Source organism: Dermacentor variabilis, chromosome 7 (genome assembly GCF_050947875.1).
Source record: "Dermacentor variabilis isolate Ectoservices chromosome 7, ASM5094787v1, whole genome shotgun sequence".
Lineage (NCBI taxonomy): Eukaryota > Metazoa > Arthropoda > Arachnida > Ixodida > Ixodidae > Dermacentor > Dermacentor variabilis.
In genome coordinates this window covers 105,005,383-105,264,468 of record NC_134574.1, presented here as the reverse complement: position 1 = coordinate 105,264,468, position 259,086 = coordinate 105,005,383, and the positions used below count along the sequence as shown (strand labels likewise).

Sequence of the window (259,086 nt, the reverse complement as noted above, 5' to 3'; positions counted from 1 at the left end):
GAACAAGCACAAAATAGTACTCTTCCTTGATAGTGTTTTGCCGGCTCCACCCCGACGAGTGCTCGGGCGAACCGCTGTTAAACCTGAAATATCCAAGCGTATAATTTATGCGACTCTGTTTTGGATAACGTAAAGTTGCGATTAAGTGTGCTTTAGGCTATTAAACCTAAAGCGAACTCCATTGTACTGTTTCTCGTGTGCAGAAGCTAAGTTGCAGTTTTGCATAACGAAGCAAACCGCTTACCAATAAATCAAGTACTACAATAATGAGTTTATCATTCAGGTAACATTTGATTGGGCTTTGTTCGTTCAAGTATGCAAAAAAAACAGAGTTCTGAACAATGAGTAGTTCTAATTTTCTTTTATAGGAGGAGGAGGAGGAATAAACTTTATTTGTGCACAGCAGATTTGAGACCTAGGCCTCTACCTAAATGACGGGGAGCACTTTCCTGAACATTACAGAGTTCAGGTAAAATTAAAATAAATTTTAAGGTTAACTTCGTAATTAAAAAAAATTCTGGGGCATTACATGCCAGAACCATGATGTGACTGGGAGGCACGCCGTAGCAGTCGATTCAAGAATAATTTTTACCACCTCAGGTTCTTCAACGCGCACTTAGATCTAAGTACACGAGCGTTTACAGGGTCATTCGTATTGCATCATTCGGAAAACGTACAAGGGTTGCACATGCAAGCAGCTGCGGTCATACCTTATTCGTTTGAATATAGGGACAGGTGTATAATGCCGGCACCTCTGTTTTGCTCAAGAAGTGTGTGGCGTGACTGAAGCGATATTGATTGAATTCCATTCAACTACTTTTTATGGGAGCAAAATATACATTTTCTGAACTGGCTGGATACAAAGCCTAAGGCTAGTTGCGAGTTCAGTGGAAGACTAACAATCGGACAAAAACTGGTACTAATGTGATGATACATGGAAAGAGCGTAATTACATTACAGAAGTAGATTGCACACACACACACACACACACACACACACACACACACACACGCACGCACACACACACACACACACACACACACACGCACACACACACACACGCACGCACGCACGCACGCACGCACACCCACCCACCCACACACACACACACACACACACGCGCGCACACACACACACACACACACACACACACGCACACACGCACGCACACGCACGCACGCACGCACACGCACACACACACACCATACACACGTATTACTTTCGCTTTATACGTTAAAACTGGTCGAACCTATGAAGGAGTGCAAAAAGAGTTAACATATCTCATTTATCATGATTCGTAGGTACGTGTTTAAGAAACAAGTATAGGCACAAGCACTTAAAATATCAAAGGAATGACCATCCGCACACATATTTCCAAGATCTAGTCAGAAACCTTTAATAATAACTAATCGTCACAAGAATAATTCACCATTACCGATATGGATAAGTCGTGCTTGGCAGTTTGTTAGCTTACGCTGCATGGCAACTTAGGTCCTTGGCCTAATGCAAACAGCGCAGCCCTGGTAACAAATGCTGCAATAGCTTTTCTCCAAGCCACTGTGCTGGAGGCACGGCTTTAGAGATGCAACAACTCTGTGAATTTGTATATACGCATGTGTACCTTATACCATCATCATCATTCATCAGCGCTTTCCCTCCCAGTCCCTTTTCCCCAGTGTACAGTAGGAGGCCAGAGCAAGTTATAGCTCATGCCGACCTCTCTGCCTTTCCGTAAATATATTTCTCTACCCAATACCCAATAGATTGCCCATAGTATACCCAATAAATATTGGTATTTTTTTCAATAACGCTGAGCTATAAAAGAGAGCATAGAAGGTCTAATGTTTGTATTTATAGATTTTTTGCTGGCTTTTTTTTTTCAACTTAGAAAAATGTATCAACTTGCTCGAAATTGTACTTTGCTGCCAGTACAATGTCACGCATAATCCGGGCTCCTAAACACCGGCATCAGAAACCCATCGAACAGAAATGCAGTCACCATTATTGCGGACACAAATAAAAATCCGGACAGTAACACACACACATAAACAAAAATTGAATATAGAGAGCGAGTTATACATATACATATATATATATATATATATATATATATATATATATATATATATATATATATTCCCAATCCCTGTTTTCGTAGTGGTTTTCACGGCAAGCATCTCTTCACGCGCGTTCTCGCGGATCCCCTCGCAAGCACACGCGCACCGTATACCGCCGCCGCCACCAACAGCAAGCTGGCTCCTTCTCACGCACGTTCGACCGACGCCGACGACGCTCATGAATATTCACGGCGCAGCGCAACCGATGCTGAGGCGCGTGCGATCCATATCCAACCCCTGCACGCGGCATTCCATCCCCTTGCTCCCACTTTCGTCTCCCTCCCTCGTCATCCTTTTTTTTTTCGCTATGTTTTCCCCTTTGCCGTCTCGTCGAATCTCTCTCTCTCTTTCACCCACGAACTCTCCCTATCGGGTCTACGGGAAGGGCACGAGACGGGCTTCTCTTTTGCTTGATCCCTGAATCACGTGTAGGTATGTCCTTCTCGTATTTTTTCCCCTCGCTTTTCCCTCCTCCTCCTTTTCGCCGATTCGGCGCGTCCGTCGCTCGTCGTTGTAGATTTTTCAAGACTGCGCGTCGCGTGCTCCAAACCGTGAAAAGCGAGCATCACGGCGGACGCAGCGTTCGCGTTTGTCGGTATTTTTATTTTTCTGCGCGCGTCTGAAAACGCACCTAGAGCCGCTGCTCCGATGGTTCCGTGACAGACATCGCTTTTACGAAATTTTAAATGCGACAGCACTTTTTATTCCTCCTGGCTACCGTACCCTCTCTATAGGGTTAGGTCTCCAGAGGAGCGGAGAGCGTTTGGCTTCAAAAGCGATGAAACCAAACGGACCCGTATTCATGAGCTGCGTAGTCAGCCGCATTGGTTTGCGAAGCTCGCGCGTGGTAGGTTTGAACAACAGGTGCGCTGTGCGTTAGAATGCAAAAGCGACGCAGTCGAACGAGCGCACCGTCATGATCGACTCAGTCGGCTTTATTGGATGAGGAGGAGGAAAGAAAGAGAGACGGCAAGGATGTTAACGAGAGAAAGCGTGAGGTTCGCCATTTGTCGTAGATAAGGTTCGTCCGGAATTATTCTGCTCGCGGGAAAGTACTTCATTAGTACTTTTGCGCTCGCACCGACTTCAGTTTCTAAAGTGCTTAATTAGAACTAGCCGTGTTACCTGCTCTTTCAAGTAGTCTTCTTTTCCTCCCATAATGTAGAACCATGTTAGAGTAATTCTATGATATAAGTACCACTACGGGAGGGGAGGGGGGGGCGTTACCCCGCAAATTAAGTAACGATTATGCATACGCATCACCTGCCGCGTTCGACCAGTGCCGCCTTCATGCTACGTACAGCTGATATAAAATACAGAAGTTGTCGTTGTTGCCTGAAAATGAGGCTTTTACCCGTGGGAGGAATCGTTCACACTCTGTATGTTGAAAATTACACGCGGCAAAAAGAATTAAATACGAGAAAAAAAAAAAACAGACCATTGCGTGCCTTAAAAACAGCGAAATATTATTGTTCAAGGGAGAAATTGTAATGCACCCGCCGTAGCACGAAGCAGCAAAGTAAATTAACGCGGGTTTCCCAGAAGTCATCTCTTTAGTTGAAAGATTCATCTTAGTTCGGGAATAGAACTCGGGACTATGCCTTCCCGCTGCGGTCGCTCTACCTGCTCAAATAACTGATCGCACAGCGAGCATGTACTAACCGCCAACTCGAAGCACAGCGACACGGAGACAGAGATAGAAAGCAAAGAGAAAAATAGCCAGTAGGACAACCAGACGAGCGTGCGATTTGCTATGCTACGCCGGGGGCAAGAAAAAGGGGCAATGGAAATGGGGAAAGAGGGAGAGAAGGACTGAATGAGCGGCGTGCGCTCGGAACAGCACGCGCAGAAGTGCTACAATCGGGCTTTGATGCCGAAGTCTCTGAAAAGTCTCTGAAATATTTCAGTAGCACGGGAATAGCTTTCTGTGCCGTCCGCGGACATGTGCCAGCATTCAACAAATTTTTGTTTCGGAAGATGGTCGGCTAGAGTCCAGTCGGCATAGCGTGATGTGCGAAGATCTGCGCTTGACGTCGTAGGGAGAGCAAGTGCCCACTAGATGTTCGATGGTTTCTTCGAAACCGCAGGTGACGAACATTGATGTTTCAGCCTTTCGATAGAATAAGCGCCAAAATTGACGGCACACAAGAAGAAATACAGACACAACAGGAAGCGCCTTGTCTGTCTGTATTTCTTCTTGTGTGCCGTCAATTTTGGCGCTTATTCTATCGAAAGCTATGAACCAACTAGCCCCACAACGTGTTTTACTAATGTTTCAGCCATTCCAAGATGAAAAAAAAAAAAACGTGTTCGTACATGCCACACAAGGCCACGGGTGCTATAGAGCAGCGTTGTATTCTCGCAGGAGAGGCTACAGTTGGCACTTGCAGCCGTAAGGAAGGGTCCCGGGTGCGTAGACGGTAATTAGATATGCTTGGAGAGCTGCAGAAATCTCGTGAAAAGGGGGGTTGTGAAAACGGTGTTTTTTCCGGAAGCTCGCATGGCCGAAGAAGGCTCATGAAAGGGAGAAATCATGCACCCGACTATAGCACAAAGCTACAAAGAAAACCCATAGGGTTTCCTCATAAGCAAGGTTTTGCAGTTGGAGAAAGATTTCCGGAACAGCACCAGGGTGGATGACCGTTTCTCCTTTCATGAACATTTCTCCACCTTTCAGGGTTCAATAGAACTGGGCCACATTCTGAAAATGGTTAGAGAAACGGACCGTTATAAGACGGCGCCCCTGATGTGCCATTAGAATTGTTCTTATCGCAATCACTGTCGCCAGAGTTGCTGGCCTTATCATTCATGTTGGTCCGAGTCTCCTCCTCTTTCACCGTCTGTGGTGCTTTCGAAATGATGACCGCAACGTATGCATTCGTTAAACCCAACCAGCCCATGTTGTACAGAGGTCTCTCTGCCATAGAGTGCGGTGTTATTCTACCGCATACGTCATCATCTTGGGAGTCTTCAGGGCTTCGCATCGCGAAGCTAAACCAACTGGCTAGCTTACGCAACTCACCCGGCCGTAACAACACGGCTCCCCACCACAAGCAGGGCCACCAGAAGCCGGCTTACCAGATAGGAAATGTGGTTGCGTGAGCCGGCTTAATGGCCATTCAGCGAGCGGGGAAGCGGCGTGGACTGTACTTTTCCTCCTTCTTCTCCAGTGTGTAGGGTGATAACCCGGGTGCAGTCTTGGTTAACTTCTCTTCCCATCCATTCGGTGTTTCCCGCTGCGTCTCTCGGAAAATCCCCCTGCACGCTCGCACTGCCCCAACGATAAGAACATGCAGGATCACCTGCGAACATTGCCGCTCTTTAATCCGGTATACTTCTTCCTTAGCTACGTTAGGCTTCAGTGCGAGATAGCCATCTTTGACTCAATTTTTATTCGGTAATGCACTGCTTCGTCGTCCTGTCTTCATGTCGAACCCCAGCGTTGCCTTGGTTATATAGAGATCGGCCCAGAAGGCCCTAAAGGCACGTCTGGCAGGCGCGAGCTGTACGAGTACCTTTGACTCTGTGGTGCTGTGCGTGGACGCCTCTCCACCCCATCTCTCTTATTCTCTCCCTTCTTTCTATTCCCCTACATCCTGCCCCCTACGCAGGGTAGCCAACCGGACTCTCGACTGGTTAACATCGCTGCATTCCTTATACACACACACACACACACACACACACACATATATATATATATATATATATATATATATATATATATATATATATATATATATATATATATATATATATATATATATCACCAGTTCGCGAATTTAGTCCTAATTGATTTCCGGCACAGAGAGACAGAGATATTTAATGGATCCTGGAGACGTTTACCTGATGACATGCCTAGCGTGCTACTCCAAAATGAATAGGATGTTCACAGTTCCCAACACAGATACACAGCACACAGAAAACACAATGCTCAAGACTCAACTAAAGTGTCTCATTGGGACCATTCAAAACAAGTTTTTTGTACATTATTGGGCGCAAGTTTGATTACCTCGTTGCCTTACCTGCTGAGTAGTTTGTTCTGTAAGCCCAACCCTAAGTTGTCTACTTACTTGTACTGTTGCGTACGCACTGCATGTGTACTAAAGCGTAAGGTATCAGACCTATCTCAGCCACCCTTAGCTCAGTATCCAAGCCATCTCTTAAGATTGCTCGCAGTTTAAATTGAATAAATTCCCACTCACATTTGTGAGTGTCATTTGCCCCGGCCCATATACGCTACCCGACACAACCCTTCCCCCTGATGTATGATCACGGCTGGTTTATTAAACAATAGCCACGAATCCAATCGACTCTGAACGAACGCGATGGCACCTTTTGGTGCAACGTGTTCAAATGACGCTGGGCATCGGCAGCTTAGACCAAGCTAGGTCTATCGACTTGGAGCGTTGAGAGTTTCTGTACTCCTTGAGAGTACACACCAATAGGCATGTTGGTGACCCATACTGAATTAGAGAGCTGGAACTTAGAACAGACAACGCAAGACAAAGTCCCGACATACACCTTTGGAAGTCAGCGCATCGTCCTGTATTTCAGGACTTTTTCCTCCGCCATTCTTCCTTTGGTGAGAAGGTTCATATCTTGCTTTGTTGCTTTCTGGAGGAATAACGGAATGTGCTGTCAGGCCGCCTTTCAAGCCATCAGATGGTATGATTAGCCTCTGCACTGGTTCGCAATGTCTTTTGTCTAAAGCGTTTGTGCGGGTCATGGGGGCAAGTGAGATGTATAACTATGTAAAATTTTACTTGTCGGAGGAAGTTGTACGTAGTGTTTCTACTGCTTCGCGTAAGCTTGTCCGAAGCATCCTGAGCGTCATATGTCAAAAAGCTCAGAAACAATAAGAAAGATTCAAGACGACGCAAAGGTGTGCACCGAAATTCCGAAGGCAGTAGCCGTGATTCATAGAGTGCATGCCGGGAGACGTCAAACAAAACACCGTTCCACCAGGAAATTTAGATGTTTGATCAAGGCGTGTAGTATCGGCGCGTCGCTAAACAAGTTTGTCAACATGCGCGTGTGTAGTGACGGTTTGTAATGAAGAGTACGTGCCTCCGTGGCACTGTATGCAAGATACGCGAGCTTTGTTATGGCCAATGTTGCGCCGAATCTTTTTTGTAATAGTTCTATGCCAACAGCCTCTACAATTTTTTCTTTCAGTTGATGGTTAATTTATGACATATGCATCGCCAACAGGTGACCTTTTCGTTAGCAGGTGCTTGACACATCGGTGGAAGCATGCCTCGTGCAAACGGGAAAAATAGCCGCACTTCTTCTTCATTATCAAAAAAAGGTGAAAAGAGAAAAAAGAAATGGAGCTGGGCAAGTCATGTAATGCGACGGTTAGATAACCGTTGGACCATTATGGTTACAGAATGGGTACCATGAGAACGGAAACACAGTCGAGGACGGCTGAAGACGAGGTGGAGCTATGAAATTAGGAAATTCACTCGGACTAATTGGAATCGGTTGGCACAGCGCAGGAGTAATTGCAGATCGCAGGGAGAGGCCTTCGTCCTGCAGTGGACATAAAACAGGCTGATGATGACGACGACGACGATGATGATGATGATTATTATTATTATTATTATTATTATTATTATTATTATTATTATTATTATTATTATTATTATTATTATTATTATTATTATTATTATTATTATTATTATTATTATTATTATTATTATTATTATTATTATTATTATTATGGCAGCAGCAATCAGTGAACTGAAAGACGATGCTGCTATAAGGATGCTGTTATCTCCATAGTGTTCTCGACACACTGCTATAAAGGCTTTCTCTCTTTCCTCTTTCTTTTTTGAGGAGGCGTGCAAAGTCTACGGAAGCCTAATCTTATGTTCTTCAGGGATTCCCAAAAGCTTTCCGTGAATATCCAGTCGGTTCAATGTTCGCGCATAGATTACGCAGAATTTTTATTCTTCGTTTCTTATTCAGTCTTTGTTGATTTTACTCCGCCCCATATACGCCACACGCCGTCAAAGAACTTTCCTAAGATGCCGTTATCTACAGCATTAAAGCCGGCCAACACAAGTAGCCAACAGGACGAGCATCCCACCGACCTCGGCAAAGATGAGCGCGGTCGCGTGTAACTGCACCCAGTGGTGCCGATGGGGAGCGGCGTGTTAGGATGCATCATTGAAAAAGCCCCTACACCGGCGTTCTGTGTGCGTAGAATTCGACCGGCTTCGCGTGCCGTCTGGAGCTTCTGCGAGCGCGGCCGAACATAACAGAAGTACGCACATAGCCTGCAGACAAGTTTATGGGAGTCCTGATACCCGCTAGGGACACCGAAACTGCTTTCGGGAGTAATGGCATTGCTGAATCTGCGGTTATATGTGACAGAAGAAAAAAAATTACCTGCGGCTAACGGCGCCGAGCGCAGTGCGGCCAGTTGTTTATGCGCGAGAATTCACTGGACTGGAACGTGGGGTAGACGTTAGGGTTAACTATTGTACGTTAGGTTATGACGCAAGCGAACTGGACCGTAAAACTAGGCACACAGGTAAATAAAGCGAGAATCAATACTTGAAGATGTGGCTGCCGAGGGATGCCGCAGGGCTGGCAGAGAAAACTACGAGCGCAAATATAACAGAAGCAGCAGAAGCAATAACGAAGCAATAAGCTGACCACCAGTTGCCCCACGGGGAACATCGTCCCTGTACGCTCGGTGAGTTGTTCTTCGATACGGCTTTCATGCTGAGAGCCCCCCTTGGGGCGGCGGATGCCTGTGTGTGCAAAGATGGAGATGCAAGCGAATAAATAAAATAAAAAATACGCAAGGAACTCTAAGAGGTGTCTTCAGAGCGGAATGAGCACCGCGACCAGACCGCGAGTTTGCCTGCGCCCGCATAAATTTGTAAGGCCCGTGTGAGTGCGGTGGCATCATCCATATTTTGGCGAGGCAGACACCCCGTACGAATTCAGCAGCAGGTTCGACGAGCAAACAAAAAAGAAATAAATAAATAAATGGACCAAAGCATTAACCAACAACTACAAAGTTTGCACGGTGGAAATGCGGCGTTCCCACGGAACAGGAGAAAAAGGCGCCGAGTGGGAAGAGGAGGCAGTAAGTGCATGATCATTAGGTCCTGAACGAGAATATGTGGCCGACCTCGCGCAATAATTTATTATGCGGAGTGTGAACAGAATGCGAAGAGGAAGCATGTTTAGCCTGGTATATTTTCGTTTTGAAATACTCGTCCATGGTCTTTGTATATCCTCTTCTTTCTTTTCTTGTAGGTACCCGGGGGCAAGGGGTGAAGATCTGAAAAAAAATATGTCCGTTTCTTCACTAACTAGCATAACTAACCATAAAACGCTTCTCGCTATAGAGGCGGACGGCAGAAAATTTGGAAGGGTGAGGAAATCAGAAAATTTGCCGGTGCAAAGTTGGAATCGGCTAGCGCAAGACAGGGATAATTTCAGATCGCCGGAAGAGACTTTCATCCTGCACTGAAGATAAAACTGGACTGATTATTATTATTATTATTATTATTATTATTATTATTATTATTATTATTATTATTATTATTATTATTATTATTATTATTATTATTATTATTATTATTATTATTATTATTATTATTATTATTATTATTATAGAAAATCAGAAGCGGTGAGCCTGCGTGACACCTATAGCTATTATTAGGCGCAAGATCTCAGTACGAAAGTCTCAGTAATGTTGACGACAGGCCGCTTTCAGAACAGTCAGTTTTGGAATGCCGACGTGAACTGTCGTCGCAGCATAAGTCGGTCAAGGCTTTGTTGACCTTTCTACGTGACAGTGGCCTATTAGAAAGACTATAATGGCCCCATTTCATCCCGTTTCATATTTTTTTTCTCATTTTTGTCACGCTCTTCTTCCCGTCTTTACTTCCCCTTTCCCTTCCCCTAGTGCAGGGTAGCAAACCGGAGGTTTTAAGTCTGGTTAACCTCCCTGCCTTTCTCTCATTTGCATCTCTCTCTCTCTCTCTCTCTCTCTCTCAGTAATGCACGCGGAGAGCTGACGATTACCGTGGCTGTCAAACCGCTCGCATTCTTTGTCACGTAAAAAAGAACGAAAGAAATAGCGTCATAAATCTACACTATGTCTCCTGAAAGACGCGAGCCCTTCCATCAGCAATTACCCTGGTATTGCATCAGCCGACACCAGCCAGCGCCTGCAAATTTCCTCATCACGCCAGCATATTCTGCGCCCACTACGGCTCCACCTCCCTTCCCTCGATACAAGGGGCGTGTGAATAGCGAAATTTTCGAAATGAATCGAGTACGAAGTATCCCACGTCTTCGCATTACGCGTGCGAGAGCATCACACGCATAATGCGAATTGGGATCGTTCCCCACCTGTGGCAAGTTATTTTTTCATCAACCTTCCATTCCATTAATTTATAATTTCTTGATTTGAATTAGCAAGTACAAGTAATTCCCACTGTGTTGTCCTTCGTGTCTTTGTTGGTTTCTTATGATATGATCAATAAAAATCGAGCCATTAACCTCCTTTCTTCCCGTTCATTCCCATGAGTAAGTACTAGGAGTTGGTAGATGACAAGCCGACATACACACGGTACAACGTGTTGTGTTTGCGCCAGGCTAATCCAGGTGGGAAGCGTAGTATACTGAACATTAGGATGTTAGGATCCAACACCGTCAATGTACTTTCACGAAACATCGACCACAGCCCAGTTGCATCTTCAGTTCGCGAAAGAGATATCAAAACGAATCGACCGTGATCGTATGTAGATGGGGCGGCTTCCTCACCGTGGTCATTCTCAATGATGCTGCAATGTCGTGGAAGTCATCGAAAAGGTGTGACATGTCCTTTGTCATGGCTATATGAAGACCGGTCTGTCAAATTTCCGAGGGCGTTTGTTCATTTGTTCCGTAGAGAAGGGCCTTTTCTTGGCTTTGGAGGGCTGCATTGGAGTGGCTGAAAGCTGTACGTTGATGTTATGGCCCCTCACAGACGGGCTCGACGGCAGAACAGAGTGCAGTGCGCCCTGGAACCATCGATGTGGCGAGGCAAGATTTCTTCTCGTTAACTTGATTTCTGTTGATTTTGTCGGGTTTACAAAATAAGACATTGCAGACGATGCGCTCTTGAGTTACACCGAACTATCTCTGTAGACGAGGATTGCGCAGTAGAGCCCTGCATACCATTCCCACTTTATTCCGGAAAGCGATGATTATGAAGATGAATATTATAATGATAATGTTTTCCATTCAACGGCACGTACCCGAGGCACAGGTGGTACAATGGCAGATGCCCGCAACGGTAGATTGGCCAAGAAGTGGGTGGTACGCATATTGTGACAACGCCAATTATCCCTTTGAAATCATCACAGTGCATCGACAGTTATCGTTTTCATGCTATGACACACAACAACAATGAAGGATCGGCCAAGGAACGCGCCCGCGTGCTCCTTACGACGACGATTTCCATACTGTGCCTCGTACCCACAATGAGGCATCGTGCTAGAAGTGGGCGGTACATATCGTGCCACCGCCCAGCCATTTGAGATGATCGCCGGGCGCTGATAATGATTGTAATTTCCATACCCGGGCACATACTGCCAGCGGAGGATCGGGCCCGAATCGGCCGGTACATGTAAAATAAGTAAAAACTAATGAGTAAATATAAGTCAATATTAGATTTCTCACACTGCGCGTGGCACGGTTCCTGGGGCCGAATTCACAAAGCTGTTCGTTCGTAAGTCTGTCATGGACGGCTGTCTTCGTTAAGACTGTGTCCAGCATCATAATTGACATATTTTCTCTTACGAACAATTCTAGCTAAAGATTTCTTTGTGTGTGTGTTCATGAATACGGGCCTTGGTGTATATAACGACAGAAGGATGGGCACCAAAAGCGCCTGTGTTGTCTTTCTTGTTAGGGTCTTGTAGATGGCGCGGTTTTTCCCGCATTAATTGCTCAACCAACCAGCCCAACCTCGCATTCTTGCACAGACGATAAAATGTACACCTCTTTCCTTCACAGCAAGCCATACATAAAAGAGGAAGACAAGAAGGACTCCCAATAAATGTTTTCTTTTTCTTTTGCCAGGCTACTACGATTCCTCTTCCTCGGTTAAGTCTGGCTAACTGAATGCGTGTCTTACATTGCTTATCTACTGTACTTCCTTTCTCTAAACTATATGAGCGGTAGCCAATTGTAATTTCCCTAGCCACTTAGAAAAATTGCGCGGAGCTGCATCGCACCCGACTCTGGTATTGAAATGATCTCGTCGCTACCCGGCGCCAGATGTTGAAGACCACCGTCAAACACTAGCTCAAGAGAAGTGTATCATCATCATCATCATCATCATCATCATCATCAGCCTAGTTACGCCCACTGCAGGGCAAAGGCCTCTCCCATACTTCTCCAACTACCCCGGTCATGTACTAATTGTGGCCATGTTGTCCCTGCAAACGTCTTAATTTAATCCGCCCACCTAACTTTTTGTCGCCCCCTGCTACGCTTCCCTTCCCTTGGAATCCAGTCCGTAACCCTTAATGACCATCGGTTATCTTCCCTCCTCATTACATGTCCTGCCCATGCCCCCCCCCCCCCATTTCTTTTTCTTCATTTCAACTAAGATGTCATACCCTCCCGTTTGTTCCCTCACGCAATCTGCTCTTTTCTTATCCCTTAACGTTACACCCATCATTCTTCTTTCCATAGCTCGTTGCGTCGTCCTCAATTTCAGCAGAACCCTTTTCGTGAGCCTCCAGGTTTCTGCCCCATATGTGAGTACTGGTAACACACAGCTGTTATACACTTTCCTTTTGAGGGATAGTGGCAACCTGCTGTTCATGATTTGAGAATGCCTGCCAAACGCACCCCAGCCCATCCTTATTCTTCTGGTTATTTCAGTCTCATGATCCGGATCCGTGGTCACTACCTGCCCTAAGTAGATGTATTCCCTTACCACTTCCAGTGCTTCGCTACCTATCGTAAACTGCTGTTCTCTTCCGAGACTGTTAAACAATACTTTAGTTTTCTGCAGATTAATTTTCAGACCCACCCTTCTGCTTTGCCTCTCCAGGTCAGTGAGCATGCATTGCAATTGGCCTCCTGAGTTACTAAGCAAGGCAATATCATCAGCGAATCGCAAGTTGCTAAGGTATTCTCCATCAACTTTTATCCCCAATTCTTCCCACTCCAGGTCTCGGAATACCTCCTGTAAACATGCTGTGAATAGCATTGGAGAGATCGTATCTCCCTGTCTGACGCCTTTCTTTATTGGGATTTTGTTGCTTTCTTTGTGGAGGACTACGGTGGCTGTGGAGCCGCTATAGATATCTTCCAGTACTTTTACATATGGCTCATCTACACCCTGATTCCGTAATGCCTCCATGACTGCTGAGGTTTCGACTGAATCAAACGCTTTCTCGTAATCAATGAAAGCTATATATAAGGGTTGGTTATATTCTGCACATTTCTCTATCACTTGATTGACAGTGTGAATATGGTCTATTGTTGAGTAGCCTTTACGGAATCCTGCCTGGTCCTTTGGTTGACAGAAGTCTAAGGTGTTCCTGATTCTATTTGCGATTACCTTAGTAAATACTTTGTAGGCAACGGACAGTAAGCTCATCGGTCTATAATTTTTCAAGTCTTTGGCGTCCGCTTTCTTATGGATTAGGATTATGTTAGCGTTCTTCCAAGATTCCGGTACACTCGAGGTTATGACGCATTGCGTATACAGGGTGGCCAGTTTCTCTAGAACAATCTGACCACCATCCTTCAACAAATCTGCTGTTACCTGATCCTCCCCAGCTGCCTTCCCCCTTTGCATAGCTCCTAAGGCTTTCTTTACTTCTTCTGGCGTTACCTGTGGGATTTCGAATTCCTCTAGGCTATTCTCTCTTCCACTATCGTCGTGCGTGCCACTGGTACTGTATAAATCTCTATAGAACTCCTCAGCCACTTGAACTATCTCATCCATATTAGTAACGATATTGCCGGCTTTGTCTCTTAACGCACACATCTGATTCTTGCCTATTCCTAGTTTCTTCTTCACTGTTTTTAGGCTTCCTCCGTTCCTGAGAGCCTGTTCAATTCTATCCATATTATAGTTTCTGATGTCCGCTGTCTTACGCTTGTTTATTAACTTAGAAAGTTCTGCCAGTTCTATTCTAGCTGTAGGGTTAGAGGCTTTCATACATTGGCGTTTCTTGATCAGATCTTTCGTCTCCTACGATAGCTTACTGGTTTCCTGTATAACGGCGTTACCACCGACTTCTATTGTGCACTCCTTAATGATGCCCATGAGATTGTCGTTCATTGCTGCAACACTAAGGTCCTCTTCCTGAGTTAAAGCTGAGTACCTGTTCTGTAGCTTGATCCGGAATTCCTCTAGTTTCCCTCTTACCGCTAACTCATTGATTGGCTTCTTGTGTACCAGTTTCTTCCGTTCCCTCCTCAAGTCTAGGCTAATTCGAGTTCTTACCATCCTATGGTCACTGCAGCGTACCTTGCCGAGCACGTCTACATCTTGTATGATGCCTAGTGTTCGCGCAGAGTATGAAGTCGATTTCATTTCTAGTCTCACCATTCGGGCTCCTCCACGTCCACTTTCGACTAACCCGCTTGCGGAAAATGGTGTTCATTATCCGCATATTATTCTGTTCTGGAAACTCTACTAATAATTCTCCTCTGCTATTCCTAGAGCCTATGCCATATTCCCCCACTGACTTGTCTCCAGCCTGCTTCTTGCCTACCTTGGCATTGAAGTCGCCCATCAGTATAGTGTATTTTGTTTTGACTTTACCCATCGCCGATTCCACGTCTTCATAAAAGCTTTCGACTTCCTGGTCACCATGACTGCATGTAGGGGCATAGACTTGTACCACCTTCAATTTGTACCTCTTATTAAGTTTCACAACAAGACCTGCCACCGTCTCGTTAATGCTATAGAATTCCTGTATGTTACCAGCTATTTCCTTATTAATCAGGAATCCGACTCCTAGTTCTCGTCTCTCTGCTAAGCCCCGGTAACACAGTACATGCCCGCTTTTTAGCACTGTATATGCTTCTTTTGTCCTCCTAACCTCACTGAGCCCTATTATATCCCATTTACTACCCTCTAATTCCTCCAATAACACTGCTAGACTCGCCTCACTAGATAGCGTTCTAACGTTAAACGTTGCCAGGTTCAGATTCCAATGGCGGCCTGTCCGGAGAAGTGTATAGCTGCTGCAAAATAACTGCGCCGCCGATTCCACTCTTTTCAAGCACTTTCTGCCAGCTAACAGACGAAAAGCTGGGCATAGTCTTCCCAGCGGTAGATGTCCCCATGCCTTCAAAGGAAATGATGAAGTCAAGCAAAATCAAGACACCCAAATCTGCGATGCCACATTGCGAATGATCGAAACGAACGCACAGGTCCCCCGCTCTCTTCAGCGTACCGCACCTGCCCTGCGTCTCAATCAGCCTCACCCCACCCCCTCCGCCATCTCAAAGCCCCTTGCCATCTTCGTCAAACCTAGCCTCTCGCGGCACGCCGTTTTTCCTTCAAAGCATTCGCGCAATGGCCGCATCCGACGCAGCTGTTACCGCCTTACGAAAACAGCTGCTCTTCTGCGAGAAGCACCTCGGGCTGCAGCCTACAGCGATCTGCCCAACACATATAGTTACTCAGGCGCGCGCTCAGTCTCAGCTGTTGCGGGAGGCAGTTGCTGACCGTAAAGGGGGCCTTCGTTCTTCGACGCGAGGGGATACGGCGTGATGACTACGGAGTGCGCGGGCGCATAAACTTGGCTGCTCTAGCGCCATGAGGGCGACACCGAAGAGCAATACTCGGCAGTGATTTCTACGAAGCATTCGAGTGGGAGAGTCACCTGCAGCCCTTTCAAACTACCGAACACAGCGTGGCTTTTAGGAAGAGCGGCGCGCCTTCGGATCTGGTGATCAGTGGAGACCCCCGAGTGCACTGGGGGGCGGTATATGGAAGGCGCTGGAGAATGGCATATGAGTGCACGTCCTTCGTGATTTGTGGCGTGTTTCTTTGTGGCGCGGGTGACATCAAAGCGGGACTGATTGCGGACCAAGCTGAGGACGAGATTAGTTCTCTGCCAATGATGTGGAGACGCTGGTAACCATTAACCATCCGGATACCAGCATTTCGAGCTGCCGTGAAGACATGGTGCGTGTGTTCAGTTCGCTGGGGTGCTCGAAGCTCGAGAGGTTTTCGGCGGCACTGCCACTATTCGAAGACTCGTCTCTGAACTCTCTGGATGAAGTAAGTTATTCAGGCTCTGTGCTTTAAAAAGAACACTGCAAGCTTTACCCGATTCTCTTTTACGGGCGCAGTGCGTTGAGAGCCGCTTTCATTTCCGATTTCAATTTCATTCCTTAGCCGAATGCTATTTATTTTATCCTGATTGATGTCATTTACATATTTCTCCACGCGTACTGGTCAGGCTGCGAATCGTGAGGACGCTAACAGTTTGCGTAAGTAATAACAGAAATAAAAAAAAAGTCGCACGTAAAGAAAGAACGATACCGAATCAAACGAATTTCACCGCGATGACTTTAGTACTTTCTTTATTTGCTATGTCAGTCATGTTTGTCCACACCAAGTGATTCCTCTGAGGCTGAATTCAAGAAGATAAAGAGGATTTCAAATACTGCACAAGAATAGTAATCTAGGTGAGCTGGAATACGTTCGTTGTATAGCAGCTTAGTGAACTAATGTAGCACTTGTTCCTCAGCAACGTTTCGTTGAGCCGCACTGATCGGAGCCTTGAATTAGACCTCATAAGTTTGTTTTTGTATGTTTTCTTGTATGTTGACGATCACTTGATGCTTTCGGAGAGGACGAAGTACGCCACTACCATGGTTAATGTCATCAAGGTGTTTTAAAAAGAAAGGGGGGGGGGGGAGGCTGTAGCTTGCGCTCCACATGCGAGGCTTCTAATTGTGACAGGTTGCTGTTTCTAGACAGCACTTGCGTCATTATTCTCACCCGTCTCCCTTCGTTGTGTTGCCGCACAATAATTTCATCTATGCGCTACCACCGTTAACGCTTGCCAGAAGCACGCACTAGCCCACAGGTCTTGAACCGTGCTCTTCGCATGCAACGCTGTGTGCAAACGTTGACGTTGTTACTCGATACCAAACGTGAAATTTTTCGCTTGGCTAGCTTCGTTCCTAAGCTGTTTATTGCCCAAAAATTAAAGCGGTTGTTTCTGCTGCCTAACGACTATCGTTCTGGTTTCACATACAAATCGCTCGAGTTTTACTCACTATATATACATATACGGCACGCGAAAGCATTTCAGTCTTCCCAAGGGTAATAAACACGAAAGTATCGCTCAAGTTGCAGCGATGCGGTTGTAACCTGAGATCAGAAATGTACGACAATATTCGCGACTGCCCAGCTTTAGAACTTAAACGAAAGAATGACTTTCCGAAGTGCTCAACCACTCTATGAAATGAACATCGCAATTACGTGAGCTCTAGTGGACACAATGTAACGATTGAGAGTTCAAGCATGAGAAAATGTTTCAGAGCAACGAGCTCAGGCTCCAACGTAATCTTTATTGACACGTCAATTATATGAATGATCGAGGCGCCTTCGTGCCGTCGCCGCTGCCGCGCATGCGCACTTTTTTCGCGGAGGGTCTGAATGTCCTGTACAGAAACGCGAGGAAGTTTGGCTGCAAAAGCGACAAAGCCAAATATACGCACCGTCACGCTCCTGTCAAAAACTACAATGGCAGTTGAGTAAAAGGTGTGTGCTGAGCGAATGGGGCTTTGCATAACTTAGATCAATATTATGCTGCGAAATGGTGGCACGTTGCATGGTCAAACTATAAAACAATATTAATTTATCACCGATGCCGTGACCTCTAAACTTTTGCTCGTTGGTGTACACAAAATTTCACAGGGATGAACATCAAAACCCTCCTGTAGGATATTTCGGTATGCCCGAGGCTGTCAGAATCGTTAAAAAGCTTTCAACTACCTCTTTTGTCATCGCGCATATAGTTACAGCTCCCCTGTCGGCCTCTACAAATTTCTGTAAGGCCCTAACGGTTAGGGTGTTACCAGTGCGACAACACCCTTAAGGTTGTGAACACTCTTACAATGCATACACCTTGAAGTACAAATATCGAATTGGAAACAAATTCATTATCCACTGATAAAAAAAAAAGTGGCAGAATGCAATGATGATCTCCAACGTATGCAAATAGTCGAACGCTTCCATAAAGCTATTTCTTTTATTACAGGAATGATGTGCTTTAATGTGTATAATTTTTGGATCGGGAACATTAACGAATACGTAAATGTTCAAGTGCAACAACGAACTTGTTGCACTTCGTAATTCAATATAGAAAAGAGCCGTTAATCAGCACAACTGTATAGCGGTAGAATACACGGCTATGCACATAAGTCGATTCATCATATGTGCGTGTTGTCTCGAGCGACGTGAGCGATGTATACAGTTGAAACCTCGGCGCTCCTAGAGTTGAAAGGAATCATAAATGTACCGTGACTGCAAGCATGTTTCTCTGTATGTTGTTTTAGGCGCGTCACTTGCTGTCACCGTCGTGGTCACGTGCGTAACCCGTCATGTGTGCCGAAGTGGTGATTTAGGTCAAGCGACTCTACCGGCCAAACAAAACGCATCGCTTCTTGCTTTCTTTCTTTTCTTTTTTTTTGTCCTAGGACTGCATTGTCTTTTTGTTCTCTGACCCGTGACATTAAACATACCAGGTACAGGTCACGTTTCACGATTACTTGGTCGGCCTTTCAGCGCGTGTTGTTGGCGGAGAACCTTGTGTTTGGCTTTTCTCAGCTTTCTCCCGCGTGCTAACGTCGTCGCATATAGAAAAAGAATATTAAGCAAATAAAAGAACGAATGTGCAGCGCTTGGGTGGGCGCACGTACACAGTTCCACCGCATCGCTGAATCCTTCGTTCTGTGGGCCCAAAAGAGTACTCGCGAAGGCACTAACCTGCCATATGGAGTTAGAACCCGCTGCGGTATAAACCTTAATAGCTATGCCGTTGCGCTACTGAGCTCCAGGTGACGGGTTTCAACCTGGCCGCAGCAGGCGCACTTCAAAGACGAAATTCAAGAACGCCGCTGTATTTAGATTTCAATGCGCATTAAAAAAATAAATGAAATGGGGCGCGGAGGTAAACTTGATTTGGTGTTCCTCACTACGGCGCGCCTCACAATCATGTCGTGCTTTCGGCACCTAACACAACAAGAATATTTCTTTTTAATCGCCATGGAAATAGGCTCCTCTACACGCACGACTGCCTACTTAAAGGGATTGTGCGGTCATATTACAAGCGAAAACAAACGGCCTTGGACGAAAGTACGTGCATGCTTTTTAGTCTTTGGGTTGCAGAAACCAACGATGCAAGCGCCTGATTGTTTCTGAATTATTTATCGAACCCGGGACTTCTTGAACGTAAACGCGTAGAGGACTGAATTAGCAGGACAGATGTAAGCGTGACGTCGCATGTGTCTGTATCCTGTGTGGTGGGGTCATGCTTCCCTGTGATAATTCTATCGCGTGGGCCTTGCAAGTGCAGCATTGCTTTTCCCCCCCTAAATCTGTCGCTGCAAGCTGATTTATTCAGTAGTGACCACGTAAAACCACAGGCTGACGTTAACGTATTCGAAATGCCAACATGACTCCGTTGCCAACGACGATTGGCGGACTGTAGTTGACCAGACCGTGTCGCCAAGATACATTGTCGCCGAGGGTGACAATGACCCCGGCGTGGTCGACGACAGCGAGCCGCCATAGTGTGACAGGCTTTCGTGCCGACGACGCAAACGAAACCAGTCTGCCAACCATCGTTCGCTCACTCTTCGCGAAATTGTTGTGCCTGTATAAACATAACGTGTTATTGTAACTGTGAGAAATAAGCACTTGTTGATTGCTTTTCGCCAATGTAGGGTAGCAGGCCAGACCAAGTTATAGCTCAGGCCTCTCTCTCTCTCTCTCTCTCTGTCTGTTCATTGTTTGGTTGATTGATTGTCGGTTGAGCGACAACGATCGCACCGACAACACAATTGCCGCAGGCATTTCGCTTTCGCATACATTTATTTGCGCTCAAAGCAACTCGAAACAAGCTTCCAGATTTGAAACTCACGAGACTGTCAGCCCTTGCCAGCCGTCCGTATGCAGTTTGAGCCATTGTCGATCTCGTTGAGCGGTGGTTAGGCCTTGCATTGCCGAACAGTTCATGTGCGTCTACTACCAGCGCACCTGAACTAAACGACAAGGGAAATCTTACAGTCAGTTTAAAGTGCTGTCGCGTCATAAACGTTTCATTGTAGCTAAGTTCTGGCCATATGAATCACTATTCGCTCCGTGCATACGGTGCGCACGCAAGAAGCCGGAAGCGGGCAACCCTGCGCGGCGTCGTCTTTATCGTCCATGATGCAAGCTATGCCAGTCGCGCAGGACAAAGCTTCCATCATGGGCTAAATTCGACTACGTAGAGTGGTTTACATCTCTATGTGTTGTTATTTCCTATTGACCGAGATGCACTGTCTTTGTTTTTTTTTTGCCTCTTGTACCAAATGGGCTACGTACATGTTACGGTCCCTTCGATACTACATCCACAGCGTAAACAACTGCCTCGCTCGGTTAGAGCAGAGCAGGCATCGGGGTTCTCGCGAGAAAACTGCGCGTTCACTACATGAGCGATTATGTGCACTTCGTCGAAAACGCACGCAGAAAAAAAAAATATATATTTACTGCATTGAACAAATAAAACGTATACTTACATATACATGTCTGACCACGAAAAACAAGGGCGGTGCATATAAAAACGACATCAGCTTCCAGTCCGCCCTATGGAAAGGTCGCGGCCGCTCATAACGACTCGCCTCAGTGTAATGCGACGCTATACTCATATGCGTAAAATTTTTAGGATTTGCAACATTTTCCTGTTATTTATAGACAGCGCTTCGCGGTGTACACTGTACCTGCGGCAGGCGATCACTTGTGGCCGTATAGATGCGGACGCAGACAAATGCAGCGCTCTATACGAAATCGTTGTTCAAACGCGGAAGATTGCGAATTAAGTATGTTGCATGCTGCGAATATTTGAAATATTTTTTTTACAATAGGTATATGATATGTATAAAAAAGGAAGCAGCGCGTGCGGAAATGAGCGGTAGAAATTGCTGGCACGGGCCTTCGTGTCGTTGCTGTGTGATCGACAACAATGCCGTCTGGCTGCTGACGTCTCCGCTCAGGCAGACGTGCGGCCATCGCGGTGGATCGTTAACAGAATGTTTGCGTCGGCGCAGCATATTAAACAGGGAACGACACACTCGTCTAATATTGCGCCATTTCAAAAACCAGAAAAACAAATGCATTGCTTGCGTCGCGTTTAGGCGCCAACTTAGAGCGAAATATGCAGCAAAGCGCACAGCACGCAGTTCCGCTGTTGCCACGTGACACCATGACGTAATATCCAACCCCGATCCGGCTATCGAGTGAAGTTTCGTGCGTGCAAAACAAAAAGAAAGAAGAAAAGCCAATAAAAAGCTTTAAAAGGTTGAAATTGGCTTTAAAAAACATCGCTTTGTTTTTCACATGCGCGTGCAAATGGTACGTGGCGCTGTTGACAGTATTTATAACATCACCGGGCTGTCCCTTTAAAACTGGACGATCCGCTTCCTCGCTTTGCACTTTATTATGTGTGATCGGTGGCATGGACAGAGTGAGAGAGAGAGACACACACGTATATTAACTTAAAACAAAGAATGTCCATATAATAAAAGGCTACACTGCATTGGGTTTTTTTCCGGCGGGTTTCCTTGATTATGTTAGTTCTTTCGCTCCTTAATAGCTATAGAGCAGCAAGCTGTCGTATATCGCTTTGCATTGGGCAGCGGTGCCTCATGGAAGGATCCAGCCGTTTGGCGTAAACGACTGACCTCTGTGTCCCAGCAAGGCAGATTCTTCGTAGGGAGGACAGGTGCCAGGACATATGCATCGCGGACGGTGTGCTGTGGCTGGATCACCCCTGCCGCAGGTTCCGCAGGTCGTGTTAGGCGACTTGTTAAGGTAACGTGCTCTGAATGCAGGCCTGACTGCCGTGCCATTGTGCAGATGGCGGAGTGCCGCGCGTTCCCAGCGTGGAAGCCCAGTAGCGGGGGGCGGGGTCATGGCCTTCGGGCAGCAACGCTTGCAGAGGAAGCTTTCTTTGCTGTCGGAGCTGCAGAGGTCAGCATCGACAGCGACTACGTCTTCTGTCGATCGGGCTGCGACGGAAGCCGGGCAAGGAGGATGATGAGGGGGAAGGGTTGGTTCAAACATCCTTCCTCGCGGGAGAGCGTACGTTCGTCCATTCCCTCCTGCGCCATATCACTCGGTGCCCAATGAATGTGCAGCTTCAGTTCCTTTGTGCAGCCGAAGTGTCGCTTCTTCGCGTACGGCGGTTGCCAACGGGTGTGCGCGTGAAGCTTGCTTAGTTTGTGTACGGCGCCTTGCGAATCCGTGTGTATAGGAGTTGAGGGATGCGATGCTCGGGGAGACTATTTGTGGCTGCTTGAACAACCTCCAGGTGGCGTGGAACACTTCATCTGGTTAGGCGCGCAATTCGAGGTGGAAATAAATGCCTTCCTTAACAAACCATAAGAAGGAAATCCTTCCGCATTGAAGATTTCATGACATAACGTTCCCTGAAGAGCCCGAAGTAATCTCGAAGAAAATTTCTGCGACTTTTGATTGTATTTATTTTGATATACGGAGTTAGTCGACTTCTGGTGGCACACTCTTGCAGCCAATGTATGAAAAGTTCGGGCGGTACGTTTGCCGCCAATCACGCCTGGCTAACCCCACCTGTGGCAGCACCATCACCACCATTCATTCATTCATTCATTCATTCATTCATTCATTCATTTCATTCATTCATTCATTGACTAAATCATATAACGCAGCGTCTTTTTCTTCAAATGCGACGATGTTTAAGAAGCCTCCGGGTTCCTTGGTTCCTTAGTGGTATGGCCCAGGTGGACAGCAAATGTACTTTTTTGTTTAACTTAGTCCACTTCGCCAATGTGAGCGAAATGCATGTTCAGTTATAGACCAATTGTACAGTCCCTTCTTGAGATAAGGCACATAAAATTGAAAACTCGGGCAAGGTATTCGATCAAAAATGTCAATAGATATGTAAGCTTTAATTGAGCTCTTGTTTTGCGTACGTACGTACGTACGTACATATGTATGTATGTATGTATGTATGTATGTATGTATGTATGTATGTATGTATGTATGTATGTATGTATGTATGTATGTATGTATGTATGTATGTATGTATGTATGTATGTATGTATGTATGTATGTATGTATGTATGTATGTATGTATGTATGTATGTATGTATGTATGTATGTATGTATGTATGTATGTATGTATGTAGTTACTATATTTACCACCATTTACTACCACTTTGCTAGCTGTTCACTATACGTACACGATATTTCAGGCTTATAGTAAGTGTTGCCTTTACTTAGCTGCAAGTTTGACAGAATAGTTATGAAAAGCGTAATACCCCGTCACCTGTGGTCTGTTCTGCTGTGTAGTGGCAGCGCTAAAGCGATGTTTATATAAACCGTAATGCTTACCGTTACGTTAGATCAATAGATATTCTCTACGTGAAGGCGTACATATGTTCACACTTTAGGTTATACAAATGTGTATTTATAATGTCATTTATTTACCCTGATACAGAGGCGCGCACCAGTGGAACATGTGTTCCAAGAGGTAATGTATACTCATAAGGTCGTTCCTAAAACAAGGCGCCTATAGATTCTGGTTTCGTGCACCCAGTAGTACGTCATTCTACCCCATTGTCGTATGTTTCTTTATATAGCGCTGTTTATAGCACGCGCCCTTATGTTCCTGTCATTGCTCTCACGTGTAATTATTTCATGGTGCTCTAAATTACACGACTAAACTCTGTACCAAAGCAGTCCTCTTTCTTTTTTTTTTGTCTACGTCTTTCATGACTCTTTCAGAACAAAAGTGGCTTAGATATTTCTTACCAATGGAAGCGCCACTTGTGAACATAACAAACACCACCAACCTAATTGGATAGCAAATGCCACTGTATACCGGTACCATTTCCATCTATGGTTTGCACACTGACTACCTGTGGTAGCAATATGCACCAGCTCATTTGGTTCGTAACCGCAACTACCGGCAACGTTACTAACTATCCTTAAGGGCAGTTAAATCTGTGACAAACAGTTACTAACTTTTGTTTAGTGTAGCTGAGGCGACTTTTCTTTTCAAAGAGTGTAATGCTATGCAAAGTTAATATTTTTCAGGAACGGCTAAATAGATTCAGATCTAAATTTTGCACAGGCAGAAAGTGCAGTCGCCGCCCCTCACGCGAAGTGTTAACACGAAAATGTTGTACGAGTCGAAGCTTGTGCTAATCGCATTATTAACCCTGTGTTCAGCAAAACCAAGCCATGGAGCATTCAAACTACAGAACATGGAGCAAAAAAGAAAAAAAAAAGAGAAAGCTCGTTGTGGTATCACTGACGTCCATTTTCTTTCACCGCCTGCGAGCAGCACCAAGCGCGTTCACAGTCATGCGCGAACTCGTTTTAATTCTTTGGCTGAAAGGTCCGATGGCGCCATAAATTTGTTGGCGCTAGAGAAATGCCGCGAAACGACGCTTTCGGGGATATACGAAGCGCACTTACTTCTTTTTCGACAATATACGTTGAGTTTCAACAAACTCGGTGGCAAACGTGCAGTATTTATTTGTTGCCGCACGCCATTACAAGTGGTCCTTGTAGTACGTCTCACGCTCGCGACGACGCTCGCCCTTTTAATGCGCGCTCTTTCGTGTAGCGCATAAACGAACGAAAAATTTATTTACTGCCATTGTCATGATGAAGCACACAAATATGCGCGCGCCTGGGACTGCTCGCTCTAAGGCTTCAGCGCATATGCAGTCGTTAAAGTGATCCAACGACGCCACTATCGCAGAAACTTTCGCCGGGGGCCATTCGTTCTGCCCCTCCCAGCCCCCGCCTCTCGCTTTCCATACTTCCAGCCGGACTCCTCCAATCTGACCCTGCAGTTTGCGTCTTCTGACGTGGCGCGACAATGCCCCGGGGAATCGCGATGCTCGCGCGGTGCCCTGATCTTCGAGAGGCCGTCGCTTGGCCTGCGTACGGCAACTCGGGGCATTAAGGGGCATCATTTGAATAACGCTCCAGCTCCCACGGAGATCCGGCAGTGTGCCTGGAAGATGGACCCGACTTGAGTCCCCCCCCCCCCTTCCTCACTGCTTCGCTATGGTTGAGTTCGCTTTACGAGTGAGTGTGCTCGCACGTGTGCATCTTAGCGTCCGTGCGTCTCCTTGTGTGTGCATGTCGTGTGTGTGTGTGTGTGTGTGTGTGTGTGTGTGTGTGTGTGTGTGTGTGTGTGTGTGTGTGTGTGTGTGTGTGTGTGTGTGTGTGTGTGTGTGTGTGTGTGTGTTTGTGTGTGTGTGTGTGTGTGTGTGTGTGTGTGTGTGTGTGTGTGTGTGTGTGTGTGTGTGTGTGTGTGTGTGTGTGTGCGTGTGCGTGTATTTACAGACGTCATGTTTAATTGGCTTTGAAAGATGGAAAAATTCGCTGGAGGGAAGTTTGGAAACAGCTTGCGGAAAATTTGGTGCAACGACGCGAATTACTTCGTGTGAGTCTCAAAAAGTACTCGTGGACTGTTGAAGAGACAAAAAAAAATATGCACGTCTTCCCTGAATGCAGACCTGAACAGCGCAGGCAGAAATGATGACAATTATTAAAGTATTCTTCCGTTTATTACTTTCCATAAAATACCAAGAGATAAACACACAGTAGGGAGAAGGAGGAAATAATAAGAGAAGGCAAGGATGTAAACCAGCAATGCATCTCGTTGGCTACCCTACTCTGGGGAACGGGAAAGAGGCAATAGAAAGGTAAAATAGAGAAGAGGCAGGGAAGAGGAGGAAAGTCACGGTGATCCCGCCCACGCACACGAAAGGCCTGAACCAGTCAAAGTCGTTCACCTAGGCCAGTCGCCCTCAACAAAGACATAAGTGTCTTCATAAACACACAGGAAAGCTCAAGAAGGACCAATAATGATGGTCGCAACAAGGCGACATCATTACCTCGCACTCACATATTTAGCCGCAAGCTATTCAATCATTTCAACTTGAGCAGTAAGGAAAAAAATAAAGACTGAACCTATTCAAACTATAACGGCAACAATATTCCACACTCATTCAAGAAAGTCTCCATCTGTGCATATCTTCCAGACAGAGATGTCACTAGCGTGGCCTGTCAGCTCTCGACTCACGTGATGCGCGTTTAAAAATAACATTCAATTTCAGTGCCTTTTTAATGAGCGTTTTTGGAAGGCTGTATGAATGAGCAGGAATTCATTGAACTTTTAACAAAGATCTTTCGTAAGGGTGTAGGTCCAGAACATTCGGGCAGCATGGTGTAGTACGTCATCGCGAGGAGCCGCTCACTGAGATACTCACAAATAACGCGCCAAGCGTTGGGCATTGCAGTACATCGATGCCACTTCTGACTCAAATTCACGCACGAAGCGCTCAACGCTGAGACACGGCAATCAGTGCCTCGCAGCACTTGACGGGCTGCGAATAACTGCAGAAGGGCAGCGGATTGGGCGAGTTGGTGTCCCATGGTATCAATAAAATTCTAACGGCGCTAGACGACAGGACCAGAAAGAGGAGGAGACAAACACGGCGCTTCAGCGCCGTGTTCGTCGCCTCCTATTTTTGGTCCTGTCGTCTAGCGCTGTTTGCATTTTATTGCGAATAACTGCGGTACTCGTCCCACAGCTTCCCACTGATCCCTCGATGCTATCCGAACACCATGGTGGAAACGCTTCAGTTTTTGCTTGAGAGTACTTCTCTAGTTGCTTGAAAATGATAGAGCGTATACCACCCGTGATTTCTAGTTCCTTTGTCAACAACTACCTTATTTAGCTAGTTGACAACATATGGGCCACAGACTAACGTTAAAAAAAAACATGATGTTCAAAAGCTGGTATAGAGTTATTTCCGCAGTAGCGCAAAAGCACATGGATGGCGAAAGAAGCAGACTAGCGCTATGCCCCGTCTGATTTTGTCGACGCACGTGTGCTTTTTTGCGCTGTTGTATAAATAAAAAGATGAAAAAAAAAGAACTAGACTGAAATGCGCCGTAAAGTTTTCGAATATTTAACTACATTCCAACTTAGTCCTAAGTAGGGCTAAAACTACAAAGTCTGATCTGAACTATTCGGTTTTGAAGAGCAGAGACATCCCGCCTATCGATCATCCTTCGGTGACAACAAGCTGTTGAAGGGACGGAGGAGGACGAAGAGATCACGAATGAGATGCACGGTCAAAAATTCTTATTATAAGCATGAAAATTCACTGCTGTTCAACATAGTGAATGTAACGGTTCATCTCATATTAGGGTAAATAGCTCACTTGCACTCAATAAAAAAATTCACTGACGAATACGATACTCCCTAATGCAAAATTAGAGCGCCGCTCTATACTTGTTTTCATTTCATGATATATTGGCTGGCGCGTGCAGTCTGTCTGGTGGAACACGTTCCAAACGGAGCGAAGTGTGTCACGACTGCTTCACTAACCGGGAGATCGCGAGAGGCAGCGCGTGGATGACGCGTGGGCGCGTTTCACAGCAGCCGCCGCAGACAGACCTTCACTCATGCAGCGCTTTGGTGAGCAGACGACACATAGAGAACCTCGATGCGCGCGCCCCCAGCGAACGGAGCAGAGGCGAGCGAGTGGAGCCAGGCATCCTAACGACGGGCACCATGTCGTAGCCATCGTCGCCATAGTCCACCTTGCGCGGCACTACGCTATTCTTCTCAATACTTTCGCCACACCCTCCTCTTCCGCTTTCCTGTTCACGCTATCTCCGCTCTTGCTGTCTTTCATCGCCTGGTGCGCTCTGCGTCCACCTCCACCAGATGTGTTACGTAGGAAAACGCAGACGAAAAGCTGTATACAAGTATATTTACAAAGAAATAAACCGCACTTGGCCAAGAGGCAACGTTTGGTTTGGTTTGGCTTGGTGCCTGTAGATATAGCACAACCGACTACGGTGATTGGATATGAATCGGGTGGCAGTGGGTCGAAAAAGTATAATTGCCTAAATAGGAACTTTTTTATTAAAATGAGATATTAAATGAATTCTAATCGTTAATAATAATTCTCATGCTATAGTTTCTTAAAATTAGCCGTTAATAATTTTGGTTTATTGTTGTGGAAAATAAAACAGTAAAATTAGCATGAAAGTCTGCTTGTTTCCATTACAAAATTATATATGGCATCACATACGTTCCTATTACAGTGTCCTAGTGCCGACGCCCCAGAGACAGAATGATAGGTAGCGTAATGGCTAATACAAGTTGGCGGAAGGGGCCTTCTAGAAGTCGTTTTCTATGCACGTTGAATCTACGACACTCTATAAAGAAATGATCAATAGTTACGGGTTCATCGCAGTAGAAACATTTAGAAGGTGCCAAACCAGACCTACCCGAATAGAAATTAAGCCTTGGTATTCGGCAACGCATACGCGTAAATGTAACTTCAAATTTTCTTGTTGCACACCATCCGCTGTGCCAAGGAAATCTAAGGTACAATGATAGTACAGACCTGCCTGAATATACAGGGGAAGACTGTGAGCCTATGGATCAAGAGTTCACAGAAAGCGAAGTTCGCGCAGCCCTGTACGACCTCAACAGTAGATTTGCTGCCGGTCCAGATGGCATTTCCAATAGGCTGTTGAAAAATTTGGACGATGATTCTATAAAATATTTAACAGAGTATTTCAACGAAGTCTGGAAGAACGGTGATTATCCGAAGGAATGGAGAATCGCTAACACAATTCTTATTCTCAAACCAGGCAAGCAACTCAGTCTAAATAACCTAAGACCCATATCATTAACATCATGTCTGGGCAAAACCATGGAGCATGTCATACTCAATAGACTGACTATGTATGTAGAAAACAGAAATGTTCTTCCGCATAACCTGATCGGTTTCCGTCCTGGACTTTCGACTCAAGAGGCAATGCTTTTAATCAAACATCAGCTTATTCTTGCTAGCCCGCTACATACGGGAGCTCTTCTAGGCCTAGATGTAGAAAAGGCCTTTGATCGCATCAAGCACAGGGCCATATTGGGTATCCTCTCGGAGATGGGATTGGGTAAGCGATTGCACAATATAGTCAAAGCCTTTCTCGGTGGCCGTTCTGCTTGTCTCAGGTTAGGCGAACTCCAATCGGCAACCCTGGAACTTGGGAATCGTGGGACACCACAAGGGTCTGTCCTATCTCCCATGTTATTTAATTTGGCAATGTCAAAAGTGGCTCGAGGTCTCGCGCAGATTGAGGGTATCCACATTGCTATATATGCAGATGATGTAACAATCTGGAGTGCTGAAGGTAATATGGGACAAACAGAGACCAAACTACAGGAAAGCATTTATGTGGTAGAAACAACACTTGAGGGTATGGGACTGAACTGCTCTGCTAAAAAAATCAGAACTATTGGTATTACGGAGCAGTAAGCGTAGGCGCAAGCCGAACGGATATATTCCAGAGGAAGGACCCCGCATTAACATATACGGCAAGAATGGAGACCCAATCAGGCAGGTGGAGACTATTAGAGTGCTAGGACTTCTCCTGCAAGGGAATGGATCTAATGGCAGGATGATAGAACACATTTCTAACAAGTCAGAAGAAGTCATTAGGCTTCTGCGTAGAGTTACCAACAAGCATAAGGGGCTAGGAGAAGACAGTGCCATAAGATTGGTACATGCATTCGCCTTTTGCCACTTCTCGTACGTGGCTGGCATGCTACAATGGACACAGGCTGATAAGAACAAGCTAAACGCTTTAATCAGACGGCTTATAAAGACTGCACTAGGACTTCCCATCAGCAAGGCCAATAATAGCTTATTGCGCCTAGGGCTGCATAACTCACTAGAGGAGATAGCTGAGGCTCAACAGGTGGCCCACCAGGAGAGACTAATGGGGACACGACCTGGGAGGGCGCTACTTGAAGAAATTGGAGTAGAAATTAACAACCACACCAACGAAGGAGGATTATTAACACAATTACAACAGGGACTACGAGAAACAATAAAGACGACCCCGTTCCCTAGGAACATGCACCCGACACATAACCTCGAGAGACGGAAGGCAAGGGCGAAGGCACTCCTTCAAGACATAGCTCAACATAAGCAGCAGGCGGTGTTCGTTGACGCTGCCTGGGTTAAAAATGAGGATGCGTATACCTCCGTTGTTGCAGACACTCAAGGTAACATACGGGATGCCATCACCGTCTATACCAAGGACCCAACAGTAGCAGAACAAGTAGCAATCGCCTTAGCCATCCGGGCTAATCGGTGGACACATATTTACAGCGACTCTAGAACAGCCATACGCAACTTTACCAACGCATATGTAACACGGATAGCAACAAAATTACTAGAGAAGGTCAACAGTGAGAGGATTGAAATCCGCTGGTTTCCTGCACATCTGGGGGTGTTGGACGGAGCTCGGAGAAACCTCAATGAGGTGGCAAATGAAGCAGCACGAGGACTTTCTAGCCATGCTCTTCAAGACCGAGCAACTTACATTTCACCCTGAGAACACAGGGATCGATTATTAACATATAATGAAATCACGAAGCATTATTATTTAAGCAGAAAGTAATACCCATTGCCACACGGTAAGCTTTGCAGAGCCCAAGCGGTCACATTACGTTTGCTACAGACAAGAGCATACCCCAGTCCAGATTTTATTAACAGGATCTATCCGGAGAGGAAAACTCAAATCAACTGTAATAAGTGCAATGGCATCATTACTCTTGACCACATGCTTTGGCAGTGCCCCGCGGCCTTCACAGACTGTGACAAGGAACAAGAATGGTGGCGGCAAATGCTACACAGCGAATCACTCTCTGACCAATTACGGGCAGTCCAGAAGGCCCGCGATGTGGCTGAAGGGCTCGGCCTGACAGTCCCAACGTAGGAGCGGCCCGCGTCAACCTAGGGTTGACCTTCAGGACCCAATAAAGTTCTTACCTTACCGGGCCTTTAAGAGATGCCGCTGCTAGTGCGTCTGCTGACTCGTTTAAAGTGAGCCCCACGTGCCCTGGCACCCATACCAGGTGGATGAGGCGTAAATGTTGGGGAACCAATGAATGAAATTCTCGGAGACTGATACTTGAATTGGGCACGGATAAAGCGGAGCAAACAGACAAGGAGTCGGTTAAGATTACGGCTGAAGAAATAGATGTGGGAAGTTTCCGTAGAGCTAGGATGATCGCCAACAACTCTGCTTGAAATGTTGGCGTAAAGTCGGGTAGTCGAAGAGAGAAAGATCAATTTAATGAATTCGAAAAAATGCCCACTCCGGCCTTCTCTTCACTGACAGAAGCATCTGTGGCTACTATTGCATTTATTTGGAGGTTTTCAAGGTGGTCATCTAATAAACCTTTTAGGTATCGAATAGGTAGGCGTTTAGCGTTATTGAGAAATATATCGCCAAATTCAACACTTGCTGTCGAAGTAGGCAAATATTGAAAAACCACATCACGGATTGATATTTGTAATGGCTCTAATAGTTTCTGCACAAAAACTACCTGGGGACAACGCAGTCTGGACCATTGATTATCAAAGAATACAGCTGGTTCTCGAATAAGAATATAGTAGGAGCGTCCCTGGGGATAAGCACAGATGTTTAGAAATGTTTGGACTGCCAGTATGCGAAATCGAGTTTGAAGAGAAGGCAGGTGAGTTTCATGATATAAAATATTGGCTACAAATTTTGGAAGGCCGAGACACAGACATAGCGATTCGCGTTCTAAAAGAACCAGACGACGTAACTTATACGTAGGACCTCCCGAAAATAACACGCATTGCTCGCTTCTTCGTCATCGCAAATAGCGTTCCGTAGCAATGTTGACCATCTAGGGTTCTGCGTTGGTACTGGTTGATTTATAAACAAGTGGCTAACCCTGGCTGGCTGAAACCATAACGGTATATGGTTTGCTGCCATGTGGTTCTCCCCAAAATAATTTTTGTATACCGCTTAATTAGTAATTTAGCTGAGATCAATTTTTCGAAGTATTTAATATTCCTTTTACGGTCTGGTGCATTTCTTTTCGTTGGGTCAGAAACGATCGATCCAATTTTCTGTGTGGCGATGTACATGCTGCGTGTTTGTCTTTTTGGTCGTCAACCAGTTCAACCATTGCCAACTCGCCCAAATGTCGATTCTTCTTCTGTGCACCAAATGTTCGGTGTGCGTTTTTTTTTTTCATTTCTCCCCGATCGAAATGCAGCGGCCGTGGCCGAGATTTGACCCAGCGCCCTCGGCCTTAGCAAAGCAATGCCAAAGCCACTACGCCACCATGGCGAGTGTCGCAACATTTCGTTTAAATTTGTTTATTAGCGTATCAACGGACAACGCTGAGTTCCAGTACTTAGTATGTAAGTGGCGTGATACGATAGCAGTGTCCGTACTCCCTTCGCCCAAGTAGCAGTAGAGTGAGTGACTACTACGCCTTTCTACTAAAGAAGGGTTAAGAGACGGGAGTAACAAAAGTAGCTGTAAAGCAGACGCTATTTTCACGTGCATTACGAAACAAGCGTGGTCGCCGCGCCGAACTTAATGGCGCGCAAGAAATTTCGCAACTGCGTACGCTTCGATGCATCAGCACGACTTGGCATTGTATACGCAGGGAATTACGGGTCTTGCTTCACTTAAAGCACTTGTCGCGTCTCGCGGGGATTCAAATCCGATATCGCGAAGGATTCTTTTGGAGCGAACATTTCATTCATTCATTCTTCTTCTTTCTTTTGTTCGGCCAACCATTTTGTACGGACTGCTGATTTCTTTCCTTGCTTGATTTGTGCTTCTCGCCCTTGTCGCGCAGCTTCTCAGAGCAAACAGCAAGGAACGTTCCATGACGTCAAATGCCTCCCCCCTCGTGTTACGTCATGGCATGTGCTCCCCGTCTGGCGTATCCAGCAAAATATATAGGCGCACTCATTTTCTCTTCATTCAACGCGGTCCCGGCGCATGATATCCCTGCGGAAGGAACGCGTTACTCCGACAGCCAATGGAAACTTGTTACAACACATCATTTGCAGACGTGGGTTGCCTGCAGCCACTTGGAATTGATCTGCGGTGTTTGAAGAAGCGCCGTCGCCGACGCCAGTGTTTCGGCAAGTGGATTTGTCTAGGTCATGACATCGCCGATGTGACGGAGCTTTGCTAACCAAGAATAAGACGTTTGTGCGGTTTAGCATCCCGTAGATCTCTACATTAGATTACGAGAGACAGTTTGGTCGAGAGACAGTTTGAACCTTTTCACCACCTAGTGGTGACAAGGTTCACGTTAAATATAGGTTAACGTTAAATATAACGGGAACCTATACAGGGTGTTCCACGTAACTTGAACCAGAGATTTAAAAAAAAAACGTGGTTAAGCGCAGGTGAATGAAACGAACAAGGTGTGGTTTGCCATCATGTGGCGCTTCTTAGAGTTTTTCTTAAATTCCGCTTAATTAGTTCATTAGCTAAGATAAATTAAGAAAAATTTGTGACATTCCCTTTAGGGCCAAGTGCGCTTCGTTATGCTTTCTAAAGCTTTCTAAAGAAAGCTCGCGAAATATGAAATATAAAACTACGTGACTGCGCTCCCGTGCTATCGTGTTGCAGCACTCTTAACTGTGCTGATGGTTCGCCGGACGTCAAAACTGCATGAGGGCGTGCCGTAGTCCATGTCGCCACAGAGGTAATGCCGCATCCTTCAACTCCTCGTGGGAGTTTGTGCGCGAGGCCGGCAGGCTATGAGCATGAAGTGTCTTTTTTTTCCTTTTGTTTTTCTTTTGCTTTTTGTGTTTCTTTGTTTTATGATCCCCATTGACCCGTACCTGTGCATACGCCACTGAGCATCCTTATCATTAAAGTTCATTCTCTTACAACTATGCTTCGAGCGAAAGAGACGTGCGCAAGGACTGTGGCAAAATGAGCGGTCGTGGCCCTATAGGCATCGACTTCGCAGTGCGTCAGCATCTTTGACGGTGGCACAGCTCTGACATTTCCTTTCAATAAAGCTGTTTCCTCCTACTTCTTGCTTGACGGTGTCGTGCCTGATAAGCGATACTTCTAACCACGGTTGAGAGCGCTGAAACAGGATAGCGCATGAGAGCACTCACGCGGTTTCATTTATTATTTCGCGGGCTTTCCTTAAATGACCAAGAAAATAAACATGCAGCGTGTACGTTGCCCCAAAGTATTGGATCGGTCGTTTCTGCACCACCCCTACAACGGAACTAAACGTACCAGGCCCTAAAAGGAACATTAAAAATTCGGAATAATTGATCTCAGGTAAATTACTAATTAAGCGGCGTATAAAAAATATTTGGGGGAGCACAACATGACGGCAAACCATATTTCGTTGGTCTCAACCAGCTGGGGTTAACCACTTGTTAATAAATCCTTGGTTCAAGTTACGTGAAACACTCTCCCTGCATAAAGCACGATACATTAGTGTTTTCGCATTTCTATCCCCTCATAACGCGGTCGTCGTGGCCGGGAATGCTGGGTGCAGCGAGAACTCTAACCACGCAGCAATCCCGACATTACGGTAAGCAAGAATTGCTGACGTTTCACTTCACATAAGAGATCCTTCTCCAGCAGAATACTGATCACTGAGTTCAACATACCTGAAACGTAGTGATGACGGAAACATAAAGAACACAACACCACATACACAAACGCAAAATCTGCGTTAGGTAATTCGTCCTGTCTTGATTCGCTGTCTGTTTGCGCCCTTTTCATTATATAGTTTCTTTGATTTCTTTTTTTTAGCTGCACCAAAATTTTAAAGCTTGCCTGTGACAGATAGCCGCTGTGACTGGCCGCTTTAGGCTATGGGACCAAATATCTTTGTAGACACTTTTCATATTATTGTGTAGTAAAATTCCCTCTTGATTTGATTTGATTAGCCCAATTATAAGCCTTGGTCTAAGTTACTCGATGAGGTGGTCATTAATTGTATGAGAAACGAAAATGGCGTCACGAAACGCAGCCTGAGTGCGCCGAATTCAGACGTACATTCAGTGTCTCGCATTCGAGTTACACGTGGAGGCACGAGATCAAAGCTGACGCGGATGGAAGTACCATCCTAAAACGAGCTCGCGAGCGCAGGAGTACAACACGAGGCGCTGAGCGTGGCGACGTACGCCTTCAATGAAAACGCGCTGTGTGCGAACTCCGGAGGGCTGAACAAGGACGGCATTGTCACAACAAAGGGGTGAGCCAATGTGAGTCGAATTGTCGCAAAGGAGAACACAAATTGGCACTAATGACTGACAGCGAAGCACCCGTGTCGACCGAGGCTTCAATTAGCACACCTTCAAGACGCGCCATGTGTATATTAGACGGACCATGCGGAGGGGTTGGGTGTATTCCGGAGGGGCTGGGTGAATTTGCCCCTGAAGCTGCCCTATCTATAGATTTACGAGCGATGCTCAGGAGTCGAAATGACTGGACGAAAGCTAGCCTACAGGACCGCAAGCCGCGCTACGACCGCCCTCCACGCGACGTTTCCTTTTAGAGCCGAAGATGAGCTGCTGCTACCGGACACCCGTTCGTGCCACTGGCTTCTGTGATAAGTTCCTCTCGGGTTTTCTAGGCCCTTACGTCACTACAAAACAAACGGCTCCCCGGTAAACTACCGTGTCACTCTCGCGGAAGTTCTTTCTGACCGTCGTTGCCGCGATTCTGAGATTCTTCAGGTCTCGCGTCTCAAAACGTTTGTTCGGCGTTTCTTGCCAGTCGACCGGGCTACCCGCTTCAGCGCGCGGGAGACTTTGGTGTTGGAGTTACCGTATATCGCTCGCTGTAGGATCCATGTATAGTAACTTTAGTTAGTGTGAGCGCGGTGTGTGTATTTGGTCTTTCTCATCTGTACAAAGAGTTGAGTTTAGTGGTTGAAGGCTACCGGTGAGGTTAGCCTTGCAGTTGCTGCCGGCAATCGCTCCGCCGTAGCGACACTTAAAATAAATAAATCACATAAATCAGACACAGACCTCACACTTGCAAATAGTCGCTCCTAAGGTGACCATGTAGAGGCCCAATCCGTTTCCTGCAGGTAATTTAAACGCACTCGTCGTCACCACTCGGGGCCGTGATAGTGGGTGATTCGCCCGCTGAAATAAAAGGAAGCCCTGTGGCCTAGCCGTTCTGTCGTTATATATATATATATATATATATATATATATATATATATATATATATATATATATATATAGGTGGGAAGGCTGCCACGTTGAAGAAGAGCCTGTTTTTGCGTGGTACGTGATCCAAGACGAAGCGCTGACGCTGGGTGACGTTAGCGATCCCACGCAATCAGTTTGCTTCAAAAACAAAAACAAAAAGTGAGGAACGTGCGTTCGTGTTTCGCCAGCCGGAATCCAGAGTGTGTGATGACGGAGTCCGCGAGCCGAGGTTCCAGCTGGAACTCGGGATCGCCTCCTTGACGGTGCCCTCGTCACAGAGGGCATCGTCCCACAGCTGTTTACCAATGGAGGGGGTGAAGGTTAACTACCAGTTAAAAAAAAAAAAAACGCTTAGCAGTGCACTCTACCGTTACATGCGAGATGGGAGTTCAATAGAGAGAGAAAAGAAAACAAGATTTGCTTGTGTTCATATTCGAAAAGATTTGTCTTGCTTTAAAAAAAAAAAAAAAGATTGGTTCGTTCGCTTTATGACTCCGTTGCCTCGTTTCTCACACCGAAAATTATTCACTCCCCAGCTTTCTGCTTTTGCAATTCCGCGCATATCTTTGCTCGAGCGTATTAGGAAATCCGGGTCTTTCGGTGTCAACGAACTCTCTAACGATATCTGCGCACTTGCTATAGCACGCAGCTACTCAATCGTAATATATGACGAGCGAACCCGATAACGCTTAAAGGCACTCTTAAATGTCGACGACCGAGCGGAAATCTTTATATCGTGAAAAATTGTGCGTTCTTTATCTTTTTTTTTCCTGCAAACGGAGGTGGACGCTCGTATTTATATATATACATATATATACGGCGGTGGTAGAAACTGCGCATTCACAGAGCCTAGCGAACCGTACATGAAGCCCGTAAAAGTATGACTTACGGTGTTCTTTCAGAGTTGCGCTGGAATAGCGTGAGATTGCGTAGTGGTGCTGAACGTCAAAAGCGCGCCCGCACGCAGCTCGAGGCCGTACACACTTGTACATCAGACATTTCAGCCCCGTCAGTGGACCGAGACATCACGTTACGACATTTGCACGGGGCCGAAATGCCTTCCACAACGATGAGTTGTGGCCGCGCGCACACTGGCGTATGTTGCAAAAGTGCAGTAACCTCGGCTTTTGCATTGATGTCATTTTCGTAGAACATAGCCGCGTTGCGCTGCTATAAGCACGAGGGTGTTGGAATCAAACGCGAGCCGCGGCAATAACGCCAGCTTGTGACGTGCATCGGGTGTACGTTCGAGATCCCCGTGGTGGTCCAAATTATTTTTTATTTATTTTTTATTTATTTAGAACGACCTCAAAGGCCTAGGAAGAGGCATAGGGTGAGGAGGACATACGGCACAGTTTATAATAAGATACTATCGGTAAAAATATGTCGGTGCATAAAGGATTCAAATATTGGCACAAAACGATAAAATTTGCATATGTACATAAAGACGTCGAAAACAAAGGAAAAAGAAAGGAGGAATGAACAGATAAGCATTGCATAAGAACAGCAAGAACAGCAGGAAGTATTACATAAAAGCAGCAAGCTGCTTTGCGTTGAGACGTTATACACTGTGTAGCGTTAAAAAAAAAAAAAAGCAGCGAACACACACATGGCGTAACGCGTGCCAATGTATTGAAAACATAAACGTAGATGGGATTGATGAGTGCCCGTGTACTAACTCAACCCTACGCCCAGTGTGGACAAAAATGTTTGACCAAATTACTGCAAAATGCGCCTTGATTTCTTAGCGAAGCAATGCTATCCTAAAGGCTGTTCCACAGACGGATAGCGCGAGGCAGTGGTGAATAGTTAAATGCTTGTGTCGCTCCTTACACGCGGACATTGTTGAAATTATTGCGCAATCTGCGCGATGTGTAGACGGTTTGAAGACGTAAATTATTACAGAATGCCCCACTATGGCGTACCTCATAATATTGACGTGCTTTTGACTCGGTAAACACCAGCGTATTCATAAAACGTTCTTGCGCTAAAAGCGCTCGCGCCAAAATATAGTGATGTAAGGCATCTTATTAGCGAAGGCGACCGGCCAATGAAAAGCAGCACTTATGAACAAAAAGCTTAGTGAATTCGGCCCCACAGTGCACTTTGAAATGAAACGTATCTATTGCTTTGGGACAAAATAAATGATTGCTCTCGATTTAGACTTAAAGCTAAAAGTCAAGTAGAGAACAGCTAGCTCTCTGTTTATATTCTATGACCACATATTACGGGAGACAGAAAAAAACGAAAAAGAAATCAAATTAGATGTCACGAGAAGTTTCGAACCGCGGTGGACTTTACATTCAGTTGTATACAATAGCGTATGCTAAGCACTTTCTGTCAACTAATGCAGTGTTCTCATTCGCAAGGAAGCTTATAAAGTTAACAAGTGTAGAGCGTTGCGTTTAAAGCGTACATTTAGAAATAAGAAGCATAGCTTATAGCGAAGGATGACAGTTTATATTTGCCTCTTACTATCAACAGAAAGACAAGAAATGCACGTATATGGCACATTTTAGTACGGTTCACATATTTTTCTACGACGGTGTATGATCAACCCCAACCAGGTTTACAGAGCTCGGAGCTCTTCGCTTTCGTTGGGGCAATTAAGTGTGATGACGTCCGTGTGACGTCACACACACTGCGCTGCCTCCGAAGCAGCTCCCTTCGTTTCTTAGGCAGCAGAATCTGCGTTCAGTGTCTTGATAGTGCTGTTGTTTTGAACATTCAATGACGAGCTTTTATTTTGCTTGGTGACACCGCGAACCAAGACACTGTGGTTGCGCGCGTCATTTGAGATAAAATTGGGGCGCTGTAACTTAAAGCTGTTCCAAACTTTTTCTATTACAATTCTGCAGTAAGCCCTTCACGATTGGTCAACAAATTTTTGGGTCACTCCCGACTTCGCCTGTCTGTCACGCGAAGTCACGAAAACCATGATAGCTTTCCATCTGATATGAAGCGTACACACTGATTGCGCACGATTAGGCCGAGCAAAAGAAATACTGTTATTTCTGATTCGACGATTTTTTGCTAATATAGCCTTCTGTTATGGGTTAAAAGTTTTCATACTGCGCCCACTTCGCCTGTCTGTGAAGCGGGCGGCGTCAGAAACACGCGAAAACTCACCGCGTCAGTGTGACGTGTGCGCGTTAAGTATCAATTAATATGCCGAACAAAACTTTTTTTTTCTGATGAGCCGGAGTGGGACTCCGTTCCGAAAAAGAAGGTTACTGCCCGCTGATCGTCCGAGCACTGGCTAGTCTCACCTGCCGGAGAGCATGGATTTATTTGCGCACAATAAACCCTTTCGCGGGGCAATATAATATTTTTGAGCCCTTTCGACACATATACGACATCGCTCTGCCAACTCTTTGCTGAGGATGCGCTTTAGCGGCTTTGCTAAGCTTCCGTTGCACGCTGCCGCTATTTTTGACCAGCCACTGCAAGCTAGTTAACGGCAAAGAGCACCAATCGCAGACGCCGGCACAACCCTCTTCATCTGCTTATCGATTTTCAGGGTAGTGGCTCGGCCCCGTCGAGGCCCTCGCCACTTGAGCGTGCACCTCGACTCCTTTCAACTAATTAGAAAAGAAAAACTGCTCAGCCTAGGTAATGGTATTCGTTCTTAAAGCAAACAAAGGTGACCTACTACAAACAAGGAGAGCGTTTCATTCGGCTGTTCAGACAACGCCGCGGGTCAGCACCCGAGGCTTGCGTCGGCGGTTACGCAAGTTTGACGTGAGGAAATTGGAATAAAAACATATTGGAATAGTTTTACGTTGTAGCGCCTTCCAAGTGCGTTTTAGGAAGAAGCTTTAGCTCAGTGTTGATCGAACTCGATGGTGAGTTCGACCGAGATCTAACTTATGTCTTTACTGCACTTTCCAGCTTCCTTACGGCACCATTCGAGGTACTTGAGTGCGTCGGCCACAAGTCGAAACGGATAGGACGGTCTTCCAAGCAATACAACTGTGTCTCCGTAACGGGTGAGTGTATTTCAAGAACTATCAAGTACTCTTCACGACGTTTTGCATGCGGAACAGGCCTCGTTCACGCGTTGGCACAAATAGCGCTAATACAGGCAGTACATCGGTAATTTTTTCTTTATTTTTGAATTTTTTTCAAAGTATCATTCGCGGAGTCAGACAGAAAGTGACCGTGAGTCATTGAGTGTCCCTTACATGTGCGGAAACATTTAAGCTTCTGGCTACGGCATGTTGTAAAGAAAAAGTGGGGGCAATGCGCTGAAGATACGAATGGACGTTACCGCGTTATTTCTTTTCTTTTATGCCATTGAACTCATTGAACGCGCGCGGCATTCGCCATTTTTTACTGTTAAGTAAGTGCTGTAGAAGCATAACTGATGGGAAGTGTAGGTAGCACCGATTAGTCTTGCGTTATATATTCTTGCCATGATGATCAGATATTGAACACGGCAACGGCCTATATTACGTGAAAACTTTCATCGCACAAATATTCAAAAGGAATATCCCTTAGCTGCTTCCTGCCTCCTCTTCTAGGAAGTTCTTTTACTAACTCAGTACGAACGTCAAAGAACTGGTCGAGCCCCAGAACGAGAGACATTCAGAAAAAAAAAATAGGAAAACGAGGAATAGAAGTGAGGTTATCTACGAAAACAACCAGTTCGCGATCCTGCACGATGCAAAGGGAGCTGGTGACAGAATGAAGAAAAGACCCCCGTGGGTAGTAAAGGTACTCCTGCTTTATGAACAACATACGTATACTTGTTTGTTGAGTGGACATACACGACAGATGTTTTTTTTTTTTGTAAACAATTAAATCGCACTTCCAACAACGACTCCGCTTGCCCCCCATACTCGGTACCAAGAAGACTCGCTTCTGAAGTGTGCTGAGGCTGTGTGTGGTGATGTCGACATCATCACATGGAACAAGTCCTCACATGCAGCATTCACGCATCACTCATTTATCAAGCGATCGCTTGTTGCATTTTCATGACGTATATTTCATTGGTTACCGTTCGTTGTTCCAAATTTACTCTTACCTTTCGCTTTCGTGTTATCTTCTTTGGCAACGTGACTCAACATGCTGAAATAAACCAAAAATCCGCGTTTCGAATTTCGAAAAGAACTACGTACTTTCGGAAGACGCAGACTCACGTCTGCTCACGCTCAGCTCTAACCGCCCGCGCAGAAGCTAAACTTTGACTTGAAAGAGCGTAGGTTAGGGCGTGTTGGTATTCCATAACTGAGGTTTTTAGCGCACAAAAAGGGACGAAAGACAGTGGCGAAACGAGGACACAGCGCTAACTTCCAACAATGGTTTTATTCCATGTGTCTATAGATGTTTTATATATATGTGTCTACCGCCTTGTGGAATAAAACCATTGTTGGAAGTTAGCGCTGTGTCCTCGTTTCGCCACTGTCTTTCGTCCCTTTTCGTGCGCTAAAAACCTCAGTTAAACTTTGACCACACTGCTTATCGGCCTCGTAGCCGTCGGGTCTCGCTAATTTCGGTTACTTGCGAACTCTGAACTCGGCTGGAACAGCGCGAAACCTAAGGTCAGACGACAACGCACGCTTGCACGCAGCGCGCGCTCACTCGTGGCCGCTCCTGGTTAGACGGCTTGAGGGACATCGCCACTAATTGACCCGTTGAAAGCGCTTCTAAATGCACAATTACGGCGTGGCTACTATGCGTCGATCAAGCTGGTGCAGGACGAAGCCTGTCCTCACCAAGTAGCACGTCCAGACTGGAGCACATGAGCGCGAGCGCGCAATCGCGCGTAGCAAACGCACTACAAATGCATGCAGGCGCGGCTGCTGCGTAACGTAGATGCCGCGACCGCCACGGGGTGGCGCGACGAGCCCGCTCGTTGAGGTATATATATATATATATATATATATATATATATATATATATATATATATATATATATATATATATATATATATATATATATATATATGTAATATGCTCCTAGAGGGGTGAGACAGGAAGCTACTTACATCTGAAATTGTGAAACTCCTGCTCACGGTGACATCTTGTGAAGGAAAACCAATGCTACTGATACGACTGTCTATGCTGCTCCTGGCCTGGGAAGTGCTCCTTCAAAAAGGGCGCGTGAGTCCATGTTGGAACTTCCGCCTGTTTTTTCTATGCCAACTGGTGTAATACTTTGCAAAAGCGATCATTCTGCGCGTTATCTACGCACCGAGCTCAATTGTCTGCTTGTCACGGTCCGACCTTGCGAAGGGCCGCTTAACAGAGACACGCCACTAGAGTGATAATGCTTCCAAGGCTTCGTCCGGCCGGAGTATGAAAAATTCCATGATTAAGACGTACTGGTGGGCTGGCTAGTAAGTCATGATCGAATATGTCAGCGCACTTCGAAGCAGCAACGTAACACAGAAGGAAGAGCGCTCGTGTTTGTTAATTCTGCGTTACGTCATTCTTTCGAAGTGCGCTGCCGTGTTCCATAACAAACTCCAGTTCATCGACGATGCCTCCGACGAAGGCCAAATCGGGCGCTGAGGCTTTCGCTTTTGATACACACATCCATAAAAAAAAAATGAACAGATTACATGTACGTTTCTGTTTGCTTGACGGCCTGAGAAACTATAACGTGCCTTTGCATATGCTTTCCAGTTCTGCAAAACCATGCGAATCGTTCTCGAGTTTTACTTCACAGCCTACATTAGTATGCAATGATCGTTTTCATAGCTGGTGTTGATTATGCAGATGTAATTTTCAAGGAATACATTGACGCACAGGTAGGATGATTGCTTTCTCTATCCTCGCAGCTTCTGCAAATGCGCGTGGAATGAGCAGGCAGTGACTGTCCATGAGTATGTTTCGCGGGACGGAAATTAGTTTCTTCTCGCGGCGTCGTTTCCCGCCCATTCCAACTTCCGCGCCAGTTGAAAGGAATATTTAGACTTAGTTTAGGTAACTATCTTGACGCGCCTACCCAAGGACACCGCGCGCTCGGGGTTCCGGCACGGCGTCCCGGGTTTTCCGCAGCGCTGCGCACAGCTACGCCGACGTATCACCGGAAAAAAAAAAGAAGAAAAGGAAAACAGCGGCGCAGTGGAACACGCGCCAGCCGCAGCTTCGCCGCGAACGCATAAATAACTCGGCGTTTCGCCGCCAGCTTGCGCTCGCCGCCGTCGCGCCGCGGGGCCGACGCATATTTCATAACCACGCTCTGTCCCTGGAAGCGCTCGACGACTTTCCTTACCCGCTCATTCGCGCGTTCTATCGCGATTGCCTTTTGTTGATTCGTCTACGTTGCGTCGTTTGCTCGGTACGGACACCGTCTTTGTTCTCTCCTAACGCGCCTCTCGGTTGGGTGAGAGGGAGACGTGGGGCGGGGGAGGAGGAAGAAGAGAAGGGGGAGGTTGCCGGACGAGGGCAAGAGCACTGCGAGAAGCCGAGGACGCCTGGCAGGCAGCTTTCTTTTTGTGTTCCACTGAGCCTAGACGTATATACCCTTCGTGAATGCGTGGGCTTGGCAAACTAAGATTGCACGCCGGGTGATGAAGATGCAGGCAAGTTGGCTGAACGTCGTTATGCAATAGAACTGAGCGGCGACAAAGAGAGCGGAGGGGGAACATGAGCGATGGGCGTTTGTATTTTCTCACGTGCGTGTTTGTTTCTGGCGCTGGGCGATCTTGCGTAAAGGGAATAATTTCAGGGTGCTAAAGAGTGCGCGCGCTCGTGCAAAGACACACGCACGTGCACACTTACAAAATACCAGCACGGACACTAACCAACAAACGCAGGGAAGCACACGTATGCTAGTAATCTAGAAAGCAGGGTTATGTAGTTTGTCAGTGGCCTTATGAAAACTTAACGCGGCTCTAAGGAAGACCAAGATGTGGGGACGAGCTGCAGTGCCCGTCACCTGCATTCTATGTTTATGCTTTTGCCATCCTTAGCGCTATCGGCATGTTTCATAACACGTTGTATGCGTTACGTGAGCTTATACGGGGTCCAACACGGAAAGCTTTTCTTTCGTAAGTGGCCTTCGCCGTTGGCCGGCCGCTTTCGCTAATTAATATGTCCAGCACCAGGATCGGCTGGCATTTGCTCTTACGAACAATCCTTGCGTAAGGACGTTTTCCTAAATACGGGCCTGTAGAAATTAGGCCTCCTAGACGGAAATTTGCTTCACAATTCGATTTAATCTTGCTTGCTTTTATTTTAAAATACGGCTTTCATGTGTGGGATGTTATTATCGAAGTGTTACTGAAGACTTACGTCTTAATACTGTTGTATGTTTTAGAGAAATTTTGTGCCCCCCTGGAGAACTATCACATTAAGGAAAGTTTATGCTGAAGCAGCTGCTAAAGTGTGAGGGACGCATTAGAGAGATAACTGGGCAGTACTGTCTCCAAAAGCAAATGGCGCCTGCCCTTTTGGCTGATACTTGAGTTGTATAGAGGGAAGATGTTTGCAACTTTTGACTTAATTGTCGTATAAAACAATTTATGTACATATAGCTTCCGAATTCAATGTAGCTTTAATGACAACCATATTTTAATGACAATTACATCGCTTTAATGACAACCTTAGCCACTCTCAACCGGCGGCCTTCTTTCCGTATGGTGTAGTTTGGCATGAATAACTTTAATTAGGTCCTGAGGGATCAGTCTGGGACTGATGCGGGCCGCTCTTACGTCGGTACAAAGAGGCCGACCCCCTCTGCCGTCACACGGGCCCTCTGGACAGCCCTGAGTTGGTCCGCCAGCACTTCGCTGTGCAGCATCCGCTGACACCACTGTGTCGATGTGATTTCTTCTCTCACTGTACGGGTTTTAATTACTGATAGAATTCGAATGCGTACTTTACATTGATGTTAATGACCGGTGTCTAGTTCACCTTTTCAAAACATATTTTGGGCTTCAGAGAGGTATTGCTATGACAGCAATATTCAGGTATCTATCTATCTATCTATCTATCTATCTATCTATCTATCTATCTATCTATCTATCTATCTATCTATCTATCTATCTATCTATCTATCTATCTATCTATCTATCTATCTATCTATCTATCTATCTATCTATCTATCTATCTATCTATCTATCTATCTATCTATCTATCTATCTATCTATCTATCTATCTATCTATCTATCTATCTATCTATCTATCTATCTATCTATCTATCTATCTATCTATCTATCTATCTATCTATCTATCTATCTATCTATCTATCTATCTATCTATCTATCCGTAGTCAGTCTGTAGATGCGCATACGTATACGCTTCCAATGCTCGTGCCTGATCGTCTCACTTATTGTTCCTTTATGTGCCGCTCTGTGCTGCATGCACAGATCCAGGTCGCGGATTCGATCCCAGTGGCGGCGGCCCTATTGCCGTGTAGGTGGAATGCGAGAAACACTCGCCTGCCGTGCATTTAATGCACGTTAAAGAACCCCAGGTGGTCGAAAATATTTCGGAGGCGTCGACGACGGCATGCCGCATAATCAGATTTCGGTTTCCGGCCGTAAAATCCCCAAAATGTCGCGTTTACTATATCTTTTCTCGATATCGATATTTGGTGGCACTTGTCTTATGCTTAGGAGACCACATTTAAATCATTTGCTGAAATGAAAGAAAGATGGAAACTTTAGGCTGTTGCGGGGATATTTAACATATTCATAGGCTTGCCCCGATGCCCCCCCCCCCCCCCTTTTCCACCGGCGCCTTTCCGAGAGTAATCCTATTCGGTAGTTGGCGTTCGTGGCGCGCATTTCACGCGCTGGCTACGACATCAGGCTGCGTTCGTAGCCTGCGGACATATTCAGCTCTTCACAGATTCACCGGTACGAAAACTTTTGATGCAGTCTGTACAGTACATTGCTTCCAAGTATACATAACGTAGGCGCGTAATCAGTGGAACGAAACACGCGAGGTTACGCACCCAAAGACGACCAACATGCACGCAATATTAAGAGCGAGCAAGCAATTTTCGTTCCAAGGCGCACTGCCAATTAGGTGGGCCTTGATATACGTAAAAAGAATCACAATGTTATCGCGAAAGCACCTTCCCTCTCCACCGAACGACCTTCTATAAACTTTAGTAGTATAGTGATCACGGAGGCCCTATCGCGCACAGTTAGTCTAGCCAGTCACATTAAACGAGTCCGCGATCGACGCCGGCTGTGGCATCAGAGACCCCCCCCCCCTCTCTCTCTCTCTCTCTCTACTCTCGTTCCCACCTTGTCTCCCGTCAGGCAACGACGATGACGAAGAGACAGGAGGGCGTGGCCGCACCCGTTCTCGTTCCGCGAAATACACCCCGTTCGCCGGCGCGTGACGGCGATGCGCCGGCGTGACAGGACACGGTCTTCCCCATTCGCTTTTGCGATTCGTGCCCTGCGGTGATCCTCGTGTTCTGTTCCAACCAGCCGTCCCTACACGTTCCCCCTTTTCCGCGACATCGCTGTCCTGGTCGTTGTTTTCCACGCAATCGTGGTATGTCGTGTGGCCTGCGAGTGAAAGACTTCGGGGAGCGGGGTGACACGGCGCGTCCCCCTCGCCTTATTCAGGGAAGGCTAGGGACTGCTCTTGACGCTTTTATCTGCCGTGCTTTGGCTGCCTGTGCCTGCGCAAGAAGCCGCAAATGGCCTTCGCACTTGCACGAAGGGTACGCGAGGGTAAATCGTGCGCTCCGCCTTATACAGCTGAGCCGAGGAGGAGGAAACAGCCGAGCGGAGGGAAGTATAGGCAAGCCTGGACGCCCACATTTATCTCCGTGGCTCATACCGTGCAAAGGCACTTTAGGCGGGCCGAAGACTTACACGCTCTACACAACCTAAGCGAAGAGAATGCTTCAACATCGCAAAGGTACTGCGGGCGTATGTGTGAAAAGAAGAAGAAGCATAAGAGGCTGTGCGAGCGAGAGGTGCGTGAAACAATGTGCACCTGAAGCTATCGAACATTATTTTCTCTAGTGCCGCCGCTTTCTAAGGCAAGGAAAGCTATTAGAATACTTATTCACCAAACTTGGGCTATCGCTAACCTCGCCAACCATTCTTTCCTTTTTTTTTTTTTCCATTCACACAGCTGCTTTTCTTGCGGTTTACAATTTTATTATAGAGACAAAAAGAGTACCTTTCTTAATTTCTAAAGAATTATCACTAATTTCTATTATTTGGTTTCTTCACGTTCACTTATTGTATCAAAATTCCTAGCAATTTTTCATTACACTTCTAAACTACAGTTCTATCGTCCCACGCTCCACTGTTCAAATATAGTTTCGCGTTGCTTCTAAGCATGCGGAAAACCGCCTGCTTCTCGGCCAATCCACCATAGTGGGTACGCGCCACTGTTGAGAATACAAGACAAGACAATGTACGTATGAAGAGGTTACACACAGACAGAGGCGAAGTAAAGGTTGGTTGGCTAACAGGGCTCTAGCAATAAAACGTATTTATTAGTTACCTTCTTTGTGGCAATCTTTCTGCACTACCCTTGCAAACGCGGCAATGATCAGCTCTGTCCTACGAAATTTCCCACAGGAAAAAAAAACAAAGGCCAGCTGAATATTTCACTGCAACAAATATACGCCTTCAAGCGCATAATTACTTTATTAAACTGACATTTCTTTGCCTTCCGTCTCAGGATTTGACACGTTCATTCTGGCCGGTTTCTCACCATATAATTTGGCCGAATAACGCCAGACATTAAAACAGTATAAAGTGTGTTGATTCCGGAAATAATGTATATAAAGCTGGGCCAATCAGGGAGCCAGCATAACCCCTTCAGTCACAAATTACGTTCGACTGTCGATAAATGTATGAAATTTACATAGTTTTAAGCCAAGGTGCGGGAGAATCCGTAGAAAGCAAATCAAGGTGGGATGAGAATGACTCTGTACATTTTATAGAGAGCCACCATAATTACATCGTAATTAAATATTCATTTAATGTACAATCAGTCGGGCTACGTTTCTATATTAAAAATATTGAGTCACCCGCTCGAATTACATGCAGTGGTTAATTATTGGCCACAAGCATTGCAACAAGGAAAAAAACATCTTTCGAAATTACTACTGAAATGCCCCACTTCAAACATCTCGTCAAACACGGTAGTGCCTTCACCAAAGCGGTCCGTCTGAAGCAATAAATTTTGCTCAGAAGTGAAACGGGTTTACTTTGGCAAAGTAGAATGTTCAATTTACTCAAAGCTTAACGTTCGTTGTCTATTCCTTGCAACCGCTGCGCAGTAATGGCCAAAATAAGTCGCGTCCACAAACGTGCGCGCCGTGAGCGAAGCGGATGACCCGTTTTTTTTTTTCTTTATTGAGGTTTTATTATTTATAGACAAGATACAGTAAAGGGGAATGTTATAGAGGAGGAGGTCCTGAGGTCAGAGACTGTAATGGGAGCTCTAACCACACCGTTGTCTGGTAAGTCACGTGACAAATTTTATTGTCATCAGCATTCTTTCGGAGCTTCATCCACTCTGTGGTATGTATGACGCGTGTCAGTATCTAACTTCTTTCGTGACACCTTGGGTCGCTCAATACACGAAACTTGTCATGTGCCACTGAATATGCGTTCGGATAGACGAGTAGAATAAGAGGCAAGCAGTGAAGAAGTCGATGACTGAAAATTTAGGGAGTCTGCTACTGGAAAGCGAAAAAAAAAATCGGCATCAATGGCAGCCGAGTGGGGAGACAGAAGTGCAGCGAAGGGAAAGGAACCACAGCGTGCATTGAGGAGGGACCGCTGGTCTACAGACACGTCAATGCAGTGTTGGTAACAGAAAAATGTAAAGAAGAACGTGGCAATGCGGTGCGTCGCTGCACTGCTTACGATCGCAATAACGCCGCCGTTCATCGGGAGAAGGGTACTGTCGGGCTGTTTTTTTTTTTACGTGTATGTAAGCGCGAAACAGAAAGCGATGAGGCGTGGTCGTCTTGTCCCTTAATCGATTTTGCTGCCATATATAAAATGCTCACCACCGCATACCCTGCTGGGTGTGCGGTGGTGAGCACGTCAGCGAAGACAGCGAGACGGAAATCAAATGAAATAGTTTTGAATGCATAAGCATTATATGCCCCATTACGCGAAAAATCCGGCCTTGTCTTCGGTGGTGTGACCGAAAGATGGTACCAAAATGGCCGACGGCGCGAATAGTAACAACACGTCAGAGCACGCTCGCATCGAGGTCAGACTTGTCAGACGGGTTTCTCTAAACAAAGCAAATTGATGGATGGATGCAAAACTTTAATAAGGTCCTGAGGTACGCGACTCAGCGCGCTGCGGGCCGCTCCCACGTTGGGACAGTCAGGCCTTGCCCGACCGCCGCATCGTGGGCCCTCTGGACAGCCCATAGTTGCGCCCCGGCATCGGGGCTCTTGATAGCGGAGAGCCACTTGTCCACATTGATTTGTAAATTGATGCCCTAATTCGAAAAGAAAAGTACCTAAATTTCTGTCTGGGTGCGAATCGAACCCGGGACTTCTGGATGCGAGAGAAGCACTCTTCCCCGACGTCACAGTGGCCTTTTCTTTTCTCTGTTTCCAGCTTCGCTACAAGCCTCAAAGGAGTTTGTGACGCACAGATCACACTCGTTTTATATGTGTTAAAGTGTCCAACATTGACACCACATCTTCATCACAGCCAACCGTCTTGTACACATATCACGTACTTTCACAACCATTTACAAAATGTTCATAGGTGGATCGGCCTTTAACACGACAGTGTCTATATGCTAACAGACTACGCCAGACTGCGCGCAGCCCGAGTAAAAAAGATAATGTCCATCTGTTCAAAATCGCGTTCAGGCGGTAAAAAAGAAACGAATGCTGTGTGGATTGACGGGTAGATCTATCCTTGATGTTCTATGACGATGAGCAAAACGAGAACAAAGTGAAAGCAGCTCCTGCTTTCACCATGTTCTCGTTTTGCTCATCGTCCTGAATTTCCATCTGCCGCCTTCCCTGTGTTCTTTCTGGATTTAAAGTTCTCTGTAATATATCCCGCAAAATATGGCATTATTACAATCAATGAAAACATGTTCGATCATTTAAGCTTTATTGCACAGAAAGCATCTGTTTCCCCATGACGCATGAATCCCTCTTTCTTCTAACCACGTTTTAACAGGCAAGGTCCTCGTGTGAAGCTTGAAGAAAGATGTTTTAACGTTCGCCGGTATCCCCATATTTTTAACCTCTTTATGTACGTCTGGCCGAGGCCCTTCTTGAAACATTAACTGATAGAACGGTACAAGGAACACACTATTATTAAGATCCTTCTTAAGACGCTTCCTTTTTCCATAGCAGATGCACTCAAATAATAATCTTGCCCGAAGGAAGCGATAGGACCTCAAATATTCGCGCAAATACCGTAACATTGTGTGACGAGGGCCCATGACTGAAGAAAAAAAAATCAGGCATGGAAACGCTTAACATGGTTTGAGAAAAAAAAGCACAGAAAAGGGTGTCTTTCATCTCTTATCAATGTGAAACGGGATACAACTTTCTGTAGAAACAAGAGACACAATGACAGACCACCTTGGTTTACTCGATGAAGCAAATTTGTTCTTGATGTTCGCTCCTACGTCAAAACCCATACAAACGTGGCAGAGATTCGGTGAAATTTCTTAGTGTACTTATGCGTACTAAAATAATTAAACAATGGGGTTTTACGTACCAAAACTTCTTTCTGATTATGAGGCACACCGTAGTGAGGGACTCCGGAAATTTTGACCCCCTGGGTTTCTTTAACGTGCGCCACAATCTAAGTGCAACGGGCGTTTTCGCATTTCGCCCCCATCGAAATGCTACCGCCGCGACCGGGATTCGATACCGCGACCTCATGCTTAGCAGCCCAACACCACAGCCACTAAGTAACCACGGCGAGTTACTTACGCGTACAACGTAGTGCCTGCGGAAGATAGATAATTTTCCAGTGAAAAAAAAAAAAGTGGACAATTCACGGCCCACTCCATGCTTCGGCCATCGCATGCATTTCATCGGTTTTTTTTTTTCGAGCCAACGTGACTCGTTCTCGGGCCAACCATCCAAACGTACCGCCAGGTAATTGCTAGGTGTCGTGAGCCACTGGATATTTTCAAAAAACATCGGGCGTTGCATTCCAATGACCATGCCAGATACCAGTGCCCTTTGCTTATTATTTTAACTGCCGCCTTTCTCGCAAAACATTTCGTAATTCTTAATAACGAGCTACGACTCTCCCTAAGTACAGCAAATAGGGCAACGTCACCGACATAAGCTAAAACACGCACTTCAGACGACTATATATTAAACCCCCTTATTTCTGTACTATTAACTGTTTTTCTGCAGGGCGGCTCCAAAAAGTAAAGCAAAAAGTAAAGGACTTAACGGAAAACCCTGTCGACCGGAAGTAAGTACTTGTACGCGTGGTGAAAGTTCACCTTCAACCCTTAAATTGGTACATCCGCTTTGATATGCCATTTTGATGCCTCCACAAATGACGGAACCAAGTCCTACATAATTGATTAACAAAAAGAGAACACTATGTGGTACCATGTCGAAAGCCTTAGATATATCTATTTGCAGCATCGTTACCTTGAAGAGAGCGCTACCGCAATATTCTAAAATGATTCTATCTACATGAATATTTGTAAATAGTTTCCTTAATCTGCCACCGAATAATAACATCTACAGTGAAAGATTGGTGCAGTTTTTAGGAGCCAATGTTTGGAATGCTTTACCCCCAGAAATAAAACTGTCCCATGAAACCAATAAAATATTAAGAACATACTTTATGAGCCTTATTTGATCTAAGTTGTGCCGCATGTCTGATGCGGCACAGCTAACTTCCGCATGACTCCCTGCAATCTTGCTGCAAGAACTTTCACCAAAACTTTGTAATCAACATTTATCAACGTAATTGACCTGTATCCCGTTACCTTACGTAATATACCTCTAGCTTGTCCTTTTCGGATTAGTATTGCGTGCGCACGATTGAACGATGAAGGCAGAGTCCCCCACTCGAGTTCTGAAAATACCTCATGCAGTGCTGTTGCCATATTTGTTTTGAACGCATTGTAAAATGGCGCGGTAATCCCATCCGGACCAAGCGATTTGCCCGAGCTTAGTTCCTCAATAGCCTTCTCAACCTCTCACATGCTAATATCCCTCTCTAATAAATTTGTTTCCTCTTCGTCTCGTCGGCATCCCTGAACAGATGTCGTCCTCGTATCCCGGCATCCTTGGCTCCCGACAAGCGAACAATTCTCGATAGTAACTTTCGAATGCCGTATTTAATTACTTAGAAAAAATATTTTGTTGCAATCTTCTGAATTTGGTTTTCGCGCTGGCAGTTCGACTAACTTAGCTTTAATATTCCTAACCGACTACATTCGCTACTCGATTGATAGGGGTAACTTCGTTTCATTTCATTTCATTACGTTTCATTTTCATTGCTACTCTTACAATACAAATGATCAAAACACTGACTGAACCCATAGCCAGTGGCTAATGTGGGGTTCAGAAACAAAATACACGATGGCAATGACATAGCACTTGTGCAAAATGAAAATCACAAAATCACGGCGAAAGACCAAAGTAGAGCATACGGTGAGGGGAAAATAAGATAATGTACATTTTACAGCAGTGTCAGTAAAGGTCTGTCGTGAACAACACGGTACAACAAACACAAACCGAAAACGACTGTCACATAGGTCAAACTGGCTATAGGTTCAGTCAGTGTTTTGATCATTTGTATGGTAAGAGTAGCAATGAAAATGAACCGTAATGAAATGAAATGAAACGAAGTGACCCATATCAATCGAGTGGCGAAGTATGTTCTTAATGTTTTATTTGTTTGATGGGACTGTTTTATTTCTGGAGGTAAAGCATTCCAAACTCTGGCTTCTGAAAACTGCACCAATCTTTCACTGTGGATGTTATTATTCGGTGGCAGATTAAAGTTACTATGTGTGAGGTTTCTTGTGAGTCAAGAAGAAGAGCGATACAGGGGGGCATTAAAATGTTGATTATATTTTACTATGTTGTTTACACACAACGCTATTTTTAAAGACCGCAATGGGCCAAAAGAAAGAATATTTAATAACTGGAAATGCGGTTTACTTGGTTCAGTATACTTGCTTTGTATTATAATTCTTATAGCCCGTTTTTGTAATCGCCCGATATGATCAAAGTAAATGTTGTATGTCAAACCCCATGATTCTACACAGTATGTTAAATGACTGTTAAAAAGGGCAAAATAAAGATCACGCAGTGTGCCTGTAAAAAAAATCGTGGGCCTGTAATATGGCATAATATCCAGAAGCCAACTTCGAACAGACTGCGCTAATCTGATTTTTCCTGTGAAGATGTTCATCTAGAATGACACCAAGATACTTAAATGAGTGTGTTCGTTCAAGTTCGGTATTCTTCGACTTCCCTAAAGATTTTGATACACTTAATCATAACATACTTTTTACTAAGCTAGAAGCCCTGGGAATTACCGGTCCAGTACTAAACATTAAAAAAGTTACCTTCATGATAGAGAACAACCAGTTATTTTTAGAGGTGCATATTGTGATACTAAAGTTATTAACCAAGGTGTACCACAAGCCTCCATAGAAGGTCACTTACTATGCTCTACTTATATTACTGATTTACCCACGTGTCTTAAATCGCCACATTGTGTACTATACGCAGACGTAACTACTATCTCGTTGTGTCACAATTCTTTAACAACCTTAATCCTTAAACTAAACTATGAGGTTTACCATATTGTTGCATGGTGTCTGTCCAATCATATAATTATCAATTCTTCAAAAACTCAATCCATGATTTTCCGTTCTAGCCAAAGAATACTACCTGGCGGCTTGCCTGAGTAACTCTAGATGGTCACCACATTCCCGTTTCCTACTGTGTACCATTTTTGGGCATCAAATTAGATTCTAACATTAAGTTTTCTCAACACACTGCCTTCATTAAGCAAAAGTGTACCTTCGGTATTACAGCATTAATCAAATCAAGAACATATTTCTCTAAAGACGCATTATTGCCATTATACTTTGCCTTCATTCACAGCCACGTTAATTATGGCATTGTTTCCTGGGGAAACACATATAACTGTCATATCTCGTCTATTCAACACTTACAAAACCAAGCAAAACGCATTATTACTAAGAGTGGGTTATTAACGAGGGCAACTCTACTACTTCGTGAAAACAACACCCTTGTTGTGACGAACTTGTTCAACCATCATCTAATAATTATGTTTTATAAATTACTTACTAAACAGTTACAGAACACAATCAAACATCTCTCACCAATGAAAATACATACTCAATTCACGAAAGAACAAACATCTTTTCTGCAGCTTTGTAGGTGCCTAGACACGAATAAATCTATATCTCGCCTCCTTGTAGTAACGACCACACAAAACGAAACGTTTTTTTGGGAACCTTCTCTCGAGAGGAATCGTGTGTTAAACGTTGCCAAGGTTCAGTTTCCAGTGCCGGCCTGTCCGGATCCAGAGGTTCTTAGCGCCCTGGGCCGCGTCGCAGGTCTCACCGCCGCCTTGATGAGAAGCTCCGAAGCCTTTGGGGACTAAGGGCCATCAGTTCATTGCGAAAGTCATTAGGGAAATAGTGGCCGAATACTGCACCAGGGAGGCCAATTCCCTTTCCCATGAGAGAGTCTCTGTTGAAGCTTAGTGGGCCTTCCTAATTTGGTTGCACCTGGGCAAACATAGCGCCACAAGCACTCGGCATTGTTTTATTTTTATTTTTTTTTGCCGTGGTCAGGTGGCACTCGAGGCCTGAAAATGGAACGGACTGGAGGAGGATTTGAACCTACGACCTTCACATTCGAAGCCCGGTGTTCTACCTTGATCGTTGATCTTACGGCAGCGCAAAGGCGAACGCACCGGACTAAATGCTTCTGTGAATCGGCAGCAAATGCAGGCGAGCTATTACGAGTGAGCTACAGCCACGGAAGAAATGGTCCTCAGAGATATGCACGGCGCGCGCACACATGTAAACAAGTAGGGCGTATACGCCTCGTGTACCGCCTATAGAGGTAGAGTTACTGTATATGCTACCAAAGGTTGGTAGCATATACAGTAACTCTATATAGAGGCGTCACTGATAGACACCTAGCGGGCGCTTCCAACAGTACGCGCGGGAGCAGTAGCAGACGACAACCCTTTGCAGCAAGGGTGGCTGAAGTTCGCGACTGTGATATCTTCTTTGTTTGGGTGCCAGGCTGCTGCTTCTGCGGTGAAAGCTGTAGGGAAGACGCTGACCTCTGTTGGAGCGGGTATGAACACGATGTTATCGGTGTTTGGGACAATATGGTCCACATACGTGCTAGGTGCGTCCCGCAGCCAAACGCCCTGAACCCTATTTACATGAGGTGGAGCTCATGTTAACTAGCCGATAGATTTTGTTGAGTAATACGATCTCTCGATAGTTTTCTTTTAATTCTACCCTTACCGTACTGCTGCTCCTGTACCTCAAAAATTAGCACCCGTCCTTAGTGCAGACTTATATCAATGAAGTCCGCATGGTGCGATGTCTTCATATGCCGTTGTGATTTTTCTGCCGATGAATACATGTGACGTCGCCGAATAAGTGCAGTCGAAGTCGCCTCAAGAAGAGTAATTGCGAATTTATTGATGGAAACGCGTACACCCGACAACGAAGTCACCAAACGCACGGGTTAATACAAGCGCGTTAGTGCTGCACCGCCGATGCAATTCTGCTGCATACGCCGATGAACTGCCGTTCCCACTGCAGTTTTTGCAATTTTGAATTCCCTAACGGAGCTGCTTGGAAACGTGCAAAGCTATAGTCTGACTAACTTTTCAGTACTTTCTTTTACATTACTAGACAAAGGTGCCAGATGATATATTTAAAGGCAGAGCAGCGTCAGCCAAAATAGATGAGCATTGGCGGACAGGCCGGGTCTAGTCCTCTGCAGCATAAACATAATAATAAAGAATTCAGTTGAGTACAAAATTGATATGCAAGGGACTACGTTGTGAAACAAACAAATCGCTCGGCGTGTTCAGTCTGCTCAGGCAGCATCGAGGTGTGATGGCTTCCCAAACGTGATATGAATTTTTAAGAGAAAAATGGAAGAATATGCTAGATATACTTTGTGCCGCAAAATACATTTCTTGAAAAGGGACAAAAGAATGCATTTTGTGCCACAAAGTATACCTAGGAAATCTAAGCACCAACTTGCCCAAGAAGAAGTCCTTTTGGAACAAGAATACAATATGCAGCAACTATTAGCAATTCTCGCCCTAAACTACCTACTTTCTAAACACATTAAAAGAACAATATATACGATGCCCTTGGGCGAAAAGAATGAATCTGTGAAAGAAGGACTTCCTTGGTATCATTCCGATAAGACACAGCGTGATTTATAGCCTTTACAAACGAGGCAGGGCGAAAACCTCGCAGCTCGAAATAATCAACAAGAGTTATGCATGGAGCAACTAGCAACAGTTAAACAAGTGCAAAGCCACGCATCAAATAGATGTAAAAACATGAAGTGCGCGACAGCTGTTGCGATGATTTACCGGGCCACATAAAACCAACAATTTTAGTTCTTGCAAACTTCAGTAGCTTTAACATACAACGCAATGCGCTCGTGCACTCGTGCTGCCTAGCTAGCGCAACGCGGTAAAGAAGCGGAAAATAATATAAGCGGCAAACGGCATACCAAATTTTAGCGAAAAGCCTTTAAACCGCATGCTGCGCTGCAGACGAACTTCGTCGCTTACGCGTCTATGATCAAGTGGAGAAAAACACCGACGAGACAAAGGAAAGGATTAGAACAAGAAATTTCCCGCCGAAGCGACGGTCCATTTTTGCTACCGTTGCTCCCGTTGATGAGGCTTTGCGGGAAATGATTAGAACCGTATCGCCGACATGTTCTCGCCGGTATTTGAGCCCCTCCCTCCCTCTCCCCCACCCTGCAACAATTCTTCTTCGACATTTCCTTGAAGCTTTGGCCACCCCACACATGCGAAGGGTGTTGCCTATTTTGCTCTGAAAATGTGAATAAGACAGAGAAGCACGATCAAGGACACAACAAACTACGCCGCGCGCCTAGATCCTATCCCGTGTGTTCTGCGCAAGGCCGCCACCAGTGGCGCGTCCATCGGCGCGCACTACGCGCATAGCAGACGAGGCTTGACGCAAAACACACTATCCGTGGTTCAGCCAGTGCCCATGGACCAGGCGGCGATTCTGCTCGATCTGCCAGCCAATAGAAGTACGTGACTGACTTGTAATACTATAATATTATAATACTTATAATATTATAATACAAGGCAATTGTGATCAACGTTTGCCCTTCGGGCTAAACTGCCACTTTACTTGCATAAAAGTTCGGCTCTAAGTTACATCGCAGTCCACCCTCCCCTAGTGTCGGCAAATTCCCCAAAGCAAAAGGAAAGAGGTCTTCTATATTAGCTTCTCTGGAATTCCATTCGTGTAATGCTGTTAGTAGGAGGGGTTCAAATGTTTCATGCTCAAGCAGTCGCAAAAGTCTTCGTTTTCTTGCCGTCTGGGCTCTTCTTACAAAACAGGAAGGGAGTGAGTGTGAGGCGACTGCTGGTAAGGATAGGGGGCCGGGAGGACAGCTTGGATAACGTGAACACTTCGTCGGCTTCTTCCTCAGAATCTGTACGGGGGATAAAGGCAAGGGTGGGCAGGCGAATGGGTAAGCGGATTGTCAGATTCGAGTTTGTTTAGCGACCGGAGCTTTGCCGGGAAGCGCGCGCGCAAAGCGGCTTACAGAGCGGTCCCGGAAAGAGCAGCCCGCAAAGAGACGCTCTTTGGCTTCGGCTCATGTTGGCCTCGCATGGCTGACTCTGCCCGGTCTCGCGTCGATGTTTGGCCTCCTTTTGTATGGTAAGCGGAGTGGTTCCGGAACCGCCGGGCTTTAATCAAGAATTTTCGCGCAGCTTATATGTGCCGTGCGCACTTAGTATATCGAAACACCGGAAAGCATTTGACGTGAACAGCGTCATTCACAGGGTCATCCTTTTAAAGCTGTAAGGAAAGCCTATAGATTCTTGGGTGCAATGAGCGACCGTGTTCCACTTTGCTGTTGTCGTAAGTGCAACAGCGGTGGGATAATTACCGCTGATCAACACAACAAAGCTAGAACACAGAAACGTTCCTGACGCATTGTATGTGAACATGGCGTTAGAGTAACGGTATTCCACCAGCACTTTGCTAGGCTGCAATTCATTTCCTTTCTTCACTCGCAGTATTTAAATATCAGTCCCGAAACATACGTTACCCTCATTTTATCTGGACTGACCAGACGGAGAAGTAAACACGACGTTCGCCACACACAATTTCGCGTACTGACTTTATGAAAATTGAATTTTTCCCCTTCGAATCATCACTGAATGGAATTCATTTCCTCCCGATGTTTTCTTTCGATGTGGCGCGTTCTTGCTTTAAAAAAAATATGTTTCACTGTATGTGGTTTTCCAGTGTACGAAACTCTCTAACTTTAATAATGGGACAGTTTACATTTTATACGTCCAACATAATTTTTCCTGCGTCACTTTTTAAAATGAGAAACCTTAACTTGAGTTGGCCTTATTGTGTGACTGCGCAGTTTATTGTTCTTTGCAAAATGTTTGCCCTTTGTCCGTAGTTTCTCTCTACGAACGTGTGGGCAAGGGCAGTGGGGGCAACACGGGTTGTGTGTGTTGTTTTAGCAAATTTAGCTCATGCTGTAAGATGCTAAAATACCTAAAAGCTTATTATTGAACGCTCGTGAACCACAAAATTCAGCAAAGCTCCTGTAAAAGAGACAGCTGCTTATGCATGCAAATCTTCCTGGTAGGTTAACGCCGGCGTTTGGTCAAGTTAAGAATTGTTAAAAGTAAAGGAAACCGTAGGCCCGAGTAATATGCATAGACTTATTAAGAAGCGCGCATTTGCTAACCTGGAAGATTCAGGCAAATGTTACCCTCTAGTTCTTGCAATGTCATTAAAGCCTCCTTAGCGCACATTTGCATAAATCAGCAACAGAATTCAGAAAGTTTTCTAACGTGAGAACCGCCTTTGTGTAAAACAAAGGAGCGCCGGATAGTCCTTCGTGCGGCCGCAACTGCTTGTAACACTTAACTATGTTTCGGAAGTTGTCGTACGCCTTTACACCGTGCGCACACCCCCACACGCAAACACACTCACACATTTGAAATATATGGCATTACGTGCCGTATAACAGGGATCTGATTAAGAGGCACGCCTCAGTGGGGGGCGTCGGAATAATTTCGACCTCCAGAGGTTCCTTAAAATGCTCCCAACGCACGGCACATGACCCGCCCGGCTGTTGTTACGCGAAGTCATAACACGTTTTTAAAGATGCAAGCATTGCAAGAGTGTGCTGCTCGGTGGCTGTCTAGGGTAGAGCCCTTGACGATGCCAGCCCAGCTGGACTGATGATTCAGATTGTAAAATGATTTCATATTGTTTGTTGTACAATTTCCGTTTTGTGTTTTTGTGAATGTGTGTTCGACTGCGACCGCCAATCAAGAAAAAAAAAGTGTTTAGCCCAGTGGCTAAGGCACTCGGATATTGAGTGCAGGGTCGTAGTTTGAAAACTCACCGCCGCCAACGTTATTTCTTTCCAGTTTATTTCATTTTAGACATTGATATCGTTTATGCAATGATTTTGTCTTATGTGACTGATGGACGGAACTGGTTCCCTGGTTGGGTAGGCACGGAAATGCTTATGCATTTTTAACAGCACTGATGTAGGGGGGCCTCAGTATAATAATTTGTACAATATACAACTTTACTGCGAAGGAATTGTGCTGTTTCGCGCGGTTGAGCGTGTGGCTGCACCGCCACAGCATGGACACATGCAACGGTCCAGAAATGCACAAATCAAAAGTAAAAGAAAACGGAAACAGGGATGAACTCGGGTGAGGTTCAACAAGCGGCAGCAGCCTGTACGTGACAGCGCCCCGAGGAAAACAGCAAGGGTGTCTTCATGCGGAAATCGAAAACATTCCGAATCTGAGACAGATAGAGAGAGAGAGAGAGAGAGAGAGAGAGAGCTGCCAAGGGTTAAGACAGCAGCAGTCCTTGTCGTGAAGATTTTGCTTTCCTGTCGCAAGCGTCAGGCCGTCCTTTCGAACCTTCTCGTGCAGTGCGTTTTTGTGCCAGATAATAATGTTCTTTTTTTATTTGTAAGGAAACGATGTGAGCTTCTTGTCATATCTGAGAAAATGACAACAATATATAGATTTTTTACCTGCCGCAATATTTTGAAGGATATGGCGTTGCATTGCAGAGTTCGATGTCACCGGTTCGAGCCAGACTGGAGCGGTCGCATAATTTTGGAGACACAATGCCAAAATGTTTGTGTATTTGTGTTTAGGTTAATTCGCGCCCCTTGCTAAAATTTCTAGTGACTTCGAACGAAATTTTCTTAGACAATTGTTACTAGAACCTACCAAGGGTTTATTAAATGTTTTCATGCCGTTTTTAAGCTTCCTAAATACTTCGTACCAACGTCATTTCCTCTATTACCCACCGATATTGAATAGAAATATATTTACAAACTTCCTTTAAACGGTGAATGAACATGCTTCAAACATTAAAAGTAGGATTTAGCAACCATTTTAATAGTTCTTAGAAACCTTATAGCAACATTCTACCAACTTCTTATTCCTGCACTTAGAAACATCCTAGTAACATTTTTTTTTCAACTTTCAGTCGCTCACCCTAGAAACATCTTTACAACTTTCTTGTACGTTTCGGGAACTCCCTGGTGACATCTCTCACTTTCACCCGAATTTTTTCAAGTATTCTGGTACTGTTCTGATGTAACCTGGAACATGAGTGGGTTATAAATGTATCTGTTAGGAAAACAGAACAATCTTTTGAAATGTTGATATTTATTTTGAAACATTTACATGTATGTCCTTAGAAGCCACAAGCAAGCAGCGGCGATAATGCATTATTCATGTCCACGTGGTCAAATTAGGACATCTTGCTGTGAGCCTAAGGGAGGAGAAAATGCAGAAATAGAATAGCCTGATGCATTGTGTCAGTGTATGTGGACGAGACAGCAGGTAGCAGTCATGGTAAAGAATTCGACTTCAAATGACTTGCAATGAAAAGAAATATTTCAACTTACTGCCTAGCCACCCATGCTTAGAATGGCATTCAAACATCTGGCCCAGAAAGCATCTTTTTGGGCGAGGTCCTGTGGGCGTCGGAATATGAATCTGTTACATGTAAAAATCATACATTTGTGTAACGTAGCCCTAAATAAGTTGCAGCAAGGACATTCAAAGTTCTTAAAACGGCGTCACCGAGACATGCCTTACGGCCAATAAATGCGATGACATCACTTATGCAGTGTACGACTTTACAGAACAACTTTAAAGGTCCTTCAAAATCTCCTTGCTACAACAATTTTCTTGCCATTTAGCAACAGTAAACTGATCAGCACAAGACGCAGCTGCCTATCCTGCTCACCTATACGATATCCATAATAATAATGTCTTACATAGAGTATTCTACGTTGTATTTGACAGATAATAGAATATATGTTCCCGTCCGATTGTTTGTGTTCTTCGTTATCACTTAATTTTCCCCGAAAAGTGTCCCTTAATTATGAATTTGAAGGTGGTTTCGCTCCACAAATCCGGTAACATCAATTCTTCCATCAACTACAGCCTAATATCTCTTGTAGTTGCTAATAAGCATAACGGCATGATTGCAAGAAAAGTATGCAGCTTCGTACCGTAAGCAGCACGACGAAAAAGCACAATTGGCACGTCAACCTTAGCAGCAGCTTGGGTGCATGGTAAAATGTTTTTTTTTCTCTAGGCAGAAATGAGACTTGATCATTTTATTGATGCATACATGTGCCCATGCATATATGTTATCTCTGTTGTAAATATTCTTTTTTCATGTATATGTCAGGTGCGTTTGTAAGATCTCATTGTGCACAAAATCAAATCCATAAGAACGTGGCAAGAAGCTAAACAAATGCGAGAGCAATCCCAATCACAAACCATGCTAAACCAACGTGGCAACTATCCCACTAACGAACCGCATAAAAAATTATACTTACATGAATTCTGTACTTTCAAACATAACGTGTGTATACGACGCTACCCACATCGGGGAGATGGGAAACTTTAAACAACGACTACGCCAACATCAGAACGATGTGCGCAAGAGTGGCATCAAATGCTTTGGCAGAGCATGCAGCAACGACTAAGTACCATAGTGACTGGATGAACTCTAGTATAATCGGCCAGGAAAGAAACTGGAAGCCATGCTTTTACCTGCGGTCCTTAGGGATACCAATAAGCAGGACACACCCTCAACAGAAACCAAGAAACTCTCCCCCGTCTTATGCGCGGTGTTTGTGTAAAATGCTAAAACCTGCCTGAGTAGGCACTTCTACAGTTTTTCGCCCCATTTTGAACAAGGCCGAAATCCGAAATATATTACTTTTAAAGTTTTACTTCGTTGATCTACACCTTTGTCCTGCTTCAACCCGACTAGACAGGCTTTCGTGAAACTCTCGATGATACAAAGTTTGTGCGAAAGCATTGCTTAAGGCACTTTTTGCCGAAACCATGTCTTTCAGTGGTAGAACACATTTTTCTAGACGCTCTAGAGAGCGCATTATTCACAATAGGAAACGTCAACTCGCGGTTCTTGAAAACGCAATTTGGCTAGTTTAATATAGAGTCTATATGGAGTATATCGGGCGTAATTACTCAAGCCCCTGTTTATATTTAGGTAATTTCATTAAACTGAGGGCACTGCAGATCACCAAAAGATAAAATTCGTGATCTGCCACTAGAAATACTGAAAATGGCACTAACGGTTAAATTATTGCATGTTACCCATACGTATCCTACAACTCGTAGGGTAGCGACAGTTTTGTACACACCTTTGTGAGAGCACGCAGATCAGGTGCTCTGTCGTTGTGCTGTCCAGCTTACCGCAGTACAGCAGGTTGCTGCGGGTTGAAGGGATGCCTCCAGAATCTGCATAGCCTTCAACAGTAGGAAATGTTCAATTTATTGCACTGTGAGCACGGAAACTTGTGATTTACCAGTGTCGTGTGGAACAGCAAAAAAAAAAAAAAAAAACGCCTCGCACAGGCAGCTTCATAAATCTGCTTCTGGTTGTACAAATGTCTCCTCGTTATATCTCAGGAGATTAAACTGCTTTTGGAACAAGTAAAATTTCAGGAAGGAATGAAATCAGCAAACATCGCACGTATGTAGCAAAACATAGAGCATTGAATTAAGAAAAAAAAAAGATTGAGCACATGAAAGCGTTTGAAAGCTTGGCCGCGATTTTGTAGCGATGCTGTTCCTTTTCGCTCTTCGTTAGTGATATGATTGACGCCCTGGACCGTGTTTCGTACAGGAATAGCCGTCCGTTAACGGTGGGCGATAAGAGTGGCATAAAATCGAGTGGTACGTATCGCTACAAAATCATAGTCCTTACATTATTAGGCAGTGCTGCAACACAGTGCCCTAACCTATGATTGCAAGAGCTGACATCCTGTTCTTAAGATCAAATACACCGGGTGTTCAAAATTAAGCTTTATGGTTTTCTTAAAATTACGCACTGGGAGGCGCGCGAAGACCACCTGTGCAAACAAGTTACGTGGTCAGGGGGACACAAAGCGAGATGATAATTATCGCTGTCAGCAGCCCAATTAACTGGAATTGAATAATTGAATAATGAGCTAAAATTATTCATTCTCCTTGCTTTATTTATTTAACGGCAGGAAGGAATTATCATTATGACACTCTGGTATTAGCACTACTTATCGTATTACCAATTGTGCCTGTTATATGCTTCTTTATCGCAGTGTTAAATGAGCAAACGAAGGAAGAAAATACGATGATAATTTTCTTCAAACAAAAGTAAAAACAGAGACTCGTGATTTTTCTAAAACTTTGTTTTAATAAACGTTTTTCAAACGAAAGTAAGAACAGAGCCTAACCACTTCATTTATACTTTCTTTTAACAAATTTTCTTAAAACGGAAGTAAAAACGGAGCTTACCAACTTTCTTGTACAATGCGTTAATGGGAAGTAAAATGACAGAGGGTGATAATAAAGTTGAAAGAAAGTTAGAAAGAGTTCTAAAGAATGCAAGTATGCATTTTTTGTATGAGCCAATGCGTCAAAACTTTATTCCACGTCACCCACTACCCCGTCCTCATTGGTGTGTCTCATAATCAAATCGTGGTTTTGGACCCATAAACCCCAATAGGTTTTTATTGAGCAGAGTTAATCAATGATATGTGTTTTCAAACTGCACCTAAAATACCTGGCATACTCGGGCATTTTTGTGAAGATGGTTAACTGACTAACGCATCGCCATTGAGTGAAAGTCCGATCTAGTCATCAATCACTGCCAGCTAAAATTTGCTGGACCTGGGTAAACGGAATAAAAATATTAAAAAGGCCGAGTGAAGGTACTGTTTACGTGACTTTCCTTAGAATGCTTTGCCGGATACAGCCTGTTGTCATCGAAACGTGCGGCTTTAGAGGCAGTTTTCTCAACCATTAGAACCGCGACAGTAGGGATAACCTCATGGATTTGTCTAATCCTTGTGTCTGGATTATAAGACACGCGGGTCATGGGTACTTTTCTAACAGCTATGGCTGAAGAGGGCTAACGAAAAAGGCGTGGAATATTTAAACTGTGTAGTATGGCTACACTGTCGTACACGGCCTGTTGCGTGATTTCCAAACGCATGAGGCTCTCCGCGGACATTGCACATTTAGGTGATTGAATAAAAAAGTCAATATTGAAGCAACTGCACTCACGTTGTAGTTCTCAAATTTGTTTCCCTGTAGCAATGCCCTCATGTAAAAAAATAATATTTTTACGCAGTAATATGGATAAAGGTAAAATGAGACATCCACCCAGACGTAGCTAATTGCTTCAACGGAAACCCATACCGGCTCCTCAAAACAGAGAGGCCTCGTAGTTGAGAAAAAATTCGTCCTGGTCCGGGACTCGAACCCGGGACCTCCGCCGTAATATTGAGTTCGTTCCATAATTCACAGTGTTGCTACTGTACCTGTCCTTCACCGTCATTACAACGTGACAATATTCTAGACGTTATCGATCACATCTCTGTCCGGAACTTTCTCTAAGATATTGATATTAGTTAGTATTTTTGAATATTGGGAAGGAATTGAGCATAGTACGAATGGCAAGAAACCAAGCAAAAGCCCACGTGCTATGCTATTTAGTCATCTTCACCTGTTAAAATATAAGCCTTTGGCACAATCAAAGAAACAATAATCTTAACGCAATATGTAAAGATAACTAACCGAGCAACACAAAGCGTATTTAGGTTTAAACCAAGCTACATTTATTATGAGACATTTGTTACCCTCAACATCGCTGAATTCTTTTACACCTGTGGCGCCATGACGTTCAGTTATATTCCGTTCAGACTTTATTTTAAATTCCGGAAGTCAAACTTACGTAACCGCCCATGCAAGTGCGGGTGGTGACTTGCAAGGCAGCTTTAACAGCCCACTCAAACGCTCTCTACTTTGTTACCACTTTACCTCCCCCTCCACTCTCTCCCCAGTGTAGGGTAGCCAACCGGATCTTTTTCTCTGGTTAACCTCCCTGCCTTTCCCCTTTCCTCTCTCTCTCTCTCTCTCTCTCTCTCTCTCTCTCTCTTTCTCTCTCCTGTTTTTTATTGAAGCTAACGTTCGTTCAGTGTGAAAGTTAATAGCATCGCCGACAGCGACATCGTTATCTTATACACTCGGCGGACGACAGGTGAGGAGCACGCAGTAGAGGAGAGGGTTTCGGTGGGCCTGAGAGCGCAGTGTAAGTAGATAAATGGTTGAGGAGGGCAAGGCCGGCGTCTCTCATTGGTCCACTTCCCCTTCCTCAGCTTGTGGTGGCTCGTCGACAATTTCGGCGCCGTGCAACGGGGAGATGAAAATTTTGAGTAAAGCGGATGCTCATCGAAAAAAAAAAAGAATTGGACAGTGATGTCGGCGCCGTATAGGTGCCCTAAAGGCTCAGCAATGTTCTATTGCCACGCAAACCTTTCATTATACGAAAATATATATACGCCGGCAACGACGAGTACACAGCGCCTAAACGATTAGTGGACAGTCACCTTCTGATCCTTTAGGAGAGGAGGTTACTCTGAAACGTACTCCGAAACATACTCCGCACGTTACTTCTACGTGTTGAGTTTGCGCAGTATGGTGAAGTAAGTCAACAAGCCGTCGTCCAAAAACATTTTCACCAATCGCGGAAGGCTAATGGGGACAAAGGCGTGCATTCGCAAACGGACAGACAGATAGCGAACTTTATTTGATCCTTAGGAGGTACCGTCAGGACCGCCTAACTGGAGGCAGTTGTAGCCGATGGTCGCACCCACGTAGAGGAACATTTCGATAGGAATGCTTTTCTTACGGACGGCCTAACCATGCATAACCAGTGTGCGCCGGTCATCTTGAAATGAGAAGTTTTTGCAGTTTTCATGACGTTTCGGCACAGACAGGCGTGGCCCAAAAGCGTTTAATCATTCACAGAGGGTTAACGAAGAAAATACAATGTAAACAGATTAGAACAGGGTCGCATTATATTACCTCTGAAATACGAATCAGCATTGCCAAGTAAGAAACAAACAGTGACAGACGAGAGGCAGAGATGCCGGCCAGAGGTAGTTTTGGTTGGCTGCGGGGGAAGGTACAGGCAACCACAGTTAGGGAGACATGACAGGAAAATGTGCGTATGTTTTGTCCGCACAAGCACAATAGAAGCACCTGACAATGCTCACAGTCTTTCATGCAGTCACACTGTTCCTTAAACGTACACGAATTCCTTTAATGTGCCAATGGGAAAGCACTGCGACTAAATTTAAAACATCAAATTTCACTTCGGCGATTGCCGCCGAGCTTGCAGTTCCTGCGAGAGGAACAGGGTGTTTCAGCTAACACGGACCAAACTTTAACAAATCCTCATGCGAGCTACCAGAGCGAAACCACCTTAGTGTTGTTCGCTGTTCTCTTCAGCAACTCATGTTTTATCTTACTCCTTGCTTAGGTCATTGATTAATAGCAATTAAATAACGAACTTTTAAAGCATTGATTTAAACGCAATATCTTTACCGTAGAAGCTGTATAGCCTATTTTGAAATATCCGAATAATGTCTTTCCATGACAACAGACGCCGTGATTTAAATTTTTCCGGGCTGCGAAGAAAGCGTGCGAGATTTAAAAAACAAAGTGCAGCTTGACTGCACGCTCACGCGTAGCAATGTTGGTGCCCTCAAACATGCCACGTAGGAATGACCGATGCGTCACGTGGACCGAAGACAGGAACAAGTCTGGAATGATGAAGATGAATCGAATAGAATTGACTTCGCTTCCACTTTTCCATAGATATCTCATCGGTTGACGCGATGAGATATGCGATAAATAACGCATGGCTTTTTTTGAAAGCTTCGTTAAGGGCGAGAAAGGTTTGTCGGTGGATGGCGATGTATTGGAGATGGCGGGTGTAGCCATCGCTCTTCATTTTTTTTCTTGGGGTCTATTCGTGCCATCAGCCTATAGTCATGCAGCTTGTAGCCTATATAGCAGCGTTTCGTGGAATTACAAATTTTCAGTTTCTTTTTTTCCCGTTACATGTGGTGTAATTACATCAGCCGTATAATGAATGGGCGGGAATAGCTTCCCCCAAAGATACGCGAGCCTTCGTTTGCCTCGATACCAGAACAACGGAGTCACCACACATACTCTGGCTATAGAAACGAGGATGACGCAATGACAGGTTTATCGAGGCACTATTCGAGCTATCTGGACTTAATGGTCGTGTCTCTGTAAGTCCTTTATGACTCCTAATACCGCCCCTTATCTGCAGGGATGAGGAATTCTTAGGCCGGTCCTTCGGGGATGCCTCTATCTCCGTGCGTATATACTCTGGATGTTTCGAGCCATATGAGCCTCGCCGCGCACTCAAGATCCAAGACGTCCTAGGAAGGGCGGGCAGAATAGAAGGTCCGGCCGTTAGTGAAGGAAGAAGATAATGTAGAGGAAATTGGGAAGTACGAAAGAAAGAGAAGAGCATAGGGCAGGAGGTGGATGAGGAAAGACTTGGGTAGGTAATTAATGGCTGCTGCCCGGGTGGCTTCCGCGCGTAAATATATACACAAACGCACGGCGAAGTGCGAGGGCCAGAAGGGAGAGGGGAGGACGAGATGGGCCAGCAGCCAGTCTGCGACGATAAGACGACGAAGACGGAGCAGTGCGCCGGGGTTTGGGGGCCGCCTGTCCAGGGCCCTGCGTCGAAGGGATAAAGTCCCGGCGAAATATGGCGGGTCATTACGCTCCACGCTACTGACGGCTGTCCGCCCCCGTTTCAGCGTGCCTCCCGTCCCCTTTCTCCCCTACCGCGCCCACGCGCACACGCTACACACACTCTCTCTCTCTTTTCCTCTCGCTTCCCTGCCTTCCCTCTTCGCCCACTCGATATAACTCAGTCTGTCCCTCGCTTCCGCCCGTCGCCGTTGGTCCCTCCCAGCCCTGCTCCGCTATTAGTAGTAATGGGAGGTTAGCAACACGAATCCTTGCGAAACGGCGGTTTGCTCTGCACGGTGTCAATGTTTTGCTTACTTGTTTCATCTCTCTCTCTCTCGTCGACGAAGAAGGCTCGCGGGTGTATCTCCTACGATGCTCCCCGCTCGCTGCGCCATGCTCCCGAATATTGATTTCCTTCCGATCCTTAATGAACGTGATGTAGTATGTATTCAATGAACTCTGCCAAGTGCAAAAGAACACGTCAAATACGTGCTACAGCCTTGGTTTTCTTTGGAGAACACAGAGAGAAGACGGCGTTTGAAGCAAACTCGTCGAGAATGAGAGATTAAATTGTATGTTCTAGATAAACAACAGCAATCAGCTAGAAACTAGAAAGGCGACGTCTGATTTTTGTGTAAAAGCTATTCGGAGACCTCAGCTTCGAGTGGGCGTATTAACGCGTACACAAGGGTAAGCAATGCAGGTTATAGCTAATATGAAAAAGAAATATAGCAGAAGTAGTCATGTCCACCTATTTGCCTTGCTCTTTTTTCATTTCTGTAACGGCGTGGATGCAAGGGTCTATTAGTCTTCGTGGCTAGAGGACACACAACACAATGCTATAATTCGAGGAGATTACGACTATAGCAATATAGCCTTTACAGTAGAGGTTCATGCCCTCGGGTTTAAAAGTGTCGCAGCACGCACCACAACAAACACTTCCGTTATTTCCAAACGCACGCATCCAAAGGGTTTCTTGCATCGCCTTCTTCAATCGCCCGTAAGATTCTGCAAGCAAAGTTGCCTATGATAAGTAGCAGTATCTAGTTTCTTCTTTTTTCATACTGATAGTAAATATAGTAACGCTCGAGGCTTGATTGCCCCGTTGGTGCCGGCGCGTCGTGCTGTCCTTGTCGACGGCTCTACCTTTTCCCGCGCGTGCAGACGGCATGATGGCATCAAGAGGCGCGCAGTTCGTTTGGCTGCACAAATGAAGCCAAGTGGACGCACCGTAAGAAATGTCGTGAAGATGTATGCCAATCTGAGCAACTGATGCGTCAGCGACAGGGAAGCTGTATAAGCGGCCTCCTTACACTCTTGAGAAGTACCAGGAAGGTTGCGGATGTACTAGCCTTTATTTTTTTTTCAGGCAGTTCTTACGATAAATCATCACTGATTCTCTAAGGAGGAGGGGTGGCGGGGGAGAGGGTTTAGGGTGGTATTCTGGCCGGAGCTGCGACCGCGAGACTGGCTAGGGGCGCCTGTCTCCTCTTAGCTGTAGCACCCGATGCCAAGCCAGACAGCATCGCGGCGGGCGATGGTCGGCCAGAGCAGCCATAGCGGCTGTGTATGGCTGTGCCCATATGCGTCGCCTACATATACGGTTGGTGCCCTGCGTTCAGCCAACAGCTCTTGGACACATTAGCCAAGCCGGACGACGGCGTAGATTCCGTGAAAACGGAAGTCCGCGGGAGACCTCGAGTAAAACGGCGTTCGGGGTGACAAAAAAAAAATGATGTCCACTACGCCTGACCCATTTACTACGAGGCCTGATCCACTGTTTCTCCCGAGCAGCAGCAGCAGCAGTTCCCTCGCATGCTTCGCCTGCTCATGTCACCGGCCGGGTTGCTACAAGATCGCCTGAGAAGCTTGGGCGCAACGCTAAAGCTTACTGAACACTTTGAATGCTCCAGCCTTCGGGATAAACTGCAAGTTTTCTTTTTTTTATTGTCATGAAAATAAATTATTGGTTTCGCTACCCTATGATGGCAACGGCTTTCTTTTTTCTTCGTTAGATACTGAATAAAAGAGCCGTGCTCTGCCGGTGTGTCTCATTTCACGTGCGGACGAATATCGCTCTATTATAATCTCAACGTAGTTTTGCCGAAAATAACTATTATGGGTTTTTGCGTCTCGAGCGTGCGCAGTACGCAGCAGAGAAGAGCTCCGCAATAATTTTGACCAATAAGTTCTCTTTATTAATGTCTAAATCGTAGCACCCACAAATCGTTTTATGTTTTTTCGTCAGCGTCTGTTTTACCTTTGAGTACGCACACATTTATTTATTTTGTACTCGCGAACTCGTACTTCGTAGCACAATGGCAAACTCATCCGGGCACCCTATTGGACGCACATTTTTTACACATATCTCTGATAGCGCAAGAAAAAGCAGCTACTGCACGAAATAGAAAAACCAGGGCTATTAGGCACATTTGAACATACACGAAGCATATCACGGGTTCATTTGAAATTAAATACGAAAGTTTCTTGAAATCTTCGACTGCCACTAACAGATGGCATGAGCTCTGTTTCACCGTGGGCACGGAAAAAGGCTCCCAAGTGCATGACCTCAGAAATCGGTTGCCTATGATTCTCGCTCTCGAAGTACTAGTCACTCAGTTAGGCGTCCGCCTTTGTTTCGGCGCTGGCTTCAGCGGAACGCAACAGTTTCTAGTTCAATGAGATGACCTGCTGCCTCCGCCGGTTTCAACAAGCTGGAGTGACCTAGAACGAGAAGTTCGCCACACTACTGCTAGCTTTGAAAGAAATGCACACGGACTTTCGCACACGCAAAAATTTTCTCAGCCATCTCAACTCTCCTGAACAAATAGAAGATTAGCGAACAATCTGGTTCTAGTGAACCTCTGCGCGAGCAGAGATCTAACGCGCCGGGAGACAGCAGGCCGGGCAATAACGAGTAGGTCGACCACAGTTCGCCGGCCTGCGGAGGGATCTACCCAATCGGCTCGCACGACGAAGTGCGGGTTTAAGTCCATCGACCAGTGCGAAAGCCACCGCCGCCTCCTCTTTCTAAGACAGCCCTTTTTTTCCCTCTGCTTCCCGGTCAGCCTCAATACCTGTCACTTCCCTGCTTCTTCGACTCCCCCCCACCACCACCACGTTCGACGACTTGCCGCCACGCGGCCCCCAAACTTCTCCAAAGCACAAGCTCACTCATTCACTCCACTCGCTCACGTTCCTCCGTCCGGGGTTAAGAGCGGGCACAAATGAGCCCAGCAACTGGCGCGGCCGTGGATTGACTTCTCCCGGCTCGAATGGACTAGGTGGGCTTTTCAGGAGGAGCCCTACCTCCTTGCCAACTTCCTCGGGCCTGTATGGAAGTTGCGCGTCGGCGATTCCGCGCACGTACAAATCATTCCGAGTCCCCACCTCGTACGTTTGCACACCCCTCGCCGGGGAGGGACCGCCGCGACGCTCCATCCGTGTCGTCTGCCTTTCCGGATGAACCGCGGACTTATAAGCCTGGCCGTGAAGTGGGCTCTCCGTGGTATAAGCTCGGAGTGGACCCACGCGAAGTGCGCCGTGGCTTCGTCGGCCTTCACCTTTCGCGGCGAAGGTGCGAGGCGAGTGTCCGCCGCCAATCCGACGGCTTCGTTTGCCGAGGCAGGCGGGAGAATGGAGAACGCTGACGTGTGCTGCATTCAAGTCAAGTCAAGTCAAGCCGCGGCTAACCTTGCTGGCCGGGCCTTTCGTGTTCTTGTTTGGCTATTTGAGCTTAGCGTCTTTAAATCTCGAGTCGAGTGAGGTTGTCTGCGCTGGTCCGGCCCGTCTTGTCGACGTGGCACTTTAATGAGTGTCTAGGATTGCTTCGCTGAAATTACGATTTCGAATTAGCGATTACTTGCGCCGACTCTCCGGAATAAAGGGAAGAGTTTGTGGTGACGTGGGCCACGTGAGCTGTTTTTTGCTCAGGGTCACGTCTGACCGTCCTTAATTCAATCTCAACTGGCCACCACATTTGAACAACGCGATTTGTGGGGCACGTCACCGCACATTTCTAGCTTTCTGCAGAAAACAGGGCCTCGCAATCATATGAAAGAAATTGCTGATGCGGTACGTAGCACCAACGAATGGTAAACAGAAATTCACCAAATGTTTCGGCGAATTCTATTGCGGTCAGGTTTGTTTATTACAGAAAAAAAATTCATGAAGTTTGTTTTATGGTTCACTTGTGAAAATCAATGCGCCTTCTGGCTTTGGTAAACGTGTTTCTCGTTGCCAGCTTATAAAATAAGTGACCTTCGTAATTCACAGCTGCAGTGCAAAATGTTTGTCAACGTTCAGCTGTGACTATGTTAGCAAGAATGTCACAGGAACAAGTAGTGGCTTCCAACTCGCTGAGAGGAACGCTTCCGCCGTGCGCATAGTAACTATATTTGAGTCGTTGGCAAATTATTTCCTGGACGCGCCACGCTGCAGTCACAATTAATTCTTAGGAAGTTTGTTCGCCATGGGTTCCAGTTGAAATGATTTATTAATATCGACTCCTAGAGGCGCACGCGAAATTCCAGTCACCATTGTTGCAGGTCATTTCCAAAGCCTTATACAAACGCCACCAGCCATCCAATTCACTTGTGGCGTTACCATTACGTGTAGAAATCATGGAAATCAGAAGAGAAATAAAGAGGGAAAGACAGTGATGTTAGATAATGTAAACACCGGTTGGCTACCCTCTTCTGGGGGAAGAAAAAATTGAAAGGAAAGGGGATACATGAAAAGAAGGGTAAAAAAGAACTTCAGGCAGAAAAACTCACACGTTAACGAGATGCAACGCGCTACAACTTTCAGGGTCGGTCCCAGAATTCAGAAGTCCCTAAGTGTCTGAGTAACGAAGTTCAGGGTTTAGGCGCGGAGAACCCGTCCGGACCAATGTCCTAGGACTTTTTGCCTCTGTCAATGGGCTGTCGTTCAGTTGATCAAGCGTGGTCACGAGCAAGCTTCTTGGCACCTTATAACGGAGCAAAACGAGTACAACGTGAAAGCGGGAGCCAAGCACAACCCAACAAGGACTAGCTTAACCTGTTTCTAAGCCTCTCTCTCTCTCTCTCTCTCTCTCTCTCTCTCTCTCTCTATATATATATATATATATATATATATATATATATATATATATATATATATATATATATATATATATATATATATATATATCATCAGCTTGGTTACGCCCACTGCAGGGCAAAGGCCTCTCCCATACTTCTCCAACAACCCCGGTCATGTACGAATTGTGACCATGCCATGCCTGCAAACTCCTTAATCTCATCCGCCCACCTAACTTTCTGCCGCCCCCTGCTACGCTTCCCTTCCCTTGGGATCCAGTCCGTAACCCTTAATGACCATCGGTTATCTTCCCTCCTCATTACATGTCCTGCCCATGCCCATTTCTTTTTCTTGATTTCAACTAAGATGTCATTAACTCGCGTTTGTTCCCTCACCCAATCTGCTCTTTTCTTATCCCTTAACGTTACACCTATCATTCTTCTTTCCATAGCTCGTTGCGTCGTCCTCAATTTGAGTAGAACCCTTTTCGTAAGCCTCCATGTTTCTGCCCCGTAGGTGAGTACTGGTAAGACACAGCTATTATATACTTTTCTCTTGAGGGATAATGGCAACCTGCTGTTCATGATCTGAGAATGCCTGCCAAACGTACCCCAGCCCATTCTTATTCTTCTGATTATTTCCGTCTCATGATCCGAATCCGCCGTCACTACCTGCCCTAAGTAGATGTATGCCCTTACGACTTCCAGTGCCTCGCTGCCTATTGTAAATTGCTGTTCTCTTCCGAGACTGTTAAGTATTACTTTAGTGTTCTGTTAAACCTATATATATATATATATTGGTGATCTCCATAAAGCGACGGCTTCGTTTATGTAATTTCGCTTAGGCTTCTTGCTTTTGCTGGAAGAACCGAGACGATCACAAGGCGAAGGTAGGCGACAGCCTTTCGTATTCATTTACATCTGGGTGGATCGTAAAACGGAGGTGGGCTGCGCGACCTTTCAGGCATTTCCTCGTTTGCGTTCCCATCTCAGAAATAAGAGAGAGAGAGAGAGAGAGAGAGAGAGAGAGAGAGAGAGAGAGAGAGAGAGAGAGAGAGAGAGAGAGAGAGAGAAACGGCATTGAAAGGGCAGGGATTTTAACCGGAACAGATTCTGGTTTACTACTCTGCACAGAAGGAGAGATAAGGAGAAATGAAAGGCAGACATAACAGCGGAGAGATAAAGCAAAGCCAAGAAAAAATTAAATAGAGGAAGTGAACATCGTCCGGGATAACTATAGTCTCTATAATGAGCCAGTAAATGCAAAACGTCGAACTGCACCATGACCGACTTGTGGTGTGCGTCACAACTGTCTGCATTAGACTATAGTGATACTATAATAGCGGGATGGGTAAACTTCGTGGCCTATGTAACGCTGTGGTATCAATACTGTAAGTGGCGCTTCAATTCGTTTTCTCCTAACTACCCTTAACATTGCAGTTGGTCGCTTTAATATTTCTTCTTTAGAAATTTTGATAACGTGTGTTTGCCACAACATTGACTTGGCCGTTTTTGGCGAAGCATACGTGCATTTGGTTTATGCGATGCAATTAAGACATGTTTTTAAGGTGGCGTGGAGATAGCCAGCGTAATTTATGGACCCCGGAGGAAAATTTTATAAAATAACTAAAAAGGAAGAATGATCAAATGCAAGGCAGCAATACGTTTCGCTGGCCGCTTCTGAATTCCAGAACTTTTATTTTGCGTCGGTAGCGTGAACAAAAGTTGGTTGATGGTCGTTAGCCCAGGGCATTAAAACTTCCAATGCGATAAGTGCATAGTACGAAACATTGGCAGAAGCCAAAATATAAAGAGTGTCCAGAAGACCTGCTGCTGCGAGAACACATATTCCCCGTTAGGGTGTTAAGGTTCACACAATTCCTGTATTTCGCGCTAGATTCGTGCGTTCCGAATTGGAGGAGTGTAGTAAGAAAGCAGGGCCCTCATAAATTGCGTGAGAGTGACTGCTAATGCATCTGCCGTGTCGAAATATGTGGTGGTGTCGGTCACATACTTTACTGTTGATGCTGCTTTGCGTCGTCGCTGGTAGAGCGCCATTATTGCAATTCCAGTCTTTATTCTTTTTCTCTTTCTTTATTAAAGTAAAAAAAAAAGTGTAAGGCCATCTTTTATTTTTTTTTTGGGGGGGGGGGGAGGGAGTCTTCGCAAGAAAATAAAAATAGCTAAACGGATTCAGAGCAATATTGGAAGCTAAATGACGCCAAGCTTGTTTGACTTAGCCAGGTAGCAGCAGTGGAGGATGACATGATCACAGTCTCGTCGCCTGCAGCCATGTCACGAAAGCGAAGTCGGGACATCGAAGTGACGAGTCGTGTAGTCACGAAAACTAAGTCGATGTATGATGCTTGTCGAGAGAAATGTGTTTCTGAGAGCTGGATGTGCAAAGAAGTACGACACGTTTCTAAACGCAGTTTGATGCTTCGCACCCCTTTTCTCACAGTGGCATATGCCATCTGGTGGATGGTGGACACAAGTTGTGTACCAGACGCTACAGCAGCCAGCAGGAGGCTGTATTTCCGGGCACATACTCAGTGTTCCAGATACGCAAATATATACGGCGAGCAGTCGACGACGAGGGTCAGAATCAAGCAAATAGGCAAAAAGTACTTCGCGTGACAGTGATGAAAAGATCATAGAATGTACCGAAGCAACAAACGGGCTGCACAGGCGGTTCGATAATTATGCCTAATGTTTCGATTTCCTGGGTTTTCTTTTTCTTGATTTGATAGCTTAACACATGAGTGCCAGAACATTGTTTGTTTTATCTTCTCGTTGGGGGCTTTCCTCTCAATCAGGTCACCTTGGTCGGAGCCAGTCTCGCCGAAATGCAGCATTTTATCCTCCTTTAGGGAATGAAGTGCAAAGTGATAAAATCAGTGTATCTTACCCCCCATCATCATCCACGTAGCGATATCACCTCTCAGCGAAAAAGCCGGGAATAGCGAATTTATATTTTCTCATTTTACCGGCTCTCCGCCCAAAGAAGGACACTTGTGGTTATTGTGATTTCATACCTCATGACGAACGGGAAGATATGCTACGCGAGCGCCGGCTATGCCAAGATGCAAGATATTCAGGCTGCCTCCATTACCATATAATAATAATAATAAAAGCCGAACATACATCCCAAGCGCACACACACAGAAAGAAAAAAAAAACACTCAGTGAATACAGTGCAGTCGACTCCCGTTACATCGACCTTTGCAGGACCGCGGGTAATTCGCCGAGTTATCCGAAAAGTCGGATGGTGGCAAGAGTAAACAAATTCAAATAATTTTTTTGTTGTCACAGAAGACGTCACAGTTGTCTGTGATGTCTTCTTGCCCTTGAAGCTTGACTTAATCAGCATCCTGCGAAGAACGTTTACCTGTTTAGACGCGGCCTGACCATTGGGCTGAAGAAAAAGTCAGGAAAGTAAGAGCAAGGAGCTTTGTGTGATATCAATATTGTGTGCACATTAAGCGTTCTCCCGCTCTTTCTCCTACAAAACTATGCGGCAAAATACGACAACCTTTTTATATTCCTCCACGACATGTCCGACACCCAAGCCGCATTTTTTGCGCCAACGTCTCCTTCTGTCATGTCAATAGGAAAAATAAATTATAAACAATGTAAAAGAACTTCACTCCCAAGCATGCGGTTGCGTCGTCTGTTGAATTTCTTGTTTTCAAGATCTGGTAACCCCTCCGCGTAGGAGGTGGCACCGGACAGAATAGAATTAACCGAAGCATCACGCTTTCGCTTTCAAACTAAACAAATTTTTCTTCATGGAAATGTACGCTTTCTCGCGGAGACATTCCTGCGCCTTCGAATCAAGCTAAATGTTGAATTACCCGATGGTAAACTAACGAGTGTTGAGCGTATCAACAATACACACGCACGAAAAGCGTAAAACAATACAAAAGGAACATCACATACGCACCCACGCTAATGAATAGAATTTTATGTCTAATGGACAACAAATCACGATTATACGTGCGCACACGAACGTCGCAACCTGTTGGGACATCTGACAGTATTTGTCCGACACATTGAGGAAACTAGACGATCGTCCTCTGAGTGAACAGACAATATTAGAGCACCGTCCCGACCGATCATCGGCTCAGAAGGCAGTGAAGGCACTTTTGTGTTTTCTCAGAACTTCTGGTTTGCTCGAGCGACTTTAACTGAAGTGCTGTCCGTACACGTATCTACACCTTCTCTCTCCCTTCTTTCTCTTCCCCTTCTCCCTTCCCCCAGTGTAGGGTAGCCAACCAGACTATTGACTGGTTAACATCCCTGCCTTCCTGTATTCTTCTCTCTCTCTCTCTCTCTCTTTGTGTGTCGCTGGTACTCCTCCGAGCACTGTATAAAAAGCTTGGTTGTTATGTCAGCCTTCTTCATATGTTCTTTTCTTTGGACGAAGAACGTTCAGAACCGTGCTACCAAAGGCGAGGAAAAGCCGTTGCTGTTCAATGGACAGCTCAAATATTGACGGGTTACACAGGCACGCTCGTGCGAGTGCACCTCCAAACACTTCGTTCCTTTTTCTTTCATTCGTGCTACCTTTAGTTTTTCTCACACTGAACGTTTAAGTTACACTATAATCAGTTGAAACCTTCGCAAACGACAACCTCTCACCGATTTGTTGGTTGGTCGGTCGGTCAATCGGTCGGTCGTTCGGTCGTTCGGTCGGTCGGTCGTTCGGTCGGTCGGTCGGTCGGTCGGTCGGTCGGTCGGGCGGTCGGTCGGTCGGTCGGTCGGTCGGTCGGTCGGTCGGTCGGTCGGTCGGTCGGTCGGTAGGTCGGTCGGTCGGTCGGTCGGTCGGTCGGTCGGTCGGCATGTCCGAGGTGACCAGCCTCAAACCATTACAGGAGATAGGGCATGAATCGCCGGTAGATGGAAAAAAGATCTTAAGAGAAATTGGAATAATTACTGTGAAAAATGAAAGGGAATAATAATCGTAGATAACAATCACTGGTCGTAGTAAATCAGCTTAATGTTGTGAACCGTGTCTTTGTCTTAGCATATGGCGTGTTTCGTGTTCTCCTGGCCCACCCTTGTACGTTACAAAGAGATTGAGAAATTCATTTTTAACAAATGACAAGCAGTTCATGCGCTTTATCGGCAAGAGACAACACCGAATCCATGTGAGAGTGTAGACGAAAGGCGTCGGTTTACTGTTCGCACCCTGGGTCTCCTTAGCATGCGCGTAAATTAAAGTGGGGTGCGTTTTTCTATTCCTCCCACATGTAAATATGGATAGAAGCTACCGTCTGCCGATGCTTAAAGGTCCCGAGCAAAAGTGAGCGACAAGAGGAGACGTCGGTTTTCAAAAGGCAAAAGAAACTGGGAAAATCAACAAGCCGCGCACGTCCTGTTTGCTACCCAACGCAGACAGCAGGAAGTTAATGGATGAACAAGGTGAAAAAAAGAAAGCGTAGGCAGACTGAGGGTGCTTTCGAATGGAGGTGCAAATATACACAAACTACAAGTGAGCTCTGTCAACTCGTGGAGCTGTAGCGAGGTGCACCTGTCGCTCGTTTTGGTGGTGGCGCATGTAGCAACCGCAATTCACAAAGCGTCACTTTCCGCCCTCCGCCGAAAGTTCAAACTAACTTCCAGGGACCGAGCTGTCGCATTCGCCGTCCCGTCTTGCACTTTACCAGCTCTTCTGCAACGGCGCCTGTAAACCCACCATCCAACGCAGATCCTTCGCCATAGATCCTCTTTGCTTCCAACGGGCCGTCGCGGAGTAGAAACGCGTGTTTTGAAGGCTAAGCCGCACCCCCCCCCCCCCCCCCTCACGCCAAGACCAACAACGGCCCAAAGCCATTTGCTCTCAGCACAACGTGAGAATGCCGGTGCGGGTCATAGGGGGGAACTGTTTTACGCTACAAGGGCACCGCCGAAAGCGACGACGGGAAAGCCTCTTGTGCATAAAGGAACGGCGGGGGGGGGGGGGGGATGGAGGAAAGACGAGGTGACACGAAAAAAAAAAGGGATTGGGTGCAAAGCTCTTCGGAGAGCTAGGCTCGACGTGTTCTGACACCCGAGTGCCGCTGCTACGCCGCGGACTGCGGCGCGCATGCGCGAGAGCGTTGCTCCCAACTCTTGCTTGGCAGGAGCGCCCACCGTTGCGGAAGGGAGAGGGTTCTTGCTTCAGCCGCTCGCGGGCCAGAATTAATTACAAAGTTCACGCGCATAACACCTTTGACTATCGCAGCGTTTATCTTCGTTATTAAGGGGTTTTCGCATACACAAAGGGGCGCGGAGGGGGAGGAGGGGGCAAATCCTGTCGTGACATACCGGTACGAGTCAGGTCAAGAGCGTTACCGCGCAAGTGCAAAGTAGTTTGCGAACTGTAGTGCGCATGTAGCACATTCTTGGTGAGCCTGTGAACGGCACGCTGATCGATCAAACTCTCGGCTTATTAAATGCTTTTGACTAGCCAGAGCATAGACGCCAGCTGACCACCATAAAAGATGGAGAGAACCAAAAGACCGCGATGGTATAACCATGGTTGCACCCGGTTGACTACTCTACACGTGGGAAAGTGGAAAGAATGTAAGCGGGGCACATTGACAGCCAAGACATATACGTCACCTGTACGCCCAGTTGCGAGTTTAATCCGCGCAGCATCGTCGAATGAAAGGATATGTTTTCGGCAAGTTCATATTACTCGAAACAGCGTGAGACTCTGGACAAGGAAGCACGCTGCGACCCTTCGCGTATTATCCCCGCGTACAAATTGAGGCGTGTCAATACGTCGTTGAACTTCGTTTCGCGAGACTGCTTATACATAAGGAGAGTACCTGCAGTATCTACAAGATTATCACCAGTTCCGAGTGAAATCAGAGAGCTGCGTTCGTGCAGTCTGCAATGCAGTGAAGACGAAGTGAGGCTTATAGCGCGTCAAAAGACAAGGACGAAAGGAAGACGTGATACACACACGCGTGACACACACACACAAGACGAAAAGACTTGTATTTCCGGTCTACCACATTTGCCGGTTCATACTTGCAGCTTTCACTATATGTAACTTTCACAGTGCTGCGCTTTACTTTAGTGACCGGTAAAGCGAATGCGGACAAAATATATTCGAGGTGATAGTGAGGCCAACGAGATCTGTGTCATTCCTTTCCTCGCGCTCGATTGCTCCGGACTAAAGCAATCCACGTTCGTTGAAGCTGATGCCCTCGACAGAGATCAACCGAGACTGCAGCTTGAAGCGGTGGAGCAGCACGGTTTAGTTAGACGCTCACAGCCTCGTCCCAGGACATATTACGACTAATTATTTAATAATTCATTCCTCAATTATTTGCCTAATAAATATTGTTAATTACTCAAGCAATTCGTTAATTCAACATTTGCTCGTGTAGAACGAAGAAACAATCATTACTAGGAAAAAAACTGAGAAACCATTGATTCAGAAGCTTGAGGAAGGCCCTTTCTCGGATTGCATTCGTAAGCAGAAAACCTTTTCAATACGAAAAATACACAGCGTTACCTGATTTTGCAGGCTGAGATAAAGTAAAAGTATTTATTGAGGTATAAACGGAGACATCTTGGGAAAAAGAATAATACTTTGCCTAACACGTAGCGTACGCAACAACATGACAGGCTGGCATGAGAAGGAGAAGCCTGGCACCCAAAGATACAAAACTACCCTCCTCAAAAAAAAATAAACGATAAGAGAGACGTAGTTTTATTACGCAAAACTTGCAAATAATGAGGAACGCACGAATATCTATGGCAAGGCAGTCGCTGCAAAGCGCTTTACTGCCAACATGAGCAGAGCGCAGTTAAAGCCAAAAAAAAAAGGTAGTAGCAACGGCGTTCTTTCCCCACCAAAAACATGTGTGCGCAAGTCGTCAAACTGTCAAGCCGAGAAGGAAGCGCAACAGAGATTGTGCATTAGGGATGAGGGAACGTTCTTGTCTTATCACTCGACGTCAAACTAGCTCATCCCGAGCTGAGACGTGGCGGTGCCTGGATTTCAGTCCTTTCGCTTCACACTCTGAAATGTTTGCCACTGTTTTTCAAGTGGAGCACAGCAAGACAAACAGAAACAGACATGCTTTGAGAGAGCAAATATGTGTCATGAGGAATATATTTTGCGTTTATTTCTCATGGAATGGTTGAGTCGTAAGAATTTGGCTGACATACATAAACAAAATATTTATGTGCATGGACGTGCCAGATGCGGAAAATCTTTTATACTGAGGGTGCTTCACATCTGAGCTTTTCTTGTAAATTTTGGAAGAAAAATAGCAACGTCTTCATAAAACCGACCTGATAACCACATGCTGGCAAATAATGCCAGAATTTTTTTTGTGAAGATTATAGATAAGTTAAAAAAACAAATGGCCTATCGCAGATATGACAGATAATGTTCCTTGAACTGGGTCCCTCAATTTGGCGGACATTTCTTGCGCAAAAAATCAAAACGCATGAATGACCCATGAACAAATTTTCACAAAATAAGCTTAACCAAAATATATTACAGCGCATATCACAATTTACGAGTTGTAGCCGGTGAGGCTGCAAGACATATTCTCTAGGAATGAATTCTAAAGATGGCACCCTTTTCTACGTATGCGCTGTCAAATTTTGGGTACATAAACGCGGTCGTTATACCTAGCTTAAAAAAAAGAAATGCCGCTTTATGCATTCAAGCAGAAAGATAACTGGAACGCCAGCGTAATTCCCTGTATGAGCCACCATGGTTGCTTAGTGGCTATGGTTTTGGGCTGCTAATCACGGGGTCGCGGGATCGAATCCCGGCTACGGCGGCCACATGTCGATGGGAGCGAAATGCAGGAACACCCGTGTACTTAGATTCAGGTGCAAGTTAAAGAACTTCAGGTAGTCCAAATTTCCGGAGTCTCTCACTACGGAGGGCCTCATAATCAGATCGTGGTTTGGGCACGTAAAGCCCCATAGTTTTCTGCATTTCGTTATAAACTTCGACAATTAACATCTCGAAATCAGCGTCACCCTTACAATCCGTTCCAAGTGGACACCGACTACAATTCAAAGATTGCAGCATTATGGCGTAAATTATAAAAAAAAACATTATTTGTGAGAGCGGGTTATTTAATCTATCATGTATTGTGATTTCTCGCGAAGAGTAATCTCTGCTTCTTCGAATAATGCAGATTAAACCATTGAAATGCATGATGTGCCTGAGGTGAACTTCAAATAAGAAGTCTGCGTAGTGTAAGAAAAAAAGAAACATGAGCCATTCCACATTATGAAGGTAGATGACTAGCGAAGCTGTTTAGCACGTGACGCAGAGGTGACACATAATTTTGAATAAAGAGACGAACTCATTTATTGTCATAATCTGTGGTCATCGGGACGAACGGTACGCGCGCACAGTTATTGTTATTCGCGTGAACATTGGGACTGCCGCCTCAAGGAGCTGGAGGAAACCAGATAAGCATGACGTTTCGACGGGGCCGCCACCACGGGAGAGTGGAAGCAAAGCAAACTAGACGCTCAAGCGCATGGAACGCGGACAAAGAGGGTGCTGTGCGAACGTAGGCATGGCCGACGCAGGTCAGCCTTCTGGCCTCTGTTCTTACTCTTGTGCCGCGCGACCTCATTGGGTCCCGGGTGTGTCAAGGACAGTTGAAGGACGCGTTGCAGGTGCCGGCGCCCAACCACCCGGAGTCCACAGGGGTAATGTGCCATCGCGCTTGTACACGTTCTGCACTATATGCGGGAACCGCTCACGGTTTTTGCATGCACAGGCACACCAAAAATGCTCGGAAGCCTAGCCATAAAACGCTTCGCTGTATAAAGAACACCTTGTATGTTCACGGGTGTCACGTGATTACCTACGCATGTGGTGCACGTCCTTCGTGCGTCCTTCGAACGCAGTGTACGGCGCATGTAACCATAAAACAGCTGGATTCCAGTTGCACCTATGGACCGTCCAGGAATACTAAAGAGGCAATCTATGTCGACCCATGTCCAGTTTGCAGCTGCACGAAGGTCATCGTCTGCATATCTTGCAATATCGTGGCTGCAGTGCAGCCGAGGCGCCTCCGTAGGTTTGCGGCAGGTAGTTCAAAACCGAGACCCCAAATATGACAGCAATCCCTTAAATTCAGTTAATACTTGGGGCCGTTCTATCGATCTCGCTGTCCGCAGTTGTCACCCTGCTGACCGCCGAAGTGAGGGTTACTCAGCGCCAAAGTTTCCTACAAAATGTACTAGAGGTATAGAGCGAGGCACACGACGAAGTGTCTTCTTAGCAGAACCCTTGTTTCTGTGCTCTCTGAATTTTTGGTGAAATCTTCGCCTTTCGAGGTGCCCCGCCTCCCCGTCTTGCGGCAATGGACGCGAAGCATGCCAGAGGCCCGCCTGGCCAGAAATCATCACAGCCGGCAACCGCAAGGAAGAGAGCTGGCTCCCCCAGTGACACCGAGGACACCGAGCTGTACTCAATGTCGGAAGACAACTCATCCGACGACGGCTTCATACCATTCCGGAGTAAGAGGGCGAAGAGAAAAATCGCCAACACAGCGCCGTCAACTCCTGCGAGTACAACGACTATGAAGTCAAGGCCTGCGCGCTGGCCACACGTCATCGTCTTTATACCGGAAGAACTGTCAAGCAACCTACGGTTGCTGAACAGGCAAGTCCCATCCATTTTTCTGGAATGTGCGGTGCAGGATCAAATTAAGGACATCAGAATAAATCCGCGCGAGAATATACTCACCATAGACGTGTACAACGCGAGTGCGCTTGCAAAACTTCAAGAAATCACGGAACTAGGCGGAATAAAAATGCGCCCCTTTATCCCGATTGACAACACATCCATAGCAGGTGTAGTTTACGACATTGACATTCCCAATGATGAATTACCTAGCCTCATCAAGCCGGCAAACGAGGGCACGATAATTACGCAAGTGGGAATACGCGCTGCGTAAAAGTAATTTTCAAGGGGGCTTGTATACCATCCCAAGGTAAAGTCGGACATTTCCGTCATCCCGTTCCACCATTCAAACAGAAGCCGCTTCAAAGCTGTCAGTGTTTCAGGCTAGGACACGTCAAGGGCGTCTGTCCCAATTCGCTACTGTGTCCCCGTTGCGCTGAACCTCATGCAGAATAGACCTGCGGTGCCAGGGTTCTGAAGTGCGCCAACTGTAGCGGTCCTCACGCGGCCTCGTCGAAGGACTGTCCCCGCATCAAGAGGGAGCCCGCGTTTCTCAAGCAAATGGCCAGAGACAATTCGACCGACAGGGACGCAGCCGAAGTAGTCCGGCGTCGGCGTCAACGTCGGCACCATCGTGCGTCTTCGAAGAAGGCGCATGCGCGAAGTGACAGAACCCACTCCACTGCGGTACCAGTTAGTCGCGCTGCAAAAAGGCCCACCACTTCCACGAAGGAAGCAGATAAGACTCTTTCTTTAGAGGAATGGCCTACGCTCCCAAGCCGCTTTCTTGCTAAGGAACCTGACCAGGTCGGCGCCCCACCGGAGCCTTCTCCGGCCATGGATGATTCACCTAAAACAGACCATCAAGTCATCTCGGTGCTACGTTCCCTCATGGAGGCCATCCGAGCGATTTTAGTGGACATGGGGACACCGTCTGCTCGAAGCGCTCTTAAAGTGGTGGACGCCTTAAGGCCTGTACTTGAATCCCTCAACATGAAAGACGGCTACTCATACCCCACCCTTCCGAAAAGAAGTCAAGGCAGCGTCCGTCATCCAGTGGAACGCCAGAGGGCTAAAATCACGAATTGCAGATTTTCGTCAGTTTGTGTACACCAATGTGTTTCCACTCATCGTCATTTGTGAGCACAACTTGTCGAAATCAATAATAATAATAATAATATTTGGGGTTTTACGTGCCAAAACCACTTTCTGATTATGAGGCACGCCGTAATGGAGGACTCCGGAAATTTTGACCACCTGGGGTTCTTTAACGTGCACCTAAATCTAAGCACACGGGTGTTTTTGTCGAAATCAATAAGACTGTCAGGGTACGAAGTCATCACGTCATCAACAAATGGTGCATGCAGCAAAATCATCGTTTTTGTTCGTCCTGAATTCACCTATGTTTTGCAACCAATTGCGCGCCACGATGACAATTAATATATATGCATGACAGTTAAAAAGAACAAACTCTTGTTTACTCATATAGGCGTGTATATATCGCCTTCCAGCCATTTCGATGCTATAACATTAGCGGATATCTTGAGTGTTTGTTCCGCCCCATGGGTCATCATAGTAGATTACAATGCAGACAATCCAGCATGGGGAAGTACAAAGACTAATGCAAGAGGACGAAGATTAGCGAGCCACGCCTACAAGTACGGCCTTACTCTGCTGAACGATGGTAGCCCCGCTTTTCTTCGAGACGTGACATACGGCAGCTGCCTCGACCTTGCTTTCGCCTCCAACTCTCTCGCCAGATGTGTGAAGTGGTTTCTACACATTGAGACACATGGAAGTGATCCCATTCACACCTATATGAACATCAAAGGCTTGTCGTCTAGATCAGGCTCACGGAATACCATTCGGACGATTCAGTGGGCCAACTTCAAATCTGGTATGGAAGGTGCCTGCCGCGATGGCCTACCCTCTGGGTTAGAGCAAACGAGAAAACATACGATGCAAAACGCCACTCCCATTATGACGATCTCTTCCACCCGAAATAACTTCGACATAGAATTAGAGCGAATTCGAGCACTTCGTCGTTGTGCGGAACGTCGACATCGGCGTACAAAATCAATCCATGACCTTAGGGCAGCCAGGAAGATGCAAAAGAAGATTCAGCGTCGTATGGATAGATTAGCGTAGGAACGTTGGGCAACGTTTTGCCAGACACTCGACCCCCGCAAGCCACTTCTCACATTTGGAAAACGGTACAAGGTCTGCGTTGCCTTCGGGAACGGCGTTTTTTCATTCAAGCCGCTAGCGCTTTTCCAAGGGCGGCAAGACATCGATGTCACCGAGGATTTTTGTGCGCGAATCGCAGACCAAGCGACTCGTCCAGACCCTCCAGCCCGAGCTGACGTCCCCCATTCCCGTGATTCACGCATGGACCTTTCTTTTACAATGTAGGAGCTCGAAGTGGCACTAACTCTCTGCCAGCGCGCATCATCTCCGGGTCCAGATGGTATACCGTACTGCGCCTTGTGCTATCTCGGAGAATCCGCACGGATAAAATTGTTGAGTCTTTACAACTCCTCATAGCAGGAAGGAAATGTTCCTGACGAATGGAAAGTAAGCCGCCTGGTGCCATTCTTAAAGCCGGGCAAATCCCTATTAGAGCTCACCTCTTACCGCCCATTAGCGCTGGCCAGCTGTGTAGGAAAAGATAATGGAACGGATGATCCTTGGCCGCCTGGAATGGTACCTTGAACACTACAAGATTTATCCGAATTCCGTGGCTGGTTTCCGACGTGACCGCTCTTCCATCCACAATTTAGTTGATCTCGTTTCATATTTCCACCACGAAATATCCCGTAAGCGTTCATCTGGAGCTTTATTCTCAGATGTGAAAGGGTCATACGATAACGTATTACATGAGGCCATTCTCCACGCTCTTGCCACGGTTGGCCTAGGTGGTCGAGTCTTTTTGTGGATTGCAAGTTATTTATCTGCAAGATCATTCTATGTGTTAACTGACGATGGCCCAACTACGTGACGCTATGCCAGCAGGGGCATTCCTCAAGGCGGTGCTCTCTACCCGACACTATTCAACCTCGTTCTTGTTCGACTAGCTGAATGCTTGCCAACTACCATCAAAATTTCAATATACTCTGACGAAATCTGTGTCTGGACTTCGGCAGTCACAAGTCCTCAGATACGTGCGCGGCTTCGAAGAGCGGCAACTTTGACAGGGAACTACTTGTGTAAACAAGGTCTCAGCATATCACCAGAAAAATGCGCACTAGTGGCATTTACTCGCAAACCGATGACGCCTTATGTCATCTCTATCAATGGGTGGACCATTTCCTATATCAGAACCCAGCGATTTCTTGGCGTATTAATTGACTGAGATCTCTGTTGGAGCCCGCACGTGGCCTACATGAAACGTCGCCTGACAGCAACTTCCAATTTGTTTAAATACGGAACAGGAAAGACGTGGGGGATGTCAGTAGATGCAATGCTGAAACTCTACAGAGCTCTTTCTCGGTTTTTTAAGATGTAGTCTACCTGTACTGAACAACACCTGCAAGAGAAATATTTGTGTTCTGCAGGCAGCACAAGGTCAAGCACTCAGAGTTTGCCTTGGTTTGCCCAGATTCACGTCCACAGAGGCAACTATCGCGATTGCTCGGGACCATCCAACGCGAACTCACATTACGGTGGAAGCCCTGAGAACGCACATCACACATTTTGCACGAGCCCCCGATCACCACCTTGCAACACTACCTTCAGACAGGCACCAAGCCTCATTCTCTAAAACTATCGTCAAGTACAACGACAAACTTCCCTCGGGCTTCATCGCTGCATCTAAACTGTCGATAACCCCTTGGTGTCTCATCATCCCAACAGTCCATCTCAGGGTACCAGGAATCAGGAAAAAGTCTGAACTGTCGTCGCCTGTGCTGAAACAACTGTGTCTGCTTCTTCTGCACGAGTGGTACGCGGACAGTGAACACATTTATACTGATGGTTCTACAAACATCCAATGTTCGTCCGGTGCTGTGGTTGTCCCCCAGCAAGCGCTATTACCATCAGCTTTAGGACTTACCACCCAACAACATCGACGTCTGCGGAACTAGCAGCTCTTCGCGCTGCACTGTGTTTCGTCAAATGGGAGCCACTTCGACAATGGTCAATCTTCAGCGACTCAAAGGCAGCCATACAATGTGTGCTATCAGCTCTGCGTCGCGGGCCATTCGAACAGCTCGTATTCGATATTAGATGCCTACTCCATACATCACAGGAGAAAGGACACCACGTGACGTTTCAGTGGCTGCCAAGTCACTGCGGCGTCATAGGAATCGAAGACGCCGATAATGCCACTCGGGCAGCTCTTGAAGACGCACAAGAAGATGCCATACCACTTTCATTGTCCGACGCAGCTAGCAAACTTTGAGTGCTTGCACTGGAGATAACGCTTTCTCTATGGTGCACACCAAACAGCCAGACCAACCGGAGCAACAGTCAATACCACCTGCCCTCTCTGATGCATCTCTGTATGCCAACTGGACTCCGCCGATGAGAGGCGACTCTGCTTTAGCGCTTATGGCTAGGGGTGGCTTTCACGAAATCTTACTCATTTCGCATTGGAATGGCCGACAACGCTATCTGCAATGCCTGTCTTCGCGAGAAGACGCTGGAACACATTTTGTGCGACTATCCTGAATATAATCTTCAGCGACAGTCCCTGGCATCTGTTCTAGCGCACCTCGACACTAGACCATTGTCCCTCGAAACGATTTTCACATGCCGCCGACAGAAGACATCGCAGCTGATGGCGACGAAGGGACTACTTCGGATTTTGAAAGAGGCAGGATTGGACAAGCGTCTGTGACAGTGATATCACGTACCACGCAAGAGTGATGGACTCTAACGGACAATGTGTTCGTTTTGCTATGTGCTCTCTCTCTCTCCCTTCCCCATCTTTCATCCCCCCATCCGGCTCCCATGCGTAGGGTAGCAAACCGACTAAACCAAACTGTTTAACCTCCCTGCCTTTCCTTCTCCACTTTTTCCTTCCTTCCTTCTTTACTAGAGGTGTAGGCTAAAGCTCTAGTTTCTACGGTAGCTGAGAGGGAGCCGGTTTTGCCAGCGTTGAAATGATAGTGTAGAGCGCTAATAAGAAAGAAAAAAAGAATAATCAACGCGTGGATTGCGGCAGTGATCACTGAGCATGCACACTCAGCCCATTTTTACGTTTCATCCTTCTAGCATCGCTGTGAGCCCCACCCACCTGGACTCCGAGCCGAAGCGCGCTGTGCAGCGTGAAGAACTCTAAGCGTGAAGTTGACGCGGTACTCCATGTTCCAGGGGAGTCGTAATGATACCGTACACCCGGGTCATACGTGACGTTTAGACGTAACGCGCGCAGGGAACCAAGCAGAAAGCCAACATGAGAAGCGTGCACTGTTTATTCTGCGAACCGTTTGTGCCTTCAAAGAGATGAGTAGGAGGAGGAGGAGACAAAGGAAAGGAAAGGCAGGGAGGTTAGCCAGTGTAAGTACCGGCTGGCTACCCTGTGCTGGGGAAAAGGGTAAAGGGAATAAAAGGAGAAAGAGGAAGAAGAGGAAAAAAATGAAAAAAGAAAATTCACACAACAACGCGAAACTACGCTCTACAACGTTCAAAGGCGGTCGCACAATTCGCATGTCCTTAAAAGCTTTTTAAAAGTTTTTTAAAGAGATGAGTAGCACTCCGAAAGCAGAATGCGAATGTCAGAGTACAGTCGCCAGTCCCGGAATCAATAACTCTGCCCGCAATCATTCATTAATTTATGGGAGTCATTATAGAAATTTCGTAACGCTTTGGAGGTCATCTCGATAATAACTTGAAGTTCCATGCCAGCGTCAAGAAAGTATACGATAATGAAGGGCCCGGCAACATCATACATAACCATTTCTTGACGATATGACACTTTCATATTCATACCTCACTCGTTACAAAACATTTCCCGATATTTCGAACAAGTCTTGCGGAGGAACTACTCAGTTATCGAATAATAATAATAATAATAATAATAATAATAATAATAATAATAATAATAATAATAATAATAATAATAATAATAATAATAATAATAATAATAATAATAATGATGATGATGATGATGATGACGACGATGATGTTGATGGTGACGCATGATATCAGTAATTAAACAAACCTTTGTAATTTCGATTAAAATGCTTCAGGTGCAATAGCCATAACTTTAATATCGGCATATTTCCTTCTCTGAGCATTTGCTTTCTTTTTTTCTTTTTGTCGGCCTTTATAAGCCTAAATCAGTGCTCGAAAGGTTTTAACCCGATAACGGTAAGGGCCCTCTATCCTAGAAAATCCGGTGTCGGTGTTTCGGAGCGGAGTTCTCCATGAGCGAGAGGTCTCGTATATATTTAGGTATATGTTTATGCCACGCTTTGTTATATGACATGCTGCATATGCGGGTAACATTGCCACACCAGTCTATCACTAAAGCTACTCATACTTTGTCTTACGTTCTTGGCAATGTTATTACTCGGAATTTTGAGAGTGACAGCCCAGAAACAAATGTCGCTAAACAAAACATCGACACCGCACGCCGTTTATGTTAAATCTTCTCAGACCTAAATATTGAAAGTGCTAAACAATAACAGGAACCTGGAAATTGTTACGTATATTTCGCGCGGCTGATCACTAGTTCTGGGGTCGGCCGACGCAAGACACCGCGTTTCTACAAGAAAGCTCGCCTTCGTGCTTAGTGGTCACCGCCAACATTTCCCGGTAAACATTACGGTTACACAAGGTGCAGTTGCCCGGAAGCATGAGAAGCAGTCGGGGATCTGTCTCGTCTATCTAGAGTAAAGCGACTGGATATCGTCCACGTCTGAGTTAAGAATATGGAGTAGACGAAGCGTCTGTTTCTTTTACTTTTTTTAGTGGCTTCGTGAGCGAGAAATGCAGCTTCGTAAAGCAGAGAGAAAACCCTCCTTCGGCCTTGTTTTTCAACTCCAAACCTCCCCCTAGTCTAAGGCCTCAAGCATTCCTTCTCTGCAAGAAGCACCAGATGCGCTCGCTTCTCCGGCTCGACGTTGAATAAAAGGTTGAATGTGAATTTCGCAGACGGGTCGAGCATCCAGGATGCAATACGCCTCTTCCGATATCGGCATCTTCTCCGGCCGAGTCGAAAACTCCACTCGCAAGCGCTTCGGCTTTCTTGCCCGCTTCATTTATTCCGAGTCTATCAATCCGCTATATCCAACGGGATCCGCAGCCGGCTCCCCGAGAGCTGTACACAACGTTCGATTCGTTGTCGCGGTCCTGCGTCGCCTGTGGAAATGAAATCTTCGTCCCCCTTGTCGGCAGGGCCTTTTACTGGCGGCTTCTAATGGAATTGATTTATATTCACCGCTGCGTTTTCTGTGGCAGCCTTCTTTTCTTTCCTGGTTCATACGGGCAACCGTCGCCGTCCCTCTCCGACTGAAACGTGCGTCATCTGCCGTGCGCTATTCAGAACGCGAGGCGAGAAGGCGAGAAGAATCTGTGAACAGACGCGCCGAGATACGCCGGAAATGACGGCGTATATAGGAGTCGACAGGCATCGGGGCAGAAGAATCGACCGTTTTTTTTTTTTTTCGCGCGCGCTGTATTGGTAGTCAAGTTGGCAGCAGCTCCATCGGCGCCAAGTGGGTTAACGAGTCAACTCACTCTCCCCCGTTACGAATATCTAGACACCGATCGCAGAAGCCCATTCCGGCGGACGTGATCCTCCGCAGGATGCTTTTGTGTATAGTGACACGTCACAGGCAGAGGCGGCGCAGGCATGAAGACGGTCGAAACGTCTGTCCCGATTTACTTCGATCTGCGAAATAGGCAACGCGGAATAATGGCTTCGCCATCCCAAGACGCCGTAGGGCGTTTTCGACAGCTCGAGCAATCGAAAGGAAGCTGGCACTCGAGCCTAGTGCGCTCTAGCGTGAACCCATTACGCCAGTGGGAATAAGACACCGAAGACTCGCGATGCCAGCCGAGACTGAAAAATGAAGAACCGAGCATAATTTATGTAATCCGGCAAGACTCACTGATGCGCTATACGTAGGGACAGAAATACAGTAGATGCAGCAGAAGGACAGTATAGATACAAACTACAACATTCAAAAGAAACTTCGACTTTCTTTCAAATTCAGTGCCAAGGGGCGCCCACACCACGACTCATCTTGCACATATGTAGTATGGCGATAGCCGACTGTCACCGAGAACACTGTAATGATGTCACTGCCTTTACCAACCGTTATCTGTGGGATTGTCACGTGCCGCTGGCTCTTTGAGCGCGAACATAGGTGGGGCAAGTTCAAATAGCGCGACCGCCGCGTGGGGGTGTCACCGCAGATGTGAGCGCATCTCGCGAATTATTCATTCGCTGGGCGACGCCCCTATACAGCAGCACGATCAACTGTGCATTGTGTGTAGATTTATGGACGTTTCGGTCTGGGCGCGAGCGAATGAGACGGCGACACATTCTCGACGACCCGGTGCTCACTGCATCTACGGCTTTTTTGTATGCAGCTCTCATAGGCGAGTGTATACGCCATGGTATGCACGGCGCCATCGCTCGCGAGTTCCAGATGAAGTGGTCGATCTCAATATATCGGGGCGCACGCATCGACGTCTCTCCGAACGAGGACGAGGTAATCTCTGATAGCGTTCGGGTCGGCGCAAAGCGCTTTTCCGATGCGACTGGGCGTCAGGAAATGGCTCCCGTCGCCTTACGATCCTCACTGCCTATTTACAGAAAGGGCATTGCAGCCGTGCCTTAATCAAACAACGTATTTATGATCATTATAGTCCGTTTCATACGTCGCAGGCAACGCTTAAGGCGATACTCAAGTAGGGCGGTCAGAGATGTGTCGCTCCGAGCTTCTCTAGTACAATTGTTTATTTATTTATTTGTTTATTTGTTGCTCTGCGACGCTTTCTATGGAATACCTGCTTCGTGCACTTCTGCAACGGCTTGTTGACGCTAGTTTACGCGAAATAAAGTATTACTTCTGCACACATTCGTGCTTCCAGTATGTGGCGCACTATGTTTTGGTAGCGAGTGCAAGTGATGCGCCGCGACCGATTGTCACCGAGAAGTTTAAATTCGTTCGTTTGGTCGTAAACGGGTTGAGATTTCCGAACGGTTTTTGTGTGACAAGCTCGCAGTATTTTGCGACGCGTAAGTATGCGATTTAATTTTACGTTTGTTTTCATGACGACTATGCCTATACTATTAATTCGTACGTGACGCGCGTCTATTTTTTGGTCGCGGATGCGAACAGCGAAACAAGTCACTCTACCTTGCGTATAGCGTTGTCTGCTGTAGAGAGAAATGAGATGTTGACGACAGTGAGAATATATAGAAGAAAATAATGCGTGCTGTCTGCTATAGGGTAGTAAACGATATGTTAGTTCATATTCAACAGGTCTTGAAGCGCATTGGCACTCATAAAAAAGAAAAACTAGGAAAGCGGTAAGGGGTGAGAGAAAGATGCAAAAGAATGCGCAGAAGTGAAACTCACATCCAGACGAAGGAGAGAGCGAGAAGAAAAACGATTGATATCACACACCCAAACATACACTCATGGGGCAGAGTCACACTACTTCAACTGTTTGGGCCATTTCAACGAAGCAACTTCAGCACCGTCTTCGTCGCCTTCTGTTGTGACGACCGCATGAGCTTATTTGTACATTTTCATAATTGGCATCCGTGGCTGATGTAGGATCAGGCTGGGTTAATTCGAGTGACCGAAAAAGAACAGAACTGGCTCCGGAATGTCAAAAGTCGTGTCGCCAATTTGCGACACGCTTAACCCGCAATGAAAGCTACAGGATCATAAACTTCTTTTAATATTTTAAAAAATATTTGGTGCTCTTACATTAGAGGCCCAAAGAAGATCCAGCTACGCGGAAGCAGGTGCATCAGCTGATCTCGTGTGTCCACCTGCTGCTTCAGAAATAAGAATTCCGCCCGCCTGCGAAATCTACGTAGACATTTGTGCCGATTCGACAGACGGACTTCAACGAACCGTACTCACTATAAGATCAACGAATTTCTGTACTAGATTTAGACTGCTTGGACCAAAATTTTGGTGCGTGGGATCTTACCTTTCGGAAACGGTGCTCTTAATTTATTCGCATGCCTTGCAAAAATATCACCCGCAAACTGGTTGACCACATTCAAATGGTCCGAGAACTGCGGGAGGTGTTTCTGTGCTTTATTCTACTACGTCACGTGCACTAAAGCCTCGGCGCAGGGGACCACGGCAAATCTCGTTATCCCGTCAGCCAGGGCGAACTGCATGCGAGCTTAAGGCGCGGAATGCAGACGACGCGAAAGCTGCTCTCATTAACGCACTGTAACCGGCGTTCGTGGCAGTACCGCAGGAAACAGGCCATTTGTCTTAACTTGTTTCTATTTTATGGCGTTCCAGTGCGAACAGAGTGTAGTGCTTCCGTGTCGTAGTTCGCTATATAGCAAGTATTAATGTTTTTGACATATGGGCGAAAATCAGCTCCTAAAACATTGCAGTTAGGCGAATGTGCGGCAATATCGCCATTAATGTACATTTGTTGTCTCTATGAGAGGCAGTGGCGTTTCCCGGAAGGTCCCCTGCCATGGTGGCTTGGCGACTACGGCGTTGCGCAGCTAAGCGCGAGGTCGCGAGATCGAATCCCGTCCGTGGCGGCGGCATTGCGATGGGGGCGAAATGCAAAAATGCTCGTATCTCGTGCAGTGGGGGAAGGATAAAGCTCCCCTGGTGGTCAAGATTAATTCGGAGTCCCTCAACTACAGCCTGCGTCAAAATCATATCGCGGTTTTGGCCCTTAAAACCCAAGAATTCAATTCAATTCCCGCAAGGTACAGATTTGACCCAAGGCTGTGCATCCTGAAACCTAAAAAGGAACGTTTGCTTTTTTGATTTTTAGTACATACCTATTGTATAGTGGAACGACTAGCTGGCACTGCTTAAAGACGCCTACAGCACTCAAAAGCTACGCAATGTATACATATAGACAAGTACGTATGCCGTATTGAAGAAGACGCGAAAGCTTAGTCGCAGACATTTGACGGCAACGCAACAGCGAGAGGTATCACCAGTGAGAGAGGTTGAATCATTCTGCACAATAAATTGAGCGTGGTCTGGGCAGCTTAATACGTGGCTCAACATTCTCAAAAGGCTGCTAGTGTTCATATGGGATGATTAATAGCAGAGAGGGCTTTATGCTAGCTCTGATAGCAACGGGACAATTTAACCGCACCTGATATGCAAAAAACGAAACGCCGTGCTTCCTGTACGATCCGCGATTAAAGCGAGAATCATGAACCTCGTTCCTAATCAGCGAGAGAAAAAAAATAAGCTTACCAAGAAAAGTCGAACTGAAAAATGAAACTAGCAGTCCATTTTTATGCGCTGGCCAGCGTTCCTGCGACAAGTGAGACTTTGCCGACAAATGAATGGGCCGGTTCGCGTTATGAAACGCAGTGCTCGAAAATGTTGCATGCTGAACTCCAAGAAACGGTAGGCTATGCAGATTGCCATTTGTTGCGGGTGTTGGTAAACTGACTTGGCAGGTATATTTAGCACCTGCGAAGAAGGACAGAAGAGAGACGACCACCACAATGCGCTAACTTTAAGAACTTTATTTTCAGGAAACAACACACCTATTTAACCCATGCACAGTGGCACCACATCATCCAGATTTTAACCATCCAAAAAAGTCGTCTCCTTACCTAACAAGTCGAACGAAGGGGCCCTAACACACGTATCACTATTGCGACAGATTGCTTGAGCCTCAATAATCTCTCGCAATACAGTAACCTGTCAACTCACTGTCATGAATGCGGCCATGCGCCGGTGTGTGGGTCTTGACGTGTTCTTATGAAGCACAAAGATAAAGATGGGCGAAATATTATTGAGGCTCAGGCTATCTGTCGGAATAGTGATACGTGTGTCAGTGCCCCTTCGGTCGACTTGTTAGATAAGGAGGTGGCTTTTTTCGATAGTTAAAATTTACATGATGTGGCGCGACTGTGCGTGGTTTAAATAGGTGATTGGTTCCTGAAAATAAAGTTATTAAAGTTAGCGCATTGTAGTGGTCGTCTCCCTTCTGTCCTTGTTCTCTGGAGCTAATTATGTTTTCTAGTGCATATAGATGTTGTTTTTGAGCCTGATGCATTCAGTGGGCGCCAGAGCGCGCGAGAGAGACAGAGGGAGAGAGAACACATGAAGAGAGGAAAATAGGGAAATTAACTGACAAAAAAAAAAAAGAAATGTCAATTTGGCTGCCCTTTCTGGTGGGGAACAAAAATGATGGAGAGAGAAGGGGGAAGTAGAAGGGTCCCATGAACACACGTCAGCCACAAAAATCACCTTGGGATCAAAGGAGATCCTGACTAGAGCTGTGCACAGGCCGCAATTCTGAGCCCACGCCCGGCCCGGGCCCTACACTGCCACAAGCGGCCCGGCCCGGTCCGACGCTGAAGAAGCCTGAATTCGCCCGGCGCGGCCCGGCTCGGCCTTAGGACGGGTTAGGGCCCCGCCCGACCTGCAATAAAGTGATGCCGACACAAAAAGAAACAATATCAGGAAAATCAGTTTATTTAACTGACCTTATAATCTTGAACTCTTGCATTCCATATGACAAAATCGTGAATATATACAAATGCAGAGCACGCACACAATTGTTATTCTAAGTTATTGTGCAAAAGCACCAAGTTGTCTATTGACGAAGGTTTAAGGCAAGTGCTTCCGGGTGCGCGTCTTCGGAGCTTTGTGAAGCCTCGTCCTGAGAATGCCACAAAACACCCGATCGTCCCCTTTTTTGGGTGCCGACAGCGGCACTTAAAAAAAGTTCACACGTTTATAAAGTGCCGTTTATAAAGAAAACAGTGACTTTTATAGCATGGGCAGTGACGACGTGTACTTGCTGTCGACTTCGGTCAACGACCACCCTTCAATCAGTACCACTGCCCATTGGAAAAGCCCCCTATACGCCGCCGCTTGGCTAATTCGTCTGTGTGGCAAAGGCGACTGCGCGTGCGCCGTACACAGACTTATCTTCGCTTCCCAAACGCTTCCTTTCTCAGCCTTTTTACTGGGAGGCGCCTGCAAGCGGCGGCTTTTCGAAAGCGTCGGTACTTGGTAGAAACGAAAACGGATTCCGAGCCTCCGCTAGCTTTCGTTTGCCTTTTGTTAGCGTTTGTACTTTTCTCCCGTCCCTGTAGATTCCATTTTTGATGAATTAATAAATTGCACTTCCTGCTGTACCTACATGCGAGATGACAAGCATACTTTCGCATAAGGTACGCAGTCGAGATCGGGGAGCCCGGCCGGTCCGTCCGAGACATAGCAAGCCTGGCCCAGGCCCGGCCCAAGCCCGAGTGAGAGAATCCCCAAATGGCCCGAGCCCGGCCCGCGGGCCGGAACGGGTCCGGGCTTTCGGGCTGGCCCGAGCCCCTGCGCAGCTCAAATCCTGACACTTCCCCCCCCACCCTCAAAAAAAAAAAACTGAATCACGTTTATAGTCGGCTGACCCATGAACGGAGACTTCCCCCGTTTATGGGTATGATAGCTCTGCGAAAGATGGCGACAGCTTTGCAAACGTAATAGTACGCACTCTATCCTCCTAACCTTTCTAACTCACTTTGCGTGCGACTTCAGAGTACGCATACAAGCTGTAACTCGCGCGAAGAAAATTTGCGGGCCCTCCGGAAAGCTTTGGGCAGCGTCAGTACTTTTCCGGATCGACAAAGCCGATAACGTGAGCACCGCCGGGAAATTTAATGCAAATGACGCGCATCTCCTGACGAGTGAGGCACACCGATCGTCGTTCTCGGCGCTTCCCCCGTTTTCAAGCCGCACGTAAATGTGCATACTTAACGAGTGCGCCTGAGACAACGACGAAAAAAAGAAAATAAAGAGGAGAGAAAGACCATAACACCTATACACCACCACCCACCGAGGGACTCGCATGTGTAATCTGTACGCGCGGGCGCATATCTTATCATTCCCTCGCCCGCTTTCGGGTCACCTCATCCTCCCCAAGTTCGCTTCGCGTGCTGAGCATTCCCGAACTCCCAGCGGAGGGGCCAAACTCCTGCGGGGACACGCTCCATCGGTCATATGATATGCGAAAGCCCCCTTTCACGCCGGCGACGTTGATGCATCGACCACAATTTCCAAGCAGGGCGCCAAGGGGGCGGGGCGAGAGCCCAGTACACTGTGAGCGACGCGTTCGCGCGAATGAAGTCGCCCATCGACTCATGCAGGGTCACAGCGTGCGGAACCCTATGTACCTTGAATAAACCACGAAACAGGGCCCGGACAGCCGGTGCATGCTCTTAAATAAACAGGTGCCCTCCCGCGGGGTTTGGAGCGTTGACTATAGTTTCGTTAGTTAGGCATCGGGGTTTTTCTGTTTTTCGTCCGCCCAGGTTATCGTCGGCAAAGCTCCTTCGTCGTTATTCGTGCGTGTTGCACCATTGTATGAACTCTCGGCGATGTTTTGAGGCGCCGACAACAATACCATGCGAGCTCTTCTCCGCTATACTCCCGAATGGCGTCGTCGGTGCAATTTCATTCTACAGTATAAATTCGTTTCTACATTGCATAACTACTGAGAAGTAATTTAGAAGTAGTAGACATTAGCAACACATAACCTCGCATCGTTTCTACATTATAGTTTGTACTTACGGTCTATCCTGTATTGGGAATATAATCGGCAGAACGGTGTTTAAGTTTAGCGTTTATGATCAGAATGCTGTCCGATTGTTAACAGTTTCCTTCGGTTACATAAAGAAAGATCTTTTGTGCCACCTTTTATTGACATTTATTCTTTCTTCTTGTTTCAGCATAAGTTTCCATTACATTTGTTTGTATGTTTTTTACTTAGTTAAAGGTTCACACATTGCCGCATTATTACCTTTGTGTACTAAATACGAAAGATCACATTGCCTTAATATAAAATTCGAACCAGTTACTGTAAATGGTTTCTAAAACACATTGTTTCCCTGTACATATTGAATAAACTTCACACAAGCTTTTCGCCGGTAAAGAGAAGGCGTTCGACAAGTAGTGCGGTAGGGACGCATTTATGTGAGATAGTTTAATTTGATACGAAAGCTTGTCTCGAAATGTCGCGCATTATCCTGACGTCCAGTCACAGAGCGAAAGTTGATGACGTAGCGTAGCAATTAGACAAGATATCAAGATATGGCGACGTTATCAACCAAAATATAAACAAAAGAGTTTTGCGGCGCTGCGCACGTTCCTTGTGGCTTCGCTCGCCTTTGACGCCCGCAGTGGTCACAGGAACCGATCGAGCTGGTGTATGGTGACGTCATGACGTTTCCACCTTCTGGCGAATCCCAGCCTAAGCAAATATTTAGAAGCGAGGATTTCAATAAATTATTGGTGCTCCTCCGACGCTAGCCAATATAGTTTGCAGAGTGCAAATCCTTTGGACCTCCACTTGAAAAACAAAATAAAACAAGGACAAGTCGGAAATGTCACATCTGTGCTACTTTACCACGCGCTATCCGTTCTTCAGTGCGTATTCGGCGAACAATCGCCGGCAAGTTCCATCACTGGTAGGTCGCGTGCTCTCACAGGACAATTGGCTTAAGCGAACGCACCGTTTATGTGTGTGTGTGTGGTTGTACGGTGCAGTTGCTGGCTAGTGGTATGCTGCCAGCGATCCTTCTTTTTCATAACTAATACTTGCAATAATACCACACCCCGCACCAGACATCTCCAGGCATGGTATTTTCCGCAACATCGTTCTTAGTTCCACAACAAGGTAATTATCATTTCGTCATTGCGATGATATATGATGTTTTATGGTGCAAAGCACAATGATGGCCAAAGACCGCCAAGTTCAGCATTGTTATCCCTATTACGGCAAAATCAGCTATAAGTGTTCGTACAAATCAATATTTGTGCCAACATTTAGAGGCTATGAAGAATGGAGACGACTGAAATCTACTTCAGAAGAATCCTTGGCCAGAATTACTCATACGTATGTCTCGCATAGAGTCCAATCGAGTCTATGCCTGTATTAATTATTCTGGCGTCTGTTGGATTGTGCTGAACACTGTACTGAAATTACGATAAACAAAAATAAGGGCGTGCGAGTATTCAAAATTTAGAATACGAATAGAATACAGCCTCTGATCCTTGATGCATATTGGATTCGAGAATTCACGATTCGAAATTGTCGAGTATGTTTTGTTTCTTTGTAATAAAAAAAAAAATTCGTGTGGCCGCAACATTCAGATGTGGACGGATTACCGGCGAAGCTGCTTAGGCTGTATACATGGGCTGCATACATTACAAAATGCTACTTTTTTCCTCACACGGCACCAAACTACGTCGATACAAGCGCTGCCGCGGTCACCGCAGTTCGCATATATATGCCGCAACCTCTGTTCCAGCCGCGCCAGCACCTCCGACGCGCGTGACGTTAAAGCCACAGAGGTGCAGGTCACGTGCACAGGCGCCTTCCTCACACCCTTTTTCCCTCTTCCCTTAACGTCTCCATTTGCTGCAACGCTGTCACCAAACTCTTTCCCCCTCTCCTCAACCCTTCTCCATTACAGCAGCGCCGGCACATGCGACGCGCGTGATGTTATAACCACAGAAACGCTTTGCCACGTGGACAGGGGCCCTGTCCACACGCATTTCCCTTCTTTCCCGTAACCCCCACTTTTATTGTGGAGAAATAAAGCTTCCTGTGATTAATTGAAAGCACAGGCCACGAGCACAGGCGCCATCGCCACACTTCCCCCCTCTCCCCCAAATTGTCGCCTGCGCGTGCCTTCGCGTGTGCAATACTAGTCGATACGAAGTCAAACAGCCCTCTGGGAACTCATGCGGTGGGGTGCATACCGGGGGAAGAGGTAAAAATTTTCGCCGCAAAAGCGAGAGCTTACTGTATAGTCATGAGGAATGGAGGAGTATGGAGGTTAGGACTCTTCCGAGAGACCGTGCTGCAGAGGCCTTGCACTTGCTGCGCAGAGACACTAGTTGCTGAGCGAACTCGCGTCGCAGGTAATTTCTGCTCAATAATATCCAGTCATTCGAAAAACAGGGCTCGCTCTTAGTGCAGCTCGTCTTGTCTCGATGATTTATCATCAATCAGGTCTCACCGCGTTCACATCAGTTCCACTCAATGTCTGATGCAGCTCTTGTGCCCTCCAACGAAAGGAGCACTTGACGTGCATCTGTCTGCCACAAAAGCGCTGCAGCGATATTTGAAAGCTACCGGATTGAGTCAGCGTTTGTGATCCGGGCTGAGTGACCGAATGATATCCCCAGGGGACTCTCTCTTCCTCCTTTAATCTTTCCATCCCCTTTTCCCTTTCCCCAGTGCAGGGTAGCCAACCGTGCTCAGTTATGGCTAACCTCCCTACCGGGACCTCACTTGGAGCCCTCATGTTTCCCACTTAAAGAAGAAGCTCATATCTATTGTTCACGTCCTCAAGTTCATCGCCGGCAAAACATGGGGATCGTCAGTGGGCTCCATCCTACAGTTATATCGAGCACTGTTCATCGAATTCCTACGCTATAGCTCCCCCGTGCTTGCTAAAACATGCAAGTCAAATCTTCGAGAACTTCAGAGCATGCAGGCGCAGGCACTACGTGTTTTCCTACGCCTTCCGCGCAGCGCCTCAACAGCTGTAACCATTATAATGGCGCAAGGCCATCCGATCACGACTTACATTAGCACGGAAACGCTTAGAGCCCATGTTCGTCATGTTCCACGGATGCAGTCAAGCTCTCTTGCGTGCCTGCCAGAACGACGACCATAGGCATCCTTCTTCAACAAGGTCAGCATCCATCGTGCCTCCTTACCATCGGGTTTCACACCCTCAGCACGTTCAACCTCAGCTTTGTGGTGTTTAAAACAACCTCAAGTGCGTCTTACGCTTCCAGGGATAAGAAAGAAGACCGACCTGCCTACCTTGGCCTTGAAGCAAGCAGCTCTGGATTGTTTGTACACTTTCTACTTTGATCGAGTCCACATATATACGGATGGCTCTTCCACTCAGACCAGCTCCACCAGCGCAGTGGTTAAACCATCAAGATCCCTAAGCATTCAATACAAGATTTCTCACTTGACAACATCGACCGGTTCGGAGCTTGTTGCCCTCCGAGGTGCCGTTGATTATATTAATAACTAACCGGCTAATCGGTGGGCTATATTCTGCGATTCAAAGGCGGGCTTACAATGTCTTCTGGCATCTCTTCGTCGCGGGTCATGTGAACAACTCGTGTCGGATATAACAAAAATGCACCATCACATGATCGCGAAAGGACACGACGTCGTGTTTCAGTGGCTGCTGGTCATTGCGGTATCTCCGGCAACGACCTCGCTGACGAAGCTGCTAGAAAAGCACACGAAGGAGCAACCCTTGTTTCAATACCTTTACCGCGGACCGACGCAGCCCAACACTTAGGCAAGCTAGCGCACTCTTTGACATTGGAGAAGTGGCACACACCTGAATCCACTCAACATAGCTTGCATTCCCTCGATCCCTCTATGCAACAGCGGCTGTTACCAGGTCTTCTGCGAAATGAGGAAACAGTGCTGTGCCGCTTACGTTTGGGCGTCGCATTCACCAATGCTTATGCATTTCTCATTGGAATGGCTGATAGCGCCGAGTGCAATGCCTGCCGTGTCGAGGAAACCATAGAATACCTACTGTGTTACTGCCCATCTTTTAAATATGAAAGGCAAGACCTCTGCACAGCTCTCAATCAGCTAGATGGAAAGCCGTTCACCTTGAACACGATATTGGGACCATGGCCTCGCATATCGCAGCTACAAAAGGCCACAAAAGCGCTGCTGCGGTATTTGAAAGCGACCGGATTGAGTCAGCGTCTGTGATCCGGACTGAGTGACCGACTGATATCTCCAGTGGACCTTCTCTTCTTTTAATCTTTCCGTCAACCTTTCCCTTTCCCCAGTGTAGGGTAGCCAACCGGGCTCAGTCCTGGTTAACCTCCCTACCTTTCATTTATCATTTTCTCTCTCTCTGCCTACCTTCCATTTCGCATTTGCTCTCTCTCTTTCTCAGGTGAATATGCTGAGGTGCTTGCTGTTCGTTTGTTTCAGTGGGGCCGCCATTGTCCCGGCGCCCCATATTTATCGCTCACAAGATCCTTACTGGTGTTAACAGCGCAAAACATAGACGAGACAAGAGACGAGAAGACGACACCACAAGCGCTGCGTCGTGTCTCGTCTACGTTGTGCGCTGTCAACACCAGGATGGAAAACCAACAAGCCCACGCTGCTATTCTAACAAGATCCTTAGTTGTGCGCTCTCGTCCACTTTCGGACGGTATTGCATAAACGTGTCAAACAACCTATACAGACATCATTGTTTTTTTTTTCCGTGCTAACTGCGTGTTATTTTAGCTTTGTTAATTCGACGTACGTATATCGAAATGTCCAGCATTCGATTCGGAGGTCCTTTTCGCAAGTGCGTGTATTCAATTTGACTCAAGATATCTCAGTATTCGAGCACTCATAACAAAAGTTGGCGGGCAAACTTTGCGTTCGCGTTCGACGTAAACCTCATCCGTGCTCAATTGTGAAATGGCGCGGTGTGGAAAAAAATCCGCGCCGGCGACGCAAACGACAGATAAGCGAGAAATAAGCTTCGCGCAGTTCCTGTTCCGGACGCTCGCGTTTCAAGAAGTTCCTGCGGCTGTTTTATCCTCGCGCTGCGCGAAACAAAGACGTCTATCATAACGTGCAGCTGACTTTTTTTCTTTTCTTTATTTTGCCCCCAGAGGAGACGGAACGATTTCCTCATAACGCATGCAGCTTTCTATCTTTCTTATTATTTGCCCCCAGAGAAACACGCATCCCCCAAAGAGAGCGTTTCATTCGGCTCACCCGCATACTTGCGCCGAGGGTTTGCCACAACGCTGGAGCAAAAACAAATTCGGCTATTTGGAGTCGCGCGGGGCGCGCCTGGTTTTGACAAACGTCAAAGGAAACAAGTTTTTTTTTTTCGGGAGCCCCGTCGGAGCTCGAGGTACTCTGTTTTATACACGTACTCTATTATAAATAAAACTATATTTTTCTATATATGCAATGTTCTGTGAGTTTGTGTGTGTGTTGTTGAGTGTGCGATTCAGCTACAGAGAGACACGTTGAAACATAAGAAACGGAAAGTAGATCCCCTAGCTGGTTTCCAGTAAATGATCGAAAATTTCACGGCCTGATCCCGGTACCGGTTTCAGCGTAAGCGAATGTAAACGTGACATTACATGAAAGCACGGAGAAGAGTGTGTAACCTAAAGCTGTGATAGAACATTAACCTAGATGCAATCGGAAATTCGAAACACATGCAGAAGTATATGTATGTATGTATGTATGTATGTATGTATGTATGTATGTATGTATGTATGTATGTATGTATGTATGTATGTATGTATGTATGTATGTATGTATATGTGTGTGTGTGTGTGTGTGTGTGTGTGTGTGTGTGTGTGTGTGTGTGTGTGTGTGTGTGTGTGTGTGTGTGTGTGTGTGTGTCACCATGACGTAACAACCGCAGAGACGGGAGTAATCCTGTGTAGGCGGCGCCTAATTAGTCGACTTGAAGTATATTATTTAATACCGCTAAAACGAGTAAAACACACGGGTTGCTAAATCTGCGCCTGTCAGTGACAGGTGTACACTCTTCTGTTACGTGTGTCCTGATAATCGACATTAGGGCACCCATTTTCTGCGAGATTTTTGGAGAGCGTCTCCTGTCTTTCCGCGAAGTCTTTGTTCTAAAAATGCCAGGAATTGTAGGCGAGTAAGGCAATTGAGACAAAATAGTATCTCTTCGCAATATTTTCTCTTTTCTTTTTCGTGCTTGTGACTTTCAAGGTTAATCCAAACCATTTCGCTGCACTTTCTAACACTAATGAGCGTTGTTACCGTATTTAGTTTATCCACTGAAGAAAGCTGGCGACGAGTAAGCACAAATAACAAGAAAGAATGTCAAATATATCAAGATTACAGGACCGCTGAACATGGAACCGCTAATATAAGTTTCCTTTCATCTCGCTCCCGTGTAATTAAAGCAGTCCTCTGCCATCAATATCTTTTGACAGCAAAACTAAATTTTGCAGTCGCTGCGTCGGCCATCCAGCTTCCTCAGGAACGAACCGTACGCAGCGGCTGCTGAAAAAAAAAAGAAAGAAGCGTTCTGTTTATTGGTTTGATTTGCAATATACCAACTTCGAGGACTGCACCGTCGAGAAGACGCAGAGCTAGAGAATGGAGCGAAATTTCGACGGCGCAGCTGTTCTGGGAGCCGCAAAAGGCACCAGAACTTTTCTCAGATACACCCTGGTTTGTCCGCATCACAATACCTTTCGGCGCGGCATTCGACCAGCTTCATTATGCATGCAGCCACTGTGACGCGCGCGCGTCTTTCGGAGAGTGAAGCTGGCAGGCGACGGCGCAAACACCTTGCCACACGAACTGGAGCCCCAAGATTTCACTATGTTGTTTACATGTGATTGATTTCGTCTGACAGGTTAATCAGGGCAGCGTCTGGCATAAGCGCTCAATTCTGGCCAATAGTCTCAGTAACTTGTGCTGCAAGCGAGCCGGTTAATAAACTTATTCCTTCAACGAGCCCTAACCGAACCAAGAGCGCGCTTGCGCTTTTGTCGGGTTTCGGAGGGAAGAGAGAAAGAGAGAGAAAAAAAGATCTGCATATCCACAGCGTTAATAGACTCGCTTATAGTACGGAGCCTCGCTCATATGCCGAAAGCGTGCCACCGCTGGCACCGAAGAGAACGCCCGCAGTTCCCCCTCTTCCCTTATGAACGGGAGCGTCGATATCAGAAGGATAAGAAGGAGATGGCAGCGGCCTTTCCACCCACGTGTACAGCTATAGAAATGACCCGCGCGTGTACGTCTTGTCAAAGGCCTCCCGATGCCGCGCCGACCGACAAAAGGCGGCCAAAGTCGGCGCTCTCCATCTTCTCTCCCGCTCAGCTCCCGCCGTGTGCCACCGGAACACCGGGGCTATTCTGTGGCCTGGTTGTGCGGAGTTCCATTCTTTCCATCCTTCCTGCCTTCTCTCCGCCCTTCTCACCATCGCGACGCTTCTTTTTCCCTCCAGCGCCTCACTATTTTCCTTGGCTCGAGGAACGCGTGGAGGGGGGCGGGCGGCTTTTGTCCCGGCCACCGAAGAACGGGTTCCACACCGCACGAAGAATTTCGGGCCAGGGCTCGGCCTCCTATAACCCATGAAAGAACAAAAAAATGAAGAAGGACAAGAAGAAGACGAACGACAGGAGTCGTTCTTCTCGCCAGTTCTGTACAGTATTCGCGTGGCTGACGCGGAGAAGTTATTAAGAAATTCGGCTGGTTCGGGCTCGACGTGTACGAGCGGGCGTCTCCGGGGACATTGTGCGATCGCACATAGGCAGCTTATGAAACCTAGGCACGCATGCTCCGCTCAGTGTTCAAATTTAGTGAAAATGAGTCGGGAATAATGCAGAGATTTGTGCGCGTTGGAGAATCCAAGCAAGGACTACTATTTATAGCGAGGGACGCACTGCGTGTTCGGATTCACCTAGTAGTTGCTTTCGAATCAGAAAACACGAATCGCCTCAATCTAAACTAGTGTAAGAGAAATCGACGCTTCTAATGCTTGTATCGAGACAGAGAGATAGAGAGACTCTCTGTAATGAAAACTTGGAACGTTTGCCTGAGCTGTTTGTTCCCACAGTGGATGCGGAGATAAGTCGAATAGTACACACAGGTCATACGGCCGACGCCTAACACACGCAAGAGCAGCAGCATCCAGAATTACGTATTCCGTTGACGCAAGCCAATAAAAAAAGAAGCAAATATTAAAAAACGTCTTCTTAGCGCGGGTGTCTAAGGAAGTATTACTATACACTTCAAGCGCGCTTTTAGATCACGTTTTGCCTCTTGCGTTTTCAGGAACATGCTGCTACAGACTGATCTGAGGCACAACCGCTTTAAACTGAACGCGCTGAAATTTCCCCAGGATAAGCCAAGACCGAAATGAACGACATCGAGTGCACGTTGGGTTATTCTTCGTTGTCCTCTGCGTGTGTTCGTAATGCGTTACTTGCAAGCCGCAAAAAAGGATGAATAGCACTATGGCAACGGCTGCCTGTAGAGGGCAGCACTGAACGATACTGCTGCGCCGCGGAGCGTAGGATGGATGCTAAGGTGAAGGATGGAGGGCTGGCGGGTGGGGGAGGTGTCCTAAACTCAAGAGAGGTCGAGTTGCTCCCGAAAATGCGTGGGGCCCCTATCGCAAACAACAAATGGCACCGAGCGATGTTGTGATCGGGCGCGGTGCGATTCGTCTTCGCGGTCTGCTACCCTCCGGTAAAAAAAAAAAGTGGCATCGAGAGCCTCAGGCACGCACGAGCGCCGCGCTGCGCCGTCATTTAAAACGCGCGACCTGGAAGCGATTTGTCTTCGGCTGCAGCCGCTTACGGCGGCCACCTTCGCGTTCTTTCCGGTATTGGCCGGGTGCTGCGAAGTTTTGTTTTTCCGGGGCTTTCTTCGGTCGCATTCCCTATACTGTGAGCCTTAAGACGTTCCTCATCCTGCCTCGCTTTCTTCTGCAGCTGTGACCTCCTTCCCTCTCCTGGCGCCATGTGAGTTCCCGTTATTCACGTTCACCATCAAGGCGGCTTGCCCGGTGTTCGACGCACAGCTCTTTCGTTTTGTTTCTTTTACAGCGAAAGGAATCTTATCGTTGCGCTCGGTGCCCGCCTTGTACTTTCTTTCAGTCCGTGCCTCTAGGCAACTCCCGCCTCAAGTATACGTAAGCCTCGCAGAGAGGCCTTTTTATTTATGTGGGAACCAGCCTTTAGGCATAATGAATTTGGGATTAGAGAGAAACAAATAGATTTGTTTCGCGCGGGCGGTCCAATAGGAAATTGCAGTGAGAGTCGCGTATCCATCGATTCATGTGGAGAGGGAGTCCTGGCAAAGGCCAGTCGCGCGAAGGTGGCAAAGACGCGTTTGATGAAGTCAGGCGTATAGTTTCACAACTGGGGCGTTACATCGACGTTGTCGATAATGGTGTCGCATAACGGGCGTAAATACCGATACGGGGCCGCGTAACGGTACAGCCCACTGGTGAGGTTTGAGCCCCACGGGGGCGTAAGTGCTCCCGTTGTGCTTCGACAGCTTCTTTTCTTCTGAAGCAGGAGTCCCGGCGTTAATTAATTAGATTGTCTGGTATTACGTGCCAAAACCACGATCTTATCATGAGGCATGAAGGAGCGGGGGACTCCATAATAATTTGGACTACTTGGAGTCCTTTAACGTGCAGTGCGCGGTACATGGCGTTTTGGATTTCGTCCCCACCGAAATGACGCGGCCGCGGCCGGGATTCGATCCAGCGACTTCGTGCTGTGCAGCGTAACGAGAAAGCGACTAAGCAACCCCGACGGGTGTGTCCAGGTGTGTCTTCACGCCTGCAACTCTAAATGGACGCAGGAGAAATGTTAAATTTTCAATCGTGGCTTCAATTTCATTCCATGGCAATAAACGCGCTAGAGCGGTAGGCTTAGAGCTTTATAACCACCTCCATCCCTCCCACTGCCACTCGCGCCTCCTTCGTTATTGGAAGTGCTCTTCAAACCAAGCCGAATGACGCCCCTCCAGAACCAGTGAACTTCCCCGAAAGGCTACAATGTTAGATACATAGCGGTAAATATACTCCAACAGTCGTTGGACACTTTTGCCTTAACCGAAAGGAAGCTGTGAAGCTTAAGTGGGAAGAAGTGGCGTGAGCCAATAATGCCCTGAACTAAGGCTTCAACCCTACGAGGAATATGCTAACACTTACAAAGTGTATGTTTTCAAATTTTCCCGCCATCAGTGTTCTAGAAGTTTCAGATTCCTTTTCATTCACCTTAAACGCTAAAGATCATCTTCGGCACATTTGTTCATGTCCGACTGACTGTAACATGAGTACAAAGACAGCATCGTTATCACCAACACTTGCAAAATCATAATATTTTGAAGGACCTGTACTTGTGCATTGGACGCAGATGACGAAAATATTTTCTACGAATGGTAGACAGTTTTTTGACCACATTGTAAAGGTGGGCCGTGCACCAGACTATAACAGCAGAATACGCTTCACTTGCCCGCAAGAAACGTTTTCCACTCGCAGTCAAGAGTAACGGTGGCTGTAACGACACAGAAAGAGATCACGAATATTATGCACAAAACGTAGAATAATATTTCAATAGTGTTTTTTAAAGACAGAGTTACCATCTATGAAAATGTCGTTGGTCGTCGTGGTGCTAAACATTGCAAACACATTTATTGTTTAACCTGATGCACCCCCCCCCCCCCCCATCCGTATGCCACCCGTGAACTGCGAACCTTTATGGCCACGTCAACAGACATAGGAAGTGGAAATTTCGCTGCTGAGCACAGAGCCAAATGATCCCGCGGCACCGTATATCTTGTGGTAATCACTGCGCTTCAGTTCAAACTCTGTAGTAGCCCGGAATATCCATAGTGTCTTGGCCGCAACTCTGTTGCATCAAGCGGCCGCGGTCTATTCGGAGGCCTCTGTAGCGGATGGGACGCTATAACACCATTATATTTAAGGCCACATAGACATTGCGTCAACTCGCCGCGTCTATTTCTGGGGGATTGGTCAAGAGTGTGCACATACGAATATGACATACGCAAATTGCATACGCACTGCCGAAGTCGTTTGATCGGGCACGTAGCCAGCAACACGAACGTACGGGCCCATGCTGTCAGCTGGTCCAGACAACAACCACCCCATATTTCAGTGGCCAAAACCAGTAGAAAAAAAGATGGAGGACGCTTAAGCCTCGCCTTCAAGAGTGGAACGCGATTGCATTCAAAGGTCCCTGACTGCTTCTCACGCTTCCCGTCTACTGGGGACGCGTATGTAACCGTAATGTTTGCCGGGAAACGCTGGCCGCGAACGCTGTGCACGAAGACGGGCTTTCTGGTAGAAGGCCCGCCTTCGTGCTTATCAGTTAGCTTATCATTTATAGTCATTTGGCCCTCTACACCACGTGTCATCTTCACGAACCTCACCTTCACAATCGTTCTATCGTCTTTTGCCTGGTTACCACGTGATGTTTGACAATGCGCGAGTTGCGCCGCCAGATTTGCGCATATATATTGTGTGTTTCCGTCAATAAAGCATCAGTTGTTAGTAAGCGCTCGTCCGTGTCTCTTATTGTGTCGTCTGATTGGCGCTATAGTACTTCAGTAACAAGCACCAACTAACCAAACAAAAAGTTCTACTGGTAGGAACGCGGCATCTTGCGTGGGCCGCGATGTGGTGGAGGCGAGTGTCATGTGGAGGTATTGCGAGGAACCGGGCGCGCCCCTCCGTGGCCCCCGAGATAGTCACGCGCAAATGGTGGACGCCATTGACAGTCCATGAATGGTAGAAACGCTGGAAAAGGGGGTTTCCGTGAGTTTTTGCGCAACTGAAATATGTTTTCGCGGATATTGAAATTACAGTCCGACGCTATCATGTCTGCAGGTTGTGTGTAAGCCGTACTTTACGATTTTTCTGCGTAGTTTAGCTTGAGAAATTCAATTAGTTCTGTAACTTCCTTGCGCCACATGGAGGGTCTGGGTATGGGTGGTTCAATATATATATATATATATATATATATATATATATATATATATATATATATATATTTTGAACCGACGCTCGATGACGCGACCCTTAACGCTATCACGTTAAAATTTGCGTAACTAGGTATGTCCTGCTGCTTATTGTGAGACATCGTGCAACCATTCAAAGTGGCGGAAATAGCTGAAAGAAGTTATCGCTTTAAAAAAATGCATGATGCAGACCCATCACCCATGTTGGAATCTCTGCGAAGTCCTACTTAAGTAAATACTTTAATAAAGTGCTAGATAGCTAATGGTTATGCGTGACACACGTGTATGTACAGAAAACTACGACATATATAGAACATCACTTAGGAATTCCGCACATCTTGCGTCACAGTAGGCAAAGGCGGGTACACCCGAAGTGTCACGCACACCATGGGCAAATCGAACAATGTAAAGTAAATGAAGGCATTCGTGAAATAACGATTTTCTAATCAAATCGGTGCGGTTGAGAGATATCTGATAGCCGACATTATAGTTTAATGATTTAGCCGCACTTAGTGGCGCGCGCCCAATCTGGAGGATTGACCAAGAGCCCAATGGCGCATATTCAGAAGCTAATAAAGCAAATAAAATACTCTAGTAAATATGACGCACCATTCTATTAACAGATCGGTGCGCTTCAGGGTTGCCTGTCAATCGACTTTGTATGTGCAGCTTTTATATAGGAAGTCATTCTTTGTCACGCAGAACATAGTTCGACATATGTGGACAGCATGCAAGGTTTATATGAGCCATTTTATGTGTACCTTCACATAACCTTCGTATAAATATATCTACAAATACGTTCGGAAAATATCAACCATGGTCAGTAAAGTATTGGAGGTTCTACATTAAAGTCAAGTCAGGTCAAGTTTATTTACAACATGTACAAAGTTGTTCACAATGTTCACATTGTTCACATCTGCATTCGCAACATCCGTCTGTTACAAGCTTGTTATTGTTGTTCACGGACAAAAAGTGTCTGAATTTTTTTGACTATTCGGCTTGCTTCCACAACTTTGATTTATATATGCAGAGTGTTTTTTTGTTACTCCCTACAGTTTTTTATAAAGAAGCTATAAGCGCGGCGAACGTGGCATTTATTGCAGACAAGTCCCTTGGTCAGGCGGACATATTTTGCCGCTATTAAAGTGAGCTTCGAAAGACGAATTAAACAAAGAATGATTGATTAACTTTTTTATAAGTGCCTTAGGGACACGTGCTTAAACGGCGAACTTGAGGGCAGTCGCATATTAATGCACATAAATTTTTTTCACCTTACAAGTGGTATCTAATTACAGATATTTTTTCTTTATAATCGAATTTCAATGGTAAATCCAGGCAATATGCGTGTGCACGAAGATGTCACTGCCTCCAAATTTGCCATTTGGACAACTGCCCCAAGACATTAATAAAACATGTAAATACCGAATTTGCACGATTCTAATGCGCACTTTTCTTTTAGGATAAAAGGCACGTTCAAATTTGCATGCGCGTTACAGTCGTAGCTACTTCTATTGAAAATCAAATATGAAACCGATTCTAACTTTAAAAAAAACAACAATAAAGAAAGCTGAATGCAACGTGGCTGACTACATAGCCATCGAACTGGACGTGTCAAGAAAGCGAAGCTCGGAGACGTAGCCGAAGCTATGTCTCCGCTATGGTTTACGATACGTGGAGTGCTCTCCCACAGACGATGGTTGCGCGAGCCTCCAGAAGTGTGGCATTTCTAACGCATTAAATGAAACTGAATATGGCTTGATGTGGACGGTAGAAAGCGAAAAAGGAGGTGTTGTCGTACGCCGATAGCCACCGCAGCTGCTAAGGTTCAGTGGCGTGCGTGCCTGTGTGGCGTCGTGTGTTCCGTGATATCTTTTCAACAGGGTACACGTCGACTCAGGTTTGGTCACTCGATGTGTGTGGTAGAATGGGCACCGAGATATATATATATATATATATATATATATATATATATATATATATATATATATATATATATATATATATATGCTTATTGGATATTGCGGCGGGAATACGACTGCTCGTTACGGTGCTACAAATACGGTGATCAATTTTGGTGACTTATCTGTTCCGAAGCCCACGTAATTATATATATATATATATATATATATATATATATATATATATATATATACACCAAGATAAGTAGAGCCGCGTCCACTTTCGTACCATGTATTCGCAACCAAGACCAATTTCTCTTCCTCTGCACAAATTCCTGTGCCCGAGCGCCCTCGATAGCTCAAGAAGCCGTCCAAGCAGGACAGTCTTGGCTTTACCGAGTCAAGCATCATTAGGCGGAGCCCGTGTGGCGCCTATTCGATAAGGGTTCCCGTGGAAAAGAGAAAAAGAAAAAGGCAATTAGAGGTCCGTTGGAGGTTGCATATGAGCTTTGCTAAGGGAGCCTTCCGACAAAAAGCTCTGCCTGAGCGAAATCAGCGCATCGCTCTTACGCCTGCAGGGCGTTCGCTCATAAAAAGGCCTTTGGACAGAAGGCCCAATTCGTAAGAGCGCTGATAGATATCCATTAGTTGCGCCGACAAAGGTAAAGCAAGCGCAGAGCGCTGAGGCCTGATGATGTGAGCGAGTGATGAAGCGTCTTTATAGAAGATTAAATAAAGAAAAAAAAGAAATGAGAAATTAAGCATTGCCTCAGGACCCAGTCAATAAATAGATTTTTCAAACTCGTTGCTTCTTACAAAACCTTAGACACTGGGGTAGGTGGCCTTGCTGTTAAATTACACCATTAATTGTAGACCTCGTCACCCGCACCACGGATATAGACTATAAAGCGCAGCGAGGACAAAAAACAAACCAATACAGGACAAGCGCAAGGCGCTTGTCCTTTCTCGACCTGCTTTTTGTCCTTACTGGGCTGCGAATCTATAGTCCTGGAAGGTATGATGCCTCTGGGCGGCCAGGAATTAGCACTCCCACAAAATATACGCTTCAAGCGCGGATCGGTTGTCTTTCTCTTGCGATCAATCACCTGCAGGGCTGCTCTGTACTTGTCGTTGTCGATTGGTCACAGCTGGGTTCCAGTGCTCCGTGGTTTGTGGGTAGAGAACGTAGTCAAAAGTGAAAGCGTGTTCCAAGATTAGCTGGATCGCAGACGTCAATAAATGTGTTTACTGCGACAGCATTTAAGAACTCGAAATTTGGTTTGGCTCGTCCGTCCGTCCCATCCGCCCTCATAATCTGTTACACACCACACAGAACGACACGATCGACCGCACACAACGAAGACTATTTTTGTCTTCGTCATACAACTTCGTCAGCCCCAGCATCCCTCTCTCCACAGCCTGAAGAATGGTAGTCTTTCCCAGGAGTTGTTCATTGGCTTAAGGCTCAGCAACAATCGCTCCCATGGCTCGACCGCAACAATCATTGGTTCTTGTAGCTCACCAAAGGCTCTCGCGTTCTCTGCTTCCCCCCTCCCCCCTATGACTCTAGATCAGTGTGGGAACAGTTGCTTAACAGCAACCGCAACATTCGCTGTTGTTGCTTGTTCTCATAACAAGTGGCCGCCCATAGCATATTCAGTTTCACACCTGTCATAGCGTGTAGCTATAAACAGTCGAACACCAATGTGGCGCACATTTGTGGGAATCCGTTTCTTCTGCATCGTGGTAAACGCCTTAGCTTGGGGGTGATGACTCTTACAGAAATATTGCTTGCAAGCGGTCGGATAGCGAACGCCTTTCCCATGTCCAGGGACGCTCTGCCCCTTGGACGATTATGCGTCAAGCCTAAGAAATGCGCAAGTACAGCACGTGGCAAATGATCTGGCTGTTCCGCAGGCTGAGCCATCGACTCTCGTTGCAGCATCCCCACCGTCGCCCTGTTCCTCTTCAGTCCGCAGAACATTGTTTACGTCAGTGAGATCGTCTACGTCCGTTCGTTTGGCGCCAACTCTCTCGACGTGTTGCATTGGGCTTGATGCACGGATTCACAAGATACAAGCCGCACTTTCACCGCACGCTTGGCGGCACCCACGACGGATTCAAAGCAGGGCACAGAACAGGAAGCTCCACATACTGTGGACCCCGGCCCATTCCTCTACGACGGGCAATGAACACGCTCACATCAAGTACCGAGATCTCGCCCACCAGGCCACGGAGGAGACAGCAGAACCCACATCCCTCGCGACTTACCAAAAAATTGCACAACTCTACAGACTCACTAGAAGAACACTCCTCGCATCGAACCGAAACCTCCCGAAGAGACAGGAAACCACAGTCAGATTAATACAGACTAACACAATCGCGCATTAAATAAGCATGCACCTGCTATTCCCGACGATGCCTAATGTAAATTCTCCAATCAGCCAGACACTCTCAGACACATCAAATTAAAGTGTGTCAATAACCCAGGGACCCTACAAAGTAAAACTGTTCCAATCTGTCTTCATTCCGGTCTCCTCACGTCACATGTACGTGACCGCCAACGTAGGCATCGGACGGTGACCCAGAGCGTTGTTTGAACGACCCATTCAAATGCTCGCGTCGTTTATAGGCGGTGAACTTTGTTTGGTTTCAAAGTAAATATCATCGCCGACATTGACAGGTTTTTCTTATCTAATAGGCTGAATTGAGGCGACGAGCACGCAGAAATGGATATTCTTTCGGTGGAGCCAATGAAATGAGATTCCCGGATGTGGAGTGTGGCGCCGGTATCTGGAGATTGGCCCGCTTCCCATTGCTTAGATTACGGTGGCTTGTCGAAAATCGTGGCTGCGCGGAACGGAAGGCCAGAATGTCGCTAAAACATGCCCTCAGTGAAGCAGACTTGACCGAGCGATGTCGTATACGTGCCAAAAAGGCTCGAGAGCGTTATACTACTACGTAAAACGTTTTATGGTACGCAAATAAATATTTTCTCGCCAGCAGCTCCGAGTAGCCAGACAGACGCCTTCTATTCCTTTCGGAAAGGGGCTATCCCAAGATAGGTTCCCAGCTTTGTTCGATATATAAATACATGTTTAATGCATACATGTAATCTTGATGTGGCGAGTTATGTCGGTTTTGCTATTTCCTATAACAAAAAACCGAAGTGGGCGAAGCTCGGCAACTTTTGATCAACTAGCGGATGGTTAGTGCAAAAAAAAAAAAGAAGATGGGGGGAATCAGAAATATCTTTTTTTTGGTCTAATCATGCATAGTGAGCATGCGGACTTCATATCAGATACTGAGTTTATGCGGTTTTCCTGACGTCGCGTGGCATACTGGTGAAGCGGGGGTAGCCCGAACAAATTTTCGCCAATCGTGGAGGGCTCATTGCATTAGTGAAGCACAGGCAGTTCGGAACCGCTTTACGCACTAGCACCACAGACCTACCACCCACTTCCACTGACTGCTGGAAGATTCTTCTGGGCAGCTCCCCACCTCGATAGCGACTCCTGCTTGTGGAGAAAGCAGGTACGGCGAAGATGGCAAGTGGCTCCCTGGAATAAACATCCACCCCGTTTACCGAACTGCTGAATAAATAATCTTTTGACTCACTCTGCTCCGCCAAAGCAAGGGCCGCATTCGGGCTTCCGGTTTTTGCGCGACCGTTGTGCTCGCACAGATTAGCGCTCTCGCCGAGAAGCCGCATGCACAACCCACAAGGGCGCCTAAAGCCCATTCCCCCAAAAAAAGAAGGCTACGGTAAAGGGGCTAGCGTGATTCCACGTCGCTTCCAGACGAAACGGCGGCTTAAGCCTGCAATTGTGGCACGCTTCACAAGGACTTCAGATGGTGCCGCCGAAGAATGCGAGAAATGCAAACAAACGGGGAGAGCGAGCCGTCGCTGCACTGAGCTTGCATGCGGTGTGACCAAGACGCCTTGGTCACACCGCACGCCTTTAGCGCGCGGCTTTGGAGCCCACCATCTACTTCTTTCTCGTCTTGTCCGCTCCCGTGCGTTTCAACAGCTTCTGGCCGCGAAAAAGTTTTCTTCTCATCATTGAAAGCAGTCTTCAAGTTTGTAGATATGTTGTAGGGATCTCCGAACCAGTCTTCCTTTCGTCTTTAAGAGACAGGATCGCGGCTTCGCGTCAGCTCCAGAATATACTTCAATGACCTTAGCCAGGTTCCAGAAGGTCGTGCACGTTTCTATACCCCCATCTCTCTCTTTCGCTCCCTTCTTTCCATTCCCCTTCGCCCTGCCCCCAGTGCAGGCTAACCAACCGGACTCTTGAGTGCTTAACATCCCTGTCTTCCTTATCTCTCTCTCTCTCTCTCTCTCTCTCACTATCTATCCCTGTAGTTACGGGGCATGGATCCAACGGAAGGGCACGCACGACAGTTGAAGTAATTATTGGATTCACTCCTCTGATTCGTCCATCAGCTGTAAGAATGCTTCTAAAGGCACCTTTCTCACCCCCCAATATGCTCCCCGTTTTCCTGCGCAATCCATCATTTGCATCTTTTTTTTTCCCCTTCACGTGAATGGGGTACGCCGACACGAGGGGAGATGTACTTAAATGAACATGTCTCACCACCACCTACTTACACCGGTCTGAGCAAAACGGACGGTAAATGTCAACATAAATCTATCTCGATTCTTTCTTCAGGCAAGCACGAAACGCCGACGGTTTTTTATTCGGTGTGGTCTCTCGCGCCCTTGATATTCGGCCCCTGAAACGCCACCGGCTTTGTTCCTCATTACGTCGGTGCAGTATGACGGCTTCAGCGAGATGCCACACCTTGGTATGACTTTCAAACTGTCGAAATTGTAAACCTTTTATTTTCTTCATTGCTTACAAATGATAAATATACATAGTAGCGGAGGGTTGTGGAATATATATATATATATATATATATATATATATATATATATATATATATATATATATATATATATATATATATATATATGTGTGTGTGTGTGTGTGTGTGTGTGTGTGTGTGTGTGTGTGTGTGTGTGTGTGTGTGTAATAGATATCCTGGAGAGGGATATCCTTATCTAAGGGGCGCGTCAAACTATCTCGGTATGTACCGTTTGTTATTCGAATTATTGTCATTTTACGCGCACAAACAGTGGTCCCAACGGCACCTGGTGTACCCTGTCACCACGACCAGCTGGTCGTGAGAGGTGGATGATTAGAAAGGAATAGAAAGGGTGAAACTACACCGCACTGGCCCTAACTTGAGCAAACGCCTTTTTTTTTTTTTTGCCTGACGACTCCGTAAAACCCACGACTTTCTTGATGAGAAGCAGATCCGCATCACGACTGAGCCAAAACAACTCACTTATATACTGTGACTACGAGCAACTTGGAAGTATCGTGCACACTTTCACTGACGCTGGTGCGTCGACTGCGAGCACTTGGGGCTTATCTGCGCATGTAGGTAGGCGTAGCCGTGGTGGGCCAACTCGATGCGAACGATAGTCTAAGAAACACGACTGCCTTCGATCAGTTCTGGCCGAACTTGCCCTTAAGGCGTAATCATTTACTTATTACAATGACCTTACATTGGCACTGTTACTTTCTCCACTGTCATGCGCACATTGATGTTTCGGATGAGCGATACTTCTGGACGCGAAAACGCTTGCACGTATATGGCGTGGGACGTATGCGAACTGTTTTGATAAGGCTCATTTACGTGCTCTGGAAGACAGGCGAAGTACTGTGTTGACACAGTTAAACTACAAATTCACTGATTGATACGGAATTTCTGGCCCTTGCATTTTAACCGTGAATATTTTTTCGCCGACGCTCACCTTGAAATTCCCGACGATATTGACGATGCCTCGGCACTGTTGCCAGACTCGCTCCTATATATAAAAAAAAAGGTTATGCGTAATTGGCTCGCGGTATAGGCGACCTTGTGCTAACCAATCAACAGTGCTGTGCCACGACGGCGTCGTCCAGTGATGTACGCAATACCGATGTCATCATCTTTCGTGTTGACGTCTCCGGCTTTTCGATAAGTGGCTCCGCCACCGGACACTCGGCGACATCCACGACACATCCACGACCGCTGTGGAAATGGCGCCCGATGTGCGGCACCAACTTTGGGCCTGGAAAATCCGAGACGGCCGCCCAGCTTCAGTGTCTCGGTTTGAGCCCTTGGTGCGAGCCGGGCGAAACCACAGGCGTTCCCGTCAACATCCGGCTCTTCGTCAGCTCCCGGCACTGCGAGCGTAATTGAATGGCTGGGCCTATCTCCGAAGCGGGCCACGGTTTCTAGCCCGGACGGTGATTGGGTTAGCCTAATGGATCGCGCGTGACGTCGCTTTCTACACCCCCCCCCCCCTCACTGTGTGGCGCGGCGAAAGAACAACGGCGCAGGCTCAGCCGTCTTCATGAGATGGCTGGAGAATGTGATACCGGCGTCATTCGTTGGTGAAATTACTATAATGCATTTTCATCTGTCTCTCACCCAGAGAGGTGTCCATCGCTGGTGGGGCTACTGATAACATCGAGATTCGATTAGCGAGATGAGATTGCGCAGACCGTGCCGGCCAGTACTGTACGGTCGTTTCTGGCACTGGAAGGAAATGCGCGGCTGCGCTTTGGGCACTGCTGGCGGTTGCACGAATAAGACTGCTGGCACACGCGTGCCGAGGATAGGGACATAGGCACGTGAACGCCTAAAAGCACATGGTTCCGAAACCCTGGGGACCGAATGACAATTGCAGTTCCTTTTTCTGCGATTGCAGGTTCGTTTATGCGCCATCCCATCCATTTGCCACATCCCATCGCTTACGACATTGCCTATCTATTACAGAGGTCTTTGACGTCTCGTAAGCGACCGGAGAGTACGAAATGCCTTATGCCCGGATGCATTGCACTTATGTCAGGTCTCTTCCTTGCGAAGCGAATCGCAGGAGCCATAGCCATACGGTAACTCCAGCCATTCGTCACGGTGGTGTCTTCTAGTCACAGTTACGCGCAGTGCGCTTCTTCAAACCACGACAATTTTATCTATACCGCACACTAAGGAAGAAAAATAAGTGTACCACATATAATTTACACATATTGAATGTCTGCGAAGGAAGCTTAACTCATCAAAAGTGTCGCCAAATACGCCCACTGTTCGCAATCGGAGAAGCAGGGTATTATTTTTAGCGTCGACTGTGTGCCATTCCTGCTTCTTTTATAGTTTTTGTGTTACGACAATGTGACCGTCTAGGTATTGCGCGTTGGCCTATATATGGACATATAGTATACGTATAGTATAGATACGTTGGACATATAGTATCAGTAACGCCGAAAATATAATCTCTCCGCAAAGTGTTGAATGTGATTGAAAAGATAAACGTGTCGTCTGAGCACGATACCATCTACCCTTACGTCAATACGTACGACCCATTAAACATACGACCTTTATGACTGCAATAGTATGACCAAGTGCAGGGACTGCTCCCAATGTGCGCGAGTGCCGTTGAATACGTGCCCAACGTGCACTAGTTGAAGAGACGAGAGGAAGAGCTGATATTCTAAGAAAACGAGACAGCATAAGGAACAAACACGGGGTACATTAAAGGAAAGCCTGTAAAGTAACTGTTACTGCAGGGAGGGATAGAACCTGCTTCATCACATTTCCAGGCAAGGAGCTTTACACAAACAAGCTGACCTTTCAGACAGCCCAATAAAGATGTCTTGCATTCTCTTTCAGTTTAAACAAGAGGATACTAGAGTAGTTTTGCTTGTGAGCACCATCACTCGTTTCTTTTTTGTTTGATGATGAACTGAAACAAATTCCGGCAGGACCCATCTCACGATGCCTGTCAACGGTAAAATGATTAGCATTCAAGTAACGTAGCCATATCTGTTGCGGTCATTCTGAGATTACCGGGGTTCGGCTACATGTCATCGACACACACTGTCTATGGCATCGGTCCACTTGCTGTGATACTCACTTGCCAAGGTCGGCCATGATCATGATGGCATGATGACGACTTCTTGACGACGACGTAGTGACAACGATAGGATGACGACGAAAGAACGATATCGATGGAACGACAAAGGCGCTATGACGATGACGGCATGATGACAATGAGATTACGATGCTGAATAGATGGCGGCTGTATAACGAAAGCGTGACAATGACGATGAGATTACAATGTTATGACTACAAGTGCATGGTCACAAGGATGTGGCGACGACTGTACCGCGAAGAATGTATGATGATGAAAGCGTCACAGCCAGATAAAACTGGAATGATGACAATAAAACGACCCCGACTGCATCACGACAGCGGTATCACAACGAATGCACGACGACCAGTGAAGGGCGACGATGCAATGACAACGATACCCACCGTGGTTGCTCAATGGCCATGGTGTTGGGTTGCTGAGCACGACGTCGCGGGATCGAATCCCGGCCAAGGCGGCCTCATTTCGATGGAAGCGAAATGCGAAAACACTCGTGTACTTAGATTTAAGTGCATGTTAAAGATCCGCAATTGGTCGGAATTTCCGGAGTCGTACACCACGGCGTGCCTCATAATGAGAATGTGCATTTCGTACGTAAAGCCCCATAATTTAATGATGACGATGGCCTGAGAGTCTTATGAAGACACTAGAATGACGACGATAGCGGGAAGACGGCTCTGGGACGATGACCCTATGGCGACGATGTAATTCCATGACGCCGAGACGATGACATGACGAGAACGGTATGATGAAGGTGGAGCGATAATGACGAAACAAGTATGACGATGGTAAAACAACGAATGCATAGTGACTGGTGGACGGTGATGATATGACGACGACGGCATGACGAGAGTCGGATTACAAAGCTGGAATGACGACGACGTAATGAACACGTTGCAATCACGATCGCGAGCAAATACCTATAAGCCTAGGACAGCATGGAAAACTGGGTCGGCGTAAACGGTGTGACGACAATGGCACGACGAGATTCGGGTCACAGGACCGGTGTGACGACGATGGAGTGGCCGCGGGGGTATCACACCGCCGGTGTAACAACGAATGCATGACGAGTGTCTAACGTGGATGGCGGAACGACAATGGCTTGACGAGCTGGATGACGAAGCTGGAATACCCGCGATGGAACGACCCCCATGGCACCACAACCACAAGCATATGACAGTGGCCCGAGCTATACTATACCATTTGGGCCCCTGGGTCGGCGAAGAGAATTGATGGATGGATGGGCGGACGGATGGGCGGACGGATGGATGGATGGTTCTGCCTAATCTCTGTCAACGTTTTGAAGGAAATTTAACTAACGCTGTGGCTGCAAACCATGTTCTGAGCAATGTACTATCATTCATCGTCATACTAACCAGCTCGCGACGGAAACAATAGAAGCATTCCGTATTTGGAACGCAATGGATTTGTGCATCGGTCACCCTACAGTGTCGTTATCGCAGAGTGAATTAAATTTTCTTCAAAACAATGACAGAGATAAGGCAAAATCATGCGCGTATAGTGCTGAGGTTTAAGCCGTATGAGCACACTACCGATTGCAATACCACGCTTGTTGTATCACATTCTTGGAGGGGGGGGGGAGTCATATGACCTGTCCTATGTAAAAATATGTGTTGACTTTCATAAACTTATCACTTGCGAGTGAGCGCCTGTCCTGTGCTCTTCGTTCCCGTCGGTGTGCTCTTGCCCTGTACATCAGACGAAGCTTAGCCAACTTCGCCAAATGTCAGTTCTCTTATACTTAAACTGATCATGTTCATACAAGGTACATTGTCAGTGTATAGAGATGCCACGTGGGCTCCGTTATTCACAACTTTTTGTTATTTTCATATGGGTGTCGAAGAGATCGGCATCCTGCGTGATTTCGGCCGCTCGTTCTAGCCTACTCGAACAGCGCACTTATCAATGTTGGGCACACTCAAAGAAGCACGGAAAGAATAACGAAATAAACTGCCACTAAAAGTCGGATTACGTCAAAGCATTGATCTCGCAGAAACGTTCAAGTGAGGACGTTGCACATAAGAAGCACCATATACAGAGAAGTTAATGACACTTTGTAAGAGCAGGAGTGAAATTAGAAACAAAATAGAAGGGCAGTCACTGTCAGCTCACATTCAATTTGAGTAAACCCCATTGCAGCACGAAAGTTGGTACACTCGGTGGATGTCTGATTTTCCCTTTATTATTTACTCCTCTCCACCTTGCGGGTTTCCGCAGAACTATTACCTCAAACTCGATAGCGACATGAAAGGGAATAGCAAATTTCTTTTATAATGCGTGAGTTTGAATCCAGAAACTTGACACATAACAATTACTTATTTTGTAAAACAGTTATTCTCATCGGACATTTTTATCAAGGGCTTGCATGTTTAGCCCTTACAGGTGTTTGGGAAATTTCGGTGTTTGCTACCATATTGCTAACGCCTGTATGCGTAATAACTGTTTATGCAGAGCATGCATCACTCCGGCACTTCTCAGCGATTGTCGTAATTTACGAAAACTTTTTTTTAGACTCAATTTGTACGTGTAATTTTCTTCTCATGCATTCCAGCGACATTTCGCACTGAGAGCGGCAGCATCTTTGAATTAAGAGAAATCTTAAAGCACGCATTTATTACACCTGTCAGCCGAGCTGATGGCGGTCGCCGTGTGGACAGCGGCGCAACTGAATACGTTTGCCCGCCCAATCAGCTCCGAAAATTGCCCCGCTATAGAGGGCCACTTTCGTTGACACGAAATGGGCTGCCACTCTCCCATGGCTTCGAAGTGACCCACGAATTCGCGTAGTTTAGACACAATGCCTTTCTTTCCGGCCCGCTCTATTTGCGTATATAAGGTGTGGAAAGTCTGTCCGCAACAAGCACCTCTGGGCCGCCCAAGCGGGGACGCCTGCAGTTAATGGCTGGGCTGTCTGCATAGGGTGCTCTTTTTAGAAAGTTTAATCACTGGCTGTGGCAAAAAACACAAACACGCAAGGCGGCTAGAAGATTATATAACAGGACATAAGTGGAACAAAGATGCTTTGTTTGAAAAGATTATGCTAGGAGAATGCCAGCAAACTTGAGAGTAGGAAAAAATTGAGAGGCAGACATAGACAAAGTGACAGGAAGGTGAAAAGGTTTGAAAAGATAAAGCAAGGTGTCTCACTTGCTATCTCCTTCTTGTCCGGTGGCTTAATGCTGGTACCGCAGGGACCGTTTCTTTTTTTGTGGACCTTGCCTACGGTTGGCTTGGCCTGAAAGGAAGGCTAATAGGACAAGACCTTCCCGGGTCGTGAGGGCAAAATCTGTCGACAAAGTCGGGAGCTTCTCTTCAAAAGACGGGCCTAGCTTCTTTCATTGGCGCTCTCTTTTGTGTTGCGAAAACAATCAAAAGGCCAAAATTTAGTTTAATATGCAGCGAAACTTCCTGTCAGGGCACGTTATACTGCTCTCGCTCATTGTGTGCTGGTCCGCGCCAAGCTGTCGCCACCTGTGCAATTTCATAACGCTCGAACGTTCTTTTTTTTTTTTTGCTATCGTTTCTAAGGAGAAAACTGTGGTCTTTTTTTGTTTGCTTTTGTTTAAATTCTGTCGCCTAAACTTTTGTGCATGTTCTCTCTCGTGGTTCATCCGGCAATCATTTAGTATACATGAGTCGTTACACGTGACAAAGAATGTGGCAGGAAGTTCATTTATGTGGTACATAGTAAATTTGCTTTTCGTGTGCCTGTGCAAAGAACCTCCTGTTTTGTTCGCTGAACTTCGTTGGCTGAACGTCGCTCCCTGCTGTAAGATTTAGTCGGACTTGCCATGCGCCTTAGTTCAGTTCAGCCGGGACAGCTTTGCTCCTTGGGTGGAAGGCGGGGAAGTGTTTAGTGGAAGGCCCATGATGGTTCTCCGCAGTGATTACATTGTGGAGGCTTCTCAGAGGAAAAAGCTAGATTAGTGTAACAACACAGGAAGGAGTGGTTCTTTATTTTTCGTATTATTTTCCTAGATGTGGTTATTGAAGATATAAGGTACACTGCCTGTTATTGGCTTTATAACAGCGATTTCTTAAGCTTTCTTTCAAGCTTTGGCAGCAGGCTTTGTTAGCGGATCTGTAGTGCGATGCCGCACAGCCATTTCAAAAGTATGCGCCTCGAATGATCAAACTAATTTTGGTAATAAAATTTGATAAAAAAAGAAAGGTGCGGATGATGAGAAGAGAGCAGTACTTTAATGGGAACTGGATATGTTACCGTAGCGAACCGCCTATCATGCTATTCTACATGAGTGTGGGCGAAAAGTTTGGTGACAAAAAAATTTATATGCAAGAAACAAAAACAATAAATAACGACAACTAATAAGTAAGGTAACCAAGACTGTAGTGACACTCATTTATGTAAGAAAGCAAGAAAAAAGCTAGAAAGAAAGGAAGGAAGGGAGGAAGGAAGGAAGGAAGGAAGGAAGGAAGGAAGCCTGCGGAATTAATTATACGGGTCTTATCGGGCCTTTGTTTCTTCGAAAAGTATAAATCATTTTTTTTTCGGTCGTAAAACACGCGGACCTTCATTATTGCCTTGTTATCCTCATGTTTTTCAGCATATTTGTAGCTCCGTTTGGTTAACGTGGATATCAAGTACACAATCACCCAAGAAACTGGGCGGAAGCGCGGTTTAGGTGGTATTTCAAGTGATAATGCAGCGCAAACGTAAGGCGCGGAAGTTGCTGATTTGGTCGGCACCTGGCGAAAAGTTATCCTTTCTATTTTCACTTTCTTATCCTATTGTACTAGTATTTCTACATTTTTATTGAAAGCTATGCAGTAAATTTCACCTATGCTTTACTCTGGCTGCATTGTCTGGTATACTTCGTATTGTTCGGGAATATTGATTAATGCAATGTTCGTCTGTTTGTCCGTTCCAGGTTACCACGGAAGCTCTGCAGGCGCAAGTTCTCAAAAGGACGGAAACCTTCTTCTCGGGTTCCTGGAGGAAGTCGTTAACGATGACGTCTCGGCTTCTGCTGCCCTTGCATCGCATTTATTCTCCAAGATGCGAAGGAAACGACACGTGCAGAAGCAGCCGGCCTGTGCAAACATGAGCGTACTCACCTGCAAAAAAGAAAGAAATCACGAAGTCGCACGGGACAACATGGATGGCTCAGTCAAACACGCCCTGTTGTGCACACTTCGCAGCGGGGAAACAGATATCTCCTAAGCTTCACGCGGCGTCGTGGTGAAGAAATCGTTGGTGTCATCGTGCTACTTCTGCAAAGCTAGGTCGTCTGCAGGCTGACATTACTCACCATTACCATCGTCGAGTTCTCTGCCCGGCTCAGTGATACGCGGCCGGCTTTTGAAGCGAACATTTCGCCTTTTTTCAAGTTTGTTTTGACGATCTGAGGGAACGGAAGCAAGACGATTGTTTTGTGTAGTTTGGATCTCACTAGGCATCTCGCTGACAAAAAAAAAAGAACTCTTCAGCACAACTACAGGTCGTAAGAGAGCGGCGCAAGCATCCAGCCCGTGTTGCCACGCCCTTGCATTGAAGATTTTTTTTTTTTTTTACTTCTCGCCCGGTCGATTTCATCGCTGCAAAGAAAACAAGAAGACATGGTGAGTTACGAGTATTCAAGCTCTTCGTGCCTTTTTAAAAGGAAGCATGACAGGCCGCGATCCAAATTATAGCATCAGCTGACATACTGTCGACTGGTCACTCACGTACGAAAGGTATCAGCAGCCAGATAAAAAAGCTGCTTTGCGTCAAAGCCCACAGCTGGACGTCCCAGCCGGTTAGTCACAATATTGGTATAGAGTGCACTAGACCGTCCTAAAAACGTGCTGATGGATAACATTCGGGAGCACTCGGGCGCGGAAAAACCACAGAGCAGGCATCCGCACTAAAGACAGAAGTTGCCAGCGTCATTTTACCACGTCCCAGTCAAATCTCGGAGCCGCTCCGAACTAAATGTCGGAGCGACTCGGAACACTTTTTTTTTTCTGCCGGAACGAATTGTGCCATTGTAAGCGGAGAAATGAACACAGAGCGGCCGTTTCTAATGTATTGTATAATGTTTCGCCGACATTAAACATGACGGTCGAGGTCCGGGGTAGATGTCGTAAGGGACTGCTTGACAAAGTAATGGAGACTCGCTGGTAAACACGTGGACCCTGTGGCGCAGGCAGCGATCTCACTGTGGCCGTGTAACCCCTGAACAGAAAATTCGCGACCTTTCGTTCGCAGGGTGAAGTTTTAGAATTGTGTGCGGCAACTGGTCGAGGGATCCGTTACGGACAACCACCATCTGCACACTCTGGAATGTCAGCGTTGAGTTTCAGAACACGGCACGTTCACCACGACTCTCTGAATCGATTAACTAAAGTGCATCGGGCTGAACCGCGGCTTCTGTGGGCGTAGATTTTGTGACGCGTAAGATCTTAAATCGTAGTGTCATTCCTCCACAACCGCAGCGCCAATAGATATAATCCACATCATTGAAATAATGCAGTGGATGCGAAGCAAGAGGAGCGAGCGAAGTTGTACTGCGGACGGTGGTCACACGGTCACACTTTTTTTCCGAAATGCCGGAGTTGCGGGGTGTATAGAGGATGGCCCAAACATCACGTGGGAATCAACGGCTCGGTCGCGGGAGCGAACCTTAACCAGAGTGAAGTGCAGTAAACAAAGGCTGCACTGAATGCTGTGCTGGGACTTCCAGCACAAGGAACGGTGACATGGAGGGAACGGGTCCGGGCGAACTGCACGAAGTATGCGCGCATTGCCTCAATGGTAATATGCATCGCGATTATGCAGTCTTGAGCGATGAGAATAGTTCCAACCGCCGACGAGTTTCGCGGTCGTGTAATGCATACCCTAAGCGCTCGTGCATTGATACTCTGAATTATTCGCGGTTAGTTCTGCAGGTGTTGCCGTCACTCCAACAGTTTACTCGAACGTAGCAATTTCAACAGTGCATTCTGACATACATTTAGGCGTGACGGTCGTGTGTATCGAGAGCGGCGGATCGTCGAGGCGGTCCAACAGCGCCAGAAAGGCCTGTGTGCGTTATACCGACGACAACGCCGTGAAAACATTTGTGTATTTCATAATTACATTTTAAAACAATAAACGAGAAGAAAGGGGGTTAACCGAGGGGCCCGATTTTTTATTAGTCATATCATAAGAAGCCAACAAACACTGACCCCAAGGACAACATAGGGGAAATTACTTGTGCTTAATAAACGAAATGAAGAAACGATAAATTAATGGAAATTAAAGTGGATGAAAAAACAACTTGCCGCAGGTGTGAACCGAACCCACGCGAAATGCGAAGGTTGTGGGTTCGGTTCCCACCTGCGGCAAGTTGTTTTTTCATCGACTTTAATTTCCATTCATTTATCGTTTCTTCATTTCGTTTATTAAGCACAAGTAATTTCCCCTATGTTGTCCTTGGTGTCAGTGTTTGTTGGCTTCTTATGATTTTAAAACAATGTAATACAACTTCGCGCACCTACGTCGTGACTATCTTGCGTGTAAAGAAGGAACTGTGCGTTTCCAGCACTGTCCGTCACACACCGTTCGATTGACGCCACCCTCAAACTGCAGCCGTGGACGCGTCAATGAAGGCCCGGGAAGGCGGAGAAAGAAATGGGTGAGGAAGGAAGGCTGGCAAGGAAGCACGTCAGGATTTGTATTGAATTTGCGCCCATCGAATTTCCGCGCGGGCCTCTCGTGCCGGAAAGCAGGTGCTCGACGAGCCGGCATGTATAAGGGGGGCCCTCGCAGATCGAATTGTGTGCGACGCGGCAGCTGGGAAGGAAGACGGCGGCACTTTCAAGCCGTGTTTATGGGGCAGCGAGCTATCAGCGTTGCTGGCGTCTCTTACTCAGTCTCATCGCAATGATTTTCTTGCCTTCTTTCCCCTGCTTTTTGGAGCGCAGGAACGTTTACAATGGAGAAGAAAAAAAAAGATGATAATAAGTAGTCTTGCTATAGCTGCGGGCAGAAACGTAGCCTTGCAACGTGCCACCGGCAATGCAATTTCTCAGCCCCAGCCCTGCTTTAGGAATGTGTCTGAAGCAACCGTACTATTCGAAATTGCGACGCCTGAGACTGGTTCATGCTACCGCAGTAGAAGAAAGAAAAGAAAATCTTTCCCTAGACCTTTTCTCATACTCATATTTTCCATACATAATAAAAAGAAGTGCACCTTTTCCTCAATTTTTTTTTTCTTTACCCGCCGTGGTTGCTCAGTGGCTATGGTGTTGGGCTGCTGAGCACGAGGTCGCGGGATCGAATCCCGGCCAGGGCGGCCGCATTTCGATGGGGGCGAAATGCGAAAACACCCGTGTGTTTAGATTTAGGTGCACGTTAAAGAACCCCAGGTGGTCAAAATTTCCGGAGTCCTCCACTACGGCGTGCCTCATAATCAGAAAGTGGTTTTGGCACGTAAAACACCAAATATTATTATTATTTTTCTTCTTTTTCCTTCTTTAACGTTCCTTCTTCCAGGACCACTGTTTTACCTTCGCCCCCATCACCCGCTAAGCAGTCTTCTATTTCCGAAACAGCGCAATCTCGGAGCACATTAAAGCGAAAATCGCCATGTAGATGAAACGGGAGGATCTACACCTGGCATTGAAGGCGCGATCGCCTAACAATCTTTAAGAAAACAACTCGTGCATTCATTGAAAATACGTGTCTTGATAAGTCTCACATGTTCCACTTAGCGTAACGTGGCTGTTTGGACGCGTTCGGTATGGTATGAGATACAGTGCGTGCTTATCTGTACATGTATAATCAGCTACAATCACCAGCCCAGCATCTGACTCCATACTACATGTATGTTGCAGTCATGAGGGGAGCTTGTAAAGGTTACTGCAGTAATAGAATAAGTGATGTATGAATACTTGTCTCTAAGATTACGAAAAAAAGTACCTTCTTCGTATTTGGGCACTTATGGCTCTAAGTTGGTTCCCGAAATCGTACTCCTTTAAGATGGAATGCGGTCCATCTTTACCGATAAAGAAAAATAATTGGGGCACGAACAGACGCTCTCAAAATGCATGACGTCACGGCAAACTGGTGCGGGGACCTGAAGGTGGCGTCACCACCTGCCTTTCGTATTTGAACTTCTCCGGCTTACGAAGCCTTCTCTCACATTATAGGCGGCTTCTGCAGGTGTTGCACAAGTGTAATTTACAAACGCAGCCTAACCCCTCCTTTCTTTTTCACTTCAGTTTACCTCTAAACGCGTGGACCCGTCCACACGTTTGTGACGACAGCATTGCGATAGGGTGAACACAAAAGGAGGGATGCACGGTATGAGTAAAAAAAAAATAACAGAAGCGAGTATAAAAAGGAAATAAGTATGTTGGTGACAGAAACTTTTTCACATTCCTGCTCCGGTGATGGTGCACTTGCGCCAAAGAATGTCATACCTCGGTGTTGCGAGTAAAAGTATTCGTGCTGACTTTTTTTCCCTTTTTTTTTTACATTGCTTTGGTCGAAGCGCCTACACACACCCCTTGCCACACAGTAGCGTAGCAACGCAGTTAGAGAGCAACAGTCTTATTTGGATTTTTCTTACAAGTATAGGACTCGCAGTGAACGTAATCCCTATAACGATGTCATCTTTCTGATAAGAATGGCAAGTTTCCTTTTTTTTTTCTATTTCTGTCGTATAGCATCCATCTGTAGGCAAAGATTCATGAACACTGGAGAACCCCAACAAGCTTTTCGAGCAGCATTTCTCACTCAGTGTAAGAGTGTACCTGTTGTTATCGGTCAACCTGATGTCAATGGAATGCAGATTTGCAAAGAATCCAATGTTACTAAGACGCACACAGAAGAAACCGATGCTCGGACTACATTCCTTTAAACTTTTTATTTATTGACTACGCATTGCCTTCGAAAGAAAGAAAAGTTGGAGACTTGTACTTGAATGACGGTTTCCAAGAGTGCGTTGCCACATCGCAAGCTAACAATTTCAGTAGTGCTTGGGGCGTTTCAATATTACGCTTTTACTCCCGCTTGCCCGCTTCGGGAGCTTCTGATACGAGATTCTCGTAGCTCTATAGCGTTCTTATCGAAAAAGTAAGCCGGATGCCAGCGCTTTTTGCTATGTTGCTCGAAACGTTTTCGCGGCCATCAGTATGGCGAAAGCATTCGTGTTTGTGGCGTGCCCAGAAATTGTGTGCACAGCGTCTCTTCGTCAAATCACAGGCTTCACGATTCTGCAAAAGTTGCAACAGTTTGCTGTGTACCGGCAGTAGTATCTTGTCTATACACGTTAAATGCCACAACATCTAGATGTAAGAATGCACCCACAGCGTGTTTCTGATACGCAGGGGCCTGGTTTCTTGCTTGTTCCTGCACCAAAGTGATTTCATTGTGCCACAAACCAATGGAACATCGTCTGGTGAAGTCAACATTATGATGTACCATGGTATTAGTTAGGTATTCGTAAACTTTCCACCATTTACAATTTAGCATGTTACCCAATTTGTGGACTCTTTTAGCACAGCTGGTAGCGACCTCTGGTGACAGTTTGTGCAACTACATTGCGCTTTTAAAAAAAACATTTAACTCCTCCGATTCTTCTCGTCGAAGTAAAAATCATGCAAGGACTTCACATTAACGGTAATGGCCCCACCGATGCTTTAGGTCTGCACTTAAGCCGTGTAATGCGGGCCATCACTCTAATATCTTTGCCCGCTCTTTGGTTAAACTCTGCGTCACTAGATGCCGCTACCAGCATTCCTCTTTTTGCCATAGATTTCTCCGGCAGCCTAGAATTTCGCAAACGCATGTAAGCTTGAAAACCAACTAAAATTCTCTATTGCCTGAACGCACAAAGTAACATATCTGCGTGGCGGCACAATAACTTCCATGAGATTGTTGCGTTCACTTTCCTTTAACTGAATTGCAGGGTGCCGACTATTAAATGCAACCAATCTCTGCTGGAGCTACGAATGCGTCATGAAAGAGCGTTTGCGGTATTATACTCCCTAATCAAGATCAACTAACGGCTCCTACTACGGTGTACACTGGTCTGGTAGTGAAATTTTCTGCGGCATATCTGGCGAACTATCTGCCAGTGTATTCGATTCACCACCCTACGCCATTTTATACAGGTTCGGAGGAGTTGACCTGTCTTTCATGACATAAGTTATGCGGTTTATTTTTTGTGCGTCGTCATGGCACAGCCCCTGAAGAAGTGACATATGTTTAGCCCTTTGTTGTGAAACGTGTAATTTTAATCCAGAGTCCAACATTGCCTGAAAATGCATTTCAATTTCTCTTGCACAACGATCACAGACGCAGCGCGGTCCCTATGGTTAGCAGTAGGGTCGAGATTATGTTGCCACAGGCATGTGTGTATATATATATATATATATATATATATATATATATATATATATATATATATATATATATATATATATATATATATATATATATATATATATATATATATTTTATATATATATATATATATATATATATATATATATATATATATATATATATATATATAGACATATATGTGTGTGTGTGTGTGTAGGTTGATAACGCAAGTACGAAAAAATTAGACTAATTTATTTCCTACGTTTTGGCTGGGGTCAGGCCTTCTTCAGGGAATCTTTTTCAACTTCCCTGAAGAAGGCCGAGCCCCCTGCCGAAACGTAGGAAATAAAGTGTCTTTTTTTTCGTCCTCAACCTACTAGTGTCTGTTCAACTACCCGATCCCGGAAGACTCACTTTATATATATACATAGACCGAGTGATTATCTGTAGGTTTTGGGGAAAAAAAATCTCCTGCGGCTGAAAACCGCTGGAATATTCAAAGAGGCGGAGATTACTTGCGCGGGAAATCGATGAACAAAAATTCATTAATTACTTTTTTATTTAGATAACTGATGGCACATATTGCACGTATTGAAATTTGCGAATTGTAGCCGATGATTCTTCAAGGCGTAACCACTTCAAATTAATTTTGAGGATGACACCAGTTTCGAGATATTCATTGCCGAAGTGTGCGACGAAACGCGTGGGCGTTGCAATTAAATTTGTGAGCCAATGCCTAAAAAAGCATTTTGTTAAAAATTAACTTGAAACAATAGTGAATTTTTTACGATAGTTTGACGGCGCATATCTTAAAACCTCTGCCATTCTTAACGGCATGTTCTGGTTAAAGACGTCGGGTGCCCGCTTTAACCTGCACATGTCGTGTCTTCGGCGTTGTCAAAAATAATTAATTCGTGGATCTTTTTTATCTCTTCCTGTTTTTTTTTCTGCCACCTACCACAAACCATCGAGTAGTAGATACCTGGGAGGTAAGACATCGAGGCAAACAGTAGCTAAGCTCTCCCAAGTTACAAACGACCCAATAAAAGAACGATAGAACATGAAAATATCTAACGCAGGCGATCAGATAGAATTCGCGGAATCAAGAAGAATAAAGTAAGCGACATTCCAAATTGTAACGTAGGAAAGACTCGGGAAGCAGTAAGAAATCAATGCAGCTTGATAACAGTGGGAAGGAAACATGGTATAGCACAGGACAAGATGAATGCATTGAAATTAAAGCATGGAAATGCATTCAGCAATTTCGATAATGTAGTTAAAGCAGAAGAATTCTGTACTGTCCTGTAAAGTACCTAGAGCAGCCATGCAATGTTCATTGGAGGTATTTGTGAAAAAGATACAGAGGCTCTTTCTACTATATAAGATAAAGTTCGACATACAAGACACACCCCAGGGAAAAGCGGCAGGAGAAGATTGAATAGCAGTCAGTTTAATGAAAGATGGAAAAGATATCATTGAGAAGCGTGCTATTCTTTATTAGCTATCCTTCATGGCTTCAAGTGTACCAGAGAGCATTTTGTTGCACGAAAAGATGGAATAACAGCCACTTTAATCAAATATGGAAGAGATATGCCTGAGGAGCTTGCGATATTTTTATATGAAATGCCTCACGACTTGAAATGTACCAGATAGCTGGAATAAGGCCAACATTATGCCAATCTATAAGAAGGGATAGGGTGAAGAACAATTATAGGCCTAGTACCTTGCTTTCAGTATTGTGTCAAATATTCACCAAGATAATCTCCAGTAGAATCAGGACAACACATGAATTCCGCCAACCATGAGAACAGGCTGTCTTCAGGAAAGGATATTGTAAAATTAATCATATCCATGCCATCAATCAGGTGATTGAGAAATCTGCGGATTACAATGAAAGCATATCTATATGACTTTCATAGATAATAAAAAGGCACTTGATTCAGTAGAGATATTAGAGGCCATGGATGCATTGCGTAATCAAGGAATATTAAGGGAATATATTGGAAAAAAGCGGCAAAGATTTCACAGCCACCTCGCTTCTCCGCAAGAAATGTTGGAAAAACAACCTATCAAAAAAGAGGTAAAACAATGAGGTACAATTTCTCCATTCAGATTACTCATCATCACAGTAATCATTTACTGCGTGATTGGAATAAGTATTCAAGCTATTAGAATTGGAAGCCTCAGGAGTTAGGGTAAACAGCGAATAGCTTCACAACCTTCCGTTCGCAGATGGAAGTCCTGTTCAGCAAGAGTGAAGGTGAATTACAACAAGTGATTGAGGACCTTAACCAAGAATGTTTAAGTGTAGGGTTGAAGGGTAATATGCCTAAGGTCAGGTAATGCTCAATAGCCTGGCAAGAGAACAATGATTCATGATTGACTGCCAGCTTTAGATTCCGTTGATCTATGTCAATTACTCATAGGAGACTTTGACCATTAGAAGGAAATTTACAGAAGAATAAGATGGGTTGGAGTGCATACGGCAGGCATTAGCACATCCTGATCGAAGCTTACCACTTCATTGGAAAGAAAAATATGCAGTCATTGCATTCTACCGACTCTATATATGGGGCAGAAACTTGACGGTTAACAAGGGAGGTCAAGAATAAGTTAAGGACCGCGCAAACAGTGATTGAACGCAAGTAGCAGTTTCGCCCGAACAGCGAAGCCTCGATTCCGACAGGAAATTAGTGGACAACTATACGAAGTAAGGATAACAGTGCTATCGGCCGTATCAACTTGTAAACACAGGCATACAAACTAAATTAACAAGCATGGGGCCACACGCGCACAAGCAAATATGAACGCGTCTCACTCGATGACCGCGGAAACTCTCTGTGAAAACGCTGGAGTCAGGAAGCGCGGCAGCAGCAGTGAGCGAATTGACCTTCGTGATGCCTCTCGCATCAAGGCCAACTATGCTGTGAAAACACAGCGAATGGCGGACTCTCTCCCGTCGCGAATGTCTTTCAAGATACAGCAGATGTGCGGGCGTTCGCGGCCGCCTGTAGCGGCCGCCCAGAGTAGAACGCTACCCCCCACCCCTCTGCCCTCCCCCCGAAGCCTTGCGTGCGACGGAAGACGGCGTGCTTCCTCCCAACTTTCCACCCTTCCGTGCGCGGGATTGAGCCGCGATCGGTGGCTCACCCTCGCACGCTTTCACTGGCACATGCAGCATCCGGCGCGCTGCGACGATGTTATCGCCCTTTGACTTTCTACGGAAGTGCATGGCTACGGCGTCGTTAGAGTAACGACGGCAATGTGAGGGTGACGTCGACGTGACGGCGTCACCAACGGCAGAAATGCCCTTGTGGTATCCATATAACAACGACGATGTGAGGGTGACGTCGACGTGACGGAGTCACCGACGGCAGAAATGCGCTTGTAGTATCCATATAATTGCTATCGCAATCGAATGTTAGGCGAAAAGTTGAGAAACGGGAAAATATCGGCGTCGATCAGATAGCAAACGGAGAAAGCTGATATTCACGGTGACATTAACAGAAGAAAAACGGACCTGGGCAGTTTATGCAAAGCGTAGTGCACATAACCGCTGCACCATTAGAGTCCTAGAGTGGGGGCCAAGGGAAGGGAAGCGCAGTCGAGGACGGCAGAAAACTAGGTGGGGTGATGAAATTGGGAAATTTGCAGGCGCTAGTTGGGATCAGCTAGCGAAAGACAGGGGTAATTGTAGATCGCTATGCCTTCGTCCTGCAGAAGACATAAAAAAAAATCTGCTACTTATCGGGATGACGGCGTGCCCTAACCACTTTTGGATGATGAAGTGAGCCTCATCTTGATGTGTAATACTGCCGGCACTTGATGCAAGAAGCTCAGAAGTGAATATGACCATGATCTAGCAATTTTCACTTTGGAATGTGTTGCCAAATGAGAACATTAGGACAATGCTCTATTGTGCCTGCGTTTCAGTATTATATATATATATATATATATATATATATATATATATATATATATATATATATATATATATATATATATATATATATATATATATATATATATATATATATGTATATATATATATACATACATACATATATATATATATATATATATATATATATATATATATATATATATATATATATATATATATATATATATATATTTTGGATATGCATACAGCCTACACTCATCTGCAAAACAGTCTAAATGACGGAACATTGCAAAGAAACTCCCAGAACATCGCTACAAATTCAAAATACAAATAGCAATATGGCGTCAGAAATAAAACACTTATCATGAAGCCTTTTTTTGCAAAAGACATCCTATGGAGCATATACATCCGCATAGCTGTTCGGTTGTTGCGGGCCTGTGAGCGCCTTTTTTCTTTTTATATGGTTGAATAGTCAGTCTTGTGTGCGTACTTCATGTCGTAGACATGCACGCTTTCGCCCTCACTGCTTCTTTTTTGTCTGAGGCCGAGTTCGTTGGACACACTCAGAACTAAGCGATCAGCCAGCCTCTACCTCCCAGGGGATTTGTTCGTGCAACGGAAAGAATCTATGCGAGTGTACCAGGAAGCATAATTATTCCTATAGGCGTACGCTTTCCGGATAATTTTATCAGATATTTTAGAGCGCAGCTCTTTGGCGTCCGTTCCTGGGTTTCGCGTCGTCGTCGGCCTCGTAACCAGCTCCGCCCCCCTTTCATCCCCCCAGCGCTAGCAGCGACCGACTGATACCGCTGGATGCCGCTGTCGCCGCTAGAGAGTCAAGATAACGTGACTGCATAGAACACCGTCGCCGCCATGCAGAAAGAGGAGGAAAGGGTCCCCCCCCCCCTGTTCTTGTGTGGCGGATAGGGTGCTCTTCAGTTGCATCAGTCAGTCGCTGCTATCTCTTCCCTCCTCCCTTTATCGTGTTGTCCGCTTGCTGCGCGCGCTTCTGCCCCCATCGTTTGCCGCTGGGTGTACACACCGCCCCCCTCCCCCCTCTTCCTGCGAGTCTCCGGTTGTAAAAGCGCCGGCTCGAACTTAATTCCTTTCTTCGCTCCTCCTCCAATGCAACCCCTGTGCGGTGGCAATCAGAGAGCCAGATCGGTGGCGGCGGATCTGTATATGTGCACCGCCCGAGCCGAAATTGCCGCTGCCGTTCGCCCTGTGCGGTGGCAATCAGAGAGCCAGATCGGTGGCGGCTTGACATAAAGACAAACAGCAATTTCCTAACATTTATGCGGGAGAACATCCCGTTGCTCTCGCTCGTAACGCGTCCCACGGCTGTGACAACCTCGCGAGGCACTTGTATAGATCTCGTCTTTGAGAATCAAGCATTGGTGTACCAAGTCGAACATATATCAGTCTATTTCTCCGACCACAAAGCTTCCTTCATGACTGTCAAGAACTGTTAGTGGAGTCTTTGTTAAAGGAATACGTGTGAAAAATAAAAAAAAAATTCTGTGATAGCGCATACATGTGTTGCTCGATTTCTTTGCCTCAATCTATCGAAAAGGTGAAACAGCTTATTTGCTGCGCTCAAATTTCGCATTAGGAAGTAACGTAATCGTCGGTAATTTTTTTTTTCAGGGACGTAGTAAGTGAGGCATTGCTAAGGGAAGTAGAAAAAAAGATAAACATGAAGTATCTCCTGTAAGGAGCTCCTTTATTTCTATACTAGAGGCAGGAAATGTTCAAAAAAAGAAAAAAAAAAGATGCACGAAAAGGAGAATGGCAACGCTGCACCGTCGAATCGTATTATCCGCGCCATTGCGCTTTCGATTGTTGTTATTCCAGGAGGAACAAAGCTTCGCAAGCTATATCTCCCACAGTCCCCAAAGTATTGAACTTATCCCTGGCCTTCATACGAATCGTCATCTCGCTGTTATTGGGTACATTCGTTTCGCGAAATTCAGCCTCGTCCCTCTTCCACGGGATCCCATATTTTCTTCTCCTTCAAAACCTGAAAGCTCGCAATCGTTTTATGATTTTGCATACCTTCAGCCCTTTTTTTTTTGTGCTTCATTCACGCTTCGCCAAAACGGTCAAATGAAAGGATATAAGCGACTCAGACTGCGTGGCTTTTAGCGGAAATTACCGACTTTTCCGAGAGGTCTTCCGCCGAAGCACCGACTGGGAGATAAGGAAAGAAAGAAACAGCAGGAGAAATTAACTCGCATTAATTAAACGCTGGCTGACATCGCCAGCCGACGCGGCAATGCAACCAGGTATATATATATATATATATATTTTGTAGAATCTCTTCTGTCGTTCCTCCGTCCTGTGTGCAACGACGCTTACGCGAAGGGAACATTAGTAACATAAAAAGAAGGGAGCGCCGGAACTAATTATGACGCATCTGCGGTCTCCTAGGCAAATTTGAGCGCACCGTAGCATTTTTTTTCTTCTTTCCTGCGTTCTCTTGTATTTAGTTACACTAATTCACCGCCCCGGCGCAGAGGAAGGGAGGGGGCATCTAACTCGAACTTCATTTGCAGAAGCCGCACTAATTATTACGCTTATGGATTTTCATTTCCCTGCTGATTACTCGGGCTGGGCCGTGCACCGTTGATTTCACACTGTCGGCCAGCTGCGTAGCAGGGCAGGGCAATGCTGCGCTTGCGATTACTTGAGTCGCGAATGTTGAGACTTCGTTTTCTCCAGCGCCGTCATTCCGCGTGTGGTACCGCGATGTTAACGTATTCGTACTGTAGGAAAAACTAACCTTTCTTTTTTTTTTGCCTTCGTGTACATGTTTGGCGGGTTTTAATGCTTGTCCTCTGCAAAGCAGTTTTCGGAGCAACCCTCGAGTGCATATGTAGAGCCTCTGCAATGTGTAAAAAAAGAAAAATTGCGGGGTGTTACTTGCCAAAACCACTTTCTGATTATTAGGCACGCCGTAGTGGAGGGCTCCGGAAATTTCGGCCACCTGGGGTTCTTTAACGTGCACCTAAATCTAAGCACACGGGCATTTTCGCATTTCTCCCCCATCGAAATGCGGCCGCCATGGCCGGGATTCAATCCCGCGACCTCGTGCTCAGCATCCCAACACCATAGCCACTGAGCAACCGCGGCGGGTTCTGCAATGCGAGCGTAGTGTAATAAACACAGCCGGATTTAACGTCCCAACGCCGCAAACGAGCAACCGTGGTGCTTTCTTGTATGCGGAACAATTTTTCTTTTGAAGGAAACTGTCACATCTAGGCGCTTGTCGTTTTTGTAGACAGGCTACGTGTCTAGGCGGGCACAGCAAGAAACATTTCGACCATTGCTTCGCTAAACGGCTCACATTTACTAGCCACATTCTTTAAAATTCCTAAATAAGGGCACGTGTTCCGACTGGGATATTGACGCCGAGTATAGGGTAAACATGCCTGCATAGCCTGAATCCTCTAAATCTGTTGAGATGTGCGACCTTAAAGTGTGCCACAAAACTAATTGGCGTTCCGCATAACAGGTTTCCAAGAGGCTGCCTCTAAGAGTTAGGCGGAATTCTAAATGGAACGCCGAGGCATTCTTTACGTGCGATGTGTGTGGGCTGTAGTTAATCCAACTTGTGTCATAATGTGTAAAATAACGTGTCAGTGCGGCTTTAAATAAATCAATTGGAAGTGCCTCTCCTTGTGTCGTCAGTGGTCCTATATCTTCCTTTTTTATGCGTGTTTTATAGCGGCAGATATGCTCTTCATGAAACGCGGTGGGATCCGGCAAGTAGCAGCTGAAGAAGATTGAAGGGAAGCTACAGGCAAAATGTGAAGTTGAACTAGAATGAAAGGCTAAGCCTCCCTTATAACAGATTCATCACTGTAAGCGAGAACAGAACTTTCGTAAGTGAGAAAAATGGCTAAAATGTAAAATCTAAGCGGCGCCACCCCTTGTGGAGCATGGTACGTCTTATATGACGTGAGCACTGGCCAATCCGGAGAGGGCAGCATACAGGCGGGTCACTAGTTATCACTTTAACTCGTCCTTCTTTCTGGCGCGGGGAGTTCGAAGTGAAGATGAGGCGGTTGGGAGGCTTTTTCTACGCAGGGTAATTGATATATTGCCACACACACACACACAAAAAAAAGCGATGACATACTTCTTCAAGCAGGGTCTATTGACCTAGCTCAATCAAATATCTTTATTTAGTGTTTTGTTAACTACGTATAGTACCGCGAAAACAACAACAGCGGAGGAATATTTGGCAATGCAATCGCTCACCTTGCCCGGCGCATTTACTTGTTACGTATGCGACATGCAGTCGGGGTCGCTCACCACCGCGTGTGTCGGTTATTTGTTTGTTTGTTGCTGATATTCAGTTTTGTGACGCACAGTCGTCTAAAACAAATGCGTAGCTTGTGAAAAAAACTACGTTACAAGGCTCAAAAATATTTTGTGCGACGCAATCGTCTAGCACCTGCGACTAGAGCAAGGTTCTCTAGTGTGTTCGTGTGTTCTGGTGCCGTATATTAAAGTAGGCCATAGTGGCCGGAAGTCGAAACCGGCGCCTTCTGCTTAAAAGCTGGACACTGTAGGCACCTATGCAACCCGGTGGGCTCCTTAACACTTACATATATTCACATACGCGAATGATACAATTCTTTGCGAAGTGGTCATGTGCGCAAATAGGGAACCAGAGTTTAGATAAAGCACGCCGATAATTTGACGGCAATATCTGGAACGGGAAGATCCTTATACGATATATATAGATATATATATATATTTCTTATTGCGACCAGGTCCTCCTTATTTTCCCTTGTTCTAAGGCAATGGTGCTTTTGGAGCGCTTACAGGTTGTGTTTAACTAATATTTTTTTTCTCCGCGATTATTCTACAACGCTGACAATTGGGCTTCAAGCGTACGCGTTCGAAGCTTCCGTTCTATTTCTGTACGATCGACCATGTACTGGCGCCTTACGAACGAGCCAGTCCCGGATAATCACGGCGCGCAAATTGTGTTAGAGCAGCTTACTGTCGGAGCGTCCACGCTACATCACTGCGACGAAAGACAAAACGGTGGGAACTGCAGTGACCTCTGACGCGCGCAGCTGGCCGCGTATTCTTTTCGATCGACGGCAGTGCACAACACTGTTGACCGAAGTCAAAACAGCGCTAGTTCTTAACGCAGGCAGCTGTCTCGCCAGTGGCGCCACCTTCGATCGACACTAACGCCGCCGAACGCTGCGTATTTGGCGCCTCTAAGGGGGTGATCAATGCGAGCTCGCTCGTCGATAGCGGCAGCACTCTTTTTTGCCTCGCGTTCCTTTCTTTCGGGCATCGTTATTTACCTTAGCTTCCCGCGCCCTTGTACACGAATATCGGCAGAGCCGAAGCAACGCAAGCTGGCGCAGCATTCGCTATCAGCGCTAAAGCAAGACGGAACGCTAAATAAGCAAAAAAAAAAAAAAAATGAGAAACATCAGGCAAAAAAAAAAAAAAGCAAGGAAATTCGCCGGAACAGGTCTTCTGGAACGAGACTAAAGACGTATCGATTGTTTCTCGCTCGTCGGAAACCCGTTATCAGAGAACGAATGCCGTTCTCTTGCCGCCATTTTTCTTCTTTCCTTTCCCGAATGGTTTTCCTTTCGAGTTAGGAGCTGTCCATTTCTGGCTGTATACAGGGCTGAGCTTTTTGTGTAGTGCATTATTAGCGCAGCTTAGGGAACCTGTTGTTGAGTTTTGAGGAACATGGCGGGTATATAAACATCGCATGCTTCAACGGGGCAATCTGATAAGGGATAGGGTGCCTCCCGAAAGGTAAACACATCGTCTGTATAACTCTTGCAGTTGTATATCTGTTGGGGGGAAACGAGGGAATATCGCTGTATTGCTCCCATACATCGGAGTAAATATTCAAGGATGGGGAAGTTATAGGGCACACCACCTGCTAAAAACTCCCAGGTGGGTTTACTTATAGTGTACTACAACTGCCATTGCTAAAGAATGCACTGCGTAAAATTCTTATACACTGCTACCTATCCCCTTCAGTGAAGATTAGCATAGACTGTCGATAAATATGTGAAATTTACATAACTATGTGCCAAGGTGCTGGAGGCTCCACAAAAGCAAGTCAAGATGGGAGAATGACTGCGCGTATTTTATGTGGTGACCCATCATAATTACAAAGTAAATAGATATTTACTGTATACACTCAGTCACGCTACGTTTCTTCATTAAACATACTGAATCACGTTCTCGACTTACGTGCACATGTCAATATTGGTTGCAAGCATTACAACAAGGGGGAAAAAAGTCTTTCGCGGTTACTACCAAAACGCGCCGCGTACTTCAAACATCCCGTAATACATGGCAGTGCCTTCACCAAAGCGGTCGTCTGGAGTGACACATTTCACTTAGAAGTGATATGGCAGTACTTTATGAAAGCAGACTGTTCAATTTACTCGTTCGTTGTCTATTCCTTGCAACCACTGCACAGAAAGAGCAGAAGTAAGTCGCGTCCACAAACCCGTACGCCGTGACTGAAGGGACCTACAATAGCCGGTTTAAAGTTTTATTTCAGGTTGAGCGTTTACTGATGCCACTATTGAGATGTAAGATTTATGAGCACAAATAATATCAACACTTGACCGATTTTAGTCCGCCATATTTATCATAAACAACAACAATAAACAATGCATTAATTTTTCTTGCAAAGCAGAGCGTCGTGCTTATACATTCAGGTGGGCAGCCAGCTGTGGTCTCGCTACGGCTAACGGATGCCATGGTCTCAGTCGGCGTTCGACAGAAGGTCGGCCAGTGACCAAAACTGATGCCGATTCCAGAACCATCCGTTTTCATCTTAGCGCGCGCGTAATGCTGGCTTGTACTTACGGGACGTAGGACTGTTACCACAGGCTTCTTACACCGTTTGCACAGACTAATGTTACATTCAAACCTAATGGAATACAGGGTGCTATTTTTTAAGCCGCACATAACTTCTAAAAAATGCCTATGGCAGATAGCACTATTCTAACCCATTACCTAATTTCCCGTAGCAATGTGCTAGTTTGGGTGGATTAATGATGCAGACACTAAATAATGGTTTACTATTCCAATAATTTAGGACGAATAAAGTTTCACTGTATTTGTGGTGCGAATGTACTCTACAGTGGTCAGAAGTAAGTGTGGACAAGTAGTTTTACATGAATTTTATTGTTTTGATGGGGTGTTCGTGCTTTGCGGGGTTGACTGTTACACCGATGAGGATTTAACTTAACAAAGTACGATGTCGGGCTAAATGGAGTTCTATAGCTGTCCATGGTTAATGGCGCATCGCCCGCGAAAAGGCGGTGCGCCCCAAGACGCCCTCGCGATGTCAGGGGAGGAGCGGCCATGTTTCTGTCGCGTGAAGCGCATGTTTAAAAAGATGTTAAATCCAACATAGCGCTCTCCCCTTGCCCGTTTCTGCGTTCCTCCGCTAAACTTTCACTCCACAAACGTCAACGGGTCGTAGCTTGCTCAGCAAATAATATTAATAATAATAAAAAATAGAACCTTCACTTCGTTTCTGCAAGACGGCAGTGCAGAAGACGAATATGTGTCCGTTGGTAATTTTGATAAAGCACGCTGCTTGCTGGGCCGTTTGTGTCTGCGCTCTGGCGGATAGTCGTCGCTGCTTCTGCGCTAGTAAAGAAAATTTTTGGGTGCTGTTTCCTAGAGGGTGCCCATTGAAAACTTTAATTTTTCGACAGTTCTTTCCCTTTGTTGCGTGTGTATGAGCGCCGGAGAAGATTACACACTATACAGATCAGATTCGTGGTCCTTCGGTGCAAGCACCACAATAAGACCGCCTCAAAAAGAACGCGTACAAAAGAAAACACTGCGAGACAGTTCTGCAGGCAGGTGGCAGTGTGGTCGGTGGCCCACTTCAGGCAGCACCGCGCAGTACGCGTATTCCGGCACGTAGATGTGATTCCTCAAATGGCAAAAAAAAACAAAGATTAAACAAGAAAACGCGTCAAAGCTTAGGCATGGGAATACTATAGAATTATGCTAAATGATGTTCAACGAGCGTCTATATCTGCTATGCTAAACGAAATATGTCAGTGTCATTAGGCGTACGTACTTGTAAGGGTAATGAAAACGCAGCCGTAACCTGCTCTTTGATCTCCCTCCGGAAGCCGTAGGGCTTCGTCTTATCATAAATACTAACGGCATATAGCATATTTCGTATCGAAACCCAAGACAACTAAGCAAAGAAGCCTGCACGCAAATTACGCACCAACGAACCGCCCGTTTAATATCGGTGAAGCGGTATAAGATGATGCAACGCTATAATTCATTATGGCCCGGTACGCTGCGTCCCATTTTCTGTTTCTTTCCTTCAACGATTCGCGGTTATTCACTCGCTTGATTGCTCCCCTAAATTGCTCCCAACAATTTCGTCTAGCTCCTCCAAGGACATCGCTTTTGACGCAACCTTTATGATTTTTCGTGGGACAGCATTTCATTATAATTTAAATCACATCGCTTCTCTCTGTTCTTTCCTTCATTTACTTTTTTTGCTTTCTTTTTTTCTTTCGCTCTTTATATATCCTTGCAGGATCTGCTTCCGCCCACACCGGATGTCGTATCCGGCCCTTTCGCTTGGACAGCACCACTGCTACGCTCGAACGCATCGCTGGTGTCCACTGGGTCCGGGCATTCGCTTGACTTGTCCGCCTCTGGCTACCGAAGTTATTTCGTTGTTCGATGGAAAACAATCGCGTCGGCTCGAACTTTCTCTCTCTCTCACTGTCTTTCTCCCCACCCCCATAGAACATGCAGACCCTGAGGCTTCTCGATGTGCAGCTAGCATTACACTGTTTCCTCAACTTGTTTTTTTTTTAACTTGTTTTTGTCTACTTTTTTTTGTTCTCATTCCTCTTCGAGGGATGCTGGCTGGATGGTTAAATGAAAAGCGCTTGGCGTGTTCACCGTTCTTTCTTTCTTTCTTTCTTTCTTTCTTTCTTTCTTTCTTTCTTTCCTTCTTTCTTACTTTCTTATTTTCCTTCTTTCCTTCTTTCTTTGTTTATTTCGTTCTTTCTTTCCTTCTTTCTTTCTTTTTTTCCTGCTGCTTATTATTGCTGTCTCCTTGCACAACGAGGTGGGTGGACGACAGGCAACGGTCGCATTGATTGCTCCCGCCTTCGGTTCAGGCGAAATTGCAGACTTAATTTGACGTCAATACTGCTCTGTAGCGAACCACTGCCTCATAGGAGTGGCTAATTAAAATCATCGAGCTCCTATTTGGCAAACTAACCGCAGTGGTCTGAGGAGCGATAGATTAATATGTCCGGTCACCGTGCCTTTCACGAGTGTATAGCTTCAATCTGTGAAGGTATAGCTCTCAGTCCGTTGTGTTGATCTCTATGGTAGCGGTTTGGCGAACTCCGGAAGGCGACCTAATGAAAAAGAAGTTTGCGACAAGGTAATGGCTTCTGTCACCGTAATTTTCGTATCATGCCCGTACCCAGTCAGTTGAAATTGCCAGGCATGCCCCTGGATGAACTGTGACAATACCGCATGGACGTCCTTACGCTGCGGCCTACTTTTCTTTGGCACAACTTCCCACAAAAGAGAGTCCACGATGGGAAATCACAACTTACGAATTCATTGTTAGATGAACATTTGCAACGTTCTGCTCATCACAGTTATCCCGTTAACTGATAATTTTGAATTGAATTGAATTATGTATGGTTTCACGTGCCAGAAGCCACGATTTGATTTTGAGGCACGCCGTAGTGGGTGACTGCGGAATAATTTTGGATACCAGGGGTTCTTTAACGTAACCAAATGCACTGTACACAGGCGTTTTTTACACATAATCTCCGTCGAAATGCGGCCGGCGCGGCCGGGATTTTCCCTCGGGATCTCGTGCTTAGCAGCGCAACACCGTAGCCGTTAAGCCATCGCGGCCGGTAACCAATAACTTTTAACTTTATAAATGATGTATCGTTTGAATAGGATCGATCGGATCAATGTCAAAAACATTTTGCGGCATTCCTACAGCTTTGTGCTGTTGGCTGCCCTGTCAGAAATCCTCAGCCTTCGTATCGTATTTTTGTACTCAGATAAAGGTGCAGTGACTAAAGTAGGATAAGCCTCTGCCAATGAAAAAACACGAGTGCAAGTATACGGCAAGCATCTCAAAAAAGATTTTAAGAACTGTTTTTCTCACACCTATAGGCTGTAGGTAAAGAACGCTTCTTGTAGAGTTTTATGTGTATTCTTGAAGGCAATGGCACTTTTTTGTATAAGTAATTGACAATGAAATATAAGTGCGCGTTGTATTTTCAGCATGCATTGCATTGCACTTTTGTAATTGTCTGATGACTATCGATTCTTTGTGCGTAAATGAGAGTGTCTTTTTACTTTACGCTGATGCGATGATGTCTAGTAATAGCTTTTTCTCACTACAGCCACGTGCAGTGGCTCTACAGGCCTGTGTCGAAATGCTGACCGCTACTCTTGGCTCAGAAGACCATTCCAGATATCTTGAAAAAAAGTAAAGAAAGAGATGCCATTTGGTACGACCTTGAAAACTACACAGCTAAAAAAAAAGGCAGGGCGAGCGTGACATAACAGTGACAAACATGAGCAACTGAATTTATCGAAACGAAAAGTGCAAACGTTCAAAAATACAACCGTTCCAACTTTGCCCAGCTGGCTGTACTTTCGATACGATTTTATTCGCCATTAGTCGAACAGACCGTTTCGCTTGAGTTTATTGAAGCATCGGGCTCTTCGGGATTTTGGTGTGGCCACAGGGTTCGACGGTTTAGACGGCGCGAGCTCATTCCCCAGAGTAATTAATCGCTAATGGAAGCCGAGGTGCGGACCGGGGGTGGACGCCAGTGCCCATATGGATCACGAGTGGCTTACCGGTGGCAGCGCGGTTTTGAATCCACGACCTCCCTTTGCCGAGGCCGACATTCAACCACGAGGTGTTATCGCTACGTGCGGTGTGACGAAAGGAATTATACAAACATAATTTCAATTGTGGTAATCGGTGCGCCTTGAGGGTAAAAGAGAACATAGCTGAAAATATTTCTTAGCCTTTATTTCGAAACGACCTAAGGCTGGGGGTTTGCCTGCTTAAAAGACAAAAGAGAAAGAAAAAAGAAATGGGCGAACGAATCTATTAACTGCGGTCGGCAACGTTTTATTTTTCTGGCATATAGCCAGGTGGAAGCTGAGGATGGGAGGGCGTCCTGACGATGGCACGATAATTTAAAATAAATTAATTCTGGTGTTTTGCGTGCTAAAGCTGTGGCTTCATAATGAGGCACGCACTAGTGAGTGACTCGGCATATATCTCGACAACCTTTGGCTCATCAGCGTGCAGCTATATTTAGAGAGAGAGAAACAAAAGGGAAGGAAAGACAGGGAGGTTAGCCAGCGTAAGCACCGGCTGGCTACCCTGTGCTGCGGAAAGGGGTAAAGGGAATAAAAGGAGAAAGAAGAGAGAGAAAGAAAACAAGAAAAATGCACACAGTAACGCGATGTTACGCGTAACAATAGTCAAAGGCGTTCGCACAATTCACATGTTTTAAGAACTTGAGCAAAGCCCTTAGGGCCTTGAGTGCCGGAACCCGTCTGGACCAGTGTCCTAGAACTTTCTCTTCTGTGAAGGGGCGATTGTCCAGTTTTTCGAGCGCGGTCACGAGCACTTTTCTTTGCACATTGTAACGTGGACAGTCACAGAGGAGGTGCGCGATCGTCTCTTCGCAGCCGCAGGTGTCGCAAGCAGGGCTGTCGGCCATTCCAATATTTAACAGTAATATTAGCCATATTTACGTGCAGCTCTACCTAAATTTTTAAAAATGCCGTCGTGCTTGCACGAGGGCTTTCTTTTTTTGCACTTCGCCGCCTTCAAGATGCGGCCGGCGGGACAGGGATCGAACTCGCAACCTCGAGCTCAACACCGCAGCGCCATGACCATTAGGAATGACGCGATAACGGTGACGACTTGACGACGACAACGGCTGTCTTCCCTGGCATACGAGAAAATATAAGGACCGAGAAAAACAAACACAGTTGCGAGCTTGTAAGTGATGTTGCAACATGAAAGAAAGGATTCGTATACCAGTAGGGCCACGGCTGATATATGGATACTTTTACGTTATACAATGGCCAATTTACCATTTATTTTTTTTCTTTTTTCACTGTTACGTGAGACTAAAGGCCACTATAGAGTAAACATATCACTCTTATCTGTGAAAGCGTCTTTCAGCATACGGCGGCTTAAGGCCAAAATGCAGCCGCCTGTGCCGTTGTTGATTATTCCACCTTTCTGCTTGTGTGTTTGTTTAGGGACAATAAATATGTCAGTCAACTGGGCTAAGAAGCAGCTCTTCGGAACAACATGAAATTAAGGTAACTCTATACACATTTCCTCAGAATTAAGACAGGCAAATACAAGCGCGCGTTAGGAATATCCTGTTCGCCAGCTTCTTGTGCTGCACACATACTGCAAGCATAGCCGGAATGCATATACGTTTTTGATTGGAATGACTGATAGCGCCGACTGTAATGCCTGCGGTGCGAGGAAACTATAGAACATCTACTGTGCTACTGCCCATCTTTTCCAAACGAAAGACATGACCTCTGCACAGCTCTCAATCAGCTAGATAGAACACCGTTCACCTTGAAAAAGATCTTGGGACCATGGCCTCGCATATCGCAGCTACAAAAGGCCACAAAAGCTCTGCTGCGATATTTGAAGGCTACAGGATTGAATCAGCGTCTGTGATCTGGACTGAGTGACCGAACAATATACCCAGTAGACTTTCCTTTCTTCTTTTAATCTTTCCGTCCCCTTTTCCCTTTCCCCAGTGTAGGGTAGCCAAGCGGGCTCAGTCCTGGTTAACCTCCCTATCTTTCCTTTATCATTTGCTCTCTCTCTCTCTCTCATTGACGGCATATTCTGTAAAGAACGATCGAGGACTTCGGCGTGTTTCAGCCTGTTTATCAATGTGCTAGAGAGTATACGCGTATCAAGTAATAGAAACATGTAGTTAAGCCGGCCACGGTAATTATTACCTCGGTAATGACGTTCTGAGTAACGTGTGTTATGAAGGCGAACGAGCCAGCCCAGCGTTCACAAGGGGATAGGAAAACAATTGGCTCGAGTTGGCGGCTGCCATGCAGGCTACATACTGTCCACTGTCAGCTCGCATTTATTTACGAACTTACTTAATTACATGATTTTTACTCTATTTTATCTGTGGTTTATTGTCATCGTTTTCTTTTGTCAATTTCAATTGCATCACATTTGTTATTTTCAGTTTTTACTGTACTCATTCCCGTCACAGAGTTTTCACTTCGCGCCTTTCTTATCCGCCGCGGTGTCTTAACGGATATAGTGTAGGGCTGCTAAGCACGAGGTCCCGGAATCGAAGCCCCGACGCGCCATCCACATTTTGACGGGCCAGAATGCAAAAAATAAAGAAAAAACGCCCGTGTCTCGTGCGTTGGGGACACATTAAAGAACCCCTGGCGGCCAAAATTAATCTGGAGTTCCCAACCATGGCGTACCTCATGATCAAATCGTGGTTTCAGAATCACTTGTTTCAGAGTAGAGAGAGAGAGAGAGGAAAGGGGAAAGGCAGGGAGGTTAACCAGAGAAAAAGATCCGGTTGGCTACCCTACACTGGGGAGAGAGGGGAGGGGGAGGTAAAGTGGTAACAAAGTAGAGATAAGGAAAGGAAGGAGCCTAGACACACAGTCACCATCGGTCACTGGCACCGAATACTGTCATCGCACAGCACAGTGACGCTTGCCACACTATCAACATTTGTTCAGGCTACAGCCGGCTGTCCAATCCTGTCGCCCTCAAAAACCGCAACAGTGCCCTCGTCGCCCTCTGCTGCGATGGCTTGTGATGGCGGTATTGTAAAATAAGTTCCTCTGTGAGAGGTCTTTGGTCAAAGCACGCTATCGCGGTTGCGAGTGATTGTCTCTGTAAATTATATCGAGGACAGTCACAAAGAAGGTGTTGAAAAGTCTCCTCGTTACCACAGTCCTCACACGTGGCGTCGTCGGCCCATCCAATTCGGTAAGCGAAAGACTTGGTGAAAGCCACCCCTAGCCATAGTCGACAAAGCAGGGTAGCTTCGCGACGGCAGAGTCCAGCTGGAATACAAAGGCGTAGAGAGTAGTCAAGATTGTGGAGTCGGTAGTCGTGAAAACTTCCAGCGTTCCACAAGGAGAACGTGATGTCACGGCTGATCATTCGAAGTTTTCGAGCGGCATCTGTCCTTGATAACGGTATCGGCTCCTCTTCGTCCCCTTGAAGAGCCGACCGAGCAGCGTTGTCAGCGTGTTCATTCCCTATGACTCCGCAGTGACTTGGAAGCCACTGAAATGTCACGTGGTGTCCTTTCTCAGTTAAGGTATGAATGAGTTCTCTAATCTCAAATACCAGTTGTTCGTGTGGTCCGGGCCGCAGGGCCGATAGCAAAGATTGCAGTGCAGCCTTCGAGTCACTGAATATTGACCACCTTCGAGGTTGCTCTTGGCTGACGAGACGAAGTGCAGCGCGAAGGGCTGCAAGTTCCGCGGCCATCGGTGTCGTTGGGTGACATGTCTTGAAACTGATGGTGGTGGCTTTCGCTGGGAAGACCACGGCTCCAGAGGAACACTGGAGAGTTGTCGATCCATCAGTATAAATATGTACGTGTTCGGCGTACTTCTCGTGCAAAAGGAGCAGAGTTAGTTGTTTAAGAGCAGGTGATGACAGCTCAGATTTTTTCCTGATTCCTGGTACGGTGAGGTGCACTGCGGGTCGAGCCAAACACCATGGAGGAATCGATGGCTTAGTTGCGGGGGTGAAGCCTGACGGGAGGCAGGTGGAATACTCCGAAATCGTAGTACAAAATGCTGCCTGCGGCCTTTCTGACGGTAGTGTTACCAGATGGTGGGAACAGGCACGGGCAACGTGCCTAATGTGCACTCTCAACACTTCTACCGCAATGTGTGTTTGTATAGGTTGGTCCCGAGCAATCGCAATAGTCGCTGCTATCGATGTGCATTTTGGCAAACCAAGACAAACCCTGAGAGCCCGAGCTTGAATAGCCTGTAGAGCACGGAGATTTGTCTGGCAGGTGTTGGTCAGTACGGGCAAACTGTATCTCAAGAAGCCCAGAAAAAGAGCCCTGTACAATTCCAACATTGCATGCACTGATATTCCCCAAGTCTTTCCTCCCAGAAACTTGAAAAGTTGGGAGATTGCTGTCAGACGCTTCTTCAAGTAGGTCACTTGGGGGCTCCATGAGAGATCTCTATCAATGATTATGCCAAGAAATTTGTGAGTCTTCTCATAAGAAATTAACTGGCCATTTATTGATATGGCGTAGGGTGTCATTGGTTTGCGAGTGAACGCCATCAGTGCACATTTGTCTGACGAGATTTCAAGACCTTGGTTGCGGAGGTATATAGCTATTAGAGCAGCAGCTTTTTGAAGTCTTGCACGTATCTGAGGACGTGTCACACCTGAGGTCCATATACATATGTCGTCGGCGTACATTGATATCTTGATCGCTGCTGGCAGATGATCAACGAGACCAATGAGTGTGAGGTTGAATAGGGTAGGGCTTAGTACACCGCCTTGAGGAACACCTCGGTACGTGTAGTGTAGTGCGGTTTTACCATCACCGGTACAGACAAAGAAAGATCTCATAAAAAGGTAATGAGAGATCCATTGGAAAACTCAACCACCTAGACCAACCATCTCAAGAGCATCGAGGATAGCCTCGTGAGATACGTTATCGTATGCCCCCTTGACATCCAAGAACAAAGCTGCACATAATCTTTTGCGTGACTTTTGAAGCTGGACGTACGTAGCGAGATCAACAACACTGTCTACTGAAGAGCGATCTCGACGAAAACCAACCATGCAATTCGGTAACATGTTGTAGTGCTCCAGGTACCACTCCAAGCGGGCAAGGATCATCTTTTCCATTATCTTTCCCACACAGCTGGCCAGCGCTATTGGGCGGTATGAGGTGGGTTCAAGTGGGGACTTGCCTTGCTTCAGGAGAGGGACCAAGCGGCTTATCTTCCATTCTTCGGGAACCATGCCATCCTGCCAAGATAAGTTGTAGAGATGTAACAGTTCTCTCCGTGCGCCATCACTCAGGTTGTTCAAGGCGCGGTAGGATATTCCATCTGGTCCCGCGGATGAAGAACGCCTGCATAGAGCAAGAGCCGCTTCTAGTTCCTCCATTATGAAAGGAAGATCCATGCGGCCGTCACGTGAAACAGGGATGCGACTGGGGGCTTGAAAGCCTGGACCGGTTGCTTGGCCAGCGATCCTTGCACAAAAGTCTTCTGCAACATCAGCCTCTAGCCGCCCCTGGAAGAGCGCCAGCGCTTTGAATGGGAAGCGTTCTTCAGGGAAGGAACGTAGACCACGTATGGTTCTCCAGATGTGGGAAAGTGGCTTTCGGGGGTCTAGTGACTGGCAAAATCTTGCCCAACGTCGAGATGCCAATCTATCCATGCGACGTTGAAGTTTCTTTTGTAGTCGTCTGGCTGTCCTAAGGTCTTCGATGGATTTTGTACGCCGGTAACGCCGCTCCGCACGACGACGGAGTGCACGAAGTCGCTCCAACTCTATATCCAATTCCGTGTGCTTCGACGAAACCGTGACCGTGCGCGCGGCGTGTAGCATTGCAGACTTGATTGCTTCCTCTAATCCAGAGGACAGGCCCTCTCGACAAGCATCCTCCATGGTGGAAGTAAAAGTGGTCCAGTCAATTAATCGAATGGTGTTCCGTGGGGTGGGACTGGACATTCCTTCGATGACAAGGTACGTGGGAATATGATCACTCCCGTGTGTCTCGATATCCGAAAACCATTTAACATATCTTGTGAAACTGCTGGAGACGAAAGCTAGGTCAAGACAGCTGCCATAATTCACGCCTCGTATAAACGTTGGGCTGCCGTCATTCAGGAGTGAAAGGCCGTGGTTACAGGCGAAGTTTGCAAGTCTTTGCCCTCTTGCATTTGTTCTTGCGCTTCCCCATGCTATATGGTGCGCATTAAAATCTCCGATGATGACATATGGGGCAGGGCACATAGACAAGATGTTCGTTAATCGTTTGGGATCAAAAACACTTGAAGGCGATACATAAACGCCAACAAGTGTAAACATGAGTTTGCCCTTTTTAATTGTTAGGCAAACGTATTGATTTTTATCATGAGGCGGAATCGGCTGGCGAACATATGTCAGTTCTTGACGAAGAAAAACGATGACATTGCTGCATGCATTAGTTGTTGCGGATATAACAGCTTCGTATCCCGATAATCTGACTGGTTTTGACACATTAGGCTCACATATGACAATGACTGGGAACAAATGAGTATATATATACTGACGAAAATCCGAAAGGCGTGATTTTAGTCCTCTTGCGTTCCATTGTATGATTGACGCTGCCTTGACTTCCTCTCGAAACGATGGGCGATGGCTGGCCATGTCTCTATTCGAGGCACTCAAGCACTGGGTTTAAGGCGTCCAGTACTTTCAGTGCATTTTGAGCAGACGTAGTTCCAAGGTTCGACAGAATCACTCGAATGGCATCTATGAGGGGACGCAGCATTGAAAGGACTTGACGATCTGCTTTAGGCGTGGCATCAGCAGCAGGAGCACGCTCCCGAGCGGGCTTGACAATCTGTAGTTCTGTGGGAGATTGCTGGCTTGGAAGCGCAGGCCATTCTTCTTGAGACAAATTCCTTTCAGGCGACCTCCTTGTGCTGTTCAGCCCCTTTTTGGCCTGATTGGAGAAAGTGGGTGCTACAATGGAAGCGGCCCTCTCCTTTCGCGGCTCTGCCTTTTTTGAGGCGGTTCGGTGACGCCGACGCCGACGCCGGATCGTTGCAGCAGCCTCCTTGTGTGTCGAATTGTCCCGAACCATTTGCTTGAGAACAGCGACCTCTTTCTTGATGCGAGGGCAGTCCCTAGACGAGGCAGCATGGGAACCATTACAGTTGCCGCACTTTAGGACAGTAGCCCGGCACGTCTCCTCCGCATGAGGTTCAGCACAATGGGGACATAGTATCGAGTTTGGGCAGACACCCTTGACATGTCCAAGCCTGAAGCACTGATGGCATTGAAGAGGCTTTGGTATGAAGGGCCGAACAGGGTGTCGGAAGTGACCGACTTTGACGTGTGTTGGTAAGCAATCTCCTTTGAAGATCAGTTTGACGCAGCGCGATGTTCCAAGGCGGCTCACACGCGTGATGACAACACCCTCACTTGCTGGTTTGACGAGGATAGGCAAGTCCGCGTTGGGAATGGCGACATCGATGTCATAAATGACACCTGCTGTGGATGCGTCATCCATCGGGATATATGAACGCACTTTGATGCGCCCTAGCACCGAGATTTGCTTCAGTTTTTCGAGCGCACTCCCGTTGGTAACATCGATTGCGAGGACATTTTTGCGTGCATTTATCCGAATATCCTTAATTTCATTCGGCACGACCCCTTCCATGAAAACAGATAGTTCTTGCCTGTTTAGCAGTCGGAGGTTGTTTGAGGGCTCTTCGGGTACGAACACGATGGCGTGAGGCCAGCGTTCAGGCCTTGACTTCAACGTCGCCGTGCTCGCTTGCGTTGATGGGTTCGCGTTGACAGTCCTCCTTTTGGCCCTCTTTCTGCGGACAGTGATGAAGCTATCATCCGATGAGTCTTCATCCGACATCGAGTATAGCTCAGTGTCTTCGGTGTCACTGAGCACGCTTCCTCTCTTCCTCGTGAGGGACGGCCTTGATGACCGCTGGCCAGGAGGGCCTCTGGAAGGCTCCGCGTCCATGGCCACAAAACCGGGAGCCGAGGCACCAGGAAATTCCGAAGAATTCGTCGAAAACCAGAGAACACAGATAGAAGCGTTCTAAGAAGAAGGCACTTCGTCGTCCGTTTGACATATTCTAAGTTCAAGGCTTCGCAAATTTACTTTCTCTTAGTCAAATGATTATTGGCCGATTCTTGATGGCCGCCATGTGCCGTAGTTACTTCGGTTATCACCGTCATACGTATGCCTCAACTTTCTTGGGTTTCAATCATCCTCATTAATGTGCTGCAACATTGATCTATGCACTGCTATAGTTGCTTATAACCAGCAGACTGAATCGTCAGTCATCTAGCTGATATAGCTTTCAGCTCTCTTCTCCATAGACGATCGATTCTTACTTTTCAATAGGGGCTGAATACACAGATCCCATTTGAAAACTTATTTTGCTATTGGCCAGGCGGTTTCGTTAGTGATATTTCCAGTATCAGGATTGGCTGAAATGTTCTCCTACGAACAACTCTAGTGTAAGACGTAAGATCCTCCGCCTTGAAACTTTGCTAGATTTCCCTCAATATTTTCAATTTTTCGCATGTGATCGTTCTCAACAGTGGTGCTTCCTGCAGTAAGCATGATGGAGAGCATCAGCAGTTGATTCAGTTATATCTGACTGCTGTATACATTCAAGCACTTTAGATGGAATTATTTTTGCTTCTGATTCAGAAACTGAGAGCACGTAGCGTTGTTGTGCCTGCAAGAGAAAAAAAAGAAGGTTAGCGATTTTCTTTCTGTTAGCATACTTACTGTTAGCATTAGCATACAGGCTCTCCGCCACTCATGAACCATCGTCTTAGCATCGCAATCTTTCATAGGATGAAATAAACTCCTTGATGTCAAAATATTTTTATACGTCGTCCTTTCGCGAGAACCAAGATTTTCTAGGCAGTTTTGTCTAGCAGATGCAATCGTGAATAGTCACGTCAATATTTGAAAAAGAGAACGTATAATTCAACGTCCATAGGCATAAAAAAGCTCTTGCACTGGAATTGTTCGTAAATGCATACTGCTGACAATTGCGTTGCTAGGCGTATTATTAGTGAATGCGGCCGACGAATTGGAAAATGCTCCTGTTGACAGACCTTTATGTGAATTCGACTCCAGGTTGGCATATTGTTTAGAAAGCTGCTCCCCGTCACCGTCGGGCAACGTTCAACGTAGTGGCTCCTGCGCATTCAAATCCAACGAAGTATTTTTTTTTTATCCTGGTAGCACGCGTTTTAGTCGTACGGAATCGAGACGCGCTCACGAAGTTACATCAACGGGGTGCACTAAAACGAAGCGAGTATAGGTGTTTAGCACCATTGATGTAGCGAATGTGCCCGCAGACGCATTTGTTTGTTTTCACGACGAAATACTTGTGGTGATTAACAAAATTTTTGAGTACGAGTCGAATAGGAATCGAGGACGAATTGCAAGTATCGAATATCGAGTTGAATATAGAACGGTTAAATGCAGACGCATTCTACAGTAGCACGAATAGTTATTTCTGCATAATTGGGTACTACGCAGCGTAGGCCTGTACTCGCAAGTCCTAAAAAACACAGCTGGCTATCGGAGACGAAGAACAGGTTTCAAATACAAATTCAATAATTGTTATTGACAAAATAAAACGGTATGAATAGCCTCTCAACATCTTCAGAGCCTGATTTCAAACAAGCATTCCATGAATTAATGTCTGCTATATGAAATGGAGCTTTAGAAAACGCTTATAAATAGTTCCTGAAGAATAATCTGCAGTCGTGGAAAACGACGAGAAGGCTAGCGAAGGGCTTGCTTGCTGTACCACGTGACAGAGCCCGTTGCGAAGAAGCCCCATGAATGGTCGTAGCATAAAAGATAAAAATGGTACTTGATTAGACTGCCACAGAAAAATAGGTGACCGACTACAATCAAAACTCAAAAGTTATCGTACAGGCTTCTACCGGGAAACCGTGAATTTGCATTACCCATCTTGTTCCTGAACTCCTAAAATATTTGTCGTTCTTTTACTTCTGATAATTTGTAATACTTTGATTAGCATGAGGAGATACGTAACAAGACTTCAATACTCGGTTGTTGGAAAGTACTTGTTTTGTTTCGAATATTCGGAAATACCAAATAGTTCCTCTGCAGGTACGAGTACGAAAAGTTGGCGTGCCATATTTGTTCCGTGTTCGAAACTTCGTATATTTGCCCAACTCCGCTAAAAATAAAAAAATGACAAAACCTAACTAGCTCGAGAAAAAGTAACTGTGTATACGTTTTGTCCTTATATTTAATTATCGTCTGTTAAAATTGATGCTATTGGGAGAATCACAGCTGCATATTTTTTTTTTGAAAAATACACAATGTGCACTTTCTGAATCTGTCGAAAGGATTTCTGTTGTTTCAAGGCCGTTCATTACAAGGCAGCAGCAGAGCTCGAGGAACTAACAGGTGCAAGCGCGGCTGATACTTCAGGTAGACCACGCTCCCCGCTTGCTAGGGAAGAAAAAGCGAAGAAAGGAAGGGATATTAACGCCATCTCAACGACACCTGTTTCCGACCACCAAACGATGCCGGCGGTGTGGCGATACCACGCCACGACGGATATAGCGCGGGTTGGGGCCGCCGAAATAAGCGAGGCAATTAGGGACACCGACCGCGTTCGAGAACACAGTCAGCTCATCCCTTTCTCCCGTTCTTTGTCCCTCTCGTAGTTTCTGCAGCACGTTCCCTCTTTTTCATTCTCGTGAACTTTTTTTTTTCCTTCACTCTCAGTCGGTACCGGTTGCCAAGCTCTGAGTTCCGTTACACTCTCTTCATTCCACTAGTTCTCACGAGTGGCAAGAGGCAACATATTAATAAACAAGGGCAGGGAGAGGGGGTGAAGTGGAGGGTTGCTGGAAAAGGCCAGCGCTTACACAGTTAATGCGTCGTGTAGACAAATGCACAGTAATCCATGGAGCGATGTGTACCTCGGTGAGTGTTACCGGCAAGTGAAGGTTAGAGTTTCTATGATTAGATGCGTGGAGCTTGCTAACAGCTTAAGTTGACGTCGGGGGTGAGCGGGATGGGTGAGGGTCGCAAGGACCCGTCTGCTCGAATGGGTGGGAGGGGAGAGCGCGAAAGAGATCAACCGCAGGTCTTCCTGTCTTCGAGCCTCGGAGAGGAAACGCTCCCGCTTCCTCAGGCACTCGCGCGCTAATGGCTTCGTAACGATGTAACGACGTGCTAACGGGTTTACGGTCGGCCTTTCCGTCGCACTCGCGAGCTCATAACGGCAGCGCTCCTCGCTTAAGCCTCGCCGTCGCCGGCCTAGCTTGTCGATCGGAGGAGTCCCCTTGTGACAAGCGCCAATCCTTTCACCGCTAAACAAAGGTATTAGCAGAATGCGTAATTAGAGACATCGTACTTTTGCTGAAGTTCTGACGGCTCGTGCTCCACAGACAATTCGTTTCCGTTAATTTTGACGCTGTTATCGCAGAACACTGAGACAATTTTGCTTTCGCGCGCAGTCGTTCTTGCGAAGGTTCATCGTTTGTGCCTTCTGCGCCAGCCTTTCTTAAGTTACTCGAGTGTACAGTTTTCTGCGACCGATTATATGGATATATATATGTCTATATGAAATATATGGATATTTTATTTATATCCTCTAGTCACCTCTCTTTTCGCCTCCTCACGCTCTTTCTCCAGTACGGGGTAGCGAACAGGGTGCGCTGCTAGTTAACCTCCCTGCATTTTCATCTTTTTGTCTCCTTCTTGGACGAGGTGTGACTACACGTTTTCTTTTAGACGGCTTCGCATACTGCACGGTAACCTGTCCGAAGTAACTTGATCAATGCTGTGAAGCGACGGGATTGCTACTGTGCCAGAGTGCTGGATTGGGCACGCAGTTTGTGTGTTGAGGGGTCCAGCGATATTTAGCGACCCTTGACTTCGGATAAGCTTGACTCTGGATTAAGCTGGCGCCGTGTGGCCACGGTAGAACTCCTGAGTGAGATCAGCTGCATTGACGCCCACGAAACCGTTGGCACGAGCATCACCGTCCAGGACAGTAGGTCTGGCCCCGCTCAAGACAAGGCAACCCAACGAAAAAAAAAAATGCAGCACACACGCCCACATTCGATAGTTCTGAACACACCCGCATCTACTGTGCATGGTTATTAGCGCTCTTTAGACGCGAATTCCTTTGCGAGAATTTGTCCAAGCACAATTTATTATGCGGTGTTTTACTTGCGAGACATATGAGAGGGCAAAGCTAGAGAAAAAGGAGCAGTGTTCATCGAGACCACACGTTGTGGTAACCGCAATGATAAAAGTGTTAACAGACATCAACAATACGTTTTCGTGACTCCGCCTTCAAGAGAGAGAGAGAGAGAGAGAGAGAGAGAGAAAAAAGAAAAGCTGAATGGCAGCTAAACAGCCGACTTTTGTGCTTCGGCATTATACGTCGAAGAGGCGCCCAATGCCAACTAAATATTCCAATAATCTTGGAGGTTGTTCTAGTTGTCGTCAATTACGAATTCTAAGTGAAAGTTAATCATGCATTTTATAGGTTTGTTTCCTGCAGCGCAAATAGCACAAGGACGTCGAAGAAAGAACAGACACACACACACTTATTCCCGGGGCAGACGCCACTTTTACATCTTCCTGGTCGCATGTCCGTAGGATGGCACACCACTGCCGAACAGGCTTCAGACGTATTCAGGCCAAAACTTTTCTCTAATAGAAAAGCCAATTGCCCGCGCTCTGCGCATGCGACTCTAGCGATGAGGGCGACGGTGCCCCACAGATCCCGGGGAACTGCAGGAATCGGCCCACGCCAAGCTTTCATAAACCAGCAAAGAAAATTGGCGCTTTTCGACAAGAGATGCGCTGCTGATTTCAGTTATACGAACACGTCCGCGGCCACCACGGATGACTTTGCAGATCACTGTTCCCTTTATTCTGCCTTAAAACGTGTTGAATCACACGTCAACGTGTACTTGACTTTGCAGAAACGTGTCTCGTCGCCACAGTAGGGTGAGAGGCGCGCAGCGAATGTCGGCGACGAAAAAAATTATGGGGTTTTACTTGCCAAAACCGCTTTCTGATTATGAGGCACGCCGTAGTGGAGGACTCCGGACATTTCGACCACCTGGGGTTCTTTAACGTGCACCTAAATCTAAGTACACGGGTGTTTTCGCACTTCGCCCCCATCGAAATGCGGCCGCCATGGCCGGGATTCGATCCCGCGACCTCGTGCTCAGCAGCCTAACACCATAGCCACTGAGCAACCACGGCGGGTTCGGCGACGTACGCGCCCCGTAACTTCCATCTTACTTCGTCAGGTAGAACATGCGCATGGTCACTTTTTGTAAGTAAAATTGCTGCTATGCGACGCTCCTAACGCGCCAAGCGTCTCAATGAACTGGCTTGCTTGAGGGATATTTGTAAAGGTGTGTAATCCCGTGTTTTAGACTTTTCGAAATTTACGCACGTGAAAAAAAAGGAAGATAAAAAAAAACAGCAGCCTTTGGCATAATGGTTAGAGAAATGAGCTTTTGTGCCGGGGAAACAGGGTTCGAAGCGAACTTCGGAAATGTATTTGACGCACACACACGGCCACGCGCGCGCGTACTATATATATATATATATATATATATATATATATATATATATATATATATATATATATATATATATAGAGAGAGAGAGAGAGAGAGAGAGAGAGAGAGAGAGAGAGATACGTGTGAAGGTCACCCTCAAGGTCACTTAAACGACAACACCCAAACATCGACTCCGCAAAGTGGGGAGAAGGGTTAACGCTAGTTATCGCATCCATAGTAGCGCCTGAGGAAATCACGCTGGTCTCGGTAGTAAAATGAAGAAAAGGAGAGTACGACGGTGAACCCCGGTATCTTACCTCTCTTGTAAAGCGTGCAACCTATAGCACGTCGCCCCATCCATTAATTGGCAGCCGCGACAGGCTGTGCCTTCACACTGCCTCGTGCTTTCCGTGCTCACATTATGGAGCTTTCATACGCACGCCTCAGGCGTAGCGGATAAGCGTGAATGTGTATGAAGACTTCCTAGCTCACGTTGTCAAAGTTCCGCGACTATAGGAGAGGGCACGCTAAATGCAAGACGACGGTAATCGAGCAGACAGTAAGAAACTGATCCCACACGGCTTCTTCTCACAGGGACAGTCCATCTTTGAGCCGCCAACGATGAGCTGCCTAAACATCGACGAAATGCAGAATGCCACATCGCCGAACACAATAAACAGCTGAAGTACTTAGGAGGCGCCATTGCGTTGTTGAGACTGCGCCGCAGCTTAATTCAAATGAAGCTACATAAGCACGTGGCCTTGAAATGAAATGTATTGTCGTCATTTTTTTCTTGTACGGTTGAGAAGCTGAGCAATAGACGTTGGACATATATATGGCATTAATGTGAGATTTGTGGTCTAAAGTGTCTTTGACTTCATTTTTCTTCTTTTGCCACGTGCTATTTCTCTTCTATATTGCGGCAATTGGTTCCCTGCGTTCTCGGGGTAAACCTGCCATAATGTAGTCTCTGCCGTCCTTTCTTTTATCTTTCATCATGATAAAGGGGTCTTCAATAACTAAGCTGGAAATGACGATTCTTGCGTTCAGTGAGCTTATATTATAACTTTTATGGCTCCTTCCTTACTTTACCTTTCGTTTCTGGTTCTTCACTCATTCTGCTAAACACTACAATTGCATGCGTATTGTTTTTCTTTTCCTCGCTTCCATCTTATATCGTTCCCAGTTCGTAACAATTCGCTGCTGCTACAGATAAAGGAGTTCGCCCGTGAAGTGGTGGCTCGTCGGCTTTCCTTGATTGCACTTACACACTGCCAGCTGAGTACTCCGTTGGCGCCCGCTCTCCAATCTGTCATCAAGAAGCAGGTAGCCGACCACATGTCGCCTCCTCTCCAGCAGGCTCCGACGGCCGCTCCCCTGACGTACGCCGAAGTCGCGATGGTGCCTGCGCCGCAGACCTACGGCTCCCTTCGCCCACCTTCGCGCCCACCCGTATCCCCTCCAGTCCGTCCACTGGTGCACTATGCACGACCTCAAGACATTTGGCGCACGGAAGACAACCGTCCGATTTGTTTTTATTGTGGCCGTGCTGTACACGTGGTACGTCACTGTCGCCTGCTCACATCGAACGTCCCCAACAGTGTGCGTCCATATGCGCCACGTTTCCAACAACGCCGCAACTATTCGGACACCTCTGAATCTCCTGTGCAGGTCTACGACCCTACATCCAGTCATGATGACCAGGAAGTGGAAAGCTTCTATGAAGACGTGGAATCGGCTATGGGTAAAGTCAAAACAAAATACACTATGCTGATGGGCGACTTTAATGCCAAGGTAGGCAAGAACCAGGCTGGAGACAAGGCAGTGGGGGAATATGGCATAGGCCCTAGGAATAGCAGGGGAGAGTTATTAGTAGAGTTTGCAGAACAGAATAATATGCGGATATTGAATACCTTCTTCCGCAAGCGGGATAGCCGAAAGTGGACGTGGAGGAGCCCGAACGGCGAGACTAGAAATGAAATAGACCTCATACTCTGCGCTAACCCTGGCATCATAGAAGATATGGACGTGCTCGGCAAGGTGCGCTGCAGTGACCATAGGATGGTAAGAAGTCGAATTAGCCTAGACCTGAGGAGAGAACGGAAGAAACTGGTACGTAAGAAACCGATAAAGAGTAAGCGGTGATTGGGAAAATAGAGGAATTCCAGATCAAGCTGCAGAACAGGTATTCAGCATTAACTCAGGAAGAAGATCTTAGTGTTCAAGCAGTGAACGACAATCTTGTGGGCATCATTAAGGAGTGTGTAATAGAAGTCGGTGGTAACTCCGTTATACAGGATACCAGTAAGCTATCGCAGCAGACGAAAGATCTGATCAAGAAATGTCAATGTATGAAAGCCTCTAACCCTACAGCTAGAATAAAACTGGCAGAACTTTCGAAGTTAATCAACAAGCGTAAGACAGCTGACATAAGGAAGTATAATACGGATAGAATTGAACATGCTCTCAGGAACGGAGGAAGCCTAAAAGCAGTGAAGAAACTAGGCATTGGCAAGAATCAGACGTATGCGTTAAGAGACAAAGCCGGCAATATCATTACTAATATGGATGAGATAGTTCAAGTGGCTGAGGAGTTCTATAGAGATTTATACAGTACCAGTGGCACCGACGACGATAATGGAAGAGAGAATAGTCTAGAGGAATTCGATATCCCACAGGTAACGCAGGAAGAAGTAAAGAAAGCCTTGGAAGCTATGCAAAGGGGGAAGGCAGCTGGGGAGGATCAGGTAACAGCAGATTTGTTGAAGGATGGTGGGCAGATTGTTCTAGAGAAACTGGCCATCCTGTATACGCAATGCCTCATGAATGACTTCGAGCGTACCAGAATCTTGGAAAAACGCTAACATAATCCTAATCCATAAGAAAGCGGACGCCAAAGACTTGAAAAATTATAGACCGATCAGCTTACTGTCCGTTGCCTACAAAGTATTTACTAAGGTAATTGCAAATAGAATCAGGAACACCTTAGACTTCCGTCAACCAAAGGACCAGGCAGGATTCCGTAAAGGCTACTCAACAATAGACCATATTCACACTATCAATCAGGTGATAGAAAAATGTGCGGAATATAACCAGCCTTTATATATAGCTTTCATTGATTACGAGAACGCGTTTGATTCAGTCGAAACCTCAGCAGTCATGGCGGCATTGCGGAATCAGGGTGTAGACGAGCCGTATGTAAAAATACTGCAAGATATCTATAGCCGCTTCACAGCCACCGTAGTCCTCCATAAAGAAAGCAACAGAATCGCAATAAAGAAAGGCGTAAGGCAGGGAGATACGATCTCTTCAATGCTATTCACAGCGTGTTTACAGGAGGTATTCAGAGACCTGGATTGGGAAGAATTAGGGATAAGAGTTAATGGACAATACCTTAGTAACTTGCGATTCGCTGATGATATTGCCTTGCTTAGTAACTCAGGGGACCAACTGCGATGCATGCTCACTGACCTGAAGAGGCAAAGCAGAAGAGTGGGTCTAAAAATTAATCTGCAGTAAATTAAAGTAATTCTTAACAGTTTAGGAAGAGAACAGCAGTTTACGATAGGTAGCGAGGCACTGGAAGTGGTAAGGGAATACATCTACTTAGGACAGGTAGTGACCGCAGATCCGGATCATGAGACTGAAATAATCAGATGAATAGGAATGGGCTGGGGTGCGTTTGGCAGGCATTCTCAGATCATGAACAGCAGGTTGCCATTATCCCTCAAGAGAAAAGTGTACAACAGCTGTGTCTTACCAGTACTCACGCACGGGGCAGAAACGTGGAGGCTTACGAAAAGGGTTCTACTTAAATTGAGGGCGACGAAAGGAGCTATGGAAACAAGAATGATAGGTGTAACGTTAAGGGATAAGGAAAAAGCAGATTGGGTGAGAGAACAAACGCGTGTTAATGGCATCTTAGTTGAAATCAAGAAAAAGAAATGGGGCATGGGCAGGACATGTAATGAGGCGGGAAGATAACCGATGGTCATTAAGGGTTACGGACTGGATTCCAAGGGAAGGGAAGCGTAGTAGAGGGCGGCAGAAAGTTAGGTGGGCGGATGAGATTAAGAATTTTGCAGGGACAACATGGCCACAATTAGTACATGACCGGGGTGGTTGGAGAAGTATGGTAGAGGCCTTTGCCCTGCAGTGGGCGTAACCAGGCTGATGATGATGATGATGATTCGAAATTAAAGTGGATGAAAAAGCAACTTGCCGCAGGTGGGAACCGAACCTACAACCTTCGCATTTCGCGTGCGATGCTCTACCAATTTAGCTGCCGCGGCGCTGTTTCCCCATCCACTTTCCTTGGGTATTTATCTGTGCGAGTAGAACCCTGGGAGTGTAAGCCAGCGCCACCACTCCCAGACCTTGGCGGCGGACGTGGAACGTCCTTTTTGTGCCGCAGGCGTCACGAGAACGTGATGTTTTTGGGTGACGGCAACTGGTCAATAAACCCACACATGCTACCTGAAGGCATCAATATTGCCGGATTCGACACCCTCGTTATGTAATAAACGAGTAGGGGGTTAACCGAGGGGCCCGATTTTTATAAGTCATATCATAAGAAGCCAACAAACACTGACACCAAGGACAACATAGGGGAAATTACTTGTGCTTAATAAATGTAATAAAGAAACGATAAATAAATGGAAATTAAAGGGGATGAAAAAACAACTTGCCGCAGGTGGGAACCGAACCCACAACCTTAGGCATTTCGCGTGCGATGCTCTACCAATTTAGCTACCGCGGCTCTGTTACCCCATCCACTTTCCTTGGGTATTTATGTGTCCGAGTAGAACTCTGGGAATGTCAGCCATTCGAGTTAAAATGCTTGCGCGTATCCAGCTATTGTGTGAGTACTGCGGCTTACAACATTATGCGTCTACACTACAGTCTTAATGGACGTCATGACATTATAAGAAATAATCTTAGCCCATTGGAGTGATGTTGCAAGCAAGGATTTCTATCATGCATTTTGCGTCACTCCAGAAGGGCAGATGAATTTAGGAACTTTATATTAGGTTACCTTTTTGTTCTTTTCTACTGTATCATCACTCATTTCATTGTTTCGCTTCTTCGCTTACTAGAGATTCTGAGACTCCTCCCGGTGCTTTGCTTTTTGGTTGTTCAAATGAAGACGCAGCTCAACAGCCTTCTTTAGCTTCCCCCCTCCCCCTCCCCCCTTCTCCGCAATACTTGTACATAATTCCTGGCTGTGGCTAATGGGACTCTGAAAGCGCAGAAAAAGAAAAAGAAAAAAAAGGAAGTAAAGAAATGCAGAAAGTCGAGCCAGGCAAACCTTCAAAAGCAAGTTGGGCAGTGTCGGGTCATTTTTTATTCAGCGTACCAACGCGCGATAGAGGGTTGCGCCGAATCCTGACTGAGCCGCTCTTGCAAGCCATTGAAGCTCCAGCGAGTACAGCCGAGATTACGGATGAGCCAGTCGTCGAGACAATCGCAGGGATCACCGGTTTAGCTTCGATTGCATGCAAATCCCTTTAAAGCTCCTCAGACCTCATCGTCCACGGACTATCTACCGAGACAGCATGAGACTCCTAAGAAACAGGCTGCTTGGTAGAAAAGAAAAGGTTATTAGATCGGTACAGCGAATGGAAACGAAAAAAAAACGAAGGCTGACAGTCACAATCCTAACAACGATATCTTCCGTTTCTTTTCTTTCTTTAACTTTCTGTTTAACTTAAAGCCTCTTGAACATTCACAAGGTCTGAGTTAGAAGCGACTTTCTTCCCTGACCATCAGCGTAAGGGAAGGTGAATTTCTTGGACAGAGATAGATTTGTCTCTAACTGGTCTTTCTACGAAGAGATGGTAAGACGAAGACGTAGCAGATCAGCTGGCCCCCGGAGAGCAAGACGGTGACTTGTCTCCGGTTTATCTCTCTCTTTTTTTTTTAATTATTCCGCCCTTCCATTTGTGCTCCGTACAGTTTACTGCACGTTGCTCTTGTCCTCAACTCGTAGCGCTTGTAATCCCTCTCAGTTCTTCCCTTGCCCACCTTTACAAGCCTCCCTTCGTGTGTAAGGGTGTATTCGCTCGGCAAATTGAACTAGAGTGCATTAGCGTGGTTTGGTTAGGTTCGTCACATCTCAGCCTTCCGCTGGCGCGCACCGTTCTGTAATCCCGAGTGCTTTAAAGGCCTGGCAGTGAGTTCCTCGTGCTCGTTTCCATTTGCAAGTCAGTGTTTCAAGTCCCGTGTTCTGCGCTCTTCTTTAAGCTATTCAAAGCAACAAAAAAAAAAAAGGAAAACAATGCTAGAAGAAGCGTAATGGGGTAGTTGGAAACCTTGAGTAAAGGAACGATTCCACGTGTATATTTAAAAGCTAGTGTACTTACTTACTAGGGATCTTATCTTTGAATCTTGCTCATCTTATTTTTAAGCGCTCTGCTTCCTGTGAAGTTAAAAAAAAGAAACTACAGTGGAGGCTGCACTCGCATCTGTAATTGAGTAGCCGTACGACCTAGTGGTGCTCATGTTCTTTAAGCAGTCCGATATGCAGATCTCTGCCTTATGCTATTCAAACATAGTTAGTTCGCGTTTACTCCTGATGTTGAACGATGCTACCTCGTAATGGCGTTAGATTATCAGTGCGCGTGTGGATGTAACCAAAACATTCTGCTGTGTAGTTTAGCATGAGCGTTCGCGTTTTGCACGAAGATACGTCAAAAGTTGCTATAAAATTAGTTATGCGTAATTACAAGCAATGCAGTCAAGACGATTTCTCGTCCATGTTGCCTAATCAAATGCAAATTCAGAAGCAAAATATCTGAGTATGAGCGTCAGATCACAGTGCGCGACATACTTTGTGTGAATAGGAAAATTCCCATAAACAACTGCGTTCACGCTTGCAAACTTCACGGAAACGACGGAAATAAATTTGCGACTTCACAGTGAAGAATTGACACCCTGTCTTTTTAGGAGAACGGGCCGCGGTACCCACAGCGCTAGGCATTCATTTACCATGAGGGAGAATTCATTCGATATGCGCACTTTGCTTTATGTGTGCACGTAGCACTTTCTAATAAATACTGTGGCCAGCGCTTCAAACGATTGCAGGCAAGACAACATATTGCAGACAACACGGGCAGCCATTCATACGTTGTCAACGCTCGCGCTAAGGCAATAACGATGCGACACCTTAATTATCATGTCAGTCGTGGCTTGAGATACACGGCTCCCAGTTATCGCGCACAATGGCCCAGTCTCTGAGAGCCTGAGCACCCTTATGGCAGCCGTGGTGGCTCAGTGTCAATTGCTGTTCATAATGAGATCGCAGGTTCGATCGCTGGCCCCGGAGATTGCATTTTCACAAAGGCAGCATGCGAAAAAGAAAGATAGAAAGAATGAAAATGTAGATACCACGCAGTATACGAGTCAATGTTGTGCGAAGTATTTTACGGGTAGCTGGGTATGCAGCATTGCTTGGGGTTCCTCAAAATGACACCAGGTGGACCAACGCATTTATGTAAATTAGGTAGCTGTTTGTGCGACGCGAGCGTATATGTCGGTGACGGCAGTAGCAAGCCGACCAGGACGGTGATTACGATGCTATGACAACAATGGCATGATTCTTACTGCGTTCATTCGATTTTATACGAGATGACTATTCGTGTGTTCGTAGGTTCTCGGAATTGGATGGGCCTAACCGTCTGAAACATGGAGGTTGTCAGCAGTGGCGAATCGGTGCCAGGATTTAGCGCTGTGACCAAAAACGTACGCCAGCAGCGAAGCAAAATACAATTTGTTACTGCAATATTAGCTCTGTGGGCGTCTGATTGAGCTCTGTGCCACCAGGTGGCTGCACCGCTCCGGCTATTTATGTTTACACCCCTGCCCATCCGTCAAAACGTATAGTCCGCCTGCGTTTGCCGGAATACTGGACACGCTACGCTCTTTAATAATCGTCACCGATGGTAATCGTCGTCGCCGAGAATGGAGCGAGAGTCCCCACTCGCAAGGTGAACTGCGACAAAAAGCGGGGTCACATGACCACGTTTCTCGGCGTCTCTGAGGGCGATGGTGGGAGCGGCCCTCGGCGCTCTGATCGGGAGTCGGACGATTGGATACGACCATCGGAGTGTAGCCGGAGGGCCCCTTTTCGACCTTCGGGACCATACTTCGGGCGCCTTTCCGACCTTCGGGAGTTCAGCCATTCGGGAGCGCTCTAAAGCACTCGACAACGACCATGCGAAGGGGGCGTTATTGAATGACCACATGTGTGCCAAGGGAAGCATATCGCAGTCTAAAACCGCAGAAAGACAGAGAGAAAGAGAAATAGAAGAGAGGAAAGGCAGGGAGGTATACGAGGCGCACTTCCAGTTTGCTTCCCTGCACTTGGGGAACGGGTATAGGGACGAAGAGAGAGAGATAGAGGGAGAGTAGATAGAGCACAGTTTCGCGCACATTTCAAGGTTCGCACCGAGCCTACACACGGCTTCCAAGTCCTGTCAACTTCATCATCATCATCACCATCATCATCATATCATCAGTCTGGTTATGCCCACTGCAGGGCAAAGGCCTCTCCCATACTTCTCCAACTACTCCGGTCATGTACTAATTATGGCCATGTTGTCCCTGCATACTTCTTAATCTCATCCGCCCACCTAAGTTTCTCCCGTCCCCTGCTACGCTTCCCTTCCTTTGGAATCCAGTCAGTAACCCTTAATGACCATCGGTTATCTTCCCTTCTCATTACATGTCGTGCGCATGCCCATTTCTTTTTCTTGATTTCTACTAAGATGTCATTAACACGCGTTTGTTCCCTCGCCAAATCTGTTCTTTTCTTATCCCTTAACGTTACACCTATCATTCTTCTTTCCATAGCTCGTTGCGTCGTCCTCAATTTAAGTAGAACCCTTTTTGTAAGCCTCGAGGTTTCTGCCCAGTACGAGAGTACTGGTAAGACACAGCTGTTATACACTTTTCTCTTGAGGGATAACGGCAACCTGCTGTTCATGATCTGAGAATGCCTGCCAAGCACACCTGACTGTCGACTTGTCGACAGGTCGACTTCAACTCGACCTGTCGTCTGGCCATGGTCCAAGGATCTTGATGTCCGACAATGGTTTAGAGTCCAGCTGGTTCAATGCTGTCCAGAGAGCTTCATGCTCAACGTCGCACTGGGGAGAGAGACATAGGATGCGTTAAATCGTTTCTATAGCTCTACAAGAGTCGCACATGGGCGTGTCTCCCATTCTAATGCCGAACGAGTAAGCCTTCGTAAAGGACAGCAGAAGAATACATATATAGTGGTGAGAATAATATTGCACTCAGTTGTTCTTTTTCGAGAGCTCCGAAGATATCCTGGATGCGCGCATAATACTTGGTTGCTAGTTCTTGAGCACACGGAACAGGTTCGGCTTGTTCTCTTACAGCGGCCCGTTCATATTCCGGTCACGTGGTTCGTGGCGCTTCCTCTGTTGGTGTGGCGTCTGCCATGGTGGTAGCGGACGGGTGCCTCGGTGCTGGTGCACTTCTTTGTTTAGAACAGAAGGAGCACTGGCGTTTCACCATGTTTAACCTTTGGCCCTCCGATTAATTTGGCCAGCATTGGCACGTTCGGCCCAGGCCCACCTTCTCTCGCGCCGACCTAGAACGGTCTCGGCGCCGTTGCAGTCCGATTTAGAGCACTGTAGGAACCAGTCAAAGGTGCCGTAAGAAAGGTACTTGTACGGGGAATTCATGGGCGCCCGTCAGCAGTACGATACCTATGGGAGTTGGCTCATAAAGGCGGCCTATAATTGGGCGACAGTGAGAACTTCGACTTCTTATTTCTGTTGTGATTGTGGCAGTCCTTGCTCCTATATTGATGTGTAGGATCGTTAAACAAATGAAATTTATTCATTCATTTTCGTATTTCCTGAGAAATGCCTTTTAGAGGAAGCTTAGCTCGGTGGCTCTTATTTAAATATATGAGAACGGCGACATCGTTTTTCTTTTTTTGCGACTACTGCACCGTGTTTCACCTACCTTGTTTCAATTCCATTAAGGAAGTAATAACTAGTAAGAATAAAAGCAGGTTTCGATTCACATCGTCAATTTCTTATGAAACATGTTGAAAAGCGGTAAATTTTAATAAACTAAACCTTTAGCTTTACTACTCTGTTGCTCAGCCATAAAAAGCACAGTACTGTAAACTGCACCTAATGATACATTTAAGTTGTGCGATATGGATGCATTGGACACCGATCTGAAATATACCATTAGTATGTGGGTAGGACTTCTGCAAAACCTCTGCAAACATTCTAAGGAATTCACGTAAGCTTTAAATGCATATATAAATTTATCCGCTTAATATGCTCTAACGGATGCAGTTTACATAACCGCATATCTGGTTTTGGCGCAACGGTACGGCATTTCACAACTGAGCACTTCTGCTTTTGTTTAACTTGGGGATTTTTGTCAATTTTCGTAAAAAATTGCAACTCTCAGATCAACATTTTGCTTGCTACACTCGCTAGAATTTATCTTTCTTCTTCAAATCCAGCAAATTCATTACAACTTATTCGAGCAGTTGCCTTATCAAATATTATCTGCGTTCTACGTGCATTTGAATACGCGGCATCGGAGTTGGCGCCAGGCTGATACTCCGTCCTAATGCCATAGTTTATAAATTCCCAGCGGTACTTAAGTGTCCTTCATAGAACTTCTTAAACCATATTGTGCAAAAAATACCATTTGTTTTTAATTTTACGCCTAATATAAATTAAAAGACACATGTCTCTGCTGAAATACCTAAGTGTTGCTCGACGCTTCACTGCCATAATGAATAAGAAAGAAGGCACAAGTCCAATATTACAATGATACCCTGGCACAAATTGGAGGTTTCAAACTCTATGCAGCTGTGACTGAACATAGCACGGTGTACAAAAACGTAGAATAATTTTTCAGTTGCGTTATTTGCCATTAATCTAGTCGGCTACTGTCTATCTGGCCTCAAGTTACCCGAAGAATAGTAGGGAGATATCACAGAACTAGGGGAATAGGCTCGATAAACCTGCGTGTCAACAACGTTAACAAAATGTATTCGCATTCTTTTTTCGCTGGTTTCACGTCGTCTGAACGGGTGTCGTGAAACTGGAGCCGCCAGTTCACGCTCATGAAACCGATTTGGGGCCCGCTTTACCACTTCACGCGTAAGCGGCCGCGTATGCTTCCAGTAGCGTGGAAGCGCGCAATGTTGACCTGCCTTAAGCAGGCACACCATCAACATTTAAATTCTTACGAGTATCTGGTGATCACGGCTTCTGTTCCTCTATGCACGCACCGCCATCTTCGCCAAACGGGATTCGCCCGTCGACGTCGTTGCCTTTCTGCGCCGCACAACGAAGCAGTTTTCTTGGCTAGTGCCACCTCAAGCGAAGCAGCAGGCGGCGTGTAAGCACTTTTTATGCACGTTGAAGCAAGCTGCACTCCGTAGGCGACGAGGCGTCACAGGCTAATCCGACTCGAAAGACAAACTATGTGCAGAAACTGCGTCGTCACCTCACCGGAAGGCCTACACCACCTACACCAGGCTACAACGCGTTGAAGACTCCGCTGCGCTCACTGTCGGCGCTCGTAATTGTCAAGATTCAGTAGTTCACTTCACCACTCCTAGATGGCGGCGCCATCGCTCTCAAGAATTTATATTTTACGCGTTCGACGCCGACCTCACATCCTTACCAGGAAGTTGCTCGTCGATCCTGACATAAAACACATGCGTATATAAAAAAAGGGAAAATAATAATTACAGCACACAGAAAGGTCCTAGCACGCAGTCTTCGATCAGGATTTCCAGTGTACCGTGGGGAGCCACTCGGGAGTCTAATCTCGGAGTTCGTGCCGAACAGCCGCTTGTTCTGAGTGAAGCGTCCGTACCACCCATGCGGTTATGGCGTCGTTTATTTCTCTCTCTCTCTCTCTCTCTCTCGCTCTCTCGCAATCTCTTTCTTCATTTTTTTTTCAATTTCGGTTTCAAAGATGTGAAATTACGCGAGCCCTTCGTGACGTGCTCGCTCGTATTTTAACCGTAATATTTTGCACGGATAGAGAGAAAGGGTGAGACAAGAAGGAAAGACAGGGTTGTTAACAAAGGTGTCGGCCGCTTGGCTACCCTACCGTTTGGGAAGGGGAACTCAAGTCGGAAGGAACACGCTGCGCCATATCTACACTATCTGAAGCTGGGCGTCTTGCTTGATGGAAAACTATGTTGCATTGGGCCTTTATTCAAAGGAGGCTTTACCTTGGGGGCTCCTATATATATATACACATGGAAATGGAGGAATTGTCTTTTGCGATAGACTGTGCCCTGATCGTGATAAAGTCCATTGCACTTATAATGAAAAAAAATGCATGCATAACCTGATGAATGTAGGAAGGAAATTTTCAATTTATGCCATCAAAAGAATTCTCGAAAATTGCCAAGAATGTGCTCGAAAGATCCATCATGTTTACAGTTCTGTAATTAAAGAAAAAAATATGTTGCATATTCTTGAATGTTCCCCTAATAATACACCCAATGAGGACAAAACGATGTGTTTCCCAACGCTCTAAAGTGTAAGAATGATATGTGAGTAGGAATTGTGCAATGCCCTTGTAAACACTAACGGTTTAACGTCCACTGCCAATCAATATATAAAATTTCTCTTGTTCAAATGCTCTAAGACATGCAGTTATGCGGACGGCGATACGAGTTTTTTGGTGCAAGGTTAAGCATCTGTAAACTTTCTGCACACGTTACTTTTTTGCCAATTGTAGGCAAAATTTCTAAAACAATATATGAGATTTTAAAGAGAAATTTTCAGGCGTATACTTTCCAGAATTCAATTCCATCTTTTATACAGGACCTGGAATGTTCATAGCTTCTTTGCTACGTACTAGTAAGCGACAGTGACTGCTACAGCAATGGGTTCATTTTGACTAGCTCATCAGCTAACTCTGTTCGGCAATTATTTCAGTCTGTTCGCCAATGACATGCGATCATTCATTTTCGCCGGAGCTGCTCCCCTGTACATTTCCCTCTGTAGAACCTGCAGCCAGAACAAACTACTGACATTGCGTTTCAAGAGCACACAAGCTGGCGGCGTTTCAGCTGCAGTGCAGTACAACAAATCTAGACTATGCGCCGTAGCAATTTCATTGTAGGGACGTCTCCGAGCTCACACGTAAATGCTGCAAAATGCACAATGTCGTGCTGGGCTAATCGAAGGTTGAGAAACTGATGCCGGGGCCGTTTGATGTCGTAAATGGTAAAATTAAGTCACTCGCATGCGCGCACATTTTGCGGAACTTAGGAAGTTTTGTAATAATCTCTCCAATGCAAGGTATTCAGACTACCGAATCGTCTTATTGTACGGTGCAGGGGAATATGCGTTCGGTGTGCGAATATTTTGCAACTATCGTATAACCTTCATCAATATCTGCATGGAAACTTCCGCAAACCAGGCGGAAATTTCCGACATCGATCCAATCAACGAGTACGTATTCACCACCGATAATTACGCTGCCGTAAGCAACTCTTCGTGCAGTGAATCAAGCTCATAGAGATACTAAAAAAAAAGCACGGCACACTTTCAATGGAACGGTCGCTTGGGGAAAGGCACGTGAAGCGTCCTCGTTAGGAACCACCGTGCAAGCACTCACCGTTGTTCTCGACCCTACGGATATAACACAGCAGGGCCGTTACACTTCGGCCGCAGGCCCCGTAGTGCCCTGAAGGTCACGCCTCCAGCTTTCTTCGGAGCGCCGGCGTTGGGTCCCACTTAGCCAGTACAATCCCACCCCCTGGCGCGACCTCCCTCCCAACTCCCTACGCCATCTTGTCGAGCCGCGCCGTCTCCTTAACAACCCCTCCTCTCGCTTTTCCCTTGTTTTTGAAGAGCATCCTTTTTCCTTCCCTCCCCCATTTCCCCCCACCCCTGCCCAACACACATACACACACCTTCCTCAAGAGCGACATCTGCGCGAAGGTATACGTCTCGTCAGCGGGCGTTGATGATTACATACAAGCGGCGAAGTGGTTTGGGAGATGGAGGGCGCTCGGAGGGCCCTCTGCGAGAAAGGGTTGATCGCATGCGTGAGTTTCGCCGTGGAGAACAGTAGGTGCGAGCGTTCGTGGCGCCGAGTGAAAGGAGGCGGCGTGGGAGAGGGTGCGAGCAGCTGCTCTTGAGCCCGTCGTTAGCGACTTGCTTAGCCTGTAGTGGAGGGGAAAGACTAAGGTGCTCTTCTCGGCCGCGCTATGTCGCCCCAAGATATTCTCGTTAGCGCGTCTGCAGCTTCTGCTCGCCGCCGTACAGGGGCACCGCCACGTCGATAGTGGTGAAGCCCCTTTAGACAGCGGCTCCCAGCTCGGTCCCGTATTACCTTGGGTGCCGGGTGGTCGGTCTGGAAATCCGCTATTAGGAACATAAACGGCGGTATTAGCGATGTTTGAGTGATTGTACTAAATAGTACCTCTAAAGGGACTGTGTACTCGGCCATGCATAACGCCACAGGTTTCTGAAATTTGATTTCTGGAAATGCCTATGCGTTATTTAAAATATATATATATATATATATATATATATTGGTTTCACTGAAGGACAACTGCATTGGTCGCATGATGGCAATAATCTGTAGGTCGTGCAATATCTGGCGTAGTTGTTGCAATTTAGTAAATTCCTGCTCTCCTCCAGAGTTTTTAATACTCGTACTTGTACTGTCCATGTTTAGTATAGTGTGCGCATATGTATTACCAGTGCACGAAGGCCTCCATTTATTATTGTTATTCTTTCTACGCATCGTACCTAATCTTTTTTTTCTAAACTGAATATACCAATGTAACTCTTGAAATATCTTATCGCTGCGGGGCTGACGCGCAGGAGATTGGAACTCATGGTGGCGCAACCTGGAGGCGGACAACGAAGTTGGCTGGGTAGTACAGATAGTCCCGCGTTACCATGCGTGTAACATGGGCCTACGTACGGTAACATTGTCCGTTTTGAGTTCTGTGCGTAGTTTTTTCTTTCTCGGACTCAAAAAGTGCTTGATACGTATACACGATCACGTGATCGACCACTTTTAACACAGGTCATGGAACGCCGAAGTCTTTTGCTTTGACAAACCATGCCGGAGTCAGGCGGCCCCGGTGACCATACGACGAGCGACGCCCAGTTTCCAAGCGATCAGATTGGCTAGGGGGTATAAGTCGCACTGTCACGCGACTTATACGTGTCACGTGTCAAGTTGAGTCACGCTGCCATCGGGCTGTACAACCAATCTCGCTTGCTTCGTTTATGTGACCAGGCTGCACGTCTTTCTTTGTTTGAGAGTTGTTTGACGAGAAGTTGTTGACAAGAAGCATCAGAACCATACAATTGACGATAAGGCACTCCTGATAATAACGCGAGGCACTCAGTGCTCCCTACATACGCTTCCCTGTAAAGACTAATGTTGCGCAAGCTGCCGTCGCCGAGGCAGCTTGCACAACGTGGAGAGCGACATCTATGGCCTTTAGTATATAAAAAAAACAGCAACCAGCCTAGTAACTGATTCATTGTTGTGGTTAGGCTACGCTGTGGTTAGGCTACGCATAGTTAGGACTCCGGAGGAGCAGCGTGAATACGAGGAGCGGCAAAGGGAAAAAAAAAAACAAACCGCAATGCGAACAGCAGCGGCGTGCTGCCAAATATACCGTTACACCCATTACTACGATTATTCTAAATTGCCATTACTACCATTACTCTAAATCAGTGAACGATTGCAAAACCCCTTCAGCAGTTTTAGGGGTTGTTTTCAACATCTTCGCTGTACATCTACTGTCGCAGCGCGAGAACGGCGAGTCATTTTTTTTGTAATGCAGTTTTTTAAAGTGCTTAGAGATGGTGAGACGGGTGATTACTCATGCGAAGCGATTGAAACTGGTTGAACAAAGCATTCGAGATAAGTTTCTGCAGCAGGCTAGCATAAACAGAAGTGACCGTTTGTATAGAAATGCGTATATATATATAAAAGTAAAGGAATGACGCTCAGGACAACACGAATGTTACTTGCGTGCTTCGCATGAGAAATACATAAACACCGCTCGTTTTGCTTCACACTTTTCGAAGCGCAGAGGCTTTTCTTGCTTTGAATTGACACCGCAAAAACAGAAACAGTATAGCAATGTGGACAACGCGACAGAAATGAAATGGGAGGGGCAAGCTCTTTGGATTGCTTTATGCACATTTTATTCGACAATTCCACTTGAAGGTGATATGCGCTATCTGGCTTCATTAAATGCATATATTATTGCAGCCACGGAAGCTTACGATATGGATCGGTGTTTGCTGCTGCCTCCATAATAATTGATTTCCTTTTTTTTCGCTTTATTACTGTAGCTCTCTTCCTCATCGTCATGATTTCGACTCGTTCGTTTTTTAGCGCTCGAATTCTCTTTCTGCAATCTAATTTATATTTGTTGATATATTCGTGCGAAGATGTCCAAATACAGTCTGTGACTATATGACTGCCTTTCGTGTATTTTAGCACGTGGAGCCCTTAGGTTGATACAATAAAATTGCTATCGCACTCGATTGCTTTTGATGAGTCATCTGAAAAAGAAATAGCAATGAACAGTTCTTTTTCCTGCGAAACGACGCCTCTCGTGTGCCACCATGTTTATTTTTTTTTTCAGTTTCATCCGTCGGCTTCCAGGCAAAAAATGAAATCGAAGGCAGTTTGAGTCCCTCTATCTACTCCTCTCGATTCCTTGTTTTTTGATTCTCCGCAGCTCTCTGTCGATGCCTCTATCCGTTCCCGATAGTATTTTCTGTTCTTTTGCAATGGCACTCAGATAACGCACCCAGTATTCATTCTTTATTAGGTTTGCTCCGTTTTAAACCTTGCCACTTTTTTTTTTCGTCGTCACGAATTTCTGGTTCCGTTAAACTTCCCGCCTACCAACTGCCGATAAGGTAATAAACAAGCCCCGTATATGCCCTTGCTCCCCGCCCTGTTCAGATTCCAATTTAGAGGGAAAAAAAGTACTTGGGACCCGTAACACGTCGTTACCTTCGTCTCTTTTCATAGTGATAACACAGTGAAGCACTCTTGATGTGGCTACGAAGGCGCGCAGCTACGGAGCGATGATGAGCGGTCCGAATTGAAACTGGTCTGGAGCCCGTGAAAGCGAATCGATTTCAACTCGACCGAAGGTCGATATCGGCTGCCGCGTCCTAGCGTATAGAGAAATCGACCTCGACCGATGAGAGGCCGCAGGGTGGTTACTCACTGGCGCCACACTGCGGTACACAGAGGGAAACGATTGAGTCTCGCGGCCGTCGTAGCGGCGTCAATCTATGTGGTATCTATCAGCCGTAATAACCGTTATTCCTTGTCAAGGAAGCGGGTCCCATAGGCCGTCGTCCAATTCGTGCCTTATAGGATTTTCTTTTTTTTTTTCAGGTCGTAGCTTAGGACGCGGTAAAAGCAGTCTCTACACAGCATCAGAGGGGTTTGACATCCTTCTTCGGGGTTGTTTGGAAAATGACGACCTCGGCAGGTTGCGCGAAGAAATAGAAAATGTAATACTGCGTTGTCGTTTCTGAAAGCGTTATGACGGATGGGTATATTGTTTGGCCGGAAAAAGCAGGCATACAGTGGTCAAGTTGGGGAGTACAGATAACGAGACACACTTCCATTCTTCGTCACTACATGTGCTATAGTGCAGAGATGGTTAAATTCATTTACGGTGCAGGCTAATATAATGACCAACCCAACCTTTGCCACGGCCATCCTTCGGCCTACATGCTTGAGCTGTGCGCCAAAGGAACTTTCAGTGAATCTGCGTATATGAAAACGAATTGAGGTAACGCTTAAACGCGGAGTGTAGTAGTCATCGAACGGATGCTGTAGGCTTGGAAAAGCTGTGTAAAACGCAATACTTGGAATATTATGTGTGCGGATGAACAAGGAATTATAATTGAACCCGGCGGTTCGCAGATGACGTTGTTGCGGGGAGCTACGCTGGAGACTTCGGCTTACAATAACTATTCCACGATTTTAACCAGCAAACTGCACAGGCGGGTTCGAGGATGAATATGCGACAGGCTCAGGCATTATTCAAGTGCCTGCAAAGTGACCAAGAGTTGACTACTTCTGTAGTGAGCCTGCGCAATCCGGGAAAGAAGATACTTACGTAGGTGAGGTATACGGTGAGGGGGAATCGCCGGTGCCGGGCCGTGTAAGTGATGAAAACTTGAAGGCAAATATAAATGACCGTATTGCTGCACATCTCCGTTGTTATGTCTCAGTTTGCACGCCTGCGGCTCTGGACCCCACGCCTCTCCGCTAACCCAAACGCCGACGTCGTTTTTTTTTTCTATTGGTGGCATTTTTTGTCGATGAGCGTTTGCTACGCAACCTCTCCAGTGAGCATGGTGAGCGCAGACGGCCTTAGATAAGGGGTTAAATGTGTTTGACTGAAAAGCTTGGATGTAGTAGCTCTCCTGCTATACCACTATTCGCTGATAAGTAAAATAATATTCTTTCAAATTTAATAACTAGAAAGCCCGGGCAATGTCCTCAATCAGAGTTGACGTAAAAAGATATTCATCCCGGCAGCTAGAGGAGTTGTTTGTGTCACTTATACGCAAGCGCCTCATCTTTTAAATCTAAAATGGTACGTTGCCCCACAGGGCCTAAACCTAATCCAACCCAGGCTATAGCCACAAGAAACTTCTACAGGGCTTTCTGTCTCCGTACGATACGAGCCATGCAGCTACGCCGCTGCCACTTGCTGCAAAAACGGAAACAAGGAAACAGATAAAAGAACACACCCGCATCTTAACCTACCGCTACTGGTAGTCTCGGAAATGGCAAATATAAGAATCACAAAGAATAACACCGGAAGAAGAAGAAGAAATCCTGCTTCAGAACGCTGGAGAGGACCAGGAAGTGCAGATAAGGGATGACCGTGCCTTATCCCCATACCTCGAATCGCCGATCCTTCAGGGCTTCGATCCGTTTCGCCCGCCCGCCCTTATTTTTCTTCTCTGCGCATCGCCGAAGCGATCGGCGGCGCGACGTCGGAGCGATGGGTTAAGAAGCGGAGGCCGTTATTGCAGGCGCAGGTCCTTCTTTTTTGGGAGCGCGCCAGATACCGACCCAACCATGGCGCCACAAAGATAAACTGGAAGGAAAGAATGATGGACGGACTACGCGGCCTGTGTACGGTCAAGGAACAAAATAAAAAAAAGATAGAAAGGCCACAAGTGTTCGACTGCAACGTTAGAGCGCTGTGGAGAGAGGGCTATCTTCTTCGTAATGTTCGCTGGCGATACAACGAATTGTGCCCATAACGTTAAAAAAAATGATAACGCGAGCTTGTATAGTATTTAAGGAAAAAAAGACATCACGATACAATGGTACGAACACTGGCTAGCGTCAATAGGTTTAGCGGACGTATGTAAGGGTGTGCGGGAATCCGTCACGTCAGGCAGGAAGCGCAGATGAAGGTTGAAGAAAGGGAGGCTTACCTATCGGTCTCGGATCGCAAGGCGATGAGCCAATGAGACGCGAAGATTGAGGGAATGGAGGAAAAAAAAAGGATGAGACACGAACCGGAGCTACGAGAAAGCTATATGGCCACTGGTAAAGGCAACGAAAACAACGAGAAAGCTACAGGAAATGGTGGCGGCTACGTGGACGTATTGGGGAAAACCTTTATAGAAGGGAAGGCAACACGGGAAGGGGATTGCGGGCGAGGAGTGTAAGTAGGAAAAACGACAGGCTCCAGATAATTGAGCTGGCTACCCTACTCTCTTCTTTCTTTTCTAATGCTTGCGTGCGCCTTTTCTTTCTTTCTTTTCCTTTTCTTATATATATATATTTTTAATTTTTATCTGGCGTCTAAGCCAGTCGTTCCGGCACGCTAACCAGGCCCTGATGGACGAAGTTGTGAGCGTTTACCTTGGACGCTTGATGGACGGGAGTGGATCTCCTCTTGCCCGTGTGTACGTCATACTGAAACAATTGATTCGGTAGCAGGCATTCGCTTTTCTGGGAGTCTCTCTAAAAGCAGGAAATCGACACAGTGTTCACAATGGGCTCTGCTTCAGGCTGTTGGACAGGAGCATTAGGAGCTGGCATTTTGGGTACCGTTTCGTTGATCAAACATTGGGACCTAAACGGCTGTTAGATATTGCGCTCGTCACAATTTTGCTGCGCATATGCCACATTTGAAAGGGTACTGTGACGACTAATAACAGATGAAGTGCAAGTACGATTTGGTTGGGAATCCTTGGGGAAATTCGGACATACATTAAGCTCCACCTGTTTCAGCGCATACAGCTTGTTGCTCTGCTTCTGTTTTCTTTCGTCCAAATTCATTGATCTGTAGGTGCCTGACATTTTTTTTTTGTTTATGCGTACTACATTGTCCCCTTGTAATATTACAGAAGGTGAATACAATGCAGCAGGTCTTTCAAATAAATAAATAATTGATTAATCAATTAATATGATAACTTACGAATGCTGCGGCGATCGAACAGCAATGGGTGACAGAACGAAGTCGAGCGCAATACCAACAGCATCACCTTGAGGTGCTAGCCACATTTCCCAACTCGGACCAAATCTCTCACATCCATGGCTCTTTACTCCGGAATCGCTGCTTCTTAAATTAGATGTCGTTTACGTGCTCTAGGCTTATGTGTTGTTTTACGTCTTGCCTCACTGGGCAACGACCGATAGATGTTGAATACGTCCGTCTTTCTTCCTGTTCGGGGTCTGCGAATATTCAAAGCCGTCGAATGCGGACGGAGTAGTCGCTGGCATTCGATTCGTGTTCGGTTCAATAATTCATTATTCGCAGTTCTCGAATATTTATTTAGCGCAAATATGTAAGGCAATAAACACACTCATCGGAGTGTCAGAGGTGACAGATTGACGGATGCGATGAGCTGTTATGAAATGTTGTGCTACAGAATAGCTTCTTTACGGGTCGCACAAGGGAACCAGTTCCCGAGTGAGCGTAGGAGGCAAATAACTTCTTCCCTATAGTTTCCCGTAAGTTAATAACAATGACTCGCTTTTAACCAGCCTATTAACAAACTTGTTTCGAATTGTTATTTGATCAGCCTGAGCATGCTTGCATGTTGAGTCTTAACCTGAAAACATCATGCACATCTTGTAACACGCGATTCCCTTATTTCTTTGTCGTCCTTACCACGGCGCTTCGTATTATCGAAAGCAGATTATTATTTAAAAACTCCTGAGGTAGTCCAGTCATGTAACGGTATTACAGGCATACGTAGTTGTATAGTACACACCTGATTCTATTCTTTGTTAGCAAACCTACTCCGCGCAAATATGGTAATTTACGTTGCCTTAGAGATGAGAAAAATATTTGATGTTCGATTGGAGATTCGCTGGTAGCTTTTGTAGAATGTTCGTATTCGATCAGATTACGAAATTTCCTGGTGCTTATACCACTACATTCTTTGCATATGGCTGTCGCAGTGAAGAAAACTGAAGCAGGGCTGTTGCGCGGATGCAAGCGCTTTTCCCGTCTATGCCTATTAATGCGGACGCACTAGAATTTATGTAGAACGTTTTGCCTGTGCGAAAATACCGCAGGCTGCCGCTCGCGTGATTGCAAATGTTGCAGCCGCGTCGTGGCCTTCCTGGCATTTCCGGCAATCCCGAGAAAAAAAAAAAAACATTTGATGAGATCTTCGTCTCGCGTCGGCGAGAATCGAAATCTGCCATAACGAACAGCGAGCTTTTAAAGTTGCCAGCATAGCACGTAGTACAAGTGAACTACATACATAGTAAAATCAAAAGATTCTGTGTTGAGCTCCCTTGTAGGATTTGTGTCAGATTGCCGAACAATATCCTTCCGCTACTCACGACTCCCAGGGCGGTTGAACGAGATTTTTCTCATGCAGTTATAGTCTGAAACTAGGGGTGTGCTAACAGAAATTTGTTTTTAGATCGAAATAAATGATAATTGAATGGAGCCAGACACGAATCGAATCGAATTGAATGTCAAATACTTTTTGAATTATTGTTATTTGCTTCACCCCCCCCCCCCCAATGTATTTGACTGCAGGGTAGTTAGGGTATTCGAATAGAATATAAAACTAAATAAATAATGAGCCATAGTTTTCACAATTAATATACAGAGAGAGAGAGAATGGAGAGGAAAGGCAGGGAGGTTAACCAGATATGAGTCTCCGGTTTGCTACCCTACACTGGGGATAGGGGTTAGAAAGACGACAGAGAGGAAAACGCTATAAAAGAAACACGCACACATGGAGACACACACACAAAAGGCGTTCCAGTTATAGTTATATAGTTATATAGTTATAATTACATAGAACAATGGTTCACAGCCTGTACTATTGATAACGTTAGCACGTTTCTGTCACTAGGCTTCAGGTTGTGAAGCTTTGTATATTGAAAGTGCCAATGCAGGATTCGAAACAAATAAGCATTTCGGTCGCATGCACAGGGCTTTTTGGTGAGTACAAACGTACACTGCACATTCGGTGAGGTCTGGCACCCTGAGCGACGTAGCCTTGCGCCTCAACCTAAGTTCTCATGTCCTGTGCCTATAATATTCCAGCGTGGCTGAAATTAATCGTATTTTTGTTCCAATATTATGTTCATTGCACGCAGTTGCTGCTTTGAAATATTCGATAACTATTCGAAAAAGAACGTACTCGTGTTTGGGAATAGCGACTATGCGATTCAACGACCGAATCGATTGGAACACTTTTAGATTTGTGTTTGGAAAGTTTCGAATGTTCACACAGCCCTGTATAATGAAACTCCATCGCTGGAGTGACGGCGGCGTAATTACGGAACGAGTAGTTTTGTCAAGTTACCTGTCTGCAGCAGCTATGGGTAGTCAGTGTGACTGTGTGCATCGCACGCTGACAGCAAACGTGCAATGACGCGCATGCACGATTAGGAGACATGACGAACAGCTTAATATACCTGATTCTAAAGTATATAAGAAACTGAGTAGTCATTCCACTCTGTGAAGGTGGATGACCGGAGGAGCTGTGCCACATCACACGGGGTTAGACAAGGGTACATCTATTCATTTTCATCATCTGGTAATGGTAGTGACGATAGCTTTGTGATTACGGTGATACACACTGATTGGCACGGTTACGACCTTAGAAAGATCCTTGGCCAAAGTTAAATCTATACTCGACCATTGTTGAGTAGTTGAGTTACTTGAACTGGCGCGGTAATTGAAACCAAACTTTACTAGCACGAATTGAATCGACCATTTCTTGTCTGGTTTTGAAATACTCACATTCAATTCACGTTCACATTCAAGGTATAGTGTCATTACGGCTAACCCATGCAATGTGCGTGTTCATGAACTTCTCGATATCACACTTCTGTGTACCTGGAGATATAGACACAGTGGGTATCACAATCATGTCTTTCCTTTGTACGGTACAGACATCCCGGCAGTCGGTGGCAGCGTCCTCTTGCGAGTCAAGGGTCCATGGTTGTGGTGCATACATTTTGTCCTTTGCGTTTGTGACAAGCCCCCTGCTCGTGAGTCTGTGTGGCGTTCACAAACGACTCCAGTATACCCAACGACGTGAAACAATGCCTATTTACTTATTTAATGTATTACTACTTAGTTTTATTAATATTGTTATTATTAGCGGCGGGGAGTGATTGAAGCCTGATTGACCTCCGCCCGGGTCGGCCCGGTATTGGACTATCTCCGGTATCGGCCTATGCTAACCATTTTTTATTGTTATCGCACGGGCACGAAAAACACATGAAACCCTAGCGATATGCAGCTTCGCAGTAAAAGGCGGTCATTTCGCCTCTCCTCCGCATTAAGCGCGCCATGGCCAATTCACATGAATGCAGTTTCAACGTATTCGCATTGCTATTTAGTGTCGTCTGTTGTTGGACAACGGCGTGCGCAAATCAAGCCTGATGACGAGAAGTGATGGCCAATGTACGTACGCTAAAGGAGAAGAAAAGAATTATGAATTCCTGGGCTTTTATGGTACTCTCCATCCCCCGACCCCCCACACCTACCTCGTCTTTTTAAGAACAATTAAATTAGAAGGAAGGTGACTGTGAACACGGTGTTGCGCAAAGGCACAAATATTATTTCACATAGAAACGTGAGCGGCCCGCTCCTTCGTATAATTACGATGGTAATGATGATGGTCAGGATGATGACGATAGAAGTGATAAAAATAAAAAAAACCAGAAAAAGTAACGAGCACCCTTTTTTTGAAACGAGGTGGCGACACATGTCACAGGGCTCTATAATTAGAACTTTTCCCCACAATAATCTTAAACTACCGTATGCTTACACGCCAAGCTGTGGTATTCACCATAGAAATGCCGATTCAATTAAATTATTGCGCAGTACATATACCATTGCACCGGCAATTTACCACCCGCATTTAACTGCTTGAACCAGTCCGCGCAGCCGTAGTTTCATGCATCTTTCCCCTACTGTCCTGGAAAACCCGTCGTCGAACCGTAAACGGCCCCCTCCGTCGAATGGCTCCTATTTATGTCCTATTTGCGTGTGATATTTCTTTGTGAGTGGTTCGTTTATTACCGGCGTGCTTTCTAAAACGCAAATATAGACGTCCTTGGGACGCCTGAATGGCGTTTACAATTTAGTGCGAAGTTGTGTTACGAGTGGAGCACTTACCTATAGTGCAAGGTTTCAACAGAGAAGGTTTACTAAAGATAAACGATAAGTACAAAAGAAGACAGTGAAGACGCTGCCACTTCTTGAAGCAGACCTCAAGCGAATGCCCACATTTTGCCAAAGCAGGATGTTGGGCCGAACGAAGTAGCAGGAGAGTTTGTAAAAGAGAACACAATGCTTCACAAATTTGAAGGAGTGTGCACGTACAGAAGTTTAAGATGCTTATCTAGGCACGTACGTATGCGCGCACGTAATGCATGCGCATTATGCATAAATGTTCACGAATGCTGTGTTTCTCATTTGGCATTGTCCAAATTCGTTGGCACTTACCCCTTTCATCTTTACATACACTTGCGATGAAAAAAAAGTTTCACAAATTGCGACGGCCGTTTTCATTTTTAGCGATAAGAAAAATGTCAGAAATTGCGACGGCCGTTTCTATTTTTAGGTATGATTTCAAGTTGCGGCGTAGTAGATCAGAATTCTCACTTTGCGGAGATCGGGCAAGCAACGCCGCAACGCTTTAGTTTGTCTGGTTAAGCCCCAATGTAGCAGGCATTGAAGCGTCTGTTTCAAAATGGGTCTCCTCTTTCATATGAACCGATAACAAGGGGCTTTATTGCATGTTTCGAGGAGCATTTCAAAGAACTCGTTTCTGCGTTATTATGCCGACGCTTTTTTATAAACAAATCGTTTGGCAGTATCATGCGCAAGAACAATCGTTTCCCTATCGGTTTCCTGCGAAAGTGTCAGTCGGCGCGTTTCATATTTTTTTGTCTTCTTTAAGTCCACATTATCGTTCTTTGCTTTGGTTGCAACGTTTCATCAGAGCCCAGTATTCAATTAGGCGGCTGTGCGTTTTTTGTACATACGTGTCGCAAAACATCGATCGCTCAGGAAAAAGCAGAGAGGACGTCCCCCTTTTCCCTTTTCCTCCCCCTTTCTTATTTCCTCTTTGCCACCTCAAGTTTACTCGTTGGCACTACCTTCAAGTCCATGCCAACGAGCGAATATCGTTTCCTTTTTTTTTTTTGCATTTCACGGCAACACTTATAAACGTCATAGGCACAGTTATGTTGGCGGGTGGTATATATACTTCTCTGTGAATCAAATCCGGCGTGATGTTGCAAATACGAAAGCGTGACCAATTTCGCGAAAAAGAAACGACCTATGAGAACTCGCAAATTTCCCCTTTAAACCGTCACCAACAATCAATTATTCCTCGTTGTTTCAATATGGACGTGGTAGGAGGGGTTCGAGCACAATAGTGTTGTGACCATTTAGTTCTCCGCAGTGGAGTTGATATTGGACAGCTGGCGCTTTCTGCTTATTACACGGGAAACGACTACGCGTACTCGTGCAAGTTATTGAATCTGATCTTTTCCGCTACCGTTTTGAGGCTTACTCGGGAAACGACTACGCGTACTCGTGCAAGTTATTGAATCTGATCTTTTCCACTACCGTTTTGAAGCTTTGCCATGCAAACGGTTATCCCGCTCACCTCGGAACAATAAAACAGCGTTCAAGAATGTGGCTGTACGCTAGATATTTCGGTAGTTATCTGCAGCATAAAATTATCATAAAACACAAAACAAGCTTGAGAACAACCACCTCTTTTCGCACCCTTAAAGAACCCCGCTGGGCTCCAAAAGCTCTTCGTTCGTGGCGTGTAAGCTCCTGTGCTAAAAAAAAAAATGTTAATCTTGAGACGTAAAAAAAAGAATAATGAAAATCAGTATTTGCGTGCATTTCTAATGCTTGGGTAACCTTATTGGCGGTACGCTGTGCGTATATCATGTGTGTGGTTCTTTCTTTCTTTTTTTTTTGAACAGAACAACATTTGGTTCAGTATTCCCTGCGACGCAGAGCTCGCCGAGCTGCTACCGCCTTCTGTCGGCTGCGGCTTGGCTAGCGACGGCCGTTAGGTGCCATAGTGAAGCGGTTCCAGCCAACGTTCATTATTCAAGTCGCCGGATGGCCGCTGTCGTTTCCCGTTGCACCGCCTGTTCGCCCTGATTGATGCATTCCTTGTCCCTTGCTGGCGAATCTCTTATATCCAGATTAGATATATTGGCTCTTCCTTTTTTTTCGGACTCGTATACGATCAGCCATGTCTGCAAACGAGATATTTGTTTGTGCATAGCGAAAGAGCTGCGTAGCGTTTCAAGGAAAGACTCGGGGACAACTTCTAGCGTTATTTGTTTGATTTTGCGTGTAGAAAAATGCAAATAAATAGGAGCCTTCTGACTTCCCGAGAAGCTAACACGTGGTGCTTCCACTTCGTGCTCTCACCCGCTTCGTTAACTGCTTTTCGCATTTCTAGTTTGGTATCAAAGCCACACCCCTCCCATTTTTTTGCCCCTTATACGTTCGTAAACTTAGCATAATCGAACGTTTCGGCAAACATTACTAAATTATTGCTCGGTAATTTGCGTTTGTGAAACGAAGGTGGCGGTGCTTCAGGGTTTCCCTGACTTCCTGGATAAAGAATATTGTTATTTCAAGGATCTTTCCCTGCTGAGGAAGGTAGTTTCAGGGAACATAAAGAGATCTCTGGTGTGTTTAGGTATTGCTTGTCTGTTCAGCTCTTAATGACGTAAATGTGATAACCATGTGCGCTACTGGCCTCTCCTCAACGGTCTGTATCGAGACGTTTCGGCAGGTTTATTGCAGAAATATGCACAGAGATATGCACACTTTAAAACGTATTCCCCTCCTTTTTATGTATTTGTCTAGAATAGCGTGAATTTCTTGCCTAAGACATTTCCCCCTATACTGGAGGTATGCGGGAGAGGAATGACAGTTCAAAAAACTTTTCCAGAAATAATATCGTGCTGTTGAATGAACACAAGTTTTTTTTCAATTTTATGCGAAAGAAACATTCACAAGACGGAAAAAGTAAAACACTTTCTGTGCACAATTGTGTCCTTCGTAAGCGTGTCGTGTTTTGCGCACCCCCCGAAAAATTTTAATCGAATAGAAATTGCTATTTTTCTTCGCAGATTTGAAAAGCCCCCGACAACATTACATGCTGTGTCTCTTATCGCTCCTTGTAAGCAAGCAGGATGTAAAAAATATCTTTCGGAGTTCCGTAACCAAACCCTTCCTGTTTTTTACTTCCAGGTGACAGCATCGGGAAAATGATGGTGACTACCCTCGGTACATCTTCGTGAAGTGGACTCGATGAAATGCATTCTATCCCTGAAAGGACAAAAAGGCAAGTTCATATTTTCGAGGCGTAAGGCCACCAACTAGCAGCAACTGCGAACTTGCCAGCGCGGTAACTTTTCAAGGGTGCGGATGAAAATCGTAATTTAACGAGCGGAAAGTGCAAATCAAAGTGACGTTCACGAAGACACGTATATTCCAGCTATCTTCAATTTCCAGAAGTGTCTTTTCAACAACATTCAAAAATATTCAAAAATTTTCTTTGACAAGGTGCCCAACGCGGTGATTGGTGAACAATAAAACTATGCTACATCAATAACCTATACAGTCATTCTGCAAAGCTATACTTCCATTGTACAGCGAGGCTTTGACAGTCTTTGAAAAGAAACTTGCTGGGTTAACTTGGTGTTTTTCTTAAAGCAAACCGACTGCTCCGCGTTCAAGACACCCATCTGAACTTGACAGCATTGTGCGGAGCCTCCACAGAAATAACAGAAAGGAATACACAAAGAAAAATGCCATACGCCTAAGCAGAACCATACAATGTAATAGAAGCTAAAGCACACGAGAAGGTAATTCTTACGTCTTTCTTTTCTTTTGTTTTCTGTCTTTTCAAATCTCGCTTCTTACGCGTATCGTGTACAGCTGACTGCCACGGTACGTTAGATATTAGGCGTGTGTGTGACCTTATGAGACACATACCGAGGTTGCTTCCAGCCGATCGTTGAGGCATCTTTCCGTTTTTTGCAATGTTCTTTAACCGTGAACTGCGCTTACAATTCCGAGCATGTTCTCGTACCTACCTGAGGACGGTGAATTGGGTGACGGGCTGGCACTGACCAATTAGATTAAACCCCTCGTCACGAATTCCCCGCGAAAAAATTATTAGACTGGATAATATGACAAAATAAATGATCATAGGGTGCTGTTTGTTTATGCGGCCTTGTTTAGAATGCTTATCACGATGTTATGCATTTGTGGTGCTTCTATACATGTTCTACAGTGGCATTTTATATTTAATTCTTTTTTGTTCGCGCGTAACCGAACAGTCAGCAAACACCCATGTTGTTCGCCAATCACTGTGTCCCCATTGCGGAGCTTGGGATTAATTGGGAAGTTTCGCAAGTGGTTTGATGGAACGAGCTGTGCGCCTGGCACGCTTTCTTCTCATTCTTGGAACGCGCTAGCGAAGCGATAGCTCGCGTTAATACAGACACGTGCCTCGACAAGATCGCGCGCTCGCGCAACTATAGCCCTCCCATCGCTCACCACGCAAAGTTGAGCCCAGATTTGAAACTCACGGGAATGGTCAGTTGTTGCGAGGTGCCTCGATCACGTCCGTTTCGGAGCATCGCCGGTTCATTTTTTACCTTACAACTACACAGCTTGCAGTGAAACTAAGAAGCGTAACCAACTAGCTGATACAGCTGCACCGATAGCTCGCTTAAGCGAGCTCCGTGCTGGAAGCTTCCCCACGCACACCCACGCCCTCCTGCGCAGACACTGCGATGCGACGGCGGTGCCAGGACGACGTAAACTGGAAAGCCGCCGACGGCAGCACACTGTCGTAATGATCCCTCTATAAATCGCGCTCCGCTTGGCGACAAGGCGCCGACTGTCAAGTGCGGGGGGGGGGGGGGGGGGGGTGGTAGGTCGATAAACAAAAGCCCCTTCCTCCCGTTCTCATTCATTTCAAACCCTCTGCCGCTCTAGTACGCATCTGAAGGACTTTCCCCCCCCCCCCCACTTCCCCCCGCCCCCCTTTCGCCCGCTTATGGCCGCAACGCCCTCTTCGTTTCTTGACTGTCGTCTATCGCGGCTTGAGTTGTGCGTAACGCGCAGCGCATGCGATTGCATTTCGCCGAGGCTCGGGATTCTCTCAACTCTTCCGTCCCAGCTGGCAGGCGTCGCGTTCCCTTCCGGTATAGCACTCCTGTGTGACTGGGGCAGCGGCTTCGAACAGCCTAGGTCAGCAAATCGGCCGGCTGCACTTTTGTCACCGAGCGAAACGTAAATACGACGCATTCTTGTACATTTCTTTGTTGCGTCCCATAGCCAGCGCCGAAATATCTTTGTTCAAGAGAAAAAGAAAAAAAAAACAAGAAGCTTAGTCCTGCTCCCTTCCGCGGCACTAGCGCGCAAGCTGGCACCACATTAGTGCTTGTTTGTTAACTTCGTTGCTTATATGAAAACAGTGCTACCTAGCATGCAAACAGCGACGTCAGCTGCCGCTTCCGGTGCGATCAAAACTAACGCGGGCGTAAGTTATTGCTAGCGGTGGGCTTATTTTGTTCGCTCGATTGTATGTACGGTTGCGTTGCTGTTCAATGAGTTCTGCTTTTCGAAAGGTTAATGCTAAACTTGATAGGATACTCATAAACATATGCCAGAACTCTTCTCAACAGCGGTGCTCGAGTTTTGACTACAGTGCACATACAGCTGCGTCTCACGCTATGCGTTGTGGTATATGCCTTTATATCTTTTCCCCATATTTTGCTTCTGCTTCCTCGTCTGTTTCCCTATTTTTTCCTGTAAGCGGACAGGAGGGCTTCGTGTCCCCATAAGAAGACAATAGCTAGCTTGGTTTTCTTCCTCAATGTGTGGCCTTTATTACCATTTGCAATTTCTTTATGTTTGTACCTCTGCGGAATACCCTGCACGATGGCGCGCATTTGCTTCTGAATGGGCGTCAGTATATCCAACTGTATTGTATTTCTATAGTAGTTGTGGAGCTTTCGACATTTTATTTCTTTTTTTTTTTGTAACAGTTCGTGGCCCGTGCCTGGGGTACTTCCACTTCTAAGCAAACAAAGCCAGTGTAAGGAGTTAAGCTAGCTGTAACGGGAACCTTTTGCGTGCTGGCTGGGACAAGAGACTCCGGGATGCGCGATCTAAGGAAAAGGAAAATATTTCCACAGCGTAGGTTTTGCCACTGTCTCAATTTTAAATCTGCTACAGGACCAGTATGGTGCCCTACGTTTTTAATAGCGGCAAGCTAAAGCTGGGCTGCCGTTTGACATTCACGCGGACTTCGTATCTCGTTTGCTTTTGACGCTGTCTGTACGCGCTTTACATCGGCGGTACTAAGATTATCGGGGAAAGGAAAACTGCAGGCGAAGCTATCTCGAACTAGAAAAAGTAGAGGGAGAGAAAGGAAATAGTAGAAATTTCGTTTGTAAAGGTGACCGATTGATTCTACTTATCCCCTGCCTGGAAAGTGCTTGCTACTGAGAGAAGTTCACCATGCAATATTGCTCTGCTTTTGTTTTGCCAAATAAGCACTGCAGTGCGTGATAGGTTGAAACACATCTCCTGAATTAACAGAGTACCAAGACTTGTCACTCAGCCGCAGCACCGCTATATTTGTCCCTGTCTCTATTCTCCAAAGCGTACGTGCTCAGACTTCTATGGTGACAGCATTAGTCAGATCTTTAGCCCTTGAAAAATTAGTTTCATAACCAATAGCAGTTTCTATGTGAAGGCCATGGCGATTGCTACCGATTTGTAACATGAACTTCAATTTAGGTTAACTGGGGTGGAGGGGGGGGGGGGGGCATTATACTGTGAGGTCCATATACAGTCTTTGACTATGGGACCTCCTTTTGCATTTTATATCTATCAACACGTGTAACCACTTTGAAGCAATAAACTTTTAAACATTGAACAGGAAAACGGGTGGTCACGCTCGCTGCCTAATGGCCGAGAGGGGTCTTTGGTGGCGAGATTTCCTCCACAAATAAAACATTTGAGTTAATTTTTATAGTGACTGCTTTACACTTGCGAAGCTTTTCTGGCGTCATGCAGGGACTAGCATGTGCAGTTGAATTCTGGCTGGCACTCTTTCCGGTTGTCGATTTAGATGCTAAATTGGCTGTAGTATCCATTGAACACGATGTGGTGCGTCTAAAGATGGTATCCATAAGTTGAGAACTGCGCTCGCAAATTGAAATGGTTGTGGTCAAGCGGTGCCGTTATCGTCACATGAGAACTTTGTTTATAGTGATCATCACAGACATCTCGTTGCTATAAAAAGACCAAAATCGGGTCAAGTTATAATCAATCAACTCGAACCGTTTTGTTACGGAAACATTCGGGGACGGATAACGCAAAGCACCGAGATTAATCTAAATTCCGAGATATATATGCCTCGTGTATAAATCAGAAGTGGTAAGAAACTGTGTTGGAGAAGCTTTTAGAAACCAGTAATAAAAATAAAGTTTCACGATAACAATTTTACTCCATGGCACGGCTGCTTACTACTCAGAATATACTCTGACAATACTTGCCAAGCTCGCCCACCCTTTGCATTATTGCGCTAATTGCGCAAATTAAAACATTTATTTGGCATAATTCGTGAGTATACCAGTCTATCGGCTGCCGGGTTTTGCGTGCTTGTCGGCCTTAAGCTTTCTCGCGACCTCCCTCGCTTAAAAAAAAAAAAAGAACAATTTCGGAAACATGCATTGGCATAAGCAGATCGATGATTTCAAGTTTAGCCGAACACAGCCACCATGTTCCAAGTAAAATTGAAAATTGAATATATCTTTATTTCCAAGAGATTGCGGGAGGCAGGGAAGAAAAGCTGCAAGTCCTGCTTGGAAAAACACCCCGCCTCCTAAAACACTTCTATTCCTAAGTGTTCATTCTTGTAAAATGCTACAAGAGCGAAGATTTCTCCAAATATTTTCAGTTATTCGGCATTCACGTTCCCTGCCTGGCTCCTGTGGGCGAGCTAACGTTCAGCAGAAGGTGTTGTAAGACCAAGTTCAGTGCGTCTTGGCTACCAGTAAACCGTAGCTGAAAAAAGAAAGGCTGCACCTGCATTTCCTGGTACTCCGCGGTACTCTTTCCTCAAAGCATCACCCGCCGTGGTTCCTTAGTGGCTATGATGTTGGGCTGCTAAGCACGAGGTCGCGGGATTGAATCCCGGTCACGGCGGCCGCATTTCGATGGGGGCGAAATGCGAAAACACCCGTGCACTTAGATTTAAGTCCACGTTAAGGAATCCCAGGTGGTCCAAATTTCCCGAGTACTCCAAAACGGCGTGCCACAAAATCGGAAAGTTGCTTTGGCACGTAACACCCCCTAATTTTTTTTTCTTCAACGCATCCCTACGATTTTCACTAGAACCCGCCATCTACACTCAAAGTCCCTCGCCTGACATTGTGCGCCAGCCGAGGTACCTCAGCGACTTTAGCGCTGCGCTGTGAATCACAAGGCCGCGAGTCAAATCCCGGCCGCGGCTGCCACATTACGATGACAACGGTATTCGAAAAAGTTGTGTACCGTACATTGGGAGCAAGTTAGAAAATCCCACTTAGGCAAAATTTATTCGAAGTCCCCCACTGCGTTGTCTGTCGCAATCGTACTGTGATTTTGGCACGGAATACTCTAGAATTTAATTTATACCATCGGAAACTTCAATTCCTTTTTTTTTGTTCCTTCAAGTGGTCCGGTACGAGGCGAGACAGGAACCCGTCCAGCTAGCGCAAAGTATCCGGGATGAGCAATAGAGGGCTTCGCATGAGAACAAGTGCTGGTCCAGGGCACTGTAGGGATCGATCTTATGCGTCACATTCTACACGTAACACGGTATGAAACACTGTTAAGAATTTCGACAAAGCATTACCAGGTGGACCAACATGTTGGCGTAAGGCGATCAAATTTGTGCATACGACAAGTGCGAAGGATGCAGCTGTAGACGACGGTGACGGCAATCGTACGACAGCCGTTCTTTTCTTTATTTATACTGCGGCGAAGAAAGATTTCAATCTCCTTCATTACCTAGAGTGGCCTTGAAGGCGCCACAACGTAGCACGGCGTCTACGTAGTGCTGTAGGTAATACAAGGACGGAAGTGAGAAATATAGGTCAATCCTTAAGACGGTGCAATCTAGCTCATTGTCTCAAAGCGCTGTGGCTGCAGCGAGGGCAGAATGGTAGAACGGCGCGAGGCCACGCGCTCGAAAGAGAGTTGTCAGATTGCCTTTTGTTCGCGTGTTTTATTCAAGCGATTGAAGCCTAAAGGAAACTGGCCCGCACACACACACGTGTTCTCCGGTGCACATGCTCAGGCTCGTGTTCTATGCAACGTGACACACTCGCCAGTGACATCAAAGAACTATGCTGGCGTTTTCACGATATGTGCAAACATGGGGAGTGTTGCCTGATGCTAAGAGCATCGGGCTTTCGGGCAGGTCGCGGTGCGATTACAAGAACGGGCAACTTTTTTTTAAGATGCCCAATATGACGTTAGACGGCAACCTTACATTGCTGCCCACCATAGAGTGCTTAGAGGGAGGCCAACAATGCGCTTCGCGTACGAGGCGCGGGCTTTCTCATTATCAAGATACCATCATTGAAGCTCACGAGATGCTTCGTCACTTTCACTTGCGGTTTATACGACATTTGGTAACTTTGCTCTGTAGTAGATGGCGAGTCTCGCTCGGTTCTGTTTGTCGCAGGAATTGCCCTTTGACTTTACTGAAGCCGTTAGAAACGTTACAGAATGTATCACCTCGGTTCTCACATATTCACAGAGCCCCACATGTCCCCAATGTTCTTATCGCTTTGTTAACACCGTTTAAAAAGGTGAAATTTTACCGAGATCTTTCCTGTTCGTTACCCACTTCTCGTTAGTTAGCTAAAGTTTTCCAAGCTGTATCTGCTTTGTTAGTCGTCATGTTGTTCCTTTTAGTCTACATATAGCGACACGCTTACTACTATTTTGTTGCAGTTTCAACATTATCTTTAAGGTTTATCAACATATAGCATTTTCGTGTCAGATCATTACATCAAGTTTTTAAGGTTGTCCTCAGTAGTAAGAGGTCTTTTACAACTTAACTCTATTTGCTCATTCTTGCCTAAGCAAAACAAAATCGTTTTCTTCCTATGTGCAGGTGAATACTGCGGCAGGATGAAGTGAACGGGCGGTGGCATTGAGCATGGGTCTTTTGGAAGCCGCACTCAACGCCTCTGTACTGCTCGCCGCCACCGAGGCCGGAGGCAGCGGGGGTTTGAACGGCGTGCTCGACGACGGCTCTGCAGGCGGAAGCACCACTGGCGGAAGCGGAAATGCCACAAACGACAGCGTGGCTTCGGACAGCGGCGGACACTCGGCGCCCTACTCGCTTCCCGAGGTGATACTGATAGCCTTCCTGGCCGCGTTGTTGAGCGCAGTCACCATCATCGGCAACCTTATGGTCATGATCTCGTTCAAACTGGACAAGCAACTACAGACCATTAGCAACTACTTCCTGCTCAGCCTGGCCATCGCCGACTTCTCCATCGGGGTCATCTCGATGCCCTTGTTCACCATGTACACTCTGTACGACCACTGGCCCCTCGGTCCCTTCATATGCGACACGTGGCTCGCATTCGACTACCTGACCAGCAACGCGTCGGTGCTCAACCTGCTAATAATCAGTTTCGACCGGTACTTCTCGGTGACCCGGCCGCTGACCTATCGGGCCCGGAGAACCACCAAGAGGGCCGCCATCATGATCGCCAGCGCCTGGGTCATATCCCTGGTGCTGTGGCCGCCGTGGATCTACTCCTGGCCCTACATCGAGGGCCAACGCAGCGTTCCGCTGGACCGCTGCTACATCCAGTTCTTGGAGACCAACATATACGTGACGTTCGGCACGGCCCTTGCGGCCTTCTACGTGCCGGTGACGGTCATGTGCATCCTCTACTGGCGCATCTGGCGGGAGACCGAGAAACGCCAGAGGGACTTGACGCAACTCCAGGCGGGCCGGAAGGAGACCGGCGGCAGCCGGAAGTCGACGTCCAGCGACGACCCCGCCGAGTCGGAGGACTTCCGCCGCGGCCGCAGCGACTCCTGCCCGCCGGACGTGGAAACCACGTACGTGCCCACTTCGCTGTGCGTCGAGACTTCCAAGTACCTGCCCCCGGCGGCGCCCAAGAGGCGCCGACTTCGCGACGTGCTCCTGTCGTGGTGTCGCATCGACAACGACAAGGAGGACGACGACAGCACCAGCCATGGAGGCTCGCCCGGCACCCAGACGCCGGCGTCCATCGAGACACCGGTGCAGTCGGCCTCGATGACCTTCCGGGCGGACCAGCTCGTCCAGCTGAACCCGGCCGGGCGCGCCGGAACGGGGACTACCAGCGCGATCTCTAGCATAGGAGGCGGTGGCGGTGGCGGCGGCGGCGGCGGCGGCAGCGTCAGCATCCCCATGACAGACCGCAACGGCCTCCGACGCAACGAGAAGACTGGCGCAGCAGCAGCGCCCACGTCGGCGTCCCGCTCCTACTCGTCCGATTCGGTGTACACCATACTGATCCGGCTGCCGACGCAGCCGTCGCTGGAGGGCGAGACATCGCAGGTAAGGGTCACGGGCGAAACCCTGTAAATTAGCGCTTTCTCGACGGCGGTCTCCTACTTGATTCTGAAGTGGCGTCTCGGCATGCGATGCTCGTCTACGTTTGCTGAGCTGTCATCAGTTTGAGGCGAACGGTTCACAGTTGCGTGTTATAACCAAAACATCATACGCGATCCAGAGAGAATGTTGGGCTTCGAGCGTGACCATAATTTTATGTCATTTTTGGTGCTCCTAATCAAATTGTTGAGAAAAAATGCGACGTATAGGTTACGTTGTAATGATTAATTATGTGAACGTTAGCGCAATAAAAACGAGGACAATATTTATGGCCTCTTTCTCGGTCGTTACCCGCTGAGGTAGCTTAGCGGTATGGTAGTGCACTGTTAAAAGCACGTGGTCGCAAGGTCGAATCCCGGCCGCGGTGGCCACATATCAATGAGGGCGAATGGCAAGAACGGCCGTGTCTCGTGCATCGGGGCAGGTTGAAGATCCACTACTGCGCGCCTCACAATCAAATCGTGGTTTTGGCAGGCACAACCAGTGCATTCAATTATTTCTCCGTCGTTCTCTTTATCGAGATGCCACTCGTATAATGAAACCTGTATATTAGTTCTGTAAAATCAGCTATAATAAATATCGCGATCATTTACGACATGAAAGGAATGCTTGCACTCTTAAAACAAGTTTTCACACCCTTTGGGGCTCATCTTGTCCGACAACGATAATTGTCATCTGTCTGACTTGCGTTTCCTTTCTCGAAAACTCTGCGCTCGCTGATTTCCTCTCGAGAATGCTATGTCGCGCTGGTAACATGCATGCCGTTCACGACTTGGAAATACCCGGCTCGCAGCCTTAACGAAAGGAAATTTTGGAAAGGTAGGTGACGATTATCGTTGTGGAACAAGATGAGCCCCGAAGTTGTAAGCCTTTTTTTTAAGACTGTACTTGAAAGCAGGTGCACGAGAGAACGTATACATGTCGAACTTCCCGTCAATCACACATTTCTTTTGATTACGATATTATTTAAATAGCACTCGTATAGACCCACCCCAAGCAAATTTCCACAGTCGGTGTAGCCGTAGGGTTCCGCTTATATTTAGATACGGGTATGCTATGTAGCTTATCTATGCGCTAAATGCGCCTTATATTGGTACGCAATTCAATTACCGAAGTTCCTCGTGCAGTGTCTTACGTTCTTGACTACGTTATTCCTCAGAATTTTGAAAATGGCAGCCAAGAAACAAATGTCATGAAATATGTTATTCTCAGCGCTTGCTTTCTTCACACAACTCTTCTCAGACTTTTAAATATTAAGAGCGCACCGCAGTAACGGCGCTCATAGCTGAAATTAATTACGCTTTACTGGCGCGATTCTTTGCGGGCAGCGTATGGTGGCACCTTTACGATGTGATTACGGGCCATACACGGCGTCTTAAAGATTTTAAGGGTGCCAGAAATTTCGGAGCACCTGTGTCGAACCTGCGTTAGTAGGACCCGCGTTTCGTTAGAACATCGTCCGAGAGGCTCAAGCGCAGTGCTCAAACCTTGCTATTGCAGTGACTGCTTCGCCCTTCGCGCAAAACAGCAAATTTCTGCAACAACAGTATTTCAAGATACTGTATTCTTGTTTCTTTTTCATTATATCCGCGATTTGTGTTAAATGATTAGTGCGCAGAGAAGTATATATATTTACGATAAGTGGCTCTGCTCCACCGCTATTTCTAAATATTGCTTAATGTAAGTTGATATCGCACAACGAACCCAGTGCATTATTTACCAGGTCATGATAAGATTGAACGCAAGAAAGAAAAACGCGCTATATGTTTTTTTCTTTCTTTTCCAAACTACCAAAATGTCGCGAAGGACTGGTGTCCGCGATTGGTATATCCCAGGGTGGCGAGTTCCAAGAAAACCTTGTCTAGATCTACTGATATTAAATTTTGTTTACTCAAGAAAGAGAAATTCGTACAAGTCTAGGGATATCTTGCACTAAGGCACCAACAGATCAAAAAAAAATTCGCCAGCGACACCTAAGCGTGCTTACGTGCGGGAATGCGAAGTCATTATACCGTTTGTAGACCTCGGAACCTCTTCAACGTGCTCATTTTATACACTCGGAACATGGCGCCACCTTCTTCCCATTGGCGGCACCGTCACGTGTCCAATGACGCACCCACAAGGCCACACGTTTATTCAGCCAGATGAGTGCGACGTGACGTGTACAGTAACGTACGCACTTAGGCACACCTTTAGTCCGTCAGAGTCTTGGAGTTAGACTCATGCTTTGCACTCCAGGCGGAGTTAGGCGACCTCTGAATCTAGAGAGCCTAGCTGGTGCCTCGATGCCTCATTCACCACTTCGGTACAGCGCGCTGGAAATCTGTTGCATGCACACGTTTGAGGGCGACGTCGGCCGAGCGTTCTCTCCCTGATTATCTCAGCTGAGGGTGCGGTAACGATGCGCCCAGCGAGTGTTCCTGTTCTAATGGCGCTGGGATGTCACGCGTTCTACTCGAGAAGGCGTTATGTGTTCTACAACTCATGGCGGCGGAAAAGTTCTCGTCACAATCTGGCTATATACATGCCGATTGCGAACATTGAATTTTGCCGCTTTGTGGGCCAACACCGTAACTCGATAGTTGACATATGGAGCAACGGAGGCATGGCCAAACTGAGATACGCTTGCGTCGACAGCACTTACAAATTTACAATTCGGCATGCTCGCTCACTTATAAGTAGTTGCAGCTGACGGGACATTGTCTCGCGATAATGTGTCCAGTTGCATAATCTTCAATGAGATCGGTCGACACATGGCCTCCGAGATTGCGCGCGCCGGCAGGTTTTGCTCCGGCCGTTCGCAGGAAGAGAGCGTACGTTCAGTAGTGGGTGTGACCGGTGTTTTCACCGCTCCACGGCACCGCTACACCTTTCATGCGCAGAGGAGGCACTCGGGCGCTCCGTTACGTCTGCTGCCGTTTGGCTGAGGCTAGAAAAAAAAGCGATTTCACCCTGCTAGATTCGTTTCCTTTACTGATTTGATAATGATGTCTAAAGGTCAACCAAAAGCAACGTGCGCTCTGGTGCCTATTTATTCTCAAATGCGCTTATTTCTTTCTGAACACACGCTCACTCGATTTTGCGTGGGTGCGTCGAAGCGAATATGTGTGTTAAAATTCATCATGCGCCAGTTTTGCGGATTAGATGTGTGCTTATCATTTCGTGAGGTGCTGTCAAACAGAGATGTGCGAACAGTGAATCTAAAGAACGAATCTAATACGAATACGGTTCGAAAGCGGATCGAATTTAATCGAATATCGAATAGTTTTTGAACGATGAAGAGATGTTATCACAATTAATGTAAAGTGATGTTCACATCCCAGTATTTGCGAAGTTAGCTTTCATTTATTAACACGTTATAAAGCGTTGCTTATTGAAAAAAAACACAAATGGAGCTTTAGGAGCAAACGACTATAGTTTCTTAGCACGCAGGGGACACTTCAGTGAGCGTGAATGATTGCTGTATAGCTAGTGAAGTATGGCTACCTAAGCGACGTAGCCTGCTCCACAAGGCTACATCGCATGTTTTATGCCTTTGCTATGCCCGCAAAAGTGAAACGTCACTGCACTTTTGATCCACTTTAATGCCTATTTGAGCGCAGCTAGTGTTTTGAAATATTCGAAAAGTATTCGAAAGATCTTCGCATTTGCGAATTGTGACGATTCGATACGAAGACCGAATCGAATAGGAGACTATTCGATTCGGACTAGGAATAGGAATAGGAGACTAGGAATGGGATGCGAGCGCACACAGTATTTGTTTAGAAAACTGCAATAACTAACCTATCATGAGTACAGAATACTACTTAACGAAGGGATAATCATATAGAGACGTACAGAATAAAAAGAAAGGCACGAATGAACTAGACGGTGGAAATGGCAAAGTGTTCGAGGGAGAGCACGAGGCTGAGCTAAAGAATTGCTGAGGATATAGCCAGCGAAATTCTTGCGCTAAACGTGAAAAGAGACAAAATACGCGCGTTGAGATCTCGCGCAGTCTGCCTTGTACGGACGTCTCCATGGTATCTAAAGCCCTCGGCTAGCAGCGCCATCTCGTGGCAGTGGACCTCACGCACTACATTACATTTTTTGTGATAGGGAGCGTCGAATGGGACGGCCGTAGCAAAACCTCAAGAGCGCGCAATCTCGGAGGCCATTGTTGAGGTACAAACGTTACGTTTAGTGGGGGCGTCATGCTTTTTTTTTTCGGCGTTGTACGGATCGATCTCTAGATCGGAATCCGAATGTATTGGCTCTTGTCAGCCTACACAAGCTAACCGTGATCTTCCGTCTCTCCCGATAGTCACCGACAGGGCACGCCGAGTTTTAAGTTGATGACTCATCTATGACTTTCAGCAGCTGAAGAGTCCGCGTAGAGTGGGTGAAATGTGTTCCCATTGTCGCGTCCAACCCCATTAGCAAACAAGTGTCTGAAACGCTTCCCCTTGCCGACAGAAAGCTGAGCTAGTTGGTAAGGAAAGGTTCGTGTTGGTTCGTGTCGTCCACTCCTCTTCTCTTGTGTCCTGTCTGCACGCCTCACCTTTCTTGCATAGTGAATCCTCTGGCCGCTTACTTGCAGGCTTCCATCAAGATGATCCTCGAAGAGGACGCCGAGAAGCACGAGGCCGGCAGCGGGACGGCGTCATCCGGCGCGGCCGCGGCGTTCGCCAGGACCTCGTCCGAAGACTCGTCAGCGGCCATGCGTACCGGGGACTCCGGCCTGGAGACCATCCGGATACCGCTCAACACCAAACTTGTGCACCGCCAGGTGGTCGCCAAGCAGCGGGCGGCCCCCAAGAAGAAGCGCAAGCAACAGGAGCGCAAGCAGGAGAAAAAAGCCGCCAAGACGCTGAGCGCCATCCTGCTGGCCTTCATCGTCACCTGGACTCCCTACAACGTGCTGGTGCTCATCAAGACCGTCTCGTCGTGCGACGACTGCATCCCGACGGGCCTGTGGAACTTCGTCTACTACTTGTGCTACATCAATAGCACGGTGAACCCGTTGTGCTACGCGCTGTGCAACGCGAACTTCCGCCGGACCTACATGCGCATCCTGTCGTGCAAGTGGCACAACAAGCAGCGGTCCATGAACCGCGGCTACTTCACCTGAAGGGTGGGACCTCGATCGCTGGCGCTCTCTGGCTCTCTTCCGAAGACCACGGCTTTGTTGCCTCGGGGGAATGCGGCCTTCTGCCTCATTCTCTCTGTCGCAAACCTTGCGCTGTACCAAAGCTCCAGCGGAGTCGAGTTTGTAAAGGTTCTGCATTCGCGACTTTGGTTACGCCTTTCGCGACGACTGTGAAAGTTACGCACAACCCTTGCTATCTCAGGAGTGGTGCAGATTGTTACGCTTAGTGTTTGCTGTAGCAGCGAGAGTTGAAGAACTTTGAATAAGTCGAACACATCCCGGGCCGAGAACACAAGACAGCTGGAGTGGTGAATCTTTGCGTAAGTGGCTTCAGTGATTTCGTGAGAGTGCACTTACGTGCGCGATGTAACGCTGGGCAATTGCTGGCACCTTCCTGTACAGCATTCTGCTAGTTTCTATGGCGGAAGCAGCGACTGATACGTGGGTCGATGACACCGCTTCGGCGTCTCGACAATTGTCGCCAGAACTAGGTTGATGATTTCTTTGGGAACTGTCTGCAGTAAGTTCGAGTGCTCCCGGTAGAACAGGGTCAGCAGCTGGGTTTAATAAATGCCAAATGGCCAGACATACCCGTGCGTAATAACATAATTTCTACTTCTGCAAGTCATACGCGCATCTTGATTGCGGTATCTTTGTTGTGCCAAAATAATTCCACTGTCCTTTGAAATACTTTCTTAAGAAAGTTCTTCTTTAAATTTTGTAAACAAAGAGAGACTCACCGCTGTATATGTGGAAAATTACTGACTTGCTTTGCGTTGTAACTTGGCAAGTTGTAAAGCATATACACTCACCGAAGTTTCCCTAGCAGCTTGCGATAGTGCCAAAGTTTGCTGAAGCTGGTATTGGCTGCTTCGTGACTCCATTGTTTCAAGAAGGCAGTGAAAATAGTGACATCAAGGTAAGGACGTGGCTAAACACTCTGAGATTTAATGAAGAGTAGTCATTTGCGCATAATTCAGGATAAATATATTCATCAAAGTACGTACGCAAATAATAAACGCTTTAGAAAAGTGTGAGAGCCGTCGCTTGCATCGCATAGATACCCATGTCGTAACCCATTTATAATTCAGGTAAAGCGTAGCCGCAGCGTTCGTGCTTAACCGCAGATGGCAACACGCGCTGAAAGGTATCATTGCCAAGCGCATTCGGGCTTAGCGATTCGGGAGCACTGAAGCGAACCCTCTGTTTCGCCGGTTTGACCGGGAGCATCTGAGGTCACTGTGAGTCGCCCTTCCGGGGTCATTCACTGTTTGACCACGTCACTTCGTGCTCTTTTAAAAGACCAAGGCTTCCCTTCGTGTTTTCTTACGATCAAAGACGTCGTTATTGCCGCGAGAACACTTCCGAACACCAGCAAGATCAAAGGAGAGATTAAAAGTTTTTATTACGAAGGCAATTAGCCTGCGGAACGCGTCGCATCGGTAACACGTTTCCGACTCTTAACACTCGCAGATACGCGCTGATTTCGTTATATGTATATATCGCATAGGGGAGTCGTGAAACCGTGGCTCCTCACTGCGCAGAGTCTCGCTAGATTGTAATAATAGGTCCACGTGGTGCGCCATCCGATAAGTTGTACTTATGCTCATGCGTGTTTACATTTGAAACGCGCATTGCGTACCCGTTTGCTTGCGGTTCAATTGCCGAACATCCCCCCGTCTGTTTTGAGCCCCTCTTTTTTTTCCTTGCTCCGGAATTGTTGGAACTCCCAAACTCGGCACTGTTGTGACCGCCGTGATGTGGACCTGGGGAATCGCCCGGTGCGTATGGCAGTGCGCTTCGGGCGGCGATCGCGGAGTGGAACCAGTGGAACCATCGCATCACTCACAGCATGCCATCTAGTCCTGAAAGCATGTCGTGGTTAGCGGGTTTTGCTTCTTACGGCATGCTTTAGAGCAGAAAATGTTGCCGTCGTAGCTTCTTTTTTTTTTGTATATGATTAGCGCTATGGTGGCGGGTGCACCGGTGAGTGGTTTTGTCACGGCCCAGAACAGACGAAACTCTGTCGATGCTGCAAGCCACCGTACACTAGCAATTGGTAAAGAAACGATTAACCCGCAATGTCGTAATCAGAGACACAACTACGGTGATGAGTTCGTGATGTGCTGCAGCTGTCATTGGTTGCCGTTTGTTTTTTTACCGTTATTTGGCCGCAGTTGACTGAGGATACAACACCAGGCGGCTCTACACTTTACGTTCCTTTATTTTACCTATTGTAACATCATTGTGGCAGCTCATAGCAGACTAGTCAGCTTATTTCATTCCCTGTGAGGTGTTTCATTCAGCTGCGGGTCAAATAATTCCATTAACTTTGTCCGAAATGTTTGTGGCGTTGAAGTTGTGCATCGCGGCGCGCTGTAGCGCACTGAGGCCAAACCACGCCTAGAACTTGGACAGCAAGTCCAGTCGTCTGAAACGCCGTCTTACCGATGAGATGCGTTCTACTCCGCGGCCGCCGCGAAATTCAGGCGTCGCACCTTGCGCATTGCTATATGATGTATATATATGTGAGCATAGTCATTGTGCAATTTCTTATGTCACTGTGGATGAACCCGGGGTACATTTTAGTTTCTTCTTACTCTCTTTGAACTTGTCACGGCGCGGTTAGGTGCCGCAGAACATTCTCGGCTCAGGTTTCCCTTTTTTTATAGTGTGATACACGTCAGGAGCTTGTAACGCCTTGTCCAGAGCCCGTAGGAAGAATACGTGTGTATCGGTGTGTGTACCAGATCTGTCGCCCCCGCACGCATGATGTGCTCTCACTCTCACCTCTTTATTTTTTTTCGGAGTGACACACTTGTGGTAACCACGCGCACCCCCGTTCCGCACTGTCATCCTTGCGACAGCGATCACCGCTTGCAACATTCGCCGTGCAGACTCGGCCTCCTGGCATGTCCGGCTACTGGCGCTGCAGAAGTCTGCAAACATCGTGCGTGCTCGGTAGCGAACATTCACCAGCATGCGATACCGTTGCATCCAAGGTGCGACATCTCTGTAAAGTGGTTGAGAGGTTTGGTTATTGAACTTGGAAAGCGTCGAATAGACGGAATGCGTAACGAGAAGTACGCGATATGGACGCTGGGCCGTCGATCTCCGGAGCCGGCAGTGCGTTATTGGCGTTTTCTGTCACGTACTTCTTGCTATGTTGCTCTGGTCATCTTCTGATGAGCAACGTTATAATAAAGGAACTACTATTTCCTCCGAGCATCCGCGAGCATACGACGGAAAAGAGACCAAGGCGAAGTTAAGAACAATTTGGACTTTTTATAAGTGATAAGAGATGTTCGTAGCGCAAGTGAGTTGGGAGGAATAAAGCGTGAAGTACACAGGGTAGAAGCCTCGACTATTCTGCCTTCTTCCTCATGGACTTTCACTACGAGCGTCTTCTCAGACAAAGACAAGCTCCTTCTCGACTGGCGCTATTAGACCTGGCTTGATTAGTTACTAAAATGAAACAGCAGCAGTGGTGTTGTGTTTGATAGGTAGCGGTTTGAATAAAACATTGAATGAGCGTGCACCGAAATTGAGGGGAAGAAGTTAACTGGGGCAGCGCGTTGGGTGCAATCACGTGCACAACAGCGTCGACGAGGTGCTTCAGGTATCAAGATATCGGAAAATGAAGAAAATGCGGTAACGCACGGCAGATGATCAGATGGCTTAATGAGCTTTAGAAATCGCGGAGGGACGCCATATGACCGGGGACGGAGCCAATAGAAGACGTATACAAGACGAATAGAAGACCTCTATTGTAGTCGAAGAGCTTTAACTGCGCCACATCCGAAGTTATCTGTTTTTTTGTGGCTTGGGAAACGTCTTTCGGCAACGAATAAGCTTCATGCGCTCTGCAGTCGCATTACAGCTACGAGCTAGTCCAGCATGAAACCTGAATCTAGGTATGACCTCAGCACGTGTCGGACGGCCAGGAGGTCGGGAGCGCACGACGAATGACGCATTTCAGATAAGCACGCAACAGATTTGCACAGACACAGATAGACACGAAGCCACGACTTCACGCGCACCACAAGACGACCTCACTCTGTTTCCTGGAACAATGACGTAAAACCTTGCCGCTGGCATATGACGACTAGCACTTCACACATAGCCAGCGCCACCTCAGTGCGGAAGGCCTGCGCCATTTCTCTCATGGCGTCAATTGTTTCGTCACGTGAGTACGTCTTAAGAGTCGAGAATATATGTAAAGATTCGTATTTATGCTATGCACAAAGGCAGAAACTTCAAACACTAGTGGAAGGGTAGCCCCAAAGCACAGCTGAATCGCAAAATCACGGGCCGATTCGCCTTTCTCACCTATCCCTATGGGGATCCAAGGGGCCACAAAATGTGGTGGTTGTGGTTACGCATAATGCCACGCATCAGTCGGTCACTCTATCTGGGGACCTTTCACTGAGAGTCTCGTTCTGGGCATCGCCAGACCGTGACATATATGCGAATGAGGACTGCCGTGAATTCTCAGCATCCTCAGTGTCAGTGAGTGTGAGTGAGTTCCCTTTGGAGCTGTGTAAGGAAAGTTACAAATTGAGTCGTCACCCATAAAACGTACCTGCTAATGACGTCACGCTCCTAGAGAGAGTCGCCCGAACGGTAACCAGAATTCTTAGGCCACTCTAATTAATTGCTTCTCTCTCTGTGTATTTCCTTGAGAGCTGCACGAAAAATAAAGCTACAGGCCCAGCGTGCAATCCTAAAGCCATCGGCCTAATGGCGTCCCGCTCTCCTAAACAGTCCCGAGAATCGTAAGTGCAGTGCTCAGGCCTTCTGTCACTCGCAGGCGGCGCTCTTTACAAAGCACAAACAAAAGCGCCATCTTATTGGCGTGGCGTGGTGGCAGGCAGGTGTGGCGAGCACACAACCAGAACAACAGAGCATCGAGAATGTGCAAATTACGTGTAAATTTACGCCTCCCTCCCCCCCCCCCCTTCGAAGCTTTCTTGCTGTAACTATAACTTTCGATTTATATCGTCACACAGACCTCGCGTTTGATTTCGTCACATTTTTCCTTTGATATAGCTGCACAAGCCTGACTGTGTCACTAGACTCAGGCATCATTTACCACCATGAGCACGTTTCTAAATTTGGTGATATCAATGTTGCTTCTCAGAAGGATCTTCCATTTCACTTTGTATAGACAAAGCCAGCGTCGGTTCCAAGCCACCCGCCGCTTGAAATGAAGAAATTGATTTTGCAGCTCTACCTAATTATTTCTGAGAGCCGTTGAAGCAAATAAACAAATCTATCTTTTCGTTAACATTGATTAAAGTTCATAAACTACAGCCATCAAAAATGACAGGAAAGCCAAATACGACACGGCATATACGGACTCGGAGTTTGTATGCGTAGCTGTAAGATTATGTTTTGCATACCGAGGCAAAATGTAAAGGCTAATTCAGTAAAATCGTCTTCGGTAAAATGACTGTTTCGTAACTGGTTCAAGGAATTATCATTGCTCTAGAGTGTTTTACCTTTAAAGTGTCCTCTCATTCTTACTTTGAGTTATTTCGAAATGCGATTTTTCCCTAAGGAACTTTTGATAACTATGGTGGCAACGTGATGAGGCCTCTTGAAGTTAGCGCACTGTTTCCCGATTTCCCGATTGGATAATTTGTTGTGTAGTACAGTTTATATCCCATGTCCACTACGCCTCTTTTTGCGTTTAGACTGTAGCCGCGGGCGATGTCAGTGCTGTGCTTGTTTATTTATTGAAAAAAAAAGGAGATATCCATGACACAGTGTAACAGAGCGTTCCGCATGACTCTTTAGCAGCTGTATAGTCGTACCATGGGTATAAGCGAGTACAGTGTTTTGTCTCTAATCAAAATCACCTGTGCGCGCCAAGGGGCCGTGGTCTCGGTGATTAAACACTCAACTCAAGCAGATCACATGTGAGTGTGTCTTTTTTAAACTGTCTCTCTGTACCTGATTGTGTAGCAAATTTACTATATATATATATACATATATATATAATCGTCGAGCCACTTCGATGACGCGTGCGCACACAAGATTGCGTGTGCCCCCTATTGCGCGAGCAGATATACAAGGGGAAGTTTGCACATTGATATACCTGTTTGCGCGCTTCGTTAGCCACTGTATGTGTTATTACATATGCACCTCCGCGAGGAATCCGTTGTTTGAGAGTCTTTCTGTGTGTTTTAAGGGGAAATGAGGGGAAATGCTTGACAGGGTGCAGCGAATCAAGGTGCGTGCGCTCTGCTACACGACTGTCTTTCTTACAGCAAAGTTGGGGAGTCGCGCTAAACTTCTGTGAAGTTTGGCCAGGAAGTACGCGTGACATAGCGCTGCGATAGCCAGTGATGCGGTGTATCGATTCAGTTGCCCTAAAATGGAGCGACCGTGTGAGTATTAGATTGAAGCTGGCGATCTATAGTGGTGCGTGACGGCCGCTGTAGAAGAGATGCCAGCTTTGTTTGATCTGGCCTTGATTATTTTTCTTTTGGAATCATGTTGTTTATGAGCGTTATTTATTCCACAGATTAAAATTAGAGCCTAAGCAGAACCTAACCTATGCAAAATGCTTATTCTGCTGTGGACTAAAAGATTAGCATTATTTATTTTCAGAGCCATAAGCCTGGAGGGAGTGTTCGAATCGCTCAGTATGGCACCCGCCGAATCAAACAGTTTTGCTGTGATCGGAGCTATTGGAATGATTGGTTACGTCCACCCTTTAAACTTATTGGCTATGGCGCTGTGTCGGTGAACGCAAATTGCCGGGTTCAATTCTCGACTGCTGTAGCAGCGTGTCGACGAGTTCCGAATTCAAAACCTTTCGTTTACACAGATTTGTGTGCTGTTTATTCCATTCCATATTGGCAGAATTCTGAATCCGGCATTGTGGAGGCTTAGGTCGCCTCGATAAGGTTTTGATAGTTAAAACCACAAATATATATGCTGCACAAACAACCGTTTATGTGGCACCCAACTTGACTTAGTGGCGGCCATCGTGAAAGAAGCGCATCTTTATTTCTTGGGGGGGGGGGGGGATTAGATCCGACGAAAATGTCGCGGATGGCAGCGTTCTCGGAGGATGTGCAAGGAAGTATTAGGGTTTCCGCAGTTTCTTCATCGCTACCTTGATCTACTGCATCCTGCCAGAATGCCTGACCTCGTTGAGCGCAACGTGATGTTCTTTCGCTTTGTCGTTGTCTTGTCCAGCAAACTTCGACTGCACCGCGTTTATGAGTGAATGCTGTGCTGAATAGTTTTATTGCGGGAAACGAGGGAAGTCATGCTTTAAACTCGCCTTTCGTAAGTTCGACTGCTTGGCCGTGTCTTCGACGTTCCCTTATCCTTGCTGCTTGAGTTTCTGAGTGCAGGGAAGATGTTCGAGGTGCTTTTGGACGCGCTCAGTTGGCACTCAAAGAGTCAGTATGCCATTGGCTGTGTCATCGTTCCACGGGATCGTAGCTTGGACTCTCAAAGCAAAAAAAAAAAAAAAGAAATCAGTTGCATGAAAGTACAGTTTCATCCCTGTGAGGCAAATAATATCACTCAGCAAGACAAACTTTTGCTCAGAAAGAGGCTCCCTTATTTGGAGAGTTCGGGGCGATGTGTCGCGTTATGGACTACGGTTTTCCCTTGAGACGTTCTGGCTATGCTCATGAGCATGCGCCTGGCCGTAGGAATAGCCTGACGGAAATCTAGTAAATAGTTCCCTCTGGAGCATATAAGTTCCAGCTGTTGTTCTTCTGCCATCTTTTTTTTTTTTCTCTTGAATCGAAAATTCTTAGAGCCGGGACTGCTTTAGTCTCTGCAACTGCTATTCACTCAACATTTGGTCAAGTAATTGCTGTTGCCAGAACGAAGAAAGAGCTGTCTGGGAAGATTTAGTGCCCCCATTTTTTTTTCAGGCTCAGTTCTCTCCTTTTTAGCCGAATATCGCTCGAGATTGAACTTAACGAAACTTGAAGCGTACAGAGAGCGAGCTTGACTAGATACAACTGACTGAAGCTTACGTGAAAGAAAAAGTATCTGCAGTAGATTTAGAGCTGGCCGTAATACCTTCGGGCACGCTCGCTCTCCGCTTTTCCGTCGCGCTTCGTTGCGATAATTCGCGGACGTCGGTGCAATAGCGCTGAACACAAAACAGAGCAAAGAAAAATTTACGCAGCACTACGGCTGACAGAAAAATGAAAAGTTCGCGGCTCTTTCAAGAGGATCAAATAAGTCGTCATCTCCGACGAGCTTCCTCCCAACACTCAGGCGGAAATTGGACTCGGAAATATGAAACAGACGCAAAAAGAGAGCGCCACATTTATCTTCGCTGTGTCGCTTTCTTTTCTATTTCCTGATGTGATTCATCGTACTTATCAAGTGGTCGCACTATTATCTTTAGCGGATGACTTTCTGCCACTAGGAAGTCTTTTTTTTTCCAATGTCTTTTTTTTTGTCTGCGTTTCCTATTTCTATTTCTTGTCCAAGATTATTTAATAACTCTCGTATTCATCTATGTGAGTTAATATTCTAAGGAGAAAAAAGAGGAGAATCAATCTGTCTTCCGACCAGCGTAATCTTATTTACATTGATACATTTGCCGATCGATTTCACGCGCGAGCAGAAGATTACCAGGCAAACGATTATAACTTTGGGGCATCTAAATGGCAATAGTATCAGGAAAATTACCTAAAAGCAAAGAAATGCTTTTTTTGTGTGCGGATGCAGATTTTTTGTAGGAGTTTCCGCACTTTTTTTTAACTAACACTCATGACGCCGTTATCGGGGCGTTTCGTTTCTTCGCACTCCACAATCTAGAGTGTCCCTATTATAAATCTCTTGTGTCACGTGACTACTCAATCTTGTGGCGTCAAGACCTGACAGCAATGTTTCAGAGGCGCTGGTTAGCTATGGTCTCGCAAAATGCTACGCCGTCAGAACAGATCTGCGGTACGAGAATGTCCAACAGTCAGAGCCCATTTCCTATCGAAGGGGAGTGCTTTAACGTGTGACTTCGTCTCTAGATTCGTCTCGTAAGTCTTTGTGTGGCTTAGTGGAGATGCGCGAATGTTGAAGATGAGTATTTCTGAGCTTGCAGTATAAAAAAAAAAGAGATGAAAACTGTGACCACAGTGAGCACACGCGTTTGCATCAGAGGCAGATACTATGAGAGCCGTCGATCTGCAAGTTGGTGCGAATTCGTAGCTCGAACGAACTCTGCAAAGTCTGGTCAGAAAGTGCATTTGTTTCGGCACCCTGCGTTACCCCATTATTTCTTCTTTTATCTCGCATTCCAGTCGACCTCTATGATATCTATTTTCTGCGTTGAATACCGCAGTTTTACCTTAGGAAGAAAAAAAAATGCCGTGAACAGTACTGTGTTATCCCGCTCAAAATCCAGGCACTATTGAATAGACCTGCTCCTCTTCGTATCAGATTTTGGACCCAAAAAGAGAGCTTTCTATTATATACAACAGGGGGCCAAGTGCCACCATCTGCGCGTATTCCACTTTAGCGAGAACGAGGGATAACTTAGTCAAGGTGCACGGTATTTTTAAAACCTGGTGTGTGTCTTTGTAAACGTGCAACTGCGGTTCTTTCAGGAACATGAAGCGTGAGCTCAAGCCACACTTCAGAAGGCGACCATGCCCAAAGCGATAAAAAAAAAACATTGTGTAGATCTATGCCAGTCATCTCGTTGTGATTACCCTTTTTTTTTCGCATGCCTCGCAATTTGCTAACCCCCTTTGGATCTCTTAGTCACAACTTCGAGAGCTGCAGCATGAAAAAGACCGCTAGTGAGCAAGTGCTTGATTATTCGACAGGCAGCAATGTACCCAAGCAAGGCATCCATTCGCGCACTATCTCTGTTCTCGTAGGGTACCACAGCTTGCCTCCAGTTTAACGAGGCATAAACTGTGTCAGGTTTAGCTGCACTCTGCGAACATAAGCGCGCTGCTCAAAGCCTGCGAGCTTAGAAATTAGCGTCCTCTGTGCTCACTCGACCACGTATTCTGGAGTTTTCACCGCTTCACTCCAGTCACCGCTTCCAGGATTTTTGTGACGGCTGGTAGGCGTCCTTTTATTTTTACTTTTTGGGCACAAAAATGATCTAAAAGGAACTTCTTGGTCACCTTTCAGGAACTGTTGGAAAAGATTTAACTGGGTCGCATTGTTTCCAGCGGTCACTCTTTCTGGAAATACATCAAGTTGTACAACTCGGTGGAAAGTTTTGTTTTCGCTAGCGCCCAACCCCCCTTTTTTCCGCAATTGTCCGCCTAACTTTAAAAGCTCGAGCGTCTTCTCGGCCTGCCACAGAAAAAAATAGCTGTACATATTTATTATATTTACGATTGTGAATTCGATTGATTGAATTTATGAATAAATAAAAATTTCGTTTTGATTTGTATGAAACAACACTCGATAGTCCCAGTGGCGACGGTAAGTGGGTAAAACTGTAGCAAACCATCACTGCATTCATCAAACGCTACGTGCTATTGAGGCCCAACGATATTCTTGGAGCCAGAAAGTGTAGGCACCAAAATGCACGACTGGAAGCCACCTTAGCAGAATCAGCAGCTCTTTATCATTGAGACTTTTCTGCGGCCTGTCGAGAACCAGTGACTGCACAGAAAATATATACGTGCCATGCCCCTCCTTCGTGCTATCTCGCTATATTCTGTGAATAGCACTAACCCACTCTTTAAATGCGATGTTTGACAATACGCATGCGCTAATTTTACCTCTGCGTTACGGTTATCATCGGAAATATCCTGGGTGTTTGATGGTTTTACATTCTCAACACCCTTATCTGTGGCGCTAGCGATAGAACTACCTGCGAGTGCCACCTGATGGCTCCAGGGTTTCGGACATGCGTCATGAGTGATCTCATAAGTGCGGTAGCAAAATCTTCAAGAGTTGCATGAGAGTCCCATCCGCTGCGCCACTTTAGTCGAATTCATTTTCATTACGTGGCCGATATCTCCATCACACGCAAATTTTCTAGTATCGTGCAAACATATGCATGGTGGCTTAGACATAAGATACTGATGCCGAGCTGTGCTTTTGCTATTCTATGCACATGGTCAATCTTGTTCGTTGCTGTCCTCAATTCGACGAGGTTGAGCTGACTCTCGTCACGATCACTTGTGTTACGCGCCCAAATAGTGAACGTTCAACGGAACTAATGCTGGACCATTCAGATGTCCTTCCTACAGATGTCGCGGTGACCTTGCCGTCTTTCTCCGTGGAACCACTTGTATCTGGTAACTTGTGTCTGTAATCACCTTTAGCTTCACTCCCACTTGACCCGACCTCACTCGCATGCAGAAATGGTGGCTGGAAAGAAAGGCGCAACAACTGATGTGCTTTGACGGTGCGATTGCAATGTACAGAGCGAGTGCGGTGCTAAAGATGGGTGCGGCGTAAGGTGCATTGTTTTTCCTTGAGTAGCGCAACGTATGAAACGTGGATGCGTATGTTTTCGTTTCTGAGTAGACGTGTGCTTGAATGTGTCGCGTGGTAGCGAACGTGAACAAAAAAAAAAAAGTGGCAGCGCGTGTTACCTAGTCTGTTGTCGTTGATGTTGTTGTTGGTACTGTTGCAGTGCTCTTCCGCAATTCTTTCGTATGGCCCTAAATAAGCCAGTAGCACCGCAGTGTCGCGACACCTGCCGGCACCGCGAGTAAGTGGTGGATGTGTACGTGTTCGCGCACGTGGTCATTTGCCTCCCTGTTGAGACCCAATTGCGCAGCTATGCCAAAACGATGACGCCAATGCCTGCCGGCAAGTTTTTTGCTTGCGCGCATGTGTGCGAGCATCGATGTGAGTGTGTGTGCCTGGTGTGCTGTTCCTTTGACCCCGTTTGACACCACCCTGTCTGCTCTCTCAGCCGACTGCTGCCACCAGGTGTCGTTGCGCTGTTCTTCTTCAACACCACCAGTGCGTTTGTCGATAGTGAGCCGTGTGTACTTTCGCCCGTGGTCACTCAGTGTTTCTCTTCGTTTTCCTTTACCGCGTACCGGGCCACGCGCGAAAAAAAAAAAAGAAAGCGTACTGCTATATTCCGGTTGAACAATAAAACGACAGCGTCCGTCTTTTTTCTTGTCGTTTCGTCGCCGTACCTTCGGAAGTCGGGGCTGTCTGTGCTGACTACCCGGACGGCCGCGGAAGAAGTGCACTTCTAGGAACTTACACTTTCTGCAGAAAACGTTGCGTGGTTGCCTAGCCACTTCATGAGAATCCAAATAACTCGGGAAACTGTGTAAAAAATTCCTCAGGGGCATTTTCTCAACTCTGTTATAGTGACTGGTGCGGTTGAAGCTAGACCCGTCACCAGAAGCGTGGGAAACCGAGATGGACAAATAAATATGAGGAGGTTTAAAAATTTCACCTGCCATTGAAGCCCATGAGACGCCATACTTTCCTTTTACGGGACCATAATATGAACAAAGAGACAGAAGGGGACCCTTTTTATCATTCTTTTTGAGTAATGAATAACGTGCCGAACACAATATTTGTATTTCAGCAGTACAGGGGTTAAGTCGCTTTACAGGCGTCTCAGTGATGATAACAAAAACCCCTTTGCAAATAAAGAAAAAAAAAGAAAAAGAGAAGTACAAAAGAAAGAAATAAAGAAACAAAGACCACATTCTTGGCAATGTCTGGCCTCGTGCTTACAAATTGTATTTATGTCATAGCAAGAATAACCAAGTGAAAAAAGGAGCGACATTCCGTTGCCTTTGGATGGACACCTGTCGTATTACATATTAATCTGAGTGTGGGCAAGTTGATGCCTTCGTACGACATGCGATTACAGCTAGCCCATTAAGACATCTTCAACCTAATTAACTATGCAAGTCGCTCCTTAGTTAATGCTGTCTTGACCAACCGCAGTCAATGTTAATTTTGCACAGATAGAAAGTTACACATATCATATTGGCCGCAAATAAAGGCCGGGACAGCGGAAGAGGACACAAAAACAACACGAGTGGTAACTTTCAACTGGTTTATTCACGGCAACGCGTGGACATATATAGACAAATAGAACATGTGCAGAACGGAGCAAACAAGAGCACTCAGCAGCCTGGCGGGGCAGCCAATTCTAAAAAAAAAATCTATCTCCGACTGAAACAACCTAATGGATGTATCACTAACACAGTCTTGGCCTTTCTTTTTTATGTGATATGCCTCCATCATTTCGCGTGCAGTCTAGTCCTGGCTTCGCGCCAGAATCATTATATCCTTAAATAGTGGTGCACAGGGGCAGACATTGCAATGCGCAGGCAAGTGCGCCAATTCATCTTTCCTTAACTTTTGTTCATGTTCTCTTGCTCGATCATTCAGGCACCGTCTCATCTGCCCTATGTAGGACTTGCCACACGCCAGGGGGATTTCGTACACAACTCCTACTGTGCATTTCGCAGACGGCTTGGTATAGTTCTTGCCACAGCCTTGCCTTCCTTTAGGATCATGAGAGGTGCGAGGGCAGAGCCGCGCGAGCCTAAAAGGAGCTGAAAATACAAGGGGGACTGCAAACCTGCCTGCCACCTTCCTTAGGTTGTTAGTTACCCTGATAATATACGGTACCACTTCAGGTCTAACGGCTAGAGTAGTCGTCCTCACCCTTGCTTTGCTCCCAGATCATTTTACCTTCTGCAGTAGGGTTTCCACCGCTGGCGTTACCACCGAGTAAGGGAACCCTGCCGTCTTGAGATGGGATGTCGCTCGTGTCGTTTTTGTGTTCACCTCCGCGATCCCCGTCTTTATTTGTGGTCAGTATGATATGCAGTAAAAACCATCTAGGCCAAATTGAAGTTCTTCTGTAGAAAGTTATAGATTATTCGCTATGGTCTGTTTCGACATTTTTCAAATACCCACTCACGTGATATACTAATACCCATCATGTAAAATTTAATATGAACATGCACGGTGAAAAGCTGCTACTCACATCAATTCAAATATACTCAATGCAGTCAGGTGCGTAGGAAGGCTACGCTCTTGGGAGACAATATGGGATTTTCCCCTAGAGCAATGGCGTTAATGACATTCGTAACGTAATCGTGACTGACACATGACAGAGGTAATTTTGTATCGGTGGGTGAGGCCTTCGACCAGTATTGGAGAGAACATAGCTTAGTGATGATGATGACACGGAAAACAAACGTAATCTTGGAATGAAATAAAAACAAAATACGGAAGATGTGTTTGGCGACAGCAAATTGCTACTTAACGTATTGTGCCGCAATATGTCATCCCTTTGCATCCTAGATGTGAAAGCAGTGCGTGCATGACCCCCGAGAACTTCCGGTCAGCCATTTCCAACAGTCCAGTTAGCAAAAAAAAAAAAGAAGTATCTTGTAGCATGGCATGTTGTAGGCACATATTCTTGATGTTTTCAGGTATAGAGAACGTGGGCCGTGTGTTGAGCTCATCAATGGCCTTTTCTTGTTGCATTTAACAGTGTAATTCATTTGTCAAACACTGTAACACTGCGGCAAAACAGGTGCCAGCTGGAGGCTCCTATAAGTTTATAGGCAATTGTTACTTGCATTGTTCCTGAGGGTTTAACTGGAAGCCTTCTGGGAACTCTGTAGGAGGAAGAGGAGGAGGAAATAAAGAGAGAAGGCAGGGATGTTACCCAGAAAAAACCTCTGGTTGGCTACTCTACTCTGGGGGACGGGAAATAAGGAATCGAATTGGGAACTCTGTAAGCATGAAAAGAGACTCTGTAAGCATGAAAATGGTCTAGAGGCTGATGCTTACATGACAACATGTTCACCATGAACTTGTTTCAATCTCTGCGGATGGCCTTGTCTTTCCAGACGTCTCTTCGCTAACAATAGAGGGTAAGCCTTTTCTTTTTTTTTTAATGCCCCCCCCCCTCAAATGCGACTTCATTAGAACTTATATTAATGAGAAACACAGAACAGTCTTTTCTTCTTTTTCGCCTGATTAGCAACTGGCAGAAACCAGAGTATCCATCATTACAATGGGCAAACAAACACAGACGACGTTCAAGCACCCACGTCGCTTTGGCAGAACCGCTTTAAATTCGGGCACCGTCGCTACAAATATACGCTAACACTAAAGCGTGTGATATGGGATCGTTTGGCAAATGAAGTTATCCGTAATAACCGTTTTCTTCAGGCGAATGAACGAATACGCTATCCGAGCACGCTGCAAGATTGAATTTGGTAGGACCGACATGGCACATCTACTTGTAGCACAAAAACACGTGATGGCCGGGGATTGTTCGAGAGCTGAAGTTACGAGTAGGCACGTTGTGCAAACCCTTCTACGAGACCACCAGCCGCGCTCACTGCACGATCGGATTTGGCAGAACGGACAGGTGGCTCTCTACAAAAAAGGTCCAGTTCGCCGTTGACCAAGACGGAGAGAGTCGTCGCTTCTAGATGACGTTTTCATGCAAAGAAGGTAAGCAAAGGGTTCCATAGCGTTTGTTTTTTCTTAAATATACGCTCAATATTATCACATTTGAACATGCCTAAAACCAGGCCCCATTTTAAGCTCAAATATAGCAAAGAAGTTAAGGCGTAGGGCACATGCTGACTCATCGTCCACAAGGCAGGCTTCATCGTGCGACTATTAGTATTTTGTTCTCGTTAAGCTAAGACTTGTCTCAGCCCAATACCTATAACATCTCTCAATCATTTCACGAAAGCAAAAAAAAAATAATGCTGCCGAGTAAGCAACTCCGTAGATTTCTAGTTATATCCTCTTGACTCGAAGCAAAAATTGCGCTCAGCGCAGTTCCATACACCCTGATGAAACCGTGTACGAAAGGAGCTAACCGCTTAGCTCCATGAACGAGGGATACTGATGTAATACTGCACTGTCCACCTTAAAGGGAAGCTGAAAGATTTTCCGGAAAAAATGAGTGAACATCTGTACATTATGGTTTTCAACCCTCCGAATTCGAATATCGTATCGAAATTGAGCGAAAGCAAGCGCAAATATATTTTATTTTGACGAAAAGTGCAGCAGCGGACACGCCCTGCTCGCGCGTCTCGATTCCGCCTGTGATTGGTCGGGCGCCTCGTGACGTCAACACTGGCGTTCGTCCGAACCGACCGCTGCCGCTACACATGAAGCGCGGTGGCGCGGTGCCAGGTAGTTTGGTGCTGTTTTTCTGAGACGGTAATGAAAAATTTAGGGAGACTGCGTTTTTGTGAGGAGTTCGGCGTTACTCCCTACATGTACGAGCCGATTGCGAAGAGCCGGCCTCTCGAAGAAGCAAACGATGCTGGTGCGAGCAGTGCTTTCGACTCGAACGAAAGCGAAGTCTTGGGATCTCCTCGTGTTGGAAATGCTCTTTGGTGAGTATGTTTTTTGCAAAGCGATCTGGTGATCTCGCCGATCTTTCGCCGATCTAGTGAGCTCGTTTCCGGTCAAGCAACTGTAGTGTTGTGTTCCTGCATGCCTCCTCGTGGAACGTAAGCGAGGATGCGATCGTCGGCATTTGTGCGCTGTCCAAAGCTGTCGGCAATCTACAAAGACGGTTTAAACGCGGGAAAAGCTTCCCGGTTCATGCAGTACGTGTAGTGACCTTCATCTGTACGCCATCCGCACACTACTCGTAACCGAAGTCGTAAAGGCGGCGAATTCCGTCGGCTACGTGAGACGGTCGGTTTCTCGCTGTGCGTGAGAAAAGGGGGGAGCGTCCTGGCATGCGCCGGCTTTCCAGCACATGCAAACTCTACATTTGCACTGCGTTATGGTAGCTGCATGCAGGCTGTTTTACAACACACGTGCAAATAGAAAATTCGCGGCGCTTTGCGACGAAGCCTGCGTCAAGGGCGGGAGATAAACATGCACCTTCCGTTCAGCGTGCTAACATGAAGGAGCTCGCAGTAAATCAAAATCCAGGTTTGAGCGAGTTCGTGTATTCATAAGGCCTTCCAACACCAGTTATCATGAGTCAGTCCGCACTCGTGCCGTCTTTGTTTTCGTTGCTCCGATCTTTTCGCGCTACGTTTAGAAAGCCTGCTAGTGACAAGTAGTCCTCTCTCATTCTGTGGCCATATACAGCAACTGCGCAGGCCGAATTGCAGGGATGGCCGTATACTACCCCTCTACACACGCGCAGACGCACCAACAAAGGAATGCAGGGTCGATCGAAGCAGATTACGATGGCACGCACGCAGAAACAAGCACGGTCGCGGAGGCTGCGAAGGAACGGAACGCTAGTGTTGACGTCACAACACCGCGGTTTCCGGTCTCCGCTCGCATCGTCAGCAGCAGCGCGCGGCATTCGACGGGGGGCGGAGCTACAGCGCAATTTCAACCGACGATTACGTCGCTCCTAATTGAAAAAAAAAACCCCGAAATTTTACCTACATGGTTTATAAGGTTCCCGCATCCGTATATGAGCGTCTTATTGAATTCGACAGACTCTTCAGCTTCCCTTTAACGAAGTTCAGACTCTCTACAGAGCTCAGAAAATTACAAGATACATCCCCCCCCCCCCCGAAAAAAAATTCCCGTTCGGTACACAAAATTCTAATTGGGCCGAGCTCATTCCCGAAAAAAGAAATCATGGAAAGCGCAGTGACAGTGGCTACCTCAATCGTCGGTCGTAGAAATCTGATCGCACGAGTCAATTCAGTGCGTATTTTCCCGGTATGAAAGTACATTCCAGAATAATCGCTCGTGCTCTCGTGTGCTCTGTTCGCACCGAGAAATTTCCAGTCGGCAACACAATCGGCAACAGAAAAGTCTACGTCACGTTAGGTCACACGAATAAAAAAATGCTTTGTCGCGCCGAATAGTCCGAGACCAATTTTCGTCGCAGGAAAGAAAGCACCAGTTGTCCCAAGTCATCAAAAGCTAGGGATTGCAAGCGAACGGAACGGATAGGGGCGGGTCTTTTCTCAGTTGTAAACATCCCGTTAGCTATTTTGGCGCCAGAAATGGCGCCAGAATAGCTGGTAATGTCGTTGTTTGCAAGTATATTTGACAGTGTTTTGCGCGTTTGTACCGTGCTTCGTGTGCAGAGAAGTCTCCAGGACAAGTGTGCTTTGTAGTGCATGGGCGTTCTGTGAATTAAAATAACTGTGGGCTATAAACGGGTGTCGGCGTTTCCTATGTTGCTGCGAGGGGAATCATGCTTCCACCATGACTAAGTACAATTTTTGATCTCTGCACTGTTGCGTTGGAGAAAATTAGAGGGATCGTTCCATCCGTTTGCAAGATTAATTGTTCTGCGAAGTGAGAACGCGGCTTATCTGGCGCTGTGTATAGTGTGAGTTTGTAATAATAATAATATTTGGGGTTTTACGTGCCAAAACCAGTGTGAGTTTGTAGTGATGGTGAAGAAAGGTAGAAACTGCAACTTATAAATTTAGCTTACAACTTGTTGGGCAAACTTGTGCCCAGCAAAATCAGTAACACTCAAGCACCACAATACCCGCGCGCAAAGTCGGCGATCGTCGAAAATTTGATCAACGGGTCAAGCACATCGGGTTTCACAGATGACTCGACAAAGGCTCCAGCGTAATTGCTGGTGCGCGTGGGCCTTCCAGAAAGCATTTCACAAGTCACGTAGCACATGCAATCAGATGATATGTTCACTGTCAAGAGACAACGGATAGAGCCATCGATAACATTCGAGAAACTTTCGATACATACAGGCGCGTCCTTCGGCGAGAGATAACGTTTGACTTTTGTTAGCCGGTGAAAAGCGGTCACCGGAGAAAGATAAACAAGTACACGTGTCAGTATCTGCCTCTTAAAAAGTGTCCTCATAAAGAAATTCAACAATAGGCGACACGCGATGAAAACCTGGGCAACAGGAAACACGTCACTCCTAGTGTTCACACCACCCGTTAGCTGACGATAGCATTGGACAAATAGAATATGAAATGAACTTACAGACAACGTGTTATTTTTTTCTTAATATTTTTTCCCAGTAAAACCAAAAAGCTTTCCGTATAAATGAGCTTGTACGTTGCGACTTATTTTTCTTGCGTTACCACCACTCATGAACAGCAGGTTGCCATTATCCCTCAAGAGAAAAGTATATAATAGCTGTGTCTTACCAGTACTCACCTACGGGGCAGAAACCTGGAGGCTTACTAAGAGGGTTCTACTCAAATTGAGGACGACACAACGAGCTATGGAAAGAAGAATGATAGGTGTAACGTTAAGGGATAAGAAAAGAGCAGATTGGGTGAGGGAAGAAACGCGAGTTAATGACATCTTAGTTGAAATCAAGAAACAGAAATGGGCATGGGCAGGACATGTAATGAGGAGGGAAGATAACCGATGGTCATTAAGGGTTACGGACTGGATCCCAAGGGAAGGGAAGCGTAGCAGGGGGCGGCAGAAAGTTAGGTGGGCGGATGAGATTAAGAAGTTTGCAGGGACGGCATGGCCACAATTAGTACATGACCGGGGTTGTTGGAGAAGCATGGGAGAGGCCTTTGCCCTGCAGTGGGCGTAACCAGGCTGATGATGATGATGATGATGACCTAGCAAGAGGATGACTGCACGCCAGACGCGCCAGATGCATGCGTCAGGCGCCAAACACGACAAAAGTGAGCGAGGCCGGCTGCGCATGTGAACTCTGCCTGTTGGGCGACCCGTCTTTTTTGGACGTAGCCGGTTTGCTGTGCTCCCGGCGTATTCTTGCGTTCCATCTGCACTTAGACATGGCACCACTGAACTATTCGACTACGGCAAGGTAAGAATTATTGCTTGACTGTCTGTGGCGGATTTCAAGGAATTTAGGCGCCTGACGGCACGGAACCGCCACTTGTGACGCAGTTAGCAAAAAAAAAAAAAAAAAATCTGCTCGGCCGTCCTGGCGTAGATAATTTGAGTTAATAACCCGTACTCTGAGATGTTTGCGACACACTCTATGAGTCGTAACATTATTGTACCTTATTTCGGTAGTTTTTGGGCGCGCTTACCGCACCCGACTTTGTGACGCAGTTAGCGAAAAGCACATCGGCCGTGTGACGCTGTTTCGCGTGTACTAAATCTTACTGAAGCATGTTTTGGCGCTTCCTCAGACCCCCAACATTATTGTAACTAATTTAGTTACTTCTTGGGGTACTCTTGAAGCACAGTGACCGCGCCAGGCGTTGTGACGCAGTTAGCGAAAAGCAGGTCGGCCGTGTAACTCAGTCAGGTTTGCGTGCACTCAATCTTACTGGGGCAAGCTATAGCGCATTCTCTGAACCCCGACATTATTATAAATAATTTCTTTACTTTTGGGGCATGGGTCGCCGCGCCTGACGTTGTGGCGCAGTTAGTAAAAAGCAGCTCGGCCGTGGTGACAGTATGGCTTGTATTAAATCTTAGCGGGAAAAGTTTGTGACGCTTTCTATGACCCCGCAGCATATGCCTTCTTTCGCTACTCACGCTTGTTGGAAACACGACGAGCGATTGCCAACATTGATAACACTGCAGTGTTTTATCTGCTTGCGCCGGCAGCACGGGCTAAAGAGAATGCCGAGGAGCTGAAAAACCAAGACCTCGAAAATTCTGTCTTCTGAACAACTGACAACAGGCCTTGCACCCACGTATTTTTCTTGAGTGGGAGTATAAGGCATTCTGCAACCATCTAGCATGGTCTGGCTGAGAGCCTGTGTAGTGTCTACCTGTGTGTGTGTAGCATACTATCGCGTCGACTGAGGCCAAGCTGTTTTGCAAACGCGCAGTCGCCCCTCTATTTGTGCTCCTAAAGTGCAAGAAATAAGGTGTGGGAGTGGGGGAAGTATTGGAAATCAGATTTTTTCTTCATATCTTAGTGTTCTTTGGGAGTGAGTCGGGTGTTTTTTACGCAAGCGAATTACTTTCGTTTGCAATGCTACCCTTTCACAACCTTCGCACCTTTTGCCTCTATACGCAGTATACCTATACGATCTCAATACCAAAATGACACTTGCTTGCAATTCACTTTCCTTCGACTGACGCCGCCCGGTCATGCTTCGTACGGGCGAAGTGCGAGGTCGCGGCATCAAATCCCGGCCACGGCGGCCGCAATTCGATAGCGGCAGAATAGCAAAACGCCCATGTACATAAATTTAGGTGCATGTTGAGGAACCCCAGTTGGTAAAAATTAATCCAGAGTTCCCCGCTACGCCGTTCCTCATAATAAAATCATAGCTTTGGGGCCTAAAACGCCAGAATTCGTTCATTCAGAATATGCAAATACAATAGACGCCTGCTACGACAAGGAACATATGGACAACAGTTGCAATTGGGTGACAAAAATTCACCGACTATTACGACGCTTCCTACTGAAAAATTCAAGTTAAGCTCCATACGTGTTTTCATTTCACGATATATTGGCTGGTGCGGACAATGCTTCACGCGTGCACGTTGCAAACGGAGTGAGGTGTGACGCGGCTGCTACACGAATCGGGTGGTTACGATTCACAGTAGCCGCAGCAGACGTACCTCCGGTCATGCAGCGCTTTGTTTCCGTATGTGGTATCGGTGGCGTCATCGTTGAACAGGCGACGCACCCAATTCTGGCGCCATCTCATAGCCATCGTCGCCGCAAAGCCTGCCTTGCGCGGCAGTATGCTTCTTTTCTCACGCTTTCGCCATACCCCCTCGTCGGCTTTCCTCCTCACGCTCTCTTCGCTATCGCAGGCTTTCATCGGCTGTGCTTCGCTGTGCTCGATCGCTCGCTTACGAAGACGCCGAGGGACGACGCCGGCCCTCGCCGCAGGACAGGACGCAGAGCTGCGCTTTAAAACCTTTTTTGCTGCATTGCCTTTAGGCAATAACGTTCGTCCATAAAGGGTTATTTAACATTATGCATAAATTTTCAAAGTGTACTATCTCTTGGATCGGCGTAGGTTTTTCAGACAAATCATCATCAGAATGTCATCGATTCATTGCGCGTTTCCTTCCCTCCCACTACACCCAGTGATAAAATTTTGCGGCAGCGCATTCAAAGCTATGGAGGGGAAGCACATTTTTTCTTTCTGCTAATTCGAATGTAGTGGGCGAATTTAAATAATGGAAATCTAGGTAGCTTAAAGCAATGAGTATAAATTATAATTAATGTTCTGGTCAAGATTTATTTCATAAAAAATAGAAAGCTTGCTTAGGAAGAGTATTTGCGTTTCTTGCTGCTCTTAGTTTTCTGTATTGCTGGTGTCCATACCTGGTTTTCATGGTTCTGTAAACCACTGTGGATGAAGAAAAACCTGACGGACGCTGGCGCCTGGCGTCCAGAAATGATATTTTTAGCCGAGCCCGCTCAATCAAGCGGAAGCCTGATTCCGCCGATTGCACTGCTCGGCCACCATCAGCGTGCTGGACGTCTCCTCACACCGTATTTTGTGTCCGGAACATTGTGCCGCGTTGTAGTGCGGTACAGGGTCCTCCTTCTAGCGAGGAAGGCGTGAGCTGAACACCTGGCGAAGCGCGGATGGCGGTGGTTCGAAACTCACGTGGCGAGGTGTGGCTTGGTTGGGAGGGAATGTGACAGCAGAAGCAGTTAAAGCGTCCGAGTCTAAGTAGGCTGGCTTCAGACAGTCGACAGAGAACGTACCTTACCGGCCGCTGATGAGCAATAGAAAGTGTTTAGGGACACGTTTAAGTACATTGAACGGACCATCATACTGGGGCCGTAACGGAAAACGCACAGCGTCGTGGCGCATAGAGACGTGCATGCAGTTCTCAAGGCCAGGGTTGACGTATACACACCGGAAAGAATGTCGTTGTTGGGGGCCACGACAGTACGCATAGCGCCGCGTAGACTGTAGACGTAGTCGCAAACGTCAGCAGGTAGGGTGGGCGAGTCGCCGAAAAATTCGCCAGGGACCCGTAGAGTGGTGTCAAACGTAAGCTCGACGGCGTTAGTGGAAGTGCCACTGTGAAGAGTGGTGCAGATGCCAAGCATAATGAGAGCAAGCCGCTCTATCCATGATGGAGAAGTCAAAACCATGACAAAAGATTTCAGTTGGTGGCGAAAACATTCGATGACCCCATTGGATATGAGGTGGTAAGAGGTAGTCTTGATATGATTGACGACGAATAGCTGAGATAAATTGGCGAACTATGTTCAGTCAAATTGGCGGCCATGGTCGGTCTTAATGGTGGAAGGGATGCCGTAGCGGCTAAACCAGAATGTGATGAGTGTTCGAGCTATTGACTCTGCCATTAGGTCCCAGAGCGGCATCGTTTCAGGCCATCTGATGAACTTGTCAATGCAGGTTAACAGGTAGCGACGGATTTCGCAGGGAGGAAGGGGGACAACAATATCGACGTGCAGATGACTGAAGTGTGTGTGCGGGGAGGGGAATATGCCAAGGGCGGTCGAAGTGTGGCAATGCACTTTACACTGTTGGCAGTTGAGGCACGCGCGTGACCAGCGACGAACGTCTACGTTGATATTGGGCCGCACATAACAAAAAGTGACGAGTCACTGTGTTCCGCGAATGCCAGGAAGGGCCAAAGAATGGAGGGCATCAAGGGCCACTCGGCCACGGAAGCATGAGGACGTTCAGTCGACGTATCACAGAGGACGGGCACATCGCAGTGAGAAAGGAAGATTTCTTCAACAACCGGAGAGGTGCCGCTGGTGCGAACCAGTTGGAGCTACGTGTCGACACTCTGGGTGATTGCCCAAGCCGTGAAGTCGATGACCGGTTGGCCGTGGTCCGTTGCATGGATGGCGGCGCGAGAAAGTACATCCGCAAAGGTGTTGGATTTGCCGCTGACGTGGCGAATGTCGCTGGTGAATTCACAAATGCAGGCGAGCTGTCCGATTTCTCGGGGCGCCTAGGAGGTGTTGGGAGACGTTAGGGTGGAAGTCAGTAGTTTATTGTCGGTACGGACATGGAAGGAGCGTCCCTCGAGAAATTGTCTAAAGTGTTTCACAGCCAAATAGATGGCGAGCAGCTCTCGGCCAAACGTGCTGCAGTGGGGCTCAGGGGGCCCAATCTTCTTCGAAAAGAAGGCGATTGCCTGCCAAGCACCAAGGATAAAGTGCTGCAAGACTGCACCGGCAGCGGTATCCGATGCGTCAGCCATGACATATGTTGTGGCATCGGATTTGGGAAGGACGAGGAGCGTCGCGACCGCAATGATTTCTTTGATGCCTCTAAACGCACAGTCAACTGTGTCGTTCCAGGCCACGGGAGTATTCGGTGTCTTGAGGCCCGAGAGAAGGTCGTGTAGAGGCTGCAGTATATTGGCGCAGCGACGAATGAAGCGGCGGTAATAGTTGGCGGGGCCAAGGAATTCGCGCAGTTGCCTGGTGGTGGATGGCTGAGGAAACTCACGGACGGCTGTGACGCGGGCCCGGAGTGGGCGAATGCCTTGTGTTGACGCAGTGGCCGAGGAAACGGGACTCCGTTACGGCGAACTGGCTCTTCGGACCATTAACGTCAAGACTAAACTTGCTGAGTGCGGCAGGCGCTTGACGTATATGGAGCTTGTGAACTTCGGCACTGGTGTTGTAGACGAGGATGTACGCAAGATTGGCAAAGCAGCACGTCAAGCCACGTATTACCATGTCAACGAAACGCTGAAAGGTCTGGGCCACATTACGAAGCATGCGCAGATATTTCATAAAACTTGACGATATAAATAGATAATTCAAAACCAGCAGTCGCTAGATTTTAACTTTTGCTTTTGAATGCAACAAACCTCGCGAAATTTGGTGGAGTGGTTGCCGAGAAAGACGAATTCTCCTTTTACATTTATTTAGATAGCAGCACCCGCACTAAACATTCTTTTTAAGGTGGTGATAGGTGCGGTCGACGGGCGCTGAGCGTAGAACATCGCGAACGATCGCCGCAATAGTAGGTGCAAGCACTCCAACCACGTGGTCGAACATGGTCAACTGTCAATGGAGGCGGTGGCGACGGAGCAAGGATTCGATGGTAAGGAACCAATCCCGAGTCCGGCGACCAGAACGCAGGGAGCTTGACAGCAAAGACCTCGAGCTCGCGGGGTAGGGGCGTTGACTGCAGTACTTGATCGGGAGAATCCGAGGACATAACTGACTGGATAGGAGGCGGACCGCGAAGACAGCTGGGCTCGAACGCCTTGCGGTGGTAGGCTCAGCGAAGCGGCTGAGGCACCCGGAACCGGGAGAGAGGACACGAAGTCCGGAGTCACCGATTTGTGGGCGAAGAAAAACCAGACAGACACTGGTGCCTGGTGTCCACAAATTATATCTTCAGCCGAGTCCGCTCAATCAGGCAGTAGCCTGATTCCGCTAATTCCACTGCTTGTACACCGTGAGTGTGCTGGGCTTGTCGGCATTGTATTTTCTGTTTATACCATTGTGGCACGTAGTAGTGCGCTACACCGCTAGCAAAACAACGGCACTACTTGGCGTAGTAACGCGAGAGCAGAAGCTCCGCCCATGCGAGGCGTCATCATAGCTTTGGGTGTGCTGCCACAGAAAGTTATCGTCGAGTTTAAGCGAAAAAAAAGAAAAAATGCGAGGACATCTCAGCACTTCTTATGAGTTGTGAATGCGATGGCACTAATGTCCGATTGAACGGCGCTGAGCAGTCCTTCGAGTTATGTGCTGTGAGTAAGGAAGAAAAAAGTGGAGAAGGAAGGCAGGGAGGTTAACCAGTGTAGCGTAACCGGTTTGCTACCCTACACATGGGAGCGGGATGGGGGGGGGGATGAAAGATGGGAGGAGGAGAGAGAGAGAGCACATAACACAGCAAACACATCGTCAGTTATAGTCCGTCGCTCTTGCGCGGTACGCGACATCACTGTCACAGCCGCTTGTCCAATCCCGTATCCTTCATAAACCGAAGTAGTCCCTGCGTCGCCTTCAGCTGCGATGTCTTCTGTCGGCGATATGTGAAAATGGTTGCAACTGACAATGGTCTATTGTCCAGGTGCGCTAGAACGGACGCCATGGACTGTCTCTGAACATTATATTCAGGACAGTCGCACAGAATGTGTTCCAGCGTCTCCTCGCAAAGACAGGCATTGCAGAGAGCGTTGTCGGCCATTCCAATGCGAAACGAGTAGGATTTCGTGAAGGCCACCCCTAGCCATAAGCGATAAAGCAGGGTGGCCTCACTTCGGCGGAGTCCAGTTGGCATACACAGATGCATCAATGAGGGCAGGTCGTGTTGATGATTGCTGCGGTTGGTCTGGCTGCTTGGTGTGCACCATAGAGAGAGCGTGATCTCCCGTGCAAGCACTTGAAGGCTTCTGGCTGCGTCGGACCGTGAAAGTGGTATGGCCTCTTCCTGTGTGTCTTCAAGAGCTGTCCGAGCGGCTTTATCGGCGTCTTCATTTCCTATGACGCCGCAGTGACTTGGCAGCCACTTAAACGTCACGTGATGTCCTTTCTCATGTGATATATGAAGGAGCCATCTAATATCGAGCACGAGCTGTTCGAATGGCCCGCGACGCAGAGCTGATAGCATAGATTGTAGGGCTGCCTTTGAGTCACTGAAAATTGACCATTGTCGAGGTGGTTCCCGATTGACGAAACAAAGTGCAGCGCGAAGAGCAGCTAGTTCCGCAGATGTAGATGTCGTTGGGTGGTCAGTCCTAAAGCTGATGGTAATACCTCTTGCTGGGACGACCATAGCACCGGACGAACACTGGATGTTTGTGGAACCATCTGTATAAATATGTTCACTGTCCGCGTACCTCTCGTGCAGATGAAGCAGAGACAGTTGTTTCAGCACAGGCGACGACAAATCAGACTTTTTCCCGATTCCTGGTACACTGAGATGGACTGTGGGGCTGACAAGGCACCAAGGGGGTATCGAGGTTTTAGATGCAGCGGTGAAGCCCGAGGGAAGTTTGTCGTTGTACTTGACGATAGCTTTAGAGAATGATGCTTGGTGCCTGTCTGAAGGTAGTGTTGCAAGGTGGTGATAGGGGGCACGTGCAAAATGTCTGATATGCGTTCTCAGCGCTTCCACCGTGATGTGAGTTTGCATTGGATGGTCCCGAGCAATCGCAATAGTTGCCTCAGTTGACGTGCATCTGGGCAAACCAAGACAAACTCTGAGTGCTTGAGCTTGTGCTGCCTGCAGAACACGAATATTTGTCTTGCAGGTGTTGTTCAGTACAGGTAGACTGTACCTTAAAAAACCGAGGAAGAGAGCTCTGTAGAGTCTCAGCATTGCGTCTACTGACATCCCCCACGTCTTTCCTGTCAAGTATTTAAACAACTGGGAGGTTGCTGTCAGGCGCCGTTTCATGTAGGCCACGTGCGGGCTCCAACTGAGGTCGCGGTCGATAATTACGCCAAGAAATCTGCGGGTTCTGACGTAAAGAATGGTCCGCCCATTGATTGAGATGACATAAGGCGTCATTGGTTTGCGAGTAAATGCCACTAGGGCACATTTTTCTGGCGATATGTTCAGACCTCGTTCACACAAGTAGCTCGCTGTAAAAGTAGCCGCTCTTTGAAGCCGTGCACGTATCTGAGGACGCGTGACTGCCGAAGTCCAGACACAGATGTCATCTGCGTATATTGAAATTTTGGTGGTAGTTGGCAAGTGTTCAGCAAGCCCAATAAGAGCGAGGTTGAATAGCGTCGGGCTGAGAGCACCGCCTTGAGGAACGCCCCTGCTGGTACTACGATAGTACCCGCTGCTGTGAGTAATGTACCATAGGGGTATACGTGCTGCCCGAGCTAGCAAGCAGCAGCATTCTGCAGTGCCAACGCCGCATGCCAAGCACGTGGCGATGCCCACCGGGCGATACGTTGCCCACTTCCCTCACGCAACAGCTGGCGCACTAAGGCACCAGCAGGAGTTTTCTTTATCGCGCTCTGCCAACGCCTCGCATTGCTCCGTTGATTAGCCCTCGTGCAGAGAGCAAGAGTGAGGGTTGTGTCGCGGCGATGCCCTCTCTCATGACGCGACGCCCGGTGCCCTTCTCCATCGAGGCGCGCTCCTGACGTTAGGGTCACATCCAATGGCAATGAGAGCTTAGAAGCCACTTCGCTGCTACAAATGACAGACACCGGCTTTTTGGCTCAATGGGCCATCCGACGTTTTTCCCTCAAAAAGCATTGCATTTAAAATTGCTGTCGCAATAAAGGTTGCCTTTGCGCAAGCACGGTACGTAACGCGAGTATTTGAATGCGCGAAAATAAGGTTCGTAAAAGGGATGATATACCATAGACAATTTATGGATGTGTTTAGAAAAAGTTTATTTCGACAAGAGACGATACGAACACTGAGTCATAATCACGGCACAATTCCACCGGGACGATAACATCTATGAAACGAAACACAGCCCGTTTTCAACGTAAGTAATGTCCGAGTCCTCACGCACCAACATATAAACACGTATACCCACGGAAAGGCACAGTTACACATAAACTAAATGCCACATGTACAAAATGATTTTCAATATATACAGTTTACACAATGGTTACGTACAATGATGATGTGATAGAACACTTTGCACAATTTTTAAGTGATGTGCACGAGATGTGTATATACAAAAATGATCATGTATACGAGAGGACACACACACAGAAATTACGGGCACCTGCATTCTATGTGCATTAAATGAATACTTCTGATGGTCTGGCTACAAGAACCAGGCTGAATGAAAATTCAGCCATACGCGTCCATCAGCCACCTACAGGAAACGACATGACCACTGTCGAAGGAACTCTTCTTCTCCAAGGAAGAACAACTCCTCCGACAGAAACGACAGTAGCTCAGAGTAGAGCCTCCCCATAAGTGGAAACAGAGCGCGGTGACGAAGTCCCATGGCAACTGCCTACTCTACTCTACATCAACAAATCGATACATCTCAAGCCATTCTCTCCTGCTTTGCATTCTAAAACTCATTCGTTTAGGCCACCGCAGTGACACACGGTTCCTAGATAAGTATTTGTTTTTGGCTAACGAAGTAATTTGCAGAATTGTGAAGCTTTTAAGCCATAAGAGAATATTTCTAAACGAGCACCGAACTATATTTCAAATAATTGAAGACAAACCAGCAAATGAGCCCGTTGGTATTCCGTGATGAGAATTGTCATGCGCGTAAATAATTGCGGTGAGGTAAGCGCTTATCGTCGTCCCCCTTACTTGGACGAGTGCTATGACACCTCGCATCACATCGTCAGTCTTGTTTACAAATAACTGTCACCCCAGAGTACATAACCTTCGCCTTAATGATTGCCTCAACCTCATAATGATTGTGGGACGAACGCACATGGGCCGTTTTATCTCAAGGTCTCGGCAGACAATAACATAGTGTGAGCATTTTAGGAAAATACGAAATGATATACCGTTGGTCTCATTCGTATAATGTGCACCGCGCTAAATTTAGAACTCGCTCCTAGTTATGTGAAACACACGTAGCTGTATTAATACGTCACCCCCTTAAATGTGTGACAGCGTGTCCAACCAGAACAAAAAAAAGACTAAAGAGAGACAAACACCCAGTATTAAAAAAAACGTCATCGATGCCTTTCATGTAGAAAACGTGAGCCCGAGAATATTACGTGTCAATCGCAGTCGCTAGCTTGATTGCGTTATCATTGATAAACGCATAGAGTATCGCATAGGCGCCGACTACGTGTGGGGCCTCGGGGTTGGAGCCCCCTCAGGAGTCATTCCTGGGGGGGAGGGCCGAAACCTCTCCCCTCCCCACCACACACACACACATACACACGCCTAAAATGTCAACAGTTTTGTCCCCCACATCATTCGAAATTTCGTTTAACTTTCCGCTACCATTTCACCAAACATTTCATTGGGGCTGAAAGCTTACTGCCTCATCGTTTGCGTTGATGTGCGCGGCTTTTAATTAATAATTTCGCTTTATTTCATAAATTCCTGACAATAGGATCAGAAGCGCATTAGAAGCATCAGCGACGGCTGCCTCATCCATATTTTCTCACTTCAAATTTGTTATAAATTTTCACTAAGCACCATGCAGATACACAACATACTTAGGAATACACACATGACAGTCAGTCAAGAACTTTACTGCAGTCCTGAGGAGTTTCAAGCCGTTCGAGATCCCACGCCGGGAACTCCGCCGGCCGAAACCGTAGGCGACGCCCAAGTCGGGACGGAAACCTGGTGACGCTCCGCCAGTTCTTGGGCCCTATGAACGGCCTTGAGTTGGAGTTTGAGGTCCGGGCTTTTGAGGGCTTCTTGCCATTCGGGCTGGCTGGAGAGAGGGCCCTTTGGTAACGCGTTACATTGCCATAGCATGTGCGAGAGTGAACAAGAAAGTTCTGGGCAGTCTGGGCAATACACACAGGACAAAGTTTAATATATTTTTTAAAGTAGAACAGTTAGTCAATTAACAGTTACTTCTAAAGGTATGGGTAGCCTATGTCTAGAAAATGAATGTTTCTGTGTATTCAGCTTGCTTAAAGTTGCTTTGCGTGCTTTTTTGACCCTGAAAAAAAAATGTACATAGTTCAGTGACCCTTTCTGCAGAGTCTTTTATCAACGGCGTGTGAAATGCACGTGAATGTGCTTCAGTATTGCTTCTATTTCCTGTAAGAAATGTTACCGACACATGAAAAATAATAAAGAGAGGCTCTTCCAATAACTTACAACCTTTATTAGGGTTGGAAAGAATATGCAATAGGTTGTCTTCAATTAACGCAATTGCTCTTTTTTAAAGATTTTGTGTATGTTAGTTGGACACCATGTATGGTTCACTCAATAACCGAAATGAAGCAAAGTCGGATTCACTCGAAATCAGAATCAACAGCAATCACGCCGCCCAGCAGCGCTTGTACTAAAACTCAGTTACAGAAAAAAGCAAAAAAAAAGAGAGAGAGAGAAGCTGCAGTTTCTCCGGAAAGGCGAAGCAGTATAAGCGATAGCGAAGTTCATGACAATTACACGAAAGAAGATTACACTACTGAGAGAGGCCAGATTGTTGGCGGTGCGAGAAGACTCGGGCTGTGAAAATAAACTGTCTACTACTATCAGGACTCGTAAATGCTCGTACATGGCCGTGACTTCAATAAATAATACATTGAGGTCACACGAAGTTTCTTCAAGCGCAACTGTTATTAACGTTTGTGTATATCTATACATACATACACACACATCGGATTCGGTAAGCTGTCCGGGCGCTAGCCGGCCCCTCCTCCCTCCCTCGAAAATGCAAACTTTCCGCCTATGGAGTATTGTAAAAAATCTTCAAAGAAATTAGATCACCTGCTAGAGTCGACGTGTGCCCCCAAAATTAAGCACAGGAATTATCATTTTCCACAGATTTGCCAAACTTTTTTTTCTTTTTTTCTTGCGGCTACGGCAACTTGAACACACCACATGCAAAAAAGTTTCACCGACGATTACGATACTCGCTAATGCTAATTTTGAGGTCAACTGTTTCGGTGTTTGGAATTCTCGATATATCGTGGCAAGAAATTTGATTCTGAACGACAGGGCGCACTCGGCAGTGGCGCTGGGCTTCTGCTCGGGCATCTCGTTTAGCGGCAGCGGCAGGCGAAGCATTTCCACCGGTTGCCTGTCCTCGCTACCACGTACAACGCCTCTCTCTGAGGACAACATTAAACAGATTAGACTCAAGAGCGTTCTCCGAGTCAAACACACGCGGACCGCGACCACACCCGTCACTGGCGCGAAAAGCGATTTGTGCACTAGTACACTACTTGAAGTGCATCGGCTTATAAGACCACTTCTAGTGTCCCTGCGCATCCTCCCACACGCACTCAGTGTTCACTCTCTCCCTATCTTCCTCTTTATATTCCCTTTCCTCCAGCCCCAGTGTAGGGTAGCATGTCGAGTGCTCGTCTGGTTGACCTCCCTGCCTTTCCTGTCTTTGCTCTCGCTCTCTCTCCACACCGGTTGCGCCACTCGTTGTTCAGAACGAAAGCACGAACGCGGAAACGCATGGCGTGCACACAGCGCATTCTCTAGCTGCGGCAGCCACTGTGTTGCGGAGTTACCAATCAGAAATTGGAATGGGTCCGGAATCATTTTACATTTTTCGCGACTACGCAATGGAGTGGTAATAGAATGGCGACAACGCACACAGTCGTACACGACGAACTGTGTGCCCTCTCCCTTCATAGAAAGAGAGAGAGAGAGAGATTAAATTTTGGAAGGCATTGGTTCGGGAAGCCAGCCGAAGCAGGAGAGGTCACGTAACTGCGACCACGGCGGTGCCTCCCCGAGCCCCGACGCGACTATTCGCGCCGAAAAATACCCACGTTCGCTCTTTTCTACGGAGCTTTGTTCTAATGTGGGGGGGGGGGGGGGGGGGGGGGGGGGGGAGGGGGTAAGACCCGCATTGTGCCACCGCCGCGCTGGCGCCTGTTGAAAGTCTATCTTCTGTTCCAAATGAATACACGGCTTTATGGGCACACTACAGGGGAATGAGGATACGATATCCTCCCCCACATAAATCACTCACGAGGGCGGAGGCCACTGATTGGAGACAGCTCCAGACAGGAACGATCCCCCAAATTAAACCTACTGAGTAAGATGTACTCTACCAGATACGAAGCTAAATGCGCGGGGTGCGGTCGAAAGCCCATCTTGTATCGCAACAGATGGGAATGTCAACTTATAACAGCAGTCCCCAAGGTCATAAATCCAAGTGCGGAGCAATGGGACGCACTGTTGGCCAGCGACCGATGCTAGAACCAAATTGGTCCCGTGAAGCCAGCACGCCGCGCAGCTGAGGCCGTTGGAGCCCTTAACAAAGAACCCCACCCATTCTAAACCCAATCAAAAGCGTCCAAGAAGACCCTGACGGACTGCATCAAAAGCTCCTGCAGAAACCAATGAATCTTTTCGTTCATTATGATGATGATGATTATGGCGGCAGCTAGAGAAGTCCAACGGTTTTTTTTAGTAGCTCGCTCATACTGTGAATGCTAGATACTGCTTTGAAGTATCCCCCTCGAATTTCGGTGCCACCGCCCCAACCCTCGTTTGGAGCATTCTATTGCAAATAAAAAGCGCTTACTTAATACACTGCCACAAGAGCGTCTGCGCCCAGCGGCTCACGTACGCCGTAAGTCCGCCAGATGGCACATGGGAAACACTTTTTTTTAAAATTACCCCCGAAGCAAACAAACAAGCTGCACGCTGCAAGATTTGCTCCGAAACTATACATGCTGTAGTCGGAGCTTCATCTAATTTTATTCGACAAGTAAAAATAAAGCGCGACCGTGAGTACACGCGACAAGAGCATGGAATCAACCAAAGGAAGCCAGCCGAAGATAACGTCGGCCTTGGCCGCTGGGTGCAGCTCTGTGCCTGCTCATTGAAACGCTGCTCTTGACGACGCTATAATCAACATGATTTGCACTGACATCGAGCCCTTTCCTGTTGTCGGGAGGGAGGGATGCAAGCAAGTCGTAACGGTAAGTTTGACAATATTATAAGCAGCCTTTCATCAAATTAACTGCTTTGTATTCTTTTAGATTCAGGTCACCGTCCCGGACCACATGTCGCCATCGTGGGATGACCTCAGGGAGGTGTTCCTGCCCAGGAAAGCATCAGTGCTGCAGGCCGAAATAACATCGTCTTTGGCGGGAGCGCAGTATGTCTGTATTACACTAGACGTATAGATGTCCCGGTCTACGGAGGGCTTCTTGGCTGTTGAAGTAACATTCATGGACAGCGACTTCACGGCTCATACGTACTTCTCCAATTTCACTCGCCTGAGGGGAAGCCACACAGCTGCTCGGATCCGCTCCGAGTATGGCGCAGCGTGCCTACAGTGGAACATCGCTGAGAGGGTGAATTTCTATTTTCGTAGGATTTCGCCTCCGTTAACAGTTCATTTCATTTTTCAGGTCCTTCGGGTGGTGGCAGATAACGTTTCATCAATGATGAAGGCACATTTACTAGGTGGGAGACTGGCAACGACGATGATTATGACAATTTCGACGACTGTCCGGAACGCTTAAACAAGGAGCCTTGAAGCGAATCCCGTCAGTTGGCGCAATTTCGATTTGGCTGCGCCGCCCACAGCCTGCAGCTTGCCGTAAAAGACTCAATTCGGCAGGTATGCGCTATTAAATAACATATTGGTTTCATCTTATGTGCGTTGATACGGCATCCATTTATTACTATTTTCATGAGCAATTGTTCGGGCCAAGCTTTGTTAAATAATTTGCCATGAATGCACTGACAAAGAATGGATGAATATAATAATTGCAGTTTGAAAAGTAAGGGTTTGCACGCTCACGTCATGAGTAGGCCCATGTTCAGCCAAATTTTCGAGCATGCTTCACATTTTATCTTGTGGATTCGTGGTGCATTTCCTTCCATGGCCGAGGTCATGAACTCTGCTTCCCATCAAATAGTAGCCGCGGATCATTTCTCTGCCGTAGGCCAGGCACCAAGATTACGCGAATTCGAGGTTTACTCTCACCACGTCAATCTACCGTTCTTAAATACCTCTAAAGACAAACAAAAACAAAACTGGCACATCATGTAAAGAACGCCAATAGTGTTGCGAAGTTACAGTTTAAGAGATTTGGATTTGGTTGATTCCTTGTTCAAGCTATTTTTGTCTTGTGTATTGTGCTCCTTGTTATTTTCTCATTTCAGGATCCTCCCTCCCATTCTTTTGGATTACACATCCACCCCCCCCCACCCCATCACGCGCCCTGGGAAAATGAAATTCTGCGTGCGCCGCTCCTTCTATTACAAATAGCTCTGCCCGTAAACACAGTCGCCTGGTATTTAACACCAGTCAAGGAGCCGAAATTTTGCTGCTCATATCATCTCAATTCATCAGCATCATCATCATCAGCAGCAGCAGCTTATTTTATGTCCACTGAAAGATGAAGGCCTTTCCCTGCGATCTACAATTACCTCTGTCCTGTGCCAACTGATGCCAACTAGGACCCGCAAATTTCGTAATTTCGTTGCACCACCCAGTCTTCTGTCGTCCTCTGCTGCGCTCCTCCTCTCTTAGCACCCATTCTGTCACCCCAATGGTCCAACGGTTATCTAATCTGCGCATTATATGACCTGCCCAGCGCTGTTTCTCTGTCTTAATGTCAATTAGAATGTCGTCTATACCCTTTTGCTCTCTGATCCATACCTCTCTTTATGTCTCAAAGTTACGCCTAGCATTCTTCGTTCCATCGGTCATTGCGCGGTCCTTAACTTGTTCTCAAGTTTCTTTGTCAGTCTCCAAGTCTCTTCCCCATATGCAAGCACAGGTAAAATGCACTGATTGTATACCTTCCTTTTCAATGATAAAGGTAAGCTTCCAGTCAGGAGCTCACGATGCCTGGTGTATGCGATCCAACCCATTTTTATTCTGTGAATTTCCTTGTCATGGTCAGGGTTCCCTGTTATTAGTTGACCTAAGTAAACGTACTCCTTCAGACTCTAGAGGCTCACTTTACGAAGCCAATTTCGTTAGGAAAATACCAGCCCTGTTGCCGTAACCATGGCACTATGTGCACGACATTTATTCCTAAAGAACAGTAGGGTGCAGCCTATGCATTAATGTGCACAAAATTTATCGTAGGGCTGTAGGAAACGGCTGCATCTGTTGCAACTTTATTATGTCCAAAGCAGTCTTGAAGAGTGTCAGTGTGTCGTCGAGTGCCATACCGTACGATTACATATGTCATCATAATCTTTCTGAAACTCTATTGTATTTCATTTTTGCCGTTTGCTCTGCTTGTAGTTGCAGTGGAAATATCCCCTAATGGTCATCTTTATTTTAGGACCCAAATGCCGAGGAAGTGGTACAAAAATACTGTGCTATCGTTGCATCTATACTCAAGAGCACCGTGGTCATTGAATAAATGTTCAGTGTGGCCGGTCTGCATTTGGAATCTTACAACGCGTCGAGGTGGAACTCAAAACTGCCAATGATGAGAAAGCTCGCTACCAGTTTTTCGAGTCAGCCAGGCCTAACAGGAACTCTGCACGCATGCAAGAAAGCTAAAGTGTCTAAATATGAATAGAGGCTGGCGACATACTTGATTGAGCCTCTCCCCCCTGTAAAGGAAACCACGGAGTAGCTACAAAAAAGGCAGGAAAGAGCTGGGCTTTTGGTTCTCGCGTTGAGAACTATCGAAGTTTTTCTTGCGAAAATCTGAAGCAAAGGCACACTTCTTTGTAAATATTTGGCCAAAGGCGGACATTATAACTTCGTGAAGCGGTTCGCCAGCGCGTGGACTCACTGTTTTTTATGGGTGCTTTCCTAGACCCATGGTTTAAGTCGTCTTAGTGTTCAGCTGCGATAGCCGAGCAGATGCGTTCTGTTGTGCTCGGCAGGGGGCCCTTTCTTTTGGGGCAGGACAGCGCCAGAATTGTCGCGAATGCAGGCTCCACAGCAGACCCAAGCAGACTAATGTTTAAAAACATCAGGCAAAATAAAAATGCCCACCAAGAAATTAAGCCTGGATTCAATGCACGGGAAATTACTCATTACCTTACAGAGGGAACTTGCGCAGACAAGGTTAAGCCCCTGACCTACTGGAAAGCGAACGCTAGCCGCTTTCCCTTACTTTCCCGCCTCACAAGGGCAGTTTTCACGGTGAATGCGACAGCAGCTGACATGGAACACGTGTTTTCTACTGCATCCCTGATAATGACAGCTAAAAGAAACCGGCTGTCAAACGCCTGTTTCGAGCAGCTCATTTATATGAAGCGTAACACATAGTTAGGTACAAGGCAATTGTTTTGTTTCACTTTCATTGTTATTAGAACTAATCGTTGAAGCAGCCATCTACACTTCGGGTTCTCAAAACTAAATGGCGAAGCGCCCGTTTAGCTCACGACATTTTGTTGCAAAATTTGCAAAACCAAAATACAGCTGCTTTTCGCACCTTGCGACCGTTATTGCAGCATTTAAAAATTGCAAGGACACCTTCGCAAAAATACGCAATGTCGCCATTTTATCATTAACACATTTAAGCTTAAACAATACCAAAACAGCCCAACCGATTAAAACATGGTGATCATGCATTTACTATAGGTAGCGGGAGAACTGCCCAAATTGAATTAGTAGGGTGGTTGTACTGCACGACATATGTCACGAAGCTACCATCCTTCGACCTTGTCAACGTGTTCTGCGTATTGTAAAGCGAAAGCTTTACTTGCCGCGAACTTGTGCTTTCGCCGTGGCTGTGCTCCGAGGCGGCACATGACGTCACACCACGTTCCTCGTCACACCGCTTTTCTACACCACGTTCCTCGTCGTTGCGCTCGCCTCCGTTCGCTTCGCCAGCTGCGTCGCATGCCTGATAACATGTCGGAGGATTGAAAAGCAGAGCTCGCGTGCGCCGCAACGACAGTTGAGGTGGCAGTATGGACGGCGACAATTCTCATAAGCAGGAGCAGGACTGGAATCGACATCGGAACGAGATGAAGAGGAAACGAATCACCCAGGAAACAGACGCACCGCGCGCCGACCGACTGGCTAAACGCCGTAACGTAGCTAGACAACCAGACTAACCTGAACTTGCAATCAAGATTAACCAAGGCTAAACATGATATCCCTTAGCTTTCGTTACGTATATCCTGGCATAGCCGAGCTAAGCTGCTGCCAATTTTTTCCTAAGTCGTCTGATATTAGCTTTATGGTGCGTTCATCGGCAACTCGATGAAACTACGAAGATACCTTTCCTACGTTGAGGAATTACAGGAATGGAGTTGAACTGCCCGGCGAATCCCGGAGTGGGAACGTGCTACGTTCTTGAATTCCGAGGAATTGAAAGCAATGAAATTGCTGCAAGTTCTAATTCCCCGGAAAGGAATTGGAATGCGATGGGGCTGCCCGTTCTGCAACACTGGCGGTGGCGTCGCCGGTGAAGTAGTGCATGCGCAGTGGGTCCGATGCACACGTCCGGGCTCTTTCCACGCTGGCCGCATGCCTGGCCGCAGCCGGCCTTCGCTTTCCTCCTCAACCTTTCAGCAAACCCGCCTCCATTTTCCTGAAGCCCCTTAAACTTCGTAAAGTAGCGGCACTCTCCTCGTCCGCCCTCACTCCTCGTTTCTCCTCTGTTTCACACTCCCTCTTAGACCGTGGCACCGCCTACACTGCTCGTGCGTAGCAACGGCGCCAACATGCGGTCTTCGCCACTCCATAGACGCTTGTCGAGCGAAAATGGCGCTGAAGCACAGTGCGAGGGCCCACGTGATGCTATTAGGCCAATAGCGGCGCGGCGTTGGCCTCGGCCAGAGCGTGCGAGGAGGAGGCGGCATTCTTCAAAGCGTGCCGCTACTTTACGAAGTTTCATCATCATCATCATCATCATCAGCCTAGTTACGCCCACTGCAGGGCAAAGGCCTCTCCCATACTTCTCCAACTACCCCGGTCATGTACTAATTGTGGCCATGTTGTCCCTGCAAACGTCTTAATGTCATCCGCCCACCTAACTTTCTGCCGCCCCCTGCTACGCATCCCTTCCCTTGGAATCCAGTCCGTAACCCTTAGTGACCATCGGTTATCTTCCCTCCTCATTACATGTCCGGCCCATGCCCATTTCTTTTTCTTGATTTCAACTAAGATGTCGTTTACCCGCGTTTGTTGCCTCACCCAATCTGCTCTTTTCTTATCCCTTAATGTCACACCCATCATTCTTCTTTCCATAGCTCGTTGCGTCGTCCTCAATTTCAGCAGAACCCTTTTCGTAAGTTACCAGTACTCACATATGGGGCAGAAACCTGGAGACTTACGAAGTTTAAGGGGCTTAAATTTTTGAGAGAGAGAGGAATGGTACTATCACACGCAAAGACAGCTGTATTGCCCTTCGCTCGAAGGCAGTTAAAAAATTCCACTCTTAATCTGGAAGGACACCCTCTAATGATTGTCACACAGCATCGATTTCTAGGCATAATACTTGATAGGCAGCTATCCTGGGCACCCCACATAAAGAAACTCGAAAACGAGGTCAATGCCGTAGTGACCGTACTTCGCAGACTTGCAGGCACATCATGGGGCGGATCAGTATCGTCCATGCTAATTGTTTACAATGCATTAATACGACAAAAAGTTGCGTATTCCGCGCCCATCTTACACTGACTTTCCCACACGTCAGAAGAGCGAGTTCAAAGACTTTTAGCTAGAGGACTACGCCTATGTCTAGGAGTTCCACGAGCGACTTCTAGTTCTCTTGTAATAGCTGAGGCTCGCCAATCACCATTTCCAGTTATGCGAACTACAGAAACATGCCGGCATTATTTCCGTCTTCAAGCCCAGCATAAAAACCACCCATTGGCTCTAGACATAATGAAACGAGATAGAAGTTATGTTCATAAAGAAATTCAAGAAAATCTTCACATATTGCCAAGAAATGAATTTTGGAACTCAGACATCGAATATCCTCCATGGCTGCTTACGGTTCCAAAAATCGAATTGTCAGTAGATGGGATATTCAGCAAAACAGACATGTTCATTCGAGCTGCTCAACAACTAGCGCTGTACCAGATATATATGCGGTATTCAGGATAAACACACGTCTATACAGATGGCTCCAGTACAGCAACCTCTTCAACTTCTTCATTATACCGCACCTCAACAAACAAGAATCATTTAAGTTATCTCGTGCGACTTCGTCTACAACGGCTGAACTGTTCGCAATCCTTTGTGCGATAAAATTTATATTATCAGTAAGAGATGCGCAAAAATCGGTAATTTTCAGCGATTCACAGGCGGCTCTAACATCACTCTGCAACACAATGAGGAAAACATTCAGTGACAGTAGAATATATGAAACACTTAAAAACCTCGCAAAACCAAATGAAGCGAAACATGCAATAGCATTCCAGTGGATACCAGGGCATTGCGACATTCCTGGCAACACAGCAGCCGATGAAGCAGCACTACAAGCGCACCTCAAAGATGATACGGCACCGCTCCCAATATCAAAGAATGAATTACGCTGCATTATAAGGACAATGTCTCTCAAAATGTCTAGAAACACTTGGTTTGACCAGAATTCTAAGAGCTCGGACTTATACCATATTGATCCACTTATTGAATTCAAATTTTCATTGTCATTAGATAGAACTATGGAAACCCTTATTCATCAATTAAGGCTAGGCACTGCCTACACAAAGCATTTCTTACACAGAATTGGCCGTGCGGAAACCCCCAAATGTGATTGTGGATTTGTAGACGAAGATATATATCACCTCCTTCTAGATTGCCCACATCACGACACACCAAGAAGCCGACTTAAATCAGCGCTATTTAAATTAGATCGCAGACTTTTCAGTTTAAGGAAACTTTTGGGTCCTTGGCCAACAACGGTCCTGCAGAAGATCGCTTTAAAAGCACTAAAGACTTTTCTTGAAGACAGCGGCATTGCTGGACGTTATTAGCGCTTTCATTGTTCCGCTCATTTCATTGTCACTGTATATATCCAACTGTTTGTGAATTGTGTTATGTTGACTGTTCTGTTGTTACTGTATGTGATAATGCATTTACACGATGTATGTACCACCCGCTGACTAGACAATGTGTTATTAGGCGACAATATCTTTTGTAGTTTTGAGACTTTCATCTACATAAGTATGGAGACATTGTATATTGTATGTACCATGTGTTCCTCACGTCATAGTCTTCCTGTGGAAACGTTGCGTGATAAGTCCTGTGCTTGTGTGAAAAGACTATTTGATATGTAACCTTGAACCCTGTACGATGTATGACGGAACCACTCAAGACAAGAGGAGTAGCCGGCACCTTAAATTGTGCGCCAACATCTCCTTATATCATATCAATAAAAAAAAAAGGGAGCTTTACATTTTCCGTCTCATGGTTCCGCAGCACCCTCCTCTCCGCTTTCCTCCTCTTGCCTCTTTGCTCACCCCGCTTTTTTCAACCCCCGCAGCGCGCTGCGTTTCTCTCATCTTTCGCGGTGCTCGTTCGTTCGGTTACAAGTGATCCCGATGCTCGGCGCAGGAACGGGTGCCTAAGAGCTGCGTCCTAAAACGGTCAATGGTCAAAAAAGAAAACAATGTACTATCGTCACCTTTATGAAAGATAGCGTACGAACGCGTAACACAGACACGTCGGCCACAGGTCTCGCGTCACAGAGCGTGTCCGCAATAACCACATTGAGGCAAGCTTCGTGGATGCCGCGGCATATGTCCAACAAGAGGCATTCGCCGTCTCCATCGTAGACTCCAATTCAAGGCTCATTTGCTGCGCTACGGTACGCACTTCGAGGCCCGTGGTAGCCGAACAGGTTGCAATCGCGCTGGCTGTGCTCGATGGTCGCAGAGAGGCAATATATAGTGATTCCAAGGCAGCCATTAAGGCCTACCAAACCGGTATGGTCTCCCCCCAGGCCCTCCGCATTCTCCAAAGCGCCAAAAGTATCTTTCCGCATTCTCTCATTTGGTTTCCCGCTCACTTGGGGTCGATTGAGGGTTCTCGCTCTAACCCTAACGAGGGCGCACACGAGGCCGCGCGAGGACTCACTGACCGCGCCGCCTCAGCAGTCCCCCTGCCCCGCGGGGAACCCTTGCTTACGTATAATGAAATCACCACACACTACTATCTGTCAAGACGGGTATAGGCAGGCGGTTACCCTTCGACTTTTACAAGCCCGTGCGTACCCTAACCTCGCGTTCTTCATGCCATATACCATGAAAGATATCCCAGTGCGGACTGCCCTGCCTGTGGACTAAGGGCAACATTGAACCATGTGTTGTGGGAGTGCGAAGCCATCGGCTCCTCCTTCAGTGAGGATAGGTGGGCTACGCTCTTGGGCAGCCCCGAACTCCGTGACCAAACCCTGGCCGTCCAGAGTGCGCGCGATCGGGCCGTCAAGCTCGGCTTGGCGGTTACTACGTGGGACTAGCCGGGTGGCGCGGGGCCTCCCCTGCGTCTTCTCTGGACCTAATAAAGTTATTTCACTCCCTCCCTCACTCGCGTCACAGCGGCGTGAGTCAGAAAAAGAAGGGAGAAGGAACCGTTCCTTTTTCTGTTTGCACCTCCATCGTGAACCTTTAAAAGCTTAATAGTCTACCTTGCGGGGGCAGACCTGCGAATGAAATTGGTTTCGTTCGAATATGACCTAGACGCGTTTTATCTGCGTAAATTTTGTCACGTGCTTGAGAAAATGTTCGGTATGACAGCTGCGTCGCCCGGTCATATTATTTTGTTATTCACCGCTTGCGAGATACATCGGCACAGAAAGAAGGAAAAGTGCAAGAAGGGCTGCAGGCAGTAGGCGGAACGGCACCTCTATCTCTCCCTTTCATATTTCACCCCGGAGCAGCGCAACGTGCGGCCGAGGAGGCTATTTTTCGCCAAACGTTCGATTGTGTACTGGTATTATATCAAAGCCGAAATTTAACAGTGTATCTTGGAGAGTCGCTTCGTGCGATGACATCGGCGCCTGCGCTCCGTTAGCGCTAAGAAGCTCGGCAGGGCGTCCTTTTTCAAGAGATTACGCTAATGTGGTTTTGCGAGCCCGAAAACTAGCGTCAAGCCCCAAATATAAAAAAAAATTAAAGAATAAGCCGTTCAATGCCGTGCGCTGTTTAATTAAGAGCTTGCTGTTAAACAATTTTGGTTGTTGCGAGGGTTTTAATTCATGCTATCGGCGTTTGCGGCGCCTGCATCTGCTATATGTGTTCCGTTTCTATCATTCTGGTAATATGAATGGAAGGTCTAGTAAGAGACCTGCGTGCTGTAGAGCTACATATGACCAGACATTCTTATTTGCAGGTCCTGTGTCGTTATCTAGTTGATTACGCTGAACAAAGATGCGCTCACTGGCACTCCTTGGTAGGCATCCGCTTCTCGATCACCGATGTCTGCCTTGCGGAATAGGTGCTGACGTCAACAAGCACAGGGTGGCCCACAAAAAAAGATGTACGTTCGTGGGCGCGATCTTGGAGCATGTATGACAAATTTTAAATTAGTATATTCAGTGAATCCAGGTAACTTTCTGCTGTGCTATTTTGCACAGATGATCAGAGTGGCATGATAGCACGTAGAAAAAAAATTGTTTATACCAGTCAAGCCTAAAAACCGTCCGGAGTTGGTCGTTAAATATTATGCTTCATTTTCCACTGCCTGTTAGTAGAAGCTGCAGTTTGAGCTCTGGAATAATTTCGAGCAGCTCAACTCCCTTAACGTGCACCGAAGCCACGGTACACGAGCATGTTTTGGACTCGACTTCCGACAAACATGGAACGCTATTTGCGGGAACTGAGTCCTCGGCATCCTTCTCAGCAGCCGGAAGCCCATATCCACTGCCACAGCTCAACAAGTAAGTCGACCATGTTGACGGCACGTAAGCTGCATAAATGGAAATGGTAATGGCGAAAGGATGAGGCGCAGGGCTGGTTAGTTAATTAAGCGTTACCGTTTAAGTGATATGCTCAGTCGTATCAGTATGCCATCTGCAATGAAACTCGTATCGGCAGTCCAAACAAATACTTTCTTTCGCTAAAAGTGCACCGCAGTCCTTCCGGTGGAGTCATTGTACACAAAATCCTCACGTTTCTGAAAGGTGCAGACACGGTCGCTTCTAGGTAATGTTAGAGGAAACAAAGCTAACAAACCGTAGCTTCAAACACCGTGGTCGTCTTTACTTCTAGGTACACCACAGGCAGCAGCGACCTTGTGTCCTTCCTACGGCCTACGTCGGAATGAATTGGTAAACTGGACCTTTTGCCCCAACGGTCCGCTCTGTTTGCCTGCGCGGCACATCGATGATATCGCCTCCTCGCTCTGAGCATACAAACGCTTCGCCTAGCCCGCTCCAACGCAGGAGCTACGCTTCCCAATCAAGGCGTGCCAACTCTGCCTGCGGACACGAACCACATTGGGCTGTGCCTCTTGTTTGCCCGTTCGTTGGCCAGCCACAATTGCGATGCCTTCGCGGTAAAGTCATTCACTGTTCAGTTCCGTGCAGCGAATCCATTACTGAGCGTGTTCCCCTTACTTTATCTATAGGCCCTACCATTACACGCAAGTTGTTTGCAGCTTCATCTTGATTTGCATCCTTTGCTTTTATCGTTTTGAGGGCCCGTAAAACAAGAATGTTCGAGGCTTTGCAGCTAAGGCATGTTTAGTAGTCGAAAGCCTGTGCAATGAATCAATTTCAAAACTGACGCAAGCCTCCTGACGTCCGCTGCGAAGGTAGTACTGCAGAGAATAATTGAGATGGTAGGATCTGTTGGAGCTTAGCAACTTCTATTAGATCTGTATGAATAATTTCGAATATTTGCCCTCAGGTGAAAAATCATTAGGCAGAACAAAAAAAATATATTTTGAGGAGGGCCATATGACGGCAAACCACGTGTTGTTGGTTTTACCCAGCAGCAGTTAAGCATTTCTTTAGATCTTTAGGGAAAGTTACGTGAAACATCCTGCGTACGACGATCTTTATCCGTAGGTCTAAACGCAATTTCGCCACTTGAGAAGCAATGGTTTTACTTGACGCTTTATTCCAAAAGCACGAGCTGGCGCACCGACAATGAATTTACAAAGTGATGTTGATGGTTGTGCACCAATGAGGAAGACGACGTGCATAATTTAAATGCGCACAATATACACAGATATTGTTGGAATGCAACAGACTCTAAAAGAATGGCCCAAGGTCCTAGCAGAACGGAAGACGAAGAATGCTATCTGGGCGTTGGGCGAGGGATAATGATCTCTGGCTGACCGGCTCTTGTAAATAGATTTCATATATAGTCTACTTTGCCTGTGTTCCTCCACTCGTAGCATTGTGGTGGAAGTTCTAGGTACAAGCCGTTGAGAAACAACGATGGAGTCGAGCTGACGCCCAGAGCGCAGATTGTCTCCTTAGTCTTCCTTATCGCTGGTCCCTTGCTCGGTCGGTCTCTCACGAGTCTGTTGTACCGCAACAATATCTATTTAAATAGAAAATAAACTCGGCAATATTGTACTTATTCATGGCCTATAACTGCAATACACTCAAAACGAAGACGAAGGAAAGTGCAGACACCATACAACAGCTGACTATGAACAGTAAAATTTATTGAGAAAACGAGCTAATACACATTTCAACTGTAGATGCACTTGCTAGGCACCGAACGGCTATCACACGGAATCATGGCTATACCAGTTAGCCGAGAGTATATATATATATATATATATATATATATATATATATATATATATATATATATATATATATATATATATATATATATATATATATATATATATATATATATATATATACAAAAACATAAAAAGTCATACAACGACAAAGCAGTGGGCAGCTCGACTGTCCCCGGTTTGCGTAATAAAAAAAATGGGAATTTGTTCTTCCTAGAGGGCTGCTGAGGGCTAACATAACTTGATCCTGATCTTTGTACGTTATGGCTAGGTCTCACAAGTTTGACAGGCCAGTTGCTCTGCGCAGCGAATTGAAACTTCGGTCCGCACGAATTCTGCTGTGTGCGCACAGTCAAGGCTATACGTTGCTGAGTAGGGTGAACAGACTGCCTTTTTAGCGTGATTTGGTGCTCCCTCAGGCGTACATTTAGGGCACCGCACTGATTGACCCACGTAAATGGGGCGGCACACGAAGGGAATGCTGTAGGCTGCGGAAGCGGTACAGCCCACGAACTTGAAAGCGTGCCTTACAAGGTATAGGCATCCTTTGCCGCCGCTCCTTGCTCCACACGCCTGGAGTCTGATGCGCCGACACCACCCGCCTTCTTTGTGTCTAGACCAAATGCGTCCACACCATGCCGGCATCCCAGCTTTTTCAACCGTTGTGAAAGCTGATGGTCGTATGGCATAATGGCTACTTCCTCGCTTTACTTTTCTTTTTTGGGGGGAGCTATATATTTACCCCTCCCCACCCCCCATAGCATGCTTCACTTCTTGCACGAGTTTCACACAAGACAACAATAGGGCACTGTACGAGTACATGGCTGCTTTGAGCACTGTAAATCTATGCTTTTAGTGTCGGCCATTATGTACTCGCAAGACTTGATAATCGGCTTTGAATTGCGATGTCATTCCTTATGACCTTAAAGTGGGCGGAGTTGAAGGAACGCAGCGATTGTGAAGAATCGGGGTGGTACAGCCGGGAGACATGTTTTACCGAAGTTCAGCATTAAATCTAGAAACTAACACACGTTGTGAAGGCATTTAACATGCGCAGTTTAAGCCAAATCCCCATTCCGTGAAGGTTTTAAGAATAATGATTATGGTATTTGTAGCAATAAACCCTTCTAAAAAAAATAGTCACCCGAAACTAAAAAAAACTAACGTTTTCGCAGATAGACTGGTTTCCGACTTTTTTCCATCTCCACCACCACGGTGATACGAACTCATGACCTTGCAACAGTGAAGACTTAAGAGCCAGACACACTCAACCACACTCTATCAGGCAAGATTCGCTTGTTGCGTCGCTTTGTTCCACTGCAGCACATTCATGTTCGGACATCTGTACCACATTTTCCTCGCCACACGTAATCAGCGAATGGTGGCGTCGGTACACATGTTTCTAAGATCATAAGCAATACCGCATAAAGTGCGTGAGCGATGCTAGGCCACAAGAAACATTGCTGTGGATATTGTCACAGTCGGTAATGTGGAAAGAAGACGACGCTGATGGTGGTCTTGGAGACGACGAAGAAGTGTTTTAGCAAGATCGATGCTCTACGCTTGTTGGCTCAGCCATTAAAAGCTACCTGTAAATAGACGAACGCTTCTTCCTTCCCGTAACATCATTGGTGGACGTGCGGGGTAATCGAGCAAGACGGAGCTCCGCAGCGGACGTAACCTGGCCGCCATGTCTTCCGAAGGAGAGAGTTCAACCGCGGCCCCGTCGTCGCCCCCGACAGTCATCCTCGCCCGCCATCACTCTCCACCGAGGTTGAAGACGCACCTGACAACGCTCGAGCCACCGCGACCAGCCGATCGCCATCACCACATAGTCGCCGCTCCCGTTCGCCCCAGCTGCGTCGCTCTCCATCCCCAGCTTACCGTCGCCGCTCTCCGACGGGAAACTAACTGGGGCAGCTCCTGGAGGTGACGCTGCTCTAGAACACCGGCCTGAAATTCCTCTGCTGACCCTGCCTACTAATCGGAACCTTCTGGACGTGGACGTAGATGGTTTGCCCGTTACAGCACTCATCGACACTGGAGCCCAAATTTCCATCATGAGTGCGGAGCTTCGAACGCGCTTGAAAAAGGTATTTACCCCTGCTCCGACTCGACGCTCCAGGTCGCCGATGGTGGAACTCCGGCTGTGCTTGGAATGTGTACTGCTCGTGTCAGTGTCGCCGGTCGCCACACGTCCGTTTTGTTTAGTGTGCTTGAACGTTGCCCTCACAATGTGATCCTCGGACTCGACTTTTTGTCCGCCCATTCTGCTCTGATTGACTGTTCCGCCGGTGTCGTACAACTTGACTTACCCCTACCTGTTCCCATTGACCTTCCTGCTCAAGCTCCAGCTCAGCTTTGTTCCGCGGATTTTATACGCCTGCCATCTCTTGCAGCAACCTTCATCCCTGTTTTAGCCAGCCCACCTGTACCTGATGGAGACTATGTCCTCACTCCCGCGACGTCAGTCCTGCTTTCTCACAATGTCTCCTTCCCACACACCATCGTTTCTGTTGCGGACAATCAGACATGTCTTCCGATCCTAAATTTCGGACAGTGCCCGCAAGTAGTTCCTCGAGGCATGTCTCTTGCCACGTTGTCACCAACGCACGAGTGCCACATTTCTGCTCTATCTGTTGCGCCGTCTTCGACCACTGCTCATTCTGCGCCTTCTGCATCAGCCCCGACCGATGACTTTACAAAGATGATTGCACCGGACCTCTCCACCCAACAAGCCGCACAGCTCCGTGGCCTCCTCCAGTCCTACTCCGACATTTTCGATCTGAACGATCGCCCTTTGCGTCAAACTACGGTCGTGACGCATCGGATAAATACCGGCGATGCAGCACCTGTTCGCAGACGCCCATACCGGGTGTCGCCCTCTGAACGACAAGTTATCCAGAGCGAGGTTGACAAGATGCTTGCCAAAGGGATTATTGAACACTCTTCCAGTCCGTGGGCGTCCCCTGTTGTTCTCGTCAAAAAGAAGGATAACAGCTGGCGATTCTGCGTTGACTATCGTCATCTAAACACGATCACCAAGAAAGATGTGTATCCACTTCCCCGCATTGACGATGCTCTGGATTGTCTCCACGGTGCCACTTATTTTTCATCTATAGACCTTCGCTCTGGATATTGGCAAATTGCCGTGGATGACATGGACCGTGAAAAGACCGCATTCGTCACTCCAGACGGCCTATATCAGTTCCGAGTAATGCCATTTGGCTTGTGCAATGCCCCGGCGACCTTTGAACGGATGATGGACATGCTCTTGCGTGGTTTGAAATGGTCCGTCTGTTTGTGCTACTTGGATGACGTCATCGTCTTCTCTTCAACTTTTGCGACACATCTTGAAAGACTTTCATCTGTTCTTTCTGTTTGTCGCACCGCTGGCTTACAGCTCAACTCGTCCAAGTGCCACTTCGGTCACCGCCAAATAACTATGCTCGGACACCTTGTCGATTCGTCAGGCATTCGCCCCGACCCCGCTAAAGTTCATGCTGTGCAGAATTTCCCTGTACCAACTTGTGCCAAAGATGTTCGCAGCTTTATGGGCCTTTGCTCTTACTTTCGCAGGTTTGTGGAAAATTTCGCCCATGTTGCCCGTCCCCTGACTGCCCTCCTGAGGAAAGACGTTCCTTTCTATTGGGGCTCTGAACAAGCGTCTGCTTTCTCGCAGCTCATCACGCTGCTTACTACACCTCCTGTTCTCGCCCATTTTGACCCCTCCGCTCCGACAGAAATCCGCACTGACGCCAGTGGCTACGGAATCGGTGCAGTTTTAGCTCAACGCCAATGTGGGCACGACCGCGTTATCGCCTACGCCAGTCGCCTCCTCTCTCCCGCCGAGCGCAATTACTCGATTACTGAGCGCGAGTGCCTCGCCCTCATTTGGGCGGTGGGCAAGTTCCGACCCTACATATATGGACGACCATTTACAGTTACAACCGACCACCACGCCCTTTGTTGGCTTTCCTCCCTCAAGGATCCCACCGGCCGCCTCGGTCGCTGGGCCCTACGGCTGCAAGAATACACCTACACTGTGGTCTACAAGTCGGGTCGTCTACATCAGGACGCCGACTGCCTGTCTCGTCATCCCGTCGATGTACCGGACGGTTTAGTGGATGTCGCACCGATCTGCGTTCTTTCCCTCTCAGCCTGAACGGCGCTGAACAACGACGCGACGAGTCGTTACGCCCCATTATCGAACGCCTGCTCTCTGATCCATCTGACCCATCCCTTCACATGTTCGTACTACAAAATGGCATCCTGTATCGCCGCAACATGCACCCCGATGGGCCCGAGCTCCTAACCGTCATTCCGTCTCATCTGCAAACGATTGTACTGCAGCAACTGCACGACGTTCCCACCGCTGGACACCTTGGCGTCATGCGGACCTATGACCGAATTCGGCGACGGTTTTTCTGGCCGCGTCTCAACCGCTCCGTCCGGCGCTATGTTGCCGCGTGTGAGTCGTGTCAACGCCGAAAAAGACCAGCTGTGCCTCCTGCCGGACTGCTGCAGCCTTTGGATATACCGGCCGACCCTTTTTTTCGCGTTGGCCTTGATCTCCTTGGACCATTCCCTATATCCGAGGACGGAAATAGGTGGATTGCCGTCGCTACGGACTATACAACTCGCTATGCCATTACTAGAGCCCTACCGACCAGCTGCGCTACAGACGTCGCTGATTTCTTGCTTCACGACGTTATCTTGCACCACGGTGCACCTCGTCAACTTCTCACCGATCGTGGCAGATACTTTCTTGCCAAAGTCATAGACGACCTACTTCGATCATGTGCTACTAAACATAAACTTACTACCGCTTACCATCCTCAAACTAACGGTCTTACCGAACGCCTGAACCGCACATTAACGGACATGCTCGCATTGTCTGTTTCCTCCGATCACCGCGACTGGGACATTGCTCTACCATTTGTCACGTTCGCCTACAATTCCTCGCGCCACGACACAGCTGGCTATTCACCCTTCTATCTCCTCTTCGGCCGTGAGCCGACTTTGCCTTTCGAGACACTCCTCTCGACCACGCTCGACTCGCCGACAGAGTACACTCGGGATGTAATAGCCACAGCGACCCAAGCACGCCAGATTGCCCGCATTCGTCTGTCTGCTTCCCAGACACGCCAGGAGTACCGTTACGACAAGCGCCATCACGACGTGAACTACGAACCAGGCGCTCTTGTGCTAGTATGGTATCCAGCTCGGCATGTTGGTCTTTCCGAGAAATTACTCTCGCGTTACTATGGCCCTTACCGCATCCTTCGCCAGGTGACCCCTGTCACATATGAAGTGTCTCCGCTGAATGCCACGGTGCCTTCACCCCTCTCTGACATCATCCACGTCAGCCGTCTCAAACCTTACCTTTCTTCGACCGATGAGCCGCACCAATCAGGTGCTTTTTCCGACGGGGGTGATGTCACAGTCGGTAATGTGGAAAGAAGACGACGCTGATGGTGGTCTTGGAGACGACGAAGAAGTGTTTTAGCAAGATCGATGCTCTACGCTTGTTGGCTCAGCCATTAAAAGCTACCTGTAAATAGACGAACGCTTCTTCCTTCCCGTAACAATATTGTGGCGGGGCCCTCTGTGCGAGCCTGCCGCTGTTACTGTAAACAGTTTTAGTACAAAATAAATCACCTAAAGTCGGCTTATTTCTTGACTTATTCTGCATCTGCAAGCGATGATGTTGCAGACATTTCTTTACTTGTCATCGAACTTTTCTATCTTTTATGTGGTGAAAAGTTGACGGCATACATGTGGCCGGCGCTGCAACTTTCACATATTGCAGTGCAAGCTGCAAGACGGTAAGTTGTGAAGTATATTTCAAGTGTTGATTTTCCGTGTGTTGTACGCTGCAAATATATGAGATCTTAATTTCTCTGCTTTCTGCGGTGCGACATACCAGTGCTGGCGAACCGCACGTAAAATAGTCGTACGTATACAATACAAGGTATTGTGCAAGGCAACTCTTTAAACATCCATATCGAAGTGACCCAGACTTCTTTGCCCTAGCGTCCCATTTCTCTTCTTTCAGCAATCTGACGCTCTTCCTAGGAAGCGTTGACAAATTCTTTAGGCCGTTTTGCTTTGTTTCGCTGAGGCTTGCGAGGCGGATTCGTACTAGATAAAGCTAGATACGCTGTCTCGACTTTATTGCTAAAGACCCCCCCCCCACCCCCCACCCCGACTAAGCGCAACCTTCATTTACTGCCGCTGCCTTCACTTGCATGCAAATTCGCGTTGCCGAGGCCGTGTACACGCGTGCAGTTATACGCGGGTATACGGCGATCCCTTGAGTCCTTCGAGTTACGGGCAGACGACCACTAGTTTTGGCAACGGTAATACACGCCGAGCGGAATAAATCTTACCCAGTCTCGGCGCCGGCATCCCCTAGCTTGTTAACCTCAGACATATAAAGACCCCAACTTCTGCGCCGGGAGACAGAAGTTATAGCTGGCCAGCAACCTCGCACGTTTTAATATGATATTCTCTTGAACGGGACCTCGAACTGGACCGGCCAAAGCTTTAAATTGAGCTGTATTAGACTGGTTTGTACACTGTCCTTGCGCATCCGTGAATAAAATTGCCTAAATGGCGCCACGGGACCTCATCTGCAGATGATGATTTGCACCGCCAGCTGATTTTACTACTGTTTTCCAGTCGTTCCGTCGGAAAGACGAGCGCGAACATTGTTACCAGGGCGCATATCACGTGCAGGGAATGGGAAAAGCAACACGACACGGTAATGAGTAGCTCTTAGAGTAAACTTGAGCTGGCGGATTTTGTTTTTCTGCCGTAGTAAATTTACACATGTCGTGCGAAAATATTAAAACGCCAAAAGAAAGTACGTAGAAAACGAGGAATTGAAGTCTTAGTGAGGGCCGAGAATGAAATTGCGGTTTTTCTTTCACGTGGCACTGTTCTAACCACTGAGGTGTTCTAGGGCGGTAAGGATGATTATATCTCAATACGAAAAGCTAGTTCAGAGTGCCGCCGGGCGAAACATCCTCCAAAATCTCGGCATCAACAACGAGTCGATGCAAAGCATGAAAGTAGACATTCCTCACGATCAGAGGCGCCGTGTCAAAATTAATCCACTCCCTAAAAACATGCACCCCCAATTCCACAAGGAAAGGAGGGCCGAGTGGTCCAAAGCCCTACATCAGCAATTCCACGCCTTCAAAGACGTAGTCTATGTCGACGCCGCAGAACACATCGAACGCAACTGTATGTCCCTTGCTGTGGTGGACTCCTCAGGTCAAATACGCGCTGGTGGTTCAATTCGCACCAGAAGCTCCGAAACAGCGGAAGAGGCGCCTATCGCTCTGGCAATAGCCTCCGCACATTGTCATTACATTATTAGCGATTCCAGAGCAGCAGTACGCAATTATGCGAAAGGTAGGGTCTCGGCTCCCGTAAAACACATACTAGACACCAACCAACACCCACGACCAATCCAGATCATTTGGGCACCAGCACACTCCTCCCTACACGGCAACGATGCCGCCCACACCACCGTTCGAGGAGTTGCCAACCGAGCACCTGGACGGCTCACGCTAAGATCAGAGAGGGATCGCATGGTCAGTTACCAGGAAATAACTCAGCACTACAGGTTAGCCAGGGCAGTGTACCCGCCAGCACACAAATCGCTTAACAAGCGACAAGAAGTAGCTTGGAGACGACTTCAGACGAACACCTACCCCAACCACGTAGCCTATCACTACTATTACCCAGACCAATACCCTAATACATGTAAGCATTGTAAGCAAAAAGCGGATCTATTCCATATTATGTCGTCGTGCCCAGCCGAAAATCACACAAATCACGAAATAAGTAATACTGAGCAGTGGGAGGCCGTGTTACTCAGCTGCGACCCTGACCTGCAGGCCAAGGTAATCGAGAGGGCTGAAGAAGCTGCCCGGGCCCAGGGACTCGTGGCTGCCTAACAACAAGGTCATCCGTCAATACCGTGTTTTCAAATAAAGTCTTTACTCACTCATTAAGACTGGCCTGCCCGAAACGTAGACCACTGAAGTGTGACGACGGGGAGGCGATTTTCGAGCGACGGCGACGACAACGGACGGCGTCGAGCAACAGGTTTTGCCTTCACGAAGGCCGATCCGTCACTGTCGCTTATCGCGTCGCTGGTTTTTCGGCCAGAAAACTTCGCTCAGATTTCGTAAGTCAGCGCGGCCACTTGTGATTGCGCCGCAGCACGATTACGCCTGACTGCGCAACAATATGGCGGCAGTGAGTGCGCCAACTTCAATCTGAACTCACTCTTGAAACACGTTCTCTGCCCTGACGTATAAAAAATAAAGATAAATAAATTGTAAAATGAGCCATCGCTTAGTCTCGTCTAAAGCTTACGACAATGTAGCAGCGTTGTCTTGGTTATTGTTTAGATCAATGGTTTGCTTTGACGCTGCAACGCATGAGACGCCGATGAGAGCCGCGAGATTTTTTTCTTGAGTTTTGCTTACCAAATGACGCCATGGCCATTCACACTGGCGGCATAAAACGAATTTCTACTTGGGGTGAGAGCATATAAACGCTATATTATTATACCTTGGTTAAAAAACTGGCCTCGTACCTCTTCTCTTTGTTAACGGTCGGACGACTGTATTTACTATGAAAACAATGTGAATTTATCGCTACCTTTCTTTTTTTTTTGCAATGTCGCATCCATACGGTTTCTCCTCACCCTCACAGTGTTTGCCTGTCACATCGATTGTCGTCGTCGCTCTTCGCACCGCTCCCAGTTTGTAACAGCTAATGGTCGTAACTCACCTCATGGAAAAGTTCAGTCCGGTGTGCCACAAGGCTCCGTCCTGGAACCTCTATTATTCCTTATCTGTATTACTGACTTACCTTAGGCAATAACTTCTGACATCGTTACATGCCGACGGCTGTGTGATTTTTTAGAGAAAGCACTAATGAACATGACATCCCCCTACTTCACGCCGAGCTTAAGAGGAAGCTTTAGCGCGGGCCCAACTCCGACGCGGCATATTCAAATACATATAAAACGCAAAATCGTTTTTTTAGATAACCCCACGACCGATTTTGATGAAATTTGTTGTATTCGAGAGAGAGTTAAATTCTAGTGCCTGTTGGAAGCGGAATTTTGATTTGTCTTAAATTTTCATAAAGGAAATATCAAAAATGCGAAAGTTCGGAAAAAATAGAAGAATGAAGTTTACAAATTCATAACTATGCATAAAAAACATATATCGCAGTTCTGTAAACGGCATCGATTAGACCATTGAAGTCGCACAAATTCAATATGTCATTTTATACCTTACGTGAATTTGTTACGTTGTTTGCAGAGGTTCTGCAAAAGCTGTATTTCCATGTTACTAGATTTCTTGAGATTCATGTATAGCATATCAATTTTGTCCGCTTTAGATGTGTATTATCATTTTCAGTTTCAGAGGTAATGTTGTAAACTTGATAGTTCAGTTTATGAAAGTTGTCAATTCTTGCCATTTTTTAATAAAACAGTGAGGACTTTAATAAAAAATTCGAAACGAACAGTCACTATATTTTGAGTTTTTCTTTTAATCGGAACAAACGTCCTCAAATTTGGTTTAGTGGTTGCCGAGGACAACGTATTCTCCTTTCACATGTATTTAGATAGGAGCACCCGAGCTAAAGCTTCCTCTTAATAACGTCAGCAAGTGGTGCCGATTGTGGCGCATGAAACTCGGCATTTCCAACCGTAAATTTGTGACAGTACCCCGATCTCACCTTAACCTGCCTGTGTACTACCGGAATAACGTTGCTTTAGAAACAAGTTCGTGTAAGTGTTAAGGCGTCCATATAACATCTGAATTACTGTGGAATCATCCCGCTGGGCATATAATTAACTAAGGCAACGGTTCACTGGGATACTTGCGCCGTAACTTTTTCTGGTGTCCCAAAACCTCTAAAATTATCACTTTATAAAACTATGTTAGAGCCAAATTAGAATACGGTGCAGCTATATGGGACACCTCTCACGAAAACCCAATAAATTCTCTTGAACCAATCTAAACCCACGCAACTTGTTTTATTCTTTGCAACTAGAACCATGTTGCGAGCGTATCATCAATGAAATTAAATCTGCATCTTCAGCCACTCGCAAGACGTCGACTGATTTCTGGCCTTTCATTTTTTTCATAAGGTGCATCGCCACCTTACTCTTCACCCGAAATTCATCTCACGACCACGTGACTTATCTCACCGTATTGATCATCAGTATCAAGTTAGAATTGGTGCATGTAACACGGCATATCTTTACTCATTTTTGCCACATACGTCAAAATATTGGAATGAGCTTGCCTGTGATGCTGTTTCCATTAATAACAGTGCAACATTTCCAGAGGCACTAGGTAACATTGTAATAGCATGCATGTTTATGAACATGCATGCTGTTGGTAATGTTGGTTGTTTTTCTTAATGTTACTTATACAATGTTAGATGAAACTTTGATCTATACCGTAATAGAACATGGCATATTATGATATGCAAATATTGCGTATAAGTTTGTAAGGTATAACTTCCCTGTTGTATAACCCACTCCTCTCTCTAATGCGGAAAGAGCCTGAGCATAAGTAAATATATAAATGAGTAAATAAGTAAATAAATCAGTATATAAATAAGTTCTGTTAATGAATAAACAAAATGAAAGGGCAACAATTAACAAGCTGAGAAGCACCACGAAACCAGGCTGTTTCAAATGTGGTCCACTCATCCAGCCACCCAAGGCCAGCAACCTACCATCAAAACTACCAACCAAGACAGCAAGCAACGTTGCTGGTCGCAGCAAGCATCTGTCAGACGGCCGCGCCTTTCGGGAAAGAAAGCAGAGTCCCGCTTCTTATAAATGGACCCTCGACGAACGATGGCCCCAAAACTCGACGCGCGTTCCATTGCGTTGTCCTATGGCTGCACAGAGGACGCCCGTCGAATGTCATTCGTGAGCGTGACACTCCAGCAAATCGCTCCTACGAGAGAAAGCCACACGATTGAAGCACGGAGAGGATAGAATGTGCCGTTTCGTCGGGCCATACAATGGACAGAGCTAGGGCAAGCAGGACGGGAAAGGAAGCGATTGAATAGAAGAAATTGGGGAGGAAAGGAGGAGGCGCCGAAACAGGAAAGTGTGGTTGTGGGTATTCTGGGAGACGCAAGGCGGCAATGTGGAATTGTATAGGAAAGACAAAACTGCGTGTTTTTTGTTCATTTTAACAATGAAAACAGGGCCGCAGGGGGACAAAACATGAGACATGGGGATGAAGCGCTTCCTAAATTGGGATAGCCACCAGCCAGAGAAAAAAATAACACAAAATAAGGTTGTCCTGCGCAATAAAACCAGAAGGATTTGAGAAAGGAGATATTAGCTGTTGAGGAGCACAATTTTTTAATGAGCCGACGAAAAATCAAATACGAGATTGTCTGAAAAGGGCAAAATACAGATGAGCAAATTAGCGAAAGACAATCACCTGTAGAAACAGAATTGCTAACCTTAACGGTGGTCCTGAAAGGCTGGCCTACGTTTCGATAGGTTGACCTATCTTTCTCAAAGGCAGCCTTTCACGTAGATAGATCCACCTATCGAAACGTAGGCCAGCCTTTCTGAAGCACTTTACACCTGTTTGTAACTTTCATACTGCGGCTAAATTTAACATAATTTTACTTTTATGCACTACAGCATTCACAAGCTACGCCGAAATGCAAAGAGTTAAATTAGGCACATTCACAGCATTAAATCTGTATGGAGCGATGCCATCGGGGCGTAGAAGCTGTGTTCTGGTTCTTAATAGAAAAAAAATGCCGATGCCAAGCGTATGTACATATAAGCATGACACATATCTCGCTACAGTTTGGGATTCTTTTCCTCTTGTGCCACAGTGAGACATACTCTTTTTGAGGATTGTTCAGTAATGAATGAGCCC

General features: G+C 46.5%; 1 protein-coding gene across 2 annotated transcripts; it reads left to right on the top strand.

The window, feature by feature from the left end:
* The first annotated feature begins 15,706 nt into the window (after positions 1-15,706).
* LOC142587736 (muscarinic acetylcholine receptor DM1-like) lies at positions 15,707-214,232 on the top strand. 2 transcript variants are annotated; one of them, XM_075698942.1, is made up of 6 exons: positions 15,707-16,392; positions 40,356-40,453; positions 126,025-126,715; positions 188,580-188,673; positions 195,523-196,971; positions 201,605-214,232. In XM_075698942.1, the coding sequence occupies exons 5-6, from the start codon at positions 195,568-195,570 to the stop codon at positions 202,133-202,135; spliced, it is 1,935 nt and encodes a 644-aa protein (XP_075555057.1). In that variant the 5' UTR covers positions 15,707-16,392; positions 40,356-40,453; positions 126,025-126,715; positions 188,580-188,673; positions 195,523-195,567; the 3' UTR covers positions 202,136-214,232. The 2 variants fall into 2 exon arrangements, with proteins under 2 accessions (XP_075555057.1, XP_075555058.1); XM_075698943.1 differs by lacking the exon at positions 126,025-126,715.
* The last annotated feature ends 44,854 nt before the right edge of the window (positions 214,233-259,086 follow it).

Bases quoted from the DNA above. Each gene is read 5' to 3' on its own strand.
- LOC142587736 (XM_075698943.1), top strand. From the start codon at position 195,568: ATGGGTCTTTTGGAAGCCGCACTCAACGCCTCTGTACTGCTCGCCGCC. The intron at 196,972-201,604 runs GTAAGGGTCACG...GCTTACTTGCAG, and splicing joins TGGAGGGCGAGACATCGCAG to GCTTCCATCAAGATGATCCT.